General features: G+C 42.2%; 3 protein-coding genes across 7 annotated transcripts; 1 reads left to right on the top strand and 2 right to left on the bottom strand.

The window, feature by feature from the left end:
* Positions 1-48,980: 48,980 nt before the first annotated feature.
* On the bottom strand, positions 48,981-57,621 carry rassf9 (Ras association domain family member 9). Its single transcript, XM_020457071.2, has 2 exons — positions 57,415-57,621; positions 48,981-50,944 (listed from the first exon to the last, which is right to left on the bottom strand). Exons 1-2 carry the CDS (start codon positions 57,459-57,461, stop codon positions 49,606-49,608), a joined length of 1,386 nt encoding a protein of 461 aa, XP_020312660.1. The 5' UTR covers positions 57,462-57,621; the 3' UTR covers positions 48,981-49,605.
* A 1,224-nt stretch (positions 57,622-58,845) lies between these two features.
* nts (neurotensin) lies at positions 58,846-71,344 on the top strand. Of its 2 annotated transcripts, XM_031802054.1 has the most exons (5): positions 58,846-58,917; positions 59,007-59,101; positions 62,672-62,733; positions 66,779-66,982; positions 70,884-71,344. In XM_031802054.1, exons 2-5 carry the CDS (start codon positions 59,041-59,043, stop codon positions 71,028-71,030), a joined length of 474 nt encoding a protein of 157 aa, XP_031657914.1. In that variant the 5' UTR covers positions 58,846-58,917; positions 59,007-59,040; the 3' UTR covers positions 71,031-71,344. The 2 variants fall into 2 exon arrangements, with proteins under 2 accessions (XP_031657914.1, XP_020311345.1); XM_020455756.2 differs by having other exon boundaries at positions 58,848-59,101.
* Positions 71,345-88,663: 17,319 nt separating this feature from the next.
* Positions 88,664-267,358, bottom strand: mgat4c (mgat4 family member C). Of its 4 annotated transcripts, XM_020456672.2 has the most exons (7): positions 267,037-267,351; positions 191,455-191,578; positions 191,222-191,286; positions 172,502-172,597; positions 95,000-95,149; positions 93,973-94,120; positions 88,664-93,854 (listed from the first exon to the last, which is right to left on the bottom strand). In XM_020456672.2, exons 5-7 carry the CDS (start codon positions 95,126-95,128, stop codon positions 92,698-92,700), a joined length of 1,434 nt encoding a protein of 477 aa, XP_020312261.1. In that variant the 5' UTR covers positions 95,129-95,149; positions 172,502-172,597; positions 191,222-191,286; positions 191,455-191,578; positions 267,037-267,351; the 3' UTR covers positions 88,664-92,697. The 4 variants fall into 4 exon arrangements, with proteins under 4 accessions (XP_020312261.1, XP_031657826.1, XP_031657825.1 ...); XM_031801966.1 differs by lacking the exon at positions 191,455-191,578 and having other exon boundaries at positions 267,037-267,358; XM_031801965.1 differs by lacking the exon at positions 267,037-267,351 and having other exon boundaries at positions 191,455-191,856.
* Positions 267,359-288,358: the final 21,000 nt, after the last annotated feature.

Below are 288,358 nucleotides of genomic sequence, written 5' to 3'. Positions count from 1 at the left end.
GGGGGTTGTTAGTATGTTCACGAGGAGGTTGTTGATATGTCTACAAGGGGGTTGTTAGTATGTTCACGAGGAGGTTGTTGATATGTCTACAAGGGGGTTGTTAGTATGTCTACGAGGAGGTTGTTGATATGTCTACAAGGGGGTTGTTAGTATGTTCACGAGGAGGTTGTTGATATGTCTACAAGGGGGTTGTTAGTATGTTCACGAGGAGGTTGTTGATATGTCTACAAGGGGGTTGTTCGTATGTCTACGAGGAGGTTGTTGATATGTCTACAAGGGGGTTGTTAGTATGTTCACGAGGAGGTTGTTGATATGTCTACAAGGGGGTTGTTAGTATGTCTACGAGGAGGTTGTTGATATGTCTACAAGGGGGTTGTTGATATGTCTACAAGGGGGTTGTTAGTATGTCTACGAGGAGGTTGTTGATATGTCTACGAGGAGGTTGTTAGTATGTCTACGAGGAGGTTGTTGATATGTCTACAAGGGGGTTGTTAGTATGTCTACGAGGAGGTTGTTGATATGTCTACAAGGGGGTTGTTAGTATGTTCACGAGGAGGTTGTTGATATGTCTACAAGGGGGTTGTTAGTATGTTCACGAGGAGGTTGTTGATATGTCTACAAGGGGGTTGTTAGTATGTTCACGAGGAGGTTGTTGATATGTCCACGAGGAGGTTGTTAGTATGTCTGGGACTCTGTGGTTGTTAGTATGTCTACGAGGAGGTTGTTAGTATGTCTGGGACTCTGTGGTTGTTAGTATGTCTACGAGGAGGTTGTTAGTATGTCTGTGACTCTGTGGTTGTTAGTATGTCTACGAGGAGGTTGTTAGTATGTCTACGAGGATGTTGTTAGTATGTCTACGAGGAGGTTGTTAGTATGTCCGGGACTCTGTGGTTGTTAGTATGTCTACGAGGAGGTTGTTGATATGTCTACGAGGAGGTTGTTAGTATGTCTACGAGGAGGTTGTTAGTATGTCCACGAGGAGGTTGTTAGTATGTCTGGGACTCTGTGGTTGTTAGTATGTCTACGAGGAGGTTGTTAGTATGTCTGGGACTCTGTGGTTGTTAGTATGTCTACGAGGAGGTTGTTAGTATGTCTGTGACTCTGTGGTTGTTAGTATGTCTACGAGGAGGTTGTTAGTATGTCTACGAGGATGTTGTTAGTATGTCTACGAGGAGGTTGTTAGTATGTCCGGGACGCTGTGGTTGTTAGTATGTCTACGAGGAGGTTGTTAGTATGTCTGGGACGCTGTGGTTGTTAGTATGTCTACGAGGAGGTTGTTGATATGTCTACAAGGGGGTTGTTAGTATGTTCACGAGGAGGTTGTTAGTATGTCTACGAGGAGGTTGTTGATATGTCTACAAGGGGGTTGTTAGTATGTTCACGAGGAGGTTGTTAGTATGTCTACGAGGAGGTTGTTGATATGTCTACAAGGGGGTTGTTAGTATGTTCACGAGGAGGTTGTTGATATGTCTACAAGGGGGTTGTTAGTATGTTCACGAGGAGGTTGTTGATATGTCTACAAGGGGGTTGTTAGTATGTCTACGAGGAGGTTGTTGATATGTCTACAAGGGGGTTGTTAGTATGTTCACGAGGAGGTTGTTGATATGTCTACAAGGGGGTTGTTAGTATGTTCACGAGGAGGTTGTTGATATGTCTACAAGGGGGTTGTTCGTATGTCTACGAGGAGGTTGTTGATATGTCTACAAGGGGGTTGTTAGTATGTTCACGAGGAGGTTGTTGATATGTCTACAAGGGGGTTGTTAGTATGTCTACGAGGAGGTTGTTGATATGTCTACAAGGGGGTTGTTGATATGTCTACAAGGGGGTTGTTAGTATGTCTACGAGGAGGTTGTTGATATGTCTACGAGGAGGTTGTTAGTATGTCTACGAGGAGGTTGTTGATATGTCTACAAGGGGGTTGTTAGTATGTCTACGAGGAGGTTGTTGATATGTCTACAAGGGGGTTGTTAGTATGATCACGAGGAGGTTGTTGATATGTCTACAAGGGGGTTGTTAGTATGTTCACGAGGAGGTTGTTGATATGTCTACAAGGGGGTTGTTAGTATGTTCACGAGGAGGTTGTTGATATGTCTACAAGGGGGTTGTTAGTATGTTCACGAGGAGGTTGTTGATATGTCTACAAGGGGGTTGTTAGTATGTTCACGAGGAGGTTGTTGATATGTCTACGAGGAGGTTGTTAGTATGTCTACGAGGAGGTTGTTGATATGTCTACAAGGGGGTTGTTAGTATGTCTACGAGGAGGTTGTTGATATATCTACGAGGAGGTTGTTAGTATGTCTACGAGGAGGTTGTTGATATGTCTACAAGGGGGTTGTTAGTATGTCCACGAGGAGGTTGTTGATATGTCTACAAGGGGGTTGTTAGTATGTCTACGTGGAGGTTGTTGATATGTCTACAAGGGGGTTGTTAGTATGTTCACGAGGAGGTTGTTGATATGTCTACAAGGGGGTTGTTAGTATGTTCACGAGGAGGTTGTTGATATGTCTACAAGGGGGTTGTTCGTATGTCTACGAGGAGGTTGTTGATATGTCTACAAGGGGGTTGTTAGTATGTTCACGAGGAGGTTGTTGATATGTCTACAAGGGGGTTGTTGATATGTCTACAAGGGGGTTGTTAGTATGTCTACGAGGAGGTTGTTGATATGTCTACGAGGAGGTTGTTAGTATGTCTACGAGGAGGTTGTTGATATGTCTACAAGGGGGTTGTTAGTATGTCTACGAGGAGGTTGTTGATATGTCTACAAGGGGGTTGTTAGTATGTTCACGAGGAGGTTGTTGATATGTCTACAAGGGGGTTGTTAGTATGTTCACGAGGAGGTTGTTGATATGTCTACAAGGGGGTTGTTAGTATGTTCACGAGGAGGTTGTTGATATGTCTACAAGGGGGTTGTTAGTATGTTCACGAGGAGGTTGTTGATATGTCTACAAGGGGGTTGTTAGTATGTTCACGAGGAGGTTGTTGATATGTCTACGAGGAGGTTGTTAGTATGTCTACGAGGAGGTTGTTGATATGTCTACAAGGGGGTTGTTAGTATGTCTACGAGGAGGTTGTTGATATATCTACGAGGAGGTTGTTAGTATGTCTACGAGGAGGTTGTTGATATGTCTACAAGGGGGTTGTTAGTATGTTCACGAGGAGGTTGTTGATATGTCTACAAGGGGGGTTGTTAGTATGTTCACGAGGAGGTTGTTAGTATGTCTGGGACTCTGTGGTTGTTAGTATGTTCACGAGGAGGTTGTTAGTATGTCTGGGACTCTGTGGTTGTTAGTATGTTCACGAGGAGGTTGTTAGTATGTCTGGGACTCTGTGGTTGTTAGTATGTCTACGAGGAGGTTGTTAGTATGTCTGGGACTCTGTGGTTGTTAGTATGTCTACGAGGAGGTTGTTAGTATGTCTACGAGGAGGTTGTTAGTATGTTCACGAGGAGGTTGTTAGTATGTCTGGGACTCTGTGGTTGTTAGTATGTCTACGAGGAGGTTGTCTGTATGTCTACGAGGAGGTTGTTAGTATGTTCACGAGGAGGTTGTTAGTATGTCTACGAGGAGGTTGTTGATATGTCTACAAGGGGGTTGTTAGTATGATCACGAGGAGGTTGTTAGTATGTCTACGAGGAGGTTGTTGATATGTCTACAAGGGGGTTGTTAGTATTTTCACGAGGAGGTTGTTGATATGTCTACAAGGGGGTTGTTAGTATGTTCACGAGGAGGTTGTTGATATGTCTACAAGGGGGTTGTTAGTATGTCTACGAGGAGGTTGTTGATATGTCTACAAGGGGGTTGTTAGTATGTTCACGAGGAGGTTGTTGATATGTCTACAAGGGGGTTGTTAGTATGTTCACGAGGAGGTTGTTGATATGTCTACAAGGGGGTTGTTAGTATGTCTACGAGGAGGTTGTTGATATGTCTACAAGGGGGTTGTTAGTATGTTCACGAGGAGGTTGTTGATATGTCTACAAGGGGGGTTGTTAGTATGTTCACGAGGAGGTTGTTAGTATGTCTGGGACTCTGTGGTTGTTAGTATGTTCACGAGGAGGTTGTTAGTATGTCTGGGACTCTGTGGTTGTTAGTATGTTCACGAGGAGGTTGTTAGTATGTCTGGGACTCTGTGGTTGTTAGTATGTCTACGAGGAGGTTGTTAGTATGTCTGGGACTCTGTGGTTGTTAGTATGTCTACGAGGAGGTTGTTAGTATGTCTACGAGGAGGTTGTTAGTATGTTCACGAGGAGGTTGTTAGTATGTCTGGGACTCTGTGGTTGTTAGTATGTCTACGAGGAGGTTGTCTGTATGTCTACGAGGAGGTTGTTAGTATGTTCACGAGGAGGTTGTTAGTATGTCTACGAGGAGGTTGTTGATATGTCTACAAGGGGGTTGTTAGTATGATCACGAGGAGGTTGTTAGTATGTCTACGAGGAGGTTGTTGATATGTCTACAAGGGGGTTGTTAGTATTTTCACGAGGAGGTTGTTGATATGTCTACAAGGGGGTTGTTAGTATGTTCACGAGGAGGTTGTTGATATGTCTACAAGGGGGTTGTTAGTATGTCTACGAGGAGGTTGTTGATATGTCTACAAGGGGGTTGTTAGTATGTTCACGAGGAGGTTGTTGATATGTCTACAAGGGGGTTGTTAGTATGTTCACGAGGAGGTTGTTGATATGTCTACAAGGGGGTTGTTAGTATGTCTACGAGGAGGTTGTTGATATGTCTACAAGGGGGTTGTTAGTATGTTCACGAGGAGGTTGTTGATATGTCTACAAGGGGGTTGTTAGTATGTCTACGAGGAGGTTGTTGATATGTCTACAAGGGGGTTGTTGATATGTCTACAAGGGGGTTGTTAGTATGTCTACGAGGAGGTTGTTGATATGTCTACGAGGAGGTTGTTAGTATGTCTACGAGGAGGTTGTTGATATGTCTACAAGGGGGTTGTTAGTATGTCTACGAGGAGGTTGTTGATATGTCTACAAGGGGGTTGTTAGTATGTTCACGAGGAGGTTGTTGATATGTCTACAAGGGGGTTGTTAGTATGTTCACGAGGAGGTTGTTGATATGTCTACAAGGGGGTTGTTAGTATGTTCACGAGGAGGTTGTTGATATGTCTACAAGGGGGTTGTTAGTATGTTCACGAGGAGGTTGTTGATATGTCTACGAGGAGGTTGTTAGTATGTCTACGAGGAGGTTGTTGATATGTCTACAAGGGGGTTGTTAGTATGTCTACGAGGAGGTTGTTGATATATCTACGAGGAGGTTGTTAGTATGTCTACGAGGAGGTTGTTGATATGTCTACAAGGGGGTTGTTAGTATGTCCACGAGGAGGTTGTTGATATGTCTACAAGGGGGTTGTTAGTATGTCTACGAGGAGGTTGTTGATATGTCTACAAGGGGGTTGTTAGTATGTTCACGAGGAGGTTGTTGATATGTCTACAAGGGGGTTGTTAGTATGTTCACGAGGAGGTTGTTGATATGTCTACAAGGGGGTTGTTGATATGTCTACAAGGGGGTTGTTAGTATGTCTACGAGGAGGTTGTTGATATGTCTACGAGGAGGTTGTTAGTATGTCTACGAGGAGGTTGTTAGTATGTCTACGAGGAGGTTGTTAGTATGTCTGGGACTCTGTGGTTGTTAGTATGTCTACGAGGAGGTTGTTAGTATGTCCGGGACTCTGTGGTTGTTAGTATGTCTACGAGGAGGTTGTTGATATGCCTACGAGGAGGTTGTTAGTATGTCTACGAGGAGGTTGTTAGTATGTCCACGAGGAGGTTGTTAGTATGTCTGGGACTCTGTGGTTGTTAGTATGTCTACGAGGAGGTTGTTAGTATGTCTGGGACTCTGTGGTTGTTAGTATGTCTACGAGGAGGTTGTTAGTATGTCTGTGACTCTGTGGTTGTTAGTATGTCTACGAGGAGGTTGTTAGTATGTCTACGAGGATGTTGTTAGTATGTCTACGAGGAGGTTGTTAGTATGTCCGGGACGCTGTGGTTGTTAGTATGTCTACGAGGAGGTTGTTAGTATGTCTGGGACGCTGTGGTTGTTAGTATGTCTACGAGGAGGTTGTTGATATGTCTACAAGGGGGTTGTTAGTATGTTCACGAGGAGGTTGTTAGTATGTCTACGAGGAGGTTGTTGATATGTCTACAAGGGGGTTGTTAGTATGTTCACGAGGAGGTTGTTAGTATGTCTACGAGGAGGTTGTTGATATGTCTACAAGGGGGTTGTTAGTATGTTCACGAGGAGGTTGTTGATATGTCTACAAGGGGGTTGTTAGTATGTTCACGAGGAGGTTGTTGATATGTCTACAAGGGGGTTGTTAATATGTCTACGAGGAGGTTGTTGATATGTCTACAAGGGGGTTGTTAGTATGTTCACGAGGAGGTTGTTGATATGTCTACAAGGGGGTTGTTAGTATGTTCACGAGGAGGTTGTTGATATGTCTACAAGGGGGTTGTTAGTATGTCTACGAGGAGGTTGTTGATATGTCTACAAGGGGGTTGTTAGTATGTTCACGAGGAGGTTGTTGATATGTCTACAAGGGGGTTGTTAGTATGTCTACGAGGAGGTTGTTGATATGTCTACAAGGGGGTTGTTGATATGTCTACAAGGGGGTTGTTAGTATGTCTACGAGGAGGTTGTTGATATGTCTACGAGGAGGTTGTTAGTATGTCTACGAGGAGGTTGTTGATATGTCTACAAGGGGGTTGTTATTATGTCTACGAGGAGGTTGTTGATATGTCTACAAGGGGGTTGTTAGTATGTTCACGAGGAGGTTGTTGATATGTCTACAAGGGGGTTGTTAGTATGTTCACGAGGAGGTTGTTGATATGTCTACAAGGGGGTTGTTAGTATGTTCACGAGGAGGTTGTTGATATGTCTACAAGGGGGTTGTTAGTATGTTCACGAGGAGGTTGTTGATATGTCTACAAGGGGGTTGTTAGTATGTTCACGAGGAGGTTGTTGATATGTCTACGAGGAGGTTGTTAGTATGTCTACGAGGAGGTTGTTGATATGTCTACAAGGGGGTTGTTAGTATGTCTACGAGGAGGTTGTTGATATATCTACGAGGAGGTTGTTAGTATGTCTACGAGGAGGTTGTTGATATGTCTACAAGGGGGTTGTTAGTATGTCCACGAGGAGGTTGTTGATATGTCTACAAGGGGGTTGTTAGTATGTCTACGTGGAGGTTGTTGATATGTCTACAAGGGGGTTGTTAGTATGTTCACGAGGAGGTTGTTCATATGTCTACAAGGGGGTTGTTAGTATGTTCACGAGGAGGTTGTTAGTATGTCTACGAGGAGGTTGTTGATATGTCTACAAGGGGGTTGTTAGTATGTTCACGAGGAGGTTGTTGATATGTCTACAAGGGGGTTGTTAGTATGTTCACGAGGAGGTTGTTAGTATGTCTACGAGGAGGTTGTTGATATGTCTACAAGGGGGTTGTTAGTATGTTCACGAGGAGGTTGTTGATATGTCTACAAGGGGGGTTGTTAGTATGTTCACGAGGAGGTTGTTAGTATGTCTGGGACTCTGTGGTTGTTAGTATGTTCACGAGGAGGTTGTTAGTATGTCTGGGACTCTGTGGTTGTTAGTATGTTCACGAGGAGGTTGTTAGTATGTCTGGGACTCTGTGGTTGTTAGTATGTCTACGAGGAGGTTGTTAGTATGTCTGGGACTCTGTGGTTGTTAGTATGTCTACGAGGAGGTTGTTAGTATGTCTACGAGGAGGTTGTTAGTATGTTCACGAGGAGGTTGTTAGTATGTCTGGGACTCTGTGGTTGTTAGTATGTCTACGAGGAGGTTGTCTGTATGTCTACGAGGAGGTTGTTAGTATGTTCACGAGGAGGTTGTTAGTATGTCTGGGACTCTGTGGTTGTTAGTATGTTCACGAGGAGGTTGTTAGTATGTTCACGAGGAGGTTGTTAGTATGTTCACGAGGAGGTTGTTAGTATGTTCACGAGGAGGTTGTTAGTATGTTCACGAGGAGGTTGTTAGTATGTTCACGAGGAGGTTGTTGATATGTTCACGAGGGGGTTGTTAGTATGTTCACGAGGAGGTTGTTGATATGTCTACAAGGGGGTTGTTAGTATGTCTACAAGGGGGTTGTTAGTATGTTCACGAGGAGGTTGTTGATATGTCTACGAGGAGGTTGTTAGTATGTCTACAAGGGGGTTGTTAGTATGTCTACGAGGAGGTTGTTAGTATGTCTACGAGGAGGTTGTTGATATGTCTACAAGGAGGTTGTTAGTATGTCTACGAGGAGGTTGTTAGTATGTCTACAAGGAGGTTGTTAGTATGTCTACGAGGAGGTTGTTAGTATGTCTACGAGGAGGTTGTTGATATGTCTACGAGGAGGTTGTTAGTATGTTCACGAGGAGGTTGTTAGTATGTCTACGAGGAGGTTGTTAGTATGTCTACGAGGAGGTTGTTAGTATGTCTACGAGGGGGTTGTTAGTATGTTCACGAGGAGGTTGTTAGTATGTCTACGAGGAGGTTGTTAGTATGTCTACGAGGAGGTTGTTAGTATGTCTACGAGGAGGTTGTTAGTATGTCTACGAGGAGGTTGTTAGTATGTCTACGAGGAGGTTGTTAGTATGTCTACGAGGAGGTTGTTGATATGTCTACGAGGAGGTTGTTAGTATGTTCACGAGGAGGTTGTTAGTATGTCTACGAGGAGGTTGTTAGTATGTCTACGAGGAGGTTGTTAGTATGTCTACGAGGAGGTTGTTAGTATGTCTACGAGGAGGTTGTTAGTATGTCTACGAGGAGGTTGTTAGTATGTCTACGAGGAGGTTGTTAGTATGTCTACGAGGAGGTTGTTGATATGTCTACGAGGAGGTTGTTAGTATGTTCACGAGGAGGTTGTTAGTATGTCTACGAGGAGGTTGTTAGTATGTCTACGAGGAGGTTGTTAGTATGTCTACGAGGGGGTTGTTAGTATGTTCACGAGGAGGTTGTTAGTATGTCTACGAGGAGGTTGTTAGTATGTCTACGAGGAGGTTGTTAGTATGTCTACGAGGAGGTTGTTAGTATGTCTACGAGGAGGTTGTTAGTATGTCTACGAGGAGGTTGTTAGTATGTCTACGAGGAGGTTGTTAGTATGTCTGGGACTCTGTGGTTGTTAGTATGTCTACGAGGAGGTTGTTAGTATGTCTACGAGGAGGTTGTTAGTATGTTCACGAGGAGGTTGTTAGTATGTCTGGGACTCTGTGGTTGTTAGTATGTTCACGAGGAGGTTGTTAGAATGTTCACGAGGAGGTTGTTAGTATGTTCACGAGGAGGTTGTTAGTATGTTCACGAGGAGGTTGTTGATATGTCTACGAGGAGGTTGTTAGTATGTTCACGAGGGGGTTGTTAGTATGTTCACGAGGAGGTTGTTGATATGTCTACAAGGGGGTTGTTAGTATGTCTACAAGGGGGTTGTTAGTATGTTCACGAGGAGGTTGTTGATATGTCTACGAGGAGGTTGTTAGTATGTCTACGAGGAGGTTGTTAGTATGTTCACGAGGAGGTTGTTGATATGTCTACAAGGGGGTTGTTAGTATGTCTACAAGGGGGTTGTTAGTATGTCTACGAGGAGGTTGTTAGTATGTTCATTAGGAGGTTTAATTGATAAATTAAGATCACTAATTAGTTAAGAACTCCCCTCATCTGGTTGTCTAGGTCTTATTTGAAAGGAGACAGACACTTGGCCTTCCATGGAATGAGTTTGACCCCCCTGCCACAGGAAAACCCTTTTTGGTTCCAGGTAGAACACTCTGTGAAAAGGGTTCTTCAAAGAGTTCTCCTATGGGGACAGCCCCAAAAAACTTTTAGGTTCTAGATAGCATATTTTGTGTATACAACAACTTCTGTCTGCTACAGACATAGGATCTTAATTTGTCCAGTTTCTTACAGCAGGAAAATAATCCTGCAGCAACAGGAAATTTGAATTATTGTGTGGATTATACTGTAGAATTAATTAATAGGCATTTTTGTAGGGGTTGATACATTTTTAGTTAGGGCAAATCAAGTCTGACATGTTTTTATGTAAATTACAAACTTCAGAAGCTTTTTTAAACCATGAAAACACTACAACAGGTGCAAAACTCATTCCATGGAGGGCCTAGGGTCTGCAGTTTTTTTTACTAATTAGTGACCTTAATTAATCAATCAAGTACAAGGGAGGAGCGAAAACCCACAGCCACTCGTCCTTCTGTGGAATGAGTTTGACACCTGTGCACTACGAGTTTGCATTTCCTGATGTGCGTGATCAAATTAAGATCATACATCCTACATCTAATTAGGTTCTTTGTTTTTCATCTAACCTATTTGTTTTATACCCACAACAGTCTTGCTCTCCACATCTTGCTCTCCACATCTTGCTCTCCACATCTTGCTCTCCACATCTTGCTCTCCACATCTTGCTCTCCACATCTCCACATTTTATCAGCTCACTTCCTACATCCACTTACCGCATCCCACAACAAAAGTGATTCATCCCCTAAAATGTCCTCCATTCTAATTCATAGAGATGTGGAATCATGCATAGCCATAATCTGTCACTGAACTAGAAAACAAATGGTTTAAGTTTACCAGTCAGAATGTTGATCAGTGTTATTTCTCACAGGTGACAGTGCTTATTGATTGGCTGGTAGTAGGGTACTATTGCTGGTAGTCACTCACATTTAGTGCTCATTAAATCAAAGAGGAACTGGGAGCATCGAGAGGATCGCATCCAAAGCCGACTGATTAAATCATAGAGACACCATCTGCTCTAACTCTGTCCCCCAAACAAATGTACTCATATAAGGACAGGTCTAGAGACATACCGTTCAATAAGGATGCATGCACTGATTGCTGCTCATTGCTGTGACTTTGACTGTAAAACGAATCTGCTAACTACAGTGAGATAAAACATTTAACTTATTGTTATACTATAATTTTGTTTATCAGACCAAAATATGAAAAATATTCTGCCTGATAGCTAGGTTAATATATATCTGTAGACAGACATATAATATATCTCTGTGTATTTTCCCCTCTGAATATTTTTGTTTTTTGTTTAAACCTATAAGAGCAGCAAGGAAACTGGGCATTGGAGATGTTTTGGCTTGTGTATGGATAATACGCTTTTACATTTAGCTGAATGAATGCAACTTTGATGTCGATGTATGATTTGAGTGTAATGGTCTGGAAACCTAATAGGGTGATCAAACAGAGTGCTTCCAAACTGGGAAAATGTATTTGTAAAACAACGCAGTCAACTCAATGGTTTTCAATTAGAAAAATAGGATTTCAGGAACATAGGGAGGGTTTAAGGTTGCATGCTGCTGTCTTTCAGAAAATGTGTTTAAACTTTTGATGCATCAAGAAGCACAAATGGTGCCCCATGTGAGAATGTTTTACACAACCTTCAAACCAACATTTAATAGGATACCTACTGGGAGTGTAGGAGGATCAAAACCATAACTTCTTGTTGTGCAGGTATGTGCACTCCTTCCAGAACTTCAGCCATACAGATAGTAAAGCTGCACTATTGATTCAGATAGCAGCACTCTTGGTAGAACAGACAACGAGACAACAGCAGTAACTCAATCAATGCTTTGTGTAGTTAAAGGTCTCAGTCATTAGTTCTAAATGAGAGACATTAAATTCAACTCCCCACAGGCTGATTAATACACCTTAAAATACGTCCAGACATGTATGCCAGCTGTGTCTGTTTGGTTTGGAGTTAACTACTCCCCCACTGATATCATCAACATACTTGTACTGTACAGCGCATTCTGTGAAGCCATTCAGCTCATGTTCCACAGCACAATTTCTATTTCTATTTTACGCTTCTTGGCTTAGACTTCCTCAATTCTAAAAGAGAGGAAGAAGGAGGTAAATATAGTAAGTGAACAAAACAGTTTTGTCACCACCTTAACACTGAGCTAACTAATCCCACTGTTTGAGATGAATTTACCGGGTCTAAAGGAACTACATGCGCTTTCTGGGTTCACTAATAAGATGGAAGTAATAAGCTCCTGGATACCACTTTAGCATGCCAGTCGTGCGTTATAAAGACACATTGCATCAGGCTTTCACATTACAGTGGTAGCTGTTGTAGCTGTCAACAAACAAACTTTGCTTGGGGCGCATAAGCAATTTAAAAAGGGATCTCGCAGTCATCTAATGTGGGTGGGAAATCACGTTCTATGTTAAGTAAGTGCAAAGCAATGTTTGGTTCATGCATGAAAGGACATTTTAGTGGGAAGATGGTTTTCTAAGTGGTGTTCAGTACAGATGTTTAATCCTGAACCTGATGATCCCTCTCGTTGATTGACTTTGATTGAAGAATTCAGAGAGAGGTAAAGCACACACAGAGTAGTGGCGTACTGTTTTTATTACTTCTAACATAAAGTGGACAGCACAAAAACCCTGAAAAAAGGAGCTAGTTGCAACGTGTAGGTGTTTTGATGCTCTATATGTCTGGTAAATAAATGTTTTTTTGTTTGTTTTAAAAACCATTAGAAACAAATGTGCATGAGAAACAACTGTGAAAATCAATAGGATATTCACTCTAGTTACATTCAGTGTGTGAGAGGTTTGGGTTTGTGTTGGATCCACATGCCTGCTGCGTGTAGCCTTAAGCTGATACTCCCCTCTTTTCATGTGCTCTACGGTTTCTGACCTCTTACCGCCATTCAAAAGGATTACAATGAAAACCGGTCTGGAGTACTTGTTAGACCATTCCCCACTAAGTCAATTTTCATTCTCCCAAGACATGTTGCTGGCCACTCCAAAGCCTGGGGCTGAAATGTAATCTTCCGCTTCGCACAGCAAATCACATGGATGGCCTTGGATTCAGATACAGTATAGGAGGGATCAGGAAAACAGTGTTTCTTATCTTGCCACAGTGTATTCATTTGTTTGTTTTTTGGGGTATTATGTTTGGATACCCATTTGTTGTTGCGAAAGCAGCAGCTACTCTTCCTGTATTGAAAGTCATCTGGGAAAAAAAGAAGAAGACAAACCAACGAGACAGACGATCCAAGCCATGGCCATTGTAAAGCATGAGGTTAAGCGATAGAAAGCAGGCTAAATAGCCTACTGCACATCATAACTTTACAAATTCTCCCGAGAGCACACTTTAAATGGACTCTGTCATCCATGACTCCTAGTATGCTAACATTCCATTTTAGTGACTGCTTCTAAAATGCTAATGGATACAAATCTTTGAAAAATAATTTTCCAACATTTTTATTTTGGAAAAGACAGTGAGTGACTTTATGTAAATGTCTTTCACAGCTTCACACAGACACTGTGTGTAGTCAGCAGTAGCAGCATAAGCAGAAGTAGAAGCAGTAGCAGTTGTAGTAAAAGATAGCAATTTTGAAACGGCAGTAAAAGTGCAGTAACTGCAGTTATTGTGGACGCAGTGATTGCAGAATAACTGCAGTTTACTTGGGTTGAACTGCAGTTATACTACACTGTAACTGTAGTTAAACTGCAAAATTAATGCAGTAAAAAAATGTGTTATTTAGGACGCAGTATTTGCAGCCTCCTGCAGTTATACTGCATTCTAATTACAGTTATACTACAGTGTACTTCATGTAATGGACATACACAAAATTTTCCAATTGGTGAATTGAAATGAAAAAAAATAAACATGTTTAAAAAAATTTAATAAAAAAAATAAAATGGAAAAGTGATGCGTGCACATGCATTCATCCCCTTTGCTATGAAGCCCCTAAATAAGATCTGGTGCAACCAATTACCTTCAGAAGTCACATAATGTCCACCTGTGTGCAATCTAAGTGCCACATGATCTGTCACATGATCTGAAAGGCCCCAGAGTCTCCAACACCACCAAGCAAGGGGAACCACCAAGCAAGTGGCACCATGAAGACAAAGGAGCTCTCCAAACAGGTCAGGGACAAAGTTGTGGAGAAGTACAGATCAGGGTTGGGTTATAAAAAAATATCTGAAACTTTGAACATCCCACGGAGCGCCATTAAATCCATTATTTAAAAATGGAAAGAATATGGCACCACAACAAACCTGCCAAGTGAGGGCTGCCCACCAAAACTCATGGACCAGGCAAGGAGGGCATTAATCAGAGAGGCAACAAAGATACCAAAGATAACCCTGGAGGAGCTGCAAAGCTCCACAGCGGAGATTGGAGTATTTTTCCATAGGACCACATTAAGCCGTACATGTTTGGTGTTCGCCAAAAAGCATGTGGGATACTTCCAAAACATATGGGAGAAGGTACTCTGGCTGTTAAGGAAAATGCTATTTCTGGCGCAAATCCAACAACTCACATCACCCCGAGAACACCATCCCCACAGTGAAGCATGGTGGTGGCAGCATCATGCTTTGGAGGATGTTTTTAATCGGCAGGGACTGGGAAAATGGTCAGAATTGAAGGAATGATGGATGTTGCTAAACACAGGGAAATTCTTGAGGGAAACCTGTTTCAGTCTTCCAGAGATTTGAGATGGGGACGGAGGTTCACCTTCCAGCAGGACAATGACTGATAAAGCAGCACTCGAGTGGTTTAAGGGGAAACATTTAAATGTCTTGGAATGGCCTAGTTAAAGCCCAGACCTCAATCCAATTGAGAATCTGTGGTATGACTTAAAGATTGCTGTACACCAGTGGACCCATCCAACTTGAAGGAGCTCGATTAGTTTTGCCTTGAAGAATGGTCAAAAATCCCAGTGGCTAGATGTGCCAAGCTTATAGAGACATACCCCAAGAGACTTACAGCTGTAATTGCTGCAAAAGGTGGCTCTACAAAGTATTGACTTTGGGGGGTTGAATTATTATGCACGCTCAAGTCTTATTTCTTGTTTGTTTCACAATAAAACATATTTTGCATCATCATGTTGGCATGTTGTGTAAATCAAATGATACAATCCCCCCCAAAATCAATTTTAATTTCAGGTTATAAGGAAACAAAATAGGAAAAATGCCAAGGGGGGTGAATACTTTCGCAAGCCACTGTATATTGACTAGCTAGGTTCACAATGGAAACAAAATCAGCTTGTGAAGGATTAACTTAGAGGATACTTTAGTACAACCACTAGCAACAATTTAATTAGCAGTTTTAACAGTACTAGTAGTAGCAGTAGTATTAGCAGCAGTAGTAGTAGTAGTAGCAGCAGTAGTAGTAGCAGTAGCAACAGTAGTAGTAGCAGCAGTAGTAGTAGAATCAGTAGTAGTAGTAGCAGTAGTAGCAGCAGAAGCAGTAATAGCTGTAGCAGTATGGGGGTTGACTTCTAATGAAAAGGGAGATAAGTAAGAACAAAGTCAGCCTTCCCACAGTGTCAAAACAAGACCTCCCATTTCACCCCTAGGCTCCACGGTCTTGAACCAGACACCAGAGACTCTTCAGAGTAGAGGAGATTAGGAACAGAGCGTGCTCTAGACACAACTATCATCAAAGTGGGTTTACAGAGTGCACAGTATGGGGGGCTCGGGTGGATTGGGTTTGGTTTGGTTTAGTTTATTTTTGCCTTTTTAAATTGATGTGTTTCCTTGACTTGTATTGGAACCTGAACAGTATCCGGTGAAGATAATGTCTTGCATTCTGCAATTGATGAGTCATATTGTTGCCAAAGTGCATCCCACCTTTGGATGAAGCATAGGGTTGGGATTGGGCCGGGTGTAGATTTAGTTAGAGTGGAAGGGAAGAGTTTTGTAATGTAATTGAAGGAAGTCAGCTGAGGGAAAGAGTAAGGTAAAGTGGTGTAAACAAACCAGAAGTCTGTGTTGGCACACAAATCAATTTAGCATTGCTCTGTATCTATTGGATACCCATTGGATGTGTTGTGCTTGCTAATGAATCTTCCCTGCCATGCTATGTGAAGAGAATCAAATCAAGCTTTATTTATACGGCACATTTCAGACAGGAATGCAATGCAATGTGCTTCACAGGAAAAAACAAATAAAAAAACAATGAAAATAAAAACAGGAATATTTACTACAAACATAAGAGGATAAAAAACAAAAGAATAACAATAAAAACTGAAAGACTAAAAAAAGCACGCTAAGGAAAAGCAAAGCTTTCACGTTCGCTGGAATAATAACTCAAAACAATATCCCATAAAACACAGGTGGAAAAAACGGGTCACTATCTCCTGTAAGGTGAAGGTTACCCGCGACATGCGCATAGTTTCCTGAAACAAGTCACAAATAGATTTTTCCCTCATCAATCTACACATAATACTCCTTAATGACAAAGCAAAAATAGGTTTTTAGAAATTGTTGCTTATTTTTCACAAATAAAAAAATGAAATAGTACATTTACATAAGTATTCAGACCCTTTACTCAGTAGTTTGTTGAAGCATCTTTGGCAGCAATTATAGCATAGATTCTTTTTGGGTATGACACTACAAATTGGCACGCCTGTATTTGGGGAGTTTCTCCCAATCTTCTATGCCTCTCAAGCTCTGTTAGGTTGCATGGGGAGGGTTGCTGCACAACTATTTTCAGGTCTCTCCAGAGATGTTCAATCGGGTTCAAGTACGGGCTCTGGCTGAGCCACTCAGAGACTTGTTTCTGAGGGTTAGGGTTAGGGTTGTTGTCCTGTTGGATGGTGGACCTTCACCCCAGTCTGAGGTTCTGAGCACTCTGGAGCAGTTTTTCAACAAAGATCTCTCTGTACTTTGCTCCGTTCATCTTTCCCTCGACCCTGGCTAGTCTCCCAGTCCCTGCAGCTGAAAAACATCCCCACAGCATGATGCTGCCACCGCCATGCTTCACCATAGGCATTCAGGCCAAAAATTTAATCTTGGTTTCATCAGACCAGAGAATCTTGTTTCTCATGGTCTGAGAGTCTTTATGTGCCTTTTGACAAACTCCAAGTGGGCTGTCAGGTGCCTTTTACTGAGTGGCTTCTGTCTGGCCACTCTACCATAAAGGCCTGATTGGTGGAATGCTGCAGAGATGGTTGTCCTTCTGGAAGTTTCTCCCATCTCCACAGAGGAACTCTGGAGCTCTGTCAGAGTGACCATTTTTTTTATTCAATCAATTTTATAATAAGGCTGTAAAGTGACAAAATGTTGAAAAATACTTTCCGAAGGTACTGTATGTGTTGGTTCTCAGATAATTTATCACTTTAACTAAGGCTCTGTCTCTGTGCTGTGGTGGGCACGAAATTCAGATTGTAATTTTTTTTAAATACAGTTGACACTTAAAAAATAATTTAGCTGTTTGAAAACCAATTTCTCCAGAATTTTGCTTAAGAATGGAAGGTTGCAGATTGGCCGAGAATTGCTAAGAGTTGAAGAATCTAGATTACTTTCCTTTAAAAGAGGTTTCACCATAGCAGTTTTTAGTGAAGTGGGGAAAGTGAATGATTAACAATAGCTTGCACTTATTCAGATATGCAATTAAAAACTGTTTGAAGAAGGTAGTGGGGATAGGTTCGAGAAGGCAGGTAGAAGGCTTAAGTTGTGATATGACTTTCTTGAGCATGTCTGTGTCAACCAGGGAAAATAACTCCTTAGCGCGTTTGCGTGGTCTCTGTCTCTGCCTGGCCGGTTCCCCTCTTTCCACTGGGATTCTCTGCCTCTAACCCTATTACAGGGGCTGAGTCACTGGCTTGCTGGGGCTCTCTCATGCCATCCCTGGAGGGGGTGCGTCACCTGAGTGGGTTGATTCACTGTTGTGGTCATCCTGTCTGGGTTGGCGCCCCCCCCTTGGGTTGTGCCGTGGCGGAGATCTTTGTGGGCTATACTCAGCCTTGTCTCAGGATGGTAAGTTGGTGGTTGAAGATATCCCTCTAGTGGTGTGGGGGCTGTGCTTTGGCAAAGTGGGTGGGGTTATATCCTTCCTGTTTGGCCCTGTCCGTCGGTGTCCTCGGATGGGGCCACAGTGTCTCCTGACCCCTCCTGTCTCAGCCTCCAGTATTTATGCTGCAGTAGTTTGTGTCGGGGGGCTGGGGTCAGTTTGTTATATCTGGAGTACTTCTCCTGTCCTATTCGGTGTCCTGTGTGAATCTAAGTGTGCGTTCTCTAATTCTCTCCTTCTCTCTTTCTCTCTCTCGGAGGACCTGAGCCCTAGGACCATGCCCCAGGACTACCTGACATGATGACTCCTTGCTGTCCCCAGTCCACCTGGCCATGCTGCTGTTCCATACTCGCCAATGCTGGTCATTTATGAACATTTGAACATCTTGGCCATGTTCTGTTATAATCTCCACCCGGCACAGCCAGAAGAGGACTGGCCACCCCACATAGCCTGGTTCCTCTCTAGGTTTCTTCCTAGGTTTTGGCCTTTCTAGGGAGTTTTTCCTAGCCACCGTGCTTCTACACCTGCATTGCTTGCTGTTTGGGGTTTTAGGCTGGGTTTCTGTACAGCACTTTGAGATATCAGCTGATGTACGAAGGGCTATATAAATAAATTTGATTTGATTTGGTAGGCTACGGCACATATCATCAGGTCTTTCTTGACTGATACCAAGCCTAATGTTTGTTATCTTATCTCTCAAATATGCCGCAAGCTCATCACATTAAGATGTGGAGGAAAGTTCACAAAGGGTTGTGGGGGGTAGGATTTATCAGGCCATCATTGGTCTGGAAGAGCACTCTTGAATTATTCTGATTATTAGTGATTAGTGATCATTTCTTATTTTCTCAGAATATCATAATGGACCTGCAACTTTGAGTTTCTCCACTTCCGAATCTGCCTTTCTGCAATGTCTCTTTAATTGATTTGTTTCCTCACTCATCCAAGGGGCTCTCTGTTTGGATGTGACCTTTTTCAACCGTACTGGAGCTATGGCATCAATGGATGCCCTTAATTTGCTATTCAAGTTATCAACTAAATCATCACAACAGGTAGGCAGAATAGGTGATGGTGTATTGTTCATACACTCAATAAAATCTGTAGCAACTTCAGAGAGGGGTGGCAGGTAGCCGAGTGGTTAGTGTTGGACTAGTAACCGAAAGGTTGCAAGATCGAATCCCTGATCTGCCAACGTAAAAAATCTGTCACTCTGCCCCCGAACAAGGCAGTTAACCCACTATTCCTACGCTGTAATTGAAAATAAGAATTTGTTCTTAACTGATTTGCCTAGTTAAATAAAGATAAAAAAAATAAGACAGCGTTTCTTAATAGTGAGTTCAGTATTACCCTGTGCTATGGGCAGCAAGGTAGTAAAACACACATAGTGTTGATCAGATAATGGAACATGTCATGAGAAAGCCCCTGGTAAAACCAGGTCCAGAGTATGATTATGGGTGGGCCCGTATTATTCTGTACTTTACATCCGAGACACTTCATTTAGTATGATATGTTACTTTTCGTATGATATGTATGGTATGGTAAGCCCCCCATCTATCTTCAAAGCTTGTTCTGCTAGGTGACCTAAACTGGGACATGCTTAACACCCCAGGAATCCTAGAATCTACGCTTGATGACATCGATCTCAGACAAATTATCAATGAACCCACCAGGTACAACCCCAAATCCGTAAACACGGGCACCCTCATAGATATCATCCTAACCAACTTGCCCTCCAAAAACACCTCTGCTGTTTTCAACCAAGATCTCAGCGATCACTGCCTCATTGCCTGCATCCTTAATGGGTCTGAGGTCAAACGACCACCACTCATCACTGTGAAACGCTCCCTAAAACACTTCAGCGAGCAGGCCTTTCTAATCGACCTGGCCCTGGTATCCTGGAAGGATATTGACCTCATCCCGTCAGTAGAGGATGCCTGGTTATTCTTTAAAGTGCCTTCCTCACCATCTTAAATAAGCATGCCCCTTTCAAAAAATGTAGAACCAGGAACAGATATAGCCCTTGGATCTCTCCAGACCTGACTGCCCTGGACCAGCACAAAAACATCCTGTGGCGTTCTGCATTAGCATCGAATAGCCCCCGTGATATGCAACTTTTCAGGGAAGTTAGGAACCAATATACACAAGTTGTTAGGAAAGCTAAGGCTAGCTTTTTCAAGCAGAAATTTACATTCTGTAGCACAAACTTTGTAGCACAAAATGTTCTGCGATACTGTAAAGTCCATTGAAAATAAGATCACCTCCTCCCAGCTGCCCACTGCACTGAGACTAGGAAACACTGTCACCACCGATAAATCCACGATAATTGAGAATTTGAATAAGCATTTTTCTACGGATGGCCATGCTTTCCACCTGGCTAACCCTACCCCGGTCAACAGCCCTGCACCCCCCACAGCAACTTGCCCAAACCTCCCCCATTTCTCCTTCACCAAAATCCAGATAGCTGATGTTCTGAAAGAGCTGCAAAATCTGGACCCCTACAAATCAGCCGGGCTAGACAATCTGGACCCCTACAAATCAGCTGGGCTTGACTGGTAGTTGCAAAGTTCTCTTCTCTCTCTCTTCTTCTCCAAGGTGGCATAGCAGTTCAGACGTCTTTTGTCCTCGTCTTGTCGTGTCCTGTATATATATATATATTTACAACTTTTTCACATACATTTTATTTTTATTTTCCATCAACTCATCTTCAAAACACTCTCCTGCAACCCGCCTCACCAATGTATATTTATAAAAAAGTATTATTTACCTCAGATCTGTAATCCTCCAAGAAGCTAGCCAGAAACTCCAAGAAGCTAGCCTGAAACTAGCCAGAAGCTAATCCAGAAGCTAGTTCAGAAGCTAGTTAGCTCCTTTACTGGCAAATCGTTAATATTCAGCTAACCACGGTTTGTGGTCATCAGCTATCCTTTAGCTCGAAAATCTATCGCCAGTTCTGTACGGCGCAGCGCGGCTCGGAACGGAACATACCGGACCAATTTTTCTCTCCATGTCCCTGGACATTCATACCCGGATCTCACAGCTAGCTAGCTGCTATCCGTGTGACCATCGGCCTTCGTCGATTCCGGAGCAAACATCAATTATTCCGGAGCTAGCAAGCTCCGTCAATCACTCCTGAGTTCCATCAATCACACCTGGGCTGCAGTCACCTATCCGGACCCGTTTTACTGCCTTCGCGGAGCCCCACCGGGCCTTCACAACTGGACTGCCGACGTTATCTACCCGAAGGAGTTATTCGGCCGGCTCCTCCGTCGCGACATTACCTGAACGCCCATCTGCGGCCTGCTAACCGTTAGCTGTCTTACCGGCTGCTATCTGAATAGACAATCGGACAATTTTTTTATTATTATTTTTTTTTAATTATTTTTTAAATTATTATTATTATCTTTTCTTCTTGGGCCTCTATAACTATATCTATTGTTTTTATTTTTGTTGTTGTTGTGTGATTTGGATTAATCCCCTCTACCACACGGAACCCCACTAATCTACTGACGGAACGTAAGGGGTGGCTAACAGACCTCCATCCTATGCTAGCTTGCTACCGATGCCCTGGCTAGCTGTCTAAATCACCAACCAACCTCTCCACTCACCGGACCCTTTTGATCACTCGACTAAGCATGCCTATCCTTAATGTCAATATGTCTTGTCCATTTCTGTTCTGGTTAGTGTTTATTGGCTTATTTCACTGTAGAGCCTCTAGTCCTGCTCACTATACCTTATCCAACCTATTAGTTCCACCACCCACACATGCAATGACATCTCCTGGTTTCAACGATGTTTCTAGAGACAATATCTCTCTCTTCATCACTCAATACCTAGGTTTACCTCCACTGTATTCACATCCTACCATACATTTGTCTGTACATTATACCTTGATGCTATTTTATCGCCCCCAGAAACCTCCTTTTACTCTATGTTCCAGACGTTCTAGACGACCAATTCTCATAGCTTTTAGCCGTACCCTTATTCTACTCCTCCTATGTTCCTCTGGCGATGTAGAGGTGAATCCAGGCCCTGCAGTGCCTAGCTCCACTCCTATTCCCCAGGCGCTCTCTTTTGACGACTTCTGTAACCGTAATAGCCTTGGTTTCATGCATGTTAACATTAGAAGCCTCCTCCCTAAGTTTGTTCTATTCACTGCTTTAGCACACTCTGCCAACCCGGATGTTCTAGCTGTGTCTGAATCCTGGCTTAGGAAGACCACCAAAAATTCTGAAGTTTTAATTCCAAACTACAACATTTTCAGACAAGATAGAACTGCCAAAGGGGGCGGTGTTGCAATCTACTGCAAAGATAGCCTGCAGAGTTCTGTCCTACTATCCAGGTCTGTACCCAAACAATTTGAACTTCTACTTTTAAAAATCCACCTCTCTAAAAACAAGTCTCTCACCGTTGCCGCCTGCTATAGACCACCCTCTGCCCCCAGCTGTGCTCTGGACACCATATGTGAACTGATTGCCCCCCATCTATCTTCAGAGTTCGTGCTGCTAGGCGACCTAAACTGGAACATGCTTAACACCCCAGCCATCCTACAATCTAAACTTGATGCCCTCAATCTCACACAAATAATCAATGAACCTACCAGGTACCTCCCCAAAACCTTAAACACGGGCACCCTCATAGATATCATCCTAACCAACTTCCCCTCTAAATACACCTCTGCTGTCTTCAACCAAGATCTCAGCGATCACTGCCTCATTGCCTGCATCCGTAATGGGTCAGCGGTCAAACGACCTCCACTCATCACTGTAAAACGCTCCCTGAAACACTTCTGCGAGCAGGCCTTTCTAATCGACCTGGCCGGGGTATCCTGGAAGGATATTGATCTCATCCCGTCAGTAGAGGATGCCTGGATATTTTTTAAAAATGCCTTCCTAACCATCTTAAATAAACATGCCCCATTCAAGAAATTTAGAACCAGGAACAGATATAGCCCTTGGTTCTCCCCAGACCTGACTGCCCTTAACCAACACAAAAACATCCTATGGCGTTCTGCATTAGCATCGAACAGCCCCCGTGATATGCAGCTGTTCAGGGAAGCTAGAAATCATTATACACAGGCAGTTAGAAAAGCCAAGGCTAGCTTTTTCAAGCAGAAATTTGCTTCCTGCAACACTAACTCAAAAAAGTTCTGGGACACTGTAAAGTCCATGGAGAATAAGAACACCTCCTCCCAGCTGCCCACTGCACTGAAGATAGGAAACACTGTCACCACTGATAAATCCACCATAATTGAGAATTTCAATAAGCATTTTTCTACGGCTGGCCATGCTTTCCACCTGGCTACTCCTACCCCGGACAACAGCACTGCACCCCCAACAGCAACTCGCCCAAGCCTTCCCCATTTCTCCTTCTCCCAAATCCATTCAGCTGATGTTCTGAAAGAGCTGCAAAATCTGGACCCCTACAAATCAGCCGGGCTAGACAATCTGGACCCTTTCTTTCTAAAATTATCTGCCGAAATTGTTGCCACCCCTATTACTAGCCTGTTCAACCTCTCTTTCGTGTCGTCTGAGATTCCCAAAGATTGGAAAGCAGCTGCGGTCATCCCCCTCTTCAAAGGGGGGGACACTCTTGACCCAAACTGCTACAGACCTATATCTATCCTACCGTGCCTTTCTAAGGTCTTCGAAAGCCAAGTCAACAAACAGATTACCGACCATTTAGAATCTCACCATACCTTCTCTGCTATGCAATCTGGTTTCAGAGCTGGTCATGGGTGCACCTCAGCCACGCTCAAGGTCCTAAACGATATCTTAACCGCCATCGATAAGAAACATTACTGTGCAGCCGTATTCATTGATCTGGCCAAGGCTTTCGACTCTGTCAATCACCATATCCTCATCGGCAGACTCGACAGCCTTGGTTTCTCAAATGATTGCCTCGCCTGGTTCACCAACTACTTCTCTGATAGAGTTCAGTGTGTCAAGTCGGAGGGTCTGCTGTCCGGACCTCTGGCAGTCTCTATGGGGGTGCCACAGGGTTCAATTCTTGGACCGACTCTCTTCTCTGTATACATCAATGAGGTCGCTCTTGCTGCTGGTGAGTCTCTGATCCACCTCTACGCAGACGACACCATTCTGTATACTTCCGGCCCTTCTTTGGACACTGTGTTAACAACCCTCCAGGCAAGCTTCAATGCCATACAACTCTCCTTCCGTGGCCTCCAATTGCTCTTAAATACAAGTAAAACTAAATGCATGCTCTTCAACCGATCGCTACCTGCACCTACCCGCCTGTCCAACATCACTACTCTGGACGGCTCTGACTTAGAATACGTGGACAACTACAAATACTTAGGTGTCTGGTTAGACTGTAAACTCTCCTTCCAGACCCATATCAAACATCTCCAATCCAAAGTTAAATCTAGAATTGGCTTCCTATTTCGCAACAAAGCATCCTTCACTCATGCTGCCAAACATACCCTTGTAAAACTGACCATCCTACCAATCCTCGACTTTGGCGATGTCATTTACAAAATAGCCTCAAATACCCTACTCAACAAATTGGATGCAGTCTATCACAGTGCAATCCGTTTTATCACCAAAGCCCCATATACTACCCACCATTGCGACCTGTACGCTCTCGTTGGCTGGCCCTCGCTTCATACTCGTCGCCAAACCCACTGGCTCCATGTCATCTACAAGACCCTGCTAGGTAAAGTCCCCCCTTATCTCAGCTCGCTGGTCACCATAGCATCTCCCACCTGTAGCACACGCTCCAGCAGGTATATCTCTCTAGTCACCCCCAAGACCAATTCTTTCTTTGGCCGCCTCTCCTTCCAGTTCTCTGCTGCCAATGACTGGAACGAACTACAAAAATCTCTGAAACTGGAAACACTTATCTCCCTCACTAGCTTTAAGCACCAACTGTCAGAGCAGCTCACAGATTACTGCACCTGTACATAGCCCACCTATAATTCAGCCCAAACAACTACCTCTTTCCCAACTGTATTTAATTTTTATTTATTTATTTATTTTGCTCCTTTGCACCCCATTATTTTTTTTATTTCTACTTTGCACATTCTTCCATTGCAAAACTACCATTCCAGTATTTTACTTGCTATATTGTATTTACTTTGCCATCATGGCCTTTTTTTGCCTTTACCTCCCTTCTCACCTCATTTGCTCACATTGTATATAGACTTGTTTATACTGCATTATTGACTGTATGTTTGTTTTTACTCCATGTGTAACTCTGTGTCGTTTTATCTGTCGAACTGCTTTGCTTTATCTTGGCCAGGTCGCAATTGTAAATGAGAACTTGTTCTCAACTTGCCTACCTGGTTAAATAAAGGTAAAATAAATAAAAATAAAATAAAAGTAGCTAAAAAGTAGTAAGTAGTTTAAAAGTTGCTAATTAGCTAAAATGCTAATGTTGTCCAATGCTCATCCTTTGGTTCTCAACCTACTTTCGTTTTTGCGTTAAGTAACCATCTGTCTTAAGTAACTATACCAAATGTAACATACAGTATCATACTAAATGGAGTGTTTCGGAGTGATCGCATGACTGTCAACCTTCGTCTCTCCCGAGCCTGTATGGGAGTTGTAGTGATGAGACAAGATAGTAGCTACTAACAATTGGACACCACGAAATTGGGGAGAAAAAGGGGGTAAAAAAATAAAATAAAAATTCCATCTATGAGAGTGACGATGGTGTCAATATTGGAGTAGTTGGCCAGAACCGTGGGCTGGAGGGGATTGATGTCATGGACACGGGGCTGCTGGGTGACAGTGGACCTTGGTCGGTCGTAGGCAGGCCAAAATCTCTCACCATCGAGCTGCCCGCAATGATGGTGGTTGTGGTGGAATCCAATGGGGAAGGAAGATGTGGAGCAGGATGGGACTGCCTCAGGCAGGGGAATGGAGGCTTTGATCCAGTAGCCTGACTCTTTGCACCAGCAACAGCGGATGGCGTTGGAAACCCGAGGAAGGTGGAAGATGGCCTGAGACCCTTCAGTCTTGAGTCACCGACCTGCTGAACTGTGGTGGCTGTGGAGGAGTGTGCCTGCTCCTAGGATCTGTGCTGACTCCAGGGGTTGGTAGGTCCATCTCAAGCAGGCCAAAGCTGTTTTATAGCTGGATCCGATCTTCTTGGATAGATGAAGGGTGGCCAGTCTGCCTTCCCGATCTCCTACGCCTTGTAAGTGTCCAGTCTCCCATCGGCCACGGAGTTGAGCTTAACATCTGTCTGGATTGGGACAGATCAATGCCGCCCGACTCATCAACAAGTTTGCTATAGGAGGCATTTATTGCTGAGATTTGGTTTGCCTGGGCTACAGCAATGTTGGTGTACTTAGAAAGCAGGTTATCCTTTTCTCGCAGCTGGAGGATCTAAGCTGCTTGATGGTGGTCCATATAGGGCAGCAGACAAAGGATCTAAGTGCTTGATGGTGGTCCATTTAGGGCAGCAGACAAAGGATCTAAGTGCTTGATGGTGGTCCATTTAGGGCAGACAAATCCCTGTCCATTGTTCAGTTCCGCCTTATCCTCATTTTAAGATTGTGTGGAAATCATCTCACACCTAACGCATTTGTGCCCATCCGTGGATAAGAACACCGGTGGGCTAGCACTTCTAGCGTTAGCCTGCTTCGTTTTCATGATAGAAAGCAACTAACTGCTAATTAACGGCAATCCCTGTTATTCAGTAGCAGAAACAACACTCATGTCTGATTTCCAAATTCAAAGAGATGTATAAACCACGACAGGCATTTCACAGACAATATTTTTTTCTTAGAGGACAAACACTTACATGTACATATTACCTCAACTACCTCATACTCGGTACCGGTACACCTTGTATATTAGCCTTGTTATTGTCATTTATTGTTTTACTACTTTGTATTTTTTTTGTTGCTAAATGTCTTTTAACACTGCATTGTTTGGAAAGTACTCGTAAGTAAGCATGTCACGGTAAACTCCACTCCGGTTGTATTCGGCACATGTGACGAATACAATTTGATTTGATTTAAGAGAAACCCATAGCAACATGTGCCCATAGTCGAGGAGCAATACATACCAGGAGGCCTGATGTTGGGTAAACCACTGGACATTTCTGAAACCACATAGGGTGTGGGTTACTGGGGAAGAACAATAGAGGGAGTTTCCTGTTCAAATCAAAGCTGCCACCATCCAACCCTGCTTCCTCTGATTATGGAGGGTGTGTGCGTGTGGGTTTTTGCCTTGTACTATATACTGTACAACCCAGCTTCCTCTGATTATGGAGGGTGTGTGCGTGTGGGTTTTTGCCTTGTACTATATACTGTACAACCCAGCTTCCTCTGATTATGGAGGGTGTGTGCGTGTGGGTTTTTGCCTTGTACTATATACTGTACAACCCAGCTTCCTCTGATTATGGAGGGTGTGTGCGTGTGGGTTTTTGCCTTGTACTATATATTGTACATGTATATCATATATAGCCTCTTGAGAACCAGCATTTTTTGTTGTAAATATAGATATGTGTTTTGGGTGAAAAGAACATGTTACAAAGAAAGAAACGTGAAAAAATATGTTTTTTAAAAGGTTTTTTTGTATGTGCAATGTAGTGGCCATTAGGACTTGATTGTAAAAAAGAAAAAATAGAGAGAGTAGGTAAAAAACATAATTAGTGCATAGTGATGTCCAGGAGGACATTTATTAGCCAGCTCTTATACACTGCTCTAAAAACTCAGTCAACTATTCATTAGATATTTACCCAAAAAATATGATTACAAAATTACACAGCCAATTTGAAGAATCAGAAAACAGAAAGAACACGTGATATCATCGAAAAGCCCAGAATGTCCTCTCAAAGGTACAACAGGACCTAACACAGTGGCATGTATGGCCTTAGAGATATTGACCAAAAACAAATGAATTGCTGAGTCTCAGGAGGATAAGCATAACTACAGTACATGCATACACACACACATATTATTGATCTATACATGTGTATCTGTACAGTATATCTGCATATGTGTGCTGTAATATTCCAACTGTTCCGGTCCAGATGTGTAAACCCCTCTCCGTTCCATTACACTGCTCCCACATGAGGGAGGGGTTATGACCCCATCATCTCCGCCTCCTTCTCCCTGCGTAGATCCACAGGTGTTAGTTCCCTACTTCTGTCCTGATGTCATCATATCCCACAGCAGAAAGACGTCAAACTCCACTCCACTCCAGCCAAAGACAGCAGAGGAGAAACAAATGATAGGCAGTTATTATTATACACCAGGGAAAACAGATGGAATACATTTTTTTCCAATGTAATACTTATGATATGACTATGGTATGATGACTATGGTATGACTATGGTATGACTATGGTATGACTATAGTATGACTATGGTATGACTATCATATGACTATGATATGACTATGGTATGATGACTATGGTATGACTATATTATGACTATGATATGACTATGATATGACTATGGTATGATGACTATGGTATGACTATAGTATGACTATGATATGACTATCATATAACTACGATATGACTATTGTATGACTATGATTACATATCCCAAACAATGACGAAGCTTTCCAGTCTTGGAGGTCTATTTCTTAAAGCCTCAATAAAGATGGCTACCCTGACCCCTAATTATGTACTGTGTCTGGATGACATACCCATTTTGGGGTTTTATGAGATTTTAGGACAAGAAAAAAAGGTTGTGTTTTAAACATATTGTCTAATAATAATACATATATTTTTTTTTAGATAGTAGGCTTGGAACGCAACCCTTTTATTGTCTCAAATTCTCATAATGCGAGACAGCTCGAATATTGTAGTCTGCAACATCTCTGGGATATTCGTTTACTGGACAGTGGACTTCGTCTACTGGACAGTGGGCTTCGTCTACTGGACAGTGGGCTTCGTTTACTGGACAGTGGGCTTCGTTTACTGGACAGTGGGCTTCGTCTACTGGACAGTGGGCTTCGTCTACTGGACAGTGAGCTTCGTCTACTGGACAGTGGGCTTCGTCTACTGGACAGTGGGCTTCGTTTACTGGACAGTGGGCTTCGTCTACTGGACAGTGGGCTTCGTCTACTGGACAGTGGGCTTCGTCTACTGGACAGTGGGCTTCGTCTACTGGACAGTGGACTTCGTTTACTGGACAGTGGGCTTCGTCTACTGGACAGTGGGCTTCGTTTACTGGACAGTGGGCTTCGTCTACTGGACAGTGGGCTTCGTCTACTGGACAGTGGGCTTCGTCCACTGGACAGTGGGCTTCGTTTACTGGACAGTGGGCTTCGTTTACTGGACAGTGGGCTTCGTCTACTGGACAGTGGGCTTTGTTTACTGGACAGTGGGCTTCGTATACTGGACAGTGGGCTTTGTTTACTGGACAGTGGGCTTTGTCTACTGGACAGTGGGCTTCTTTTACTGGACATTGGGCTTCGTCTACTGGACAGTGGGATTTGTTTACTGGACAGTGGGCTTTGTTTACTGGACAGTGGGCTTCGTCTATTGTAGTTGGGTTTCTCCTGGCTTCCGGGAACTGTTAATTCAACAGCAATTGTCTATACTACTTTACAAGGTCATACACATGACAACAGACTTGTGACTAGACTTGTTAACGGCTGTGATTTTACCTGTCGGTGAACTGTACAAAAGGATTAAACACTTCTAAGACAACATACACAACATACACATCTACACAACATACACATCTAATTCTACCACACCTGCGAAGTTGATGTGAACTTTCATTGAGATCTTGACTAATTTGGCGCATCACCTCTCAGGACGTCAATAGAAAGTAAGACAGTCAAGTAATGACTATTTACTATGGATTCAGTGGATAATCCACAGTGTTCTTCTTCTTAATCACAGTTCATAACTACACCCCATATTGGTTTGTTTACTGTCCGTAGGAGTTCTTAAAAAGAATGTGAAAGGGATTTAGCACCAGGAGTTCTAAAATGAAGTCACAGGGAGGATGTACACAGACAGTGAGGTCATTAAAATGTGTGTGGTGCATACTGCATATTTCTTTCCCTCTCTCCATAGAGAGACTAAATGTGACAGACAGGCTAATGGCAACCTGGGGTTTAGTTGCATTAATTATGTCGTTAGTGACGTCTATTGCAGCCCTAACATAATCTACACTGCGTCCAGAACATCTTTCAGTGGAATTTTCCAGTTATTTGCCTTTGGCTTTTTTCCCACTATCTCCTTTTGAAATAATGCCTTTCTCATTGTGTTCAGTTTAGCTAATTCTCAACCTTTGTCTCAGGAAATGCCTGACTAAAATAGGTGGTCATAAAATGAGAGATTTAACACAAAGGCGTACATTTCCTTCACTACAAAATTATTTTGTTCTCTGTCTCTATAACAGTTTGAATGAAAGACAGATCAGTACAGATGTCGGATCTTAATTTCAGTCAGTTTTCTACAGAAGGATAATAATCGTACAGCAACAGGAAATGCAAATTATTATGTGGATTATAATTAATGGACATTTTTGTAGGGGGTGATATATTGAAATTACAAACTTTAGAAGCCTTTTTAAAACTGAAATATACTACACGTTTGCAATTCCTGCGATGCAAGAAAATTCTCAGCAACAAAAGAGTGATCAAATTAAGTTCCTACATCTTTATGTGTGTTGGCCAAAATGTTGAATTATAAAATAACCATAAAAAGAATGTATACTCCACTGTCATCAAGATCATTATTGCATACCTTCTTCGAAATGTACTGTGATGTACATTACCACAAACCTCAGTTGGTCAAATCCACCAAGACTTCCTATCAATCCTTTCTGATTCAGCCTGTCTTTGTCATTTGAAATCTTCCCACACACAGAGGAAGGGGATGATTATTGAGAGTGATTGGTTGTCAAAGGAAATACAGGAGTGATAGGTAATAGTCTTGGGAGTTGGAGGCCTACTGCATGTGATTGGTTTAAATCTGATCAGAATGAGGGAATAACTTGAGGACTGGCTTTAAAAATACACATTTTCCACACAAAACAGTTCATTGTTAAAAGTAGTCTAAAGTCAATTGTTAATGCCACTGCTAAGTGGATACTAGACCTTAGATAAAGCATAAACATCAAGAGAAAATTACATGATCAGTGGTCTACCGCAGTTTGGCTGGGTCCCCCCACAAGGTGATTTATTTTTTGAGAAAACAGCTAACTTCCTACAATCCAACTCATTTTGCCATGGTGCATAGAGAAACATAGCAGTTGTATAGCTAATCTCACACTATTCTACACATTTTACAATGAGGTTGAGAGAATATGTTGCTGTTTTAAAGCAAATTTCCTGCAATTCTACACATATTACCATGGGGCAGAAAAAAAACATTTTCAGTTGTATAGCTAATGCCGTGCTATTCTACACATTTGGCAATGAGGCTGAGACAAAATGTTGCAGTTTTACTTCTTTTTTTTCTTCTCTCCACGGGTTATGAAGTGTTCATATGCAATCAGGGCAGAGGGCTCCAACCAGAGCCTGTGGATAGCTAGTGGACATGATCCAGGAGGTTTCACACATTTTATTTCACTCTGTTTCAGCTTTCTAAAAATATATTTTTAGGCTGAATGGTCAAGACAAGATTTAAGTGCCTTTGAACGAGGTATGGTAGTAGGTGCAAGGCAGGCGTACTGGTTTGGGTAAAGAACTGCAATGCTACTGGATTTTTCTCACTCAATAGTTTCCTGTGTGTATCAAAAACGGTCCACCACCCAAAGGACATCCAGCCTACTTTACATAACTGTGGGAAGCGTCGGAGTCAACATGGGCCAGCATCCTGGGAATGCTTTTGACATCTTGTAGAGTCCATGCCCCAATGAATTAAGGCTGTTCTGATGGCAAAAGGAGCGGGTGCAACTCAACCTTAGGATGGTGTGCTTAATGTTTTGTACACCTCCGTGAAATCATATACCTTGGCTTGGAGAGTTCTGTGGCAGGAGACAGAATCTAATACGATCCAATGACTCAGAGACAGAAGGGGCAACTCGTGTATATTTTCCATATGTCTGATTAATCTTCTATATAGTGCGACAGAGCATGTCCACCCTGATACGTCAGGAGAGTGGGTGGGAGGCTTAACAAGGTTACTTATTTCAAAAGATAAAGTATATTATTGAAATCCTCCTCCTCCCAGATACATACATCTAGAAACCATTGTGAGCAGTGAGCACTTTCCATGCGAGAAAACTACTTCCTACACTTCCTGTTTCTCCTACAGCCCTAACGCAGACATGCCGTCAACCAGAGCCAACCCTGACAGCACCTCAGGAAGCACAACTTCCTGAGGAAGTTAACTATAAGAAGTTAACTATATTATTAACGATACTATAAGAAGTTAACTATAAGAAGTTAACTATAAGAATCAGGCTTTCTGGAGGGCTACAGAACACTTTCATAACAATGAAATTTGCATTCATGGAAGGAGGCATGGAACAGGGACATTTACAGCATGATTGATTTATTGTATGTTTTGAACATGTAACTCAGCAAAGATCTCAGTTGGCACAAGTAAAAACGTATTAAACTTTAAATGTATTGTCAAGCTAATTGAGTTTCAGTGGCAATGTTCCCAGGTCATAACTCACCAAGCAATGCGTTGTAAATGTCTTTTGAATTTAAATTAATCATGTTTAATGACAAGAAGTACTACTCGTTTTTCACGTTCCCAGCAATAACAAAGTGCACAGCTTTCAACACGTCATATCCATGTCCTGTGTTTCTTGTAAGTCTCCATGTAAGGTCACTGAAGTTAAATTGTGTATTTTCTAAGTACATTTAACATTTACATTGTGAACTTATTCACAGTGTAAAGTTCATATCTCTCCCATACAACTATAACTAAAACCTACTTTGTCCCTCAGGGCCACCGTACTGCTGCCCCAGAAGTTCACTGCTAAGTTCTGACAGGAAACATCAACTGTAGACGGCACAGGAAACCACTCCCCTTCGGAGCACAAAGTGGAGCACAGTGGAAAAAGACCCTAAACTACCATGCGAAACAACGGACTATCACGACCTCTACAAAAGGAATGCACTGACCTCTACATGGCAACGTCACTATCTACTGCCCTGCCAATGACCACTGTTCATGCAGAGTAGAGAGTCCAATCCAGTGTCTTTTCCAACATTTTTGGGTTGTTAAAAAATAAAAATAAAATCCTTTCAAATGTCAATGCTGCCCTCATTATAAAGTCTTCACTAGCAAGTCAACATTTGAAAGACACTTCAAGTTTGAATACAATTTGACGTCTACACTAACACTTGTCAGACTACTACCATGTACAGGTTTATTTTGTTGTCATTTAGCAGACGCTTTTATCCAGAGTGACTACATACATTTTAATATTTGTTCATACTGGTCCACCGTGGGAATTAAACCCAAAACCCTGGTGTGGCAAGTAACATGCTCCACGAACTGAGCCACGTGGGTTCTTTGGCTGTCCCCATTGGTTCCAGGTAGAACTTTTGGGTTCCATGTAGAACCCTCCGTAAAAAGGGTTCTACATGGAACCCAAAAGGGTTCTTCAAAGGGTTCTCCTACATTCTACATAGCACCTGTTTTGTAGAACCTATGTTCTACATAGCACCTGAGTGTACTGTAGCTTTTTAAGTTGGTGTGTTTACGGATGTAACGATGTTCGTCTGAGGAAGAAGGATTAGACCAAAGCGCAGCGTGGTACATGTTCATATTTCCTTTAATTAACTGAACACTAAATACAAAAGAACAAGAGGCCCCACAAGGGTGTGTACTTAGCCCCCTCCTGTACTCCCTGTTCACCTATGACTGCATGGCCATGCAAGCCTCTGAACTCAAACATAAAGTTTGCAGACGACACAACAGTGGTAGGCTTGATTACCAACAATGAAGAGATAGCCTACAGGGAGGAGGTGGGGGCTCTCGGAGTGTGGTGTCAGGAAAATAGCCTCTCACTCAACATCAACAAAACAAAGTAGATGATCGTGGACTTCAGGAAACAGCAGTGGAGAAGGTGAAAAGTGTTAAGTTCCTCTGCGTACATATCACTGACAAACTGAAATGGTCCACCCACACAGACAGACAGAAATTGGGCTTGTCACCTAAAACCCTCACACACTTTTACAGATGCACAATTGAGAGCATCCTGTCGGGCTGTATCACCGCCTGGTACGACAACTTCACCGCCTGCAGAGGGTGGTGCGGTCTGCACAATGCATCCTCAGGGGCAAACTACCTGCCCTCCAGGACACCTACAGCACCCAATGTCACAGGAAGGCCAAAAAGATCATCAAGGACAAAAACCACCCGAGCTACTGCCTCTTCACCCCGTTATCATCCAGAAGGCGAGGTCAGTACAGGTGCATCAAAGCTGGGACCGAGAGACTGAAAAACAGCTTCTATCTCAAGGCCTCAGACTGTTAAACAGCCGTCACTAGCACAGAGAGGCTGCTGCCTATATACAGACTTGAAATCATTGGCCACTTTAATAATGGAACACTCGTCACTTTAATAATGCCACTTTAACTATGTTTACATATCTTGCATTACTCATCTCATATGTATATACTGTATTCTATACTATCTATTGCACCTTACCCTATGCCGCTCTGACATTGCTCATCCATATATTTATACATTTATTTATCCATTAATTTACTTAGATGTGTGTGTATTAGGTTTTTGTTCTGGAATTGTTAGATATTACTTGTTAGATATTGCTGCACTGTTGGAACTAGAAGCACAAGCATTTTGCTACACTCGCAATAACATCTGCTAACCATGTATATGTGACCAATACAATTTGATTTGATTTAATTTGACATTTCAGATGGCAACTACTGACTGTTGAGTTGATAAGATCTGATTGCCGCCTTCCCCTGAAGGGATTTCTCAGGTTTTTTTCAAACCCTGGCGATGTAGTACAACTGCCAACACCAGATGAACACGAATCTAGTTGCCACGACAACATGAATCTCAAAGACAAGGGGGTTGCGGGTGGGTTGGAGGCTCAGGCAGAGGTGGTGGGATACAACGGCATGGCGAGGGACTCTCAGGAAATTAGCACCAAATCATATTAATCTCACAATCAAACTTGGGTCTTCAAAGTGCAGCTCTACAATCAGAGGAAGTGCATGAAGGTTAGCTCTGCTGTTGCTCAGCTAGCTTCAATACAGCACACAGCACAGGTATCCATCACCACTGGCTTTAGCTTCCGATCAAAGGAGGGGATCTAGAGGCCGTCACAACTCTGGTCTTCAGTAGTTCTTACTTCACACCCTGCACAGTGACAGAGAACACTGTCACACAGGGACTTGGGAAACAATAAAACTGGCAATAGTGGAGCACTTTGCATCTGATTCTTTTTCCATCAAGTGGGTTTGCGTTCAGATGATTGCTGTCAAAGGAACATATTTATATACTTCTTTAAATCAGGGACATTTAATCAGTCTGTAGGCTACTGTCAGTTCGGTAGATTTCAACATATCACCACAGTTGAAATCTGAAGTTTACATACACCTTAGCCAAATACATTTAAACTCAGTTTTTCAAAATTCCTGGCATTTAATCCTAGTAAAAATTCCCTGTTTTAGGTCAGTTAGGATCACCAGTTTATTTTAAGAATGTGAAATGTCAGAATAATATTAGAGAGAATTATTTATTTCAGCTTTTATTTCTTTCATCACATTCACAGTGGGTCAGAAGTTTACAAACACTCAATGAGTATTTGGTAGCACTGTCTATAAATTGTTTAACTTGGGTCAAACGTTTCAGGTAGCCTTCCACAAGCTTCCCACCAGAAGTTGGGTGAATTTTGGCCCATTCCTTCTGACAGAGCTGGTGTAACTGAGTCAGGTTTAATTTTTTTATTTTTTACCTTTACCTAGGCAAGTCAGATAAGAACAAATTCTTATTTTCAATGACGGCCTAGGAACAGTGGGTTAACTGCCTTGTTCAGGGGAAGAACCTTTCGGTTACTAGTCCAATGCTCTAACTACTAGACTACATGTAGGCCTCCTTGCTCGCACACGCTTTTTCAGTTCTGCCCACACATTTTCTATAGGATTGAGGTCAGGGCTTTGTGATGGCCACTCTGTCATTAAGCCATTTTGCCACATCTTTGGAAGTATGCTTGGGCCCATTGTCCATTTGGATGACCCATTTGCGACCAAGCTTTAACTTCCTGACTGATGTCTTGAGATGTTGCTTCAATATATCCACATACTTTTCCTCTCTCATGATGCCATCTATTTTGTGAAGTGCACTAGTCCCTCCTGCAGCAAAGCACCCCCACAACATGATGCTTCCACCCCCGTGCTTCACGGTTGGGATGGTGTTCTTCATCTTGCAAGCATCCCCCTTTTTCCTCTAAACATAACGATGGTCATTATGGCCAAACAGTTCTATTTCAGTTTCGTCAGACCAGAGGACATTTCTCCAAAAAGTACGATCTTTGTCCCCATGTGCAGTTGCAAACCGTAGTCTGGCTTTTTTATGGTGGTTTTGGAGCAGTGGCTTCTTCCTTGCTGAGTGACCTTTCAGGTTATGTCGATATAGGACTTGTTCTACTGTGGATATATATACTTTTGTCCCGGTTTACTCCAGCATCTTCACAAGCTTCTTTGCTGTTGTTCTGAGATTGATTTGCACTTTTTGCACCAAAGTACGTTCATCTCTAGGAGACCTAACGAGTCTCCTTCCTGTGCGGTATGACGGCTGCAGGTCCCATGGTGTTTATACTTGCGTACTATTGTTTGTACAGATGAACGTGGTAACTTCATGCATTTGGAAATTGCTCCCAAGGATGAACCAAACTTGTGAAGGTCTACAATTCTTTTCTGAGGTCTTGGCTGATTTATTTTGATTTTCCATGATGTCAAGAAAAGAGGCACTGAGTTTGAAGGTAGGCCTTGAAATACATCCACAGGTACATCTCCAATTGACTCAAATGATGTCAATTAGCCTATCAGAAGCTCCTAAAGCCATGACATAATTTTCTGGAATTTTCCAAGCTGTTTAAAGGCACATTCAACGTAGTGTATGTAAACTTCTGACCCACTGGAATTGTGATACAGTGAATTGTAAGTGAAATAATCTGTCTGTAAACAATTGTTGGAAAAATGACTTGTGTCATGCACAAAGTAGATGTTCTAACCGATTGCCAAAACTATAGTTTGTTAACAAGACATTTGTGGAGTGGTTGAAAAACGAGTTTTAATGATTCCAATCTAAGTGTATATAAACTTCCGACTTCAACTGTATATATGACTGTTTATAAGGAAAGATTGAGAATGTCTCAAGGTACAGTACATGTCACTGAAATGGAGGCAAACTCACACTTATACACGCTAACGTAAGGAAAAATGAAGTTAACAAAAATGGTCCGTCATTGAAACGCAAGCAAACGCGCTATTGAAACACACTAACAAACATGTGTCATTATACTTTAGTAATATATCTTCCATTCTGAAGAGTTTCTACTCTTGTGGTAACTTCCCTCCCTTTGTGACAAACCACCCAAACCACCCTTTCACATAATAGGGGTCATGGCTCAGGCACTGATTAGCTGTAATAGAAAAACACACAGCTGCTTCTGTAAAAACACGCCTAATCAGAACCTGTCTACCATAAAATTAGAGCGGGGATGGAGGGATCCCCACAAGGTCTGCCTGAAGAAAGGAGAAGGGTGGAGGTTGTTGGCCCCTATGATGTGTGGAGAGGTGGCAAGGCTACTTGTTCCATGTTTACGTAAGTTGCTCATCAGGACGACATGCCAAAGCAGAGGATCAGAGGAGATGCGAGGAGTAGCTCGTAACTGGTGCCTTCTACCTCCGTAGAGACAGACCAACCAGGATCCATCCAACCATTTCATGCAGATAAATTATCTGATGCATAAAAGAAAGGTCAGGACAGGGCCAATGGAAACAGGAAATGTCTGTACAATTTCATAAATGTCGTCAGAGAATTAGTTAATTTGACAAGGTGGGATCTTTTTGTGTCTGTAAAATGAATTATGCAAGAAATGGCAGTGGAAATGCCTTATATTGATATACATGTAATAACCATCATATGGACGTAAACCTGAAGTCACGCGATGATATATTTTGTTGTAGGCCTTCCACCACCATGTGTAAAAGCATTAACAGTTCATAAGTAGATGAAACAAGTTAAGATGAATTTCACATGGTGGTCATGCAAGTTTCCAATAGGCTAAATATCGAGAGTAGGCTGGGGACATGATGTTCGGTGTTTGGCTGCCAATTATGAAATAAATGTATCTTATCCATCCAAATGATTGTCTAGAGAACATACACCAGAACAGATTGGGCAGTTTTCTATTTATCGCATCACTTTTTGTGACAAAACCATCGTTAGAGTTGGAAATGCGATGGAAACCCATTTCACATTTGTTTTTGTTTCGGTACATGGGAACTTCACCACATAAGTGATTTTTATGTGACTACATCATCAAGCACAGTTTGCACAACAGGTCAGTTTGATGGAAACACCTTTGGTGAGAAAATGTGCTTATTTTTGTATGCATCATAACACATTATGACACAGTCATATGACACAATCATAACTATGTCTTAATATGTCATAACAGCTGACATAACTGGTCATAACACTGTCATGACACATATATTTAGACCTGTTGTGACATGTATCAGGTGCTGTCAGAAAAAGGCGCTGTCAGAGGAAGGCCCTAAAAATTGTCAAAGACTCCAGCCACCCTGTCGTATTTACAATGAATGCCTACCCCGGCCAAACCCTAACCCGGACGATGCTGGGCCAAATGTGCGCCACCATATGGCACTCCCAATCACGGCCAGATGTGATACAGCCTGGAATCGAACCAGGGTCTGTAGTGATGCCTTTAGCACTGAGATGCAGTGCCTTAGACCGCCGTGCCACTCGGGAGCCCCCCACCTACCCCAATGCTCTGTTTATGATGACTGGGATGAATGCAGGAGCAGATTTCATGAGCATGACAAAACACAATTTCTTTGACTGATGACTGACATAAGAGCATGTACGTGATAGGCCTATCTGGCATATATGATTATAATGGTCATAATGCTTCTTGACAGTGTTTATAAAGTGTATTTTCTTAATCAAATCAAATTTATTTATAAAGCCCTTCTTACATCAGCTGATATCTCAAAGTGCTGTACAGAAACCCAGCCTAAAACCCCAAACAGCAAGCAATGCAGGTGTAGAAGCACGGTGGCTAGGAGAAACTCCCTAGAAAGGCCAGAACCTAGGAAGAAACCTAGAGAGGAACCAGGCTATGAGGGATGGCCAGTCCTCTTCTGGCTGTGCCGGGTAGAGATTATAACAGAACATGTCCAAGATGTTCAAATGTTCATAGTTGACCAACAGGGTCAAATAATAATAATCACAGTGGTTGTCGAGGGTGCAACAGGTCAGCCCCCCTGGAGTAAATGTCAGTTGGCTTTTTGTAGCCGATCACATTCAGGGTATCTCTACCGCTCCTGCTGTCTCTAGAGAGTTGAAAACAGCAGGTCTGGGACAGATAGCACCTCCGGTAAACAGATCAGGGTTCCATAGCCACAGGCAGAGCAGTTGAAACTGGAGCAGCAGCACGGCCAGGTGGACTGGGGACAGCAAGGAGTCATCAGGCCAGGTAGTCCTGAGGCATGGTCCTTGGGCTCAGGTCCTCAGAGAGCGAGAGAGATAGAGAGAAAGAAAGAAAGAAAGAAAGGAGAGAAAGAGAGAGAGAATTAGAGAGAGCATACTTAAATTCACACAGGACACCAGATAAGATAGAAGAAATAATCCAGATATAACAGACTGACCCTAGCCCCCCGACACAAACTAATGCAGCATAATACTGGAGGCTGAGACAGGAGGGGTCGGGAGACACTGTGGCCCCATCCGACGATACCCCGGACAGGGCCAAACAGGCAGGATATAACCCCACCCACTTTGCCAAAACACAGCCCCGACACCACTAGAGGGATACCTTCAACCCCCAACGTACCATCCTGAGACAAGGCCGAGTATAGCCCACAGGAAGATCACGTCAGTGACTCAACTCACTCAAGTGACGCACCCCTCCTAGGGACGGCATGGAAGAGCACCAGTAAGCCAGTGACTCAGCCCCTGTAATAGGGTTAGAGGCAGAGAATCCCAGTGGAGAGAGGAGAACTGGCCAGGTAGAGACAGCAAGGGCGGTTCGTCGCTCCAATGCCTTTCCGTTCACCTACACACTTCTGGGCCAGACTATACTCAATCATAGGACCTACTGAAGATATGAGTTTTCAATAAAGACTTAAAGGTTTGAGTCCAAGTCTGCGTCTCTCACATGGGTAGGCAGACCATTCCATAAAAATGGAGCTCCATAGTAGAAAGCCCTGCCTCCAGCTGTTTGCCTAGGGACAATAAGGAGGCCTGAGTCTTGTGCCCGTAGCGTACATGTAGGTATGTACTACAGGACCAAATAGGAAAGGTAGGTAGGAGCAAGCCCATGCTTTGTAGGTTAGCAGTCGAACCTTGAAATCAGCCCTTGCCTTAACAGGAAGCCAGTGTAGAGAGGCTAGCACTGGAGTAATATGATAAAATGTTTTGGTTCTAGTCACGATTCTAGCAGCCGTGTTTAGCACTAACTGAAGTTTATTTAGTGCTTTATCCAGGTAGGCGGAAAGTAGAGCATTGCAGTAGTCTAACCTAGAAGTGACAAAAGCATGGATTAATTTTTCTGCATCATTTTTGGACAGAAAGTTTCTGATTTTTGCAAAGTTACGTAGATGGTAAAAAAGCTGTCCTTGAAACAGCCTTGATATGTTCGGCAAACGAGAGATCAGGGTCCAGAGTAACGACGAGGTCCTTCACAGTTTTATTTGAGACGATTGTACAACCATCAAGATTAATTGTCAGATTTAACAGAAGATCTCTTTGTTTCTTGGGACCTAGAACAAGCATCTCTGTTTTGTCCGAGTTTAAAAGTAGAACATTTGCAGCCATCCTTATGTCTGAAACACAGGCTTCAAGTGAGGGCAATTTTGGGGCTTCACCATGTTTCATCAAAATGTACAGCTGTGTGTCATCCGCATAGCAATGAAAGTTAACTTTATGTTTTTGAATGACATCACCAAGAGTTAAAATATATAGTGAAAACAATAGTGGTCCCAAAACGGAACCTTGAGGAACACCGAAATTTACTGTTGATTTGTCAGAGGACCAACCATCCACAAAACTGATATCTTTCCGACAGATAAGATCTAAACCAGGCCAGAACTTGTCCGTGTGGACCAATTTGGGTTTCAAATCTCTCCAAAGTAATCGGTGATCGATGGCATCAAAAGCAGCACTAAGGTCTAGGAGCATGACGACAGATGCAGAGCCTCGATCTGACACCATTAAAAGTTAATTTACCACCTTCACAAGTGCAGTCTCAGTGCTATGATGGGGTCTAAAACCAGACTGAAGAGTTTCGTATGCATTGTTTGTCTTCAGGAAGGCAGTGAGTTGCTGCGCAACAGCCTTTTCTAAGATTTTTGAGAGGAATGGAAGATTCGATATAGGCTGATATTTTTAAATATTTTCTGGGTCAAGGTCAGGCTTTTTCAAGAGAGGCTTTATTACTGCCACTATTAGTGAGTTTGGTACACATCCGGTGGATGGAGAGCAGTTTATTATGTTCAACATAGGAGGGCCAAGCACAGAAAGCAGCTCTTTCAGTAGTTTAATTGGAATAGGGTCCAGTATGCAGCTTGAAGGTTTAGAGGCTATGATTATTTTCATAATTGTGTCAAGAGATATGGTACTAAAACATTTGAGTGTCTCCCTTGATCCTAGGTCCTGGCAGAGTTGTGCAGACTCAGGACAACTGAGCTTTGGAGGAATACACAGATTCAAAGAGGAGTGCGCAATTTGCTTTCTAATGATCATGATATTTTCCTCAAAGAAGTTCATGAATTTATCACTGCTGAAGTGAAAGCCATCCTCTCTTGGGGAATGCTGCTTTTTAGTTCGCTTTGCGACAGTATAAAAAATGCATTTGGGATTGTTCTTATTTTCCTCAATTAAGTTGGAAAAATAGGATGATTGTGAGGGCTCTTCGATACTGCACACCTTTCCAAGCTAGCTAGAAGACTTCCAGTTTGGTGTGGCGCCGTTTCCGTTCCAACTTGCTTCAGAGCTCGGGTATTTTCTGTATACTAGGGAGCTAGTTTCTTATGACAAATGTTTTTAGTTTTTAGGGGTGTGACTGCATCTAGGGTTTTGCGCAAGGATAAATTGAGTTCCTCAGTTAGGTGGTTAACTGATTTTTGTCCTCTGACGTCCTTGGGTAGTCGGAGGGAGTCTGGAAGGGCATCTAGGAATCTTTGGGTTGTCCGAGAATTTATAGCACGGCTTTTGATGATCCTTGGTTGGGTTCTGAGCAGATTATTTGTTGCGATTGCAAACATAATAAAATGGTGGTCCGACAGTCCAGGATTATGAGGAAAAACATTAAGATCCACAACATTTATTCCATGGGACAAAACTAGATCAAGAGTATGACTGTGGCAGTGAGTAGGTCCGGAGACATGTAGGTCCACTGAGTCGATGAGAGTGTCTGTGGACTTTTCCATGTGAATATTAAAGTCACCAAAAATGTTATTATTATCTGCCATGACTACAAGGTCAGATAGGAATTCAGGGAACTCAGTGAGGAAAGCTGTATATGGCCCAGGAGGCCTGTAAACAGTAGCTATAAAACGTGATTGAGTAGGTTGCATAGATTTCATGACTAGAGGCTCAAAAGATGAAAATGGTGTTTAGTTTTTGTAAATTTAAATTTGTTATCATAAACGATAGCAACACCTCCGCCTTTGCATGTTGCGCAGGGGATATGGTCACTAGTTTAACCAGGAGGTGAGGCCTCATTTAACACAGTAAATCCATCAGGCTTAAGCCATGTTTCAGTCAGGCCAATCACATCAAGATTATGATCAGTGATTAGTTCATTGACTATAACTGCCTTGGAAGTGAGGGATCTAACATTAAGTAGCCCTATTTTAAGATGTGAAGTATCACAATCTCTTTCAATAATGTCAGGAATGGAGGAGGTCTTTGTTCCAGTGAGGAAAAGGAATCACATGATTTCTATATGATGTAGAATTCACCAGATGCTCAGATATAGGCCTACCAGAGACAAATACTCCAGTTGTCAATGCTTGGGTCATCTTGCTGCTTCTCTCTCTTCACACCTCTTTCTTTTATCCCTCTGTCTGCCTCTCTTGTTTCCTCCATTCCTCTCTCTGCAGTATGCTATTTTACCTTCTATTTTTTTCCTCCCTCTTTTTTCTTTATTTTTTCAATATTTTCCTCTTTCTTACTGAAGGGAGTCACAGTCTCTCTTCCTCTTTTCCTTAATGAAAGGGTAATGGATGGAGGAGGGAGTGGTATCAGAGAAACACCTGTGGCTCAGCAAACAGCCTCTGATTGAACAGCAACACTAATAAGGAGTAAAATAATTAAAGTCTGCGCTAGAATGTGGCCCTGTTTATTTACAGAGTGATTAAAGGCAGGAGGCAGCAAAGATAAAACAGTCTATTTGAAGTGTGTGTGTGTGTGTGTGTGTGTGTGTGATCTGTTAGCGTGGCAACATGCCAATGACTTGATCAGGACATTTTTACTAAGTAACATGAGAGCAATAAAATCCAAAACCCAAATTAAACTGAAGTCTAAACTAAAAGAAATCATAACATTTAAATCTACTGCCAAAGTTAATCATATGCTGTATCTTGCACTGGATACCTCTGAGAACTCCTTTCCCAGTCAGCAGACCCCCCCCCCCCCCCCCTCCCCAAGCAGCCAGACCAACATACAGGCACATGCTGTACAGTACCTCTATTATGAGAGATTCACAATTTACTCTGATAAATCAGTTGCATTTCTCTTCATCAGTTTCTCTGGATGTCTTGCTCCTACCTGATTTACAATGGCTGTTAGTTGGCTCTTTGATCTGAATATCATATGATTTATAATTGTTGTGGATGGCACCTTGGTTCTGCTTTGATTATTTAGGCAATTATATCTAGCTCGTACAGTGTATATCCAGGACATAGATCTGCTGTGTTCTGACATGCCCACTGCTAAAGAGTCTATGACTGGAGTGACCTAGCTCTACAGTGCCTCAATAAGGGACTAGTAGAGGGGTTTGTGATATCACAGCCATTAAGATAATGCGATGGTCATTTCTGTTCTCATGCCTTTTTTTGATTTTTTAATTTTTTTAATTTCACCTTTATTTAACCAGGTAGGCTAGTTGAGAACAAGTTCTCATTTGCAACTGCGACCTGGCCAAGATAAAGCATAGCAGTGTGAGCATACAACAAAGAGTTACACATGGAGTAAACAATTAACAAGTCAATAACACAGTAGAAAACAAAGGGGGGGTCTATATACAATGTGTGCAAAAGGCATGAGGAGGTAGGCAAATAATTACAATTTAGCCTCTGTTTACACTCATCAATTTACATTTTGTTGGATTAATTTAAACTCAAGAAAGGCAGTTTTCTTGCTCTTCTTGATGTCAGTCTCACATGTTCAGTTGGGTGGGATTATGCGTGTAAAGTAGTAAATAACCTCAGGCTGGTCATGGCTCACATCAACACCATCATCCCAGAATCCCTAGACCCACACCAATTCTCATACCGTCCCAACAGATCCACAGATGATCTCAATCGCATTCCACACTGCCCTTTCCCACCTGGATAAAATGAACACCTATTTGAGAATGCTGTCCATTGACTACAGCTCAGTGTTCAACACCATATTACCCACAAAGCTTATCTCTAAGCTAGAGACCCTGGGACTAAACACCTCCCTCTGCAACTGGATTCTGGACTTCCTGACGGGCCGCCCCCATGTGGTAAGGTTAGGTAACATCACATCTGCCATGCTGACCTTCAACACTGGGGCCCCACAGGGGTGCGTGCTTAGTGCCCTCCTGTACTCCCTGTTCACCCACGACTGTGTGGCCAAACACAACTCCAACACCATCATTAAGTTTGCTGACAACACAACAGTGTTGATCACTGACACCGATGAGACAGCCTATAAGGAGGAGGTCAGAGACTGGCAGTGTTGCGCCAGGACAACAACCTCTCCCTCAATGTGATCAAAACAAAGAAGATGATGGGGCGGCAGGGTAGCCTAGTGGTAGCCTAGAGCGTTGGACTAGTAACCGGAAGGTTGCAAGTTCAAATGCCCGAGCTGACAAGGTACAAATCTGTTGTTCTGCTCCTGAACAGGCAGTTAACCCACTCCTAGGCCGTCATTGAAAATAAGAATTTGTTCTTAACTGACTTGCCTAGCTAAATAAAGGTAAAAAATAAAAAAATAATAATGATTGTAGACTACAGGAAAAGGTGGGCCAAACAGACCCCCATTTACATCGACAGGGCTGTAGTGGAGTGGGTTGAGAGTGTCGACATCCCCAACAAACAATCATGGTCCAAACACACCAAGAAAGTAATGAAGAGGGCACGACAATGCCTTTTCCCCTTCAGGAGACTGAAAAATTTGGCATGGGTCCTCAGATCCTCAAAAAGTTCTACAGCTGCACCATTGAGAGCATCTTGACCCGTTGCATCACCGCCTGGTATGGCAACTGCTCGCCATCCAACCATAAGGCTCTACAGAGGGTAGTGTGTACGGCCCAGTGCATCACTGGGGCCAACCTTCCAGCCATCCAGGACATATATACTAGGAGGTGTCAAAGGAAGGCCCAAAAAATTGTCAAAGACTCCAGTCACCCAAGTCATAAACGGATCTCTCTGCTACCACACGGCAAGTGGTACCGGAGCGCAAAGTCTAGGTCCGAAAGGATCCGTAACAGCTTCTACCCCCAAGCTGCTGAACAATTAATCAAATACCCACCCAGAATATTTACATTGACACCCCCTCCCACCCGCTTCGTTTTTACACTGCTGCTACTTGCTGTTTATTATCTATACATAGTCACTTTACCCCCTACCTCCATGTACAAATTACCTTGACTAACTTGTACCCCCGTACATCGGTACTGGTACCCCCTGTATGAAGCCTCGTTATTGTTATTTAATTGTGTTACTTTTATTTACTTTTTTACTTTAGTTTATTTAGTAAATATTTTCTTAACTCTATTTCTTGAACTGCATTGTTGGTTAAGGGCTTGTAAGTAAGAATTTCACTGTAAGGTCAACACCTGTTGTATTCGGCGCATGTGACACATACAACAACAGGACGTGTGTGTTCATGATCACATCAAACTTAGTTGATTAAGGGTGTAGTGTACACAATTCTAGTCTGACAGCCTGTCAAGTCATTGGTATTGTGCCATTTTGTCACTTTCACACACTTAAAATGTGTCCATATCTTTGGCGTCTGATTAGTGTGTTTGTACCCTAAGGGTGAATTTACAATCCCTTGCATACCGTCTTACAAATGTCATATGCCATACAAGGGCCAGTTGTGTTACTACGCTAATGGCTTCAGTTTCTCACATGATCTCACATTCAGTTTCTCACATTATCTCACATTCTGTCACGCCCTGGCCTTAGTATTTCTGTGTTTTCGTTATTATTTTGGTTAGGCCAGGGTGCGACATGGGGATTTATGTGGTTTGTTTTGTCTGGGGTTGTGTGTAGTTATGGGATTGTGGTTAGAGTAGTACTCTAGGTAAGTCTATGGTTGCCTAGAGTGGTTCTCAATCAGAGGCAGGTGTTTATCGTTGTCTCTGATTGGGAACCATATTTAGGCAGCCATATTCTTTAGGTCTCTTGTGGGTGATTGTTCCTGTCTTTGTGGCACCAGATAGGACTGTTTTGTTTTTGTTTTCTTCTTCTTCACGTTTATTGTTTTGTAGATTGTTGTACTTTCATCTTTATTAAAGATGTACAAAACTAACCATGCTGCATTTTGGTCCGCCTCTCTTTCACCAGAAGAAAACCATTACACATTCAGTATCTCACACGATCTCACATTTAGTATCTCACATTCAGTATCTCACAAAACAAAACCTTAATACTGCTGTTTATCCAGACATCAACCCCATTGCAGACAGCAATTGATCAACATAATCCTTTTTACCACGAAATTAAATATTTTAAAATCACAGAACTCTGAGAGGCATAAAGCAGTTAAATTAACAAGCAATTATCAACTTCAAAATGAGAAGAAAATTGGATTGCTGACAAATCATTTGGGTTTTTGGTTTGGGTTTTTTCAAAAGCCTCAGCTTTTATGCCGCGGCCTAATGCTGGAATCAAATAATTAATATGAAACTTTCTATGATCTTGTTATTTCTGTTTTTGTCATTGACAGAGTTGAGTTCATTGTTTGATCCCTGTGATCAGAACGTTCAAGGACCACTGAAAATAGTTAAGTTCTTTTAAAACAACTTAGCACTGACAGCATGAGAAAATTAACACATTTTAATCAATTAAAATATTTAATTTCGTGGTAAAAAGGATTATGTTGATCCATTGCTCTCTGCAATGGGGTTGATGTCTGGATAAACAGCAGTATTAAGGTTTTGTTTTGTGAGATACTGAATGTGAGATACTGAATGTGAGATACTGAATGTGTAACGGTTTTCTTCTGGTGAAAGAGAGGCGGACCAAAATGCAGCATGGTTAGTTTTGTGTCATGTGTCATGTGTCATGTCGCATTATGTATTCAATATAATTTGAGCAATTATCTCAATATTATATTCCTTCTTTTGAGATACAAATATTATATAGACATTTGACAGTTTCTAGTTAGATACGTCCATTGTTTGCTACTAATGCTTGGTATAAAAAGAGTGCAAGAGGTCCTTACTAGTCATTACTAGTCATAATACATTGATAATTAAATGAAACCATTCTCAGTGGTGTTAAATGGACTGGGGTGCAGTAGAAGGTGATAATTGTAAGTTAGGTTGTGTGGTGTTTCACTCTCTGTGAATAGAGAATATGTGCTTTATCAAAAACATTAGTGTTCTACAGTGCAGATATAGTCATTCTTAAAACTTTTCAAGCAATAAAATCAGTATTTGGAAATTAATAAAGAGCAATCGAGTCATTACAGACACCTCTCTCACGAACAGGGCACCAGAAGCTTTCAAGACTGCACATACATGCATGGCATTCTAAACCACAGCTATTTCAAGGACCTGTACTCTAATGTTGAACATACTGTACATCTCAGTATGTTTAGTTTGTAACTCAGCCATTACTGTCTTTAGCATCGTTCCCAACCCAAGACCATCCTAATCCACAAATAGCTGCTTGTCCAAACTGGCCTGTAGTAATTGCTAACGCTGAGGTTGCCACAACAGGAAGAAAAAAATACAGCACTACTGTAATTGTCATTTTGCGAGGCTTTTATCTCCTGCTGATCTGATGTAGACAGGTAAACTCATTGGACCCAGTCTAACTCCTGACTCTTTGCTTCTCCCCTCTGGAATATCGGCCAGTAATGTGCAGCGAAAAATACACTTTGAGAACTTTTTCATTATTTTAAGAACAAGCTATGATGTGCCCTGTTGGCTTCTTTTCATCATTGGCCCTTGTGCTTGCCAAAGGCATCTGAAATATCCTAAATAAGCAAAATATGTACTAATGTACTATCTGCCAACATCCGCTAGGGTACTATAAGTGGAAAATCATGTAAATGTTGTGTTTGCTGTGAACTTTCCCTTTTATGGTTAATACAGAGGGTCGGGGAAAGTAATCAGCACAAAGCTTGTTACCAAATCACAGAAATGGGGTGCACCCACATTACATTAACTAGTCGTTCATAAGAACAATAGATACAGTAGCTAACAATGTGACCTCATATTATGTTGTGCAATATCATAACCAACATCTTTAAGATGTGGGATCTCTATAGACATCAGAAAATACATTGAGGTATCTGATTTTCATCCAATTTGGGCTAAACTGCCTGCTTAAAGCACTCCACCCCTTGTTCATTCAACGAGTCGGGCAAGGCACCAGTGACAGGGCCTTCCACATTGTAATGTTCAGTCTCTTTCATGATTGCCAGAGCTACTTAGAGGCTTAGAGAGGGGGGAGAAGCAGGCAATTAGTGTGTGAAATAGATATCCCCTGCTTTTCCACCACCAGCCCTGGTTTGCCCAGAATACACTATGTTACCTATGTCAGCAATACCTTGACAAGAAAAGACTGCTCGCTTTAGTTCGTGCTTACCTAGCGAGCATCTCCAGTGGAATCGATGGAATCCCTAATGGAGTTTCAGAGAAATGTTAAGAATTGTTAAGAAACATGCCTTTATTGTTGCAGTAAAGAATGTACATTTATATATATATATATTTTTTTTTTATAGCTTAAATGGCTTTCATTTTACATTAATGATAGTGACTACCTGCACACATATTGAGAAATGTAGAGTTTGGCTTCATATGCTTTTGGAATGTATATAAACATACAGTAACAAATAGTCTAATGCTCCAAAACAAGAACACAAATAAATATAGTTTTCCCTTACATCTCATTGTTCTTTTGTCATTTTGATGAATCTCTGTGACATTATATCTTATAGCTTATGAAGAAAATATGAACAGATAATGAATGGTTTACAGTTTATAACAAAAGCAGACCGGTAAAATTCTACATCTACAAAGGTCTGCTGAATGTTTTAATATAAAACAATCATTTTATGTTTTGTGTTTTGGTCAATCTATTAATACTCAATGAAGTGTCATGCAATGGGCACGTCAAAAGTAGGAATAGTAAGAAAATACTATTATCATTTGAAATAGCAAATGTGTCAGTGTAGTAACTCAATGATTAATACAGTATCAAATTAGTCCGCCAGGCAAATAGTGCATATAGCGGGATTGTGTATTGCCTTCTGAGGGGAATCCAGAGAGGCAGACATCTCAGACATCAGTGTCCAGCGGTGGCAGGATCATGTCCAGACAAGGAGACAGTGAGTCCTGACTGTGTGTGGAGCTGATCCCTGTGTCTGAGTCTGTGTCTGTAACATCTGTAGGGGACAGGCTGTGTTTCAGTCTCACTGCCTGTGGAACAATGCATGGGGCCGGGCATTTCATAGTCCCGAGCCTGGGCGTTTCCTGCACGCTGTCCCCCACCTGCAGTGTGCTCAGCTGGGAAGCCAGCTGCCAGCAATCCTGGTCCTTGGAAAACAGTGTGGATTCATAGCCCTTCAGCTCCTTCTCCAGCTGGGCCGTTTGGATGTGAAGGAACACGCCGGTGCGCAGACTAAGCCTCAGTTCGGCTTGCAGTCTCTCCAGTTCTGCCGCTTCCCAGGACAGGTCTGGGTCAGAAGTTACTCCTGCCGCTGCCCCCTGTAACTGAGTATCCTTGTCAGGGACCTCCGGCAACGTTAACATGGCCCTCGTCAGCTCTACGTCGATGTCCTGTGACAGTTGGGCTATAAGCTCCTCGTGCCTGAGCAGCTGCATCTCCAACTGGGCCACACTGTCACTAGTATACACGCACTCCTGCAGCAGCTCCTGCTCTGAAACCCCTGGCTGGCTGTCCAGGTTCTGGTTGTGGCTGTGGGGGAAGGAGATCGGGGAGAGTGAGGAGAATCCCTCATGGAGAAGCTCTGTATCCTGTTGTCCTCCCTGCAGCTCCATCTCGAAGCGTTCCATCTCACAGTCCAGCTCCCTCATCCTCTGGATCTGATGCCGGATGGTGTGGTCCTGTTGGATAAGCAGCTGAACCATCCTGTCTATCTCCTCGCTGCCCGGAGAAGATCCCACTACCCTCTTCTCCTTATGGATCTTCTCCAGCTTCCTGAAGGCCTTCTTCACCATCCGTTTCTGCCTCTCCACTGGCAGTGACTGGGAGTACTGGGCCGGGCCTTGCTCCCATCTCTTAGCCCCCTTAGCCCCCTTTAATTTGGCCCCCTTCTTGCAGCCTGCTTGGGGTACAAAATCGCTGGCCTTGACCAGGGTGAACTGGATGAACGGTCGCTGGTCTCCCCAGGCATTCCATAGCCTGAGGATGCGGGTTAATGGGGGCAGAGCCCTCTCAAAGCCTTTCCAGCGCTCTAGCAGGCAGAAGTCTTTAGGGTCGCCATGCAGAATTTTCTTGTTCTCAGGGATGGTCTTGTGGTCGTCCAGCAAGGCCTGCACTATGTCAGCACACGTTGTGTGTTTGGTGACACCGCACACCACCTTCTCCTCATCACACACAGACACCTGGATCTCCTTTCCTAGCACAGTTTCCTTGTCATCTTTGTCCTTCGCTCTAGGAAAAAGACAAATACAAAACGTAAGAATTTTGGTGTTTGAATAGTCAACAGGTTCTGATATGTTAAGACTTGGTTATACTGTATGTGTTAGACATCAATGGGTATAATTGAAATAACCGTTGAACAGCATGAAATGTCCCAGAATGTAATGATGTGCAATTATGGATAAACCTAGTTTTGACGTGTCATTTCATTAGCCTAATAGCTTTGGGAAAAAGCACATCCTATGGTTGGTTGGTGGTCATCAAGGCAGTCGATGAGCAGAAAATGTAGTCACTCAATTTGCTCAGCACTCCGATTCTGATTCTATTAAATAGTTACTCATCCTCTTACTCATCAGACATGATCACTTTATGATTCCGTTCTGAGCTATTTCACTCCAAAGCCCTCATTATCTTTTTGTCTGGACCATAAAAACCTGAGGAAAAATTGCCTCCAAAATAGGCTTTTGATTATGTCCCTTATCTAACTCAATGTTTCATTCCTTTGTCTCCTTTCCATGATGGGAAAACCCCATAGCCATGGGCAGTTCAGATCAAAAGAGGAAGTGCAGCGCAGATACCAACCCAATTAATCACATTAAGCAATAATCAAACGTAATGTCCAGATAGCATTTTGTGACATGGCAATTTTGTTGCAGTACAAGGCACTGCACTTTGTAATGTTTAATACATGGTAATGTTAACATCGGATGTCTTCAGTAGCTCAACAGTAGTTGACTGACTAATATTTTTCAGGCTAATGTCCCTAGAATCTAATTTAATATCTCATATAAGAACATCTAAATAAGTCCTGTAACTGCATCCTATGTCCAAAGGCCAGATACTGCAACATTCCAGAACCAAAGTATCCATATCATTCTTATTGTATGTACTTTCATTATTTAACTCCATCAGATCATAGATCATACCACACACGGTTTTGGTTAGGTGTCTGATATGGTGAATCTGGTCCTAGTCTTGGTATCTGGTACTGACTCCATTGTCTGGCTGTTGGATAAAAAGGTATCTTAGTCTATATCTGTTCTGTTTGTCTGTGGAGAGATAACCTTCCCTGACCCCAAGATCCAGGTTGGGCTAACATCAAGCTCTTCAGGCATCCTGGAGGCAATGTCAATCATCTCTCTACCAGGCACGAACAAAGCTTCAGAGTGGCCCCTGGATGACATAGTAGTGACACAGTAGTTACCTGTTCAGAACGACAGACGCTCACACGTATCTGACGCACATGTCTACTGTACAGTCAGTGATGGGTGAAATATACAATAAACGACCTCATTCAAAAAGGGTTCAATGGAAAAACCAATCCCCGCTAGCTTAGCTCCTCGTGAAGTGTTGGGTTTAGCTGATATACAGTGCGATATCACCACGTAGTGTTACGGTTTCCAACGGGCATAAAAACACACAGGTGGAGCATTGTGTAAACTCTGAGCTGAACGAGGCCTGAGGAATGCGATATGTATGCAACAATGCAATAGGCTAGTTAATGGTTATGGAGACCCTTGGAGATGAAAAGGGAATGCAAATACCTGAGCTATGCAGAGAGAGGGAAAACAATCTCCTCGACACGCCTCCAGCATTCACAGACAATCACCATGACGACTTTGACCTAACCATTCCTCCACCTCTTCCCTTGGAAACCCAAGGAGCACTCAGTAACTTGAGAAATTGGAGACTCTCTTCTGTCTCTCGAGATGTAAAGACTGCCTTCTCCTTTCTCAGTGAGGAGAACAGTAGAGTATGGTAGATATAGTACTGTACACTCCCATGGAGCCTTTTCCCCCAAAATTAACTGAAAAAAATATATTTTTTAAACACAGAAAAGTTGCATAGACACATGTGAAAACAAGCATGCATTCACGCATACACACATACAATTAGTGTTATGGTGGGCCAGCTGACCTAAACCCTAAACCTAAACCCTCAGCTGTGCAGGAAGTCACAGGAAGGCAGAACATTAGAGGAAGGGAAGCACCTGTGTTTGTCCTGCAGGGCCACAATCAGTGGAACAACGGCAACATCCTGCTACTTCCTGACAGAATGCTAGTCTATGGACAGGGAGGAGGAAAACATGAATTCCATAACTAGAGCTGTGTAAATATGGAACATGAGGTGCACACCTAATGTAACGTGAGCAAGGAATATGGGTATATTGTGTGAGTATGTCTCTATGAATGTCATATTAACAGTGAGCTGTGCTGGGAATAGTTCCCATCCGATACTGATACATATTCACATCATGGTTAGTGGCATAGTTAACTGGCCCTTTTCTTACGTTTGAGACAGCACCCGAAGCAGAGACCTGTGTCAAAACGTGTTCTCTCTCAGTGAGGAGAAGAGGAGGGTACAACTTGCTCTCTCTCACTCTGAGGACAACCATGTTTACACTTAACCGGTGATAAGATAACAGTGAAGTTGGTGCCAAAACAGTAGACATACACACTGTGTAACACTGGGAACTGTTTGTCTCCTCTCCTCTCGAGCCAAGTCCCTGCCTGGACAAATACAAAGTCTGCATGGGCCAATGGGCTGATTTAATCAAAGCCAATACATTCATGAGGGCTGTGAACTGGTGTGTCACTTCATATGCATAGCTGGGGAATATGTTATGGTTTGGGGCAGGAACGTATGTGGGCGCCCTTACAGGTCTACATTGATAAATGTATATACAGTGCTTTATGACAGAAATGTACATGAATGTGCTGATGAACTTGAGCCAATCGTAAAACAAAAAAATAAATACAAACTACACACTGTCAAAGTCTACATACATGTAGGTTTTATATCCTACTTTATGTCATTGCTAATGTCAAATCTGTGTCATTCAATAATTCCTCATTTAATAGGGAGCTAAATGCTGAGTAATCTACAGAAACCTGAGCAAACACACTGGACCCCTGAGTAGACGTTGGAAGTACATAAAGGCCTGATGTGGAGGAGAAACTCTATTCTATTAAACTACCAGGTGATATGCAGTGTGTATGTTTCTGTGATCTACGTTGGAACACCACAGCATTCATAGTTCACATTGCTAGAGCACTTCTTGTTCCCTAAGACATATCATAACAGTCATTTAATACAGTAAAGACGATCTCATCAATTTAAAAAACCACCCTTGGCAAATTTACACTGAAGAATCAAATGCATTTTCTTTAAAGTTTGAACAAGTCCCAACAGGTGAGACCAAATGATTAGCGCTACTCTATGTCACAACGTGTTGACTGAGTGACACTATCAACTACACAAACAGGGAAACATGGATCTATTGATAATCTATGACAGTTGCCCATCTGTGATACAATGAACGTAAACATTTGTTGAGCTGTTGTTATCAAGACTAGTTTGAGTGGGAAGTGACTACACTAGATTACAATATATCGGTGGAGACTGTTGGAAGGAGCTATATTGTAGGAAGGGCTAATATTAATCGCTGGAATGGAATAAACGGAACGGTTATGTTGCTTTACATCCATATTCAAAGAACATAGAAAAAGTAACAGAGCCTGAAGTGCAAGACAGGAACGGTTCTTGAAAGAGTTGTAATAGAGTGAACGCACCAGACCGTTTCACATCTAAATCCTTCTAAAGATACTAGAAACCATCATCATCTTTCATATGTAATCCAAGCCCATCCATTCAATGAAATAAGGCCCGAAGAAAATGGGAGCGAATACTGTACTGTACAGTAAGTGGGGTTAATCCTGTCTGTGTAAAGACATGTCCCACAAGCAGTTTCCCGAACACAAATAACTACGTGGAGGGTACTATCATGTGACGAAACAGGAGGAGACTAGGTCCCCTGTGTTCCAAATGCCACCCTAGGGGATGCCTCACAAATGGCAGCCTACCCTATTGGCCCTGGTCAAAAGTAGTGCACTAAATAGGGAATAGGTTGCCATTTGGGATGCAGCCTGGAGAGGCACACAGTTTTCGGCTCTTATCTTAAGAGGATGAGGGATTTGGAAGGAAATAACATCACTTCTCTATCTGGGTTCGTTGATCTCTAGGATGACTCCCAGTCAGATAGGCATCTGGGAGAAAAGACAAAATAATCTACGCCCTTACCCTATTCTCGTCTCTCCCGGGCCGGTGCAGCACTGGAGAAGAGTCCTTACTGTATCATATGGTTGTGAAGAGAAGTGGCATCCACTTTTAAATGAAAGTATGTTGTTTTCTGATCATTTCAATGGGTCAAATCTGAATTGTCTGACTCTCAGGGTAAATTGTCTTGATCCAGCTGAACATAACCATGATTCCTGTCTATCTACATCAGGGGTGTCAAACTCATTCCATGGAGAGCAAATTGTCTGCTGGTTTTCGGTTTCTTCTTTAAATTTGTGACCAATTAAGACCTAGACAACCAGGTTAGGGGAGTTCCTTACCAATCAGTGACCTTAATCATCAATACATTTCAAGGCAGGAGCAACAACCTGCAGACTTTCGTTCCTCCGTGGAATGAGTTTGACACATGATCTACATATTCTAACATGCTTCAATGGGTCAAATTTTAATTGCCTTGACCTCCAGGGTAAATTAATTTGATCCAGCTGAATATAACCAAGCTTCGTGTCTATCTACACATTCTGACATCGAATAGAACTACAGTATATCATGCTGAATATTTTTTCCCCTTTAGGATATATCTAAGCCAATCTTTAGGAATGAATCCAACTTGGTGTATCTCCTTGCTACACAACTTAAATTGACATATCTAGAGATCTGAAAATGTGAGATAATTATAGTTGGCCAAGCTGCTGGGTAATTACTACACAACATGAAAAAAATTACATATCTACTGAGGCAACTTGAGCTGAGACTGTTTGAAGTCATCAAAGACAGTCGGACTAGACTGATAAATAGTCCACTTGTCGTCAGCTGTGTGTGCAATGAAAATACATTAGTGTCAGACTGGTGCCACTGCCACAATCAGGGTTAGCGATGAATGCCTGAAGAAATGTGTAAAACATACTCTCAAACTTAAGAGTGTCAGCAAAGTTCATTCAGCCAAACAAAAGCAATTGATTTATTTTTCTCTATAAAAATGTTTTAAGATACTGGAGTAGATTGGAGCTGTTCCAACAACAAGCATCTTTCCTGCATCCTAGATGTGGACTAGCCTAAAGCATGACCACATGCAACATGTCCATTAAGCAGGGAGGCATTAGATGGTGGTTTTAGATTAACCACATCAAATGCTTGCATTTTAGGTATCTTAACAAAGAAACAATTATTTATTTGACATATCATCGCTCGCGGCTAAACAACAAATACATTTTTTAATACCTTTCAATGTACAGTGGTCTAGCCTATCTGGGACCATGAAACGTCAAAAAGGGAACCGAGCCACTTAAGGAAATTGCTCAAGCAAATTATACAAGTGTCGATGACAGGATACCTCTAAACTTGAATCAGGAATGTTCTCTCCCACTAAACAGTCTCTCAGGTAGAAACGCTTTATGAAAAAATATCTTAGGTTTAATTACAGATTAGTCTGCATCTTAAGAGCGGGTCAACTCTTATTAGATTCCATATGATACGTCTTTCTGTGTGGCCTAACTCCACACCAAAGTCTACATGGATATTTTGCGAGAATTTTATTGAAATTATCATATCATTTTTATGCAATTCCATGTCAGACTAAACATGTGTTGACATTTTGTGAACATTTTCTCCAGTGTTATATGAACCCTAGTAATAGCTGATGTGACATGGCCTTGAGTGTCAAAACAAACCTAGGCAAGGGTTTACAATGTGGTGGCGTAGGTATTATTCATGCCCTGACATGTATGTGTTCTTATGTTATTACCATGTTATGACCACTTAAAAGTCACTACTGTCATGATTAGTCTGACTGACTGACAGGAGTCTGCTCACAGTCATCTGTTCATCTGCAGTGTCTAGAGTTGGTCTGACTTAGACATATTGACAGCCACACTTTCCCATCACCACAGATGCAATGCACACACACACACACACACACACACACACACACACACACACACACACACACACACACACACACACACACACACACACACACACACACACACACACACACACACAGTCTACTTATAACATTAAAATAGCCATTTCACCTGCTTACAGAACAAAAAACTCCCACAATTTTAACAACAAAAAATGGCACCATTTACCTTCACTGAGCAGGAGAACATTCTAAATGCTAAAGAGTTACAGTATATCATAGTCTGGAGGAGATGCAAAAATAGCCTATGCTGTTTTCTCTCACATCAATAGACTCGAAAATGAGAGGTGAATTGTTGAACAGCCACATTGGTGGTATTTTTGGTCAGATGGATAAAACAATTATGTACGTAAAATAAGTTATATTTAGTACCCGGCAGGGGAGCATAAATTCCGTCCTCCACATGTTAAATGTGCCTCATATACAGTATTCTACAGTTCTGAATGCAACAGGTGAGAACAAAAAAATACATCTTTAAAATTACCTGTTTTTCAAACGCGCTTTCAGAAAGTTCTTCCCGAATGGAGCCATAGCAAGCCGCTCAACTGAAACACAATTATCCAAAATGCTGCCAAAATGGGTTACAGCCACTGCATTGCAGGACGTCCGTGACTTTTTCACAAACTGGTGTAGGTTTGTCACTCACCAAAAAGTTGAACACTGTCCCAAATCGGAACGCTTGTCATAGCGCACTTCAGTGAGAGGCCGCCCCATCGTAAAACTGAGGGTGGCGTTTATCCAAAAATGGAGGCGTAAATCTCAGCCGCAATTATTCTGCGCGTTCAAAACTGTTCTTTATAATGACCAACACATCAAAGCATACATTTGCCGTTTTAAAAGAGGACAGAACAGAAGCCAATATAATTTTTGTTTTGGGGGCGGGGGGCAACTTTCTTTGATATACAGTGGGAATATCGATATTCACATTTCTGTTAGAGAGAGCAAATCATTCATGCGTTCATGTTTTTCATATAAGGACTACTTCATCTCTGTATTCACTTGAGAATAGTCGTGTTAGTTAATGGTTTCCCACAATCCAGTAATTTATTAATTTATTACAGCCCACTAGGCAGCATTTAAATGCGCAATGAAGAGCAAGTAGACATAATTTGCGAGACTGACGTCTAGCGGGAGTGCATTTTCATCACGATAGCATGACCTATGTATGGTACAATTAGACTATACATCATCACTGTTTGGGTTTACCAGTAGCCTAGGGTTTTTGATAGAAGTTGTTAATATATTATTACACAAAATGGTTATTACACAAATCATGTATTTATTTATTTCAAATAAATGGCAATGGAATCGTTGGGGGAAAAAATAAGAAAACAATATAATATAATAATCACACACATTTTGTTTGATAGTTGAATATGGTGAAAATAAGCCTATAATACAACTCATATAATAAAACTCCCTATACCCATAGTAATAAATTCACAATTTAAATCCTAATTTAGACACCACCTAAAACATCCAGAAATAAGGTTTATAGAGTATTTGTAGAGCCCTGAGAGTGTGTCTATGAATCCCAGTGAGACAGGGGGTCCTCAACTTTAGACACACAGCTCTCCTTCACAAACAAATCAGAAAACCAATCAATCTACCCACTCTAAAGTAATAAAAATAACCAAATATGAAAATAACCACATCTAGAAGTTGTATGATGCAAAACCCTGATGTGTGACGCGGGGATGACGTCTGATGTCAAGATGACACAGCGCCAGGGCTCATAGGTTGAGAAAGAGGGGGAGAGGGTGATGAGAGAGAGAGAAAGGGGGATATGGAAGGGGGAGAGGATGGAGGAATGGAGGATGAAGGAGGGAGTGGGGGGGGAGTGGTCCTCTGACATCATTCTACCTCTTATATATTGAGGGAATGGAGCCCAGTGTTCTTCACTTCATTCATTCTACCTACAGCCAGGAGGACACAGTCACACACTGTCACTGCCAGGAAAAAGAGAACACAAGGAGAAACAGACTGAGTGAGTACACTCCTTCTCCACCTCCACCTCCATCTCTGTCTCTCTTTCTGCATTTGACCCCTAACCCTATGGACTTGGGTCCTGCTTAGCTAGCTGGATTCAGAGTGTGGGATTTTCTCCAAGATGCAGACACAGTTGGCGTTTGTGCTTCTCCTCTGTTTGCCGTGTGGCGTATTATGTTCAGGTAAGCACGGGCATCCTTTGATATCCTTTCCTATTGATGCTAATTGATTTGCTACCTTGCTGAGTGTTATATTGGTTGCATTGTCAACTGACTAGGTTGGATTTAATCTTGAAAGAACAGGACATATTCTCAGAGACTACAGACTAACTGTATTCCTCTCAACTGAAACATACTTTTGCAACAGGTGGATTTCACCATGCACACTATAGTTATCTTGTCCATTCACATCCATTGATTACCCTGACATTCCTATCAAGAAGACACAACCTCTCTGAGATACCCACTATTTCAGAGCCTATCCTCTAATTCACCCAATGTTGTCAGATGATTTTGTTATTTATATGTTTTGAAAGTATTTAGAGTCCAGAAATGACATTATTTTATCAAATCATGTTTCTTTGATTCTACAAAATTTTATTCACCAAAATTCAAATCATAAGTTTAGTAAGTTGAAGGCAATCTTCTTCAACCTACTTCATATGTAAAGTACACACTTGGAGAGTTGTATTACATTGCAGCAAAATTTGAATACAATAAATTCCTTTTCAACACATTTTTGGAGTGCATCGTCCTAGTGGAGTAGATCTGCAGAGATACAGGGTGTGCATGGGTTTGTTCTAGCCCAGCACAGAACTATCCATCTATCCATTTAATCAATGCCCTAGCCTAGTTGTCTCAGGTATTTTACAGCTCAGACAGCCAATTGAAACTCTCCAGGATCAGGGTTTGTGGCCACTAGGTTAATTGATGCATGAACACACATCTGACTGTCTGCTCATTGATTAGCTCTCTCTATTTCTCTATTTCTCTACTTCTCTATTTCTCTCTCTCTCTCTCTCTCTCTCTCTCTCTCTCTCTCTCTCTCTCTCTCTCTCTCTCTCTCTCTCTCACTCTCTCTGTCACTTTCTCTCTCTCTCTCTCTCTCTCTCTCTCTCTCTCTCTCTCTCTCTCTCTCTCTCTCTCACTCTCTCTCACTCCCCCCTCTCTCTCCCTCTTTCTTTCTTTCTCTCTCTTTCTCTTTTTGCTCTCTCTCTCTCTCTCTGTCTCTCTCCACCCCTCTCTCCCTTTCAAATCATACTGGATAAAACAACCTGTTTTATACCGTATTTCCGAGACTATAACCATGACGTGACAGTGTTCTCTGTTTGTTTCAGTCTTTATTATAGCCAGTCTTGGAGAGCCCTCATTCAGTCTTTATTACAACCAGTCTTGAAAAAACCTGGGCACCTCGGGTGTTTAGTGATCCTTACTAATTATACCTCAATTACATAAGCCCTTTAATCCTCTCCGAAAGAAACAGCACATTGTTCCGTTGAGCTCATTAAGCACATAGCTCTGTCGTAGAAATGAACTGATGTTACTGTAGGGTGTGGGCGAGGGGGAGGAGAGGAATCCGATCTAGCAGCACCCAAAACAGCCGTAGCCCTTTCCTGCAGTCAAATGACCAAATCACCCCCTAGTGGCCTCATGGGTGGAATGTTATTAATATATTTCATAATTAATAAACATATATATATATTTGATTCAACTGCAGAAAATCCAGTGTTTCTACCTGTGTGTCAAACGGTTTTGTTATATTTCAGTCTTCTGTGATGTATGTAAAGTGTCATATTGGGATGCAAACTCAAAATTGAATACATTTCAACTCTATATCTGACATGGTACAGGTGTCTTCTTTTTTTACGCCCATAACCATGTCTGTAAAGTGTATACTTTTGTTTCAAAGTAGATTTGTTTAAGACTACCAAGAAACACTATGTGTGATCCTGACTTAACCCACTGCAGTATTAACTTCCTGGCTCAAGGAGCAAAAGGGATTTGATTGAACATCTAATCAAAGTTTGGTTCTGTTATCTGAATGCTTCAAAATGGATGTCAAAAATCTTTGAGCTTTTCTTGGTTGAGCTTTATTGCACCTTTAGTTGATGTTTGAGGGTCAGGCTCTAACAGAAAGTTATTAGGCTTCAAATCGGCTTGATTAGGCTATGAGGTCTACATTTGCACCAAACAAATCAATTCCGTTGGATAAAGCTGTTGAGGGAAATGCTAGAACAACATTAAGTCAAGGTGATAGAAACCAAGTTTTTATTATGGATTGGAGCACAAAATACCTGAATGATACCTGTATTAGTATTATTACATGCCTACCTGTATGATACCTGTATGATACCTGTATTAGTATTGTTACATGCCTACCTGTATGGTACCTGTATGATACCTTTATGATACCTGTATGGTACCTGTATGATACCTGTATTAGTATTGTTACATGCCTACCTGTATGATACCTGTATGATACCTGTATGATACCTGTATGGTACCTGTATGGTACCTGTATGATACCTGTATGATACCTGTATGGTACCTGTATGGTACCTATATTAGTATTGTTACATGCCTACCTGTATGATACCTGTATGATACCTGTATGATACCTGTATGATACCTGTATGGTACCTGTATGGTACCTGTATGATACCTGTATTAGTATTGTTACATGCCTACTTGTATGATACCTGTATGATACCTGTATGGTACCTGTATGGTACCTGTATGGTACCTGTATGATACCTGTATTAGTATTGTTACATGCCTACCTGTATGATACCTGTATGATACCTGTATGGTACCTGTATGATACCTGTATTAGTATTGTTACATGCCTACCTGTATGATACCTGTATGATACCTGTATGATACCTGTATGATACCTGTATGGTACCTGTATGATACCTGTATTAGTATTGTTACATGCCTACCTGTATGATACCTGTATGGTACCTGTATGATACCTGTATTAGTATTGTTACATGCCTACCTGTATGATACCTGTATGGTACCTGTATGATACCTGTATGATACCTGTATGATACCTGTATGATACCTGTATGATACCTGTATGGTACCTGTATGGTATCTGTATGGTGCCTGTATGGTACCTGTATGGTACCTGTATGATACCTGTACGATACCTGTATGGTACCTGTATGGTACCTGTATGATACCTGTATGATACCTGTATTAGTATTGTTACATGCCTACCTGTATGATACCTGTATGATACCTGTATGGTGCCTGTATGATACCTGTATGGTACCTGTATGATACCTGTATGGTACCTGTATGGTACCTGTATGGTACCTGTATGATACCTGTATGGTACCTGTATGATACCTGTATGGTACCTGTATGCTACCTGTATGATACCTGTATGATGCCTGTTTGGTGCCTGTATGATACCTGTATGATACCTGTATGCTACCTGTATGATACCTGTATGATACCTGTATGATACCTGTATGCTACCTGTATGCTACCTGTATGCTACCTGTATGATACCTGTATGATGCCTGTATGGTGCCTGTATGATACCTGTATGATACCTGTATGATACCTGTATGATGCCTGTATGATACCTGTATGATACCTGTATGATACCTGTATGCTACCTCTATGATACCTGTATGATGCCTGTATGATACCTGTATGATACCTGTATGATACCTGTATGATACCTGTATGATACCTGTACATCAGTACTCCAACTCTTGTTTTGTGTCTATCTGACAGATGTTGACCAAGAACAGCAGGCGATAGAAGAGGAGCTATTGAGCAGTCTCTTTACTTCAAAGGTACTGTACTGCTTCCTCTTTGCACCTGTCAGTTCTGAGGTGTGTGTGTGTGTGTGTGTGTGTGTGTGTGTGAGTGTGAGCGCTCTTTCATGGGGGCTGGATATAGACCTGTCCTTTAGATATGTCATCTTCCTCTCTGAGTTTCTGTTTCAACTTGAATTGTCTCATTGTTGATTCTATTTGTTCATAGTTTCACAGATTTCTTTATTAGGATATATGATCTTTGAAAAAAACATTATGTTCAATCTAGTACAGTCAATAATCTTCTAATGCACCAGTAAAGCTTTCAAAATCACTTTTTCCAGTCACTTCAATACTTTTCGACTCACACCTGCATAAACACTCACGCACGCATATACACACCCACAAGCACACGCGCGCACACACACACACACACACGTAATGGGAATTGAATTAAAAACGGTTTAAATTCATTCAAGTATAACATAATTATTACTTCTTCTATATGGGTATTTATCATGGAACTGGAACTAGTGGAGCCTGGAGACTGATTACCTGAGCTAATACCATTCAGATTGTCTCTGACAGCAACATAGCGCCTTGCGGCCGACACGCACGCACACACACACACACACACACACACACACACACACACACACACACACACACACACACACACACACACACACACACACACACACACACACACACACACACACACACACACACCCTATACCCCACTCTCAGTCTGATAATGAGGCGGACACACTGAGACATGACTATGACAAATAAACTCTTGTGATTTATGGTTTATAAGGTTCCTTGGAGGGCTGATTGTAATAATAGGTCGCCAGATGAGTGATGGAGTGCTCAAGAAGACACTGGATAGACAGTGTTGTATTAGACAGTGTTGTATTAGACAGTGTTGTACTAGACAGTGTTGTATTAGACACTTGTCTTTTTCTTTTTCCTCTTTAGATTATACACAGATTACACATGGTTCCTCTTTAGATTATACACCCATTACACATGGTTCCTCTTTAGATTATACACAGATTACACATGGTTCCTCTTTAGATTATACACCCATTACACATGGTTCCTCTTTAGATTATACACCCATTACACATGGTTCCTCTTTAGATTATACACAGATTACACATAGTTCCTCTTTAGATTATACACCCATTACACATGGTTCCTCTTTAGATTATACACAGATTACACATAGTTCCTCTTTAGATTATACACCCATTACACATGGTTCCTCTTTAGATTATACACAGATTACACATGGTTCCTCTTTAGATGATACACAGATTACACATGGTTCCTCTTTAGATTATACACAGATTACACATGGTTCCTCTTTAGATGATACACAGATTACACATGGTTCCTCTTTAGATGATACACCCATTACACATAGTTCCGTTGGGGATCAGTTTGCTAATATCTGTTGAAATAGGTTGACTATTTTGTTTCCATGACACTTGTTGGTGATCTTATTTGGCAGCTGTTTGACAGGCCATGAAAAGACAACGGCACAAATGATCCGTGGTGTTAAACAACAGTTTATTATTTAATTAGTATCTGTCATGTCAGTCTTTAACTGCTGCATGCATTCCCACATATTTTACTAAACAGAATAGAAAAGAGTGGAATTAGAACAGGGAATTAGACGGAAGCTCGTGTTGAAATTCAAAGGTAATTTCCGACATTTGCAGTGTTGACCGTGCCGACATTTACAGTGTTGACCGTGAGCCGCCATTTACAGTGTTGACCGTGAGCCGCCATTTACAGTGTTGACCGTGAGCCGACATTTACAGCGTTGACCGTACGCCGACATTTACAGTGTTGACCGTAGGCCGACATTTACATTTACAGTGTTGACCGTGAGCCGGCATTTACAGTGTTGACCATGAGCCGACATTTACAGTGTTGACCATAAGGCGACATTTACAGTGTTGACCGTGAGCCGACATTTACAGTGTTGACCGTAAGCCGCCATTTACAGTGTTGACCGTACACCGACATTTATAGTGTTGACCGTGAGCCGACATTTACAGTGTTGGCCGTGAGCCGACAATTACAGTGTTGACCGTGAGCCGACATTTACAATGTTGACCGTGAGTCGACATTTACAGTGTTGACCGTGAGCCGACATTTACAGTGTCGACCGTGAGCCGACATTTACAGTGTTGACCGTGAGCTGACATTTACAGTGTTGACCGTGAGCCGACTTTTACAGTGTTGACCGTGCGCCGACATTTACAGTGTTGACCGTGAGCTGACAATTACAGTGTTGACCGTGAGCCGACATTTACAGTGTTGACCGTGAGCCGACATTTACAGTGTTGACCGTGGGCCGACATTTACAGTGTTGACCATGAGCCGACATTTACAGCGTTGACCGTGAATGCAGTCTCCGCTGACGCGGGAACATTGCCTTTCAATTTTCGTCAAGCTGTTTCAGTCAATCAATTGGTGAGTAAGGTGAGATAAACATATTCTGGATAAACCAGTAGCCAGTGTCTTAAAGGAATAGTTCATATTAATAATGGCTGGTGTAGTAATCTAGCCAGTGGATAATCTCGGCACCCATAACTGTCATGAAAGACTAGCCATTGACAGACAATTCAATAGAAAATTGGGATGGGCCTTTTAAAATGGCAGTTAGTCACTCTGCTGGGGATGCAGGCATTATTGGACCATTCCTGCTCCATAAACACAGGATCCGTCCCTCAGTCCCTCATTGATTAAGTGACACTGAGCGAAAAGATACTGACGAAGGACGAGACACAATTAAACGTGAACCTACCACTCGTCTCACAACTCAGTGTGTTAATAAACTGTTCATTAGGAAGTAAACAAGACCTCATTTGCAATTGTAGGGTTCTCTAAATGTTAATATTGTCAGGAACGCACAACACTATCCAGCCAGACCGAGGCGTCCTTTCTGTCTCGTCTCTGGAGTGGTTTATGGCTCAGAATGCTCCGTACGATACATATCCACTCTGTGCCATTTCTCCCCCCTGGCCTATAAAATCCATATGTAATATCTAACAACTCCTCTCTCAACAATGACTATGCCAGGAAATAAAAGTGCTATCCTATGCCATCTATAAAAGCAAAGCTGATAGGTGAGATGGGATTTGAGATGATTTAGAAGCTCCAATCTTATATTCCTTATGACTCTGTTCATCATTGTCAGTGACACCCGGGAGGGAGTCTGGGCTGTGCGCTGTTATGGAGTCGGCCCACGCACAGGGGTCCCCACAGGCAGCGGCAGGGGCTTCACACCATCCAATACCACACGCTCAAACTAGACTATGATACAGCAGGCTTGGAGCTAGATAAGGTTAAGATCTGATCTGTTGCCATGAATTGTGAGAGGGAGCAAAAGGCACAGATATTCACACACACACACACAAACACACACACACGCAAACGCATGCACACACACAGTCTTACACAGCACAGCTAACCTTGTGGGGACATACAATTCAGTCCCATTCTAAATCCTATTTTCCTTAACCCCTAAAACTAAGCCTAACCCTAACCCGTACCCTTACCCTAACCTTAACCCTAACTCTAACCCTAACCCAAAAACCTAACCTAAATTTAACCTAAACCGAAACCCTAGCTCTTAACCCTAACCCTAAACCTAAACCTAATTCTAACCCTAACACTAATTCTAACCCTAACCCTAATTCTAACCCTAAACCGAATTCTAACCCTAACACTAATCCTAACACTAATCCTAACACTAATTCTAACCTTAACCCTAAACACCCTAGAAATAGCATTTGACCTTGTGGGGACTAACAAAATGTCCCCAGTTGGTCAAATGTTTGTTTGTTTACTATTCTTGTGGGGACCTATGGTCTCCACAAGTATAGTTAAACACATACACACACACACACACACACACACACACACACACACACACACACACACACACACACACACACACACACACACACACACACACACACACACACACACACACACACACACACACACACACACACACACACACACACTGTCTTAATTATTTCTCATCGTCTCCCACATGAAACAGAGCAAGCAGAACGCCCCCTACTGGCGTGTGTCCCTGGTGAATGTGTGCAGGATGGTGAACAGCCTGATAAACAGCCGGTTGTGGAGAGAACAGGTGGAGTATAACACTGGGGAGGAGCTGGGGGAGAGGCTGGCCTCCCTGCCGGAGCCCTTGGATGAGCTCCTCGATCTACAGCACATCTGCAGAGTACTGCAGCCCCGAGAGGTGAGGGACGGACACAGGGATGCATGCATACATAGTGTACACTGGGATATACAGATGCTAAGGACTGGATTCGGAGGTGTCGGAGGTGGAACTGAATTAGAGCTGTCAAATCCACAAGTGGCTCGTTGCGTTACCTTATCGCGGACACTGCCATTGTGTGCACCGAAACCACACCCGACTATAATCCAACAAATCCCATGCAGACACGTTACAATTTCATACACTCGAATTAGACTGACAGGCTACAATCCTCCCATCCAAATTAACATGAAAACATGCATTAGCCTCACATCAACGGTTTGACATTTCAGAGTCATTATTTCTACCATGGATAGAGCCTACACAGTCTAGTACCGTTTTGAACTTCTAGCTCAGTAGGGATAATAAGGAAGGGATTGTTTTGTGACACAACACAGCAGCCGCTCCCCGATTTGTCAGCTCAAACCACAGTTACACCTCCATTACCATCAAAACATCAGCTCGATCTGATTTAATCAGGCCACATACAGGGATGACCATACCGACACCTACAATGACAGAGGCTGATACACAGCAAAGAGAGCAATTTTCCCCATTTGAATAGAAAACACACACACACTTTGCATACACACATATAGAAAACAAGCACAGTGATGAGCATTGTAGGTCTGCAGAGAGCAGTGCGCACACAAAAAGACATATAAACAGGGCCACACACATATCGCTCACCCACGATGAGCATCTATCTCTGGGCCCTGCACAGCGCTAAATACCCACAATGAGCATCTATCTCTGGGCCCTGCACAGCGCTAAATACCCACGATGAGCATCTATCTCTGGGCCCTGCACAGCACTAAATACCCACGAAGAGCATCTATCCCTGGGCCCTGCATCGCGCTAAATACCCACGATGAGCATCTATCTCTGGGCCCTGCACAGCGCTAAATGCCCACGATGAGCATCCATCCCTGGGCCCTGCACAGCGCTGAACACCCCTCATTAAACACCTATCCTTCTCCTCGTCTCTTTTCTCAAGCTTCTCCATCACGTTAATGTGCACACTGTCAGCTTCTCCATCCCATTGATGTGCACACTGTCAGCTTCTCCATCACGTTGATGTGCACACTGTCAGCTTCTCCATCACATTGATGTGCACACTGTCAGCTTCTCCATCCCGTTGATGTGCACACTGTCAGCTTCTCCATCCTGTTGATGTGCACACTGTCAGCTTCTCCATCCTGTTGATGTGCACACTGTCAGCTTCTCCATCGCATTGATGTGCACACTGTCAGCTTCTCCATCACGTTGATGTGCACACTGTCAGCTTCTCCATCACGTTGATGTGCACACTGTCAGCTTCTCCATCCCGTTGATGTGCACACTGTCAGCTTCTCCATCCCGTTGATGTGTACACTGTCAGCTTCTCCATCACGTTGATGTGCACACTGTCAGCTTCTCCATCACGTTGATGTGCACACTGTCAGCTTCTCCATCACGTTGATGTGCACACTGTCAGCTTCTCCATCGCATTGATGTGCACACTGTCAGCTTCTCCATCACATTGATGTGCACACTGGCAGCTTCTCCATCACATTGATGTGCACACTGTCAGCTTCTCCATCCCGTTGATGTGCACACTGTCAGCTTCTCCATCACATTGATGTGCACACTGTCAGCTTCTCCATCACGTTGATGTGCACACTGTCAGATTCTCCATCACATTGATGTGCACACTGTCAGCTTCTCCATCACATTGATGTACACACTGTCAGATTCTCCATCACGTTGATGTGCACACTGTCAGATTCTCCATCACGTTGATGTGCACACTGTCAGCTTCTCCATCACATTGATGTGCACACTGTCAGCTTCTCCATCACATTGATGTGCACACTGTCAGCTTCTCCATCACGTTGATGTACACACTGTCAGCTTCTCCATCACGTTGATGTACACACTGTCAGCTTCTCCATCACATTGATGTGCACACTGTCAGATTCTCCATCACATTGATGTGCACACTGTCAGCTTCTCCATCACATTGATGTGCACACTGGCAACTACACAGCTCCTCACACATCATGATCAAGGTCTCTTCGGCCTGACTATACAGATGACCTGTTTTCTCATGAATGGAAGAAAATACACTAAACACTTGTTTGAACCACAGCTGCATAAAGTAGGTACAAACCAACCATTATCTGGTGTCAAAATTATTATTATTATAACTGCGTTCCAAATGGCACCCTATTCTTTAAAGTGCACTACTTTTGACCAGAGCTCTATGGGCCTTGTCAAAAGTAGTGCACTATACAGGGGAACATAGGGTGTAATTTGTGTTTTCATGGCCTTATGCACCAGGAGTGGCTCATTACAAAGCCTATTCCCCCTCAGGAGACTGAAAAGATTTGGCATGGGTCCTCAGATCCTCAAAAAGTTCTACAGCTGCACCATCGTGAGCATCCTGACCGGTTGCATCAACGTCTGGTATGGCAGCTGCCCGGTCTCCGACGGCAAGGCACTACAGAGGGTAGTGCGTACAGCCCAGTTCATCACTGGGGCCAAGCTTCCTGCCACCCAGGACCTCTATATCAGGCGGTGTCAGAGGAAGGCCCTAAAAATTGTCAAAGACTCCAGCCACTGTAGTCATAGACTGTTCTCTCTGCTACTGCACGGCAAGCAGTACTGGAGTGCCAAGTCTAGGTCTTCAACTGGCAGCTTCATTAAATAGTACCTGCAAAACACGTCAACAGTGAAGAGGCGACTCCGGGATGCTGGCCTTCGAGGCAGAGTTCCTCTGTCCAGTGTCTGTGTTCTTTTGACCATCTTAATCTTTTCTTTTTATTGGCCAGTCTGAGATATGGCTTTGTCTTTGCATCCCGGAGTCGCCACTTCACTGTTGATGTTGAAACTGGCGTTTTGCGGGTACTATTTAATGAAACTACCAGTTGAGGACCTAGACTTGGCACTCCAGTACTGCTTGTCGTGCTGTAGCAGAGAGAACAGTCTATGACTACAGTTGCTGGAGTCTTTGACAGTTGAGGACTTGTTTAGGACTTGTTGCGGACTTGTGAGGCGTCTGTTTCTCAAACTAGACACTCTAATGTACTTGTCCTCTTGCTCAGTTGTGCGCCAGGGCCTCCCATTCCTCTTTCTATTCTGGTTAGAGACCGTTTGCGCTGTTCTGTGAAGGGAGTAGTACACAACGTTGTACGAGATCTTCAGTTTCTTAGCATATAGCCTTCATTTCTCAGAAGAAGAATAGACTGACAAGTTTCAAAGGAAAGTGCTTTGTTTCTGGCCATTTTGAGCCTGTAATCGAACCCACAAATGCTGATGCTCCAGATACTCAACTAGTCTAAAGAAGGCCGGTTTTATTGCTTCTTTAATCAGAACAACAGTTTTCAACTGTGATAACATAATTACAAAATGGTTTCCTATGGACCAATTAGCCTTTTAAAATGATAAACTTGAAGTAGCTAATACAACGTGTCATTGGAACACAGGAGTGATGGTTGCTGATAATGGGCCTCTGCGCCTATGTAGATATTCCATAAAAAATCTGCCATTTCCAGCTGCAGTAGTAATTTACAACAATAACAATATATTTCTGATCAATTTGATGTTATTTTAATGGACAAAAATGTGCTTTTCTTTCAAAAACAAGGTCATTTCTAAGTGATCTCAAACTTTTGAACGGTAGTGTACATGTAGATATTACCTCGACTAACCGGTGCCCCCGCACATTGACTCTGTACCGGTACCCCCTGTCTGTAGCATCGCTATTGTTATTTTACTGCTGCTCTTTAATTGTTGTTGGTTAAGGGCTTGTAAGTAAGCATTTCACTATAAGGTCTACACATGTTGTATTCGGTGCATGTGACAAATAATATTTGATTTGATTATTTTTTTTTCTTTACAGCTGCTTGACAATTCTCAAGAGTACCTTGACGCCGATCAAAACAGTGACAACCCGCTCAAAAGGAAATCACCGTATATTTTTAAGAGGCAAGTGAAAAACACCAAAGCTCGGAGGCCGTACATCTTGAAGCGGAGTACATTTTACTGATCCACCCCCGGGAGGAGAAAGAAAGACACTATACATTCTGTGGATATGTGACCATACGTACTCTCTGTTGTAGTGTTATTACTGATGTTTCTGCAGTGTTTCGTCCATACAGATGATATCTCAAATCTGTGTTTGTCACTATAGGTCTCTACTCACATTCTAGGCCCAATCCTGCTCCAAAAAGAGAGGACCAATTTAAATAAAAGCATACAAAAGCAGTAAGAAAATGTGTATCTTTTGAGAGACTTTATATTTACTATATTTGTTCACTCCATGTATTTTCTTTCCAATGTGATTAAACAATACATATTTCAAAACCACTAAGATGTGACAGTGTTTTTTCAGAACTCTAGCTGTTTATAATAGCAAACATCAGGAGACTGAAAAGATTTGGCATGGATCCTCAGATCCTCAAAAGGTTCTACAGCTGCACCATCGAGAGCGTCCTGACCGGTTGCATCACTGCCTGGTATGGCAACTGCTCGGCCTCCAACCACAAGGCACTACAGAGGATAATGAGTATGGCACAATACATCACTGGGACCAAGCTTCCTGCCACCCAGGACCTCTATACAGTGCCTTGCAAATATATTCATCCCCCTTGGCATTTTTCCTATTTTGTTGAATTACAACAATTTAAATAGATTTTTATGTGGATTTCATGTAATGGACATACACAAAATAGTCCAAATTGGTGAAGTGAAATGAAAAAAAATCACTTGTTGATTTTTTAAATTTAAATAAATAAATAATGGAAAAGTAGTGCGTGCATATGTATTCCCCCCCTTTGGTATGAAGCTCGTAAATAAGATCTGGTGCAACCAATTACCTTCAGAAGTCACATAATTAGTTAAATAAAGTCCACCTGTGTGCAATCTTAGTGTCACATGATCTGTCACATAATCCCAGTATATACACACCTGTTCTGAAAGGAACCAGAGTCTGCAACGCCACTAAGCAAGGGGCACCACCAAGCAAGCAGCACCATGAAGACCAAGGAGCTCTCCTAACAGGTCAGGGACAAAGTTGTGGAGAAATACAGATCGGGGTTGGGTTATAGAAAAATATCCAAAACTTTGAACATCCCACAGAGCACCATTAAATCCATTATTACAAAATGGAAAGATTATGGCACCACAACAAACCTGCCAAGAGAGGGCCGCCCACCAAAACTCATGGACCAGGCAAGGAAGGCATTAATCAGAGAGGCAACAAAGAGACCAAAGATAACCCTGAAGGAGCTGCAAAGCTCCACAGCGGAGATTGGAGTATCTGTCCATAGGACCACTTTTAGCTGTACACTCCACAGAGCTGGGCTTTACAGAAGTGTGGCCAGAAAAAAAGCCATTGCTTAAAGAAAAAAAGAAGCAAACACAAATGGTGTTCGCCAAAAGGCATGTGGGAGACTACCCAAACATATGGAAGAAGGTACTGTGGTCAGATGAGACTCAAATGTAGCTTTTTGGCCATCATGGAAATTCTATGTCTGGCACAAACCCAACACCTCTTATCACCCTGAGAACAACATCCCCACAGTGAAGCATGGTGGTGGCAGCATCATGCTGTCGGATGTTTTTCATCGGCAGGGACTTTGAAACTGGTCTGAATTGAAGGAATGATGGATGGCGCTAAATACAGGGAAATAAATACTTGAGGGAAACCTGTTTCAGTCTTCCAGAGATTTGAGACTGGGACGGAGGTGCACGTTCCAGTAGGACAATGACACGAAGCATACTGCTAAAGCAACACTCGAGTGGTTTAAGGGGAAACATGTAAATGTCTTGGAATGGCCTAGTCGAATCTCAGACCTCAATCCAATTGAGAATCTGTGGTATGACTTAAAGATTGCTGTACACCAGCGGAACCCATCCAACTTGAAGGAGCTGGAGCAGTTTTGCCTTGAAGAATGGGCAAAACTCCCAATGGCTAGACGTGCCAAGCTTATAGAGACATAGCCCAAGAGAATTGCAGCTGTAATTGCTGCATAAGGTGGCTCTACAATCTATTGTGGGTGTGAATAGTTATGCACGCTCAAGTTCTCTGTATTTTTGTGTTATGTCTTGTTTGTTTCACAAAAAAAAATATTTTGCATCTTCAAAGTGGGAGGCATGTTGTGTAAATCAAATGACACAAACCCCCCAAAAATACATTTTAATTCCAGGTTGTAAGCCAACAAAATAGGAAAAATGCCAAGGGTGGTGAATACTTTCACAAGCCACTGTACCAAGTGGTGTGCGAGGAAGGCTCTAAAACTTGTCAAAGACTCCAGCCACCCTAGTCATAGACTGTTCTCTCTGCCCCCGCATGGTAAGCTGTACCGGTGCGCCAAGTCTAGGTCTAAAAGTCTTCTTAACAGCTTCTACCCCCATAAGACTCCCGAACAGCTAAACCATGAATAAGGTCTGATAGAAATAACACCATTCTCCATGCACTGAAATGTACAACTTGATAAGAGATATTGATAAGAGCTAGTTAAATGACTAATCCATCTGGATAAGGGAATAGTAAATATTAATGACACTTGTTTTAGATCTATTTTAACTTTTAAATCACTGGAGAAAAATGTGAAACCAGTCATGAGGCTAACTGAAGCATATCAACATATCAGCTTTCCGGCAGTAAAGAAAAAATGTACCAAAAAGAAAACAAACATGTACCTGTATGAAGAGAGACTGTGATTGAATAGCAGAGGAACACAAGGTTTTATCTAATGATATGGAGTCTGTATGAAGAGAGGCTATGATTGAATAGCAGAAAAACACAAGGTCTTATTTAATGATATGGAGTCTGTATGAAGAGAGGCTGTGATTGAATAGCAGAGGAACACAAGGTCTTATTTAATTATATGGGGTCTGTATGAAGAGAGACTGTGATTGAATATCAGAGGAACACAAGGTTTTATCTAATGATATGGAGTCTGTATGAAGAGACACTGTGATTGAATAGCAGAAAAACACAAGGTCTTATTTAATGATATGGAGTCTGTATGAAGAGACACTGTGATTGAATAGCAGAAAAACACAAGGTCTTATTTAATGATATGGAGTCTGTATGAAGAGAGACTGTGATTGAATAGCAGAAAAACACAAGGTCTTATTTAATGATATGGAGTCTGTATGAAGAGAGGCTGTGATTGAAGAGCAGAAAAACACAAGGTCTTATTTAATGATATGGAGTCTGTATGAATAGAGGCTGTGATAGAGTGGCAGAGGAACACAAGGTTTTATCTAATGACATGGAGTCTGAGCTTGATAAAGAGAGGCTATGATAGAGAACACAAGGTGACATGGAATCTGAGCGCTGACCAGTTTCATGGGCTTGGTAGCCTGAAACGGAGACAACTTGCCTACTAATTGGCACGCGGTTATGAGTCTACAGCAGGGCCTGAGCCTATGTTTAAACTTTTTTTTTTAAGGTACAGTGTTAGAAAGGTGTGTTACACTGTAGGTGTTAAAACTGTGTTAAAATTCTAAAAATACAAAAAAGTGATAGTGTTGAATAGTGTTTGTGAAATAAAAATCAACAAAAAATCAGTTTTAAAATGATGTTGGTCAATGTTTCCTCAATTTTGTTGTTGTCACTGAGCAAATGTCAGGTTTTCTGAGTGCCAACTTGAACGTTCTGTTTACTGTGAACACTGAGGTTGTACCTGCTTTAAAGTTAGTTTTTGGTGAAGTAGGCTACTGTGGCAATTTGATCATAATGCATGCCTACCAGAGTGACCTACCATCAAAAACAATGGAGAAAATGCATCCCATAACATTTTAACATGGAAATAGCTGTCCTATCTTTCACCCTACAGCAGCAACCAATGTGTGGTATTCAATGTAGGCCTACATTCCATGACACCTTTGAAAAAAACATGCAGGGTGTCACGCCCTGACCTTAGAGATCCTTTTTATGTCTCTAATTTTGTTTGGTCAGGTGTGAGTTGGGGTGGTCATTCTATGTTTTGTGTTTCTATGATTTTCTATTTCTATGTTTTGGCCGGGTATGGTTCTCAATCAGGGACAGCTGTCTATCGTTGTCTCTGATTGGGAACCATACTTAGGTACCCTTTTTCCCACCTGTGTTTGTGGGAAGTTACTGTAACTTTGTTTGATGGCACATAGCCTTAAGCTTCATGTTTTGTCGGCGTCATTTCGAATAAAAGAGAAAATGTACTCTCACCACGCTGCACCTTGGTCCAGTTCTTTTAACGGCCGTGACACAGGGTTTGACATAAGCTATTTATCCAGACAAGGAGGTGACTGAAAATGTTCTACCAACAGCAAAATCTTGCATAGTTTTGCATACTAAGTCTTGCAAAGTTTTTTTTTTCTTCAGTATGTTGCATTGAAAGTGGCTAATATTGCCTTGATTTGATCACAATTGCCACTGTAAAGGGAAACATTGATAGTGTTAACTAACAGGGAAAACTCTAGAAAGTTGAAGTTCAATCTCGTGCTTCTCTGCGTAGGCTAATATTTCTTATGCTCGCCAGTCCTGGGGGAGCTGCATGCCCGCGCGCAACTTAGAGAGGACATTGGTGGTGATAATATTTAATTTGGGACAGAATTTTATAGACGTTGAACATCACCCCAAGGCGATGTCATTTTTAACCTGTCCCTTTTTTTGGACAACTATGTTTTGAAAACTTATGTTCACATGAATTCTGATTATTTCCAGGGAAACACAACATCCTGAAATAAACGTACAGTGCCTTCATAAAGTATTCATACCCCTTGACTTTTTACACATTTTGTTTTACCAAGTGAGATTAAAATGGATTTTACACACCTGGATTGTACAATATTACACATTATTCTTTCAAAAATTCTTCAAGCTCTGTCAAGTTGGTTGTTGATCATTGCTAGACAGCCATTTAAGTCTTGCCAGAGATTTTGAAGAGAGATTACATCAAAACTGTAACTAGGACACTAGAACATTCAATGTCGTCTTGATAAGCATCTCCAGTGTATATTTGGCCTTGTGTTTTAGATTATTGTCCTGCTGAAAGGTGAATTTTTCTCCCAGTGGAAAGCAGACTGAACCAAGGTGTCCTCTAGGATTTTGCCTGTGCTTAGGTCTATTCCGTTTCTTTTTACCCTAAAAAACTCCCTAGTCCTTGTCGATGACAATCATACCCATAACATGATAGAGCCACCAAAATATGAAGATTGGTACTCAGGGATTTGTTGAGTTGGATTTGCCCCAAACATAACACTTTGTATTCAGGACATCAAATTAATTGCTTTGCCACATTTTTTGCAGAACTACTTTAGTGCCTAATCAAAAACAGGATGCATGTTTTGGAAATATTTTTATTCTCTACAAGCATCCTTCTTTTCTCTTCTCATTTAGGTTAGTATTTTGGAGTAACTACAATGTTGTTGATCCATCCTCAGCTTTCTCCTATCACAGCCATTCAACTCTGTAACTGTTTTAAAGGCACCGTTGGTCTCATGGTGAAATCCCTGAGCAGTTTCCTTCCTCTCCTAAGTTAGGTAGGATGCCTCTATCTTTGTAGTGACTGGGTGTATTGAAACACCATCCAAAGGGTAATTAATAACGTCACCGTGCTCAACGGAATATTCATTGTCATTTTCTGTTTGTATTTATAGATGTCCTTCTTTATGTGGCATTGGAAAACCTCCCTGGTCTTTGTGATTTAATGTTTGTTTGAAATTCACAGGTCGACTGAGGGACCTTAGTCATCTTACTATTATGGCACACAGACTGAGTCAATGCAACTTATTATGTGACTTGTTAAGCACATTTTTGCTCCTGAACTTATTTAGGCTTGCCATAACAAAGGGGTTGAATACTCATAACCTCAAGACATTTCATTTGTAATTCATTTGTAATAATTTCTAAAAACGTAATTCCCCTTTGACATTATGGGGTATTGGGTATTGCCAGTGACACAAAACCTCAGTTGAATCCTTTTTAAATTCAGGCTGTAACACAACAAAATGTGGAAAAAGTCAAGGAGTGTGAGCAGTTTCTGAAGGCACAGTAGATATCTGTTTGAAACATTTCGCTTGACATAATGATGCTGAATGTAAAAAATGGCCCAACATACCCCACTCTCCCCTACCTACAAGCCATGCATCAACACTAAGGCCAGTTTAATTGGCTCTTGAGATCTTGAAATCCCTCTCCACATTTTCATAGCAGTGACACACCGGAATAGGAACAACTGTTTTGTATTTTTTTCATCTCAGTATAATCTTGAAATAACTTTGTCTGGTTTATTAGATTCTCCTTTTGTCTGAGTGAGTATCTGGTGTTTGTGTTCTCTGCTATGCCAGGCTGGAGAGAAGCATTCCAGAACTTGTAGCTGTAGTATTTTGTACGCATTATGATCCTGGGTTCAAAATAGGATTAAAACAAGAACATCACAACATAAACACAACAACAGTCTACATCATAAATAACACAATACAACCTACAAGACATTATTACATTATTCCTCTCTTATTACAGAAGTACGATATAATATCCACACTACCACAATATGTGTGTGTAGAATGTGTGTGTTTGTGTATTCAATTGCCAGCGAGTGAGACTGCTGTGGAGCTGCATACGGGTATGTACACCAGCCAGACAACAGAGGGCACTGAGGATTTAAAGAAACACACACAGTGTAATTATTTATTTTGACAATAATGTATGTTGGAAATAGCAAGTGTCATCTCAGGCAAAATATACAGTTTTGTAGTCATAAAAAAAGTTTTTAGGGAAGAGAGTAAGAACAATTCTATCACCTCTCAAACAAAGCCATTTGATGGAGCACTATCTATAGAACTTCAATCAGATGTAGCTAACTAAACAAAAACCTATTGCATTCATGTTCAATTAAAGCAATTCAAAAGAGAGATACTGTCAGTTTCTCCCATCCTGTTCGGCTGCATATTACCCGTCCAAACATAACGCACTGTGACTGGATCTCTCATTTTCCTTCTCTTATTAGAAAAGCACAGCCGTAGTGACTATCAAATCACAGGAACACAGTTTGAAATATCCAGATCAACAGAAAGTAGTGACTATCAAATCACAGGAACAAAGTTTGGAATATCCAGAGCAACAAGTATCTTTAATGTTAATGTATGTACATTGATGTCCATATATTACGGCATTAAATACGTACATTACATACACGTAAAAGTCCATTAATCAAAATGTGTCCAGTATGTATGGATGCATACATGCCAACAGATGGCAGTATTATACAATGTAACTTTGAACCTTCCCATAGGGCACACACTGGTTGAATCAACGTTGTTTCCACATTATTTCAATAAGATTACATGGAATAGACGTTGAATTGACGTCTGTGCCTAGTGGGTTGGTTGTTGAGATAGAGAACGAGAGGGAGAAAAACATAGGCTGAGAGTTTATTGTAAAAAGTTAGTAACATAACAATAGAATGGATTTTAGAAAACAAATGAATCCTAGGTTTATTTTTTAATTTAACTAGGCAAGTCAGTTAAGAACAAATTCTTATTTACAATGACGGCCTACCCCAGCCAAACCCAGACGACGCTGGGACAATTATCCACCGCCCTATGGGACTCCCAATCACAGCCGGTTGTGATACAGCCTGGAATTGAACAAGGGTCTGTAGTGTGCCAGTCTCTATGGGGGTGCCACAGGGTTCAATTCTCGGGCCGACTCTCTTCTCTGTATACATCAATGATGTCGCTCTTGCTGCTGGTGATTCTCTGATCCACCTCTAAGCAGACGACAGCATTCTGTATACTTCTGGCCCTTCTTTGGACACTGTGTTAACTGACCTCCAGATGAGCTTCAATGCCATACAACTCTCCTTCTGTGGCCTCCAACTGCTCTTAAATACAAGTAAAACTAAATGCATGCTCTTCAACAGATCGCTGCCCGCACCTGCTTGCACCTGCCAGCATCACTACTCTGGACGGTTCTGACTTAGAATATGTGGACAACTACAAATACCTAGGTGTCTGGCTAGACTGTAAACTCTCCTTCCAGACTCACATTAAGCATCTCCAATCCAAAATTAAATCTAGAATCGGCTTCCTATTTCGCAACAAAGCATCCTTCACTCATGCTGCCAAACATACCCTCGTAAAACTGACCATCCTACCAATCCTCGACTTCAGCGATGTCATTTAGAAAATAGCCTCCAACACCCTACTCAACAAATTGCATGCAGTCTATCACAGAGCCATCCGTTTTGTCACCAAAGCCCCATATACTACCCACCACTGTGACCTGTACTATCTCGTTGGCTGGCCCTCGCTTCATACACGTCGCAAACCCACTGGCTCCAGGTCATCTACAAGTCTATGCTAGGTAAAGTCCCGCCTTATCTCAGCTCACTGGTCACCACAGCAGCACCCACCCGTAGCTCACGCTCCAGCAGGGATATCTCACTGGTCACCCCCAAAGCCAATTCCTCTTTTGGTCACCTTTCCTTACAGTTCTCTGCTGCCAATGACTGGAACAAACTGCAAAAATCACTGAAGCTGGAGACTCATATGTCCCTCACTAGCTTTAAGCACCAGCTGTCAGAGCAGCTCACAGAACACTGCACCCGTACATAGCCCATCTGTAAATAGCCTATCCAACTGCCTCATCTCCTTACTGTATTTAGTTATTTATCTTGCTCCTTTGCACCCCAGTATCTCTACTTGCACATTCATCTTCTGCACATCAATCACTCCAGTGTTTAATTGGTATATTGTAATTACTTCGCCACCAGGGCCTATTTATTGCCTTACCTCCCTTATCTTACCTCATATGCACACACTGTATATAGACTTTTTCTACTGTATTATTGACTGTATGTTTGTTTATTCCATGTGTACCTCTGTGTTGTTGTATGTGTCGAACTGCTGTACTTTATCTTGGCCAGGTCGCAGTTGTAAATGAGAACTTGTTCTCAACCAGCCTACCTGGTTAAAAAAAGGTGAAATAAATAACAATAGAAAAGTGGTGGCTTTAGCACTGAGATGCAGTGCCTTAGACCGCTGCAACACCGGGGAGCTCCTAGGCAGCCATCGTCATTATCTATAGACTTGTTTTTAATTCTCAAGGTAATATTACTACTATTTCAGAGGTAGTGTTCCCTTCCACTACACTGGTTTTGAAGGATTTACAGCAGTGTTTCAGCTGTGTAGTGCTAGAGCAAAACACCTTCGGGCCCCCACCAGGTTAAAGAAACACTGATTTACACTATCAACACTTGTGTTGTCTCAGTCTCCGCGGGTTTACTGACCCTGTAGAGTTAATCCCTACCATCAACACCCCTACCACTCTACCACACACCAGATGATATGCTACACTATGTAAATTAATAGAACAGTATTAAGGACTGTTTTAATTCCATATAGCGGAAGATCCTGGTAAAAATGTAAAGGTAATCTCCGATTGAGCCGGCATATGCAGCTTTTTACCGTGAATGCAGTAAGCCTTCATAAACATCTGATGCATACAGCAGTAATGTTCAATTCTAGTTGTTTGTATTGGACTAAATCCAGCCTTGAGGTACGCCTATTCAATTCCACTCCAATTTAGAGTCTGGATGCAGATTGACAGTTAAAGACTTGTCGATGCGAGCCGCCTGCTGGAGCCTTTTCAGTCAGTGAGTCTCTCTCTGTCTCTCTCGCTAAATGAAAGTAATTCTCTCATCTCATCTGGACGGGAGACACAGCACATCCTGTTTGTCTGTAGAACAGGCACAAGGCAGTCAGATCAAGAGAATGGCTTGTGAAGGAATGAGATTAGTTCCCTTTGTGCAAAATCTGATTGTGTGAATTGGATGATGGCATAACAAGCGCGACCTTGTTGCGGGGCCTGCCGAGGCGGTAATTAGACCTTCGTATGGAAGCCATTACAGAACTCACCACAGAAGGGACAAGGGAACGGGCATTGTCAGAGCTGTTTATTGTCATCCAATAAGACTAGTACTGCCTGTCAATTAAGAAAGTTTTTCTAATTATAATATAATTTAAAAAATAATGGCCCGTTTACAGAATAAGGAGAACCACCACTACCCAGCAGAAATTAAACCTTGATTTACATTTTGTTCTTTGGATAAAGCATATCTCGATGTCATAATACTGCTTTTTCTTATCCTAACCCTAACCACAACCGTAACCTGGTAAAACACTTTCAAAACCACCCTACAACCTCCCTCCGCATCACCGGTCTGGAGATGAAAGCCTCCTGGACCATATTCCAGAGGAGAGCAGCTGAATCCAGGTGGATAGCAAAACTTGAGACCTTGGCTCCACTTGGTATGAATGGTAAAGAGTAGGATGAAGCATTGACAGTGGGAGTTAGTGAGAGCCTAATTTAGAGAGCAGGAGGGGCCACCGACACGAGGAGGAAGTTCAAGAAAAAGCTATGTATTTATTTGCTCAATCTGGTTTTGTCTTTTTTATATTTAATTGTATTATATCAAGCACTTTAACATAACACTTTTCTTTGTAGAACTTAATCCCTTCATCCCTTGGTGTGATTTCCAATTATGTCCTGACTTATTTAGTTATTTATCTATTCATATATTGATCCAGTTTGCATGTTTTAATATGATTTTATTATATAAAATTTGTTTTAAAATGGAACTTTCCCCAAGCACTTTATCAAAAATGGCCTTCGTCCTGTTGTTGAACTGTGATGTGTGACCCCTCGGAGCTCTCAGCCTTTCATGTTCTCTCACCCTCTCCAGACCTGTTGTTGAACTGTGATGTGTGACCCCTCGGAGCTCTCAGCCTTTCATGTTCTCTCACCCTCTCCAGACCTGTTGTTGAACTGTGATGGGTGACCCCTCGGAGCTCTCAGCCTTTCATGTTCTCTCACCCTCTCCAGGCCTGTTGTTGAACTGTGATGGGTGACCCCTCGGAGCTCTCAGCCTTTCATGTTCTCTCACCCTCTCCAGGCCTGTTGTTGAACTGTGATGGGTGACCCCTCGGAGCTCTCAGCCTTTCATGTTCTCTCACCCTCTCCAGACCAGTCTGATGTACAATATAGAAACAGGGTAAAAAGTTGCTACAGGAACCCAAGGTTTGATACCAGCATAAACAGAAACCTAACCCTAGCTTCATGTCCACACACCGATTCAACCCTAGCTTCATGTCCACACACCGATTCAACCCTAACACTAGCTTCATGTCCACTTCCTGGTTCAAACCTAACCCTAGATTCATGTCTGCATAATAGTTAAACCCTAGTTTCATGTCCACACCCCAGTTCAACCCTAACCCTAGCTTAATATCCACATCCAGGTACTTTTTAAAAAAAAGCTTTATTTAACTAGGCAAGTCAGTTAAGAACAAATTCTTATTTTCAATGACACCCTAGGAACAGTGGGTTAACTGCCTGTTCAGGGACAGAACGACAGAGTTGTACCTGGTCAGCTCAGCGATTTGAACTTGCAACCTTTCAGTTACTAGTCCAACAGCTCTAACCACTAGGCTACCCTGCCGCCCCATCCTAACCACAACCTTAACGGAACCCCCCAAAATAACCTACAATTTTGAGTGAGAAACAAATGGGATGTTTCGTGAAAGAGATCTGGCACACAGTCAGGTCTTTAAAAAGCCAGAGCAGATCAGTTGATGCGGCACATCAAACATTGTTTTGTAGTGTCATGTGCATCGGCAAGACTGAGTCAGTGAGACACCATTTACACAATAATATCTCTCTCTCTCACACACATATACACACACACACATCCACTACACCTTCCCGTGTGCCTCATGAAGACAGGAGGCGGTAATTGTCGAGAGGGGAGGGAGTTTGTGTGTGTGTGTTTGAGGCAGCCGGTGCAGCAGAACTTAAATTTGCTATTTGTGTCTCTTTGCAGATGATAATTAAAACAACTCTACCCCCCTTCCCCCTCCTCTCTCCACAGCGGTGGCCGCTGTGCCGTTACTGCGTGTCCTTCAGCGGGGAGCGTCCTGACCTGATTGTTTGGTCTTTGTTCTGATTGCACGCTGCAGTGAACCGGCGATCAGCTTTGCGGGTTCAGAGATGCACCCTGGGAGAGGAGCTATCTCCACGCAGCGTGCGGGGAACCCCAACATTAATCTTTAATTAAGGCCTATTCATTTCTAAGGGATGGCACTGCAGTCAATCTGTGAAGAGAGTGAAGAGCTAGATATGAGCAGTGGGTGAGGGTTTAGTGTGTGTGGAATCCTGTGTGTGTGTGTGTGTGTGTGTGTGTGTGTGTGTGTGTGTATAATGAGTGGAGGGAGGGATAGTGGAGGCTGGGCAGAGCCATTACGTCTACTGGTTGAGCTCATTCTGTCTCATCAAAGTCCAGGAACCATTGTTCTGTCAGGGAATTCACAATTTTTTTCCTTTCTCTTTAGCTAATCAGGAGACTCTGATCTACTACCGCCAGGAAGGGATACCTTGAATTGAGAGAGAGAGGGAGAGAGGAAGAGGGAGGGAGAGAGAGACAGGGAGAGAGGGAGAGAGAAAGAGGGAGAGAGGGCATGAGAAAAAGGGAGAGAGGGAGAGAGAGAGAGGGAGAGAGAAAGAGGGAGAGAGGTAGAGAGAAAGAGGGAGAGAGGGAGAGAGAAAGAGAAAGAGGGAGGGAGAGAGAGAGAAAGAGGGAGAGAGAAAGAGGGAGAGAGCGAGAGAGAAAGAGGGAGAGAGGGAGAGGGAGAGAGAAAGAGGGAGAGAGAAAGGGAGAGAGAAAAAGGAGAGAGGGAGAGAAAAAGAGGGAGAGAGGGAGAGAGAAAGAGGGAGAGAGAAAAAGGGAGAGAGGGAGAGAGAGATACTCTATGTATAAAAGATGGATCAGAGTATTTATCTCCAAGATAAATAAGCAAGATTTAGAGTGTTCCAAGAAAATATCCTTTGTTAGCCTACAGTATGATATGTGTTTCAATATGGTCCATAGGCAATAGATTGGTGGTTTCCTCCGTCCCACATGACACCCTATTCCCTATATAGTGCACCTATTGGTCTCTGGTCAAAAGTAGTGCACAATAAGGAATAGCCCACCGTCTGGAATTGGAACACAAACCAAGCCTTCTCCTTGCGGCAAGATTTGTGTGTCGGTAACAGTGAGAAACAGATGGGGAGTTTTGCACCTTTGTGAGGCATAGCAATTGGGAGCGATTAAGCGCTCTTGCTGTAGGGACACCCTCTGAGGTACCAACCGGCTCCAAGAAAGCCCCAAGCCCTGCTCTTTTAACTGCACTCTTCCTGAAGACCCAGGAATTGCCATGAGAGAAAAGAGACAGAGGAGAGAGAGAGTGAGAGAGAAGCTAAAGCTGTTATGAATCTTCATTTGATAGTTTTGGATGTAAATTAAAGATTCTGATGGTGATGAGTAAGATTCTGATCGTGATGATGAGAAAGATTCTGATGGTGATGAGTAAGATTCTGATGGTAATGAGTAAGATTCTGATGGTGATGAGTAAGATTCTGATGGTGATGATGAGTAAGATTCTGATGGTGATGAGTAAGATTCTGATGGTAATGAGTAAGATTCTGATGGTGATGAGTAAGATTCTTATGGTGATGATGAGTAAGATTCTGATGGTGATGAGTAAGATTCTGATGGTGATGAGTAAGATTCTTATGGTGATGATGAGTAAGATTCTGATGGTGATGAGATGAGTAAGATTCTGATGGTGATGAGTAAGATTATGATGGTGAAGATGAGTAAGAATCTGATGGTGATGAGTAAGATTCTGATGGTAATGAGTAAGATTCTAATGGTGATGAGTAAGATTCTGATGGTGATGAGTAAGATTCTGATGGTGATGATTATAATTCTGATGGTAATGAGTAAGATTCTGATGGTAATGAGTAAGATTCTGATGGTGATGAGTAAGATTCTGATGGTGATGATGAATAAGATTCTGATGGTGATGAGTAAGATTCTTATGGTGATGATGAGTAAGATTCTTATGGTGATGATGAGTAAGATTTGGTTGATGATGAGTAAGATTCTGATGGTGATGAGTAAGATTCTGATGGTGATGAGTAAGATTCTGATGGTGATGAGTAAGATTATGATGGTAATGAGTAAGATTTGGGTGAAGATGAGTAAGATTCTGATGGTGATGATGAGTAAGATGGTGATGAGTAAGATTCTGATGGTGAGTAAAATTCTGATGGTGATGAGTAAGATTCAGATGGTGATGATGAGTAAGATTCTTATGGTGATGATGAGTAAGATTCTTATGGTAATGATGAGTAGATTTGGATGATGATGAGTAAGATTCTGATGGTGTTGAGTAAGATTCTGATGGTGATGAGTAAGATTCTGATGGTGATGATGAGTAAGATTCTGATGGTGATGAGTACGATTCTGATGGTAATGAGTAAGATTTGGATGAAGATGAGTAAGATTCTGATGGTGATGATGAGTAAGATTCTGATGGTGATGAGTACGATTCTGATGGTAATGAGTAAGATTTGGATGAAGATGAGTAAGATTCTGATGTTGATGATGAGTAAAGTTCTGATGGTGATGAGTAAGATTCTGATGGTGATGAGTAAGATTCTGATGGTGATGAGTAAGATTCTGATGGTGATGAGTAAGATTCTGATTGTGATGAGTAAGATTCTGATTGTGATGAGTAAGATTCTGATGGTGGTGATGAGTAAGATTCTGATGGTGATGATGAGTAAGATTCTGATGGTGATGAGTAAGATTCTGATTGTGATGAGTAAGATTCTGATGGTGGTGATGAGTAAGATTCTGATGGTGATGAGTAAGATTCTGATGGTGATGTCATGAACCTATCCAACAGCTGTATGGTGTTGTTACTTTATTTCAACTCAACTATCAAGACCATGGCCTGTTTCCCTACTAAAACCTACTAAATTACTATCTGGCAAGGGAAGAATACTGTTTTGACTTACCAAAATGACCATCCAGATATGGGTGTTGCCTGAACACTGCTTTACAATACCTTTCCATCTCATCCATCCCCTTTTAGATCCCTGATTAGTGATTTGTCAGATACACTATAATAGAGACTGCTCTGGTCGATGTTACATGCCTGGTCCAATCCTGTGTCTTACTGGTTGCAGACGTGGCTAGTCGCCAGGCTCCGGTCATCACCTCCTCAAAGCATGTGGTCGACAGAACGCTCCGAACACCCGGCTTGGGATCCTCCCACCACCAGAACACACAATCACAGTCTCCCGCCAGCTTATTGCAAGCCATTCATCACCCACCCGTCTGTTCTCCTCCCCGAGGCTTTTAAAGGCCCTTATTTACCCATTCATCTGTTCGAGGCTCTCCACTTTCCTTATTTTTGTCTCCTCCACATGTTTGCACGCACACTCATAACAAGCCCCTTCTGATTGACCTTCACCTTTACCATCCTACCTCAGGTTCATGTAACTCTTCACTGCTACAAAAACCATGTTGTTCTGCTGCCATGTTGTGTTGCTACCATGTTGTTGTCATGTGGTGTTGCTACCATGCTGTGTTGTCATGTGTTACTGCCATGCTATGTGGTTGTCTTAGGTCTCTCTTTGTAGTGTTGTGGTGTCTCTTTTGTCGTGATGTGTGTTTTGTCCTATATTTGTATTTTTAATCCCAGCCCCCGTCCCCGCAGGAGGCCTTTTGCTAGGCCGTCTTTGTAAATAAGAATTTGTTCTTAACAGACCTGCCTAGTTAAGTAAAATAAAAATAATAATAAACTGTGTTACTGGCACACAGATAAATACTGTACATGTGATGGTGCATCAGTACACAATATTCTCAAAATATACTACATCCACCTGGATTCAAAACAGTAAATGTTTTAATCTCGAAACGTGCTGCATCTTGGATGTGAATCGAATGCTTTTTGGATTGGATTCATACACGGGCATCTCCACCACATACTGTACAGCACTGTAGGCCTATGTGAAGCGAATTAGCATCCACTGTGATGATCACAGAGGTGAGTTCAGTCAGGCTGCGGGAGCCAGGAGCGTAACTGATCAAAAGTCAAACGAGGAAATCCAAACAATTCATATTACCTGATGGTGCAGTGTTGCGTTTCTAGTTACACACTGCTGGCAGTACCATGGCAACCAGGAATGGATTTGTGTGGTGTCGACTGCAACTGCGTCTGGTGCACTACCTATTATGGGTTATTTCTTTGGACACGCCACTCTGGCAGCTCTCTAAAGTGTGCATTAGAAATGGTTGCCGAGATATGCTGGCTGCTGTGTAGACTCACCTCCCGTATGGTTCCAGTTCACTTTGAAGAGATGGGCAGGGTGGAACGAAGGTCTGAATCTAGTATCTGTGCCTGGAAGGGAACGTTAAAGGCCTGTAAAAGTATATTACCAACCAACCAACAACCAGCCCAGTGTGAGGAGTCTAAAATCTCACTATACAGGAACTCAAATCTAAGTATAAGTAGAGATAAACGCAACTTGTAAAGTATTGGTCCCATGTTTCATAAGCTGAAATGAAAGATCCCAGAAATGTTCCATATGCACAAAAAGCTTATTTCTCCCTGTTAGTGAGCATTTGTCCTTTGCCAAGATAATCAATCCACCTGACAGGTTTGGCATAAGCTGATTAAACAGCATGATCATTACACAGGTGCACCTTGTGCTGGGGACAATAAAAGGTCACTCTAAAATGTGCAGTTTTGTCACACAACACAATGCCACAGATGTCTCAAGTTTTGGCATGCAGGAATATCCACCAGAGTTGTTGCCAGAGAATTGAATGTTGATATCTCTACCATAAGCCACCTCCACCATCATTTTAGAGAATTTGGGTGGTTTGCGTTGTGTGGGTGAGTGGTTTGCTGATGTCAACATTGTGAAAAGAGTGCCCTGTGATGGTGGTGGGGTTATGGGCAGGTATAAACTACGGATAACAAATTAAATGGAATTTTATCGATGGTAATTTGAATGCACAGAGATACCGTGACGAGATCCTGAGGCTCATTGCCGTGCTATTAATCTGCTGTTATCACCTCATTTTTCAGCATAATAATGTACAGCCCCATGTCGCAAGGATCTGTACACAATTCCTTGGAGCTGAAAATGTCCCAGTTCTTCCAAGGCCTGCATACTCAGACATGTCACCCATTGAGCATGTTTGGGATGCTATGGATCGATGAGTAAGACAGCGTGTTCCAGTATCCAGAAAATTCGCACAGCCATCGAAGAGGAGTGGGAAAACATTCCACAGGCCACAATCAACAGCCTGACTAATGTGAAGTAGATGTGTCGTAATGCATTAGGCAAATGTTGGTCACACCAAATACTGACTGGTTTTCTGATCTACACCCTGACCAATTTTTTCAAGGTATCTGTGACCAGATGCATATCTGTATTCCCAGTCGTGAAATCCATAGATACGGGCCTAATTGTTTTTTTCTTTTTCAATTGATTGATTTCCTTATATGAGCGATAACTCAGTAAAATCTTTGAAATTGTTGCATGTTGGGTTTATGTTTTTGTTCAGTATATATTCACATATATACACATTTCTATATTTCAAATATTGGCCGTAACTGACAGTGCTCTGGGTCCACAGTGCTCAGCCCACTTTCAGAACCTTGATGTCTGTAGTCTATGACAGCTGTCTTAAATATGGTAAAGTAATGCACGTCCTGTCCACTGTAAGCCAAACAAAGAGCATCGTGATGAAGCACTTTTATAAACAGTTCCACCCCAAAAGGCAGTAAGACCCTAGCACTACACAGACATTAAGTATGCAGTAAAAAGGCAGTAAGACCCTAGCACTACACAGACATTAAGTATGCAGTAAAAAGGCAGTAAGACCCTAGCACTACACAGACATTAAGTATGCAGTAAAAAGGCAGTAAGACCCTAGCACTACACAGACATTAAGTATGCAGTAAAAAGGCAGTAAGACCCTAGCACTACACAGACATTAAGTATGCAGTAAAAAGGCAGAAAGCACATGAATGTTGAAATGAATAATGTATGGATTTTGCTCTTGGCTACTGCAAGATCTGAGTCAAACACGTTGCCTTCCTGCGTTTGCTGGAAGTTTCAAGGAACAGCAAATGTCACACCAGTTTTTTTTATTTGCACTGTGACGAGGGTAGCCAAATTGCAGGATCTACATTTATTGGTAAACATTTCTATATCAAAACATACTGTAACATGTTCAGGCAAAAGACATTATAATAACACATACTGTATTGACTCAAGGCTACCTTGTTCTCAATAGCTCTTTCTCTCTCCTTTAACCATTGAATACCATATTCATGCCCCACTGAATGTACTGATGCAGACAATGATGTCATTCATCATTTTGTGCTGTGCAATTTCTCACACAGCGTTTTTCCCCCTTTTAATATCAATGAAAGTAGTGGTAGACTTTTGATATCAATGAAAGTAGTGGTAGACTTTTGCAAAGTCAATGTACTTCCCCCAAGGTTATTGGCATTCATTTTGTTTAATCTAAATTGATTTTAAATACAATATATGCAATAAAACATTTGAAATGATACATGTAAAAAAATATATGTCATTTTACAACAATATACATACAGTACTGTTTGACGAACAATGTCGGAAAATACAACACGAAAACGACATCTCTACACATTCTCTCCACTGAACAATATAGCACAAGTGAGATTTAACCTGTTGTAAGTAAGTAAGGTAGTATTGGTAAGCATCTAGTCACAAACCAAGTACATTTTCAGTCAAGTTCCACTGCAGATGCTGGACAACAAGTTATAGATCCTGGAATATAAAAGGATTCAATTACTCACTTAACACTTGGTGTTGTTCAGATGCATGCACCTTTGTACACTCACAATTGGAAGACAGCAAAACTCCCAACAACCCAGAATTTCCATTTATACACTGCTTTCTCTTGTTATTCGTGAGTTATGGGAACAGTGACAGAAGGCTCCTGGGTAGCATGGCTACTGATCTGTTGGAAATTATTATAAAAAAACACCCTGGAATTATCTAATGTGGTGCATTTGCTACCACATAATGTATACGTTGAGCTCACTAAAAAGTATTAGGAGATATTGCTGTTTGAAGTCAGGTCGCCAAAGGCGGAACAGCTGTACGCATCACTTTGCTGACTCTGAGCCGAACAGAATTTATTAATATTTCTATGTTTCCCCACCAAGATGTAAATGCTAGTTTTGACTTCAGTCTTTTCTTCAGCTATGACAGCAATTTCCCCTCAAGTAATATCCATGTACAACAACCTCCCAGGATCAAATAAAGGAATCTTGGAATCACAATCTCTATCCCAGGAATACTCCCAGGGATTCCAGGAAAACTAGGGATCCTACTGTGACGTGTCCATGGCTTAAGCTGTATCATTACAGGTAGTACACTGACCTGATTCGTTGGCACTGCTGTGTACATCAGCACATATATTTCATTGCATTCTGTAATAAATGTTCTTACACTTTTCAATAAAGTCCACAAAATTTGAATGAAAGGACCACACTGGGCCTTTTAATAAGGTATGCAGTAAGACGTTATGTTCTAAACGGCAGAGGATTTGAAGTGAAACTATATAATTTTGTAGAATGGGCATAAGAAGAAGTAATATATATTTTGATGACCTGTACAAAAGATGACGGGGCAGCAGGTAACCTAGTGGTTAAGAGCATTGGGCCAGTAACCGGAAGATTGCTGGTTTGAATCCCAGAGCCCTTGAGCAAGGCACTTAAGCCTAATTGCTCCTGTAAATTGCCCTGGATAAGAGCATCTACTAAAAGGTTTGTTTGTACAGAGCACTACAGTTTAATTATGACCATAGCAATTGTATAGAAAGGAGGAGCTATAAACAGTGAATACCTTACCTTATTTACTGACTTTTTAACATGCACAAAATGAAGTCATAAGAGGTTGGGGCCTCATGTAATCAAATGTTTGATAAGAAGGAAAAGGTTGTTATTCAAGGTGATATGGAACACAGACGCTTATAATGAATAGATCAGAGCCATGGATAAAGAGAAACCCTTGATCTGTGTCTGAACAAGACCAAATGGGAGAACAACATGGAAAAGGCCATGCACCCTTATAATCCCCTCCTGGCACAGCCAGAAGAGGACAGGCCACCCCTCAGAGCCTGGTTCCTCTCTATGTTTCTCACTAGGTTCCTTTGTAGGGAGTTTTCCCCAGCCACTCTGCTTCTACATCTGCATTGCTTGCTCTTTGGGGTTTTAAGCTGGGTTTCTGTATAAGCAACTGCTGATGTAAAATGGGCTTTAGAAATGGATGCGATTGACGGAAACAACAGGTATACCATAACAAGGCATTTTGTGTGAAAAGAAAAACTGCTGTAGGTTTTGAACCATGCCTCCACCTCCACCTTTAGTATTTCAACAGGATATTGGTGTCATGTATGCAAACATTTATCATTTTATTGCATTGCAAAGATTTGTTGAAATTGATGATACTCTTGATTATGGAAAGATATTTGTCACAAAGCTACACTTGCTAACAGAACAACATTGTATGAAAAGGGAGAGGACAAGGTGATTCTTCAAAATCGTTTCTGAATTGTTATGACAGTAGTCCTTATCTCATTTTGAGAACTGACTTTATACCTATTTTTTCAAAATTACAGGGTATATTTTATTAATGGCATATTACTGAACATTTTACAGACGGTGGCTTTAAGTTACCATCACCCATGGGTACCACACAGAGTAAAATGTATTTGTTTCTATATTACAGAAACATTCTAAGAGAAGATACATTAGCGGCTGAGAGCACAACATAGGGGAAAGAGAGAAAATGTACTGGAGAGCCTAGCTCCAGGGGGGGTTGTTGTTTGCTGGTGTAAAGCAGAGAGAGAGTGCCAAACACAGACCAATTTACTGGGGTAAAATTGTGCTGTGGTGGAAAAAAGGGAAAGATCAGGTCCACCCTATTTTTCACAATCCGATCTGAGCTGTTAGAGAAGATGGGTGAAAACAAACATTGTTCTCCCGTCAGTGGTTCTGATGGAACATACAGCGCCAGGGAAATAGCACAGCTCGCTCCAACACTTCAACACCACACTAGCCTAGATAGGAGGGATTGAAGCAGCACTGACAAATGTAAAGCCCTGATACAATGGATGTTTGTGGAAATATTTACCATCATAATGCTTATAGGGTAAGATGGAAAGGATAACTTCGGAAAGAGGTGAATGGAGCTACAGTACTTACTGATAGCAAGAACATTTGGTGCAATGCTATGTTCCTGGGGCAAAAACTGTCTGCAGGGGTGTTATTTATTAAGCAACACTGTTCAAGGCCAGAGGACCCAGAGGCTGCTTTCGATGTGGAAAGAAACTGAGAAAAATATACAGAAAAATAAATAACATCATGAGTGAAATAACCAACAGACCATTCCTATATACTCACACCCATAAAAACGGGTCACACCCATAAAAACGGGTCACACCCATAAAAGAGGTCAGTCAGACAATCCTTAAAAACATGGATTGTGATGATTTCCATAACTGTATAATTCGATAAAGGTACCTTCAAATATAAAAAATTCTAGATCAAAAAATGAATGAATGCATACAGTATACTATAAAATGAATAAATACATGATAAAATAAATGATAAAATAAATGCAATAATGTGAAAATAAATACATAAATAAGTACATAAATAAATACACTGTCAAATGAATTACTAAACCAACTGTTGTCTAAACCAACTGTTGTCTAAACCAACTGTTGTCTAAAGCAACTGTTTTTGTATTGTCCTCATTGACTGGGAGGTTGTGTAGTCCACAAGCTTATACTCCTAATGATCAGCCATTCTTTCTGACTGGCAGTCACCACAATACGAACACACTCAATGTCAAAGGCAATCTTGTGGTCCACGTCTTGAACCTCAATGTTGCCATATTTAAACTCCCCTAACGTGATGTAGGAAGAACACTGCCTTCCTCTCTTTGTCCCCACCATCTTCTCTCCTACTTCCAGAGCTCCATGGTGCAGGATATCGTTCTGACGATCGTCCGTTCCTGTCACGATTTTTATCTTGCTTATTTTAGTTGATTTGTTAAAGACTATAACAAAGAAGTCTCCGGTAGAAGGGGGTTTCCCCCAAAAGTATTCGTCCACACTGCTATAAGCCTTGGTGGCGTCATAGTTTTCAAATACATGGATGTTTGTGTACAGGCTAGCAGGAGGGTTGTCAGGGATATCAATGGAGTCTTCTTCAAAGTCATCATCCTTCAACTTGTTCTCTGCCCCTTTATATGAGGAGTAGTAGCCCATGTGCTGGAACAGGGAGGGCTTGAAGCGGATCACGTCTTTCTGGGCAAGCAGGTCCCGGAAGTGAATGAGGAGCCAGTCACAGGGCATCTCCTGGTAGAACATGAGCAAGAAGTGGGCCAGGCGTGGCAGGTCTCTTGAGTGGTAGAGCTTCCCTATGTAGCCAAGCTTGGAGAACTCCAGCATCACCCAGTAGGAGCCTTCCCTGGAGGTGACCACCTTCTTCAGGGATGTCAGAAAGTTCCGTGAGCAGCGCACATCATCCTCCAGCATCATGTAGAAATCAGAGAGGTTGGTGCAGAAGTTGAGGAGAAAGGCATAGTCCACGTTCTGCTTGGAGCGGAATCGTACCCTGTCCTCTGGGTCATTGTAGTTCCTTTTTAGCCCATCCAGTGATGGATAGTACTCCTCAGGGGCATGGATCACCAGGAGATGCCCAGCGATGATGTGGTGGGCAAACTTCCTGGAGATGTCGTGCACCAGGTTTTCACACCAGGCCAGGTCAAAGTCTGCCAGGTGAACCACCACCACAATCTCTTTCAGCTCCTCATAACTGGACTGGTCAAAAATAGATTTGATCGTCTCCATGAGGTAATTTCCTCTTTTTCTTTTCACGGATGACAATCCAATTGTAAGATATTCTGTAAACAGAAAAGTATATTTTATTAAAGCGTACATTGAAAATAAAATTTGTGGAATAACAAAGATGAAGGTGACCAAGATAAAACAACATGTAATGACAGTCAAAGATACAATTACTCTTTCGGGGCAGTGGGTTCCCAGCGAGGTAACGATATGTGACGTTTATGGTTCCAGAGAAATTAGTGAGGTCTCTGAAGGTGTGAACATATCTCTCAGTGTTTGAAGGATGCATTGATGTCTCTCTCAGCGGTCTTTTATCCTCCTCCTGCAACACACAACAAAGACAACAGATCAGATGAGACGACTTCATATAGTGAATGCCAGACAAACCAGTGTCTCATCTCATCTAAGCTGCAGACAAACACACACAGCAAAGTCAACTAATTTCCTTGACATGTCTCACATTCGTCTGTAAATAATACAGACGTAGAAATAACACATTTTGGTTTTACACTCCTCAAGAATATCCTGTATAAAAGAAAAAGAAGGGTTAGCCAACCGATAAGAAATGTGGATGCGTCATACTGATTTCAAAGATTTCTAAAACCATTGAGGCATTTTTTTATTGCCATGGAAATGGACTTTGTGAGAGCACAATATCATTGAAGATATGCAAAACTCCTCAATAATTTAAATAACAAATACAGATAATGTGTTATGATTACCAAGATTTGATGGCATCATGAATAAAAAATAAATCATCGGCTTTGGGTCCACATCATGAAAATTTAAATATGTTTCCTTTTGAAAACAAGTAATTATAAAAGGGACAACATGGTTAAATACTAAAGTGAACTTGTGGGTGAAAATGATGTTGTTTGATTAAGGAGAGGAGAGAGTTCTGTCAGATGTTTTAATAGCCCAAAAACGGATCTAGTTTGGAATCCATATTCTATGCCATCTGCTGTGAGGATCCTACATCAGCCGGGAATCTGCAGGGCTCAATCCCAAAACAATGGAATAGAGAGGCACCCTCTAAATAGCAGTTATTATATTGTGGCTATTACTTTAAAAAAAACTTTATTTGGGATCGGAGCCTGCAAGTAGACTGAGCCTGCCTTTAAACTTTAAACATCTGACCGTTAAAAAAATTGTGTGAACTTGCCCTTTATGACTCAAGTGAAAAATATAGAAGAAGACTCACCAGGACGTATCCATCCTCCATGTACAGGTTAAGGAAGAGGAGACAGGTGATCAGGACCCCCAGAAAGGGAATGGTGGAGCGTTTACGGAAACACCTCATCTTGTCCAGGGACTTCCACACCAGCCTCATGATGGAGACACTCACTGGGATCTGCAGGGAAACACAGGGGGAACGGCACATTAGCAAGCCAGTTGAAAAACATTGAATTGGAACATACAGTGGGGCAAAAAAGTATTTAGTCAGCCACCAATTGTGCAAGTTCTCCCATTTAAAAAGATGAGAGAGGCCTGTAATTTTCATCATAGGTACACTTCAACTATGACAGACAAAATTAGAAAAAAAATCCAGAAAATCACATTGTAGGATTTTTAATGAATTTATTTGCAAATTATGGTGGAAAATAAGTATTTGGTCAATAACAAAAGTTTATCTCAATACTTTGTTATATACCCTTTGTTGGCAATGACAGAGGTCAAACGTTTTCTGTAAATCTTCACAAGGTTTTCACACACTGTTGCTGGTATTTTTGGCCCATTACTCCATGCAGATCTTCTCTAGAGCAGTTTTGGGGCTGTTGCTGGGCAACACAGACTTTCAACTCCCTCCAAAGATTTTCTATGGGGTTGAGATCTGGAGACTGGCTAGGCCACTCCAGGACCTTGAAATGCTTCGTACGAAGCCACTCCTTCATTGCCCGGGCGGTGTGTTTGGTATCATTGCCATGCTGAAAGACCCAGCCATGTTTCATCTTCAATTCCCTTGCTGATGGAAGGAGGTTTTCACTCAAAATCTCACGATACATGGCCCCATTCATTCTTTCCTTTACACGGATCAGTCGTCCTGGTCCCTTTGCAGAAAAACAGCCCCAAAGCATGATGTTTCCACCCCCATGCTTCACAGTAGGTATCAGCATTCTTTGTCCTCCAAACACGACGAGTTGAGTTTTTACCAAAAAGTTGTATATTGGATTCATCTGACCATATGACATTCTCACAATCTTCTTCTGGATCATCCAAATGCTCTCTAGCAAACTTCACACGGGCCTGGACATGTACTGGCTTAAGCAGGGGGACACGTCTGGCACTGCAGGATTTGAGTCCCTGGCGGTGTAGTGTGTTACTGATGGTAGGCTTTGTTACTTGGGTCCCAGCTCTCTGCAGGTCATTCACCAGGTCCCCCCCGTGTGGTTCTAGGATTTTTGCTCACCGTTCTTGTGATCATTTTGACCCCATGGGGTGAGATCTTGCGTAGAGCCCCAGATCGAGGGAGATTATCAGTGGTCTTGTATGTCTTCCATTTCCTAATATTTGCTCCCACAGTTGATTTCTTCAAACCAAGCTGCTTACCTATTGCAAATTCAGTTTTCCCAGCCTGGTGCAGGTCTACAATTTTGTTTCTGGTGTCCTTTGACAGGTCTTGGCTATAGTGGAGTTTGGAGTGTGACTGTTTGAGGTTGTGGACAGGTGTCTTTTATACTGATAAGTTCAAACAGGTGCCATTAATACAGGTAACGAGTGGAGGACAGAGGAGCCTCTTAAAGAAGAAGTTACAGGTCTGTGAGAGCCAGAAATCTTGCTTGTTTGTAGGTGACCAAATACTTATTTTCCACCATAATTTGCAAATAAATTCATTAAAAATCCTACAATGTGATTTTCTGGATTTTTTTCCCTCATTTCGTCTGTCATATTTGAAGTGTACCTATAATGAAAATTACAGGCCTCTCTCATCTTTTGAAGTGGGAGAACTTGCACAATTGGTGGCTGACTAAAACGTTTTTTTGCCTCACTGTATAGTTCATGAGACTGGGTTGGCCTACAGACTGCCATCAGATGAAGTGGTTATAAATAATTTCCTGTTCTTTCAAGCATCACTTGTTGTACTGGAATCACGTTAGTACAACTCTTCCTGAACATAGTGCATAGTGGGAAAAAACTATTTTCAAAATAACATGGCACTGGCAAACAACTGACATATAAATATTCTCGTGGAATACAACTAGTACCACCAGAAATGGATCAAAGAATACGAAGAGTGACATAAAAATACATTTTTTTTTCTAGAACGCAATTAGGCGTCGGCAAGCTCTTTTGTGACACTGCTACAAAGCCCCAGAGATGCCTAATGGAATACAAACTAGCTGTAAGCTTGGTTCAATGACCACACACACATCAATCACGAACACCGGGAGCCTGGATCACCTGGGAATAGGGCTGGTCAATACATTTCTGTTTGGGGTCTAAAACTGACGCTAACATCCTGTCTCTTTGAAGGCTATTTATTCAATCATGACTGGTATTGGTTGTGTGTAATTAGACACTCTTGATGCTTTTGCAATTTTGCATAATTATGGCTTATAGAGTTGAAAACACTTTAACAGACAACTCTCCTTTAATTTATACATCTGTATATCTCCACGTCATGTACTTGCCAAGGTATACAGTATAAAAAGGTATAAAAAGATATTGAACAAATCATTGATAAAAGAATAGGTATTGATGGAACCTTGGTTCTAATCATTATGATGGTAGCCTAAAGAAACACCTGCCTACAGTAAATGCATCAATTAGTGGCCAAGAGTTCTAATAATAGTAATAATATAATCTTGAGCCAAACAAGTAGCTCTCTTCATCTACACTGACAGCTTGTGACATCCAAATCTCTCTCTCTCTCTCTCTCTCTCTCTCTCTCTCAAATAGTAGCCTACACTGCCACACAGCCATTACATTTCCAAACTCAGTCAGTGCAATTTACTGCAGGGCTGGCCGACCCTGGTTGTTGAAGAGACCACAAAGTGGCAGGTTTTAGCTGATGTGGGCTAGAGTGAGAACAGGCCGGATAATTACAGATGTAGGATCTTCATTTGACCTATATTATCACAGCTAAATAATCCTGCAGCAAGAGGATTTGAACGTTTAGTCCATAATGTTAGGCTATTAGCTAACTAAAAGTAGTCTTGAGGAAAATGACATACAGTTAATATAACTGGTTTTCAGTGAATCTATGTAAATCACAAAGGTCATCTGCATTTTCTGTGGTGCAGGGACATTCTCAGCAACAAAAAGAGTGATCACGTTAAGATCCTACATCTGTATGTCCTTCCAAAGGTACCTCTGTAGTGTGGTTGACTAACATCAGACAAAAAGCTGCAGTGGTGACTTCACTCCACAGCAGCAGCACAGTGAACACAACACCACCACCTGACAAAATAGTTCCTGAGTCACCTCTGTCACCTCTTCCTGTCAAAAGCCAACAGCCACAGCAAAATGTGTCACTGGCAACCTTTTTCAGTAGCTTTTTTAAAACTACATTACTGGAAAAGAAGGAAATTACAACAGGGGAGAGGTTGGAAGAAAGAAAAGCATCTTGAAATAAACAAAATAAATGTTAGTTGGGCCACTGCAGACGAAATACTACAATTACACAACTGGGCAATTTTAGAATTTTCTGCTTCATGCTGGGTGGGTGGTATTCTGTCTCTCACACATGAGTGCTGGATTTGGTGTCCTGATAATGCAGGTTGGATTAGCACTTTGTACTGGCTGCTTGCCTGCATCCTGAATGGCACCCTATTCTAGTACTAGTCAAAAGTAGGGCCATGGTCAAAAAGTAGTGCGCTTAAAAGGGAATAGGGTGACATTTGGGATGCATATCTTGTTTCAATAATTCAGTCTATCTGGGCTCGGGCTTGATAGAGGAAGCTGTGGCCTAAACCTGCCAAAGGCACAGCTGCAGGTACCTACTTCACTCTCTACACTCTTATTGCACACTCAAAGAGCTGCTGTGGCAAGGATGTGCCCGAAATCTGCACTGCTTTCCCCAAAAGGAATGGCTTTTGATATGCAATATGCATTTCCTGTACCAAAATCAAATCAAGTTTTTGAGGGTCTGTGTCTATAAGTGTACCGGACTGTCTCTAAAATATGAATGTGTGTGCACGAGCGAGTGTTGACTATCATGAGTCCAGAGGAGCTTAGTCTGTGGTTTGCAGAGAAAGGGGTAAGTGTATTTTAATGGGCTGTCATAATGGCAGTCAATCACTCCCTCAGCCATCCGACCTCCTTGCTGTAACATTGCAGCAGGATAGTGATAAAGAGCCATTGTACTTTGAACTGAACCAAAGAAACCGCACCACTGCCACTCATTGATAGAATACTACTTATGATATGATAACAGTACACAACACGCTGTAGTAGTCTCTCACATCAGTTGGAAATGGTTTGATAGCTATCTATGAAAGACTGCTACCTGTCACTTACAGTCTGTAAGGGAAATTGATCTGAAGAGTGAGGAAAGTAACAAGTAGTTAATGGGAGTTGAGTTGAGCACTGTAAATATAAAACTCAAGTCAAATTCCACCATTTCCACTAATGCCTCTCAAGGCTCGACTCCTCTGTAGCTTACCCCACTGAAATAAAATTATATTATATTGAATATTATATATTCAAGATACCACCCCAGAGAATGGTTACACTGTCAAAGCAAAAGTGAAATATCTCTGAAACCTGCATTTGACAAGCTCTGGCAATAAAATAATCAAGAAAACCAAGCTTTTCAATGTGTTTGTGTACAGTATTATCTACATAATGAATTCATTCCTTTAGCAGGCTACTGGCAGCAGGGCACTGAGGAAGACGGAATAATGAAGTAAAGATTTTGTAGTAAAGAGTTCTCCTCTGGGAGTATGAGGTGGGAACAACCTTGGAGTCGCAATGTGATATTCAGACATCCAAATAAACTCTTAACAAACACTTTTCTTTCGAGTCTAAGTCACTTTAAACTCCGCAATTTAGTGCCACTTAAACCTTTTTAAAACTAGGCGAGCCTCGTGTAATGGGAAAACCCGGATGGAAAACACATTGTGAATGAGAAAAGGGGAAAAGATGAATAAAATGGGCAGCAGAAAGCTATTCTCCCACATTTGATGTTGTTATCTGTTTGACATTATTTCCCCTGGGTATCCTGCACCTCACAGATATACAGCTCTGCACAAATAATCAATTAAGCCTGCAGATTTGCAGGGGTTCAGCAGTTGCTTTGTGTCAGGCCTTCAGCCACTTTCAATGAATTTTCTTTCTCCCACAAAAGAGGGAAATACCAGAGGCTGGTGTTGATAACAAAATTGTAGCAAAGCGCGGAATAATAAATCCCTTCATTATGATTTTTTTAAAATTTTTAGCAAAGAATTCAAATTGACCAAACAGTTGACCAATTACCACATTCTTATGGAATTTGTCACACAAAGAGAATCTATCATCTACAAAGACTTTGTCAGATATCGACCTCTTTTTTCGAAAGATGCTGAATTATCAACATAGGCAGCACACCGAAAGGGATTACTATTGGTGCACTATCACTCTTTGGAGTAATAAATTAAAAAGTTGAAAGCAATTTCATCATGCAATCCATAGATATTACCATACACCCGAACAAGGCTACAACTATCAAGGCTGGAACATTGTCAATCATGTTCCCCAACCTGAGAAGATACAGCTCCTCTTCCATCTTGCATTCCACTAACTCCTATTCTAACTTCTACTGAAACTACATGACACACCCGCATTGATTCTGCGCCCCTCTTGTTTGCTGCTCAGTCTGTCGGCATCGTGACTGTGTGCTCACTTAGCTGCCAACACCTTATCAGATCTGATCATCTTCATCGGGTCCAGACGCTGTGTTCTACCAGTAACCGGTACCGACAAGCTGGCTGGCTGTGTGGAACTCCAGAGGCTCATCGGTGCCAAGGTCCAAACAGATGTACACATACTCCCCTCCTGCTCCAGGCCTGTCACAGCTGTCAGCAGCCTGATCGCACAGACTCTAACGGGAGGTTGTGTGTGAGATTCCCCCCAGGACACACTGTGTGTGTGTGTGTGTTTCCCCCCAGACATGCTGTCCAAGCTGGCCCTCGCTGCCACCACTGCCCCATGGGAGCCAGAGCCAGCCCGTTGACAACTGCAACTCCAGCTTGGTGGTGCACCTCGCAAACAGGAAATCAGAAACATTCCTCATACCAATGCCTTCTTGCCTGCATATCTATTAACCTTTTAGTCGTTTAGCAGACGCTCTTATCCAGAAGGACTTTTGGTAGTGACTGCATAGACCTACATTTGAATACTCTCCAAGCCTCCCTCTGTCTGGCAGAAGTCCATAGTGTTATGGATTCTTCCAACTCAGCACCATTACCTATTTTTGCTGACTTCTAGGAAGCTAAGCTTTGTTCTAAGTCCAGCCGCAGTTTGGATCCACATACAGTCCTAAAACTCATTGCCATTTATTACCATCCAAGCTTTTTATGCAAGGACCAGAGCAGGTAACACAGGTGGGGAACAATATTGAACATGTGTCGCCCATTGATGCTAGCTTCAGCGCAATCAGGCTTCAAAACACTTGGAACAAATGGTAGTTCTCTGGCTGCAGTACCAGCGCTCCTGATAGCTCGGTATTAGCCATGATTGAAATGCAATCGTAAAAGGGTTCTTTAAGATTGGAATGGTCCGTATTTCCAGATGGCCAGTGACAAAGCTAAAGGTTGTAGAATATATTTTCAAGGCCACCAAATGGAGGCATGCCACACCTGGACAACTGCACAACTGATCATTAACTGGCTATATCACTGTGATGTTGGATTTGAAAGGGAGATTGCCTTTGTCATTATGACTATATTGATATCAATTGAAGAAAGAACTATGATAAGAGAGAGTACAGTGATCTGTTGACATACATTTGTAACATCACAGCGGCCAGTTGAAAGAGGATATGAGTTCCACTGTAATGACAGGGTCTGATCAGACCGAGGAGCAACACTCTCAAAGTGTCTCTGTGATGGGGGTAAAGGCAATGAATGCTACAGTGAATTGGGTGCCGGGCTGCTTCCACAGTGTTATCTGGGTATTTACCTTTAAGGTCAGAAGGAAACATGAAAGGCTTTGTGGTTCCATCAGTGGCGAGCATAATGAGGACGGGAGGCGTGAGAAATGATTCATGTGTAAGCGAGCCTCTCCCAGGCCCTTCTCAGCAGTTTGCTCTTTGACCCAGATTAGCACTCCGCCAGAGGCCCGCTGGGGAGGGCTGGAGATGGAGGGCCGCGATACGGCTGGCTCATTTCCACTCGAAAACACACCGGACATGTTGTACTAGACACATAAACGCACATATGAATGCACGCACGCACGCACACACACACACACACACACACACACATGCACACGCACGGTTTCAGTTAGAACACTATCTTTGGTGTCATTAAAATGTGTTACTGCTAGACACAGACTGTGAGACACATGATGCCACAGCATTACAGTACCACATGGTTATGTAACATATTCTGAAGTTATTATCAAGTGTCAAAATATTCTGTTAATTTATCACCACGGACAGGACACATTCAGCCCATGGCTGACCTGCGTGTTGAGTAGTCCTGCTGCTGCATACTGACTATCCCTCCTTGCCCTTTGTGTATGACGTCACATGTCATCAACATATGCTGCAGCATTAATCCAGAACCAGAGGCCTCACGTGTATATCTTCTCTCTTCTCCTCAGACAACTGTCAGCAGCTCGTCCACTCTATCTATAAAAGGACTGGACAGAGGCTGCTCTGGGCGAGAGAAAAAAAGCCATTGAGGACAGGAGAGTAAAAAAAGAGGAGAGGAGAGAATTCTCTCTGTCTGTCAGTTTTGGAGAAGGGAGTCGGAAGGTAGACAGGGGGACTTGGCTCTGCCTTAAAAGCTCTTAAAAAACCAAGGTCACCTCCTGGTCAAATCTGTGAAATGAGAAAATGGCTGAAGGGGCAAGGGGCCCGTGGCAGATAACATGAGAATGCACTATCTCCTCCCCACACATTTAGTGCAGGGCATTGGCAGGCTTTTCAAAGGGCTCTGTCTCTCTGTGGTTTTGAAATGAGGACCACAGAAAGATACAATAAGATGGCCCAGTTTCCCACCAATCTGACAACAGAAAACAGAACAGAAGAAGTAGTGCTCTTAGGAAATGAGCCTCTGGGATTAGGAAAGTAACCACAGAGATGAATAGTGTTCATATCATTGGGGTTTAGAACAAGGAGGAAAGTGATGTAACAAATCCCCAGTACTGTACAAGTGAGGAGCAGATACTGAATAACTTCACCATTCCATTATACTGTACATAAAAACAATTCAACGTCATTTTCTACATTTTCCTTTTTGTACGTTCCTAGCAAACCCCTAAAACACCTCACTGAAAGTAATGCCCAACAATCAAACTATTGAGACCTCAAAAACCATGATATAAAACTGCTTTACACAGCTAAGTGAGATGCAGTAGCCTACCTTAGTGAACAATACATGTCCGTTATTCCATGTTGACTAAAGCATCCTAAACAGCAGTATCCTCTGTCAGCAGCTGTCTCAGCAGGACACTGTATTCTACTGTACATCTTCTCTCATGACTGATGAAGAGTATCCTATAACCCTGCATCCAGCATCCACCCAATCTCCCCAGTCTTCCCTTCAGCATTCATATTTGATGAGGAATGTGTGCTCTGGACCAATCACTAAAAGTCATTTATCTCCAATAATCCTGACCAGGCAACCAACCCTGCTGTAGTTCTTGTTTTTACTGCCTTATCAGGGATTTTTTCTAGCATTAGATTCGTGAATTTTTTTTTAACATGTTGCAAGCTAGTAATTCTTAGTTTTCAAATAGGCAGGTTCTACTTAATAAACCATTCTAAGTGGGCACTAGAAAATATGTAAAACAATTTCTCCCCAAAATCCTGTTTTGTATGTTCCAAAATCCTGTTTTGTATGTTCCAAAATCCTGTTTTGTATGTTCCAAAATCCTGTTTTGGAGGTTTTAGTTTCTCTGCTTTCATTGTTTTCAGTACTGCTTTATTTTGTAAATGACAAGTTTATAACAATAACAACAAGCTAATGAGGATGTTTTTGTCTGTCTGGCTCCCTGTGTCCTATGGGATGTGCTGTGTTCCTGTGTTCATTAATTGGCTATTTTCAGACCTAATGTCTCCATTCTTACTTACTCAACTATAGTGTTGTTCTAACACTTCTGAGTCATCCACCAAACATGAGTGGCCATTATGCGGCACTTGACTTACTTCTAAAAAATATGCTAAATATTTAGCCTAATATCTGATAACATGAATGACTAAACTGTAAGTGATAGGCCTATACCACCAAAACTGAGTATATAATAATATGTTCATATAATGAGATGTTTGATGAAATATTTTTTTCCAATCAGTAATGGATGTTTAGTCTCATAATCAGACAGAATTAAATGAGGCACTAAACGGCCTGTAACGCAATTACACTTTAATTAACGACTGGTTTACTGTTCACTGACATTTATGCTCAGAGCAAAGACTAACTGCTTTTCTACTCTGGTGACTTTGGCTAATTTTCCATGTCTGATTCCCCTTGTCACCCCATAGAAAATTGACTATAGTCATGTTTGGTGACTCCAAATGTCACCAATAATCAGAATAGGTAATGATATGTCATGTCGTTGCACATAAAAATATGACCCAGTCACAAGAGACAAAAAATACAACGACATACACGAACGAGCCACGGGTGAGGTTTTACTGTCACGACTTCTGCCGAAGTCGGCCCTTCTCCTTGTTCGGCGGTCGACGTCACCGGCTTTCTAGTCACTACCGATCCATTTTTCTGTTTCGTTTTGTCTGATTACACACACACACCTGTTTTACATTCCCTCATTACATTCCCTATTTAACTATCTGGACATACATTTCTGTTCTGTCTGTGATTGTTCATGTCGTTAGTGGTTGTGTTTGTGTTAGAGTTGTATTGTATGTTCCTATTTGGAATTTTGCTTTATTCTTTGAGTAAACTCAGTTGGATTACTCCATACCTGTGTCCTGCGCCTGACTCCGCTTTCACTCTGCACCCAATCGCTGACATTTACATTCAAGTGGTGTACTGTTTGCAGTGAGTATGTAATTACTGAGGTGTAGTGTCATTGTGCATGAACAGACGACCACATACTCTAGTTAAGACGGCCGTTTTCTTTACCTCCAAATGCTATATGTATCATACTCAACTATGCTGTGTTTGTACTTCGGTACATACATGTATATTGCTGTCAGTCTCTGCTTCTAACAAAGAAAGCCCTGCAAGGCTTGGGTAAAACACAATACAACTCGTATTTTAATGCATAAAGAAAACTTTTTGCATAAAGATTTTTTGGCATAAAGATAACTTTTTGTTTTGTACAACCTTAAGACAGGCCCTCAACCTGGTTCAACCTGTGTCCGAAATGGCACCCTATTCCCTATAAAGTGCACCACTTTTGACCAGGTCCCATAGGGCACATGGTCAGAAGTAGAAAGAGGATGAGGTAACTGGAAATATTCTTATATGACTTCAAAGTCCTACTGTTGAGTCCTATACAGAAACATACCAACAGTACACACATGCACCACATACTCCAAAAAGAGTGTAGCCTACATGCACTCTCGTCTTGCTGCACTCTCGTCTTGCTGCACTCTCGTCTTGCTGCCCTCTCGTCTTGCTGCCCTCTCGTCTTGCTGCACTCTCGTCTTGCTGCCCTCTCGTCTTGCTGCACTCTCGTCTTGCTGCCCTCTCGTCTTGCTGCCCTCTCGCCTTGCTGCCCTCTCGTCTTGCTGCCCTCTCGTCTTGCTGCCCTCTCGTCTTGCTGCACTCTCGTCTTGCTGCCCTCTCGTCTTGCTGCCCTCTCGTCTTGCTGCCCTCTCGTCTTGCTGCACTCTCGTCTTGCTGCCCTCTCGTCTTGCTGCACTCTCGTCTTGCTGCCCTCTCGTCTTGCTGCCCTCTCGTCTTGCTGCCCTCTCGTCTTGCTGCACTCTCGTCTTGCTGCCCTCTCGTCTTGCTGCACTCTCGTCTTGCTGCCCTCTCGTCTTGCTGCCCTCTCGTCTTGCTGCCCTCTCGTCTTGCTGCACTCTCGTCTTGCTGCCCTCTCGTCTTGCTGCACTCTCGTCTTGCTGCCCTCTCGTCTTGCTGCCCTCTCGCCTTGCTGCCCTCTCGTCTTGCTGCACTCTCGTCTTGCTGCACTCTCGTCTTGCTGCACTCTCGTCTTGCTGCACTCTCGTCTTGCTGCACTCTCGTCTTGCTGCCCTCTCATCTTGCTGCCCTCTCGTCTTGCCCATGCATTTTTTAGATACAATAAAGTTGAATTATAACACACAAAAAATAAAATGAAATGAACTAGGAGAGAACACAAATTATGTCGCCTGAAGCGACATAAAAGGCATATGCCCCATTTTAAAACGTCTCAAAATGTATTCCATTCAGATACAGTAACTAACTGGTCCCATTTGCCTCAGGGGCAGAAGCTCATGTGTTTAGAATTCAGCGTGTGCCTGGTACTGCCAGCACACCAGCCGAGGTCCACCTTTGGCTCATTTCCTAACAATTTCCAAGCTTCCTCTAAAATGAATATGAATATGCATCATTGTTGCGCAATGAATCCATTTGCAAGACAGAATGATAATGAAGAAAAAGTGCTTTCAAAAAAGCCAATTAATCTTATGTAAAACGGCTGCTCAATGCGGCTAATGAGATGCCATTTTAATAAGCGGGTGTGTTGTACAACAAAGCCATTTGGTAAACACTATTGTTCATTTGTTTGATGACATGCAGGCAACATAACAGATTTGGGTTTATTAAAAAATTGCAATCAATGTTTTATCTGAGGGAGAAGAAATAACCCTCACCTACAGGGAAATGTCTCTACTTATAGAAGCTACTCCAGACAAGCTAAATCAAATAGTGAAAGTATTTAAATGAAAACAAAAAGTATTTGAACCCAGGTTTCCCACATAAAAAATACCATAGTATAGTATGGTATAAATACTATAGAATTCACTGTAGTGTTTTTGAGGACCAAAGTATTTACTGTATTATACTGTAGTATTTACAGTTAACTATAGTGTATTACATTTCTATAGCGCTTTTCATAGAATCTCAAAGCACTTCAAGAGCAAAAAACAAACAAGAAATATATCATGATAGGTCAACCGATAGAGGCCAAGTTTTTGAAAGCTTCATCCTCCGAAGGTGGAGAGGGTGAGTTCATGGCTTGAGTGGAGAGAGCTGGTCAGAGGATGGTAGATGATGGTGATGGAGTCTGCTGCTGATCTTGTAGAGGGCAAGTCTGGGAACAAGCCTGACTCTTTTGGTCATTGGACTTCTTCTCTTCCAGTCTGTGAAGCAGCCACTTGGGTGATGCCTCAGCAGCTCTGGGCACCAGAAAGATCTCCACACAAAGTTCAGAATAGTAGCTGGTCGTCCTCATTACAAGCCCTCTGCCTCAGCAGGGCTGTATTCCTCCAGCTCCCATTCCTCTCACGCTTCAGGCGACTCCTCAAATGATGTTCTGAGAAGATCAGGAATTGGCAGCCAGGTGAAATAAACAAATCTGTAACTTTAGTATAAAGAACTAAAACTATAGTATAAATCAGTATAAATCAGGGCCACAACTTTCACTGGGGACAGGGGGGACGTTTTACCATTGGAATGTGATACAAAACGAGGCAACAATGTGCTTTAGGAACATGCGGACGCCTCCGAGAGGTCGGGAAGGCTGTTTGGAGTGTTTATTCGACTCGTTAAAAAAAAGTTGCGCCCCTGGTATAAATAATGTAATAAAAAAATGTAGTATACACCAACTGTACAAAACATTATGAAAACCTGCTCCTTCCATGACATGGACTGACCAAGTGAATCCAGGTGAAAGCTATGATCCCTTATTGATGTCACCTAAGGCAACTCCACCACCACGGACTGCAAGACTCTTCAGAGGGGGATACGTGCAGCCGAACACAACATTGGGTGCACACTGCCTACCCTACAGGACACCTATAACACCAGGTTTCGCTGGAAGGCCAAGAAGATAACTATCGAACCACCATCTTATTACATTTGCAATCGCAACAAATAATCTGCTTAGACCCCAACAAAGGATCATCAAAAGCCGTGCTATAAATTCTCGGACAACCCAAAGATTCCTAGATGCCCTTGCAGACTCCCTCCACCTACCCAAGGACGTCAGAGTACAAAAATCGGCTAACCACCTAACTCAGGAACTCAATTTAACAGGACGTAATAACCTAGATGCAGTCGCATACTCTGAGGTGCTGACCTGTTGCATCCTCTACAACCACTGTGATTACTTTTATATGAACCTGCTGGTCATCTATGAACATTTGAACATCTTGGCCATGTACTGTTATAATCCCCACCCTGCACAGCCAGAAGAGAACTGGCCACCCCTCAGAGCCTGGTTCCTCTCTAGGTTTCTTTCTAGGTCCCTGCCTTTCTAGGGAGTTTTTCCTAGCCACCGTGCTTTTTCATCTGCATTGCTTGCTGTTTGGGGTTTTAGGCTGGGTTTCTGTATAGAACTTTGTGACATCGGCTGATGTAAAAAGGGCTTCATAAATACATTTGATTGAAAATTTGATTGAAGATCATCAGGGTTCCCAGCCACCCAAGCCATACCCTGTTCTCCATCCTACAATCACTCAGACATGGGCAGTACAGGAACATCATGGTAAAAACTGAAAGACTGGCCAATAGTTTCTACCCTTAGACCATCAGGCTGCTGAATAGCCACCACTAGTCAGCTATCTGCTCCCCCCTCTCCCCTGCTGCCCCCCCCCCCCAACATACTTATATCATTCATTACTGTTGCAGTTGTTAATATGTATATTATAGATTTTTAAAATAATAATTTGTACTGTTTTTATTTCACTTGGCCCCCACACTCCCCTCAATGGTCATCCTGCTCCCCATGTGGTCATTTTGCCCCCCAACCCCCTCAACAGTCTTTACTCTGCCTTCTACCCAATGGACATGCATTTATTCATCACTGCTACAGTTGTTATTATTATACAGTGCTATTTCTATTGTTGTTTTATATTACCATTTTCATTATTTTATTTCACTTGGTCCTGGATGTTGGAGCTCGAAGCTTAAGATTTTCACTGCACCCTGCAATCACATCTGCAACCCTGTACTTCCAAATCTGTTGAAACTACTTCAATCAGTGTAGATGATGAAGGAGAGGAGACCGGTTAAAGAAGGATTTTTAAGCCTTGAGACAATTGAGACATGGATTGTGCATATGTGCCATTTAGAAACAAAAGATTTAAGTGCCTTTGAACAGGGTATGGTAGTAGGTACCAGGTGCACCGGTTTGAGTGTGTCAAGAACTCCAATGCTCAACAGTTTCTGATGTATGAAGAATGGTCCACCATCCAAAGAACATCCAGCCAATTTAACTCAACTGTGGGAAGCATTGGAGTCAACATGAGCCAGCATCCCTGTGGAATGCTTTAGACTGTCACGCCCTGGTCTAAGTATTTTGTGTTTTTCTTCATGTATTGGGTCAGGCCAGGGTGTGGCATGGAGTTTTTGTATTGTGGTGTGTTTTGGGGTTTTGGTGTGTATGTTTTTGGGATTGTAGCTAGTGGGGTTATCTAGCAAGGTCTATGGCTGTCTGGAGTGGTTCTCAATTAGAGGCAGGTGCTTATCGTTGTCTCTGATTGGGAACCATATTTAGGCAGCCATATTCTTTGAGTTTGCCGTGGGTGATTGTCCTATCTGTCCTTAGTGTCTTTGTTCCTGTTGCATTGTTAGGTGACAAGTATAGGCTGTTTTGGTTTTCATTACGTTTATTGTTTTGTAGTGTTTTGGGTTTATTATTGTTACGTTTGTTTGATTAAATATGGATCGCAATCTACACGCTGCAGTTTGGTCCGACTCTCCTTCACCACTAGAAAGCCGTTACATAGACACCTTGTAGAGTCCATGCCCCGACGAATTTAGGCTGTTCTGAGGGTAAAGGGGGGTGCAATTCAATATTAGGAAGGTGTTGCTAATGTTTTGTACACCTAGTGTATAATGTAGTATTTACTATGTTTTTGCAGACTGTAATATACTGTAGTATTTTCTATAGTGTTATTGTTTATTATCTTTGACATAGAAGCAGAGGAACACTGGAGAAATACTAAAACCACAAATTTCGTATAACCTGTAGGTAGGTTGAATGGTAGGTAGGTAGAATGGTTGGTAGAATGGTAGGTAGGTAGAATGGTAGGTAGGTAGGTAGGTAGGACTGGGGTCTGAACAGATACAGAATATAAATCGTCTATACTTGGAATGTATGTTTCTCACTTATGGGTGGCAACAATTGGGATATGGGGGAGGGGAATGGGCAGGGTGTATGCAAATTAAATACAGTAGTATAGTATATACTATATAAAAAAACGTCTGTGTTTTTGCAGACTGTAGTATTTTTGCGGACATTATATTAATATTTACTACATTGTTATTTTGCAGATAATACTGTAGTATTTACTATAGTATACTACAAAATTATATAGTAAGTACTACACATGATCGAGGGAAAATAGTATGTAGTATAGTATTCTATTACAGTATACTACAGGTTACTATAGAATACTACAGTACTTACTACAGAATTCTCTACTAACTGTAGTATACTGTAGTAGAATACTATACTACACAATGTATTTTCCCTCGATCTTGTGTCTTACTTACTATAAAATTTTGTAGTATACTGTCGAATACTAAATTATAGTTTTTTCATGTGGGTTGACTGTAGTACTACCAAAAACATAATGGACTGAATGTGTATATTATGGTATGTGTCCTATGGGCGTGCTTTTATGGTGCAGTACATTTCCCAAAAGGTTAGTTCCTTACAAGCAGAGAAAGTAAAGAATGTGGTTAAACTCAGAACTACTGAACATGTCAGGCTTCAGTGGAAATTGTTGAGAGATGGATCACATTTTTAGAAGTAATCGGTAGCTTGTGAACAGCATTACTTTCAGAAGAAAACAAATCTGCTTGTTATCGACTGGTTGTTTGCCGACTGCATCTCTGCCCGATTGAATGTGTTTACTTATTCATCAAGGAAGAAGGCTGCTAGTTCTCGGACGCTGGGCCCCTGCAGTTATCCCCTTCCTGCTGCTGGACAAAAGGGGCAGACCCCATTAAAGATGCATGGGGACCAGTGATTTGAGTTTAAAGTTCTCCAAGCTTTGTACCGGCCTCTTCAAATATTTATGCCCTACACTGTGTGTTCAGTCTTCAGCACATGGAGTCACTGTATACCTCTGCAGTGGGGGCTGAAGCAGTGCATCCAACTCCAGCCAAACAGAAAGGGCCCACACAACCCCATTGTCTTTGGATGCAAGTTACTCTCACTAGCATGGTTTCCAGTATTGTGCCATCTCCTCATGAGGTACAGTATTTGCAGGAAGTAATTGCATGTTGAGTCTCTTGGCTTTAAACATCTCCGGCACTAGCAACCACTGACTAGCTCGAAGATAGTGTCGTTAGTGGAAACCATGCTAATGAAATGAGAGAGGGACGAGGTATGACTGATCACTTGTTCGATATCTTCCTGGACCTATAGATAGTTTGGTATTCCAGAAGAGACTAGTGGATTGAGAGGAGATGTAATGAAGGAGTATTGAGCCCATTGCATCATGTGCTACTCATAATAGACATAATAGACATAGTAGATAGTTCAGGTCCATTCAAGTTTTCTCCTGGGAGGTTTAAGATTGAGATTATGGTGAATGAGTATGGTAAAATGCAGATTGCAAGATCAAAATTGTCTGTAAGAAGCAGTGATGTAGTGGTAAAAGAAGGTGGGTATACTATATAGCCCTTTGTACATCAGCTGATCTCTCAAAGTGCTGTACAGAAACCCAGCCTAAAACCCCAAACAGCACGCAATGCAGGTGTAGAAGCACGGTGGCTAGAAAGAACTCCCTAGAAAGGCCAAAACCTAGGAAGAAACCTAGAGAGGAACCAGGCTTGTGGGGTGGCCAGTCCTCTTCTGGCTGTGCTGGGTGGAGAGTATAACAGAACATGGCCAAGATGTTCAAATGTTCAATTATACTGTACTATATGGACTGAAATAGAACATGCAGAATAGAAAAGCAGAATATAACATGCGATTCACATGCGACTCTACAAAATTACAAGTATAGGCTAGCGAATTGGATATTAATTTTGAAATATAATAGGTAGGCTGACGCATATATACCTTTCATAATATTCCCTTAATGTTATTAGCATACCTCCCCTTTCTCTCTTTATTGTTGCTTCGTTCCTACCTCGCTTTCAACAGTTAAAGGAAATTCTGTTGTCCTTATCTTCATCATTCTAATGACATCGTTGAATAATGTTGGACTAGAATTAGATGCAGAAGGCTTTCACTTCTCTTCACAAAGATTGAATGGTTATGGGTCTGAATAAATAACTGCTATGGCCTATAACTGCCATCGCACGTTCGCACTTTTTTCAAAATACCCGTGAGTTCCATTGGGCTGCTGCATTTAACATTCAGCAAAAAAGAGCTTGCATCCCTCTTCGAATAGACTATTGGTATAAGAAATGCTAAAAAAAAACGATGTCCAGCAAGCTATTCTAGTCTAGCTTTCCCTGCATGGGAGGACATTTTATGGAGAGTCCAACGGAGCACAGGTTCTTGCGTGTTATAAGTTAGAAGCTTATTTTGTATAACCCATCATTAATAAGCTAAATATAAGGCTAATACTACATTGAATTTATTACCTGAAAGAGGTAGGCTAGAATTTATATATAGGGCTATATATCAATCTAGAACAGGATTATATATTTTGGATGCGATATATCAATGGAGTTGATGGAGAGAGTGCTTGCACATGCACTGATTTAAAGCAACGATATTCGAGTGATAGGCTGTTTTAAAACTCTTCAGCTGCTATTAAAATAATCATAATCTTTACAATTAAAAAGCAAGGTGACCCCTGAAAGCCAGACGGAGATGGGTAAATTAGACACGTATTCATTCGGGTCTTTAGATTATTGTAGCATCCCATAGGAAAACAAAATCCAAGATGATATCTCCTTTATAACATCTGTCCATCTCCTAGACAAAAAAGAGCACTAGTCAATACTAAAGTGAGATGTTGTGCATTTTCTCATACATCTCAATTGTCACTCCTGAGAAGTAGACATGGATCTGTGTCAGAGTTATCTCTGTATGAGTTCTCTGAGCTTTCTCAACATCTGTCTCTTTTCTCAGTCTCAGCTACTATATAAATGAGAGTAGTACAAGAACTTAAGAGTCTCAATGTGATACAATCTATTAGATGCTCTATCTCAAACATGTCTTACATTTACCCCATACAGATCTCACTGGTATTTACAGATTGTAATATTAGACCTACCTCACTATTTTTTAAATGTTTTAAATTTGATCAGGTAAGTTAACTGAGAACACGTTCTCATTTGCAGCAACAACCTGGGGAATAGCTACAGGGGGATGAATGAGCCAATTGTAAACTGGGGATTATTAGGTGACTATGATGGTTTTTGAGGGCCAGATTGGGAACTTAGCCAGGAAACCATGTTTAACAGCCCTACTCTTACAATAAGTGCCATGGGATCTTTAATGACCTCAGAGAGTCAGGACACCTGTTTAACATCCCATCCGAAAAACAGCACCCTACACAGGGTAGTGGGGTATTGTTTTAGACCAAAGAGTGCCTCCTACTGGCCCTCCAACACCACATCCAGGAGCATCTGGTCTCCCATCCAGGAACTGACCAGGACCAACCCCACTTAGCTTCAGAAGCAAGCCAGCAGTGGTATGCAGGGTGGTATGCTGCTGGCATACCATAAACTATATATGAGACCAATTATTACAGGGCTGATCAATTCATGCAAATGTTATCTCAGAGATATCTCTACATGATCTCAAAGTGGTGCTGAAGTGTAAAATAATCACAAAAGGGATATTTTTGTATCAAAAGATATGATTTATTTCCATTAATACATCATTCAATATACATTCATACTGTTCCAACACAAGTCATTTGTTGAGTATACCTTGTCCTTCTCAAGTGTGTTTGGGAAATGAGCTGCAAACACAATACCGGGCATAGATGTCAAGTCAATAACAACTATGCCCAAAACATGCTCAAGGGAAATTACAACTGTGTTGACAGGGGTTTCCAATAGGGTCACAACATGAAAGCAGGTACCATGTGTTACAGTATCTTGCAACAAAGAAAAACCTGCCTTTTCAAATTCACTAATCAGTGCGCATTTGTCACCTGATTCCTCAGAGGTAAAGAAGAAATCAATCTGTCCATACTTTATTTGTGCTACTTTAGAATAATAAAAAAAACAGTACAATGCTTTCACTGAATGCAGTGAATGAATGTGGCGACCAGCATGTTTTTATATTGCAGAGGGGTACCTTGGCCTCTAGTTGAAGTTCACTTGATGCTCCAATTATGTTTGTTCTCGACTTATCACTCTTTTCATCAGAAGAACTATGGTCATTGGTCATCCGTGCGTAAAAGTCAGCTATAGCATCAGCGAAATAGCAGGGATAAACTGCACTAGTTTGACCGCAAGGACTATTTGCATTGGTATATTTTGAGTACCATGTATGTATGAGCCTTAACAAATAGCCATTTTGTCTTCAAAATGGAAACATGAATGAGTCCATAATGGGCCAAGGGCTCTGACGCTGCCTGCTAGGTGCAGAAGAATGTGAATATTTGCAGTTTGGTAACACTCACCATGGAGATTCCTAATTTGAGAGCAAAAGTTCCGTAGCAGATTCTCTGCATGATCGATCTGTTGCATTGATATGGAATCCATCAGAAGAATGAAAATAGCTTCACTTAGAAGGAGGAAGTGACTGTAGTGAAGCGTTCCAAGAACACCACAGAAACAAACAGGTCCAAACAAGATTAAAAGAGCCCGATATTCTGATGCCTTAAAAAACATCCTGTGAGATGCTACTGATCGAGGATATCGTGTCAAGGATGGTGGTCAGATATCGTGAAATCGCTTGTCTATTTCTTTTGACATGCTGAAGGGCTGATGAGAAAACTCAGTGGAAAATCACAGAAGCATCAGAAGGAGCATCACTCCTAACAGAGCTGAGTGCATGTAGTCTATGCCAGTGCTACAGATTAGGTCATAACTTTTAAGTTGGCTAAGTCAACAGGGACCCTTCACACCTTTCACAGTGTTTTTTGTCTCATAGGCCATTTTAGCATCATCAGCAAGCGTGATATGTGCGAGGTGGCCCTTTTGGATCAATTTCTTGGAATGGAAATGCATGAACATGTCCCCTTTGCCCTGTCTTCACAGTCTTTCCAGACTGCTCACATTTCGAACATCGAAAGTTTCCATTGAACTGCACTGTATTTAGTACTATTGCCTTGGCAGGAAAGTCACATGTGCCAGCAATTGTGAGCACTTTGCACAAAAAAACCAGTTTCAGAGCCCTCTGCAGGTTGCACATGAATTCCATCCACTTGATGTTTACTCAGTGTATTACTCAGTGGTCTAAGAAAGGTAACCATAGATGGTTTTGAGTCCCCATATCAAAGCCCAGCTATTTCCACTTTTTGTGCGTTCAATAAAGCTCAATTCATTATTGATACAATAAAAATGCCACACTGAAAATTGAGATGATTTAAAAATAGGTACCCCATTGGTGTTCCGTGTAAGTGAGATGTTTCTAGGATCACCCCCATCTGCATGCTGTCTGTAAACTTCTGCATCATATATGTCTTCTGTTGTTAGGATATTTCTTCTTCTTACAAAATCTCTAGTTAAGCTTTTCCTGAAAACCAGGCTTGAGAAACAATGATCTTATTTGAACCTCCATGAAGGATGATGCTGATCCTTGTTCTGTCATGCTGGTCCCACAGGTCAGACATTGTTCACTCTACTGACGCAAAACATTTTCGACAATAGGGGAAGATGCAGAGTGGGAGAAAAAGTCTCTGAACTTCTGTACACTGCTGAAGCAGTCTGTGTTGAGACAATCTGGACAAAGCAATGTTGTTCGTTTAAGCGAATCACTAAGGGCCAGTTACTTTATGACAGTTTGCGTAAGCCATAATTACAGAAAGGCCATCTCCAACGGTTATGGATACATTGTCATATAATGGTGTGCCTGTTTTGTTGTGTTGTTGGATGTTGACTGTGCACCGTCCCCACTGGACACCTGTTGAAATCCCTCACTGAAGATAAAGCTATCATCACAGGGTCAATCCATGAAATCAGGCAACACTTCCTCAAAAGATTCAGATGGATCATACTGATCAGTATTGTCACGTACAGTTGTATATCTCTGCTGGCTGATCTGAAGTTGGAAGTTGGCTCTTCATTTTGAATGGTAAAGTCTGTCGTTGAAACATTCTCTTTGTGCTGGTAACAGAAGATAATAAAACAACAGTTTAATAGTATGTTTAGACAACATTTATTAATGGTAAAACATTGTGTTGCACCATCACTGTGAGTGTACACATGGGTCTCAAAAACTTGGCAAGATAACACACACATATGTGATAAAAGCAATTTAGATGTTTATGCAAATATGTTTCTAGTACAAGAGGGTGCTATTATAAAACATAGGAATTGGAATAAGAATGTATAACTTACTTAAATGTTGTTCATTAGTCCTGATGGAGCGCGTGTGTTCTGTCCTGATGGGGAGGGTGCATTCTGTCCTGAAGGGGCTGGTGTGTCGATCCGTCCTGATGGGGTGGTTGAGTTCCATTCATGTGGGCAGGCTGCAGGGAGTAAAATGTTTTATTCAAATTGTGTCTGCCATGTTAAAATATGTCAGAGCAATGCCACGCCACACTCACCTAATGTGCAGTCCTTCTTGGTCGTTTAAGTGGCCCAGCGTTGTCTTTATTCATCTTTCTTCTCCATCGGTTTCCAGGCTCTGGTCTTGTCATTTTGAGTCTCCAATATTATTCAATGGAGATACAACTAATTACGGCTAGCCCAGTACTACAATGTGTTTGCTCACTCAATTATCATCAAGATACGTATAGGCCTAACACATCTTATAAGGATTCAAGATGCAATACTAATATGCATTACCAAATAAAATTGTTAGAAGTTTTGTCCCTTATAAAGAGTAGGGGTGGGGTTAAATGCGGAAGACACATTTCAGTTGAATACATTCAGTTCAACAACTGACTAGGTATCCCTCTTTCCCTTACACACATATGCTGAAATACTAGGGGTGTTGTTGAACATAAACACATGTATGTCAAAAACAAAATAATAAGGCTAGCAGCTAGGCTAACGTTATACTGGAATGGAATATGCATGGGGGTCCTGACTGAAGTATATTATATGTAGATGGCCTAGTGGTTAGAGCATTGGGCCAGCAACTGAACGTTTGCTGGATTGAATCCCCGAGCTGACAAGATAAAAATCTGTCGTTCTGCCCCTGAGCAAGGCAGTTAACCCACTGTTCCTTGGGTGCCGAAGACATGGATGTTGATTAAGGCAGTCCCCCGCACCTCTCTGATTCAGAGGGGTTGGGTTAAATCCGGAAGGCATTCAGTTGTACAACTGTTTAGGTATAAACTTGCATTACTAATACAAACAGATAAAGCTATTTTACTTACTTACTCTTGCAAACACTGACGCAACTTTCCCCCTGTAGTTTGTAAGGAGAGCTCTCTGGCAAAACCATATAAAGTCTATTTGCTCCCTGGCAACTAGCTAATCAACACGGGCATATACTGTTTCGCGTTTATTTCAAAGAACATATAATTCATTGGACGACCTTCCTTGAAATGTGATTGGACGCCAGTCGCAGGAATGACGGTTGGAGCTTGGATTGAGGTCATTGCTTTGCTGATGTTGATGATGTGATCCATGCGGACCCTCGCCGCAGATAGTTTGAATCTGCTAAGTAAAGAAGGTAAGAATCATAATACACTGAATACACTGTGAACTATTAAATTATCAGACCCTGAGGTGAAATAATAAGATATGCAATATATCATTTTCAGGGCTATTTCCCACAAAAAAAGGTGCAGGATATATCTCCAGAATTAGACCCAAATGAGCATTCTGATAAATACTGCACTAATCTGAAATCTTTTCAATGTTTGCTACCTGTAGGATAAGCACCATGCAGGAGAATATGATGATGTGCAAATATATGTTGCTTTTCAAGTGTCTCAACAAGTGATTTTTTGAGCAACATATGGCAGCCCGCCTTTAACATTTTCTCTCCCTCTTCTCAATTTCTCTCTCAGGACATTTTGCTTTTGTGAGGTTTGAGGATGGATACACAGCAAAAATCTTCCAAACATCTGATATTCTAGGTGAAGAGGACGTTCCTATCCGACATCTGCAAGATCTTAGGTCAGGAGTAGCCATTCTAGCCAAGGGGTCAGACGGCAGATTTTATAGGGCCACTGTTGAATATATTGGGCAGCCAGACCAGATTGAAAAAAAGGTTTGAAAGAAAAACATTAGATATGAACAAGCTAGAGAAGGGCTGCCCACCTCAACCAACAGTATGTCAAACACCCATAACTGAACATTTAAGCTCACCGTATTCAAGTGACACTGTAATAATTGAGAGGACCCCACTGTATGAACACGACAAAGATGTCAGATCAATACCCCCTCTCTGCAGAGAAAACACAGCCAGTCCATCTCTCTGTGGTGGCAACACACCCACCCTGGTGAGACAGCAACAACCAGCCCCAATGGAACAGCACGCACCATCATCCACCAGCAGTGAGACATCATCCACCAGCAGTGGGACATCATCCACCAGCAGTGAGACATCATCCACCAGCAGTGAGACATCATCCACCAGCAGGGAGACATCATCCACCAGCAGTGAGACATCATCCACCAGCAGGGAGACATCATCCCCTAGCCCCCCGTGGGACAGCAAGCACCAGCTCCCACTGGATGGAACGCACCACTCCCAGTGGGACAGCACACACCAGACTAGGTAAGGCACGCACCGAGAATAGGTAAGGAATTAATATCATGTCACCTATCAAAATATATTTTGTGAAGTTGAATTGTAAATCATGTTGAAAAACTTGTCCAATCCCATTTCTGTTTTTTAAAAATGTACCTTTGGAAGAGTGATTGGGCCTTGAACACATAATGAATGTACTGTATGTGCTATCGTCTCCTCTCAGACCCAGTCTAGATCCCGAGAGCTGCACAGTCTCATTGACATCGTTGGAAAAACACTGTGAGCTACAGGAGAGGCCATCGGTGCCGTCCGGCGAGCAAGAGCTGTTTCCTGACAGTGGCATGTTCCTCTCATCGTTCTGCCTTGCTGCCATTCATCAGGCTAGGCAAGATTGCTTGCGTCTGTTTCATGAGCTTTTTGACCATTTTTTCTCAGTGGAAGAATGTGTCAATTCAGTTGCCTTTGGACGACATGGCAAGATCCCCAAGGGGAAGCGAGTCCTTGACCGGAAGAAGGTCAGTGGAATTCTAAGTAAGTATTTTCTCAAAACTAGGTTACTTTGTTACTTAAAACTGCCTGCAGCAAATATTGATTGAATTTTGATTAAAACTATTTACGTATGTTATTTGTTAACTCATCACTGCAATCAAGTCAAATCAAGTTTCTGAAAACTCTTAAATACCAAAAAATAAATCCCCAATGTACTTTTAAGAACTTTTTGTTTTAAGACATTTGTGTTTTGCATACTGTGAGTCCTTGAGTAGAATTGTCATGTGTTATTTATGTGCTTTTTGTCAAAATATTCATAAAACGTTTTATATACTTTATTCCAGCCTTCGTCTTGCGATGTGCTAACTTGGATGGTTGGACCGGAATCGATGAAGCCAAACTGAAGAAGGCATTCATCAACAAGTGTAGGACCAGAGCAGGACATACAGAGAAGTGAATGTACTAAAATATTTTTGCTTGTGTACAATGTTCAATGTTCATATTTGTAATAAGGTTAATTTAACAACTGTTATGGGCTTACTGGTGTCACATATAGGTTTGACGTTTTCTCACTACATCTGGTGGGTGACAACTGCCTATTTTTATGTCTACAATGTTCTTTTGGGTTTACCTTAATGTATCAAATCAGGTACAAGAGCATATGCTGTATATTCATTTGATTTACATTCTTACAGTTAATGGAACCCAATCTGTGCTGGGAATATAAAGTGAGATGCTTTGTTAATATAATAAGCACTGTTGATGTCACGTTCTGACCTTTATTTCCTTTGTTTTGTATTTATTTAGTATGGTCAGGGCGTGAGTTGGGTGGGCAGTCTATGTTTGATTTTCTATGATTTGGGATTTCTATGTTTCGGGCTAGTATGGTTCTCAATCAGAGGCAGGTGTCATTAGTTGTCTCTGATTGAGAATCATACTTAGGTAGCCTGGGTTGCACTGTTTGTTTGTGGGTGATTGTCTATGTTAGTGGCTTGTGTCAGCACAGGTCTCATTTGTAGTGTCATAGTTGGGTTATTGTTTTTGTCACTCTTTTGTATAGTGTTCAGTTCTTTCTATGAACACATACCACGCCGCATATTGGTCCTCTGATCCTTCTCGCATCTCCTCCTCAGAGGAAGACCGTGACAGAATCACCCACCAACCAAGGACCAAGCGGCGTGGTAAAAGACAGCGACGACAGCAGCAGCAACAACAGCGGCCAGCATCACAGGACTCCTGGACATGGGAGGAGATACTGAATGGAGAGGGAGCCTGGGCACAGGCTGGGGAATATCGCCGCCACAAAGCAGAGCTGGAGGCAGCGAAAGCTGAGCGGCGGCGACATGCGGAGGCAGCACAGGTCTCATTTGTAGATTCACGGTCGTATTTGGTTTGTTTTTTGTTACTCTTTTGTATAGTGTTCAGTGTTCTCTTTATTAAAATTCACTATGAACACATACCACGCCGCATATTGGTCCTCTGATCCTTCTCGCCTCTCCTCTTCAGATGAAGAGGAGGAAGACCGTGACAGTTGAATTGTATCAGTTTTCATGTTTTTAACAGGTAATCATAATTAATGCTAAAGAAATTAAATTATCAATTGTCTCATATCTCATTAATCAAGCTCATGTATAGCTTCTGTAGTAATTTTAAGATAAATAAATGAGACATGGAGGAGACGTTGCATATACAATGTAGAGATGTCCTTTATGGATCATACTACTTAGATATTTCTGAAATGATCACCTCAGACTAAGATCATTAGTCTAATAAATGTATGAAACTTGTCTCAAACTCTTCATTATTGCTCCTTTAAAATAACAGACAAGAATGAGCTCAATGGTATACAATGATGAGACTGACCTCTTCTGCTGATTATTTTTTTACATGTTTTACTTACTTAAATTGAACCTTTTATTTAACTAGGCAAATCAGTTAAGAACAAATTCTTATTTACAATGACTGCCAAACCCGGATGACGCTTGGCCAATTGTGCGCCACCCTATGGGACTCCCAATCACAACGGGATGTGATGCAGCCTGGATTCAAACCAGGTACAGCAGAGACTCCTCTTGTACTGAGATGCAGTGTCTTAGACCAATGCGCCACTCGGGAGCCCTAAAATCATACTTCTCAAACTGCTAAAACGATAATCTCAAACTTCATATGTCCTATATATGTCTAACTTCATCTCAATATTTCTCCTAAGGGGCCTTTAGGAGCAATAACCCAGACACAAACGGTCACAGAATGATTCAAAATTGAGAAGCTCTAGGTAGTTTCAAAAGATCTCGAGTGAGCAACAGATTTTTTTCCTATGCGATAGGCTATGCTGAAGCAAGTGTAGACCGTTCTGCCACAAGAGAACACGTTATCATGATGAGATGATAGGAACACTATGCTCTGTACTGAGATGGGCTGTCTGTCCCCACCCTGAGCGTTGATTCATCATGCAGAGGCCGTAGAGAAGACAGATTTAGACATCACATACAATTTAACAGTTCCATTTCACACCATGCTGTTCATATAAATAATTTATTCTAATTTACCAGTTTCTCGCAGTTATTTATCCTGGGAAAAGGGAGTGATTTTGGGTGGTAAATTCCAGTGCTTTTACTGTCCAAATGCTTGGATAGCCTCTGTCTGCTTGCTTCCTCTCTCTCTCTCTGTCTCCTCCTGCATTGCTGCCTGCCTCAGACTCACCTCAGTCTGCCTCACGACTGTCTGTCTTTCTACTCTCTATAAAAGCGTTTTAAAAATAGATTTGATATACAATGGGACAAAAAAGTATTAAGTCAGCCACCAATTGCAAGTTCTCCCACTTAAAAAGATGAGGCCTGTTATTTTCATCATAGTTACACTTCAACTATGACAGACAAAATGAGAATCACATTGTAGGATTTTTAATGAATTTATTTGCAAATTATGGTGGAAAACTTTTGTTATTGACCAAATACTTATTTATCTCAATACTTTGTTATATACCCTTTGTTGGCAATGACAGAGGTCAAATGTTTTCTGTAAGTCTTCACAAGGTTTTCAAACACTGTTGCTGGTATTTTGACCCATGCAGATCTCCTCTAGAGCAGTGATGTTTTGGGGCTGTTGCTGGGCAACACGGACTTTCAACTCCCTCCAAAGATTTTCTATGAGGTTGAGATCTGGAGACTGGCTAGGCCACTCCAGGACCTTGAAATGCTTCTTACGAAGCCACTCCTTCGTTGCCCGGGGGGTGTGTTTGGGAAAATTGTCATGCTGTAAGACCCAGCCACGTTTCATCTTCAATGCCCTTGCTGATGATAGGCTTTGTTACTTTGGTCCCAGCTCTCTGCACTGCAGGTCATTCACTAGGTCCCCCCGTGTGGTTCTGGGATTTTTGCTCACTGTTCTTGTGATCATTTTGACCCCACAGGGTGAGATCTTGCGTGGAGCCCCAGATCGAGGGAGATTATCAGTGGTCTTGTATGTCTTCCATTTCCTAATAATTGCTCCCACAGTTGATTTCTTCAAACCAAGCTGCTTACCTATTGCAGATTCAGTCTTCCCAGCCTGGTGCAGGTCTACAATGTTGTTTCTGGTGTCCTTTGACAGCTCTTTGGTCTTGGCCATAGTAGAGTTTGGAGTGGGACTGTTTTTTTTATTTTTTAAAATATATTTTATTTGTCCATTTTCCAATTAAGAACATTCAAAACAAAATTGAAAAGATATTAGACAACGATAGGACAAAGTGACAGTAACAGACGAGCGTAACAAAATTATATATACAAACATACAATAAGAAAAAAATAATAACGAGACATTGGATCACCTGCCGTAGGCTACATATTATACATTACGTGTGAAACATTATGTGAGGATTATATAGTTTCAATCAATGAGATGTGGGGAGAGATTCTCCATATAGTCAAAAGGTTGCCAAATTCTGTAAAATGTCTTTAACTTATTCCTCAAGCAGTAAGTGATTTTCTCAAGGGATACAACTATTAACTTCCGATAGCCACATTGCAACTGTGACTGTTTGAGGTTGTGGACAGGTGTCTTTTATACTGATAACAAGTTCAAACAGGTGCCATTAATATAGGTAACAAGTGGAGGACAGAGGAGCCTCTTAAAGAAGAAGTAGTGTTTGTAGGTGACCAAATACTTATTTTCCACCATAATTTGCAAATAAATTCATAAAAAAATCCTACAATGTGATTTTATGGATTTTTCTTCTCATTTTGTCTGTCATAGTTGAAGTGTACCTATGATGAAAATTACAGGCCTCTCATCTTTTTAAGTGGGAGAACTTGCACAATTGGTGGCTGACTAAATACTTTTTTTGCCCCACTGTATATGAGAATAATATTAATTAAATTGTCTTTATATTTGTATTTATTTATTATTTATTTGACTAGGTGTAAAATACCCTTAGTTGAATCTAAAATGTTGTATTCTATAAGCATATCAAGAAAAACAGTTGTGTTACAGATTACAGATTATCTCAGGGGACCCCATTTAAATTGCAGGGGACACATGGATCCCCGACTGCTATGTATTTTGTTATGAGAATTTATAGTATCTGTTAAGATTATAGCTAGCTTAATATCAGTCAACTGCTCTTCCTAGCTAGTTAACAGTAGACAGAGCACTTGAGCTAGCTAGGTAGTCACCTGACTGAAATACACTATATACACAAAAGCATGTGGACACCCCTTCAAATTAGTGGATTTGGCTATTTCAGCCACACCCGTTGCTGACAGGTGTATAAAATCGAGCACGCAGCCTTGCAATCTCCATAGACAAAAATTCACTTTCAACATGGCACCGTCATAGGATGCCACCTTTCCAACAAGTCAGATCATCAAGTTTCTGCCCTGCTAGAGCTGCCCCGGTCAACTGTATGTGCTGCTATTGTGAAGTGGCAACATCTAGGAGCAACAACTGCTCAGCAGAATAGTGGTAGACCACACAAGCTCACAGAACGAGACTGCTGAGTGCTGAAGTTGTAAAAATCATCTGTCCTCAGTTGACATACTCACTACCGAGTTCCAAACCACCTCTGGAAGCAACATCAGCACAATAACTGTTAGTCATGAGCTTCATGAAATTGGTTTCCATGGCCGAGCAGCTGCAAACAAGCCTAAGATCACCATGCACAATGCCAAGCATCAGCTGGAATGGTGTAAAGCTCGCCGCCATTGGACTCTGGAGCAGTGGAAACACGTTCTCTGAAGTGATGATTCCAGGAGAACCCTACCTACCCCAATGCATAGCGCCAACTGTAAAGTTTGGTGGAGGAGGAATAATGGTCTGAGGCAATTTTCCATGGTTCGGGGTAGGCCCCTTAGTTTCATTGAAGGGAAACCTTAACGCTACAGCATACAATGACATTCTAGGCGATTCTGTGGTTACAAGTTTGTGGCAAGTTTGAGGAAGGCCCTTACCTGTTTCAGCAGGACAATGCCCCAGTGCACAAAGCGAGGTCCATTCAGAAATGGTCAACCCCATCAAACACATTTGCGATGAATTGGAACGCCGACTGAAAGCCAGGCCTAATCGCCCAACATCAGTGTCTGACCTCATTAACACTCTTGTGGCAAAATGGAAGCAAGTCACCACAGCAATGTTCAAACATTTGGTGAAAAGCCTTCCCAGAAAAATGCAGGCTGTTATAGCAGTAAAGGGGGGACCAACTCCATATTAATGCCCTTGATTTTGGAGTGAGATGTTTGACGAGCAGGAGTCCACATACTTTTGGTGATGTAGTGTATCAGCGACGACTTACCAGTTGTACACTCATTATCCAAGAGTTTTTAGTTTGGAGTAGGGATGGGCATTTTACTTTTTTTGACTGTTCAAGTACTTGCATGGGCTCGGCTGAGGTACAGTAGTTCCTATTTCACATCTCGGCCTGTGCCGTTGGACAGAGTGGTGAATGAATGAGCTGCAAATCTGGGGGGAACATGCGAACATAACGAGCATACCTGAATCATGAATACACTTGTTCACAGAGAGGCAGGCAAGATTAGAACTCAGATCAATAATTTTGCGTGCTGAGCGTTGGTAAACGCTGGGAAAGAAATAATAAGTGGGTAAACGATAATTAACTAAATAAAAAGGTGAGTAAACGCTATTTCACAAATTAGAAGGTGCGTAAATAGGTGTGTTTACCCTCCACTAACCTAACATAGCAGGCGTAGAAAGATGACAGAGCAGACTTCCCAGTTCTGTTTTTCAGGGGAAACGGAAGTTAGGTTGAAAATACTGTATCCCTGAGAACCTGATGTTAGCGTTTTCTGGCGACTCAGCATAGGCTAACCCTCCACCACTACATTCCTGGTAAGAAGTATAAGTAATACAAAAAAAGCCATTATAAAATCAATTCAAGACGCATAGAATACTGAGAACAGTAACATTTGAGGCTAGAGAATCTTATATTCTATGGGTTTATTTTTTTATTTCACCTTTATTTAACCAGGTAGGCAAGTTGAGAACATGTTCTCATTTACAATTGCCAAGATAAAGCAAAGCAGTTCGACACATACAACAACACAGAGTTACACATGGAGTAAAACAAACATACAGTCAATAATACAGTAGAAACAAGTCTATATACGATGTGAGCAAATTAGGTGAGATAAGGGAGGTAAAGGCAACAAAAAAAAGGCCATGGTGGCAAAGTAAATACAATATAGCAAGTAAAACACAGGAATGGTAGATTTTCAGTGGAAGAATGTGCAAAGTAGAAATAAAAATAATGGGGTGCAAAGGAGCAAAATAAATAAATAAATTAAATAAATACAGTAGGGAAAGAGGTAGTTGTTTGGGCTAAATTATAGATGGGCTATGTACAAGGTGCAGTAATCTGTGAGCTGCTCTGACAGCTGGTGCTTAAAGATAGTGAGTGAGATAAGTGTTTCCAGTTTCAGAGATTTTTGTAGTTCGTTCCAGTCATTGGCAGTAGAGAACTGGAAGGAGAGGCGGCCAAAGAAAGAATTGGTTTTGGAGGTGACCAGAGAGATATACCTGCTGGAGCGCGTGCTACAGGTGGATGATGCTATGGTGACCAGCGAGCAGAGATAAGGGGGGACTTTATCTAGCAGGGTCTTGTAGATGACATGGAGCCAGTGGGTTTGGCGACGAGTATGAAGCGAGGGCCAGCCAACAAGAGCGTACAGGTCGCAATGGTGGGTAGTATATGGGGCTTTGGTGACAAAACGGATGGCACTGTGATAGACTGCATCCAATTTGTTGAGTAGGGCATTGGAGGCTATTTTGTAAATGACATCGCCGAAGTTGAGGATCGGTAGGATGGTCAGTTTTACAAGGGTATGTTTGATTAATGTACATAACTTCAATGTGATCACTGCTATTCATTAAAATTGTGGTTTATACTTGGTTTTCTGCCATCTTTGTGATATATTTATCTTTGGGTTTTATGAGAACCAAGGCATTACAGTCCAGTTAATAATCCTTCAAAGGGAGGCAAAAAAATATCCATTATAAGTCCCTTCTCTGTGCTTCAATTCATAACTGGTAAATCTCTGTGTAACAGGCTATAAGCTTCCTACACAATTCCATCATGTGTCACCACTCTGTTCTATCAATCCACTCACTGCCTTGATCCCTTGACACAGAGACTACTTGAGTTTCCATGGCCTGCCAAAGTGATTACATTGTTGTTTTCCACGGTGTGTTCTCTCTGATTTGCTTAGCCATGGGTGTCCATCAACCGAAGACACCTCAACCCTCAATCTGGATTTCTTTTGATACGTCAGCAGTGATGCTGAAAGTGGTTATGGGTCATTGAGTGTCCTCTTACATTTCCCTCCTAGCTCAGTGCTGCTGGGCTGGGACTGTGGTAGCATACATTTTGTCACCTTGTTTCATTCTGTCTCAGATTGGAAATGCATGGAGGATTATTGCCTGGTGTTCAGAATGAGTGATGATGGGCACTGAGCCTGGCCTGCTCTTTCTCTCCTCTTGTGTGTGACTTGAACTGTGAAACTCATCCTGAATGAAAGACAGGAAACTAATACAGCGGACGGTTGTTGTTATCATTCATGGGACGCTTCAACCCCCAATGATGGGATTTACATCAGAGGTGTAGACTGTATACACTATCGGCTGCTCTGCAGTACTCTGACTGAATAACTTGATGTCAAGGACGTCACTGTATAGAAACTCTTTCACACACTCCCCACTAGACACAGACGTCAGTTCGACGTCTAGTTTTGATATACATTTGGTTGAGTTGTCAACTAATGTGATGTAAATGTTAAATCAACAAAACATTTCATTATGTCATTGGATTTAGGTTAATTACTTTTTACAAATCCAATCAGTTTTCCACGTTGTTTCAATTTCATCACATAGATCTTTTGGGTTGAAATTACATGTTGATTCAAACAGTTTTAACCCAATGGGTCAGGCTTACATTTCAGTTACAGTTTACAGTAAAAAAATAAATCCTATAAATGTTTTTTTTATTACTGACATGTATTTTCGACAACTATGTCCCACTTATCAAACTAGGACACTAGTATATTTTCTCTCCGTCTGTTGGGTCACAACCATGAAATCATAAACCACAAAATCATGATCCATCTGACATTTCTCACTGGGGAAGTAATTGCGATAACTCCATACTGCAGTTGGCATTTAGAAGTTGGATGCCTTAGGGACAGAAAGGGAATCGTGGGTTGGAAGAGAAAATGAGAAGAGAGGGTGTTTTTGTTGTGAGGACAAGTAAGCAGATCTGGGTTCAAATACTATTTGAAATAGTTTCAAATACTTATCTGTGTTTGTTTGAGCTTACCTGGCACAATGGAACCATGAGAAAAGCCTTCTACCCATCTGGTAGAATAGAGCAAAGTTCAAAGCAAAAGGTACTGTAGTTGAAAGATTTCAGATAGTATGTGAACCCAGGTCTGATTGTGAGAACGAGCGGATCCCTTGTATCAGTCACAGTCTCTGTTGGGGACTGGCGTTAGTTAACTCCCTCCATTTTACTCCACACGTCTCTTACAATAGAAGACAATAACACAAATGGGAGGCTCTTAAAGAAGAGAATGGAAGTCACCTTATGGGAGAGGAGGCGACGCCCACATATCACAACTTTACTTTTCTCTGTCTGCTGTTTGATGTGGCTTTTGACTTACACTGTGTTGAATCCAAAGATTGCATGAGGTGGCGTTTTGATGCTTCGTAAATTGGTTCAAAGAAATGTTTAATATGACTTACAGCATGGACTGGATAGAAATGGACTGTAAAATGGCATCATGCAAAAAGTGACGTTAACTATGTCTGTACTTAGAGTGAAATAGACATACACTGTGGCAAAGTTTCTATAGAGAGTTAGAAAGGCTTTTCATATAGTGCCGCCAGAGGAACTGTAGATAGTGTAGGTGTTTCCACTGCAACGGGCAGAATATCAGATACATGGGTTGTTACTCTTCATTATGTTTTAATACACCTGTTTTTTCTCCTCATCAAAACTTTGTTTAAATATCCTTCCCTGAAGTCTCAAAGGCAACACAGGTTAGTTCAACAAAGACCAAAGATTATTCTGTTATCAGCTTTCATTCCTCAAATTAATCACATAGCATTCCACCCTCTCTCTCTCTGTAACTCTCTCTCTATCTATTTTCTTCTCTTTCTACCAGACATTGAAGATTTATGTGCCCTTTGCTATTAACTAGCCCCACTAACCTTTCTTTTGGCTTGACCTCTATGCCATTAATTGTACAAATCAGGTAAATGCCCGTCCACAGTTAGGTCATTGAATTATTCAGCTATGTTCTCCTTGACATCTGTTGTAATTCATTCTCTCTTCTTTTGCATATAAGACTTTTAATTAGATTTACATCTGGGCTTTGGGCTTTAGGCAGGCCGAGAGAAATGGACATTGATTCACTTTTTCCCCAATGTGCTTTTCCACAAAGCCTCTTTGATGGATAGAAGATAGTCTCACAGTCTGGGAATAGAATTATATTTATCCAATCCTTGACATAGAAATACCAGTGGTGATGCCTTCCGTGGTGAAATTATAGGCTGTCAGCCCCAAACGAAAGCATTTAATTAGTGTCTGTGGGCTCTTGGCTGCTGCAGGCTAACGAACGATCACAGACAATCCCAATCCTACCACCCAGGGACCAGACTGCAGTTAATGCAGCTCGTCACGTCTGAGCTGCTCTATCTTGGGGTTGCTTCCCAAATGGCTCCCTATTCCCTATGGAGTGCACTACTTTTGCCTCTCTGGTAAAAAATTAGTTCACTATATAGGAAATAGGGAGCCATTTGATTCAAAGCATCCCGAAAATCGCTCTTCTCTCAACAACGTCTGTAGCATCCGAATGGATAGGCCTAAAAAAACGAAGGGAAGATGAGACTCTCACGAACATGATGGTGTTCTTCATTTTGTACTACGTCCCCCACAAGCCCAAAGGGATTCGTCTGAAGTCGGTACCGCAGATGTGTCAACTTCTGTCTGTATCGTCAGAACCGCTTGGGCTACACACTAATATGACCCCACTATGTAGGGGAGACTCTCACAAACGTGGTGGTGTTCTCAGTTTTGCTCTACGTCCCCCACATCTGAAGGTAGCCAATACCGGTTTAAGGGTAGCCAATACCGGTTTAAAGGTAACCAATACCGGTTTAAAGGAAACCAATACCGGTTTAAAGGTAACCAATACCGGTTTAAAGGTAACCAATACCGGTTTAAAGGTAACCAATACCGGTTTAAAGGTAACCAATACCGGTTTAAAGGTAACCAATACCGGTTTAAAGGTAACCAATACCGGTTTAAAGGTAACCAATACCGGTTTAAAGGGAGCCAATACCGGTTTAAAAATGAATGGAAGTATAGATGTAATTTTGTGCCAACAAAAAAAGGGGTTAAAGACAGTGCTGTCAGAAACTTGACTTTAAATAAAAACATTTTGTTGTGTTACAGTCTGAATTTAAAATCGATTGAATTGAGATGTTGTGTCACTGGTCCACACACTATAACCCATAATGTCAAAGTGGAATTTTGTTTTTAAACATTTTTACTAATTAATTAAAAACGTAAAGCTGAAATGTCAATAAGTATTCAGCCCCTTTGTGATAGCAAGCCTAACATTTTTTTTTGCTTAACAAGTTTTAAATAATTTGTTGCAGGGACTCACTATGTGTGCAATAATAGTGTTTTGAATGACTACCCCATCTATTTACCCTACACAAATTCACAAGCACTGAATTTCAAACACAGACTCAACCATAAAGACCAGGGAGGATTTTCAATTCCTCACAAAGAAGGGCCCTATTGGTAGACCGGTCAAAAAACAAAAAATCAGACATTAAATATCCCTTTGAGCATGGTGAAGTTATTAATTACACGTTTGATGGTGTAACAGTACAACCAGTCACTACAAAGATACAGGTGTACTTCCTAACTCAGTTGCCGGAGAGGAAGGAAACCGCTCAGGGATTTCACCATGAGGCCAATGGTGACTTTAAAACAGTTAGAGAATTCAATGACTGTGATAGGAGAAAACTGAGGATGGATCAACAAGATTGTAGTTACTCCACAATACTACCTTAATTGACAGAGTGAAAAGAAGAAAGCCTGTATAGATAAAAAAAAAGACAAAACATGCATTCTGTTTGCAATAAGGCACTAAAGTAAAACTGCAAAAAATGTGGCAAAGAAATTCAGAACCTGATGTCCTGAATACAAAGCATTATGTTTGGGGCAAATCCAACACAAATCCTCTCCCCTGTATCTCTCCAGGTTGTTGCGGTAAATGAGATTGTGTTCTCAGTTAACTTACTTGGTAAAATAAGGGTTAAAAACATCACTGAGTACCACTCTTTATATTTTCAAGTAAGGTGGTGGCTGCCGAAATGCTTTTTGTGTAACGATTGTTTTCCTCTTCTGATGAGGAATAGGATGGATCCGAACAATGCGCAGCGTGGTAAGTGTTCATGTTATATTTATTAAACCGAACACAAAAATAACAAAGGAGAAAACACGACAAAAACAAAACAGTTCTGTAAGGTGTAAGGCAGCTCCGGCAGCTCCTGACAGACGGGCAGCTCTGGCAGCTCCGGACAGACGGGAGAACCTGGAGGGAGGAGACGGAGAGACAGCCTGGTGCATGGGGCTGCCACAGGACCCACCAGGCTGGGGAGACCTACAGGAGGCACCGGTTGAACCGGGCTGTGGGGGAGCACTGAAGATCTGGTGCATACCACTCGCACCTCTCCCTTAGGCTCAATACCCACATTCGTCCGGCATGGGCGGAGCACAGGCATAGGACGCACTGCACCCTCCCAGCGCCCCGGAGACACAGCATGCAGAGCCGGCGCAGGATACCCTGGGCCGAAACGGCGTACCGGAGACCAAACACGATGGGCCGGCACAATACGCCCTGGCTGGATGCCCACCCCTACATGGCACTTGCGGGGGGCTGGCCCATAGTGCACCGGGCTATGAGCGCGTACTGGCAACACAGTGCGCTTAACCGCATAACACAGTGCCTGACCAGTACTGCGCTTCTTCCGGTCTATCGACTGACTCCGTCAATCTCCCCGTGTACCTCCCCCCCAAAAATGTTGGGGGCTGCCTCTCGTGCCTGTTGCGCTGCCTTACCTCATATCGCCGCCGCTCAGCTTTCGCTGCCTCCCGTTCTTCCTTGGGGCGGCGATATTCCCCAGCCTGTGCCCAGGGTCCCTTGCCGTCCAATATCTCCTCCCAAGTCCAGGAGTCCACTCCACGCTGCATGGTCCTTTTGCGGTGCGTAGTTCTGTAACGTTTGTCTTCCTCTACTGATGAGGAATAGGATGGATCGGACCAATGCGCAGCGTAGTAAGTGTTCATGTTATATTTATTAAACCGAACACAAAAATAACAATGGAGAAAACACGACAAAAACGAAACAGTTCTGTAAGGTGCAACAAAAACACTAAACAGAAAATAGACAATGATTGCCAGCTGCCTCTGATTGGGAACCATACCAGGCCAAACACATAGAAATAGAAAACATAGAACACAAAACATAGAATGCCCACCCCAACTCATGCCCTGACCAAACTAAAACAGAGACATAAAAAAGGAACTAAGGTCAGGACGTGACATTTGAGGTTTTAAAGAGCATCAATAATCAACCTGTCCCTCCAACATGCTGACCACAATGCTGGTGTTACGTACGCACGCATTGCTAAATAAATGTACACATACTGTCTGCTCCCGCTTTTCCCCCCTGGCGGTCGAGGGCGCCAGGCTGCTATGCATTACGCACTCCTGTCACAATCATTTACGCACACCTGACTTCCCTCGTAACGCGTTTCAGCGATATTGGACTCACCTGGACTCACTCAATCACCTGTTTATTACCTCCCCTATATTTGTCAGTTCCCCAGCTCTGTTCCCCGCTGCTGAATTGTTTGTCATGTGTCTGTGTTACCCATGTGTTGACGCTGTTCCTGTCTAGCTCTATGTCTGTTCCCGAATAAATGTCGGACTACCCGTACCAGAGTCGGTCCTTACAGAATGCAGCAGACATCACACAAAGCATTGGGGAGTACTGGCGTTCCAGTTGGTGGTGACGTTGGTCCTGAACCGGGGGTGCCTAGCCAGCTCGTCGGGCTTCCAAGCCCAAGCTGGCTCGAAAGGTTTCCTTGCCCCGGTTGGCCCGGTAGGTGCCCATCCCACGTCGGGCCTCAGTTTTCTTGTTTTGTTGGTGACGTCAGGCTTGGATTCAGCCGCCGATGGAACCGGGGGTGCCTAAACCAGCTCGTCGGGCTTCCATGTCCAAGCTGGCTCGAGAGGTTTCCTTGCTTCGGGTTGTCTCTGCAGATCCCCATTTCAAGTCACGCTCTGCCGGATCATCGGGCTTCTACGCCGCAGCGGGATCGACAGGCGTTCATGCCTCAGCCGGATCGTCAGGCTCCTATGCCTCTGCCGGTTCGTGGGGAGTTTACCCCCAGCCGGCTTGCCCAGCTCCCATGTCTCGGCCGGCTCACCAAGGTGGGACGCCGGGTGGTGCCCCTGTAGGGGGGGGGTACTGTCACGCCCGCTCCCGATCTTACCCCCTGTCGCTAGAGGGTGCCAGGCTGCCCTGCATTATGCACTCCTGCCACCATCATTTATGGACACCTGACTTCCCTCGTCACACGCTTCAGCGATATCGGGACTCACCTGGACTCACTCAATCACCTGTTTATTACCTCCCCTATATTTGTCAGTTCCCTGCTCTGTTCTCCGCTGCTGCATTGTTTGTCATGTGTCCGTGTTACCTGTGTGTTGATGTCTTGTTCTATGTTTGTTCCTGAATAAATGTCTGACTCCCCGTACCCCGTACTTCTCCTGTCTGGCGTCGGTCATTACACATACACGTTATTCAATCATTTCATCCAAACTGCTTGAGCGCAACAACGAGCGTCTGAGTAGCCAGGCTTGCTTCTATTTTTGAATGTTGACGTGCTGCAAGTCCTGCCTCTCCCATCTCCTCATTGGTGTTTAGAAGCATATACCCATGTTGTTGATTGAAAGCTGAACTGAGGTCCACACTATAGTCCAGGCAAAATAATAGGCCAATGTTTATATTCCAGGACAAATTAGCTAGCTAGCAACAGCAAGCAAGCTAGCTAAATGACCATGAATATTTGTGTTTCGACCTGTCCCCAAATTAATGTAGTTGGTTCAGAGTTCGTTTTGATATTTCAACCTGTGTGTCCTGATCGCGTCTGGAGTGGATGTACAAAATCAAAACGCACGCGATGGCACACGTGGACACATGCGTGTGTGCGTGCCCGGTGTAGTCAGCATGTAAGACAGATAGAAAACCAACCCAGGTTTAAAGCTAGCATTATATGAGCGAGAGACAGCTTTTATCCAGCTTCAGCCTATGCTTTGGAAAAATTACAGGCTTTGCTTTGAGACACTTAGTGTTGACCTTCAACAAAGACAACAATATGACCTGTGAGCCACGATTCAAAATTGGATGAAGATAAAGGTCAGGAACTGAACTTGTGTTCCCACGGACAGGCATATCTGAATGTGTTACACAGATAAATGTCTACTTTCCATCAATGTAACTGAAGCTCACCTTTTCCATGTACTGCCAAGGCCAGGGTTCTCCAATCTTGTTCCTGGAGAGCTACCGTTTTTAGGTTTTTGCTCCAACCCTCATCTAGTACACCTGATTCTAATAATTAGCTGGATGATAAACTGAATCAGATTAGTTACAACTGAGGTTGAAAGGAAAAGTTATCGGATGGTAGCTCTCCAGGAACAGGGTTGAAGTGCCCTCACATAGGCTATTTATAGACATGAAACTGAGCTAGTGCACTCTCTGTAGCCTTGTGAGAAATGACTTGGATGTTACATGTTCTGCTGAAGATAGTTGAGTGTAATATAGGTGGTTCAGTGAAGACTTGTGTTAGCTCCCCTAGAAAATTCCTAGGCGTTAGCGGGCTAAGACAATCTCATGGTGCACAGACAAGTCAAAAATAAGGCTGATGTTGATTGTTGAAAATGTGAAATAGTAGGGCATGTCAATGAGACCACTCAACCAGATACATAGTATCCATTACACTCATTCCCCCCTCCTATAAAGCCCCCTCAGAAGTGGGTGAATCTAGGATTTTAGATGGCTTCATTTAGCCATTTAGTCTTTCAACGGCTTGGTCATTTATTTACAGATCAAAGAATGGGCTGTTTGACAGTCAACAGCCAAAGGCGTGGAACTTTCATCAGTGCCTGTCCGCCCCGAGGAATCAGTCGAGTGCTATCGTGATGGAGAGTCAGGGCTCGGCCCCAACACTCATCCCCAAACAGAGCCTGATTTCCTGCCTCTGAGCCACACAGCCCGTCATTGACTGCCAGTTGTAATTCTCTCAGAGATTGGAGCTGACAATCTTCGGCTTGCCAGACACAAAATCCTGTTTATCTGTCAAGAAGAGGGGCCTCCCTATCCCAACCACTCTCACCCAGCCCTGTCTGAAAGCTCCCTGGGAAGAAAAAGTCTTAGAGAACAAAAAGTGGAAGACAGGCCTGATAGCGAGCCGACCACTGAGAGCTGCCATCAACATACACTCGATGACTGAAGCTTGGGGTGGAGGGAGGGTTGAGGCCTGCTGTAGCCTAAAGTGAGGTCTGGAGAGCCACCAGACAGACACAACCACCTGTGACTGACTTTGGCATCTCTAGAGTAAGTAAGATTGTTGGAGGTCAATTTCAGACTTTCACCGCATCCCCGGAAAGACATTTAGACAGCATTAATAAAAGTCACGGATAATTCTCTATGTCTGCCTCTTCACAATTCACATAGTCATTCAGCCTTCTGAAATGAAGAAAGTGCGCTGTAATAGAATGACACTAAAGATGCAGTGAATATGGAATATTTTGCCTCAGGTGATTTATCTTTAGCAGAGAGCTTGATTGAAGGGTTGTGTTCAAAGTCCAGCCTCTGGTAAATTCCTTCACAATAGCTAATGGTCCGCTACATCCAACATCTTCCCTTTTCAGGTACAGACGGGAAACATCCACTGTCTGCCAATTACCAGCACAAAAAAAAATGTCCGGAGTTCACAAAGCTCCTTTGAACGGGTCAGTAACCAGTGTTTCTGGTAGGGTAGCTTACATGCAGCTTGTCCATGTAGCAAAAACTCCCAAGGAGGGATGATGGCGCGTCAAGAGTGGCCTGGAGTGGCCAAATGTGACACTCAGTGGAGTGCCAAGATGGCAGTAGTTGGAGGCCTGCGAGCCAAGATCTGGAAGCGTGGGGCGAGTGAGAGGGGGCCTCTGTGGGACTGAGTGGGGTGGGGGGGAGAGGAGAAGGCCAATGAAAAGCTCAGGTCGGGCAGATGGTGGTCAATAATGATGGTCTGGAGGTCCAGGGCTGAGAGAATTCCCAATGCTCTGAGACTGCATGGAGCTTGGAGCTCTGAGACTGCATGGAGCTTGGAGCTCTGAGATTGCATGGAGCTTGGATCTCTCAGATTGCATGGAGCTTGGAGTTCTGAGATTGCATGGAGCTTGGAGCTCTGAGATTGCATGGAGCTTGGAGCTCTGAGACTGCATGGAGCTTGGAGCTCTGAGATTGCATGGAGCTTGGAGCTCTTAGACTGCATGGAGCTTGGAGCTCTGAGACTGCATGGAGCTTGGAGCTCTGAGATTGCATGGAGCTTGGATCTCTCAGATTGCATGGAGCTTGGAGCTCTGAGATTGCATGGAGCTTGGATCTCTCAGATTGCATGGAGCTTGGAGCTCTGAGATTGCATGGAGCTTGGAGCTCTGAGATTGCATGGAGCTTGGAGCTCTGAGATTGCATGGAGCTTGGATCTCTCAGATTGCATGGAGCTTGGAGTTCTGAGATTGCATGGAGCTTGGAGCTCTGAGATTGCATGGAGCTTGGAGCTCTGAGACTGCATGGAGCTTGGAGCTCTGAGATTGCATGGAGCTTGGAGCTCTTAGACTGCATGGAGCTTGGAGCTCTGAGACTGCATGGAGCTTGGAGCTCTGAGATTGCATGGAGCTTGGATCTCTCAGATTGCATGGAGCTTGGAGCTCTGAGATTGCATGGAGCTTGGATCTCTCAGATTGCATGGAGCTTGGAGCTCTGAGATTGCATGGAGCTTGGAGCTCTGAGATTGCATGGAGCTTGGAGCTCTGAGATTGCATGGAGCTTGGATCTCTCAGATTGCATGGAGCTTGGAGTTCTGAGATTGCATGGAGCTTGGAGCTCTGAGATTGCATGGAGCTTGGAGCTCTGAGACTGCATGGAGCTTGGAGCTCTGAGATTGCATGGAGCTTGGAGCTCTTAGACTGCATGGAGCTTGGAGCTCTGAGACTGCATGGAGCTTGGAGCTCTGAGATTGCATGGAGCTTGGATCTCTCAGATTGCATGGAGCTTGGAGCTCTGAGATTGCATGGAGCTTGGAGCTCTGAGATTGCATGGAGCTTGGAGCTCTGAGACTGCATGGAGCTTGGAGCTCTGAGACTGCATGGAGCTTGGAGCGAATACAGAGAGAGAAAAATAACATAATGTCCGTGGTGTGTTTATGAGAGAGAACGAGATAATCAGAGAAGAGAAAGAAAGAGACAGAGAGAAGTATGAGAAAAAGTAGTGTATGTGTTGGGATAATTAGAATATCACCTAGCTTCTCCTAGGTATTCCTATGAAATTATTCTTCCCATTGTCTCTGACATCTTTAAACCGCCGCCTTGACCTTGCCACCATTACAGGCAACACAAACGTTGACATCAATGCATAATTAATAAGGTACAAATGAGCTTATGCTAATACAGTCGGCAGAAATGTGATGTCAGAGAACGGCGTGGTTCGTTTTGGAGGCCTGGCGGCTAGGGCCGGGGTCAAGAGCAGAGAAAAGCATGCTGGGGTTTGCGGACTTAGCGGGGAAAGACAAGGTTTTTTCCACCAGATAATTGGGAGAGAGAACAGCTGAATTGTGTTCTCGGGGGGCAGTGGTAGCACCCTGGGAATTAACAATAGATTTAGACGACAGAGATGAAAGGAGTGGAGGGGCACTTTTTAATGGGGAAGAGGTGCATTTGTTCTGCAAAGTCCCAGGATTTGCTGTATCGTACACACTGTGTCCTAAAATGTTTTGTGAACATTACCTCACACTGTCTGTATCGGGTCCTGAACACATCTAATACCTTTTCATAAGCAGGGTAAATTATTCAGAAACACTGAACACTAAGGAGTGATGAAAATTGTGTATTGAGGAAAAAGGAGACAGATAATGAAATGAAGTAATAAAAGCATGTATAATCACCAGGATTAGATTTCATATTATTTGTGTTGACAGAAAAATGTGGAGCTTTGGCAGTTTCCACATTAATATTCTGATTCAATTTTCTGTTGATATTGACAGACAAAAGTGTTTTATTATTTCTCTGTGCTAACTCTCTATAAAATACAAGAATCTTATGAGACATTCTGATTAGACTTCAGATTCCCGTGATGAGAAATGTGTGCTTTATTCGTTTTCCTTCTTTCTGCCTCATTTGGTCGTGACGACAGTTGACAAGCCCCACTGACTTTTTCATTAACATCTAATTTCTCGTCACCAAAGTGTTAGCGACGCTAGTGTGCTACACAGGAAATGAGCACTCATATCAATATTTCAGGGGACGTCCTACACACAATGCATTTCAAACAGGCTGCTGCAGACAACGGCAGGTGGTCCGTAGGGGTACACTATTGATCACCCTGCATTATCATTATCGATCTGGGAACGAATCAAGGGGTCAAAACCAGTCACTGCTTAACTTTGGCTGTTCTCACAAACAATCGGAGTCTCTGGAACAACACAAGGAGAAACACAGCAGATTGGTTACCACTTCTCTTTGGCTGTTCACACAAACAATCACTTTTCGTCCCCATGCTCATTCTTGTTCTCGGCCTGCCTTTTTGGGACCAAAACACAATACTTTTACACCATACAGACTATACAGAGAAACAGAATGCTGCATTTGATGGGGTTCTTTGTTGGTAAGAATAAGTCAAAGTTAGCAAGGGTTTGGGTTGGCTCTTGATTATGAAACCAGAATCTGATTTCCAGACCTGCCTTGAGCAATTCTAGGTGTATAGAGATCTATTTGTTTTGATCCGTTCGTTACGGCAGGTAGGTCCAGCCCTTCAACACGGCCATTCTTCTCTATTTCATCACAGAGACTAGAGGAAGAAATAAAACACAGGGAACTGTCTACGCTCCGTGCTCTATGGGATCAAATCTATTCTCTTATTGCATTCCCGTTCGTTGCTCCCGTTGCTTGGGGGCTGTCAGGCTAAAGGTAATGATATTGCCTGAGACTAGCCAGAGGTAAATTTATGATTGAAGTCTTCCTTGTACCGTGGGGGAAATAGAATGGAGGTGTTGCCCAGCTGGTTTGAGTCACATCTCCAATGACAAATGGCACTCCAGCGTCACTCCAAGTCAACAATGGCATTTACAATGCCGTTGCATATGATAAAGTGTGTTATGGTGATGTTAAATGCATTAAACATTTATGACACAATGCCATGCAGCAGCTTAAATCTATGTGAGGCCAGAGATCATGTCAATATTCCACATGACGGAGCGAGCATCAAGAAGTACGACCACTAAAAGAGAGGGTTCTCAGATGTTTTACGTTGGTTGCCATGGCAACCTAGAGGAGCAGTGATAAGCAACAGAATGGCACACCAGACAATAAAGCATCTGGTTCACAGACATCAAAGGCGTCTGGGGTCTCAAGGTTTTCCCGAAAGCACCATCCATCGTCTAGCACCAGCACCAACCGATGACCCGTGGCCATTTTCCCTCTCTCCCCTTTATTTCCTAGCTCTCAGCTCTCAGCAATGCCCTGGACACCACCACTTGTCTTTGCTAATCTTTCATCATCAGATCCATGTATACTTTACTATCCCCCCCTTCTTTCTTCATCCCAGGCGGTGAAGCTCCAATTAATCAATACTAGCCAGTGAGGAGTCAGCAAAGTTTCAGTTTCAGTGAGGCTGAGCTAATAGACCAGCTGACTGAAACTGCTTCACATTTCCCTCCTTTACTGCTGCATGAGAACCATCTATTAAACCAGGTCATGGCTCCTCCAGGACCTCACTTTTGTCATCAAGTGTTAAATAATAATTGGTTTACCAAAGGTTAATTGCTCAATAGATAGCGAGCTGTTGGAATTTAATTGTGCTGTTAAACGCCTCAGTCGTGGACCCTGCTTTCTGTAATGGCTCCTTCAATTTCAAACAAATGAAAATGGCCATTTAGTTTCCAAATGGCCATAAAAAGGTGCAAACAGTTGGTTTAAGACAAGTACTAAATTGGGATAAGTCAAAGGAGAGGAACATTTATGTTCCAATTCTCTGATTGGTTCTCTACAAGACCATGATAAGCTAACCTGTGTTGGCAGAACGCTGGCCAGACCTTCATTACCTTTCTATTCATGCTAAATGAAGTCAGAGAGAAATAAAGCTGCCGTGTGGCTCAATTGGCAGAGAATGTATTTTCTGTATTTATTAGGGATCCTAGCTGCAGCTACTCTTCCTGGGGTCAAAACACAATAAGGCTCTTACATTACATACAAAACAAAAGTAAAACAGTACATCATATAACATTATTACACCACTACATATCTACAATACAAAATGTATAATACCACCATACAACAATATTACAATGTAGAGTGCATGTGCTAGCGCTTGTGTGCATATCCGTGTGTCTATACCTTTGTGTGTGTCTCTTCACAGTCCCCGTTCCATAAAGTGTATTTTTATCCGTTTTTTAAAATCTGATTCTAATGCTTGCATCAGTTACCTGATGTGGAATAGAGTTCCATCTAGTCATGGCTCGATGTAGTACTGTGCGCCTCCCATAGTCTGTTCTGGACTTTGGGATTGTGAAGAGACCTCTCGTGGTGTCTTGAAGGGTATGCATGGGTGTCTGAGTTGAATGCTAGTAGTTTAAACGAACAGCTCGGTGCAGAAGACAGAGCGCCGGAGCAGAAGGCAGATGTTTTACGTGCACCCAACCGATTGTGTTGTTTTGTTTGTTTATCTGTGTTGTTCATAGATTTTTTTTCTTCTCTTTTTGTACATAATGTGGCCACTATCGTCTCTTATGACCGAAAATAACTTCTCTGACGAGCCCGAGGTGGGGGATATACGGCTCCCTTGGGAACAGGCCCCAACCCCAGTGATCTGCGTGAAGAGGAGGCGGAGAAAGAGAGGCCGGAGGGTGGGCAGCCATCTGAGAAGTTGGATAACGATCGAATAAACCCCCACTTCCCTCAATTCTTCTAGCAAACATGCAATCTTTGGACAATAAAATAGACAAGTTACTGGGTAGATTAAACTACCAACGGGACGTTAAAAACTGTAACATCTCATGCTTCACAGAGTCGTGGCTGAACCATGACAATATCGACATACAGCTGGCTGGTTATACGCTGTACCGGCAGGATAGAACAGCGGCATCTAGTAAGACAAGGGGAGGCGGTCTATGTATTTTTGGAAATACATAGACCGCGCACGATATCTAAGGAAGCCCCGAGCTATTGCTCGCCTGAGGTAGAGTTTCTCATGATCATGAGTTTCTCATGATAAGCTTCAGACCACACTACCTACCAGGAGAGTTTTCACCCGTATTCTTTGTAGCTGTTTACATACCACCACAGTCAGAGGCTAGCACTAAGATAGCATTGAATGAGCTGTATTCCACCATAAGCAAACAAGAAAACGCTCACCCAGAGGCGACGTTCCTAGTAGCCAGGGACTTTAATGCAGGGAAACTTAAATCAGCTTTACCAAATTTCTATCAGCATGTTAAATGTGCAACCAGAGGGAAAATAACTCTGGACCACCTATACTCCACACACAGAGATGCATACAAAGCTCTCCCTCACCCTCCATTTTGCAAATCTGACCATAATTCCATCCTCCTGATTCCTGCTTACAAGCTAAAATTAAAGCAGGAAGCACCAGTGACTAGATCAATAAAAAAGTGGTCAGATGCTAAGCTACAGGACTGTTTTGCTAGCACAGACTGGAATATATTCCATGATTCCTCCAATGGCATTGAGGAGTACACCACATCTGTCATTGACTTCATCAATAAGTGCATCGATGACGTTGTCCCCACAGTGATCGTACGTACATACCCCAACCAGAAGCCATGGATTATAGGCAGCATCCGCACTGAGCTAAAGGCTAGAGCATCCACTTTCAAGGAGCGAGACTCTAATCCGGAAGCTTATAAGATATCCCGCTATGCCCTCCAACGAACCATCAAACAAGGAAAACCGTCAATACTGGACTAAGATCAAGTTGTACTAAACCGGCTCTGACGCTGGGCAGGACCTGCAAACCATTACAGACCACAAAGGGAAGCACAGCCGAGGATTGCACAGTGACACAAGCCTACCGGATGAGCTAAACTACTTTTATGCTCGCTTCGAGGCAAATAACACTGAAACATGCATGAGAGTACCAGCTGTTCCGGAAGACTGTGTGATCACGCTCTCCGCAGCCGATGTGAGTAAGACCCTTAGACTGGTCAACATTCACAAGGCCGCAGGGCCAGACAGAGTACCACGACTGCGAGCATGCGCTGATCAACTAGCAAGTATCTTCACTGACATTTTCAACCTCTCCCTGTCCAAGTCTGTAATACCAACATGTTTTAAGCAGACCACCAGTTCCTGTGCCCAAGAACACTAAGGTAACCTGCCTAAATGACTACTGACCCATAGCACTCACATCTGTAGCCATGAAGTGCTTTGAAAGGCTGGTCATGGCTCACAACAACACCATCATCCCAGAAACCCTAGACCCACACCAATTTACATACACCCAACAGCCGTCTCTATTGCACTCCACACTGCCCTTTCCCACCTGGACAAAAGGAACACCTATGTGAGAATGCTTTTCATTGACAGCTCAGTGTTCAACACTATAGTGCGCTCAAAGCTCATCAATAAGCTAAGAACCTTGGGATTAAACACCTCCCTCTGCAACTGCATTCTGGACTTCCTGACGGGCCGCCCGCAGGTGGTAAGAGTAGGTAACAACACATCCGCCACACTGATCCTCAACACAGGGGCCACTCTGGGGTGTGTGCTCAGCCTCCTCCCGTACTCCCTGTTCACTCATGACTGCACGGCCAGGCACGACGCCAACAACATAATTCAATTTGCCGAAGATACAACAGTGATAGGCCTGATCACCGACAACAACGAGACAGCCTATAGGGAGGAGGTCAGAGACCTGGCAGTGTGGTGCCAGGACAACAACTTCTCCCTCAACGTGATCAAGACAAAGGAGATGATTGTGGACTACAGGAAAAAGAGGACCGAGCACGCCCCCATTCTCATTGACGGGGCCGCAGTGGAGCAGGTTGAGAGCTTCAATTTCCTTGGTGTCCACATTACCAACAAACTAACATGGTCCAAGCACACCATAACAGTCGTGAAGTGGGCACGACAAAACCTATTCCCCCTCAGGAGACTGAAAAGATTTGGCATGGGTCCTCAGATCCTCAAAAGCTTCTACAGCTGCACCATCAAGAGCATTCTGACTGGTTGCATCACTGCCTGGTATGGCAACTGCATGGTATGGCAACTGCTCGGTACTGCCTGGTATGGCAACAGCCTTAAAAATTGTCAGACTCCAGCCACCCTAGTCATAGACTGTTTTCTCTGCTACCACATGGCAAGCGGTACCGGAGTGCCAAGTCTACGACCAAGAGGCTTCTAAACAGCTTCTACCGCCAAGCAATAAGACTCCTGAACATCTAGTCAAATGGCCACCCACTCTCCCCTCTCCACACCACTGCCACTCTCTGTTGTCATCTATGCATTGTCACTTGAATTAACTCTACCTACATGGACATACTACCTCAACTAATTTGCCCCTGCACATTGACTCTGTACCGGCACTCCCCTGTATTTATTGTTATTTTTTACTGCTGCTCTTTAATTACTTGTTACTTTTATCTCTTATTCTTATCCATATTTTTTTAAACTGCACCTTTGGTTAGGGGCTCGTAACTAAGCATTTCAATGTAAGGTCTACACCTGTTGTATTCAGCGCATGTGACTAATACAATTTGATTTGATTTAATTCAGCTTGTCAACACTTCTTACCAAAACAAGTAGTGATGAAGTCACTCTCCTCTACTTTGAGCCAGGAGACATGCATATCATTAATGCTAGCTCCCCGTGTACATTTAAGGGCCAGCCGTGCTGCCCTGTTCTGAGCCAATTGTAATTTTCGTAAGTCCCTCTTTGTGGCACCTGACCTCACAACTGAACAGTAGTCCAGGTGCGACAAAACTAGGGCCTGTAGGATCTGCCTTGTTGATAATGTTGTTAAGAAGACAGAGCAGCGTTTTACTTTGGACAGACTTCTCCCCAATTTAGCTACTGTTGTATTGATATGTTTTGACCATAAAAGTTTACAATCCAGGGTTACTCCAAGCAGTTTAGTCACCTCAACTTGCTCGATTTCCACATGATTCATTACAATATATATGCTTGATTCCCACGGGGGACCAGCACAAAAATGTTTGCACTGACTGTACTGTAAGTCACTCTGTAATTCACTGATGGCTTCTCACGAGAACATGATAAGCTAACATATGTTACGTAAAGCATGGGAGAACTCAAACCTTCTAATTATACACATCTCTCTTTGATTGCCTCCTGCTCATGTGTTTGCTCTTTGAATTTGTAGATGTACACAAGTCGGCAATATCTACAGCATGGGGGAGTTGATGCTCCCTCGGCAGATAACGAGAATATAAACCAACCACCTTGCAAGCCAAAAATGGGAAAAAAGAAGACAGACACATTTCTTTTGGAGTGTGAATTGTGAGCGTTTACTGAGCGATATGAAATATGTTTTTGATTCCACTGCACCACTGCCAGCCAGAGGAATATTTTAAAGGCACATCCACCTGTCAAGAGCAGAGCCTAATGGGGGACTTTATAAATAATGACGACAACATCCTGCCTGTTATCGTGTCGTTTCTAAGAGAAGGCAGGTGAGCCAGCAAGAGATCAGATTAAACACAAAGCACACACATCTTGTTTAAAGGTTTATCGGATTTCAACGCCATGCTGGGCCATTGAAATAGCCGCTGCTGCCTTTCAGGTCAACTAAAGCACAATTATCTTGTTTATGTGGTGACAGTGTCCAGGCTCCGAGTGCAAATGTGCTCCAATTACTTCAGCTGATTGACCTTATATTGTTGCAGGAAGGAGATAATATATCCAGCTCAAGCACAGGTAGGCCTAATCTATTCTAATGTTTTAGATAACAATGACAGGTTAATTTCAAAGGAGACAAAAATAGAGGAGACAGAACCATTATTAGGAAGTTGTTTACTTTTGGACCGTTTTGAAATAAAGTAGTGAAGAGACTCAAATCACACAGAAGTTTCAAATCACTTCTGTCAACCTGTATGCCTAACTAACTACCTCCATTCCTACAGATATAGCACCTTGATTTGATCACCCTGTTGCAAAACATTTTAAACGTGCAATGCATTTGAGGCTTAAAAATGCTTCTGAAATTTCAGACTTGATTTTCCCTCACAAATAATATATCAACCCTTACAAAAATATCCATCAATTATAATCCACATAATAATTCACATTTCCTGTTGCTGCAGGATTATTTTCCTGCTGTAGCAAACTGGCTCAAATTAAGATCCTACATCTGTAACACCTCCAATTCACACTTCCAATTATTTTAATTGGAATGAAGGCCTTAGCTAAAGGGGGCTAAAAACAAACTTCTTTAAAAGTAACAGTGTTACCTGCGGAAATACCAAGAAGTGGTACATCCAGTCTGTCAAGTGATTAACACCAAGCTTGTTTCGACGTCACCATTTGAGGCTAAACATGTTGTCGAGACACAATAACCCCCAGAGGAGAACATGATTATTATTTTTTTAATTAGCCCAAACGTCAGGACCCCGCTGCTTTGGCTGTGATCACAGGAAGGTGCCACCACAAAACACTTGACAGGGAGCCACAACAACCCAATGACAAACCGCCAGCGCGACTCGCCCTGCAGAGCTGCCACCCTCCGCTCCTGACCCCATAACGAACTACAAGTGCTTTCCATCTCCTCAGACTTGTCAACCTGTCAATCTGCCTATTCAAAGGTTCCCCTTTCCCCGGGAAGGAAAGCTCATTTTCCCTCACCGTCAGCCAAGCCACTAAGTGTCACTTCAGTTTAGGTTTCACTGTCACACTGCAGCCTCTCTCACACTACGGAGCTACCATCGAGGGGTTTAGTCTGGCAATGGTGCGGACCCGTTGTAAATATATATACTGAACAAAAATATAAATGCAACATGCAACAATTTTAAAGATTTTACAGAGTTACAGTTCATATAAGGAAATCAGTCAATTGAAATTAATTCATTCGGCCCTAATCCTTGGATTTCACATGACTGGGAATACAGATATGCATCTGTTGGTCACAGATATCACCGCCTGATACGGCTACTGCACTGCCCGCAACCACAGGACTCCCCAGAGGGTGGTGCAGTCTACCCAACGCATCACTGGGGGCAAACTACCTGCCCTCCAGGACACCTACAGCACCCAATGTCACAGGAAGGCCATAAAGATCATCAGGGACAGCAACCACCTGAGCCACTGCCTGTTCACCCCACTATCATCCAGAAGGCGAGGTCAGTACAGGTGCATCAAAGTTGGGACAGAGAGACTGCAAAACAGCTTCAATCTCAAGGTCATCAGACTGTTAAATAGCCATCACTAGCACATTAGAGGCTGCTGACTATATACATAGACTTGAAATCACTGGCCACTTTAATAATGGAACACTGGTCACTTTAATAATGTTTACATATTTTGCATTACTCATCTCATATGTATATATTGTTTTCTATTCTACTGTATATTAATCTACTAAATATTGCTCGACCAAATATTTATATATTCTTAATTCCATTCCATTACTATGGACTTTTTTTTTACTATTGCTTGTGTAACGGGATTTGTCCTCCTCTGAAGAGGAGTATGAGAGATCGGACCAATACGCAGCGTGATAAGTGTTCATGATATTTAATAGAACAGAACACTTAAATACAAAAACAACAAGAGAACGAAAAATAAAACCGAAACAGTTCTGTCTGGTGCAGAAACAAAACAGAAAACAATCACCCACAAAATGGGGGAAACCTATGATTCTCAATCAGAGACAACGAACGACACCTGCCTCTGATTGAGAACCATACCAGGCCAAACACATAAATACTACATAGAAAAAAGAACATAGACTACCCACCCCAACTCACGCACTGACCAAACTAAAACAAAGACATAACAAAGGAACTAAGGTCAGAATGTGACAGCTTGTTAGATATTACTGCACTGTTGGAGCAAGAAACACAAGCATTTCGCTGCACCTGCAATAAAATCTGCTAAACACGTGTATGTGACCAATAAACTTTTATTTGATTTGAGATACCTTAAAAATAAGGTAGGGGCGTGGATCAGAAAACCATTCTGTCTCTGGTGTGACTCATTTGCCTCATGCAGCTCCTTCGCATACAGTTGTTCAGGCTGTTGATTGTGGGCTGTGGGAATGTCGTCAGACTGCTCTTCAATGGCTGTGCGAAGTTGCAGGAAATTGGTGGGAGCAATAGCACGCTGTCGTACAAGTCAATTCAGAGTATTCCCAAACATGCGCAACATGACACGTCTGGTGAGTATGCAGGCCATGGAAGAACTGGGACATTATCAGATTCCAGGAATTGTGTACAGGTCAAATTAAATTTAATTTGTCAAATGCGCTGAATACAACAAGTGTAGACCTTACTGTGAAATGCAGACTTACAAGCCCTTAACCAACAATGCAGTTCAAGAACTAGAGTTAAGAAAATATTTTCTAAAATTACACACAAAAAAAAGTTATTACATAACAATAACGAGGCTATATATAGGGAGTACCGTGTCAATGTGCGGGGGTACAGGTTAGTCGAGGTCATTTGTAAAGTGACTATATCATGACACAAGGCGAGATCCAGATGCAGACACAGGAGGCAGAGGGTTGGAGTCTTACAATGTTTATTAAACCAAAAGGAGTAGGCGAGAGAATGGTCGTGGACAGGCAAAAAGTCAAAACCAGATCAGAGTCCAGGAGGTACAGAGTGGCAGACAGGCTCGTGGTCAAGGCAGCAGAATGGTCAGGCAGGCGGGTACAGAGTCCAGGAGGTACAGAGTGGCAGACAGGCTCGTGGTCAAGGCAGGCGGAATGGTCAGGCAGGTGGGTACAGAGTTCAGAAACAGCCATGGGTTAAAACAGGGAGGACTAGACAAAGGAGAAGAGCAAAAAGCAGGAGAACGGGAAAAACGCTGGTTAACTTGGAAAACATACAAGACAAACTTGCACAGAGAGACAGGAAGCACAGGGATAAATACACTGGGGAAAATAAGCGACACCTGGAGGGGGTGGAGGGACGGGTGAAACAGATCAGGGCGTGACAGACTATACATAAATAATAAACAGCGAATAACAGCAGTATAAAAACAATGTAAATAGTCCGGTGGCCATTTGATTAATTGTTCAGCAGTCTTATGGCTTGGGGGTAGAAGCTGTTAAGGAGCCTTTTGGTCCTAGAATTGGCTTGGGTGACTGGAGTCTTTGACAATCTTTAAGGCCTTCCTCTGACACTGCCTAGTATATAGGTCCTGGATGGCCCCAGTGATGTACTGGGCCGTATGCACTACCCTCTGTAGCACCTTACGGTCAGATGCAGAGCAGTTACCATACCAGGCGGTCATGCAACCAGTCAGGATAATCTCGGTGATGCAGCTGTAGAACTTTTTGAGGATCTGGGGATCAATGCCAAATCTTTTCAGTCTCCCGAGGGAAAAAAGGTGTTCTCGTGCCCTCTTCACAACTGTCTTGGTATGTTTGGACCAAATATCAAATCAAATCAAATTTTATTGGTCACTTACACATGGTTAGCAGATGTTAGGAGATGGTATAGAATACAGCATATACATATGAGATGAGTAATGTAGGACATTAAATCCTTTTATTAAATGTATTCAAGTGGCCAGAGATTAGAGTCTGTATGTTGGCAGTAACCACTCTATGTTAGTGATGGCTGTTGAGATAGAAGCTATTTTTCAGTCTCTCGGTCCCAGCTTTGATGCACCTGTACTGATCTCGCTTTCTGTATGATAGCGGGGTGAACAGGCAGTGGCTCGGGTGGTTGTTGTCCTTGATGATCTTTTTGGCCTTCCTGTGACATCGGGTGCTGTAGGTGTCCTGGAGGGCAGGTAGTATGCCCCCAGTGATGCGTTGTGCTGACCGCACTACCCTCTGGAGAGCCTTGCGGTTGTGGGCGGAGCAGTTGCTGTCTGTGTGGGTGGACCATTTCAGTTTGTCCGTGATGTATATGTCGAGGAACTCAAAACTTTCCACCTTCTCCACTACTGTCCCGTCAATGTGGATGGGGGGATGCTCCCTCTGCTGTTTCCTGAAGTCCACAATCATCTCATTTGTTTTGTCAACCTTGAGTTGAGAGGTGATTTTCCTGACACCACACTCCGAAGGCCCTCAACTCACCCTGTAGGCCGTCTCGTCGTTGTTGGTAATCAAGCCTACCACTGTAGTGTCATCTGCAAACTTGATGATTGAGTTGGAGGTGTGCATGGCCATGCAGTCATGAGTGAACAGGGACTACAGGAGAGGGCTAAGAACGTACCCTTCTAGGGCCCCAGTGTTGAGGATCAGCAGGGTGGAGATGTTGTTTCCTACCCTCAGCACCTAGGGGAGGCCCGTCAGAAAGTCGAGGACACAGTTGCAAAGGGCGGGGTTGAGACCCAGGGTCTCAAGCTAAATGACAAGTTTGGAGAGTACTATGGTGTTCAATTCTGAGCTGTACACAATGAACAGCATTCTTACGTAGGTATTCCTCTTGTCCAGATGGGATAGGGCAGTGTGAAGTGTGATGGAGATTGCGTCGTCTGTGGACCTATTGGGGCGGTAAACAAATTGGGGTGGGTCTAGGGTATTAGGTAGGGTGAACGTGATGTGATCCTTGATTAGTCTCTCAAAGCACTTCATGATGACAGTCATTTATTTCAGCTACCTTAGCTTTCTTGGGAATAGGAAAAATGGTAGCCATCTTGATGCATGTGGGCACAGCAGACTGGGATAGGGATTGATTGAATATGTCCGTAAACACACCAGCCAGCTGATCTACGCATGCTCTAAGGAAGCTAGGGATGCCATCTGGGCCGGCAGCCTTGCAAGGGTTATCACGTTTAAATGTTTTACTCACGTTGGCCACGGTGAAGGAGAGCCCACAGGCTTTGGTAGCGGGCCGTGTTAGTTGTTTAATTTGTCTGGGAGCAAGATGTCGATGTCCGCGACGGGGCTGGTTTTCTTTTTGTAATCTGTGATTGACTGTAGACCATGCCACATACGTCTCGTGTTTGAGCCATTGAATTACGACTCCACTTTGTCTCTATACTGACGCTTTGCTTGTTTGATTACCTTGTGGCGGGAATAGCTACACTGTTTGTATTCGGTCATGTTTCCAGTCGCCTTACCATGATTAAAAGTGGTGGTTCGAAAATTAAGTTTTGCGCAAATACTTCCATCAATCCACGGTTTCTGGTTAGGGAAGGTTTTAATAGTCGCCATGGGTACAACATCACCTATGCACTTGCTAATAAACTCGCTCACCGAGTCAGCATATACGTCAATGTTGTTGTCTGAGGCTACCCGGAAAATATCCCAGTCCACGTGATCGAAGCAATCTTAAAGAGTGGATTCTGACTGGTCAGACCAGCGTTGGTTAGACCAAAGCACGGGCGTTTCCTGTTTTAGTTTGTCTATGGGCTGGTAGCAAGCAAAAACCAAGTCATGAGGTTGAAGGAATTGTCCTTAGAGCTCCGAGACAGGATTGTGTTGAAGCACAGATCTGGGGAAGGGTACCGAAACATTTCTGCAGCATTGAAAGTCCCTAAGAACACAGTGGCCTCCATCATTCTTAAATGGAAGAGGTTTGGAACCACCAAGACTCTTCCTAGAGCTGGCCGCCCGGCCGAACTGAGCAATCGGGGGATAAGGGCCTTTGTCAGGGAGGTGACCAAGTACCCGATAGTCACTTTGTTAGAGCTCTAGAGTTCCTCTGTGGAGATGGGAGAACCTTCCAGAAGAACAACCATCTCTGCAGCTATCCACCAATCAGGGCTTTATGGTAGAGTGGCCAGATGGTATCCACTCCTCAGTAAAAGGCACATGACAGCCTGCTTGAAGTTTGCCAAAAGGCACCCAAAGACTATCAGACCATGGGAAACAAGATTCTCCGGTCTGATTTTGCATGAATGCCAAGCGTTGCTACGGTGAAGCATGGTGGTGGCAGAATCATGCTGTGGGGATGTTTTTCAGGGACAGGGAGACTTGTCAGGATCGAGGCGAAGATGAACAGAGCAGAGTACAGAGAGATACTTTATGAAAACCTGCTCCAAAGTGCTTAGGACCTCAGACTGGGGCAAAGGTTCACCTTCCAACAGGACAATGACCCTAAGCACACAGTCAAGACAACGCAAGAGTGGCTTTGGGACAATTCTCTGAATGTCCTTGAGTGAGTCCTCGAGTGGTCTAGCCAGAGCCCGAACTTGAACCTGATCGAACAGCTCTCGAGAGACCTGAAACTAGCTGTGCAGCAACGCTCCCCATTCAACCTGACAGAGCTTGAGAAGATCTGCAGAGAACAATGGGAGAAACTCCCCAAATACAGGTGTGCCAAGCTTGTAGCGTCATACTGAAGAAGACTCGAGGATGTAATCGCTGCCAAAGGTGCTTCAACAAAGTACTGAGTAAAGGGTTGGAATACTTATGTAAATGTAATATTTCAGTTATACATTTTTTTATAAATTAGCAAAATGTAAAAAAAAAAAATTATGGTGTAGATTGATGAGGGGGGAGGAAACAATTTAATCCATTCAAAAATAAGGCTGTAACCTAATTTGGACGTCTATAAGTACCTAAGTACCTAGGTGTCTGGCTAGACTGCAAACTCTCCTTCCAGACTCATATCAAACATCTCCAATCGAAAATCAAATCAAGAGTCGGCTTTCTATTCCGCAACAAAGCCTCCTTCACTCACGCCGCCAAGCTTACCCTAGTAAAACTGACTATCCTACCGATCCTCGACTTCGGCGATGTCATCTACAAAATGGCTTCCAACACTCTACTCAGCAAACTGGATGCAGTCTATCACAGTGCCATCCGTTTCGTCACTAAAGCACCTTATACCACCCACCACTGCGACTTGTATGCTCTAGTCGGCTGGCCCTCGCTACATATTCGTCGCCAGACCCACTGGCTCCAGGTCATCTACAAGTCCATGCTAGGTAAAGCTCCGCCTTATCTCAGCACACTGGTCACGATGGCAACACCCATCCGTAGCACGCGCTCCAGCAGGTGTATCTCACTGATCATCCCTAAAGCCAACACCTCATTTGGCCGCCTTTCGTTCCAGTACTCTGCTGCCTGTGACTGGAACGAATTGCAAAAATCGCTGAAGTTGGAGACTTTTATCTCCCTCACCAACTTCAAACATCAGCTATCTGAGCGGCTAACCGATCGCTGCAGCTGTACATAGTCTATTGGTAAATAGCCCACCCTTTCTCACCTACCTCATCCCCATACTGTTTTTATTTATTTACTTTTCTGCTCTTTTGCACACCAATATCTCTACCTGTACATGACCATCTGATCATTCATCACTCCAGTGTTAATCTGCAAAATTGTAATTATTTGCCTACCTCCTCATGCCTTTTGCACACATTGTATATAGACTCCCCCTTTAGTTTCTACTGTGTTATTGACTTGTTAATTGTTTACTCCATGTGTAACTCTTTGTTGTCTGCTCACACTGCTATGCTTTATCTTGGCCAGGTCGCAGTTGCAAATGAGAACTTGTTCTCAACTAGCCTACCTGGTTAAATAAAGGTGAAAAAAAAAAATATATATATATATAAAATTAATTTTTTTTAATTTCTATTTTGCACTGTTTATCAAAAGTTTTGGAAAAACAATAATCAACTGACTGGCTTTCTTGATGTCTATAGTATTTCTCTCTGGTATGCAATCTGGTTTCCTCTCGGGTTATGTCACTGCAACCTTAAAGGTCCTAAATTATGTCGCCCTTGATTCTAAACAATGTTGTTCTGCTATTTTTATTGACTTAGCAGAAGCTTTTGATATCGTTGACCATTCCATTCTTGTGGGCCGCCTAAGGAGCATTGGTCTTTGAGGGGTCTTTGGCCTGGTTTGCGTACTGCCTCTCTCAAGGAGTGCAGTGTATAAAGTCAGAACATCTGCGGTCTTAGCCACTGCCTGTCACCAAGGGAGTAACCCAAGGCTCAATCGTAGGCCACACGCTCTTCTAAATTTACATCAACAACATATCTCAGGCAGTAGGAAGCTCTCTCATCCATTTATATGCAGATTATACAGTCTTATATTCAGCTGGACCCTACCCAGATTTTGTGTTAAAAGCTCTACAACAAAGCTTTCTTAGTGTCCAACAAGCTTTCTCTGCCCTTAACCTTCTTCTGAACACCTCCAAAACAAAGGTCATGTGGTTTGGTAAGAAGAATGCCCCTCTCCCTACCGTTGTGAGGGTTTAGAGCTTGAGGTATTCACCTCATACAAGTACTTGGGAGTATGGCTAGACGGTACACTGTGTTTCTCTCAGCACATATCAAAGCTGCAGGCTAAAGTTCAATCTAGACTTGGTTTCCTCTATTGTAAATCACTCCTCTTTCACCGCAGCTTCCAAACTAACCCTGATTCAGATGACCATTCTACCCAATCGGTAGAATTGGATAGAAATCACTCTGAAGTTTCTAAAAGGGTTAAAATAATGTCTGTGAGTATAACAGAACTGATATGGCAGGCGAAAACCTGAGGAAAATTCATCTGGGAATCTTTGTTTCGTTTTAGGTCACAGGCTTTTCATTGCTAGCCTATGGGATATACAAAAAATAGGAACCAGATTGCAGTTCCTATGGCTTCCACTAGATGTCAACAGTCTTTAGAAAGGGTTTCAGGCTTGTTTCTTGAAAAACGAAAAAGCAGTTGTAGTTTATCCAAGGTGGTTTTATCAGGACAGGTAGACTTTTGGCGCGTGTGAATGAGGGCGCGCTCTTTGTTATTTTCCTTTTCTATTGAACAGCGTTCTTTCTGTCTGAAATATTATAATTTATTTACATATTAGTGTACCTGAGGATTGATTAGAAACATTGTTTGACTTGTTTGGACGAAGTTAACCGGTAGCTTTTTGGATTCCTTTGTATGCATGTTGAAGGAGTGGATTACTGAAATCAATGGCGCCAACTAAACTGACTTTTTTGGATATAAAAAACTTTATTGAACAAAACATACAAGCATTGTGTAGCTGGGACCCTTGGGATTGCACACAGAGGAAGATCTTCAAATGTAAGTGATATATTTTATCGCTATTTGTGATTTTTGTGAAGCCGTTGCTGATTGAAAAATTATTTTGATGTGGGGTGCTATCCTCAGATAATCACATGGTATGCTTTCGCCTGAAAGCCTTTTTGAAATCTGACAAAGAGGTTGGATTAACAAGAGGTTAAGCTTTTAAATTATGTAACACACTTGTATGTTCATGAATATTTAATATTTAGATTTTATTATTTTGAATTTGGCGTTCTGCAATTTCACCAGATGTTGTCGCAGGTGGACCGTTAGCGGTCCACGATCCCTAAGAGGTTTTTAAATGTCCCCAATGCACATGCATACCTGGGTCGTCCTCTTTTCAGTTCACTGCAGCTAGCGACTGGAACGAGCTGCAAAAAACACTCAAACTGGACAGTTTTATCTCCATCTCTTCATTCAAAGTCTCAATCGTGGACATTCTTACTGACAGTTGTGGCTGCTTCACGTGATGTATTGTTGTCTCTACCTTCTAGCCTGTGTGCTGTTGTGGCCTTTTGCCATGATTGTATGTAAATAAGAATTTGTTCTTAACTTCTTATGGCTGGGGGCAGTATTGAGTAGCTTGGATGAATAAGGTGCCCAGAGGTGCCCAGAGTAAACTGCCTGCTACTCAGTCCCAGAAGATAAGATATGCATATTATGAGTAATATTGGATAGAACACACTCTGAAGTTTCTAAAACTGTTTGAATGATGTCTGTGAGTATAACAGAACTCATATGGCAGGCAAAAACCTGAGAAAAAATCCAACCAGGAAGTGGGAAATCTGAGGTTTGTAGTCTTTCAACTCTTGGCCTATCGAATACACAGTGGGATATTGGTCATATTGCACTTCCCAAGGCTTCCACTAGATGTCAACAGTCTTTAGAACCTTGTTTGATGCTTCTACTGTGAGGTGAGGGCGAATGAGAGGGGAATGAGTCAGAGGTCTGGAAGAGAGCCACGAGCTGGTGACGCTCGTTCACGTGAGAGCGAGCTCTGTTACATTGCATTTCTACAGACAAAGGAATTCTCCGGTTGGAACATTATTGAAGATTTATGTTAAAAACATCCTAAAGATTCATACTTCCATACTTCGTTTGACATGTTTCTACGACCTGTAATATAACTTTTTGGACTCTTCGTCCGTACTTTCCGCTGGACTTGCAGTTTGGATGAGTTTGGATTTGTTTACCAAATGCGCTAACAAAAGGAGGTATTTGGGCATAAATGATTAACTTTATCGAACAAATCAAACATTTATTGTGGAACTGGGATTCCTGGGAGTGCATTCTGATGAAGATCATCAAAGGTAAGTGAATATTTATAACGCTATTTCTGACTTCAGTGGACTACACAACATGGCGGATATCTGTTTGTCTTGTTTTGGTCTCTGAGCGCTGTACTCCGATTATGGTTTGCTTTTTCGGTAAAGCTTTTTTGAAATCTGAAACTGCGATTTCATTAAGGAGAAGTTTATCTAAAGTTCCATGTATAGCACTTGTATTTTCATCAACATTTATGATGAGTATTTCTGTAAATTGATGCGGCTCTCTGTAAAATCACCGGATGTTGTTGGAACTACTGAACATAATGCTCCAATGTATACTGAGATTTTTTTTTATATAAATATGAACTTTTTAGAACAAAACATACATGTATTGTGTAACATGAAGTCCTATGAGTGTCATCTGATGAAGATCATCAAAGGTTAGTGATGAATTTATCTCTATTTCTGCTTTTTGTGACTCCTCTCTTTGGCTGGAAAAATGGCTGTGTTTTTCTGTGAAAAGGCACTCACCTAACATAATCGTTTGTGGTGCTTTCACCGTGAAGCCTATTTGAACTCGGACACTGTGGTGGGATTAACAAGAAGTGCATCTTTAAAATGGTGTGAAATACTTCTATGTTTGAGGAATAAATGCCCTGGAGGACTCAGGCTGTCCTGTTAGCACTGTAGGGAACTATTCTTTCGTTCAATCCAACCCATTATTTAATTGAATAGCTCTAATAAATTAATTTTTATTTCAATTAACCTAATTTTTAGCTTTGACTGAAAGAGTATGAGGACAAACTCCATGCTGTGACATTATGGTGTGGTGAAGAGGTGTTTCAGTGATAACTCTAGGCATTATGGGGCCCGTCGTGATACCAAAAGGTTCTTGAAAATAACTAATAATTGAACTTGAAAATAATATACATTTTGATGCCACGGTTAGTTTGTTTGGACTCGGATTTCTTTACCGGTAATGGTCATATCTAGGACTGCAAAATTACAGGACCTTTAAATAAATTCCCTGGTTGTCCTGAAATCCTGGTTGGAGATTTCCTGTTTATTCCCTCCTGATTCCGGGAACCTCCAACCAGGATTTAGGGAAAACCAAGGAATTTATTGAAAGTTGCAACCCTAGTCATATCCCTTCAATTCCCTGGTTGACGCCAAGACTATGCTTTGTACTAGAATCCTTCTCCCGTCAACCCAACCGTCTCTTGGAAGCATTGAGGAGTGGCTGAATCTTAACACAGCCTGATGTCTGTCTCGTTCCCAATTTGCTCCTCTGCAGGCCTGTCTGTCTGACAGAGTAATGAGAGACTTCATCCAAGACCGCTGGATTACAAATTCACTGCAGCAGTCACTGGCTACAGTACCAAGGAAGGCAGCCAACCTCTTTTTCTCAGCAAATCAATTCTAATTTTGTTCTTTCAGTCGATAACCTGCTGCGCATGGCTGTGTTTCATTCAAGCTTATTTGCAAGCCCCTTTCATCCAGTCCTTCAGCCATGTTGTTTAAACTTGCTAATAGGTAGGCTACCTTCAGCAAAAATCCAGACAGGGGACTTGTGAGTGAACAGGCTTGTTCCTGGAACTAAACATAGTGAAAACTTAAGAACCCAGAGGAGTGAATCCAAACAACTCAACCCTATCAACCCATCTGAAGTCCATAATCCATAGAAAAAGGACACGCTGAAGGGTTCTTGAAAACACATTATTCAACAATAAAAAGCCAACAACACCTATACTTCCCCAGAAAACTAAACTCATCTGGTGTCAGTGTCCTTAATGAAGTCTGACTCAGTTCCACAAACAACAAACTGTTAAAAAAGCTCTTGCAGTACCGGACAAGTATTTTAGTTTATTAAGTCAATATTTTCTTAACTCTATTTTCTTAAAACTGCATTGTTGGTTAAAGGCTTGTAAGTAAGCATTTCACAGTAAGGTATTTGGCACATGTGACAAATAAGATTTGTTTGAGTAGCCTACACACAGCTTCTTTGCTCTGCATGGTGAACGAGACGACAATAGGTGGTCCAGATTTAGATCATGAAGACATTGCAACAATAGAGCATCATCATCATCTGTTATGATTGATAGGACATTTACTTTTACTTCTCTGAATGTAAAACATGGTTTTAATGACAGTAACTTTGAGGGAGCAAGTACAAACAGTGTGGAATAACTTGGTTATGTGGAAGCCTCATTGCATTCCCTCGTTGTTCTGCAAACTTTTCTCCCTCGGTATCTTTCAGCCTCAGTATCTACTGTACCGTCAAGGTTCCAATGTCAGTGAATGAGTGTAGTGATGTTATTGCAGCCAGTGAAGGCCCTGAGGCAACATATTAAAACAGGGTCACAGGCTAGCTCTCTAAAGTGCTCCCTGTCGACGCTTCATATTGGTATGACAAGTGGGTTCCAGGTAGGGTCCCGTTCATTGAATTAGGAGCCAGAATATATACGACCTGAATTGTAGTATTATATTACTGGGAGGGAACCTCATTGCTTCAGTAAATCCATTACTCTAATTTTCGACAGACAAGGGCAGGTTTTAACCCAAATATGTGTGGCAGTGTATTTAAATAGATGCAGTACAATGTGGGGACATTTGAAACTAACTTGAAGAAAATAAAATGTTTAAAACAGTAATGGGATTGAGAGTGCTATTTTTCACCTATATTTTCAATAAAGATCTATGTTCAGCTCAGAGCCTTTGCACTTTGAGCACTGTGAAAAATGTTTTAACAGCACTGGGCATTTTGGGTAACTGAGCCAAAATCTGTATGAAATGACCCTGTTGAGTTTCTGGTACAATGCCTGCATGCTCAGAAAAGCCACTGACCTTCATCAAATGGCCTATCTGATTGTCCATGTAAGCAGAAAAGAGAAAGGTGCCATATATGTACTCGCTCCCAGTGATGTTGTGACAAGGGAATGTGTAATTTATGTGATAACGACTGTTTATGAGAGTGCTAAGCCAAGGCATTGATGGGCTTTGCGATGCTGGAGAGAGGCCAGACAATAAAGAGCAGTCAGGATCAGTAGAGCTGGTCTCCACTGACTCTCTGCATTGTCGGATGCTTCGCTCCCTGGGAGTCTCGCTACGTTATCAGTGATCATCAAAGGCACTGTCAAGAAAATTTTAAACTGGGGCTTCCAGAGGCTGCCAGCGACACTAGACACATCTAAATGAGACAGGCTTATTAATTCTTCAAAAGCCACACAGCTTCCTTTTCCCCAAGACTCATTTTGGTACATTTAAGGAGGATAAAAGCTCAGCCAGACAACCTCACTGTCTCTTTCTCTCGCTCACATACATCATACATAATGCAGACACACATATTCTGTTGATCTCAAGACAACAATATTTCTTACTTTAAAATAGCTGTCATGTTTATAAGTGTTTCATAGAGAGTATAAATGGAAATATGAACATTTCAGGAACAAATTCCAGAGATCAACAAAACACAGGGAATACATAGTTTAAAAATGAACTAACCTGTTTCTATAGAAAACTGCTGTGCTGACAGAAAATGGTTTGTTACCAGTGGGTGAATGTGGGATTGTAATTCCAATGCAGGAAAATGTGATTGATCTTTTAAATTCAAGATTGAATGATATTTTGTTGATGAGTGCGGTGACACAAAAGGGTGGTCCCTGTTTTTGGGGCTTCATCAGGAGTCTCTGCCCTCCTGGCCCACTTATAAATGGGCAATAGCAAATTCGATATTGGGCTAGCTCTTCCCACTTTCAGTGAACCGAACCATGCTGGAATAAATCGTGTGAAAGTATGCCTACTGGGCAAGCATGGTACAGTACGGCTTGGCTTGGCTCGGTTTGAGTTCAAGAGCCTACAAGCTCATAAGACCTGGAGAGTGCAGCACTCCTGTTTTATCCCCAGCCCCCCCCCCCAAAAAAGTGGGCATCTTTAAAAAAATATATTAATAAATAAGAAAATGGAGCTCACATAACTCTGAAATGTTGTATGCAATATGAGACGGAAATATGAGAAGGAAAAGGCCTTGCAATCTATTGAAACGTTTTCTTTCAGCATACATATTCCACTGACAAGCATACGATTGTATAAGGATCACCAAAGCCTTAATTATTGTAATTAACCCTTGCATGTACAAGTAGGGACGGCTCCTTGAAACCACCGGGAAGATGTGAGAATGTTTGTATTATAAACCAGTGGTTAAAATGCACATAATTTCGATGTTATACGAGACCCATAATTGGTGAATTCATGATCAGGGGGCCTACTTCATTACAGCTCAAGAGGCTTCATCTCCTCATGGTGGCCATATTTCACCATAATGAATGTGATTTTTTTCTCTCTCTTCTCTCTGCAGTAGCTAATTGCAAATGTTTTCTCTCCATGTGAATGATTCAAGTTTTTTTGTTTGCTACAAACATCTTGATTAGAAGACACCCTCCCTTGTGATTACTCACAATGCTGTTATGTTACAAGAGTTTTATTTATTCCTTGGGAGGTAAACTTACTGTACCTAAGAAAGGAGTTGGAGCACTTTGAATATCTTCTCCTTTAACTGCATTGAGGTCAATTGGAATTCCAGTTTACTTCCTGAATTTACTGAACGGAAATGGCACTGACCCCAACCATGCTAAGCACAGCAGTGGACTCTGTCTCTCTCTCTCTCTCTCTCACACACACACATTGACCCCATGTCTCTGGAGTGGGGTGGATAATCTGTCTATCTGGCCCCTCTGGGCCCTCTGTGTCTCAGCATGGGGGCAGAGGACACTCCGAGCCCCAGAAATGTCCACTCCTATCGGGCTCTCGGCCCAATTGGCCTGCTCCATGGAGGTAAAGACAGCAGCCAACTGCCAGAGGCCATAGGTTAGGATACACCGCTCTGGCCCACTGCTGCCCACTGACTCTGAACAGAAGGGTCAGTATAGCTCCCTGAAGCTCCAGCCAGGCTCATTCCTCCTGACACGAGCACAAACATCCCCTACTACGATGATAGATACCTCCCTTTATAATGTAATACCACTTTGACTGCAGGAGAAATAAAAAAATGCACATGCCGCCATCGTATTCATGAGGATTAATGTGGCATCCAGTTTTGTGTGACTGGAACAGCAGCTTAAGCAGCGACGCCACAAAATAATATGCACATTTTCAATTATCATCAAATGTCTGATTATCTTGAGTCTCACTGATATTCAAACAAACATATGATATAATCTCATAGAAAATACTGGGAAATAGTGTTTGACATGACATTGATGAAGCTCCCACTGTCTAGTGTGATAACCCAACCAGACAAATGCAATGGTAGCCTTAGGCATACTTTCAGTGGTGTCACTTTCCCAACTTTCACTTTCAGCGGTGTCACTTTTGAGGCCCTCAAGGCTGTCAGTATAAACCCATACTTCAGCTAGAAGTGCACTTTGAGGAGGGGGGTAATGTTGAGGGGCGCTCTTGGTCTCCTCCCTCACCAGCCCAGCACCTCTACACTGGAAAAGGTAATTGTCTCCACCGTACGTGGAGAGATGAGTGTTTTTCTAGGACCTATGCAAGGCGCTGTCTCCTCTCTCACACAGCCCAAGAAGTCACAGCAGTTTGCAATAATTACTTTTGCAGATAGAGGTGAGAGAGGACGTTTGCATTAGATGAGGGCCTGGGTAGTCGGGTCCCCATGCTCGGCGCATGCAGCTTTTAATGTCACCATAATCTGGAAAGGTTACCACTGCCAGATCCACTGTATATCTCCGCAACTTGCTGAATCAGTATTTCTGAAATAGGCTTGACATTGATTTAGAAGAAGTGCACACCCAAGTAACTCCTTGAAAAGAGATGTGCTATACAGCATTTCCATTCTATTACAATGTTGTTGTTTTTGTTGTCATGTTGTATTATCACGCCACTACATTATGACACTTGCATGTAAGGTTAGACACATAATTATGTTAAACCATAACATATCGACTGACAACTTTTTTCCTGGTAAAATGTATTTTCCTAAAGCTTTTAACGAAAATATTTTTCTTTGAACCGGTCTCCACTTTATAGACAGATACTACAGAGAGGTAGAGACAAGATACCCAAGGTCGGCAGCTCTACCTCTTTCTCATTTCTGTCCATCTCCTACTCTGTGAAAATGGTTTCTCAGATTGGTCTCTCCCTTCAATGGTCTCATATTCCCACACCTCCCACAGCATAAGCGTCTTATCATCATCACACTTTCTCATTCCATTTTCTCAGGGATGCTGGTGACATTTTGAAGTGTCTGATTCATGCCTTGAGACAGAGCGAGAAGGTTTGTGTGTGTGTTCGTGCGTGGGTGCGTGCATGCATTTGTGTATGCGTGTGTGTATGTGTGCATGTATGTGTGTGTGTGTATGCACATGTACATGTGTGTGTTTATGTGCCCGCACATCTCCACCTCCAATCACACACTCCCTCCCTCCTGACCTCCTCACACCTCCTCTCTACTCCATGCCTGGAGCCAGACTCTTGTGTTGTCTACCTCAGAGAAGCTGGTGCTTGGCATAAAGAAGAGGCTCCAGTGGATTCTGTGCTCCGCCTGCCAATGGACTCTTTTGATCAGCCGCCAGGTGATGACAGGTGATCTACATTAATCTCAACCCTCCTGCCTCCCACCTCTCTCTCCTTCTCTCTGTGTCATTCTCTTCTCTTCCTCCCTCTTCCCTAACAGAGGGTCAGTGTGCTAAGCCCCAAGGCTAGGAGAGAAATTATATCTCATGGGAGGGCATTTTAGTTTTTCTCCTCTCAACAGCATTGGATAAACTTTGACTGATGCCTGCTGAGACATTTCAAACGTACAGAAAACCAAGATGGTGAGAAACCAGGTCGATCTTTGTGCTAGTATTTCATTCTGGAATACTGGATCCATGGAGTGGGAGTTAAATACACAATCTGAAACTTATATCATACCAAGTGGTTGGACTGCAAGCATCCAGCTTAAGCACCCGTGAAAGGCACTGTAAGTTTACTCTCTCACTTTGACCTTTGTCCTGCACTCTGAACCTGAAACAGCTAAGAGGTCACTATGGAAGATACTGTGGGAGAAGCTGGCACTATTGTAGAGCTAGAAGAGGTTTGTGTTTTCCATGATTAGAGCTGAAGAGTTAAGAGTGCCAAACAGGATAACTTATTGTATTGTGCTGCTCTGGTAATTGAAGTCAGACAGATCCCACTGGCACTGTTAGAATTAATTGGAAGGTGAAAGGCTTCACAAACAATGTAATTGAGATTTGGAAAAATAAAAAGCCACTTTTATAGAAGAAGTAGAGCAAATCCTCTCCAGTAGCTAATCACTACTAACCACAGAAACACTCTCCAACACAGATTAACAGTGACACTTCGAAAGTAAGTTGTGTCAGTATCAAATTATACAATGGGTGGGACTAATCCTGAATGCTGATTGGTTAAAAGCGCATTCCAGTCGGTGGCTATTCCACAAATTACCACCGGCTAAATCTATTACTTTAAAATGCCTATTTACTCTGTTCTATCTGACTGCCAAATCCACGATCTCATCAGCCCAGCCAAGCAATTAATAAACTTGATCTCCAATATAAAAAGCATCTAGACATTATCTCACATTTATTTTTCTTCAACAGCGAAGATTTGTATAAACCTTGCTTTCTGTCTCTCCGACATTTGAAACATTGTTTCAATATTCAAATTCGATCTCCAGCTGTCCCATAGTAATTAATGTGTCGGAAGTCGGGACGGGACAGACAGGCAGCGTTTCTCAGCCAGCCGAAATCGGCTGGCATGCGTGCTTAGTCCCCTCCTTTACTCCCTGTTCACTCACGACTGCATGGCCAAGCACGACTCCAACACCATCATTTAGTTTGCTGACGACACAACGGTGGTAGCCCTGATCACTGATAACGATGAGACAGCCTATAGGGAGGTCAGAGACCTGACAGTGTTGTGCCAGAACAACAACCTCTCCCTCAACGTGAGCAAGACAAATGAGATGATCATGGACTACAGGAAAAGGAGGGCCGAACATGCTGAGCGGGTCGAGAGTTTCAAGTTCTTTGGTGTTCACATCACCAACAAACTATCATGGTCCAAACACACCAAGACAGTCGTGAAGAGGTTGGTGGAGACTGAAAAGGAGACTGAAAAGATTTGGCATAGGTCCCCAGATCCTCAAAAGGTAATATACAGATGCACCATCGACAGCATCCTGACAGGATGCATCACTGCCTGGTATGGCAACTGCTCGGCATCCGACCGCAAGGCGCTACAGAGGGTAGTGCGTAGGAAGGCCCAAGAAATGGTCAAAGAATCCAGTCACCAAAGTCATAGACTGTTCTCTCTGCTACATATGGCAAGCGGTACCGGAGCTCCAAGTCTAGGTCCAAAAGGCTCCTTAACAGCTACTATTCCAAGCCATATTTACATTGACAGTCTACACCGGCCAAACCCGGTTGACGCTATGCCAATTGTGCACTACCCTATGGGACTCCCAATCACGGCAGGTTGTGATACAGCCTGGACGTAATTGCAAGATCAAATACGTGTGTGACTATCATCCCTGGATTACGGATCACCACTTAAAATATCCTGTTAATTAATTTTAAAAAAAGAGGTGGTAATGACTGTAACACTAATACACTTGAATGAACTGTATAATACTGATGAAATCTAGTCAACCATAGAGCATTAAGAGCCATAACCACTGTAGGTTGGATAACAACATACTGTACAGTTGAGAACTGATGAAATCTAGTCCACCATTGAAGCAGAAAGAGATCCCTATTCCATGGTATCTTGGCTAACAGCTGCTGATGAACGAGGAGTGATGGTGTGTGATGTGGCTCCTCCATTACAAAAAAACAACCAACTGTTATTTCTAAAGGTGATCACCTGCTTATTACTGTGATTTCCAGCAGGAATAATTCAGCTCAGTGCCTCAGCGGTGGTGGTTTTGGCAGAGGCGGGCGTTATTCAGCATGGCAGGCAGGAGGGGGGCTGTATGGAGCAAGGTGTGACTTTGTTGTGTTGATGATGGAAAAACACTGTCTCTGTTCCAAATGGCACCCTATTCCCTTTACAGGGCACTACTTTTGACCAGGGCCATTTGGACTCTAGTCAAAAGTAGTGCACTACATAAGGAATAGGGTGCAATTTTGGACACCGACAGTGTGTCTTTTCTTATCTTTCCAGACCCCTCAGGTTTGCTTTGGAGGAGCTATTATCCATTTCATGATCTCACACCATTGTGATTGGAATTACTCAGTTGGATTGGTATGAAATGAAATGCAAAATGGCATTTGGTTTATGATTGACCATATTGTTCGTGTTTGTGGTTATTTTGTGGGCATCCATTTTGATTTAGCGAGGGGGTAGTGCTTTGTTGTGCGCTGTGTTAAATTGGCAATCAGATTGTCACATTACCATTCAGATGGCAAGCGTGATGTTTCTGATAGCGTGATGTTTCTCTCTCTACCACTGTGAGGGCCATGTCCCTGTCTGCGTCCCAATTGGTGCCCTATTACCTTTACAGTATAGTGTACTACTTAGGGAATAGGGTGCCATTTGGGACGTAGATAGGGACATGGCCCCCACAGTGGTAGAGAGAGAATGCTATTATGTTACTCTCCTTAAAGATCATCTACATCTTTATACGGCTAGCTGGAGAGAAAATAGAGTAGGAGCTAGCTATCGCTGTTCAGTGGTTCGCACTGCATGTCCAATCCATTTCAATGCTGCATTGCTCTGGACATTTAATCAAGCTCCCTTTTACAGCGATACGTCAATCTCCCCGAACACCCGCAAAAAGGGGGATCAGGATGCATGAGTGGCGGAATGGGAGATGGAGAGAGTGCGAGTGATATAGTGAGCGAGAGGAAGAGAGAGAAAGAGGGAGGAAGAGTGTTCTAGTCTTCCGCAAATCTGTATTTTGAATCTGAAAATCATCTTTTGTCTTTGTTTAAACATTTGACTTGTCATGTATTTTAACAATGGTGCAAACATAAAATATTGCATGCAATCACCAAAGACAAATTACTTTATCGACCAGTGATCACCACATTCCAGATGCTCAAGATTATTTAACAACTGCTCAAGCAACCATTACCTCCATCACGTAAACTGTTGGTGGTGTTGAGCTGAGTTAAATCTGAGTTAAAAGTTATTGTGAAAGGGCTGCTTAGTGTGAGCTCTTTTTGACGCTATGCACAGCTTGGGCAGCTGGGATAGGTGCTCTAGCTCCACTTCAATCGGCTGTGATGTTCTTCTCAAGGCTATTTCCTCCTTCTCCCTGATCTGGAATGTGAGCACACAGGCATTGGCTCTTGCTGTCTGTCCTGTAGGAAGAACAGCTGTTTGCATGAATCTTTAATGCACATCGCCCACATCAGTGTTGCTCCATTCGAGCAGACATAGATCTGGTTCCCTTCATTCTCACTTTAAACTGTTTCAAGTCACTTAAAGAATGTCAAATGTCTCATTCATTCAAGTGTCTCACTTCATACAGTTATCTGTTGATTGGAAAAGTATGTATCACATTTGCTTCTGTCAGTAAATGACGCCATCCCACCAAAAATCAACTAACAATGGCTTTTTACTGGAGAATGGGAAGATTGAGACACCAACAAAAACCAGAAGCTATTCAAACTGTTGCGTGAACCGAACCACCTGTTAACTTGAAAGTTATACAATCAACTTACAACTTACAATCTATGACAACACTAAAGCTTCATTACTGTTTGCCTACATACACTGGTAAGAAGCTCCACATGGCCCTGAGAACCGTCTAGGCTGTGCCACTGTCAGTGACAACATATATACTCTGGCTGTCGGTTGACAATTGTTCTACATAGTGACTCTACTGTCTGTAGCACAGAAGTGTAAAATGCAATAACAGCAGCAAAGTGCAACAGTGGCTTTGCTTTGCTGTCAATATTTTCCCTCTTGATAAACCCTCTGGGCAAGTGTACTTCTTCAGCCAGCCAACACAAACACAGCTTTGTCCTTGTTTGATCCTGTCAACAGTGTGTAGATACAATAGGCAGAAAATAAAGCCTTTTCACTCTGAGGGCTCGACTTCAACAAACCTAATGCTATGGTAAATCTAAGCGCTGGCTGTAGCGCTATAGGTCTGGGGGTATGTCAGAATTTATTATCCTGATTTTCACAGAAGGAATTATGAGAGCAAATAGCTGGTTGTAGGTGTGATGAGGGCTTGGCCACTCATTGGCCAATCAAGGCTTTCATGGCTTCATACTGCATGTGTTTGTCTCAAGTTCTGTAGGTTATTGACAGTCTTTGCATTGTCATCAACTCCAATTAAGCTGGAGGCACAGAATATTCTCGTCCTAGTCCATTGTAGATTGATACTACAGTGTATTGATTAAATGGCATAGGCTACAGTAATAGCAGCAGTAAAAAATCATCCAGTGTTTGCTCAATATGTTTGGAGTGTTGAAAGTCAACCTTGTTGTCACTGGCTTCAATGAGTATAGTCCTTTACGTATGTATTGTATGTGTGAGGCACGTTCTCAATAAATATATAGCCTAGGCCTACCATTGATATGGCGTTATAGGAATGAAACATTTGAATATGTTTGTAATCGGACAACAGGCGCTCCTTGAAAATGGAGCCGAATGGAGTATGCACTGCAGGTAGACCTATGTAAATTCTGAATAATGGCAAAAGCCTAGACCATTTAGAAACCTTTGATGGACAGGCTACTTGGCTAATGCAAGTTTTTTTTAACCACATCCAAAATATTAACAGGACTTAGCAAAAATAATATACAATAGCCTACATAGATAAAAGGGGGTATGTCCACTCACTCTTTTGCTGCTCCCAAACGTAATATTTGAACAAATTAAGATTCATTTTAAAGCAGTCTCATGAGCCAAACCCTTTATTGATAGTCTTGACTACTTGGTGAATGCATTGAGCAGGACAAAGAAAACAGCCTGCAGAACAGTGAGAGGAGGGGAGGCTATGCTTGTTTTTTTAAATGGGGAAAAACATTTGTTTTTTATGTTTTTAAATACGGTTGGAGAGGCTGCACCCTGTTGTGAAAATCATGCCATAATCAACCACAACCACAAGACCAGCTTTCCCCACCAGCCATACTGAAATTGGCACTTTGGTGCATGTTTTTAAGGACACACCTCAGATATTGTCACCCTTCCTACCTCTGGGAAAGCCAGCTCATATAAGACAGGTAAATTACCAATCCTAGCACTAGGGTTTGAAAATACAAGAGTGCCAGCTTTAACAGGTCAGAATTGCGAACAAGCGTGTTTTTGACAATTGCTTTGGCTTAATGCCAGACAAAAATAGAGTCCCGAGAGTCAGTGTCCTCAGTCTTTGCTGCCACCTCCAAAACACATATCGGTGTTCAGGACCACATATACTACCCCGGAGACCAGGGTTCGATCCCCCATTTCACCTCTTCTAAAACCTCCACCCTCTCATATATCTCACTCTCTGACACTGTCTATCTCTATAGAAAATAAAATACAAAAAGGAGGATGAAATTCTCATTTGTCATCCGCATCACCTCCTCCCAGATTCATGAGAGGAACTGATGAAACTATTGACCAGACAGATGGAGACCAGTGGAGGCTGGTGGGGGGGGGGAGAAATATGAGGACGGGCTCATTGTAATGGTTGGAATGGAATGAACGGAACAGAGTCAAAAGTGGTTTCCATATGTTTGGTACTGTTCCATTTATTCCATTCCAGCCACTACAATGAGCCCGTCCTCCTATAGCTCCTCCCACCAGCCTCCACAGATGGAGACAGAGATAATGCGACATTCTGTGTCTGTACCACAGAAGGGAAAGGAAAACCCTATTTGTAAACGCTAATTAGGAGATGTTTTTTTAAGTGTATGCGGGCGACAGTGAGACAGCACTTCCTCATTGTGTTCACCTTTTATAATGTCAGATCACAGCGAGAGGCATCATTCGCTCTGCTACACTGAGTTGTAGGCTACAGTAGCTTCTCTGATGTATGGAGAAGTACAGTATAAGGGAAATTCAAGGAGAAGAACAAACAAATGGGTCGCTGTACAAAAAGAGCGCCTTTTGCATCCCTTCGACATTTGAACTAGAAATTGTGCATCAATATTGCATTTTAAAAGCCTGTTATATTAAATGAAGTGTCCTTTAATATAAACCAAATGGTAAATTGAATACATCCCAAAAAATGTATATGAATAAAGACTTGCCCAAATTCAATATTTTGACATGTCCCTCTGTGGACCCTTCCAAACTTCCATTCCCCCAGTCACAAGGGAATTTATGGCCGATTTAAGATGAAAATGTCAACCCTGTTACTTTATTTGGCACTTCGTAAACACTTACCATAGTCTTTTTATTTAACCTCTTCAGACAAAAAAACATGCTCTTTATGAAGTTGAACATGTCGTCTTTATGACAGAATGTTAAAATTAGGGGAAATATACAGTGCAATAGGAAAGTATTCAGACCCCTTGACTTTTTCCACATTTTGTTATGTTACAGCCTTATTCTAAATTGATCAAATTTAGGGGGGTTTCTCATCAATCTACACACAATACACCATAATGACAAAGCAAAAACAGGTTTTTAGAAATGTTTGGAAATTTACCACAAATAATAAAATGAAATATCTTCTTTACATAAGTATATAGACCCTTTGCTGCAGCATTGAACGTCCCCAAGAACACAGTGACATCCATCCTTCTTAAATGGAAGAAGTTTGGAACCACCAAGATTCTGGGCAAACTGTGAAATCGGGGGAGAAGGGCCTTGGTCAGGGAGGTAACCAAGAACCCAATGGTGACTCTGACAGAGCTCCAAAGTTCCTCTGTGGATATGGGAGAACCTTCCAGAAGGACAACCATCTCTGCAGCACTCCACCAATCAGGCTTTTATGGTAGATTGGCCAGACGGAAGCCACTCCTCAGTAAAATGCACATGACAGCCCACTTGAAAGGCACCTAAAGGACTCAGACCATGAGATACAAGATTCTCTGGTCTGATGAAACCAAGGTTGAACTCTTTAGGCTGAATGCCAAACGTCACGTCTGGAGGAAACCTGGCACAATCCCTACGGTGAAGCACGGTGGTGTTAGCATCATGCTATGGGCAAGTTTTTTAGCGGCAAGGACTGGGAGACTAGTCAGGATTGAGGAAAATACGAATGGAGCAAAGTACAGAGAGGTCCTTGATGAAAATCTTCCCCAGAGCGCTCAGGATCTCAGACTGAGGTGAAGTTTCACATTCCAACAGGACAACGATCCTAAGCACACAACCAAGACAATGCAGGAGTGGTTTCGGGACAAGTATCTGAATGTCCTTGAGTGGCCCAGCCAGAGCCTGGACTTGAACCTGATCGAACATCACTGGAGAGACGTGAAAATACAGTAGCTGTGCAGCGATGCTCCCTGTCCAACCTGACAGAGCTTGAGAGGATCTGCAGAGAAGAATGGGAGAAACTTCCCAAAAACAGGTGTGTGTCTTACCCAAGAAGACTCGAGGCTGTAATCGCTGCCAAAGGTGCTTCAACAAACTACTGAGTAAAGGATCTGAATGCTTATGTAAATGTGATATTTCTGGTTTTTTATTTGTAATCAATTTGCAAAAATTTAAAAAAAGAACTATTTTCCCTTTGTTATTATGGGGTATTGTGTGTAGACTGATGGGGAAGAAGGGGAAAAACTATTTAATACATTTTAGAATAAAGCTGTAACGTAACAAAATGTGGAAAAGTCAAAGGGTCTGAATTCTTTACAAATGCACTGTGGATATACAGTACCAGTCAAAAGTTTTTCTCTATTTGACAATTTTTTACACTACTGTTCAAAAGTTTGGGGTCACTTAGAAATGTCCTTGTTTTCCATGAAAACATACATGAAATTAGTTGCAAAATGAATAGGAAATATAGTCAAAGTCGTTGACAAGGTTATATATATAATGATTTTTAAAATAAATAATAATTGTGTCCTTCAAACTTTGCTTTCGTCAAAGAATCCTCCATTTGCAGCAATTACAGCCTTGCAGAACTTTGGCATTCTAGTTAATCTGAAGAGATTTCACCCTATGCTTACTGAAGCACCTCCCACAAATTGGATTGGCTTGATGGGCACTTCTTACGTACCATACGGTCAAGCTGCTCCCACAACAGCTCAATAGGGTTGAGATCCGGTGACTATGCTGGCCTCTGCATTATAGACAGAATACCAGCTGATTGCTTCTTCCCTAAATAGTTATTGCATAGTTTGGAGCTGTGCTTTGGGTCATTGTCCTGTTGTAGGAGGAAATTGGCTCCAATTAAGCGCCATCCACAGGGTATGGCATGGCGTTGCAAAATGGAATGATAGCCTTCCTTCTTCAAGATCCATTTTACCCTGTACAAATCTCCCACATTACCACCACCAAAGCACCCGAGACCATCACATTGCCTCCACCCTGCTTGACAGATGGCGTCAAGCACGCTTCCAGCATCTTATTTTTTTTTCTGCATCTCATGTATGTTCTTCTTTGTGATTCAAACTTCTCAAACTTAGATTTGTCTGTCCATAACACTTTTTTCCAATCTTCCTCTGTCCAGTGTCTGTGTTATTTTGCCCATCTTAATCTTTTATTTTTATTGGCCAGTCTGAGATATGGCTTTTTCTATGCAACTCTGCCTAGAAGGCCAGTATCCCGGAGTCGCCTCTTCACTGCTGATGTTGAGACTGGTGTTTTGCGGGTACTATTTAATGACGCTGCCACTTGAGGACTTGTGTTTCTCAAACTAGACACTCTAATGTACTTGTCCTCTTGCTCAGTTGTGCACCGGGGCCTCCCACTCCTATTTCTATTCTGGTTAGGGCCAGTTTGCGCTGTTCTGTGAAGGGAGTAGTACACTGCGTTGTATGAGATCTTCAGTTTCATGGCAATTTATCGCATGGAATAGCCTTCATTTCTCAGAACAAGAATAGACTGATGAGTTTCAGAAGAAAGGTAATTGTTTCTGGCCATTTTGAACCTGTAATCGAACCCACAAATGCTGATGCTCTAGATACTCAACTAGTCTAAAGAAGGCCAATTTTATTGCTTCTTTAATTAGCACAACAGCTTTCAGCTGTGCTAACATAATTGCAAAAGGGTTTTCTAATAATCAATTAGCCTTTGATAAACTTGGATTAGCTAACACAACGTGCCATTGGAACACAGGAGTGATGGTTGCTGATAATGGGCCTCTGTACACCTATATAGATATTCCATTAAAAATCAACCGTTTCCAGCTACAATAGTCATTTATAACATTACCAATGTCTACACTGTATTTCTGATCAATTTTATGTTATTTTAATGGACAGAAAATGTGTTTTTCTTTTAAAAAAAAGGACATTTCGAAGTGACCCCAAACTTTTGAACGGTAGTGTACATTGTAGAATAATAGTGAACACATCAAAACTATGAAATAACAAATATGGAATCATGTCGTAACCAAAAATGTATTAAACAAATCAAAATATGTTTTATGTTTTAGATTCTTCAAAGCCACCCTTTGCCTTGATGACAGCTTTGCACACTCTTGGCATTCTCTCAACCAGCTTTACGAGGAAGTCACCTGGAATGCTTTTACAGCAGTCTTGAAGGTTCCCACATATGCTGAGCACTTATTGGCTGCTTTTCCTTCACTCTGCGGTCCAACTCATCCCAAACCATCTCAATTGGGTTGAGGTCGGGAGATTGTGGAGGCCACAAAGACACGGCGGTTGGAACCAATGTAGAAAATAGTACAAATGAAGAAAAACCTTTGACTGAGATAGGTGTCCAAACTTTTGACAGGTACTGTATATATATTTCTTACCAAGTTACACTACCCAAAAGGTTCTCAATTGGTGGAACGACCCAACTATTAAACTATCCACGGCTGAAACTACTTCTACCAAATCTTGATTAATAATATAGTAATATCCTTCAATATTACAGTACCTTTCAGCAGAAGTCAGATGTGTTAGTGGGAAGATGTCTGGTTGCTCTGAAGGTTGACATGGACTGGATCCACAAACAGATGCTCCTCAGTTGTTTCTGTCAAAAAGAAAGAGAGTCAGTCAAACGCACAGGAAGTGAATTCATTATACCGTGCACATCGGCATTCCATTGTTCATCTCTGTACCCTGTGTGTATGTGCCAAGGTATACATCAATGTATTATACCGTGTGTGTTTCTGTGTGTGTGTGTGTGTATGAGCGTGTGGAGCACATGTACCGTAGCGTGTGTGTAAGTGTATGTGCAGCTTGCGCTTGCATGCGAAAGAGTAGCTCATTTTCTGCGTGCGCACACATACAACAAACAGTACAGCAAACAATAAGGTCACAACTCCCCTGAGCTTCCCACTGTGACTAGTACACTGCCTTACATTTGAAGATGACTCTCCTCTCAAGAGTTTCCCTGGTAAAGGAAAAACGCTGGCTTTGCCTACGATGTCCACTCTGCCTCTCTCTAGTCTCTAGTCTAACTGTGGCTGACTCTCTCTCAATTCAATTCAATTCAATTCAAGGGCTTTATTGGCATGGGAAACATGTGTTAACATTGCCAAAGCAAGTGAGGTAGACAACATACAAAGTGAATATATAAAGTGAAAAACAACAAAAATTAACAGTAAACATTACACATACAGAAGTTTCAAAACAGTAAAGACATTACAAATGTCATATTATATATATATACAGTGTTCTAACAATGTACAAATGGCTAAAGGACACAAGATAAAATAAATAAGCATAAATATGGGTTGTATTTACAATGGTGTTTGTTCTTCACTGGTTGCCCTTTTCTCGTGGCAACAGGTCACAAATCTTGCTGCTGTGATGGCACACTGTGGAATTTCACCCAGTAGATATGGGAGTTTTTCAAAATTGGATTTGTTTTCGAATTCTTTGTGGATCTGTGTAATCTGAGGGAAATATGTCTCTCTAATATGGTCATACATTGTGCAGGAGGTTAGGAAGTGCAGCTCAGTTTCCACCTCATTTTGTGGGCAGTGAGCACATAGCCTGTCTTCTCTTGAGAGCCAAGTCTGCCTACGGCGGCCTTTCTCAATAGCAAGGCTATGCTCACTGAGTCTGTACATAGTCAAGGCATTCCTTAATTTTGGGTCAGTCACAGTGGTCAGGTATTCTGCCGCTGTGTACTCTCTGTGTAGGGCCAAATAGCATTCTAGTTTGCTCAGTTTTTTTGTTAATTCTTTCCAATGTGTTAAGTAGTTATCTTTTTGTTTTCTCATGATTTGGTTGGGTCTAATTGTGCTGCTGTCCTGGGGCTCTGTAGTGTGTGTTTGTGTTTGTGAACAGAGCCCCAGGACCAGCTTGCTTAGGGGACTCTTTTCCAGGTTCATCTCTCTGTAGGTGATGGCTTTGTTATGGAAGGTTTGGGAATCGCTTCCTTTTAGGTGGTTGTAGAATTTAACAGCTCTTTTCTGGATTTTGATAATTAGTGGGTATCGGCCTAATTCTGCTCTGCATGCATTATTTGGTGTTCTACGTTGTACACGGAGGATATTTTTGCAGAATTCTGCGTGCAGAGTCTCAATTTGGTGTTTGTCCCATTTTGTGAAGTCTTGGTTGGTGAGCGGACCCCAGACCTCACAACCATAAAGGGCAATGGGCTCTATGACTGATTCAAGTATTTTTAGCCAGATCCTAATTGGTAAGTTGAAATTTATGTTTCTTTTGATGGCATAGAATGCCCTTCTTGCCTTGTCTCTCAGATCGTTCACAGCTTTGTGGAGGTTACCTGTGGTGCTGATGTTTAGGCCAAGGTATGTATAGTTTTTTGTGTGCTCTAGGGCAACAGTGTCTAGATGGAATTTGTATTTGTGGTCCTGGTGACTGGACCTTTTTTGGAACACCATTATTTTGGTCTTACTGAGATTTACTGTCAGGGCCCAGGTCTGACAGAATCTGTGCATAAGATCTAGGTGCTGCTGTAGGCCCTCCTTGGTTGGTGACAGAAGCACCAGATCATCAGCAAACAGCAGACATTTGACTTCGGATTCTAGCAGGGGGAGGCCGGGTGCTGCAGACTTTTCTAGTGCCCTCGCCAATTCGTTGATATATATGTTGAAGAGGGTGGGGCTTAAGCTGCATCCCTGTCTAACCCCACGACCCTGTGTGAAGAAATTTGTGTTTTTTGCCAATTTTAACCGCACACTTGTTGTTTGTGTACATGGATTTTATAATGTCGTATGTTTTACCCCCAACACCACTTTCCATCAGTTTGTATAGCAGACCCTCATGCCAGATTGAGTCGAAGGCTTTTTTGAAATCAACAAAGCATGAGAAGACTTTGCCTTTGTTTTGGTTTGTTTGATTGTCAATTAGGGTGTGCAGGGTGAATACATGGTCTGTTGTACGGTAATTTGGTAAAAAGCCAATTTGACATTTGCTCAGTACATTGTTTTCATTGAGGAAATGTACGAGTCTGCTGTTAATAATAATGCAGAGGATTTTCCCAAGGTTACTGTTGACACATATTCCACGGTAGTTATTGGGGTCAAATTTGTCTCCACATTTGTGGATTGGGGTGATCAGTCCTTGGTTCCAAATATTGGGGAAGATGCCAGAGCTAAGTATGATGTTAAAGAGTTTTAGTATAGCCAATTGGAATTTGTTGTCTGTATATTTGATCATTTCATTGAGGATACCATCAACACCACAGGCCTTTTTGGGTTGGAGGGTTTTTATTTTGTCCTGTAACTCTTTCAATGTAATTGGAGAATCCAGTGGGTTCTGGTAGTCTTTAATAGTTGATTCTAAGATCTGTGTTTGATCATGTATATGTTTTTGCTCTTTATTCTTTGTTATAGAGCCAAAAAGATTGGAGAAGTGGTTTACCCATACATCTCCATTTTGGATAGATAATTCTTCGTGTTGTTGTTTGTTTAGTGTTTTCCAATTTTCCCAGAAGTGGTTAGAGTCTATGGATTCTTCAATTGCATTGAGCTGATTTCTGACATGCTGTTCCTTCTTTTTCCGTAGTGTATTTCTGTATTGTTTTAGTGATTCACCATAGTGAAGGCGTAGACTCAGGTTTTCCGGGTCTCTATGTTTTTGGTTGGACAGGTTTCTCAATTTCTTTCTTAGATTTTTGCATTCTTCATCAAACCATTTGTCATTATTGTTAATTTTCTTTGGTTTTCTATTTGAGATTTTTAGATTTGATAGGGAAGCTGAGAGGTCAAATATACTGTTAAGATTTTCTACTGCCAAGTTTACACCTTCACTATTACAGTGGAACGTTTTACCCAGGAAATTGTCTAAGAGGGATTGAACTTGTTGTTGCCTAATTGTTTTTTGGTAGGTTTCCAAACTGCATTCCTTCCATCTATAGCATTTCTTAATGTTACTCAGTTCCTTTGGCTTTGATGCCTCATGATTGAGTATTGCTCTGTTTAAGTAGACTGTGATTTTGCTGTGGTCTGATAGGGGTGTCAGTGGGCTGACTGTGAACGCTCTGAGAGACTCTGGGTTGAGGTCAGTGATAAAGTAGTCTACAGTACTACTGCCAAGAGATGAGCTATAGGTGTACCTCTCTCTCTCTCTCTGTCCAGTCTAACTGTGACTGACTCTCTCTCTCTCTCTCTGTCCAGTCTAACTGTAGCTGACTCTCTCTCTCTCTTTCTCTCTCTAGTCTACATGTTGTTCTCTCTCTCTCTTTCTCTCTCTCTAGTCTAACTGTTGTTCACTCTCTCTCTCTCTCTCTCTCTCTCTCTAGTCTAACTGTTGTTCTCTCTCTCTCTCTCTTTCTCTCTCTCTCTCTCTCTAGTCTAACTGTCATTCACTCTCTCTCTCTCGCTCTCTATCTCTTTCTCTCTCTAGTCTAACTGTGGCTGATTGTCCCTCTACGCAGAGCACAGAGACACTGATGGCAGAGATGAGATGGTGTGGTGCTCCCACACAGAGGCAGGGTAATTGGCTCTCCATGATGGGCCATAAACATACATCACAGGGGTGGTGGAGCGCCAAACAGACAGCTAACTAAGCCTCTCTCACTCTTTCTCTGCTGCTCCGTCACTGCTGCATATACAAGAAGACACAGATATACACACACAAACCCCCAAGGACACACACACACACAAACACACACACACGCACACATGCACACAGCACATTGTCTTTGTTACTCTGGATATTCACGCTGCCTGCACGGGTCATGCCCTTCACGCCATTCTCATAGCACACAGTACACCCCGCCCCATTTTTCATTACAACAAAACCATCATCATACGGTAATATACAGTTATATACAGTAATATATAGAGGACAACACTCTCTCTTAATCTCCATAGCACCATCACCCATAAGGGATGCCCTCGCAAGCAATTACCATAACACCATACATTAGTGATGCGCTGGATGACTCATAACCCACAGTCCCTGTGGTTTTGTCTTTCATTATTTTTATCTGCCGTTAGTACGTAGCCTCAGCTTTAGGGCTGTAGCATGTCAAATACACAACAATTGACAAACGCTTTTGAGATCATAAAAAGTTTACGTCGATCCACTGAGGCAGAAAGGAAAATGTAGGAGTTTAATTCAATAAGAGAAAAGCTGTGAAATAGAGAGTTCAAAATTAATAGAAGCACCAGAACATTAGTCTAATGTTTGGTGAAGTGGTAAAAGATGATGTTAGCAGTGTTATGTGTGATGATTTGTGAGGCACTATGCAAATTCTACAGTCATAAGACGGAGACTTCAAAATGACAAGTCGAGGTAACTGTACTGTTCAGATGGGTTAAATGGAATAGTAGCCTATCTGAAATCTGGACACTGACTGTAAATTTTGACTCTGGAACGTAAATAGTCCACCCAACTACCTGTTTTTTTCCCCCTTCTCTTTTGCACCCCAGTATCTCTACTTGCACATCATCATCTGTACATCTATCACTCCAGTGTTAATGCTAAATTGTAATTATTTCGCCACTATTGACTATTTATTGCCTTACCTCCCTAATCTTACTACATTTGCACACTCTGTACATAGATTTTTCTATTGTGTTATTGACTGTACGTTTGTTTATCCCATGTGTAACTCTGTGTTGTTGTTTTTGTCTTACTGCTTTGCTTTATCTTGGCCAGGTCGCAGCTGTAAATGAGAACTTGTTCTCAACTGGCCTACCTGGTTAAATAAAGGTGTTCTCAACTGGCCTACCTGGTTAAATAAAGGTGTTCTCAACTGGCCTACCTGGTTAAATAAAGGTGTTCTCAACTAGCCTACCTGGTTAAATAAAGGTGTTCTCAACTGGCCTACCTGGTTAAATAAAGGTGTTCTCAACTGGCCTACCTGGTTAAATAAAGGTGTTCTCAACTGGCCTACCTGGTTAAATAAAGGTGTTCTCAACTGGCCTACCTGGTTAAATAAAGGTGTTCTCAACTGGCCTACCTGGTTAAATAAAGGTGAAATAAATGATAAATAATATATGCAGGTTAGGGTCGAGTGTGGGCCTCAGATGTTCACTTTATCACATATAGTCACGCGGTTGAGGATGTGTTATAAGCAATTGCGGGCAGGTGAACAAACATCTGAACCAGGCATCACCATAACCCGTATAGGATGACCTTGCTAACCATTACCATAAGACCATAGTGCCATGTATAATAAAGGCAATCCATTTCCACAGCACCATTACCATAGCATAGACCCTCACTTCCATTATCATAACAGTATTGTCATAATAAGCAGGATGACCCTGTTAGTCATATCTACAAAACTCTAAGACGAGGCATTTCTTTCAGACAGCAGCCTGAAACACAGGAAATGGGGGAAATAAGGGCACCCAAGGCTATAACACAGAAGGAAACATACAGAGAGTGGGTGTTTTCAAAAGGTGTTCTCCTTTCAAAAGTGGACTCTAAAGTGTGAACATTTTCTACACCATTCCTGGTTGTGCCTCTGAGTGAGTTACTTAAGCAATAAGGCATGAGGGGATGTGGTTTATGGCCAATATACTACGGCTAAGGACTGTTCTTACCCACGACGCAACGCAGAGTGCCTGGATACAGCCCTTAGCCGTGGTGTATTGGCCATATACCACAAACCCCCGATGTGCCTTATTGTTATTATAAACCTGTTACAAACATAATTAGAACAGTAAAAATAAATGTTTTGTCATGGCCGTGGTATAAGGCTTTCAGCCAAAGCATTCAGGGCTCGGACTCGGTTTGTAATTAGATATAAAACGTCTTCTTACTTTAATATAAAAAATATTCTCAATTTCATGGACTGTTGGTTAGAACAACTTTGTTGATCGGTAATAACCATTTAATTGCTCCTCCGAAGAGCAAGATACTTGAATTAAATGATCAATCCACTTGTTTAGATTACAGCATAGAGTTCCCCTTTCATAAATGAATACAATAAACCCAGTTTGTGGGTGGGTGTGACTGAGTTTATAATATTAGCTTGCCTCAAAGATGAATCACAATAATAATATCTCTCTGACACGCTATACTGTGTAGCTCCATCTCTGTGCTGTGGCGTCTCAACACTGTTCTGTCATATTTGTGTATTAATCTGTGTATTAAAACCATTAAACTGAAACATTTTTTACCATTGTTCATCGCAGGATATAAATGGCAAAAATGAGGGTCTCGGTTTGAAAAACCCACACATAATTTATCCAATTCACTTTTCCCAAAATTAGAGTGACAGGTCTTACATGACCATTCTATTCTGAGACAATCACAGATCCCGAGACCCCCCCACACACACTCTATTGCTCGCTTGCTCTCTCTCTCTCTCTCTCACTCTCTCTCCAGACTCTCTCTCCAGACCCTTTCTCTCTCCAGACTGGATCTTCAATGGGAAGAGTGAATGAGATGAAGGGAACAGGAAGAGGAAGAGTGAATGAGATGGAGAGAACAGGAAGAGGAAGAGTGAATGAGATGAAGGGAACAGGAAGAGGAAGAGTGAATGTGATGGAGGGAACAGGAAGAGGAAGAGTGAATGTGATGGAGGGAACAGGAAGAGGAAGATTGAATGAGATGGAGGGAACAGGAAGAGGAAGAGTGAATGAGATGGAGGGAACAGGAAGAGGAAGAGTAAATGATATGAAGGGAACAGGAAGAGTGAATAAGATGGAGGGAACAGGAAGAGGAAGAGTGAATCGGATGGAAGGAGAAGGAGAAAGCGGAGGGTCCACAATGCCCCTCATTATTCAGACAGACACTCGAGGCCACAGGAAAAAGCGCACTTCATTGTTCTTGTCAAACTCTGTCCGGCTTAATGGAGTGTTCAGTTCTTAGGGCCTCCGTTCGTGGAGAGATTAAGGATGGTGTGGCTGGGCCAGATGTAAAGAGAGAGAGATGATTAGATCAGGACAAAAACTTGACAAAAAATAAATCTCCTTTCTCTATTGTTTGTTTCATGGCTTTTAATATCATTTTAGTAATTTAGCAAACACTCTTATCCATAGCACTTTACAGGAGCAATTAGAGTTAAGTGCCTTGCTCAAGGGTACATTGACATATTTTTCACTTAGTTGCCTCAGGGAATCGAACCAGCAACCTTTCGATTACTGACCCAACACTCTTAACGGCTAGGCTACCTCTCGCTTGCCAGACTTGCTTGACAGAGTCATGGTGCTTTGCAATACAGTGGACCTAGAACACCTGAGAGGAGGTAAAGACCTCTTGAGATAAATATCTTCCAGTATTTTGCAGTTTCACATAAATATGTCATATCATGTAGCAATGGAGAGGGTAAATGGCAATGTTTTCCAACTGAAGAATAAAGTGATGGTTTACGGCATAGTAACTGTGAAGTGGCACAGATGTTTCTATTGTTATTCCTCCTCTGTATCCTTCCCTCCTTTCTGTGGAGATTATCCAGTGATTATGTATTATGTATTATATGTATTATAGAATGTATATGTGGAACCCCATATGCAACCAGCTCTGTAACTTACACTCAATACACAGATGAGGTACTTAGTCCTTTATTTTCTTTGTTTTAACATGATGCTTCTGTTATGGAGCTCAAACATACTGTAGCTGTGAAGCAGAAGTGGAGGTGTTGATACCATGTTATGGCCAACACACATTCTAAACTGCTTGGCGTACTACACCCTGCAGTCAAAGATATTTTCATCAGAGGTGGATGCCGTTAAAATGTCTGTTTAAATCTCATCCATGGTATATGCTTCCTGATGCAGATGATGCAGGAAGCAGTTGGATTCCAGGCCAAAATGGGACACAGGTGTTTGAGATAAACTCAGTGTCAATGAAGCCTCGTTACAGCATGTCCTTCCCTGCCTGCGTCCCGAACGGCACCCTTTTCCCTACAGTGCACTGCTTTTGATCAGGGCTCTGTAGGACTCCATAGGGCTCTGGTCAAAAGTAGTGCACTATGTAGGGAAGAGTGTACCGATTGGGACTCAGGCTCTACCTATGGGTGTGTACCAGAGTGGCTGCAGCATTGATCAGACAGCCAAGCCCCTTTGTTTGCCTCCTAATTGGGGTAATTTATTGCCCTAACAGAGAGAGCAGCTGTGGCTTTACAGCATCGCACCAATTAAGCCCAGATGCTAAAATGAAAGACAGTACTGAAGACGTGAAGAATCAACAGACCATAACTCAGATCTGGGTAATAAATGTGACAGCATGAGACCGAGGAATGAGGAGGACCGTGGCGGGCTCTTCAAAACCCTCTGCTGATGTATTCCACTGATGTTGGAAACAACAAGCAATGTCATTATCAATGTAATTCAAAGAGTAATTTCAAAACCAGATCTAAGATGACCTGAGAGTTATTGTTTCTTATAACTTCTATGATTTTAATTATTGGTCAGAATCAAAGAAGGGAACAGACATCTCTACAGGGAGTCGAGAACACTTCACGTCTAAGGTTAGATGGATTATGAGTAAAATACTAAATTGTTCTCATGATAGCTCAAGATTTCTCTGATTTACATTTTTATTTTCCACAAAATGACAGTGGCGGTCAGGATCAGGTGGATTAGAGAATCGGAGAGCGAATGGCCCAGTAAATGTGGGACATAACAGGAGGAAATCAGGTCACCATGGACATTCCTCCAGGGTACGGATAACCCCGACATACTGTGGTTGGCCTGCCTCTCCTCTCACCCAGTCTGAGTCCTTTAGATGATGTGCACTGGGAAAGGGCACACGTGTGAGTAACACAGAAGAGTGTGCAGTAACACAGAAGAGGAGGAGGGGCCAACCTGAAGGCTCAGCTCACTGATGATGAATACTTCCAGAGAGAGTTTATGTTTTCTTGTCATGTGACCCCAAAGGAAAAGAACATCTCATCGTTTTGATGATGTCTGGAGAGAGTACTGTTCCTATCTGGCTCGAAGGACCATGATAAAAGAGGTTGAGTCTGAGAGAGTACGTTGTTGTACACATTTTCATTGTGTCACAAATCAAAAAGTCCAAATGGTTCACCCAATAGGCTTGCCAGTCCACATAACATGAGCAAGTGATCTGCCTGAGAATATATTCATTTTAATTATACGGTTCGGCTGGGTCCAAGGTGGTGTATAGGTGAATAGCAAAGTGAGACGTGTGAGCATGCTAGTACCTGGGTCATACGAAAGCAGGACTAAAACATGCAGCACCTTGATAGACTGAACCATACCCCAGAGATGAAAGGCGTTCATGCACTCCTACAGAGAGTATCTCCTCCCTCTGTCCTCCATTAGAATTCCAGCTCTGTCTGGAGCTCCCCTGAATCCCATTACCTTCTCCATTCCATCACTGACTTAAACCCTCAAGACAAAACGAGTGCTTGTCTGTCGTGCCCTTGACGGCGGTGTCTTGCTCCTCCATGTAACCTCTCTCGGTCCCTCTCCCTCGCTCTCTCGGTGTGTGTGTCTCTCTCTCTCTCTGTCTCTCTCTCTCTCTTCAGGGGGAATTCTGATATCAGTAGCCTGATGGGGAGTAGAAACCTCTGTATTTTATGAGGAGAACGAATGGCCCTGAACCCAATTATCTTTCTTTGTTAAGTAAAACTCTACTGGCCCTCATTTCAACATGCAGCCCCCCCTCTGCTGTTTTTACACTACAAAGTGATTACAGATTTAATTAGCTGAGGACCTTGCTTCAGGGAGACTCATGAATCTATATTGATATTTCTGCAGAATGTGGAGATAGGGCCTCGTCCTCATGATGAGCTATGGAGACGCTACTGGAGAACAAAATAAAGGAGGATGAAGTGATGATTTGCAACTTTCACTCTCCTGTTTACTTTTTCCCCTGAGGCTAATATTTTTATTGCTCTATGAGGATGAGCAGCATGGCTGAATTATGCAGAGCATGGCAGCAGCAATCAATGCTGTCTCACTGTGAGTAGCTTGGATTAAAAGAGGCCTGCTGTCAGGAGAGCACCATTTCTGTTATTGACATTAGAGAATATTCCACCACTAATCTGGTAGAAATGAATTAAGTGTTCTGAGACCTTCCGCCCCATTTGGAGAGTGGAATCTAATTTGGATTTAATGGTGCAATTTTCCTGCCTAACCTGGTCACTTTGTTTGATGGATCAGTTTAACCATCTGGAATAACATTAACTATAGCATTGGGGTCCTGAAGGTATAGAACTCTATGTATAATACGGAGGTTTCTAGGGTCTCCACCAAGCTAGGTAAATCTGCTTTTACTTTTAAGGCATCGAAATGCTGGAAGAAAATTGATGTTTTTGTGGCATTTGGGCAATTTAAAGTATTGATTGGGAACTTGTTTGGGGATGAAGGTAACTGTTTTTCTGGGTGATTAGTGATGTTGTATTTGTGCTTTTATTTTTTATATTTTTTTATTTCACCTTTATTTAACCAGGTAGGCTAGTTGAGAACAAGTTCTCATTTACAACTGCGACCTGGCCAACATAAAGCACAGCAGTTCGACACATACAACAACACAGAGTTACACATGGAATTAACAAACATACAGTCAATAATACAGTAGAAAAAAGAAAAACCTATAAACAGTGAGTGCAAATGAGTGCAAATGAGATAAGGGAGGTAAGGCAATAAATAGGCCATGGTGGCAAAGTAATTACAATATACCAATTAGACACCGGAATGGAAGATGTGCAGAAGATGAATGTGCAAGTAGAGACACTGGGGTGCAAAGGACCAAGATGAATAAATAAATACAGTACGGGGATGAGGTAGTTGGATGGGCTGTTTACAGATGGGCTATGTACAGGTGCAGTGCTCTGACAGCTGGTGCTTAACGCTAGTGAGGGAGATATGGGTCTCCAGCTTCAGTGATTTTTGCAGTTCGTTCCAGTCATTGGCAGCAGAGAACTGGAAGGAAAGGCGGCCAAAGGAGGAATTGGCATTGGGGGTGACCAATGAGTGACCAGTGACCAACTACTTGTAGATGACCTGGAGCCAGTGGGTTTGCGACGAGTATGAAGCGATGGTCAGCCAACGAGAGCGTACAGGTCGCAGTGGTGGGTAATATATGGGGCTTTGGTGACAAAACGGATGGCACTGTGATAGACTGCATCCAATTTGTTGAGTAGAGTGTTGGAGGATATTTTATAGATGACATCGCCGAAGTCGAGGATCGGTAGGATGATCAGTTTTACGAGGGTATGTTTGGCAGCATGAGTGAAGGATGCTTTGTTGCGAAATAGGAAGCAGATTCTAGATTTTGGATTAGAGATGCTTAATGTGAGTCTGGAAGGAGAGTTTACAGTCTAGCCAGACACCTAGGTATTTGTAGTTGTCCACATATTCTAAGTCCGAACAGTCCAGAGTAGTGATGCTGGCAGGTGCGGGCAGCGACCGGTTGAAGAGCATGCATTTAGTTTTACTTGCATTTAAGAGCAGTTGGAGGCCACAGAAGGAGAGTTGTATGGCATTGAAGCTCGTCTGGAGGTTAGTTAACACAGTGTCCAAAGACGGGCCAGAAGAATACAGAATGGTGTCGTCTGCATAGATGTGAATCAGAGAATCACCAGCAGCGAGGGCGACATCATTGATGTATACAGAGAAGAGAGTCGGCCCGAGAATTGAACCCTGTGGCACCCCCATAGAGACTGCAAGAGGTCCGGACAACAGGCCCTCCGATTTGACACACTGAACTCTATCAGAGAAGTAGTTGGTGAACCAGGCGAGGCAATCATTTGAGAAACCAAGGCTGTTGAGTCTGCCAAAAATAATGAGTCGAAAGTCTTGGACAGGTCGATGAATACGGCTGCACAGTAATGTCTCTTATCGATGGCGGTTATGATATCGTTTAGGACCTTGTGCATGGCTGAGGTGCACCCAGCTCTGAAACCAGATGGCATAGCGGAAAAGGTACGGTGGGAATCGAAATGGTAGGTAATCTTTTTTTAAAAATTGGCTTTCAAATCAAATCAAAAAATCGAATCGATTTGTCACATACACATGGTTAGCAGATGTTAATGCAAGTGTAGCGAAATGCTTGTGCTTCTAGTTCCGAGAATGCAGTAATAACCAACGAGTAATCTAACCTAACAATTCCAAAACTACTACCTTATACACACAAGTGTAAAGGGATAAAGAATATGTACATAAGGATATATGAATGAGTGATGGTACAGAACGGCATAGGCAAGATGCAATAGATGGTATCGAGGACAGTATATACATATGAGATGAGTAATGTAGGGTATGTAAACAAAGTGGCATAGTTTAAAGTGGCTAGTGATACATGTATTACATAAAGATGCAGTAGATGATATAGAGTACAGTATATACATATGAGATTAGTAATGTAGGGTATGTAAACATTATATTAAGTAGCATTGTTTAAAGTGGCTAGTGTTATATTATACATCAATTTCCATAAATTCCCATTATTAAAGTGGCTGGAGTTGAGTCGGTGTGTTGGCAGCAGCCACTCAATGTTAGTGGTGGCTGTTTAACAGTCTGATGGCCTTGAGATAGAAGCTGTTTTTCAGTCTCTCCGGTCCCTGCTTTGATGCACCTGTACTGACCTCGCCTTCTGGATGATAGCGGGGTTAACAGGCAGTGGCTCGGGTGGTTGTTGTCCTTGTTGAACTTCATGGCCTTCCTGTGACATCGGGTGGTGTAGGTGTCCTGGAGGGCAGGTAGTATGCCCCCGGTGATGCGTTGTGCAGACCTCACTACCCTCTAGAGAGCCTTACGGTTGTGGGCGGAGCAGTTGCCGTACCAGGCGGTGATACAGCCCGGCAGGATGCTCTCGATTGTGCATCTGTAGAAGTTTGTAAGTGCTTTTGGTGAAAAGCCAAATTTCTTCAGCCTCCTGAGGTTGAAGAGGCGCTGCTGCGCCTTCTTCACGATGCTGCCTGTGTGGGTGGACCAATTCAGTTTGTCTGTGATGTGTACGCCGAGGAACTTAAAAATTACTACCTTCTACACTACTGTTACATCGATGTGGATAGGGGGGTGTTCCCTCTGCTGTTTCCTGAAGTCCACAATCATCTCCTTAGTTTTGTTGAAGTTGAGTGTGAGGTTATTTTTCTGACACCACACTCCGAGGGCCCTCACCTCCTCCCTGTAGGCAGTCTCGTAGTTGTTGGTAATCAAGCCTACCACTGTAGTGTCGTCTGCAAACTTGATGATTGAGTTGGGGGCGTGCATGGCCACGCAGTCGTGGGTGAACAGGGAGTACAAGAGAGGGCTCAGAACGCACCCTTGATGTTGTTACCTACCCTCACCACCGGGGGGCGGCCCATCAGGAAGTCCAGTACCCAGTTGCACAGGGCGGGGTCGAGACTCAGGGTCTCGAACTTGATGACGAGTTTAGAGGGCACTATGGTGTTAAATGCTGAGCTGTAGTCGATGAACAGCATTCTCACATAGGTATTCCTCTTGTCCAGATGGGTTAGGGCAGTGTCCAGTGTGGTTGCGATTGCGTCGTCTGTGGACCTATTTGGGCGGTAAGCAAATTGGAGTGGGTCTAGGGTGTCAGGTAAGGTGGAGGTGATATGGTCCTTGACTAGTCTCTCAAAGCACTTCATGATGACGGAAGTGAGTGCTACGGGCGGTAGTCGTTTAGCTCAGTTACCTTAGCTTTCTTGGGAACAGGGACAATGGTGGCCCTCTTGAAGCATGTGAGAACAGCAGACTGGTATAAGGATTGCTGGGGATGCCGTCTGCGCCTGCAGCCTTGCGAGGGTTAACACGTTTAAATGTTTTACTCACATCGGCTGCAGTGAAGGAGAGTCCGCAGGTCTTGGTTGCGGGCCGTGTCAGTGGCACTGTATTGTCCTAAAAGCGGGCAAAAAAGTTATTTAGTCTGTCTGGGAGCAAGACATCCTGGTCCGTGACGGGGCTGGTTTTCTTTTTGTAATCCGTGATTGACTGTAGACCCTGCCACATACCTGTTTTGTCTGAGCCGTTTAATTGTGACTCTACTTTGTCTCTATACTGATGCTTAGCTTGTTTGATTGCCTTGCGGAGGGAATAGCTACACTGTTTGTATTCGGTCATGTTTCCGGTCACCTTGCCCTGGTTAAAAGCAGTGGTTGAATGCTGCCATAAATCCACGGTTTCTGGTTTGGGAATGTTTTAATCGTTGCTATGGGAACGACATTGTCAATGCACTTTCTAATGAACTCTCTCACCGAATCAGCGTATTCATCAATGTTGTTGTTGGAAGCAATGCAGAACATATCCCAATCCACGTGATCAAAGCAGTCTTGAATCAGATTGGTCGGACCAGCATTGAACAGACCTGAGCGCGGGAGCTTCCTGTTTTAGTCTCTGTTTATAGGCAGGGAGCAACAAAATGGAGTCGTGGTCAGCTTTTCCGAAAGGAGGGCGGGGGAGGGCCTTATATGCATCACGGAAGTTAGAATAGTAATGATCCAGGGTTTTACCAGCCCTGGTTGCACAATCGATATGCTGATACAATTTAGGGAGTCTTGTTTTCAGATTAGCCTTGTTAAAATCCCCAGCTACAATGAATGCAGCCTCAGGATATGGGGTTTCCAGTTTGCAAAGAATAAAATACATTTCGTTCAGGGCCATCGATGTGTCTGCTTGGGGGGGAATATATACGGTCGTGATTATAATCAAAGAGAATTCTCTTGGTAGATAATGCGGTCGACATTTGATTGTGATGAATTCTAAGTTCCTGTATGTTGTTATGATTACACCACGTATCGTTAATCATAAGGCATACCCCACCGCCCCACTTCTTACCAGAAAGATGGTTGTTTCTGTCGGCGCGATGCGTGAAAAACCAGCTGGCTGCACCGACTCAGTTAGCGTCTCTCGAGTGAGCCATGTTTCTGTGAAGCAAAGAACGTTACAGTCTCTGATGTCTCTCTGGAATGCTACCCTTGCTCGGATTTCATTAACCTTGTTGTCAAGAGACTGGACATTGGCGGGTAGTATGCAAAGAGTAGTTTCGAAGACCTTAGAAAGGCAGTGTAGGATGGATATAGGTCTGTAGCAAGTTGAATCTAGAGTGTCTCCCCCTTTGAAGAGGGGGATGACCGCGGTAGCTTTCCAATCTTTGGGAATCTCAGACAATACAAAAGAGAGGTTGAACAGGATAGTAATAGGGGTTGCAACAAATTCAGCACATCATTTTGAAAAGAGAAGTTCCAGAATGTCTAGCCCGGCTGATTTGTAGGGGTCCAGGTTTTTCAGTTCTATAAGAACATCAGCTATCTGGATTTGGGTGAAGGAGAAATGGGGGAGGATTGGGCGAGTTGCTGTGGGGAGTGCCGGGCAGTTGACCGGGGTTGGGGTAGCCAGGTGGAAAGCATGGCCAGCCGTAGAAAAATGCTTATTGAAATTCTCAATTATAGTGGATTTATCGGTGGTGACAGTGTTTCCTAGCCTCAGTGCAGTGGGCAGCTGGGAGGAGGTGCTCTTATTCTCCATGGACTTTACAGTGTCCCAGAACTTTTTTGAGTTTGTTCTACAGGATTCAAATTTCTGCTTGAAAAAACTAGCCTTAGGGACTCCCAGGTGGCGCAGTGGTTAAGGGCGCTGTACTGCAGCGGCAGCTGTGCCACCAGACACTCTGGGTCTGCACAATTGGCCTAGTGTCGTCTGGGTTAGGGAGGGTTTGGCCGGTAGGGATATCCTTGTCTCATTGCACACCAGCGACTCCTGTGGCGGGCCGGGCGCAGTGTGTGCTAACCAAGGTTGCCAGGTGCACGGTGTTTCCTCAGACACATTGGTGCGGCTGGCTTCCGGGTTGGATGCACGCTGTGTTAAGAAGCAGTACGGCTTGGTTGGGTTGTGTATCGGAGGACGCATGACTTTCAACCTTTGCCTCTCCCGAGCCCATATGGGAGTTGTAGCGATGAGACAAGATAGTAGCTATTAAAACAAACAATTGGATACCATGAAATTGGGGAGAAAAAGGGGTAAATTAAAATAATTACATATTTTTTTTTTAAAGGTATCCTTAAAAAAAAAAGGAAAAACAATGTTAACAAGGGACAGGAAGGGACAAGACAAAAAGTCCGATTGCTACACCATCTTGGAATTTAATACATATATATAGTTTGGGTATAATGTGTATATTTATGTTTTATATGCAGGGTGCATTTGTAAAAGAGGCCGAGGTCTCAATATGTCTTCCATGTTAAAATAAAGGTTAAATAAAACAAATGAAAATAAATACTGAATAAAAAACCTAAATCAAATCGTATTTGTCACAAGAGCCGAATACAGCGGGTTTAGACTTTATCATGAAATGCCTGCGTACGAGCCCTTCCCAATGATGCAGAGTACAAAAATAAATAAAATACAAATTAAAGTAGTAAAACAGGAGGAATAAAATAGACGGGATCAGAGCTATATACAGGAAGTACCAGATCAATGTGGAGCTATATACAGGAAGTACCAGATCAATGTGGAGCTATATACAGGCAGTACCAGTACCAGATCAATGCGGAGCTATATACAGGAAGTACCAGATCAATGTGGAGCTATATACAGGAAGTACCAGATCAATGTGGAGCTATATACAGGCAGTACCAGTACCAGATCAATGTGCAGGAATACGAGGTATTGGAGGTAGATATGTACATGAAGGCAGGGTAAAGTGACTAGGCATCAGAATAGATACTATCCTGCATACTGTATACTGTATCTAGACACTGAATTGTATGTGGTAGTCTTACTTCAGTCACGACAACATACTGTATAACTACATGTTAAACTGTAGGCAACCAACAACTACTATACATGTCAAGAGTACAGTGTTCCACTGGAGTGTTGTGATGAACAGTGAGAGATGAAAATGAGTATGAAAGTGTCAAGTGGAGCTTGTCAAACCCCACTCATGTATGAATATTTCACTAGCATCACACACACATGCGCCCGCACGCAGACACACACACACCACAAACCAGCCCTCCTCGCCTCGATTCCCCCGGCTCAGAGAAGAAAGAGGCCCTCCGACGGATACCTGTCTCCTGCTTCATCTCACAGCCCAAATTTCAGATGGCATGAATGACAGGAGGAGCTCTCCAGTGCTGACAGCGCTGCCTTATGGGGGAACTTGAGCGGTCTCATAGGAGGAGCTCTCCAGTGCTGACAACGCTGCCTTGCGAAGGAACTGGAGCTTTCGCCCACATCACACTGCTGCCAGAAACCAGGCTACGCCCATGACCGACACACACAGAAACAAATACTGTACCACACAAACGAGTAATACACACTCACTCAATCACTCACAAACGCTCATAGACGCATAGGCAAACAAACATTCAGCAAACAAACACACATAAGCATGCATGCACGCACACACATATTATAGGTGCACACACACACGGCACACACAAATATCACACAAGTACATTGAGTAGGGAGCACACACACACGCACAGGCAAACACACACCAAGGATGCAGCAATATTCCAAACATATAGAATAGCACACACACAAAAACACACACACACACACACACACACACACACACACACACACACACACACACACACTTGAGCAGAGCTTTTATTGTATAATGTGTCTCCTGACAGTTATCAAGATGATAAAGTACCGCCCCCTTTACATACAGCCACATCTCTCCCAGGAAACATAGATATTCACAGAGCTACTAGGTCTTTCCTCTACCACATGACAGATCATAATGTAGTTATAGTAGCCAGGGAAATCCTACAAGATAATACTGTATATGTCCCCCGTCTCACGTTCAGCCAATTTCGTACATTACACAGCATTCCCTGTTTCCCTTTTAGTTGAATTTTGTATGTTAAATGCGGAGATTTAAATATTGTAATTAAGGCTGGAAGAATTACCGTACAATCGTGTAACTGACCATTCTGGATGAAAACAGTAATGAAAATAAAAGAAACCGCAAACTGGACGAATAGCTGAGTGAAGAAGGGACGGCCGGGCATTATTGCGGTTGAGTCCATTTCCACGGTTACATGGACTCTTTACAACATGATGAAACTTTGTTTCTAAGGTGTTGTAGCAAATGAGTCTTTGGTTGGCTAGGTAATGCCTCCTTTCTGTAGCAGCACATGCAGTCAGGAGCTATACAAATTATTATAACGGTGACCACGGTCATTTGGCTGACCAACAACCGTCATCCAGAATTCCATGACCATCACAGCCCTAATTGTAATGCAGTATTGATCAACATACAGTATATATTTTAAAACCCACTATTAATGAACCACAGTATGGAGACCAGGGAGTGGGTCACTAAGATAGTAAATCCATCCTGTAGTACTTACTTTTACTGCTTATCCTATGGGCCATTATAGGACTCTCCTCTCTCTCACAGGTCAAAGTGTCGATGCTGGAAGAGGGAAAAATAAACATTTGGATGTTAAATCACTGTGGTAAGAAAACCCACACAGACTCAGTAAACACACAGTAAAATACTAGTGTGTGGTGGTGCGAAAGAGAGAGAGGGAGAGAAAGAGAGAGAGAAGAAAGAGAGTGAGAGACATTGATTTTCCCCTACCCCGAAGTGCCAGTTCATCATTCCGTGAGACACTCTCTATCGATCCTTCGCCTTTAGTTTGTTTGTAATTTTGGGGGCTTAAAGCTGGTCGCTATGATAGATCCCTCTGTACGCCATTCGTCTCCTACATGAAAAATGGACAGATCAAAGGATGTGTGGAAATGACCTCATTTTCAGAGTTGTTTGATCTTCCCTTCGGTTGGTCTTTCAGCCTTGTTTTAAAACTTTTTTATTTTGTTATTAAACCTTTATTTAACCAGGCAAATCAGTTAAGAACACATTTATAAGCTCTGTCCAACCTTTTAAAATTGTGTTTTTGCTGGTATGCAACCATACAGTAATAACACAGGAAAAACGAGATGAGTATAACCCCAGAATACCAGGAACATTCGCAGGACATTAGCTAACATTCACATAAAGTTCTAGTTAGGGTTTTATCTAACATTAAGATGATAACATCCTAAAGACATACATATACATATATATATATATATATATATACATATACATATATATATATATATATATATATATATACATATACATATATATATATACATATACATATATATATATATATATATATATATTTTTTTTTTTTTTTTTTTTTTTTTTTTTTGGGAATCCTTGGAATGTTATCCTAACATTCACAAAAATGTTGTGCACTACATCTATAACAACCACCACAGAACATTCCCCTGAGGATCTTAATAGGTTTCCAGGTAATGTAATAACAAAATGTGTTCTGGGAATGTTCTTGCAACATAGTGAAGGTTTTATACAATCATTGTACAATCATCAGTACAACTTGACAGTGTTTGTGTTATTAGGACTTTTTGGGCAACCTTAATGAACTAGAAACATTCACAGAACGTTGGTTTGCTGGGATTACTTAAGAAAATTGGAATCATCTTTGTAAAATACAACTGTAAGTGCATCCCTAGACCAAGATCATTCAAAACCAAATTACTTCACATTTTCCTTTTGAGTGGATTCAATTATTATATGTCTGATGGTTAAGAGATATCTTTCCCCCTTTCAATATTCAGGACCACTGAAAAATAGAACATACCTTTAACTATCCATTTCGGTTGACTCTCATCCCTCCCCCATCTTCGAGTCTATCCTGATTTCCATTCAGTGAGAAGTCACAGAAACGTTGGGTTTTCATCCACCCACACACAACCTCCAACTGCCCCACCTTCCTACCTCCCAACCCCCACCCACACACACCGTGGACCTGCCTTCCCTTCCTGGAGGCAGAGAGCATCACATAGTGACCTAGCACCACCTCTCCAGATGCTAAAAGATACCCTGAGGTTATCATGTGATGTATGACAAAGCTTAGATTACAGTACAGAGATCACAAAAGGAAGTAAGCTCCCTGCACAGGAGAACCCAACAAATACAAACATTGGCTGCTGCTAGCTTCAGTATCTCTTATCTCTCTCTTTAAAGGCCTGTATTGAAACGGTTTGTTTCTGATGAATATGAGAGACAACCAGTTTCTGATCATGGAGGTCATCCAATAAATCAATGGAGAGGTGTAACTCCCAGGCAGCCATTTCTCCTAGCCAGCACAGCCCTAACTCAGCCCTAACTCAGCCCTAACAGCCCTAACTCAGCCCTAACAGCCCCAACTCAGCCCTAACTCAGCCCTAACTCAGCCCTAACTCAGCCCTAACTCAGCCCTAACTTAGCCCTAACTCAGCCCTAACAGCCCTAACTCAGCCCTAACAGCCCTAACTCAGCCCTAACATTCCTAACTCCCCAGGTTTTATAACGTAATTTGTGCCTAATGGCCACACTCATTAGTGGCATCTCCAAAACACACTCTGGTCATTACCGAGCACATTTGCAGTTTAGGCTTCATGCCGGCATTGTCACTTTAAGTCATTCGTCACATTCCCTGGCAGTTGGCACCACAAATGAACAAAAAGCACAAATCGTATCATAATCTGTGACTATCGTTATCTGCATACAATGCCAGCCAGCTTGTTTTGACACGTCTGTTTTTTCAGTGTAGCGAGAAACCTGGTTTGAAACAACATCCATCATGTCGACTCAATGCTGCCGAGGGAGGCCACTTGAAGACCACATAGTAGTAGGCAGGCGGAGGTGCAGTGTGAATGGTGCACTTTACCTTAGTAAACCTCCAGTGTATGGAGAGAGAAGAAGAAAAAGAGTAGGACAGAGTGCTGAGAGAGAGAGAGTTATAGTGGGACAATGGGAGAAAGAGAACGAGTGGGAAGTTACCATGGGTTCTCTGGACCAAAAAGGGTCTAGGAGGTGGCTGTGGCATGGGGCGTGGAAGCAGTCGGACCGTGGCTGAATTTTTTATCAAATTTTAGAGGCCCCCATCTTGGCAGTGTAGCTACATTTTTTTATTTGCCTTGCAGCTGAAATCAAATGTTGCAGTTTTTAAGCACATTTCTTGGAATTCTTTGCATTTTGACATGGTTAATGCTGTGTTCTTTTGTTCAAACATAATACATCTATTCTGCTAAATCCATTGGTTCGGATTTTTTATTTTTTATTCTCCCTGACTGTCTAGTTTTATTATAGTGATTGTTAGTTTTCAAATATTATATTATTGTAAAATATATAGGTCCATTATCTTTCCTACATACCTTATATTTGCTTTAAGGCATTTAAGTTTACACTGAAAAATTTTTACATCCCAAAAATACACTGCTCAAAAAAATTAAGGGAACACTAAAATAACACATCCTAGATCTGAATGAATGAAATATTCTTATTAAATACTTTTTTCTTTACATAGTTGAATGTGCTGACAACAAAATCACACAAAAATGATCAATGGAAATCAAATTTATCAACCCATGGAGGTCTGGATTTGGAGTCACACTCAAAATTAAAGTGGAAAACCACACTACAGGCTGATCCAACTTTGATGTAATGTCCTTAAAACAAGTCAAAATGAGGCTCAGTAGTGTGTGTGGCCTCCATGTGCCTGTATGACCTCCCTACAATGCCTGGGCATGCTCCTGATGAGGTGGCGGATGGTCTCCTGAGGGATCTCCTCCCAGACCTGGACTAAAGCATCCGCCATCTCCTGGACAGTCTGTGGTGCAACGTGGCGTTGGTGGATGGAGTGAGACATGATGTCCCAGATGTGCTCAATTGGATTCAGGTCTGGGGAACGGGCGGGCCAGTCCATAGCATCAATGCCTTCCTCTTGCAGGAACTGCTGATACACTCCAGCCACATGAGGTCTAGCATTGTCTTGCATTAGGAGGAACCCAGGGCCAACTGCACCAGCATATGGTCTCACAAGGGTTCTGAGGATCTCATCTCGGTACCTAATGGCAGCCAGGCTACCTCTGGCGAGCACATGGAGGCCCCCCAAAGAAATGCCACCCCACACCATGACTGACCCACCGCCAAACCGGTCATGCTGGAGGATGTTGCAGGCAGCAGAACGTTCTCCACGGCGTCTCCAGACTGTCACGTCTGTCACATGTGCTCAGTGTGAACCTGCTTTCATCTGTGAAGAGGACAGGGCGCTGTTGTGTATGCAGGACATGGAAGTACTGGGACGTTTTCAGCTTCCAGGAATTGGGTACAGATCCTTGCGACACGGGCTGTGCATCATGGTGAAATAAGAGGTGATGGCAACGGATGAATGGCACGACAATGGGCCTCAGGATCTCGTCACGGTATCTCTGCGCATTCAATTTGCCATCGATAAAATGCCATGTGTTTCTTGTCCGTAGCTTATGCCTATCCATACCATAACCCCACCGCCACCACGGGGCACTCTGTTCATAACATTGGCATCATCAAACCGCTCACCCACACGAAGCCGTACACATGGTCTGCGGTTGTGAGGTCAGTTGGACGTACTAACAAATTCTCTAAAATGACATTGGAGGCGGCTTATGGTAGAGAAATGAATATTACATTCTCTGTCAACAGCTCTAGTGGAAATTCATGCAGTCAACATGCCAATAGTACGCTCCCTAAAATCTTGAGACATCTGTGGCATTGTGTTGTGTGACAAACTGCACATTTTAGAGTGGCCTTTCATTGTCCCCAGCACAAGGTGCGCCTCTGTAATGATAATGCTGTTTAATCAGCTTATTGTTATGCAACACCTGTCAGGTGGATGGATTATCTTGGAAAATAAGAAATGTTGACTATAAGGGACATAAACAAATTTGAGCAAAACATTTGAGAGAAATACGCTTTTTGTGTGTATGGAAACGTTCTACAATCTTTTATTTCTGCTCATGAAACATGAAACATGGGACCAACACTTTACATGTTGCGTTTATATTTTAGTTCAGAATACAGTTGAAGTCGGAAGTTTACATATACTTAGGTTGGAATCATTCAAATTAGTTTTTCAACTACTTCACAAATTTCTTGTTAACAAACTATACTTTTGGCAAGTCGGTTAGGACATCTACTTTGTGCATGACACAAGTCATTTTTCCAACAATTGTTTACAGACATATTATTTAACTTATAATGCACTGTATCATAATTCCATTGGGTCGGAAGTTTACATACACTAAGCTGACATACACTAAGCCTTCAAACAGCTTGGAAAATTCCAGAAAATGATGTCATGGCTTTAGGAGCTTCTGATAGGCTAATTAACATCATTTGAGTCAATTGGAGGTGTACTTGTGGATGTATTTCAAGGCCTACCTTCAAACTCAGTGCTTCTTTGCTTGACATCATGGGAAAATCAAAATAAATCAGCCAAGACCTCAGATTGTCGACCTCCACAAGTTTGGTTCGCTTCAAAACCGCCATAAAAAAAGCCAGACTACGATTTGCAACTGCACATGGGGACAAAGATCGTACTTTTTGGAGAAATGTCCTCTGGTCTGAAGAAACAAAAATAGAACTGTTTGGCCATAATGACCATCATTATGTTTAGAGGAAAAAGGGGGAAGCTTGCAAGCCGAAGAACACCATCCCAACCGTGAAGCATGGGGGTGTGTTAGGAATTTTATAAATAATGACTAAACAATATCTACATTTAAATAGAACTATAACTAATTGAACTCTACCCTGTTTTACAATATCTGATTAATAATGTTAGTTCCTAAGAAAGAGGTTATGTAGCATGGATAAGGGGTAATTGGAAATGATAACCATTGTGTAGGAAGGAATGTGTGTGTGTGTCTTAAGTAAGCAAAGAGGATCATTAACCTATGTTTGAACCGACTCAACTAGAACTCTGTGGCGATCAAATAAGACAGCGAGAGCCCCTCCAGGTTTTCCGTATCTGGAACTGTCTGCTAAAGTGGTAATAAATTATGGTGAGACTTCAGGAGTTAATCCAGATATATTGTGGGTCATGTATGTGCTCTAGTGAGTTGGCATGAACTTTTGAACCTGCTTTTTCCTGGTCGAGGGGAGGAGATACCTTTTATAACCTATGACGTCATATTTGATATATAAGCTGTTGTACAGGGTTCTATGAGCAGCGCGCTCTCGAGAATAAATGCTATTGGCTAATTTTGAGACTGGTCTCTGTCTATTTTATGCAAATAAGGATCTTACAAATTCTTAGAAACAGACAGAGTGATTTTAATTGAATTGGTCAATGAACACACGTAGGAATTATTAAATTCCTTTGACGGGTGGCAGTATCATGTTGTGGGGTGCTTTGCTGAAGGAGGGACTGGTGCACTTCACAAAATAGATGGCATGATGGCAGGAAAGTTATGTTGATATATTGAAGCAACAGCTCAAGACATCAGTCTGGAAGTTAAAGCTTGGTCGCAAATGGGTCTTCCAAATGGATAATGACCCCAAGCATACTTCCAAAGTTGTGGCACCAAGACTCTTCCTAGAGCTGGCTGTCTAAGCCATCGGGGGAGAAGGGCCTTGGTCAGGGATGTGACCAAGAACCCGATGGTCACTCTGACAGAGCTCCAGAGTTCCTCTGTAAAGATGGGAGAACCATCCAGAAGGACAATCATCTCTGCAGCACTCCACCAATCAGGCCTTTATGGTAGAGTGTCCAGATGGAAGCCACTTCTCAGTAATAGGCATATTTCAGCCTTGGAGTTTGCCAATAGGCACCTAAAGGGCTCTCAGACCATGAGAAACAAGAAACTCTGGTCTTATGAAACCAAGATTGAACTCTTTGGCCTGAATGCCAAGCGTCACGTCTGGAGGAAACCTGGCACCTCCCAAGGATTTCAATAGCAGAAACATCCCTGGTTACAACCTCAGAGCTGTAGGAAACACTGTCCACACTCCACAGAAACCTCTCCCAAGTCCTTGAAGCTCAAAGTGTTCCAAAGAGAAATGTCAGAATCTTAGGTGCAACCACGCTATTTGATCAGGACATGGGATACCTAATACCAATTCTGTATTTTTCCTAGAAGATTGAGGGAATTGAAGTGTGGGTGTACAACAGCTCCCATCCAAGTAAGAAATAGAGCAGGAGTGTGAAAGAGAGAAAGAGAGAGAATGAGGAGAGAGAGAACAAGGAGAGAGAGTTAGAAAAATAGAGAACAAGAGAGAGAGAGAAGAGAGAGAACGACTAAGAGGAAGAGAGAGAGAAAACGACAAATAGAGCAATAGAGAAATAGAGAGAGGGAGTGGGTGGAGAAACATGTTGGCTATCCTTTGTCAACTGCTCAGTGCCATTTAATGGCCTGTAAACTCCTTTGCTGGAAAAGAAAAGGCAATTAGCATACTGAGTGGATTACAAGATTGCTCTGACTCCTGGATTAATGTGTGCACTTAATCGTCTCATTGCTAAGCGATTCTTGGATATGGCTATCCAAGGGGAACACATTTCTTCATTCTCTAAACCCTGTAAAGCTCAAACATTAAAATGGATTTCTTCTGTCGCACCAAAGATGCACTCCTTCACAAAACTCCCTCACAATATCTTTAGAAGTCGAGTTGTTATTGTTTTGTTGGTTGTTGCTATACACCCTCCAACAACAGCAACTTTCCTCAGTTAAGTAAAGTAGTGTTTCTCGATGTCCTTGAATGTAAAAGCCATACATTCTATTTCTCTGATGCACGTACCACACACTTTGCAACAATCTTCATCACAGTCTCTGCCACCCTGCAACTCTGATCAACTAGGAAACTTGGTGCTCTCTCTCTCCCCATCTCCAGGAACTGCAGCTTCACCCCCTATCTTCCCCCTTCCTGGCTTTGATATGATCTTTAATCCACAGCTACTCACCTCACCTCCAAATCCTTCACTGACAGTGTCAACCCAGAAATGAAAAGAGCTGATAACTTTGCAGCGCTATCACTCAGCACCGAGGCAGGCGACACACACTCACACACACTCTCCCAGGATGGTAGATTCACCTTAACGCACACACAGAGCCACACACACACCTGACACTCACACACACACACAGATTACATTACTGCATTCAATATTCCAGGTAAACATTTTCAGATGGTGCAAAAAAATCAGTTTGATAAAACCTTGCCAACCCATGCGAGAAATTCCACCCAGGCCATTAGAATGTAAAATAACCTGATAGGTTCAGTTCCAGAAAGTTAGGTTTACCCTGTTTACCACATAGCCTTGTCATGAGCACTAACAGTGAGCACTGCTTCATTTATTTGGTTATCTATGGAAATTTCCATCTCAGTTTTGATTCTCTGCTGTTTCCATCCCTGCAGATAAAGAGCTTTGGGGATGCGCTGCACTTCCCTCCTTCAGAAATTAAAGAGCTGATTCACAGCATTCTGTTAAAAGGAGCAGATGGTGGAGACATGCCTTTGGTTCCCCAACCAGTGTTGTTCACCAGCCCCCGCTAGACCACCGGCGCTGCTACTGGGCTGGGCTAGGCTGGGCTAGACAAAGCAACTAGGCCTTTGTTGCAGTTCAGGTTTTACCTGTCATTGCCTCTTTTCTAGCTAACTTCCTTAGAGAAAGGGGAAGAAAGGGAGAGGAAGAAAGAGGAAGAGGGGGAAAGAGAGAGAGAAACATGGTGAGAGAGAGGGAGAAAGACAGAAAATCATAAAGACAGAGAGAGAAAGAAATAGTGGGAGAAAGAGGTAGAGTTGGTGAGAAAAGAGTGACAGAGAGAGAGAGAGAGCGAGAGAGAGAGAAGCTCTCTGGGTGCATAAAGAATGCATTTTCTCTTTAGAAATCAATAATGTCTCAGTGCTGTGAGGATCACCAGCGTCGACATCGCCTCCAACTTATTCATTCATTTCTCCAAATGATCTACTGCTTCCTCACTCTCTTTTCCTTTATCTGTCCCTCTCTCTGTCTACCTCTCTGGAGGTAGTCTCTTTGGCTTGTTAAGATCAAATTCAAATTCAGATTGCGTTATTGGCATGAAATACAATTTGTAGATATTGCCAAAGCAGGATAGTGGTACAGCATTCCAGTAAATACAGTTTAACGCAATGAGGTTAATGAAATACAGTTAATTTCAGTAGTAATAATAACAATAGTACATATGTGAAACTAGGTAAATATTGCAAGTCACGACTTCACAGGAGAGACATTTGAACCTTTTTTGGGGCGGTTTATCAAAATGTGTTTTTTGGCAGAAATGCCTGTGAACTTTCATGTGCCTTAATAACAAACGTGTATGCCATATGTAAAAACAAATATAACATTTCAATTACGAGCCTTGTTGGTTAAGCGTTTCAGGAAACTAGGTGTATGTCGACACGACTCCACAGGAGAGCCATTTTAACGTTTTTTTTAATTGATTTTTTTTAAATCTATTTTTTGGCAGAAATGCCTTCTGGAACATGGGAACTTTCATATGCCTTAATAACAAACTTGTGTGCAATAATATTGTTAAATTACGAGCCTTGTTCATTAAGACACAGAAAAAGTCAGCAACCTTCCCACTAGCCATGATTGGCTGAGATAATGAGTGAGCTGGACATGCCAAGAGAGGAGTTCGGATTTGTCTGCCATATACAGTGCCTTGCGAAAGTATTCGGCCCCCTTGAACTTTGCGACCTTTTGTTCAGATCCTCACTGAACTTCTGGAGAGAGTTTGCTGCACTGAAAGTAAAGGGGCTAAATAATTTTGCACGCCCAATTTTTGAGTTTTTGATTTGTTAAATAAGTTTGAAATATCCAATAAATGTCGTTCCACTTCATGATTGTGTCCCACTTGTTGTTGATTCTTCACAAAAAAATACAGTTTTATATTTTTTATGTTTGAAGCCAGAAATGTGGCTTAAGGTCGCAAAGTTCAAGGGGGCCGAATACTTTCGCAAGGCACTGTAGAAGGCTTCTGTCTATATGAGCTGGTCAGTCTGTGTTGGTAATCCTGTCGAACGCTGATTTTTTATGTATCGTGTAGTGGAGCTGCATAAGTGTTGCTCTCCACTTTCTGGAGGTTTGAGTTTTGAAATCAGTGGAATCAAAATATGATAGCTAAAGAGATGGAGCTGTAGAGCTCCACAGCGGAGATTGGAGTATCTGTCCATAGGACCACTTTAAGCCGTACACTCCACATAGCTGTGCTTTATGGAAGAATGTCCAGAAAAAAGCCATTGCTTAAAGAAAGAAAGAAGTAAACACGATGGTGTTTGCCAAAAGACATGTGGGAGACTCCCCAAACATATGGAAGAAGGTACTCTGGTAAAATCTAGCTTTTTGGCCATCAAGAAAAACGCTATGTCTTGCGCAAACCCAACACCTCTCAGCACTCCAGGAACAACATCCCCACAGTGAAGCATGGTGGTGGCAGCATCATGCTGTGGTGATGTTTTTCATCGGCAGGGACTTTGAATTGAAGTAATGATGGATGGCGCTAAAAACAGGGAAATTCTTGATGGAAACATGTTTCAGTCTTCCAGAGATTTGAGACTGGGACGGAGATTCACCTTCCAGCAGGACAATGACCCTAAGCATACTGATAAAGCAACACTCGAGTGGTTTAAGGGGAAACATTTAAATGCCTTGGAATGACCTAGTCAAAGCCCAGACCTCAATCCAATCAAGAATCTGTGGTAAGATTTCTGTACACCAGCGGAACCCATCCAACTTGAAGAAGCGGGAGCAGTTTTGCCTTGAAGAATGGGCAAAAATCCCAGTGGTTAGATGTGCAAAGCTCATAGAGACATACCCCAAGAGACAAAATGTGGCTCGACAAAGTATTGACTTTGGGGGGGGTGAATAGTTATGCATACTCAAGTTCTCTTTTTTTGTCTTACTTCTTGTTTGTGTCACAAAAAATATATATTTTGCATCTTCAAAGTGGTAGGCATGTTGTGTAAATCAAATGATACAATCCCCCCCAAAATACATTTTAATTCCAGGTTGTCAGGCAACAAAATAGGAAAAAAGCCTAGGTGGGTGAATACTTTCGCAAGCCACTATAGCTAGCTAGCAAGCTACAAACTAACTACAACATTGTTCAGAAAGTTGCTTTTAGTTGGTAGATTGACATATATTATATTCATTTTTAAGAGGATGGGTTATTGGTGTTAAAATACACCAGTTATGCTGTTTTGGACCACCTGGCTGCTGATGTCATGCAGTTTTTGTGTTAAAAATGTTTCACCACGACAAGTTTGATGTCGGACGACAATAGAATGTTCATGATGTCACTGTCTACAGAGATGTCAATAGACCTAGTATAAACCAGACTTTCGTCTTGAAATCTTTGGTTGTTTAGTACACTACCGTACTCACTCTGTTTAGCACATGGCCTTATTTGTGAATCCTTAAAGAGATGGGTGGGGCTAAGGCTTAAGAGGCTGTGAACAATGCTGAATGGGTGTAGACAAAGAAAAGCTCTCCAGTAGGTGTACAAAACATTAAAAGGCCATTTTCTCAAAAGTGGAGTTACAAGTTTATCAACTTTCAAAGCAGAATTACTTTCCCATTGTTCCTCAACTGTAGTGTACGATATAACATTTTCTAGCACTGAGTCGCTACTTTCATCCAATATAAAAACACCATTGAAAATGTTGCTATATAAGACCGAATCGAGCCAGTCTGTCACATATAACCAATGTTAGATGAAGTAGATAACTGGGGAGACCCATGAGGCACCGCACAATTGGCCCAGCGCCGTCTAGGTTAGGGGAGGTTTTGGCCTTATCTCACCGCGCTGTAGCGACTCCTGTGGCAGGCCGGGCGCATGCACGCTGACATGGTCACCAGTTGGACGGTGTTTCCTCCGATACATTGGTGCGGCTGGCTTCCGGATTAAATGAGCAGTGTGTAAAAAAGCAGTACAGCTTGCCAGGGACATGTTTCGGAGGACGCACGGCTCTCGATCTTTGCCTCTCCCGAGTCCATACGGGAGTTGCAGCGATGGGACAAGACTGTAACTACAAATCTCCATGTCGTCCCCTGCTGCTGTTAACCACAAAGTTCCCCTGGAACTCAGCTGTGCTCCATCCACTGTGCTGTGCACTCACCCACACCTACTGTTTCAAATGCACTGACATTACATAAGCATTCAATACTTAGCTGAGCTAGAACACCACATTGCTGAACACAACACCTACCATAGAGCAGTCACCAAACACATCTTCGTTCATTCCCCTAATTTTCATCATTAGCCATAGAATCAAGGTGCGTCAACGCAGCAAACAATGCATGCCACGAACAGATGCCACCTTCCGCTGGGGCTCCAGAGAGAGCGAGAGGGTGGGTGGAGGACATGTAGCATCAGACACACCACATGCTCTGCTCCTCTGTCCCAAAACCCCAGCCGAACCCCCAGCCAAACACCCAGCCAAACAACCCAGGTGATGGGTAAACAATCGGAAGAATTACTTAACGTAGTGCTGCTAAATCTGGGGAATGAATGGGTATGTGAATAAACAGATGGGGTTTTATTGGAGGTGTTATTCAAATGTGGGTCTGCCTTAGTTACCACAGAGAACCTTGTTTTTTATGATTAGAGTTAGCAGTAATGCTGAACTGTTGAAGTTCAGAGATTCTCAAAAGGTCAGTGAGGTGACTTTGGGATACAGTTTTGGACTCTTTTCCTCCCAGTGATATTTTTCAGTGAATGTTTTGAACACAGGTAGCAGGATGTGCAAGACATACAATTTGGGTTTGAGCTTGTATGAGTGTGTGTGTGCGCGTGTGTGTGTGTGTCCATTGGAACACCACTTCTGCTGAGTCACAATAAAGAGTATCTCAATGTGAAGCACTCACTCAGCAACTTTAATGCTGGTGCCGCGAACAAAGGGGTCAGAGATTACAGTAATTTCACTTCTCAGCAGCGATATTCACAACTTCTCTGGGGCAATGAAACTCTGTCCAAAGTTATAAAAGGGATCTGTTATTTTTTGGTATGCATGGGCCAACTCTGACAAGCGAATGCACTGTGTTGCACATTACACACCTTCGATCTCCCAATCTCAGTGTAAAACAGCACAGGCAGGAACAGGTCGACTCAGTATTAATTCAGTGTTCAAACTCAAAACCACTGAAGTCAGCTCAGATTTATTATAGCTAATACACCATCTGCTTGTTTCACACAAGGGAAGAGCTTATTCAAATGGAAGAGGTACAGTAAATAAATAGCCTACCATGTCTCATGTCTTCAAGACTGGATTCATACTGAGCTGGCGATTTTGAGAAGGAGAACAGGCAGAGGATGCCTGGTAGGAAAAGGCTGTTTAAAGAGAGTGTTGTTTCCACCACGCTTCTGATGGCATAGTGTTACATGAGCTGAGAATGACATTGCTCTAATGCTAGACCCATAGCTATCTAACAAACGTACTACCAGGCTCTTTGCAATGCACAAATTACATTAACAACCAACATCAATTGTCCTCTGTCTGAGCAACAGTAAAAGACGAAAGAAACACTAAAAGCCATTGAATTGACACCTCCACACGACCAATACTGACTAGAATACAATCCACCGTCACCCCTCTAGACAATGACATGGCAACTCCAATTACAATATGCAGTTGAAATTCCGGTTTGACATGAACTTTTTTTTGTCAACGAGAGAGAAAAACCTTGATATGAAAGATTGACAGTGTTTCAACTTAACAAAGAGGTTACGTCCCAAATGGTACCCTATGTCCTACATGGTGCACTAATTCTGAGCAAAGCTCCATGGGCCCTGGTCAAAAGTAGTGCACTAGATAGGAAATATCATGCCATTTGGGATGTAGCCGTCATATCCAATAGCAGATGAAGGTCACCACTCAGAATGCAGGCGTAGGTGAGCCTGTCCGCTTCCAGAATGATAAATACATTGGCCACTTTTATCGAGGAACCAATAATGCACAGTAATCTCTTTTGTTTATTTCTTTCCCCAGACAATTAAATTCTCCATTAATGCCGTGTGTATTACAAGCACATATGTGCGTGGGTGTGTTGGGATGAGTGAGTATGTTTGAAAAATAAAATGCTCTTCTGTCTCCCCTTGATGGCACTTCATTTTGAAAAGGCACTCTTGAATGTGATGCATACATGCTTTATGTGAGCACCTGTTTACAACTTACTGTAATGCTCCATGTCCATCCCACTGCAATACAGTATGACTGTTTTGAAATCCCTACCTTGTCACCATTGGTCTAATCATTAGTCCAAACAGTTGCAAAACGTTCCATTTTGCAACTAAAACTAGAGTTTCTATTAGAGAAATTCAGGTAAATTCCTTCCCGTTTCGTTATGTTTGCTTCCGTTTAACGTTTTGCAACAGGAAAGGCTTAACGAATACACTCCAGGTGAATGATAATGTCAAGGGGAAGTAATCAACATTTAAAAATTAATAGATTTGGTCGATAGTTTTTCATTATTTTGACATCCCCACATTATAATTGGAAGAGGAAGTGTAAAACTTTAAAATTAGCCTATTAGCTAGAAAGGTAACATGCTGACCACACAGCTGGTGTGGTGTGCGCTAACAGTGCAAAATAAATGCACACATACATGTTATTCAATCATTGCCCCCACACTGCTTGTGCGTGTCAGCGAGCGTCTGCGTGGCCAGGTGCTAAAATAGAGATTTGTTCTATTTGCGATGCTCAACGCGCTGCAAGTCGTGTCTCTCCCATCTCCTCATTGGTTTTTAGGAACATATACCCACGTGGGTGATTGAAAGATTATCTTAGGTCCACACTCCGGTCGGTTTTAGTAATGCTGTTAAGTTGGTTGCCAACCTCCATATAAAGTCCAAAGAAGAAAAAGAATGAGATGATGAAAAACTAATTTGATTTACTATTTTATCTGTGGATTAATTGTCAGAGTAGAGGGCCTTGTGCATTTCAGGTAAAATAACAACCCAATGTTTATATACCATGACAAATTAGCTAGCAACAGCAAGCTAGCTAGCTAAATTGGCATAAATGTTTATAGCTTTTTGACCTGTCCCCAAATCAATAATTGGGACAGAGTTTGTTTGAATATTTCAACCTGGGTGTCCTGATCGCTTCTGTTGTGGGTGAACAAAATCAGCTTGCGCATGATGGTGCGCACAGGTGCGGTTTGGTCAGCATGTAACTCCAAACACATTTTCGCCAAGAGCAGCTGTTTAGCTGGTTAAACAAAAGTTAACCATGTGCTGGCAAAAATGTACGTCCAACTCAAGAAAGCAGCAGCCAGTGGCACTTGCTGGTAGGCCTACTCGCGGGTGCTTTTCGAAACCTATGTCAGATACTCTAGTGAGTGTAATTAGCTCCAATGAGTGTAATTAGCACCAATGAGTGACATTTTCTCAATATTAGGAGTTGAGAAATAACAAAGAAGGTATTCTCCTATTTTCTATTGTAGCTATCTAATTCAGCTATCTAAACACTCGGGAGCCTTTAGAGGGCTCCAGAGTGGTGCAGCTCCAGAGAGGTGCATCTCAGTGCTAGAGGTGTCACTACAGAACCTGGTTCAATCCCAGGCTGTATCACAACCGGCTGTGATCGGGAACCTGTGCGCCACAGGGGAGGGTTTGGGGAGGGTTTGGCCAGGGTAGGCCATCATTGTAAATAAGAATTTGTTCTTAACTGACTTGCCTAGTTAAATAAAGGACCCCATGCAGTACCTCCGCTGACCCTAGGGGCCGTGGACCCCAGGTTGAATACCCCTGATTTACTATCAAACAGCATTTGAACCCAGGTCTGCACACTACACAGGTAAGGCCGCACTGAAAGCCCAAGCAGCCGGACAGAGCCCTGCTAAAGTCAGCTTGCAGAGGCACCTAGACAAGTCTGACAACGTGTTATACATGGGATTTCACCACCCAGTACATAGTCTCACTATCTTTCTCCCTCTCCAATTTCCTCCTTTTTTATGCGCCCTCATTTTTCAGTGTCACCGTTTTTCACATGGCGTGTAACCGCTTATATGATATAATACTCTAAATCAGAAAATTATATTTTATGGGGCAAGCAGCGAATAATTTTCTATTCAGGCTGTCCACCGTTTTTCTTTTCAATAGGGCGTAAAATTATGTCATTGGAGGAGGAGATGGGATGATGAAAACAGCAAAAGACATGGTCATAAGATTATAGACTGGTGGTTCTACAGTATGTGTTCTGACTGCTGCAGCCAACCCTGGGATACTATGACGACCCTGGGTGTTCTGACTGCTGCAGCCAACCCTGGGATACCATGACAACCCTGGGTGTTCTGACTGCTGCAGCCAACCCTGGGATACCATGATGACCCCTAGGATACCATGACAACCCTGGGTGTTCTAGCTACTACATCCAACCCTGCTATACCATGATGACCCCTAGGATACCATGACAACCCTGGGTGTTCTAGCTACTACATCCAACCCTGCTATACCATGATGACCCCTAGGATACCATGACAACCCTGGGTGTTCTAGCTACTACATCCAAACCTGGAATACCATAATGACCCTGGGATACCAGTGGTGTAGTGGAGGGTATACGCAGGTATACGCCATATAAACACTTTTTTATTGTGGGCAATGCGTATACTCACTTCTTAATCCACACAATGCGCATACTTACTTCTTAATCCCCACAATGCGTATACTCACTTCTTAATCCCCACAATGCTTATTACTCACTTCTTAATCCCCACAATGCTTATTACTCACTTCTTAATCCCCACAATGCATATACTCACTTCTTAATCCCCACAATGCTTATTACTCACTTCTTAATCCCCACAATGCTTATTACTCACTTCTTAATCCCCACAATGCGTATACTCACTTCTTAATCCCCACAATTCTTATTACTCACTTCTTAATCCCCACAATGCTTATTACTCACTTCTTAATCCCCACAATGCTTCTTAATCCCGGTACTGCTGAAATGCGATTTCAGCAGTACCGGCCTGTCGGGGTGTTTCCAGTTGAGGTGAGGAATATCAAAATGTCTGTTTGTAGCCAGCACATTCAGCCAGAGGATTTCTAAACAGAATTGAAGTCTTAACTAATGGGGTTGCCTTGTCATCAAACGTTGAAAAGTGATGCTATTCCATCGATTTTTCCCTTCACTTCAAAGAGGAAGGATTCCAATCAGCTAACATCAGAGAAGCAGAAAATAAGTCAAGCTGAGGTAACATAGCTAACATTACATAGCTAACTAGCTAGCTAACGAACTACATTTGTTTATCTAAACCATAATCTAGCTAGCTAACTTTCATAATATGCTGGCTAGATATTCCAACGCATATCAATGTAATTAGCCAGCTGCTATCCGGCGATGTGATTTGTAACTTTGAAAGCTAACATTAGATTTGTTAGGTTACATTTGCTAACTGTTAGCCAGCTAGCAGAGGCTACCGTGACTGTGTTCTATTTAGAGTCCGATCCCATCAACATCTGCAAAAGCATTAACATCAAGCTCAACACCATGAACTAGTATAAGTCACCTCACTCAAATCTACTAAATCATTCTATGACTTAATTAATGACGAGTAAATAAATATACTGGAGCTAGGCATAAACATGGTCTGTGTCTTGTTGTCACAGTTGGTTTACAAGTAGAAAAATTGAGAAAATTAGGTATTAGTAAGGAGGGGATGGTTAGGTGACTGACTGGTGTCTGTTCGGGGTAGTTACAGTGGGGCAAAAAAGTATTTAGTCAGCCACTAATTGTGCAAGTTCTCCCACTTAAAAAGATGAGAGAGGCCTGTCATTTTCATCATAGGTACACTTCAACTATGACAGACAAAATGTGAAAAAAAATCCTGAAAATCACATTGTAGGATTCTTAAGGAATTTATTTACAAATTATGGTGGATAAAAAGTATAGCAAATACACAGCTAGCTAGCTAAACTTGGCTAGTTTGCCTTGTAGTGGTACTAGCAAGCCCCGTTATGGTCGAATCGATCACCACATTTTATTGTACTGAACAACACTGTGTAAAAAGAGAGCTTATAACTAGCTAACTTCCGACCGCAAAACAAGTTACTTGTTTGTCATTTGCCCTCCTGACTCCTGTCCCAACTGGTTTAGGCTGATGCCGCTGCTTGCTGGTCTCACAATAATTTTTCTTGCTGTCTCAACTCCTTTCAGTGCATTTCAGATCAAATAAATAGGGCTGTATGTTCCTATGTAAAATAACAGAAAACATTTTTATTTGCCCAGCTCTTAGAAAAAGGAATCATCTGAAGCAGCTATTGTAATTATTTAGCAATCTCAGGTAGTGCATGGTAACATAGCTTCCGTGAACCTATAAACTGATTGCAGGAATGTCCACCAAAGCTGTTGCCAGAGAACTTCATGTTAATTTCTCTACCATAAGCTGACTGCAAAGTCATTTTAGAGAATTTGGCAGTACGTCCAACCGGCCTCACAAACGCAGACCACGTGTATGGCATCGTGTGGACGAGCGGTTTGCTGATGCCAACATTGTGAACAGAGTGCCCCATGGCGGGGTTATGGAATGGGCAGGCATAAGCTACAGACAACGAACACAATTGCATTTTATCGATGGCAATTAGAATGCAAAGAGATACGGGTACAAGATCCTGAGGCCCATTGTCGTGCCATTCATCTGCCGCCATTACCTCATGTTTCAGCATGACCATGTCACACGAATCTGTACACAATTCCTGGAAGCTGAAAATGTCCCCGTTCTTCCATGGCCTGCATACTCACCAGACATGTTTGGGACGTTCTGGATCGACATATATGACAGTGTGTTCCAGTTTCTTTTCCAAGTGGTCAAAAGTAGTCTCCTGTTGTGGTTTAAGCATTGTTGTGGACTTTTTTTCTCCAATTTTGTTGTTGTTCTATTAAAAAAAAGCGTGATTTTTGAGAGACTTTCTTATTCAGTTGGAAGACCAATATGGGATTGATCATTGTTGGTCATTCAGAGTGTATGTCACTGTTTGTCATAGAATGTTTACACAGGGCACCTTTCTTTCACCAGAGGATTTTTTGTGCAAAATTCGAGTATACCCACTTCTCCAGACACCACTACACCACTGTGGCATTTTGGACTGCTACAGCCGACCCTAATTACAGACCAAACTTCCCCCATCAAATGCTTTCTTCTTCATAGAAGCTACCAGTCGGCTACTGCTTTGGCGACCCTTGCGTAATACCCACACCCAACTGAAGGGCCAATTTAATGCTTCGCTGCTCAAGGAACAAAATAAATGCTGTGCAATATAAATTACAGCCAAGCAGGCAGATACTTTTTGGAGCATCTCATCTGAAACCTGGAGAGCCTCTGCCATCGCCTCAGAACTAACATGAAACCACATGGCAGGGAGCCCTGGTCAGGGTGTCAGATTTCACATGGTGGGCCACCACGAGGCCAGGAGAGGGACTGAGTTCACCCCTCCGGTGTGTTTGGATAGCCTACACCACTTCTTTATTACAAAGAAACAGTACAGTATTACTATCATGGTTCAATATCTTTCTTTCTCTCTTTCTCTCTAATGGCAGCCTACCAGCTCTACCAAACCTGGGACAATCTCTTCTCAAATGATTTTGCCTTTATTTGTTAGCTAACACAAAAAATTAGTTGTTTTTTTTGCACAAATTGGAAAATATTTATCTGAGCATGGTTAATTGCATGTGTGCCGTTGGTCCTGTGAGAATTATTTGACAGAGCAGTTGAGGAGAAAATCCCCACACCAGTATGCCCCCAGGATCTGGGTTGAGAAGGGTTGAGCTCAAGCAGAACCTGCCATGGCCTTTAGATTGAAACAATGTCCCAGGGAGTTTACACCCATTAAGTACAGCGCACACGGTTCCTTTCTGTGTGTATGTGTAATTGAACATGTGTGTCGGTGTTGGTGTGTGTGTTTCTCACCCATCGCGCTTGGAGAATCCAATTTCTTACACGGAACAGGCCACAGAGAGTGTTGCTGTTGTCTGAGTAGACTGAGCTTGTGTGTGTGTGCGCCATAGGGCATTGGTAAAAACTACTGCACCATGGGTTGCCATTTCAGACACAGCCTGATGTCTGCCATGCCTAGAAGCAGCCTTGACTATGTAATCCCATTTACCCTCCAAACGGGTATACTTCCAGCCTGAAGTGTACCACTGTGTACACACATACACACACACAACACACAGCACACACACACACAGCACTGGGAGGCAACACCAGATGCCAGAGAGGAAATTGGAAAAGACACTTCCGACCTGACAATTACATAGCAAAGGCCACTTTCTTTTAGGCTATGAATGGATGTCTGAAAACGTTGCTTTCATATCTGATTTGCGGATGCTGGGTACACAAACAAAGTGGAAATCTTTAGTTATTACAAAGCCCATTGACATGACAAGGGCATCTCCCACGGCAGCAACACAATTAAACTCTTGTTATTTCTCTCTCACTATTTTTGTCCACTATTTTTCTTCGCCTACATACACTACCATTCAAAGGTTTTGGGTCACTTAGAAAGTTCCTTGTTATCCATGAAAACATACATGAAATGAGTTGCAACATGAAAAGGAAATATAGTAAAGACGTTGACAAGATTATAAATAATTATTTTTAAAATAAATAATAATTGTGTCTTTCAAACTTTGCTTTTGTCAAATAATCCTCAATTTGCAGCAATTACAGCCTTGCAGACCTTTGGCATTCTAGTTGTCAATTTGTTGAAGTAATCTGAAGAGATTTCACCCCATGCTTCCCATGCACCTCCCACAAATTAGATTGGCTTGATGGGCACTTCTTACGTACCATACGGTCAAGCTGCTCCCACAACAGCTTAATAGGGTTGAGATCCGGTGACTGTGCTGGCCACTCCATTACAGACAGAATACCAGCTGACAGCTTCTTCCCTAAATAGTTCTTGCATAGTTTGGAGATGTGCTTTGGGTCATTGTCCTGTTGTAGGAGGAAATTGGCACCAATTAAGCGCCTTCCACGAGGTATGGCATGGTGTTGCAAAATGGATTGATAGCCTTCCTTCTTCAAGATCCCTTTTACCCTGTACAAATCTCTCAATTTACCATCACCAAAGCACCCCCAGACCATCACATTGCCTCCACCATGCTTGACAAATGGCGTCAAGCACTCCTCCAGCATCTTATAATTTTTATCTGCGTCTTACGCATGTTCTTCTTTGTGATCCGAACACCTCAAACTTAGATTTGTCTGCCCATAACACTTTTTTCCAATAGTCTTGCCCATCTTAATCTTTCCTTTTTATTGGCCAGTCTGAGATATGGCTTTTTCTTTGCAACTCTGCCTAGAAGGCCAACATTGTTGAGACTGGTGGTATTTAATGAAGCTGTCAGTTGAAGACTTGTGAGGCGTCAGTTTCTCAAACTAGACACTCTAATGTACTTGTCCTCTTGCTCAGTTGTGCACCGGGGCCTCCCACTCTTCCTTCTATTCTGGCTAGAGCCAGTTTGCGCTGTCCTGTGAAGGGTGTAGTACACAGCACTGTACGGGATCTTCAGTTTCTTGGCAATTTCTCGCATGGAATAGCCTTCATTTCTCAGATCAAGAATAGACTGACGAGATTCAGAAGAAAGGTCTTTGTTTCTGGCCATTTTGAACCTGTAATCGAACCCACAAATGCTGATGCTCCAGATACTCAACTAGTCTAAAGAAGGTTAGTTTTATTGCTTGTTTTATCAGGACAACAGTTTTTTTTAGCTGTGCTAACATAATTGCAAAATGGTTTTCTAATGATCAGTTAGCCTTTTAAAATGATAAACTTGGATTAGCTAACACAACGTGCCATTGGAACACAGGAGTGATGGTTGCTGATAATGGGCCTCTGTACGCCTATGTAGATATTCCTTTAAAAAAAATGCAGTTTCAAGCTACAATAGTCATTTACAACATTAACAATGTCTACACTGTATTTCTGATCAATTTGATGTTATTTTAATGGCCCAAAAAAATAGCTTTTCTTTCAAAAAGTGACCCTAAACTTTTGAACAGTAGTCTACTAGTGATGATGGTGGGTAGCCTGCATAAAGCAGCACTTCAGACAGACAGTACCCCCATACCTACTTACTGAAACCTACTGAACATTCCTTCAACATGCTCCAAAGGTAATGTTATAGGCTCATTGCCCATTTTACTATTGTCAGGTTCTATTGTATCTATTCTATTGTAACACCCAGTAGCACCTCTGATTGTGTTTATTGTTGTCGTGTGTCCGTGTCCGTGTGTGTGTGTGGGTTTGTTTGTTTGGTGTGTGGGTGTCCGTGCATGTGCAGGAATTTGTTGTGTTTGTGAGACTGCATCGGGCTTTGTCTCTAAGTGCTGAGTGTATTTACCCTAGGTCTTTCCAGGGCTATGCTTTGGTGCACCCTGTGAAACATGGATGAATTCAATTACATGGTGGCTGAGACTCCCTGACAAGAGCTCACTCTTGTTTCAATCACCCCGCAGCTGGATATCGGGAGGCGGAAAAGTGGCGGCCCAGAAGAGACCCTGGATGTGTCCCAAATGGCTACTTTTGACCAAGGCCCATAGGTCTCTGGTGAACTGTGTAAGGAATAGGGTGGCACTTGGTCCATAGAAAAGGAACCCGCTGGAGCAGAAGGCTACTCAATCACCCCCATCAGAAGCTCAGGTCTTCAGCGGCAGCCCATACAAAAAAAATTATACATTTAAAATATATTTTTAGAATACATGAAAAATATAAAAAAAATTGGCTAAATAATGTCGACATTTTTTTTATTTTAATACAAAATCTATTCCAATGTATATTATATAATGTATTTCAAATGTATATATAAATGTATGTACAATTTATATCACAATATATTTTAAATGCATCGGAAAATGTATTAAATCTATTTCAAAATATATTCTTAAAGAATGTATTTTCGGATATATTTATCGATACACACTCACCGGTCAGTTAATTAGGTACACCCTATATATGAAAATGGATTGCTCCTACAGAAAGTTATTCACGTGGACATAGCTTGCTATATAAAACAGGCAGACAGGAATTGAGGCATTCAGTTACTGTTCGATTCAAAATTAGAATAGGAAAAACTAGTGACTTAAGCAACTTTGAGCGTAGTATTATCATCAGTGCTAGGCGCGCTGGATACAGTATCTCAGAAACGGCCGACTTCCTAGGCTTTTCACGCGCCACAGGGTCTAGGGATTACCGAGAATAGTGCGAGAAACACCCTTTGTCTTAATGACAGCTTTGCACACTCTTGGCATTCTCTCAACCAGCTTCACCTGGAATGCTTTTCCAACAGTCTTGAAGGAGTTCCACATATGCTGAGCACTTGTTGACTTATTTTCCTTCACTCTGCAGTCCAACTCATCCCAAACCAACTCAATTGGGTTGAAATCGGGTGATTGTGGAGGCCAGGTCAACTGATGCAGCACTCCATCACTCTCCTTCTTGGTCAAATAGCCATTACACAGCCTGGAGGTGTGTTCGGTCATTGTCCTGTTGAAGAACAAATGATAGTCCCACTAAGCGCAAACCAGATGGGATGGCGTATCGCTGTAGAATGCTGTGGTAGCCATGCTGGTTAAGTGTACTTTGAATTCTAAATAAATCACAGACAGTGTCACCAGCAAAGCACGCCCACGCCCACACCATCACAACTCCTACTCCTCCATGCTTCACGGTGGGAACTACACATGCGGAGATCATCCGTTCACCTACTCTGCGTCTCACAAAAACACTGCGGTTGGAACCAAAATTCCCAAATTTGGACTCATCAGCCCAACGGACAGATTTCCACCAGTCTAATGTCCTTTGCTTGTGTTTCTTGGCCCATGCAAGTCTCTTCTTCTTAGGAGTGGTTTCTTTGCAGCAGTTCGACCATGAAGGCCTGATTCACACAGTCTCCTCTGAACAGCTGATGTTGAGATGTGTCTGTTACTTGAACTCTGTGAAGCATTTATTTGGGCTGCAAATTCTGAGGCTGGTAACTCGAATGAACTTACCCTCTGCAGCAGAGGTAACATTGGGTCCACCTTTCCTATGGCGGTCCTCATGAGATCCAGTTTCATCATAGCTCTTGATGGTTTTTGCGAAGGCACTTCAAGAAACTTTAAAAGTTCTTGAAATGTTCCGTATTGACTGACCTTCGTGTCTTAAAGTAATGATGGACCGCCTTTTCTCTTTGCTAATTTGAGCTGTTCTTGCCATAATATGGACTCGGTCTTTTTTTATTTTTATTTTTTTATTTATTTCACCTTTATTTAACCAGGTAGGCTAGTTGAGAACAAGTTCTCATTTGCAACTGCGACCTGGCCAAGATAAAGCATAGCAGTGTGAGCATACAACAAAGAGTTACACATGGAGTAAACAATTAACAAGTCAATAACACAGTAGAAAACGAAGGGGGGGTCTATATACAATGTGTGCAAAAGGCATGAGGAGGTAGGCAAATAATTAAAATTTTGCAGATTAACACTGGAGTGATAAAAGATCAGATGGTCATGTACAGGTAGAGATATTGGTGTGCAGAAGAGCAGAAAAGTAAATAAATAAAAACAGTACGGGGATGAGGTAGGTGAAAAGGGTGGGCTATTTACCAATAGACTATGTACAGCTGCAGCGATCGGTTAGCTGCTCAGATAGCTGATGTTTGAAGTTGGTGAGGGAGATAAAAGTCTCCAACTTCAGCGATTTTTGCAATTCGTTCCAGTCACAGGCAGCAGAGTACTGGAACGAAAGGCGGCCAAATGAGGTGTTGGCTTTAGGGATGATCAGTGAGATACACCTGCTGGAGCGCGTGCTACGGATGGGTGTTGCCATCGTGACCAGTGAGCTGAGATAAGGCGGAGCTTTACCTAGCATAGACTTGTAGATGACCTGGAGCCAGTGGGTCTGGCGACGAATATGTAGCGAGGGCCAGCCGACTAGAGCATACAAGTCGCAGTGGTGGGTAGTATAAGGTGCTTTAGTGACAAAACGGATGGCACTGTGATAGACTGCATCCAGTTTGCTGAGTAGAGTGTTGGAAGCCATTTTGTAGATGACATCGCCGAAGTCGAGGATCGGTAGGATAGTCAGTTTTACTAGGGTAAGCTTGGCGGCTTGGGTGAAGGAGGCTTTGTTGCGGAATAGAAAGCCGACTCTTGATTTGATTTTCGATTGGAGATGTTTGATATGAGTCTGGAAGGAGAGTTTGCAGTCTAGCCAGACACCTAGGTACTTATAGACGTCCACATATTCTAGGTCGGAACCATCCAGGGTGGTGATGCTAGTCGGGCATGCAGGTGCAGGCAGCGACCGGTTGAAAAGCATGCATTTGGTTTTACTAGCGTTTAAGAGCAGTTGGAGGCCACGGAAGGAGTGTTGTATGGCATTGAAGCTTGTTTGGAGGTTAGATAGCACAGTGTCCAAAGACGGGCCGAAAGTATATAGAATGGTGTCGTCTGCGTAGAGGTGGATCAGGGAATCGCCCGCAGCAAGAGCAACATCATTGATATACACAGAGAAAAGAGTCGGCCCGAGAATTGAACCCTGTGGCACCCCCATAGAGACTGCCAGAGGACCGGACAGCATGCCCTCCGATTTGACACACTGAACTCTGTCTGCAAAGTAATTGGTGAACCAGGCAAGGCAGTCATCCGAAAAACCGAGGCTACTGAGTCTGCCGATAAGAATATGGTGATTGACAGAGTCGAAAGCCTTGGCAAGGTCGATGAAGACGGCTGCACAGTACTGTCTTTTATCGATGGCGGTTATGATGTCGTTTAGTACCTTGAGTGTGGCTGAGGTGCACCCATGACCGGCTCGGAAACCAGATTGCACAGCGGAGAAGGTACGGTGGGATTCGAGATGGTCAGTGACCTGTTTGTTGACTTGGCTTTCGAAGACCTTAGATAGGCAGGGCAGGATGGATATAGGTCTGTAACAGTTTGGGTCCAGGGTGTCTCCCCCTTTGAAGAGGGGGATGACTGCGGCAGCTTTCCAATCCTTGGGGATCTCAGACGAGATGAAAGAGAGGTTGAACAGGCTGGTAATAGGGGTTGCGACAATGGTGGCAGATAGTTTCTGAAATAGAGGGTCCAGATTGTCAAGCCCAGCTGATTTGTACGGGTCCAGGTTTTGCAGCTCTTTCAGAACATCTGCTATCTGGATTTGGGTAAAGGAGAACCTGGAGAGGCTTGGGCGAGGAGCTGCGGGGGGGGCGGAGCTGTTGGCCGAGGTTGAAGTAGCCAGGCGGAAGGCATGGCCAGCCGTTGAGAAATGCTTATTGAAGTTTTCGATAATCATGGATTTATCAGTGGTGACCGTGTTACCTAGCCTCAGTGCAGTGGGCTTTTACCAAATAGGGCTATCTTCTGTATACCACTCCTACCTTGTCACAACACAACTGATTGGCTCAAATGCATTAAGAAAGAAAGAAATTCCACAACTTAACTTTTAAGAAGGCACACCTGTTAATTTAAATGCATTCCAGGTGACTACCTCATGAAGCTGGTTGAGAGAATGCCAAGACGGTGCAAAGCTGTCATCAAGGCAAAGGGTGACTACTCTGAAGAATCTCAAATATAAAATATATTTTGATTTGTTTAACACTTTTTTAGTTACTACATGATTCCATATGTGTTATTTCATAGTTTTGATGTCTTCACTATTATTCTGCAAAGTAGAAAATAGTAAAAATAAAGAAAATCCCTGGAATGAGTAGGTGTGTCTAAACTTTTGACTGGTAATGTACATTTTTGAACAAGGAAACAGTAAACATGTCGTCCCCCACGAATGATGAGGCCCATTGTCATGCCATTCATCCGCCGCCATCAACTCATATTTCAGCATGATAATGCACAGCCCTGTGTCGAAAGAATCTGTACACAATTCCTGGAAGACTAAAATGTCCCAGTTCTTCCATGGCGTGCATACTCACCAGATATGTCACCCATTGACAATATTTGGGATACTCTGGATGTTCGACAGCGTGTTCCAGTTCCCACCAATATCCAGCAACTTCACACAGCCATTGAAGAGGAGTGGGACAACATTCCACAGGCAACAATTAACAACCTGATCAACTCTATGCGAAGGACACATGTCGCGCTGCATGAGGAAAATGGTGAAAACTGAGGATGGATCAACGGTTACTAGTTACTCCACAATATTAACTACTAGTTACTCCACAATATTAACGTACACTGTATCTGTACACTGTAGTTTTCTGTACGTTAATATTGTGGAGTAACTAGTAGTTAATATTGTGGAGTAACTAGTAACCGTTGATCCATCCTCAGTTTTCTCCTATCAGAGCCATTAAATTCTCTAACTGTTTTAAAGTCACCATTGGCCTCATATTGACATCACATCCCTGAGCGGTTTCCCTCCTCTCCAGCAACTGAGTTAGGAAGTACGCCTGTATCTTTGTAGTGACTGGGTGTGTTGATACACCATCCAAAGTGTAATTAATAATGTCACCATGCTTAAAGGGATATTCAATGTCTGCTTTTTCTTTATCCATCTACCAATAGGTGCCTCCTTTGCGAGGCATTGGAAAACCTCCCTGGCCTTTGTGGTTGAATCTTTGTTTGAAATTCAGTGCTCGACTGAGGGACCTTAAAAGTATCTGTGGGGTACAGAGATGAGGTACTCATTAAAAAATCATGTTAAACACTATTATGGCACACAGAGTGAGTCCATGCAACTTATTATGTGACTTGTTCAGCAAATGTTTACTCCTGAACTTATTTATACTTGTCATAACAAAGGGGTTGAATACTTATTAACTCAAGACATTTCAGCTTTTCATTTTTAATTCATTTGTAAAAAAAATCATAAAACATGATTCCACTTTGACATTATGGGGTATTGTGCGTAGGCCAGTGACATATATATTTACTGCCTGGTATAGCAACTACTCGGCATCTGACCATAAGGCGCTACAGAGGGTAATGCGTATGGCCCAGTTCATCACTTGGGTCAAGCTTCCTGACATCCAGGACGTATATAGTAGGTGGTGTCAGAGGAAGGCCCCAAAAAATTGTCAAAGACTCCAGTCACCCAAGTCGTAGACTGTTCTCTCTGCTACCGGCAAGCGGAACCAGAGCGCCAAGTCTAGGACCAAAAGGCTCCTCAACAGCTTCTACCCCCATGAGACTGCTGAACAACTAAACGAATCAAACGGCCACCCGGACTATTTACATTGACCCCCCCCCCTGTATATTATCTATGCATAGTCACTTTGCAAATTACCTCGACTAACCTGTACCCCGCACATTGACTCGGTACCGGTACCCCCTGTATATAGCCTCCACATTGACTCGGTACTGGTACTCCCTGTATATAGCCTCCACATTGACTCGGTACTGGTACCCCCTGTATATAGCCTCCACATTGACTCGGTACTGGTACTCCCTGTATATAGCCTCCACATTGACTCGGTACCGGTACCCCCTGTATATAGCCTCCACATTGACTCTGTACTGGTACCTCCTGTATATAGCCTCCACATTGACTCGGTACTGGTACCCCCTGTATATAGCCTCCACATTGACTTGGTACTGGTACCCCCTGATATAGCCTCCACATTGACTCGGTACCGGTACCCCCTGTATATAGCCTCCACATTGACTCTGTACTGGTACCCCCTGTATATAGCCTCCACATTGACTCGGTACCGGTACCCCCTGTATATAGCCTCCACATTGACTCTGTACTGGTACCTCCTGTATATAGCCTCCACATTGACTCGGTACTGGTACCCTCTGTATATAGCCTCCACATTGACTTGGTACTGGTACCCCCTGATATAGCCTCCACATTGACTCGGTACCGGTACCCCCTGTATATAGCCTCCACATTGACTCTGTACTGGTACCTCCTGTATATAGCCTCCACATTGACTCGGTACTGGTACCCCCTGTATATAGCCTCCACATTGACTTGGTACTGGTACCCCCTGATATAGCCTCCACATTGACTCGGTACCGGTACCCCCTGTATATAGCCTCCACATTGACTCGGTACTGGTACCCCCTGTATATAGCCTCCACATTGACTCGGTACTGGTACCCCCTGTATATAGCCTCCACATTGACTCGGTACCGGTACCCCCTGTATATAGCCTCCACATTGACTCGGTACCGGTACCCCCTGTATATAGCCTCCACATTGACTCGGTACTGGTACCCCCTGTATATAGCCTCCACATTGACTCGGTACCGGTACCCCCTGTATATAGCCTCCACATTGACTCGGTACTGGTACCCCCTGTATATAGCCTCATTATTGTTATGTACATTTATTGTGTTACTTTTTGATTGATGAGATTTTTTAAACTTTATTTAGTAAATATTTAATTAACTCTATATCTTGAACTGCATTGTTGGTTAAGGGCTTGTAAGTAAGCATTTCACTGTAAGGTCAACACCTGTTGTATTCGGCGCATGTGATGAATTTGATTTGATTTGACTGTAACGCCATATAATACCACTCATTGGAAGCACAAGACCTAGACCTACACTTTGACATATTGTGGAGCATTGTACGATGTACAGTTTCATTATTTAATTAAGCTGAAGAGATGCACTTACTATAGTCTTTTTTTTCTTTCTTACTAAAATTAGGTGAAATCAACAAGAAAAATGCCTAAAGAGTCATTTAAAAAGTCCAATTAGGAACCACTTTGGCCACCCTGTAGACTAGATGTCGTAGCCACGCATTTCTGTAATATTGTTCGGCATTACATGCATATGAGCAAATATATCTGTCACGCCCTGATGTTTCACCTTATCCTGTTATTGTCTCCACCCCCTCCAGGTGTCACTTATTTATCCCTGTGTATTTATCCCTGTGCTTCCTGTCTCTCTGTGCCAGTTCGTCTTATATGTTTCCAAGTTAACCAGCATTTTTCCCATTCTCCTGCTTTTTGCATTCTTTTTTATAGTCCTCCCGGTTTTAACCCTTGCCTGTTTCTGGACTCTGTACCCGCCTGCCTGACCATTCTGCTGCCTTGACCACGAGCCTGTCTGCCACTCTGTACCTCCTGGACTCTGTACCCGCCTGCCTGACCATTCTGCTGCCTTGACCACGAGCCTGTCTGCCACTCTGTACCTCCTGGACTCTGTACCCGCCTGCCTGACCATTCTGCTGCCTTGACCACGAGCTTGTCTGCCACTCTGTACCTCCTGGACTCTGTACCCGCCTGCCTGACCATTCTGCTGCCTTGACCACGAGCCTGTCTGCCACTCTGTACCTCCTGGACTCTGATCTGGTTTTGACCTTTTGCCTGTCCACTACCATTCTCTTGCCTACCCCTTTGGATTAATAAACAATGTAAGACTCCAACCATCTGCATCCTGTGTCTGCATTTGGGTCTCGCCTTGTGCCCTTTATAATATCTACATGTATTTGAAATACATTTTATGTGAAGTTAAACCTGTGGAAATGCATTTTCTTATCATTTGGGAGCACACAGAGTTAGACTATGCCTTGACATCCCAATAGAGAACAGAGAAATGGCATATGAATAGTAGAGAAACAAAGGGATGTATAGGAGTTGTTGATACTTTTTCTAGGAGTTTCTAGATTTCTTGAAGTTTCTTATGAGTTTATTTTTCCCCTGACACATTGGTGCGGCTGGCTTCCGGGTTAAGCAGCTGTTAAAAATTAGGTTTGGCAGGTCATGTTTCGGAGGACGCATGACTTGACCTTCGCCTAGCCCGTTGGGGAGATGCAGAGAAGCAATTGGATATCATGAAAAAGGGGGTTAAAAAAAATACAGTGAACGTGAAGAACCTGGCATTGGTTTTATATCAAAGGCAAAAACCTCAGAGAGCGATACTTCAGAGACTGATGTAACTGGCATCATTATTGTGTTATGTGTACGGTCTGCACAAGTACACTCTCATTGTGTGCTTTTTGGGCTGAATCGTGTCACCGCACTTCACACTGATGCCACTTCACTACACTGATGCCACTACTCTCTCAGGGCCTTACTGCCAGTACACTGGCCCTGTGTGGATGAAGCTTTTCTAGGCTAATAAAACAAACGCCATCAATCATCATGATTGCCAGGCGTTTCATTGGGTTCATCATTTCCCCATGAAAAAAAGACTGGGTCTATATCCGTTGAGCTGTAGAGATAATTTAAGGCAGTAATCAGCCATTTTATGACTTGACGTAGATAACTAATGAGCAGGGCTGGTGATAGTAGGGATGGGAGGGCATCACATGGGGAAACGGGGGGACAGAGCTGGGTTCAAATACTATTTGAGTGCCAGATGGGCAGAGTTTACACTTTCGGGACGATTCTATTTGTCCACTAAGCCAGGCAAGCTAACTCAATCAAGCAAATATGAAGTATTTTAAATTATTTTAAATAGTATTTGAACCCAGGTCTGAGGGGAAATCCTGTTAGAGAAGCCCCTCGTACCGTATTTCTGTCTCTCTCGCTGTCTCTCTGTCTACCCCTCAATCTCGCTCTCTCTCTCTTTCTCGCCAACAGCATCGTATATTTCCCTCTTCCCTCCAGGCTGTGCTGTCTGGAGTGATTGAGTGGTGGCTTGTCCTGGAGGAGGCCACATCATTTAACAGCTGTTCCCTGAGATCCCTGAGGGAAATGTATTTTTATGTGCCCTGTCCGTTACCTATAAGGCCTCTTTCTATTTCAGAAGCAAAATTCTGATTCATGGGCGACCCTACTTGGGGACGTTGTGATGATAACACAAACGTGCCACATAAGTCACACATCGCTAAAAAAAGATAATATTGTCACATACACTGGATTGGTACAGTTAAATATGCTGTTTTATAGGGTTAGCCACAGTAGTACAGCACCTTGGAGTAAATGAGGGTTAAGTGCCTTGCTCAAGAGTATGCCAACAGATTATTCACCTTGGGTCTTCGAACCAGTGACCTTTCGGTTACTGGCCTAACGCTCTAACCACTAGGCTACCTGCCACCCTGAAGAGGGCAGAGGAGCGACAAAGAAATACAGGAGGGAATTAAGTCAAGCTCGCAGGGTAACAGAATAGGCCGATTATTTTGCAGCATAGGTGTGCGCGGTGCAAAGACTTCTCAGAACAAAAGACAGTAACAGCCTTTTAACTATCCCAAGCCTATGACCAAGAGGCATGGAGAGGCAGCCTTTTAACTATCCCAAGCCTAGGACCAAGAGGCATGGAGAGGCAGCCTTTTAACTATCCCAAAGCCTAGGACCAAGAGGCATGGAGAGGCAGCCTTTTAACTATCCCAAGCCTATGACCAAGAGGCATGGAGAGGCAGCCTTTTAACTATCCCAAAGCCTAGGACCAAGAGGCATGGAGAGGCAGCCTTTTAACTATCCCAAGCCTAGGACCAAGAGGCATGGAGAGGCAGCCTTTTAACTATCCCAAAGCCTAGGACCAAGAGGCATGGAGAGGCAGCCTTTTAACTATCCCAAGCCTAGGACCAAGAGGCATGGAGAGGCAGCCTTTTAACTATCCCAAAGCCTAGGACCAAGAGGCATGGAGAGGCAGCCTTTTAACTATCCCAAAGCCTAGGACCAAGAGGCATGGAGAGACAGCCTTTTAACAATCCCAAAGCCTGGGACCAAGAGGCATGGAGAGACAGCCTTTTAACTATCCCAAAGCCTAGGACCAAGAGGCATGGAGAGGCAGCCTTTTAACTATCCCAAAGCCTAGGACCAAGAGGCATGGAGAGGCAGCCTTTTAACTATCCCAAAGCCTAGGACCAAGAGGCATGGAGAGGCAAAGACTTCTCAGAACAAAAGACAGTAACAGACAGAAATGTAGGGCAGCAATCCAACTGATCTCAACACATGCCAGTCATCCCTTTTTCAACGTCACTTCAATAACAGACCGTCTACCAGTACCTTGTGATCTAAACAAGATTGACTCTCCCACTCAGCTAAAGAAGTCAAGGTTGTTGTCCTAGGTCTCAAGGTAAGGTGACGTCACCTTTTGAGTCGGTCTACTTTACTTCTGCCAAACGTAAGAAAACTAATTGTGATGAAGGCCAAGATGGCTTGATAACATAAATCAGTGTCCTCCTCTTTTAGATATGTGGATATCCAGGCAGTTCTACTCTATACCTCCCTCCATCCATCCCTCCCTGCATTCTCTGTCCATTTATTATCAGTGCTTGGCCCTGGCCACTAGCTGCATATCAGGTCTGGGCAGCGGGCTAATCTCCCGTCCCAGAGCCCCAGCCAGGCTCCAGCAGCAATCAGAGGCCGGCCGGCCGGCACATTACCTCAGCAATACTGTAGTCTGGCACACACAGCAGCCTGCCTGCCTGACCGCCTGTCTGACCGCCATGCCCACAGAAGGAGACGGCTGGCAACGGGCCTGTCTGTAGCTGACACAGCAGCAGCTCGCAGGCCGGGCCCACGACCTGGGTTCAAATAGTGTTTGTTTTCTTTGAAATATTTTTGATTGAGCTTGAATGAGCTGGCCTGGTGTGATGTGGCCAATGGAATAGTCCCCACACATCTGGCACTAAAGGAAAGCTCAATAAATTACTGAGAGGTTAGACATATGTGTGACTCCCTTTGTTTTTTATAGCTTACTGATAACATAAGTAACATTTATTTATTATCAGTGATATTTATTCTTTATCTTATTCATTTTGTACATACGAATAGAAAAAACATACCCTTATCCTACAGTGCATGTATCATGATTAAAGCTGATATAAATATAAATAACACCGGTTTAAAGGTCTCTTAATTGGCTGGCTGGGAACTTTAGAATACATTTTAAGATGATTCTATTGGTTTTTAAATAAATCCACGATTGTGCACCCAAATACATGTCAGACATGCTTTTAAGTTATATAACCAGTAGTTCCCTCAGGTCCTCTGGCACTGGCCTTTTAACTATCCCAAAGACTGGGACCAAGAGGCATGGAGAGGCAGCCTTTTAACTATCCCAAAGCCTAGGACCAATAGGCATGGAGATGCAGCCTTTTAACTATCCCAAAGCCTAGGACCAAGAGGCATGGAGAGGCAGCCTTTTAACTATCCCAAGCCTATGACCAAGAGGCATGGAGAGGCAGCCTTTTAACTATCCCAAGCCTAGGACCAAGAGGCATGGAGAGGCAGCCTTTTAACTATCCCAAGCCTAGGACCAAGAGGCATGGAGAGGCAGCCTTTTAACTATCCCAAAGCCTAGGACCAAGAGGCATGGAGAGGCAGCCTTTTAACTATCCCAAGCCTAGGACCAAGAGGCATGGAGAGGCAGCCTTTTAACTATCCCAAAGCCTAGGACCAAGAGGCATGGAGAGGCAGCCTTTTAACTATCCCAAAGCCTAGGACCAAGAGGCATGGAGAGACAGCCTTTTAACAATCCCAAAGCCTGGGACCAAGAGGCATGGAGAGACAGCCTTTTAACTATCCCAAAGCCTAGGACCAAGAGGCATGGAGAGGCAGCCTTTTAACTATCCCAAAGCCTAGGACCAAGAGGCATGGAGAGGCAGCCTTTTAACTATCCCAAAGCCTAGGACCAAGAGGCATGGAGAGGCAGCCTTTTAACTATCCCAAGCCTAGGACCAAGAGGCATGGAGAGGCAGCCTTTTAACTATCCCAAAGCCTAGGACCAAGAGGCATGGAGAGGCAGCCTTTTAACTATCCCAAGCCTAGGACCAAGAGGCATGGAGAGGCAGCCTTTAGTTACTAAGCCCCCAGCCTCTGAAATAGCCTGCCAGAGAACCTGAGGGGGGCCGAAAGTGTGGACATATTTAAAAGAGATCTTAAAACACATCTTTTTAACTTTGGTTTTCCTCAGGGTGCTTTTTAGTTGTTAGGTTTGTGTTATTCTTTAGTTTTTTTATCTTGTGTTTGTTGTGTAGCAAATATTTCTGCTTTTATTTAGATTGTTTATTCTAAAACATGTCCTGTTAAGCACATTGCGTTGCAGTCCATGTTTGAAATGTGCTGTATAAGTAGAGCTTATTTGATTTGATAAATGTACATTAGCTGATTGTAGGATGACCTTATTTCTGTAGATCGATCACAATGTGTCTTTTGGCATATTTTAGCTTTGTTATGCTTAGTATTTTATATGTCTGTCAGAGTTAAAAAGTTAACTCAAGTTCACACTGAAAACATCCAAAATACATCATCTATACAGCTAAAAACATCAATGTTATGATGTCAATGATGTCAACAACAACAAAAATCAGAATTTGCTAACCGCTACAAAATCAAAATCAAGGCAAAATCAAGACGCCAATATTCTTGTAATGCTTTCTGTATATTACATGTTAAATTACAGCTCAATTAGAGCAAATTCTCAATTCTCAATCACCATTAATCACAGCAAATCATGCAATTAACTCAATACATATTTTTTGCGTTTGACAACTCTAGTATTTTAGCACACATATGGAATATGCTTAGCACTTAAAATGTATCTTCTAATTAATTCCATATCTTCATTATTTGTTTATATAATACGGTAACATACAGTACACAGAACATGAACAACAAAAGATACCTATGCTGAAGAGATAGAAAGACAAAGGAGCCCACTGTGAATAATGAGTGTATATGCACTATGCAGACAGTGAATTCAGACAGAGAAGCTAATAACATGTTTGTGTTTCTCTTTGGAGTGTGACAACAGCTCAGAAGAAGAATTTGAAGAGAGAGAGAGAGAGGCTGAAAGTGCTAATGAGACTTATTTTTAAGAAAACGATCTAGGTGGCGGCCATGATGAATATTCAACAGCTCAGCACCTTGATGAACCAACCACCAAAAATAAAATAAAAGTGTGTTCTGTGTAAAAAATGTAAAATAAAAGTGTGATGTATTCTTTGTTTCAGTGGGTTCATCTCAATGCCTCCATGTTTCATATACAATGCCTCCCTTGTATATTATAGTCTGTAGGCTAACCCCCTCACATACACACACACACACACACACACACACACACACACACACCGCCACCATCATACACAAATACATGTCCAACACATTTGATGAATTTATCAACTATTGTTGTTGTTATCATCTAATTACCCTCAACTCGATCGGACTCTCCATTTAAAAAAAATATCCAAATGTGGACTGATCAAGCAAGATGGCTCACAAGACAAGTTACATGCACTACTACTACGTTGCTAGGCAACAGTGAGTGAGAGAACCTTACTTATTTTCGGGGAAATAACTTCAGTGTCCAAAACAAATAAGATGGGATACACCATGAAACTTGTGAATTAGATGGCATGCCACAAGACAGCAGCATTTCCATCAGCCGACACAACCCAAAAGGACAGTTGTACAGAGACCTAGATGAAGTTTATAAGCCAACGTCTGTACAAAGCATGATCAGTAGATAAAGTTTTCATTGAAAGGGCTTTTTAGTCCAGGATTAATGTGGGCCAGTCCAACTGCTCCAAAGTACCTATCATGAATTCCCTCTTCTATTAGGAATAACTTTCATATACTGTAATAGTCTCTATTCAGGAATATAGTAAGTTTATGTGTGTTTACGGTAAACTGTCTCCTACATCCTTGAATCCCTCAGGGATTGGATTCCAGTGTGGTTGGTAGTTGGTATACCAACAAGAAGCAAGACATCATTTTCTTTTAATTTGAGAAAATGTACAAAAGATTTTGTATTAGTATTGAGCTCTTGAGATGCAAAAATATTTATGCTATCTTAAAACAAACTCTGACATGGTGCCGATAGGTATGGCAGCTCTGCTTCTAGCTCCTAAGCAACTTTGCAGTACTTAATTTTTGTGTGTGTTACTTCTTACATTATTATCCCAGACATTTTTTTGTGTTATTACATACAGCCGGAAATAACCTTTGGATATCAGAGCGGCTGTAACTCACCAGCATTACGACCAGGAATACAACTTTCCCAAATTAGATCCCTTGTTCGTACCCCCCAGGGCAATTGAACTTATTCCAGAAGCTTCTCCAAAACACCACCGGCGGAAAAGAGGTATTCGGAGTGGACTTCTAGTCTGACTAAGGAAGCATGCACACCATCCACTGCTTCCGAGTATATTACTCACTAATGTTCAGTCTCTGGATAATAAAGTAGACGAGCTCAGAGCGAGGATCTCCTTCCAGAGAGACATCAGTGATTGTAACATACTCTTTCATGGAAACATGGCTCTCTCTGGATATACTGTCCCTGTCTATACAGCCATCTGGGATCTCAATACATCGCGCAGACAGGAATAAAGAACTCTCTGGGAAAAAGAAAGGCGGGGATGTATATTTCATGATTAACTATTCATGGTGTGATTGTGATAACATACAGAAACTCAAGTCCTTTTGTTCACCCGACCTAGAATACCTCACAATCAAATACCGACCGTATTACCTCCCAAGAGAATTCTCTTCAGTTATCGTCACAGCTGTGTATATTCCCACTCAAACCGATACCACGACTGCCCTCAAAGAACTACACTGGACTTTATGCAAACTGGAAACCACATATCCTGAGGCGCATTTATTGTTGCTGAGGATTTTAACATAGCAAATTTGAGAGAAATGCTACCGATGTTCTACCAACACATTGACTGTAGTACTCGCGCTGGTAAAACATTGGAAAACTGCTACTCAACTTTTCGAAATGACTACAAGGCCCTCCCTCACCCACCCTTCAGCAAATTTAATCATGACTCCATTTTGTTCCCCCCTTCCTATAGGCAGAAATTCAAACAGGAAGTACCTGTGCTAAGGTCTATTCAACGCTGGTCTGGCCAATCTGAATCCATGCTTCAAGATTGTTTTGATCACGTGGACTGGAATATGTTCCGGGTAGCCTCTGAGAATAACATCTACAAATATACACTGGTACGGTGACTGAGTTCATCAGGAAGTCTATTGGGAGATGTTGTACCCACTGTGACTATTAAAACCTACCCAAACCAAAAACTGTGGATAGATGGCAGCATTTGCGCAAAACTGAAAGCACGAACCACTGCATTTAACCATGGCAAGGTGACTGGGAATATGGCCGAATACAAACAGTGTAGTTTTTCCCTCCGTAAGCTAATCAAACAGGCAAAACGTTAGTACAGAGACAAAGTGGAGTCCCAAATCAACAGCTCAGACACGAGACGTATGTGGCAGGGTCTACAGACAATCATGGACTACAAAGGGAAAACCAGCTACGTCACGGACACCGACCTCTTGCTTCCGGACAAGCTAAACACCTTCTTTGTTTGCTTTGAGGATAACACAGTGCCACTGACGCGGACCACTACCAAGGACTGTGGGTCCCCCCTCCGCTGAGGACGGCGCAGTTTGATTTGAATACAGAAAGACGGGGCTCATTAAATTGGGTTAACTTTATTAATCATGTGTACAATTAGACTTGGGCGATATACCGTTTCAACCGTATAATGGGGTATTTTGAAATACCAACAGTATGATTTTCAATACCGTTTTCAACACCTGCTGTGTGGTACGCAACTGATTGCTATGCCACTGCCACTATAAGTTAAGTATAACTATAAGAAATCTAAGAGGTGTCAAATAAATTATATCCAGCTCAGGGTTCCAGCTATGCACTTGTTTTGCTAACTTGCTAGCTAAGCGGCTAGATGTCAAGATCCATTCCCTCCTGGATCAAGATCCTTGTTCCCGAAATTGTGCATTGTTGTTTTTTTAAATAGCGCCCCTTGTGTAAAACTGTATACCCCAGTATGGTACAGAAACGGTATGACGGTATGAACATCTTGATACCACCTGACCCTATTTGCAATGCATTTTATGTTAAAATATAATGAACAATATTTTTAAACAAACACCCTCAGAAAACTTCTCAACAATAAAACTTACACTTAATGCAGAACAGAATCATAAGTAGGTCTCCAGACCGAAGACGTCTGGATTTACTAATTAAACGAGACAAGATGAGAAAAACTCCACCAGCTCGCTCCGACGGGAAATAAAACAGTTTTGCCCATATTTGCTTTGTTATTTAGCATGAACAGCTCATATTAATTACTCTCTCTTGTTTCCTTAATTAACTTGATTCATTACTTTGGCTGTAAACACATTAGTCAAATGAAGAGTCTCTGAGCACACCTGGCTTTGCTTTCTTTCTTTTCTTGCTGTGTTGCTGTGTGTGTCTTTCTTCTCGTTGCTTTCTAATAAGTAAGTAAGCATTTTACTGTTAGTCTACACCTGTTGTTTACGAAGCATGTGACAAGTACAATTTGATTTGATTATGCTGCTGGCTGGCAGAGTATTAAAGAAACACATTTTTTTTTTACGGGATGCTGGAGTAGTAGGCTACCTTCCTCTCCTCTAACTCCGCCGTCCTCTTCCTCCTCTAGAAATAGAGTAGAGATTGTGATAGCTGCCTACCTTTCTCCCCTCTCTCCCCACCCTCCTCCTTCTCTAGCCATAGAGTTGACCTCTCTTTTCCTCCTCTTCCTCCTCCTCTAGCAATAGCTGCCTGACCGCCAAGGAAGACTTAATGTATAAGATTTGTCAATGTCAATTTCCCAGCTAATCTCTCAGGTCCACCTCAGCGCTAGGCTAGTTAGCTCCCACCTACCTAACACCCATTCATTCTGCTCAGCGCCTGCATTCTCACAGTACATCCCATACCAGAGACAAAATAACTGAGTTCCATGGCCATGGTTTAAAGAATGAGATTGAAGTAAGTATGTGTCTATCTATACAGCCTGACCCTGGGGCCATACAATGAAGATGGTTACCACATTCCTGTGACAGTAAACTGTAGCCTTACTCTGAAGCAGGCATAGGCAACTGGCGGCCCAGTTGTCCATCCCTGGGGGTCTCAACTTACTGTTGCGAGGTAGAATAGCAGAATACACAATGTCAAGAAAAATTGGTTAGATTGGTAAATGAGTCTAGAGGCCAGCTATCTAAACATGTAGTAATCGAGGTCAAATTAAAGCCCGGGAGGCCCCCATTGATTTTGTTAGTCAGTCTCACTCAGATATCACGTTAAAAACTACAAACACTTCTCTCCACCATATGGCAAAATGTGTAGAATTGCACAAAACACCAAAAAATATACATTTGCCTGAACTTAGTTATAAAATTGCCAAATCTTCTCTCTGCCCCATGGCAAACTCAATTTTTTTACATTTTTATAACAAAAATGTTCTCTCTGGTGGGCCATCAAAGTTGCCCATCCCTGCTTTAAAGAGATTATTCTGCTTTAAATAGATTATTATACTTTCCCAGAGTCAGATTTATTTATGACTCTGCATGCAGTATGAAGGAAGTTAGTCATTGCACTAGCGCTAGTGCAATGACTGGATGTCACGTTAGTCATAACGAGGAGACCAAGGTGCAGCGTGAGATGAATACATTCTTCTTTATTTAAACGAAGAACACTAAACAAACTAACAAAATAACAAAACGAACGTGAAGCTATAAACACGAATGCTGACATGCAACTACACATAGACAATAACCCACAAAACCAAAATGGAAATGGCAACCTAAATAGGATCCCCAATCAGAGACAACGATAAACATGTCTCTGATTGGGAAACAATTCAGGCCACCATAGACCTACATTTACCTAGACAATACCAAAAACCCCATAGATATACAAAAACCCAAGACAAGACAAAACCTAGCCAAAATAATAAGGAAAACAAAGATAACTAAGGTCAGGGAGTGACAGTACCCCCCCCCCCCCCCCCCCCCCCAAAAAAAGGTGCGGACTCCCGGCCGCAAACCTAAACCTATATGGGAAGGTCTGGGTGGACATCTAACCTTGGTGGAGGCTCTGGTTCTGGACGCCGCCCCCCTTCTTTACACTGAGTCCGCTCTTGTAGCACAGACCTGTGGATCATCGGAGGCTCTGGACTGCGGATCCTCGCCGTAGGCCCCGACTGGGGACCCTCGCTGCGTGGATCATCGCCGGATGTTCTTGACTGGGGACTGTTGCTGGAGACCCCGGACTGTGGACCGTCGCTGGAGACCCCGGACTGGGGACCGTCGCTGGAGGCCCCGGGCTGGGGACCGTCGCTGGACTGGGTACTGTAGCCGGACGATCTGGACTGCCGAGGTGCACAGTAGGCCTGGTGCGTGGTGCCGGCACTGGTGGTACCGGGCTGGGAACACGCACCTCAGGGCGAGTGCGAGGAACAGGAACAGGGCGTACGGTAAGCACGAGGAGTTGGCTCAGTTCTCCTACCTGACTCATGCAATATCCTTGTGTGCCACCCCCCAATAAAAATTATTGGGGCTGCCTCTTGGGCTTCCGTGCTAGCCATGTACCTTCATATCGTCGCTGTTCCTCTATTCTCCGGTATCGCCGTTCCGCTTTCGCTGCCTCTAGCTCCTCCTTAGGACGGCGATACTCCCCCGGCTGTGTCCAGGGTCCTGCTCCATCTAATATCTCCTTCCAGGTCCATTTCCCCATTAAGCGCTGTTCCTTCATTTCACGCTGCTTGGTTCTGGTTTGATGGGTTATTCAGTCACGTTCGTCATAACGAACGAATGCATAAGATGAATGCATTCTTCTTTATTTAAACAAAGAACACTAAACAAAATAACAAAACGAACGTGAAGCTATAAACACGAGTGCTGACATGTAACTACACATAGACAATAACCCACAAAACCAAAATGGAAATGGCAACCTAAATAGGATCCCCAATCAGAGACAACGATAAACAGCTGTCTCTGATTGGGAACCGATTCAGTCCACAATAGACCTACATTTACCTAGACAATACCAAAACCCCATAGATATGACAAAAACACACATACCACCCTAGTCACACCCTGACCTAACCAAAATAATAAAGAAAACTAAGATAACTAAGGTCAGGGCGTGACACTGGAAGTCTACAAATATCCTAGTTGCACTAACGCTAGGTAACATTGGCTTGTGAAACTACCACTAACTACCTCTAACTCACTTTAACCTCTGATAGTGACAAAATTATGTAAAAAGACAATAACTACATTGAGAATCAGCGACAACGTTGTTGGCCTTGAATAATCTACCTGAGATTCCATTAAACCCAGTGGTTATTATGATTGGGGGATGTGGGGGGGGGCCTTGTTACATTTGTTCCCGGTTTCCCCTATGCACTTAACGCTAATGCCAAGCATTAAACGCGCCGATACCATTCTCCTGATACTCGGGTTTGAAAATGGTGCAGTTCACTCAACTGCTTTCAAATATTTTTCCCGCGACTGTGCAATGGCTGGGCATATGCATATCAATGCATGATTCTCTCTCTGTGACACACACAATTAGAAAGTGCCACAAGAGGAATATTATTTTCTCACATAGAATGTGACAAGACAATTGAAAAAAGTAAACTGACAATGGGGGTTGCCTGAGAGTCAGTACCTGTGTGAATTTTGCCTACAACAGTATCTAATGAAGAATATTGGCATTGTACACCGTCTCGCCCACCCCGTGTCATCAAACCATACGAGACAGGCTGTGTGTCACGTGTGCTCCCTCTCCGGCCTCTAGGTCACCAGGCTGCTTGTTATGGCGCACACCAGTCAACACCGTTACGCGTACCTGCACATCATCAGGCTGACCTGGACTCCATCACCTCCTTGATTACCTGCCCTATATATGTCACTCACTTTGGTTCCTTCCTGAGACGTCATTGTTTCTGTTTCAGTTTCCTGTCTATGTGTTGTTCGTGTTTCTTGTTTTGTTTATTAAATTATGCCCTTCCTGAACATGCTTCCCGACTCCCAGCGCACACATTATACTGTGCGTGCCACTGCTATAAAATTGATGCTGCAAACACCCCCAAAAAATATGGAACACGAATAAAAAAATCTGCTGAGCGCACTTTGAAGATTCTGCTGTCCACACTTACTTTTCCCCATTCATTACTCGTGTTGTTAGCTGGGGACAAGTCCATTTGGACAGCAGCATCTTCAAAGTGCGCTCAGCAGATTTTTTTATTCGTGTTCCATATTTTTGGGGTGTTTGCAGCATCAATTCTATAGCAGTGGCACAGTCTGTCTCGTATGGTTTGATGACACGGGGTGGGCGAAACGGTGTACAATACCAATATTCTTCATTAGATACTGTTCTAGGCTAAATTCACACAACCTAATGTACCGGGGCTCAGCCCCGCTTGGCTCTCAACTGAATCATAAGTGGTGGGTCTCTGCCACCGTGGGCCCCAGCCCAAATAACCCCTGATTATGCCCATTCAGAATATAAAGAATGTTTTTACAACCTATTTGTAAATCAATGAGGTAGGTTGCGGTTGCCAAAACTTATGCTGTGCAAGAAACATAACATGATTGTATGACATATTGATTCTGTGATTTGATTTGGAGGTGCTCCAATATTGAGCATGAAAATGCATTTTCTGTTCTGTAGAATGATTGTGTGCATTATAGGCTTAACATGACATACTGTACATGCTTTTAAAAAACCTGCGAGGGTCAGTTAGAGAACAGTGGGTTTTACTAGGCCTCCTCTTCCTCAGAATAATGGGGAAATCAGTTTCCTCAGTATCATTTACATTGGTTAATGGATTAATTGTCAATTTGGTGACTCATAAAAGTGAAAATTAAATGACAAATCACAATATACAGTATTATCTAACCAAGACATTCGTACATGCCAGGCTGTATCACAATCGGCCGTGATTGGGAGTCCCATAGGGCTTTGCACATTTGGCCCAGGGTTGTTCGGGTTAGAGTTCGGCCGGGGTAGGCTGTCATTGTAAATAAGAATTTGTTCTTAACTGACTTGCCTAGTTAAATAAAGGTTAAATAAAAAATATTTAAATGCCCTGTCTACTGTTTCTACTAACAGAAATGCTTTGTTTTGACACAATGTAATGACTAGCCTTCCCTGTCTAGCTAGGTTACGTCATAAACATCTGTAGTTAATTAACAATGTAGTTAATTAAGCCTATTACAAATCTTTAATCTACTAGGTCTTGAGTAGGTACTAGGCCTTGAGTAGGTACTAGGTCTTGAGTAGGCACTAGGCCTTGAGTAGGTAATAGGTCTTGAGTAGGTACAAGGTCTTGAGAAGGTACTAGGTCTTGAGTAGGCACTAGGTCTTGAGTAGGTAATAGGTCTTGAGTAGGTAATAGGTCTTGAGTAGGTACTAGGTCTTGAGTAGGCACTAGGTCTTGAGTTGGTAATAGGTCTTGAGTAGACAATAGGTCTTGAGTAGGTACTAGGTCTTGAGTAGGCACTAGAGGTCTTGAGTAGGCAATAGGTCTTGAGTAGGTAATAGGTCTTGAGTAGGTACTAGGTCTTGAGTAGGTACAAGGTCTTGAGTAGGTAATAGGTCTTGAGTAGGTACTAGGTCTTGAGTAGGCACTATGTCTTGAGTAGGTACAGGGTCTTGAGTAGGTACTAGGTCTTGAGTAGGTACTAGGTCTTGAGTAGGCACTATGTCTTGAGTAGGTACAAGGTCTTGAGTAGGTAATAGGTCTTGAGTACCAGGGAGTAGGCTTGTCACAATACCGAGATTTTACAAACAATATGATATCAGGCCAAGTATCACGATAACGAGTATTTTCACCATATCACGGTGGGAAGAAAATCAGTGGCCTAGCATCCTGTTCGCCCCGCCCCCGGACGCTTGTTCACGTTTTCTGAACATTCTCCAAAAACCTGTCACTGAAATTCTCAATACAACACATTGAATTTAACTTCACACTGTTCAGTGTATAATACAATGCTGCATAGAATGGCTGATTTTCTCATAATTGCAAAGGCCTTCCTGTGATTTGGCTGGAGGAATGGGAGGAAGGAATATACTGTACATCAGGGGAGGCTGCTGAAAGGAGGATGGCTCATCATAATGTCTGGAACAGAGCAAATGGAATAGCATCAAACACATAGAAACCATGTGTTTGACATCATTCCCCTCATTCCGCAACAGCCATTGCCATGAGCTCATCCTCCCAAATTAAGCTGCCAAAAACCTCCTGTGATATACTGTCACGTTCTGACCTATGTTTTGTCTTTGTTTTTGTATGGTCAAGGCGTGAGTTGGGGTGGGCAGTCTATGTTTGTTTTTCTAGGGAATATCGCCGTCCCAAGGCAGAGCTGGAGGCAGCGAAAGCTGAGCTGTCACGTTCTGACCTTAGGTCCGTTGAGTTGGGGTGGGCAGGTGAGTTGGGGTGGGCAGTCTATGTTTGTTTTTCTATGTTGGTTTTTGTGTTCGGCCTGGTATGGTTCTCAATCAGAGGCAGGTGTCGTTAGTTGTCTCTGATTGAGAATCATACTTAGGTAGCCTTTTTTCCACCTGAGTTTTGTGGGTGTTTATTTTCTGTCTAATGTGTGTTGTCACCTTACAGAACTGTTTCGGTTTCGTTGATTCACGTTTATTATTTTGTTCCAGTGTTCAGTTGTGTTTTTTGAATAAATCCATATGGACACTTATGGACACTCCGGAGATCGCTGCTGCCCGATACCACGCTGCTTGGTCCTTGGTTGGTCCGATCCTTACTCCTCCTCAGACGAAGAGGAGGAAATCCGTTACAGAAACACCCACCAACCAAGGACCAAGCAGTGTGGTATCGGGCAGCAGCGCTCTCCGGACTCTTGGACATGGGAGGAGACACTTGACGGCAAGGGACCCTGGGCACAGGCTAGGGAATATCGCCGCCCCAAGGCAGAGCTGGAGGCAGCGAAAGCTGAGCTGTCACGTTCTGACCTTAGGTCCGTTGAGTTGGGGTGGGCAGGTGAGTTGGGGTGGGCAGTCTATGTTGGTTTTTCTATGTTGGTTTTTGTGTTCGGCCTAGTATGGTTCTCAATCAGAGGCAGGTGTCGTTAGTTGTCTCTGATTGAGAATCATACTTAGGTAGCCTTTTTTCCACCTGGGTTTTGTGGGTGTTTATTTTCTGTCTAGTGTGTGTTGTCACCTTACAGAACTGTTTCGGTTTCATTGATGTTTATTATTTTGTTCCAGTGTTCAGTTGTGTTTTTTAAATAAATCAATATGGACACTTACCACGCTGCGTTTTGGTCCGATCCTTACTCCTCCTCAGACGAAGAGGAGGAAATCCATTACATATACATGCACAATGATCTGCATGTCATTGTGTCAGTCAGGGGAAAACACTGCATAATGATCTGCATGTCATTGTGTCAGTCAGGGGAAAACACTGAATAATGATCTGCATGTCATTGTGTCAGTCAGGGGAGAACACTGCATAATGATCTACATGTCATTGTGTCAGTCAGAGGGAAACACTGCATAATGATCTGCATGTCATTGTGTCAGTCAGGGGAAAACTGCATAATGATCTACATGTCATTGTGTCAGTCAGAGGGAAACACTGCATAATGATCTGCATGTCATTGTGTCAGTCAGAGGGTAACCTTTACTGTTCAGTTAACACAGACACACTCTTCCTCCTCACACTCTCTCTGTGTCCCTCACTCTCTCTGTGTCCCTCACTCTCTCTTTCTCCATCAATCTCTCTGTGTCCCTCACTCTCTCTGTCTCCCTCACTCTCTCTTTCTCCCTCACTCTCTCTCTCTGTAAGACAGTCGTGAAGAGGGCTCGACAAAACCTTTTCCCCCTCAGGAGACTGAATAGATTTGGGCTGGGTCCCCAGATCCTCAAAAGTTTCTACAGCTGCACCATCGAGAGCATCCTGACCGGTTGCATCACCGCCTGGTATGGCAACTACTCTGCATCTGACCGTAAGGCGCTACAGAGGGTAGTGTGAATGGCCCAGTACATCTCTGGGGTCCAGCTTCCTGCCATCCAGTACCTATACAATAGGCGGTGTCAGAGGAAAGGCCATGTTATTGTCAGAGACTCCAGTCACCCAAGTTAAATACTGTTGACTCTGCTACCGCACAGCAAGCGGTACCGGAGCGCCAAGTCTAGGACCAAAAGGCTCCTCAACAGCTTCTACACCCAAGCCATAAGACTGCTGAACAATTCATAAGATCGCCACCGGACAATTTACTTTGGACCCCCCCCCCTTTTTTACACTGCAACTACTCGCTGTTTATTATCTATGCATAGTCACTTCACCCCCACCCACGTACATGTACAAATTACCTCAACTAACCTGTACCTGTCACGTCCTGACCTTAGTTCCTTTTTTTATGTCTCTATTTTAGTTTGGTCAGGGCGTGAGTTGGCGTGGGCATTCTATGTGTTTTTCTATGTTTTTGTATTTTTTTGTTTTTGGCCTGGTATGGTTCCCAATCAGAGGCAGCTGTTTATCGTTGTCTCTGATTGTGAACCATACTTAGGCAGCCTGTTTTCCCACTATGGTTTGTGGGTAGTTGTTTTGTGTTTTGTGTTTCTGTTTTGTTTTCGTTCATTCTCGTTGTTATTTTGTTTTGTATTCAGTTTAAATAAAAGGAACATGAACACTTACCACGCTGCATATTGGTCCGATCCATCCTACTCCTCCTCAGAAGAGGAGGAAAACCTACCCACCAGGCCGATCCATCCTACTCCTCCTCAGAAGAGGAGGAAAACCTACCCACCAGGCCGATCCATCCTACTCCTCCTCAGAAGAGGAGGAAAACCTACCCACCAGGCCGATCCATCCTACTCCTCCTCAGAAGAGGAGGAAAACCTACCCACCAGGCCGATCCATCCTACTCCTCCTCAGAAGAGGAGGAAAACCTACCCACCAGGCCGATCCATCCTACTCCTCCTCAGAAGAGGAGGAAAACCTACCCACCAGGCCGATCCATCCTACTCCTCCTCAGAAGAGGAGGAAAACCTACCCACCAGGCCGATCCATCCTACTCCTCCTCAGAAGAGGAGGAAAACCTACCCACCAGGCCGATCCATCCTACTCCTCCTCAGAAGAGGAGGAAAACCGTTACAGTACCCCTGACTTGGAACCAGTGCACCTGTATATAGCCTCGTTATTGTTATTGTTATTCTGTTACTTTTTATTATAACTTTTTATTTGAGTCTACTTGATAAATATTTTCTTAACTCTTCTTGAATTGCACTGTTGTTTAAGGACTTGTAAGTAAGCATTTCACTGTAAAGTCTACACTTGTGTTCGGCACATGTGACAAATAAAGAATTGATTTTATCCCTCTCTCTACTCCCTCAATTTCTCTGTCTCCCTCATTCTCTCTGCCTCCCTCACTCTCTCTGCCTCCCTCACACTCTCTGACTCCCTCAATCTCTCTGTATCCCCCACTCTCTCTGGCTCCCACACTCTCTGTCTCCCACACTCTCTGTTGCCCTCACACACTCTCTCTGTCTCCCTCACTCTCTCTGTGTCCCTCACTCTCTCTGTGTCCCTCACTCTCTCTGTCCCTCATTATCTCTGTGTCCCTCACTCTCTCTCTCTCCCTCACTCTCTCTATGTCCCTCAATCTCTCTCCCTCACTCTCTCTATGTCCCTCACTCTCTCTGCCTCCCTCACTCTCTCTGTCTCCCTCACTCTCATAAACACACACACACCACTCTCTCTCTCCCACAAATACACACTGCTTCCAACATTTAAAACGTTAGGCACCAAACAGAATTTAAGGAGCAGCAGAAAGAAATAGATGTTTGATATAGTTTAGTCTTCCATTAGCCCTATATGAATGAATCCTACCTTTTCAAGCACATCTCATGAGTAGCAGACCCTTTGCCGTTCTTCCTGTGCCAATCAGATGTGCCTAAACCTACTGTCAAGTTACCAGGTTGTTAGCTAGCTAGGTAAAATGACTGAACTAAGTTGTTTGTTATCAAACCAATAATTAGCGACCCGGTATTAGTTTAAAATGGCCTGCAATATGGTTCTTGAAGTTAAAGCTGCAAGCATGCCTGTCACGAAGTTGTACTCCCTTTTCCCTCTCTGACACTCAGAGGCTGCATGACAGTGAACATGCAAAGTCTACTCAGACTGGTCTGTGCGCTTGGTTACAACAGGGGATGAAATGATACAATGTTTCAACATTACTCACTTTGCGCACTGCTCCAATGTTACAAATGTACAGATGTAACAAGAAAAGACTCATCAGAGTAGGGTCTGCATCCCCGCTCGCCATCACAGCTAAATGATATATATTTTTTAACTGACGGAAGAATAGTCACTGAAGACCGGACGGAGAGAAGCAGGTGAGTGAGGGCTGGTAAGAGATGAGGCTGGCTGACTACAGCTGCCACAGGTGATATGGGCATGAACGTGAAGTGGATATCATTGGACCTGCCCATACCAGAGACTTAGTGGCATATGAAACAGTACTAAGGTATCATAAGTATCATGAAGTTTTGGTACCGTGATATTACAGTGGTACTGTTATACCGGGCAACACAACCAGGAAGAGGCCCCAGAACTAACAAAGGAAAAGTACCACTGTATGAGGCTCAAGAGCACTGCCTTATAAACAAGACTAACCTGGATTAATAAAGTTGAAATAGAATGGTTCATATTGAAATAATGAATTTGGAACATCAGACGGTAATTAGTGGACATTTGTTGGGGGCATATACATTTGGCTGTCATTCTCATTCAGAGAGCAGTAAAAGCAATCATAAAAACAACATGGTGTGCATTCTAAAATAATAATGGTACTTAATAGGAGTTAGAACGATTTTACTGCGAACAGCTGTCTTGCAATAATGAGTTCCTGGCATCTACAGGAGAAGTTCAAAGCCCTTTAATGCTGCACTCATAATGACGAGGGAGGGAGGGAGAGAGTCTTGAGCAGGGCGACCTACAAACAGGCTATAACCAAGTCCATAGTACAAGCCACTAATATACCAGTAAACCAGTAATAATACAGGACCCTAGGCACTTGATGAGGCCATTTTTATGCTGTAGCCACAAATAAACATACAGTATCATAACCACCAATTCCCCCAGCATATTGTTGCTTAGTGACCACTGAACTGTTCCTAATCCACATGTAAAGAACCACAGAAGGTGACAGGGGAATAACGCTGCTCTGGATTCAGTAGCTAGCTAACCATTCAGTACACGTTCTTTTTTCATACAGTGTATAAATTAACATTTCACTTGTAAAGGTCATTTTTGCTTTTTCACTCCCAGTAGTGTTTTTGTTTTTAGAATATTTAAAGAAACTGTGAATAACGGAGCCTCTTCAACACAGGGAGAAAATAAACATGTTTGTTATTTTCTATAATAACAACCGTATATTGAATCTGTATTCAAATCAAATCAAATGTTATTTGTCACATGCTTTGTAAACAACAGGTTTAGACTAACAGTGAAATGCTTACTTACGGGCCCTTCCCAACAACGCAGAGAAAAAGAAAATAAAGAATTAATAGAAAAGTAAGACACGTAATAATAAAATATATAATAAATACAAAATGACAAAATAGCAGAATTGGTAAGGAGCCTGTAAAACGTCTGCTATCCAATGTATCATCTGGGATGTTTTCCAAAGCAAAGTATGCTAAGTGTTTTGTTCCGTTGATAGTGAATGTTTAGTCTTGACGAAGACTGATGTGCTCCATTTCTAAATGCATTGAATCCTACCAATTCAATCGGCCTAGTGGAGAGCAACCAACAGGGACTCATGACATACAGTAATAGCTAGACATCTACACTAAGTTGACATATTGTATATTTAATTGGTCAGTCTTATCTTACATTATTAATCATATTGTAGTAACTGTTTGAAGTACTTCAGATGTTGCAAAGCAGTTCCATTACACAACACAGCAGTCATTTGCATGTGTTTGATTTCCAGCAGCGGCTCCACACCTCTTTCAAAAACAATACAGGCACAACTAAATTAAGATCCACCTTTCTATTCATGCCAACATTATAAAAATAACTCTCTGAAATACGTAGTGTACCGAAATAACTTACAGTGCCTTCAGAGTATTCATACCCCTTGACCGAATTCAAAATTGATTAAATATACACTACAAAAGTTTTGGGTCACTTAGAAATGTCCTTGCTTTTGAAAGAAAAGCACATTTTTGGTCCATTAAAATAACATAAAATTGATCAGAAATACAGTGTTAATGTTGTAAATGACTATTGTAGCTGGAAACGGCAGATTTTTAATGGAATATCTACATAGGCGTACAGAGTCCCATTATCAGCAACCATCACTCCTGTGTTCCAATGGCACGTTGTGTTAGCTAATCCAAGTTTATCATTTTAAAAGGCTAATTGATCATTAGAAAATAATGTTAGCACAGCTGAAAACTGTCATTCTGATTAAAGGTCTTCTTTAGACTAGTTGAGTATCTGGAGCATCAGCATTTGTGGGTTTGATTACAAAAAACTTTCTTCTGAATCTCGTCAGTCTATTCTTGTTCTGAGAAATGAAGACTATTCCATGCAAGAAATTGCCAAGAAACTGAAGATCTCGTACAACGCTGTGTACTACTCCCTTCACAGAACAGCGTAAACTGTCTCGAACCAGAATAGTAAGATCATTGGGAGGCCCCGGTGCACAACTGAGCAAGAGGACAAGTACATTAGACTGTCTAGTTTGAGAAACAGACGCCTCACAAGTCCTCCACTGGCAGCTTTATTAAATAGTACCCACAAAACACCAGTCTCAACGTCAACAGTGAAGAGAGTTCCTCTGTCCAGTGTCTGTGTTCTTTTGCCCATCTTAATCTTTTCTTTTTATTGGCCAGTCTGAGATATGGCTTTGTCTTTGCAACTCTGCCTAGAAGGCCATCATCCCGGAGTCGCCTCTTCACTGTTGACGTTGAGACGGGTGTTTTTCAGGTACTATTTAATGAAGCTGCCAGCTGAGGACTTGTTTGTTTCTCAAACCTCCCACTCCTCTTTCTATTTTGGTTAGAACCAGTTTGCGCTGTTCTGTGAAGGGAGTTTTACACAGCGTTGTACGAGATAGCCTTAATTTCTCAGAACGAGAATAGACTGACGAGATTCAGAAGAAAGTTATTTGTTTCTGGCCATTTTGAGTCTTTAATCGAACCCACAAATGCTGTGTAACGTCTGCTTCCAACTCACACTCTCAAACACGTAGATCCCCTGAACGCAGCTCACTTCCCAGCCCACTTTCCAGCTCACACTCTCAAACACATAGATCCCCTGAACGCAGCTCACTCTCCAGATCCCAATCACCTGAATTCTGATTAGCTGTTCACACACCTGTATGTCATTTACACACACTATTTAGTTCAGTTCTTTGCACCCCATCATTGTGAGGTATTGATTGTTTTGTTACACATTTCTATTCGAAGTGCTGTTTTTCCCGCATTAGTCCGCCTATGTATGATAGTTTTTGGCCATCCTCACTAATGACGCTTTTTTCCTATTCCCTGCCTGTACTTTTGCATATCGGATTTCCTGTTATCAACCTCTTGCCTCATCTCCCGGACTACGTTACTGGCCTTTTCCCAGCCTGTACTGTTGCCTTTTTGGACCCCCTGTGTATGACCTTCTGCCTGCCCCTGGACCCAGCTACCTGCCTTCTCCTGTGGTCCGTTCCAGAAACACCTGCTGCACCCTGCGCTTGAAACCAGCTCTCTGTCTCCCATCATATTCATTACATGCTGATGCTCCAGATACTCAACTAGTCAAAACAAAGCAGTTTTATTGCTTCTTTAATCAGAACAACAGTTTTCTGCTGTGCTAAAATAATTGCAAAAGGGTTTTCTAATGATCAATTAGCCTTTTAAAATTATAAACCTGGATTAGCTAACACAACGTGCCATTGGAACACAGGAGTGATGGTTGCTGATAATGAGCCTCTGTACACCTATGTAGATATTCCATAAAAAAATCTGCCGTTTCCAGCTACAATAGTCATTTACAACATTAACTATGTCTACACTGTATTTCTGATCAATTTGATGTTATTTTAATGGACAAAACATTTGCCTTTCTTTCAAAAACAAGTGACCCCAAACCTTTGAACGTTAGTGTATATTTTGTCTCACCCATCTAAACCCCATAATGACCCCCAAATTTATTGAAAATCAAATACAAAAATATCTCATTTACATACAGTAAGTCATCACATCCCTGAGTCAATCAATACATGTTAGAATCCCCTTTGGCAGCGATTACAGCTGTGAGTCTTTCTGGGTAAGTCTCTAAGAGCTTTGCACACCTGGATTATACAATATTACACATTATTCTTTATAAAATTCTTCAAGCTCTGTCAAGTTGGTTGTTGGTCATTGCTAGACAGACATTTTCAAGTCTTGCCAGAGATTTTATTAACTTTTTTCTCTGTAGTTTTACTTTAGTGCCTTATTGCAAACAGGATACATGTTTTTGAATATTTATATTCTGTACACACTTCCTTCTTTTCACTCTGTTATTTAGGTTAGTTTTGTGGAGTAAGTCCAATATTGTTGATCCATAACATTGCAAAAATCAAACTTTCTGTCCAAAAATGATGCAGAAAAATGTATCCATGCTTTTGTCACTGACTACTGCAATGCTCTACTTTCCGGCTACCCGGATAAATCACTAAATAAACTTCAGTTAGTGCTAAATACGGCTGCTAGAATCCTGACTAGAACCAAAAAATTGTATCATATTAATCCAGTGCTAGCCTCCCTACACTTCCTGTCAAAGCAAGGGCTGATTTCAAGGTTTTACTGCTAACCTACAAAGCATTACATGGGCTTGCTCCTACCTATCTCTCTGATTTGGTCCTGCCGTACATACCTACACGTACGCTACGGTCACAAGACGCAGGCCTCATAATTGTCACTAGAATTTCTAAGCAAACAGCTGGAGGCAGTGCTTTCTCCTATAGAGCTCCATTTTTATGGAATGGTCTGCCTACCCATGTCAGAGACGCAAACTCGGTCTCAACATTTAAGTCTTTACTTGAAGACTCATCTCTTCAGTGGGTCATATGATTGAGTGTAGTCTGGCCCAGGAGTGGGAAGGTGAACGGAAAGGCTCTGGAGCAACGAACCGCCCTTGCTGTCTCTGCCTGGCCGGTTCCCCTCTTTCCACTGGGATTCTCTGCCTCTAACCCTATTACAGGGGCTGAGTCACTGGCTTACTGGGGCTCTCTCATACCGTCCCTGGGAGGGGTGCGTCACCTGAGTGGGTTGAGTCACTGATGTGGTCATCCTGTCTGGGTTGGCGCCCCCCCCTTGGGTTGTGCCGTGGCGGAGATCTTTGTGGGCTATACTTAGCCTTGTCTCAGGATGGTAAGTTGGTGGTTGAAGATATCCCTCTAGTGGTGTGGGGGCTGTGCTTTGGCAAAGTGGGTGGGGTTGTACGGGGGTGTCCTCGGATGGGGCCACAGTATCTCCTGACCCCTCCTGTCTCAGCCTCCAGTATTTATGCTGCAGTAGTTTATGTGTCGGGGGGCTAGGGTCAGTTTGTTATATCTGGAGTACTTCTCCTGTCCTATTCGGTGTCCTGTGTGAATTTAAGTGTGCTCTCTCTAATTCTCTCTTTCTCTCTTTCTTTCTCTCTCTCGGAGGACCTGAGCCCTTGGACCATGCCTCAGGACTACCTGACATTATGACTCCTTGCAGTCCCCAGTCCACCTGGCCGTGCTGCTGCTCCAGTTGCAACTGTTCTGCCTTATTATTATTGGACCATGCTGGTCATTTATGAACATTTGAACATCTTGGCCATGTTCTGTTATAATCTCCACCCGGCACAGCCAGAAGAGGACTGGCCACCCCACATAGCCTGGTTCCTCTCTAGGTTTCTTCCTAGGTTTTGGCCTTTCTAGGGAGTTTTTCCTAGCCACCGTGCTTGTACACCTGCATTGCTTGCTGTTTGGGGTTTTAGGCTGGTTTTCTGTACAGCACTTTGAGATATCAGCTGATGTACGAAGGGCTATATAAATAAATTTGATTTCATTTGATTTGATCTTCAGTTTTCTCCTATCACAGCCATTAAACTCTGTAACTGTTTTAAAGTCACCATTGGCCATATTGAAATCCCTGAGCGGTTTCCTTCCTCTTCAGCAACTGAGTTAGGAAGGACGCCTGTATCTTGGTAGTGACTGGGTGTATTGATACACAATCGAAAGTGTGATTAATAACGTCACGATACTCAAAGGGATATTCAATGTCTTCTTTTCTCTTTTTTTTACCAATAGATGCCTTTCTTTGCATGACTCCCAAGTGGCGCAGCGGTGTAAGGCACTGCATCACAGTGCTAGCGATGTCACTACAGACCCTGGTTCGATCCCGGGCTGTCTCACAACCAGCAGTGATTGGGAATCCCATAGGGCAGCGAACAATTGGCCCAGCGTCGTCTGGGTTACAGGAGGGTTTGGCAGGGGTAGGCCGTCATTGTAAATAAGAATTTGTTCTAAACTGACTTGCCTAGTTAAATAAGGTTTGTTTTTTTTGTGTAAAAAATTGCAAGGCATTGGAAAACCTCTCTGTTTGACTGAGGGAACTTAATTGTATGTGTTGTGTACAGAGGTGAGGTAGTCATTCAAAAATCATGTTAAACACTATTATTGAACACAGAGTGACTCCATGCAAATTATTATGTGGCTTGTTAAGCACATCTTTACTCCTGAAATGATTTAGGCTTGCCATAACAAAGGGGTGAGATTCTTATTGACTAAAGACATTTCAGCTTTTCATTTTTTAAATAATTTTGTAAACATTTATAAAAACATAATTATTACTCCACTTTGACAATTTAATACATTTTAAATTCAGGCTGTAACACAACAAAATGTGGATTAAGTAAATGGGAATACTTTCTGAAGGCACTGTACTGAAATTAGACCACCTCTAGTAATGTATAGCATTCGCTAGCTACCTATTTCACTCTGAAATGGTGTATAACAAATCAATGAGGGAGCAATATATCCAGTATGTCTTCTTGAGGCTGGATAGACACATCTAATGAATGGATTTCAATGGCAAGAGCTCTTTCTCTAATAACTTTGCATAAATCCATGTTCACCTTTAGCCTTCATGTAATGTCAAACCAGACCAACCTCCATTAGATTGACAGATTATACAGACATGTTCACCTTTAGCCTTCATGTAATGTCAAACCAGACCAACCTCCATTAGATTGACAGATTATACAGACATGTTCACCTTTAGCCTTCATGTAATATCAAACCAGACCAACCTCCATTAGATTGACAGATTATACAGACATGTTCACCTTTAGCCTTCATGTAATGCCAAACCAGACCAACCTCCATTAGATTGACAGATTATACAGACATGTTCACCTTTAGCCTTCATGTAATGTCAAACCAGACCAACCTCCATTAGATTGACAGATTATACAGACATGTTCACCTTTAGCCTTCATGTAATATCAAACCAGACCAACCTCCATTAGATTGACAGATTATACAGACATGTTCACCTTTAGCCTTCATGTAATGCCAAACCAGACCAACCTCCATTAGATTGACAGATTATACAGACATGTTCACCTTTAGCCTTCATGTAATGTCAAACCAGACCAACCTCCATTAGATTGACAGATTATACAGACATGTTCACCTTTAGCCTTCATGTAATGCCAAACCAGACCAACCTCCATTAGATTGACAGATTATACAGACATGTTCACCTTTAGCCTTCATGTAATGCCAAACCAGACCAACCTCCATTAGATTGACAGATTATACAGACATGTTCACCTTTAGCCTTCATGTAATGCCAAACCAGACCAACCTCCATTAGATTGACAGATTATACAGACATGTTCACCTTTAGCCTTCATGTAATGCCAAACCAGACCAACCTCCATTAGATTGACAGATTTAACAGACATGTTCACCTTTAGCCTTCATGTAATGCCAAACCAGACCAACCTCCATTAGATTGACAGATTTAACAGACATGTTCACCTTTAGCCTTCATGTAATGCCAAACCAGACCATCCTCAATTAGATTGACAGATTATACAGACATGTTCACCTTTAGCCTTCATGTAATGCCAAACCAGACCAACCTCCATTAGATTGACAGATTATACAGACATGTTCACCTTTAGCCTTCATGTAATGCCAAACCAGACCAACCTCCATTAGATTGACAGATTATACAGACATGTTCACCTTTAGCCTTCATGTAATGCCAAACCAGACCAACCTCCATTAGATTGACAGATTATACAGACAGAACATAGAATATAATGCAATGAATTGCTAATTCACTTACAGCCTTACACAAAACTTAATTAGCTATTTTGATATTACAGTCTCAATAAAAATATATAACACCTCGTGTCAGTGGAATGCCTAAATAAATAAAGGTCAATAAAGGAATTAGCAGAAAACTGTTTGAGGTCATTTCAAAGAAAAGCCAGTGACATTTCGGATGTAGAAAAAGAGAATGTCTTGATTGACACTTAAACATTTTGCAATTATCCTGCTGAATACCTCTAGACAGCAAAAAATTCAGGGTAGCAACATCACAACAGTCATACAAGGAACATAAACCGCTGTGATCCACATTGAACACAGTGTCAGGATAGAATCCATAACAGACACAAGGCCAGGTCTTCCTCCAGATAAAAAAAAAGAAGCCACTTGAGACACCACTTGAATCAAGTACAGCGCCTTCGGAAAGTATTCAGACCCTTTGACTTTTTCCATATTTCGTTACATTACAGCCTTATTCTATAATGGATTAAATAAATGTTTTTTTCATCAATCTACACAAAATACCCCATAATTACCATCAAAATGTCTGTGGTCTGGTGGAAGCAAATTCAGCATTCAGACCCTTTACTCAGTACTTTGTTGAAACACCTTTGGCAGTGATTACAGTCTAGAGTCTTCTTGGGAGTGATGCTACAAGCTTGGCACACCTGTATGTGGGGAGTTTCTCCCATTCTTCTCTGCAGATCCTCTCAAGCTCTGTCAGGTTGGATGGGGAGCATCGCTACACTGCTATTTTCAGGTGTCTCCAGAGATGTTTGATCGGGTTCAAGACCAGGCTCTGGCTGGACCACTCAAGGACATTCAGAGACTTGTCATGAAGCCACTCCTGTGTTGTCTTGGCTGTGTGCTTAGGGTCATTGTCCTGTTGGAAGGAGAACCCTCACCCCAGTCTGAGGTCCTGAGCGCTGTGGAGCAGGTTCTTTCCCACGAACCTGACTAGTCTCCCAGTCCCTGCCGCTGAAAAACATCCTCACAGCATGATGCTGCCACCACCATGCTTCACCGTAGGGATGGTACCAGGTTTCCTCCAGATGTGCCGTTTGGCATTCAGGCCAAAGAGTTCAATCTTGGTTTCATCTTCCGCCTGGCAACTCTACCATAAAGGCCTGATTGGTAGAGTGCTGCAGAGATGCATGTCATTGTGGAAGGTTCTCCCATCTTCCACAAACATCTTCCATTTAAGGATGATGGAGGCCACTGTGTTCTTGGGGACCTTCAATGCTGCCGAATGTTTTTGGTACTCTTCCCCAGATCTGTCTTGGCTGTCTCGGAGCTCTACGGACAATTCCTTCAAAATCATGACTTGGTTTTTGCTCTGACATGCACTGTCAACTGTGGGACCTATATAGACAGGTGTGTGCATTTCCAAATCATGTCCAATCAATTGAATTTACCACAGGTGGACTCCAATCAAGTTGTAGAAACATCTCAAGGATGACCAATGGAAACAGGATGCACCTGAGCTCAATTCCGAGTCTCATAGCAAAGGGTCTGAATACTTATGTAAATAAGGTGTTTCAGTTATGGGGTGTCATTATGGGGTATTGTGTGTAGATTGATGAAGATGTATTTTTATTTAATCAATTTTAGAATAAGGCTGTAACGTCAAGGGGTCTGAATACTTTCTGAATGCACTGTAATTCAACCTAGCACATCCAACCTAGCTGTACAGTATGTCAACAAACATCTGAGACAGGGAGACAGCGTTAAAAGCACAAACACCACCCACACACACACACACACACACACACACACACACACACACACACACACACACACACACACACACACACACACACACACACACACACACACACATACCTAATGTGTTGTGAAATCTGTTGTGTAATGCATTGTAATGTTTTTTAAATTGTACAACTGTCTTCATTTTGCTGGACCCCAGGAAGAGTAGCTGCTGCCTTGGCAACCGCTAATGGGGATCCATAATAAATACAAATACGTACAAACACAGAACAGAGGAGCTGCTGACCCGGTCTGAACCAGTTCTCTGTGATTTATGGTTTATGGTCCCAAGGCAGACACACTTTTGTTCTTGGGGGTCATAAATCTCCTGCACCTCCAAGCAGATCAGCTGACTATCCTTGGCAGGCCAGCAGACACCCTTACGCTTCGCTTAGTCCCATCTTCAGACTACTGTACAGTAGGCTATACCTCTCAACACACACACACACACACACACATAGTAAGTAGCACGCACGCGCGCACACACACACACAGTAGGAAAAAAGTGATGACTTGTTGTGGGTCTGCACACACACACACACACACACACACACACACACACACACACACACACACACACACACACACACACACAGAAACCCCCGCTATATTTAGCCCCATCCATAAGAGCTGTACATTACACCTCTTAACACAAAGAAGCAGAATCCTCCTCAAACAAACCCCAGTGCAGGCATGGTAGTAAATCACAATGAGTAGACAGACAATAGACAATATGCGATAAAGACAAGCAGAGCACCATTCATTCCAGCATTTAAAACATGCTAACAGTGCTTCTATGGTTTACCTGTGTGTGCCCTCCACAGCTCAAGTCCCAATGTAATATTCCAATTAAATTATTCAATTCACTCATGAAGTAGAGAATTTACATTGAATTGAAGTCGAATTTGAACTATCTTCAAGTTATGGAAATGGAATTGAATTGGAATTAGACTGTTCGGTTTTAATTGAAATTGATTATTAGTACATTTTCCAATGAATGGAATTAATGCACTTAGAATCAATGGACTGCAGGATTTATTTTAAATAAATTATATTATTTAGCAGTATGTTAAATAGCAGTATTCTGTAGCAGTATGCTGTAGCAAGTATGCTGTAGCAAGTATGCTGTAGCAAGTATGCTGTAGCAAGTATGATGTAGCAAGTATTCTGTAGCAAGTATGCTGTAGCAAGGCTGTCTGAACAGTGACATGATTAGCCTGAAAGCCCAAGGGAAATTCATTTGAATTTGTGGAATTGTTGGGGATAATATATAATTGGGAATTGAATTCTTGGAATTTACCTAACATTAGATTTGAAAGGAATTTAATTATATCTGAATTCAAAGACTGACCTTGGATTTTATTTGAATTAAATGGAATTGACAGGGAGAGGGAATTTAATTAGAATTGCACTGTAGACTGATGCCTTGAGCACACTATAACGTTATGTATCTATGAGTCATTCTGTAATACAAGACTGTGTGCACCTACATTGGCTGTTCTGTAGGTGGAGGCTCTAGCTGTGTGCGTGGGGGGGGGGGGGGGGGGGGGGGTTGACATGCACCTTCTCCTTCCAAAAAGACTAAACAGCACGTTGAATACAATGATTTGGATGACAAATTTAACCACCTGAAATTAGTTACTTCCACCAGACCACAGACATTTTGATGGATCCTTTGTACACAAGACATGAGACAACTCACTGTCACAGAAAGGAGTGCAGGGAGGGAGTGAGGAAGACAGAGAGAGGGGAGGCAGGGACAAGAATGACAGACAGTGACAGCAAGAAATGACACAGAGGGGGAGGCAGGAAGGAGAGTGACAGAGGATTGAGAGAAAGATGCACAGAGAGAGGGAGAGAGAGAGAGAGAGAGAGAGAGAGAGAGAGAGAGAGAGATCTGCCTCTATGTCTACCTCTAACAACGCAATAAAACAGCATGCTGAGGGGAGAGATCGTGATCATCTGAAGTCGCTGGTAGCAGAGAGAGGATACAGGATGCTCAAGCTTTACACAGCAAACCATGAAATATCACAGCTACAGGCATTTACACTCACTCACCTGCCGGCTGTATTGCTGTACGTTTAAGAAGTGTCTCTCTCTGCTCTGTCTCCTGTCTGTTGTCAGTGTGAGAAGCATGAGGGAGTTCTGCCGATGTTCTGTGCTGCACGCTGTCACCAGTCTAAATAATCTCCATGACTCACACAAGAGCAGATCATTGGCTCTCCAAAACAGTGCCGTAAACACTCATAATGGCAATCGGTAGCCGCGCTCTCTTTCTCTCCCTCTCTCACTCTTTCGCAACCACCCCTCTCTCTTTCTCTCCCTCTCTTTCGTAACCCCCCCCCCCCCTCTTTCTCACAGCCCAACTCCTCACCAAGGTGTCACTAACTGTTTCTGCGCACCCTGCTTCTCTTAAGCTCTCTCTTCCTCTCCCATCTCCGCTCTCCAGATTGTCCGTCTTAAAGAAAGGGAGGTGTTGGGAAAAGCTAATTATAGTTAAGGGTCGCAGCAGCGGGACAGGCTTCGTGAATAATACATGAGCTCAATATTAAGAGGTGAATGACTACCTGGAGAAAACATAGGCACTAGGGGATGACAGGAACCCAATTACATTCACTTAGCTAGGAACATCCTGTTGTAATTATGTACATGATGGAGGATGGAAGAGGCTGAGTTAAAAGATTCACTGTAGCTTTTGAGTCTGTAAAATGAGAAATTCTAATTAAGATCGCAGAGAAGGAGAACATCTTTTAGCATTACAGAGAAGAAAAACATCAGATAGCTTACATTAGAGCAATGACTGTAAATACGAGTCTTTACATTGGTTCATATAAAGTGCATCGCCTACAGGCAGATTGCCTGGCAACCCAAACTCCTTGCTACGGCCAAACGCTATGCCAATGGAAATCCATTCTCGACCATCTGATTGGTCCCAGAAACCGATGGGTTGGGCCAGAGCCAGAACACATAGAAAACTTGTCATTGGCTTTGATAATGTGATTGGTTAGAGATGATCCAATCGCTGATGACTTTGTTTTGTACAACACCCCTCATTTTGACGTCACCACAAAGGACTTCAATGATGGCAGTCTCAGACTGAAGTATGTAGCAAACGATAGAGCTGCAGAAGAATTCAGTTTGTCATCAGGCAAATAAGATACTCAAGAAAGGGTAAAATATCGTAAATGTAATTTTAAAAATGTATCTCTATTAAATATATTGATTGGTCATTTGTCTGATTTCAATAAGTCAGCAGTGTTGTTTTATTGCATCATGAATCTGTTGTATCTGTCCATAGGACCACTTTAAGCCGTACACTCCACAGAGTTGGGCTTTACGGAAGAGTGGCCAGAAGAAATAAAGAAATAAGAAAAGACGTTTGGTGTTCGCCAAAAGGCATGTGGGAGACTCCCCAAACATATGGAAGAAGGTACTCTGGTCAGATGAGATGAAAATTGAGCTTTTTGGCCATCAAGGAAAACACTGTCTGGCGCAAGCCCAATACCTCTTATCACCCCTTGAATACCATCCCCACAGTGAAGCGTGGTGGTGGCAGCATCATGCTGTGGTGATGTTTTTCATCGGCAGGAACTGGGAAACTGGTCAGAATTGAAGTAATGATGGATGGCGCTAAATACAGGGAAATTCTTAAGGGAAACCTGTTTCAGTCTTCCAGAGATTTGAGACTGGGACGGAGGTTCACCTTCCAGCAGGACAATTACCCTAAGCATACTGCTAAAGCAACACTTGAGTGGTTTACGGGGAAACATTTAAATGTCTTAGAATGGCCTAGTCAAAGCCCAGACCTCAATCCAATTGATAATCTGTGGTATGACTTAAAGATTGCTGTACACCATCGGAACCCATCCAACTTGAAGGATCTAGAGCAGTTTTGCCTTGAAGAATGGAAAAAAAACAGTGGCTAGATGTGCCAAGCTTATAGAGACATACCCCAAGAGACGTGCAGCTGTAATTGCTGCAAAAGGTGGCTCTACAAAGTATTGACTTTAGGGGGGTGGATAGTTATGCATGCTCAATTTTTCAGTTTTTTTGTCTTATTTCTTGTTTGTTTCACAAAAAAACATGTTTTGCATCTTCAAAGTGTGGAGGCATGTTGTGTAAATCAAATGATACAAACCCCCCCAAAAATCTATATGTGCCACTATATGTGAAGTTTGTTGGTTGGGGGGATGGGATGGGATGGGATGGGAGGTTGGGGGTGGAGGCCCACTTCTTTTTTGTTTTCTTTTCCTGTTTATACTGAATACTGAATTTATTATTATCAATACTTTGAGTTATGCACCTTTTGTAATGTTTATTTTTTAAATTATCTTCTTGTGGTCGTCTGAGTGGCAGCCCACAGGTACAATGAGTGAAATAATGAAAAAAGGAGACAGAAAAAAATGGAACAGTATGAAATTATATAAATTAAAATATTGTACCTTTAACCCCCCCCCCCCCCATTAAAAAATTCAACACCCCTCATTTTGACATCACCACAAACCACTTCAATGACAGCAGTCTCAGACTGTAGGGTACACAATAGACCTGCGGAAGAATTCAGTTTGTCATCAGGCAAATAAGATACTCAAGAAAATGAAAAACATTGTAAATGTAATTTAAAAAATAAATGTGTCTCTATGAAATATATTGATTGGTCATTTGTCTGGTCTCCATAAGTCAGCAGTCTTGTTTATAGCATTATGGATCTATTGTAGGATATAATTACCCTCTGTGATGCATACAAGACTTTGGTAAAGACCTGACATCAATAAAAGAAAAAGCCTTGAATGAAGCAACATAAAACAGTTCCTCAAATATCCAGTTCACTTTTACGCCTCTGTCTCAGAGGAGAAAATAATTGGGTAGAAATAATTGTTTCCCTGACAGCTACTGCTGGAGTGCTCTAGGGTAGCATAGCCTTGCCTTGAATTAACTAGTCATGCAAATCTCATGCATGGTGTGTCAATGCTATAGTAATTATTTCCCTGAGGTGGAAACGTCAGTGGCAAGGGAAGTGTATGCATTTCATGTCATTAATGTATTTAATAATTATCGTGACTACCTATCAGGCCTGGGTTCAAGTACTATTTCAAATATCTCAATTACTTTCACATACATTCCGAAGTAAGTATTCAGATTACCTTTATTGGAAAAATCAAGTAGTTGAATAATACAATGTATTTGAAATACACTTGGAAAGTATTTGAAAATACTCACATACACTGCCATACATTTAACCCAGGTATTTGAAAATAGTATTTAAAATACGTTTTTGAAAATTATTTTAAATACAATTTGGAAGACCATTTAATTTATTTTTATTTTTTTTACAAATAACCATGCAAGCATTCCAATAAAAGTACTTGAAAATACTAAAATACACAGAAAAAAGTACTCAAATACTCAAATACAGATGTATTTAAACGCAGGTCTGCTACCTATATGAAAACGTGGAGCGAACTTACTATTAGATCAGGTAGCCTTTTTTATATGTTCCATGTCAACTAGAGCTGGGATGATAAACCAAAAATGATTGACACTGACCACACCGACGACTTATCGTGGACATTTTTGTTGATATAATTAATTACGATAAATCACCTACAGCATAGGGCCTTACTTGCAAAATTAGAAGTTTGTTTGCTGGTTGGGGGGATGGGATGGGAGGTTGGGGTTGGAGGCCCACTTCTTTTTGGTTTTCTTTTCCTGTTTATACTGAAATTATTATTATTTAAACTCTAAAAAAATATCAGAATGATCAATATTTTGTAATTATGCACCTTTTGTAATGTTTTTTACATTTTCTCTTCTTGTTGTCTTCTTCTGAGTTGCAGCCCACAGGTACAATGTATGAAATAATGAATAAAACAAATATGGTGTCACGCCCTGACCATAGAGAGCCCTTGGTTCTCTATGGTGTAGTAGGTCAGGGTGTGACTAGGGGGTGTTCTAGGTTATATATTTCTATGTTGGTGCTCTTGGTATGGTTCCCAATTAGAGGCAGCTGATGTCCATTGTCTCTAATTGGGGATCATACTTAAGGGTTCCCTGTTCCCACCTGCTTAGTGGGATATTGTTTTTGAGTGAGTGCATGGTGCACCTCAGTACTGCACGGTCGTTGTTTGTTTCTTGGTTTGTTTTAAGTTTCACTAAAAATAAAGATGTGGAACTCCAATCACGGTCTGTCTCTCCACACGATCGTGACAAATATTATATTGTACCTGTAGGAATTCAAAAAGCATTCAAATAGCTTTTTTTGCAAAAAAAATATATGCCTACTATGCTTATCATATAATTAGATTACACTCAATAGGGACAATCAAGTGCATGACAGCAATTCAGACATGAATGTATGAAGCAGCTGTTTGGTTTGCAGTCATTTCCAGGTCAGATGAGTATGGGGTTTGGGCACCTGCGTTGTCTGAAATGCCTGGTAATAAATTAGTGACGACAATTCGCAGCTCCGGTAGCAGGTGCAACATTCCTCCTGTTTTGAATGGACTTTCCCAAGGCACCTTGTACTACTGTTGAATGTCGTGATAATGCTATTGTCTCTTTGAGTTCAAAATTGTAATTGTGTACAAGTTGCCAGCTCATTATTGGAAAAATAATTTACCTGAAGTCGTTAGTCACTATTTTTCACAAAGTGCAATAGTAGATCTTATCTGTATTGCGTGGCACTATAGCTTAGGGGGTGTGTCCAAAACATATTTTGGGGTATTTTCACGAGGAATATAAAAACAATACTTGGCGGTGGAGTAAAGAAATGCTGTGATATGAAGAGACACATCTATTTTAAAAACTTGAGTGAGAGAGCAACAATTACGGTTCCTACCTTCTGGTCTGCATCTGTCACGTCAAGCTCTGTGCCCTTGGCCTGATGATCAAAGCCTCCACTGTAGTGTCATAAACATCTGGCGTGATAGGGGGTGGGAGGTTGATGCCTTCATAAATAAGCTATTTCAACTATCCTCCCCATACACACGCACACACACCCCACCGTTAACAAACACATGAAGAGTTTAGGTCTTTGTTCTTTGTTTCCACTGTCATTGACGTATATTTAATGGAGGATTCTGTGTCTTCTCGTCTTTGATTCCTTTGGCACTTTCATGCTGCTTACAAGCACCACATTACCCATCATTATCATCTCCACCATGCTCACTCCACTGCAGACAACTACTGGTTTCTCAAAGATCCCTCTGAGGAGCCATGAGCATTAATTGCAATCTCCACCATCGGCTCAATGGTACACAGTTCCATTATATAATCCATAGCCTCTCTCCTTTGCTGTGTGCTATTGTTTGTGCCGGCTATGTTGAATATTATTCATCCCTCACTGTGGACCGTTTACTTTAGCTGCTTGCAAATGGCAGCGGATTCCCTACATAGTGCACTATACTTTTGACCAGAGCTCCAGGGGCGCTCGACAATGGTGACCCTGGCTGTGACCCCACTCCCTACGGGTGTCTCAGGGGGAGTTGGGATATGCAAGAAACACATTTCCATTCCATTATTATTATTATCTCTCACTATACTACAGCCAAGTCCTTTCATGTATCTGCCAATATCCTCCCACCTGAAGGCTGAATGACATAATGCCTCAATAACACAGTGTCTTTTGTAGTATAAACGCTACGGGTGTAACGATACACCTATTGGTACCAAACTGTTCAGTACAGGGAACTCGGTTTGGTCCGCATTGTGAACGCAAATGAAAACATTAAAACATATATTTTAAAAAAATTGTCAAAGCCTACGCTGTGCTGTATGCCGCTTGATGAAATCTGAACTGAAAAAACATTTCAGGCTATTCTTTTAAAACAACTAGAGCCTATGTGCACATTGTAATCCAAATTCAAATCTTAATTGCGGAATTTCAAACTATCCATTTGTGAGGCACAGTTGGAACTAGTTCTGTACGATGGCGATTGGTGGGGTCAATAAACCAAGAGGATCCTCCATCATCGTTTAAATCTCCAGTTTGGGAAAATGTTGGCTTCCAAGTAGATTACAACGGCGATGGACAAAGAGCTGTGTATAAAACGTTAACATTTGTTGCCACTGCTCATCGAGAATAGCCTATGTTGCTGCCAACACCTCAAACATTTTGATACATTTACGCCAAAATCACCCCAATATGCAAGCCAAAGCCAAAGTTTTCAATGAATTGGCCAATGTACCCTATGGTGCGCTTACTGCAGATGGTAGACCTCCAGGGCTACAGAGAGCTACTTAACAGTGACAGCCCCATCACATTACCCCGGAGTGGGAGATGAAAAATACTGTGCTATAGACACACTGCCTTTATGAGAGTCACACACCTGTGAATATTTTTCTCTTCGTTTACATATTGACTTTACACACATATTGCACTTATTTTAGTGTTTTTTTTAATGAGTAATCGTGTGTTTTCACAATCAGGAATACCAACACTTTGTATATTCTTAAATAAACAAAAATTAACTCCAGTAACTGTTGGCATTTCATTTTCACCGCTGTACCAAAAGCGAACTGAACTGTGACCCCAAAACCGCAATACATAATTTAACCGTGGGCTTGGAGAATTGTTACACAAATCAAATCAAATCAAATCAAATGGCTGGGGTCAGTTTGTTATATCTGGAGTACTTCTCCTGTCCTATTCGGTGTCCTGTGTGAATCTAAGTGTGCGTTCTCTAATTCTCTCCTTCTCTCTTTCTTTCTCTCTCTCGGAGGACCTGAGCCCTAGGACCATGCCCCAGGACTACCTGACATGATGACTCCTTGCTGTCCCCAGTCCACCTGGCCATGCTGCTGTTCCAGTTTCAACTTGACCTGAGCCCTAGGACCATGCCCCAGGACTACCTGACATGATGACTCCTTGCTGTCCCCAGTCTACCTGGCCATGCTGCTGCTCCAGTTTCAACTTCCACCTGACTGTGCTGCTGCTCTAGTTTCAACTGTTCTGCCTTATTATTATTCGACCATGCTGGTCATTTATGAACATTGAACATCTTGGCCATGTTCTGTTATAATCTCCACCCAGCACAGCCAGAAGAGGACTGGCCACCCCACATAGCCTGGTTCCTCTCTAGGTTTCTTCCTAGGTATTGGCCTTTCTAGGGAGTTTTTCCTAGCCACCGTGCTTCTACACCTGCATTGCTTGCTGTTTGGGGTTTTAGGCTGGGTTTCTGTACAGCACTTTGAGATATCAGCTGATGTACGAAGGGCTATATAAATACATTTGATTTGATTTGAGAATTGTTACACCCCTAATAAACGAATCAAAATCAAGATTCAAATTACAGTTCATACAACCTGGATGTTAAAAGACAGCGAAGGCACTTTTCTCTTCAGGGATGGAAGTGCATTTTGGTCCTGCAGACCCCTCTGGACATAACTGATAGATATGCAACATATGCATTCAAAAGGGATATTATTTTATCAGGTTTTATCAGGTTTGAAGTTATAGCCTACTGTATAGCCTACAAGTTGCATAAATAATACACAGAAAATGTATAGTACTACAGGTTCATTCGTAAATCAATCCAAAGAGCATAAATGTATGCACATAATGGGAATTATTATGACATTTTGAAACTACTCATCTAAGATACTATATTTAGCCCCATGTGACGATAGGGGAGAGTGGGATAAGTTGAGCCTTTTTTAAATTCCGCATCACTCCGTCAAGGGAAATATAGTATTATCTCTAACAAAGATATCTTCATGTATTTCCGGATGTTGTGTTTTCCTATAAATAATCAGAATTAATGTAAACATAACCGTTTTGAAAACATAGCTGTCCAAAAAAAGTGGTCTCCTGGCACCGTGTGTGAGGTAAGTTGAGCCGCAGGACAGGGTAAGTTAAGCCACCTACACATTTCTGTACTGAATTAAATATTACCACTATCTTTTTAAAACCAAGTCTATCTTTATTTCCCAAACAGAATTCAACACAATCACAATTGTTTTATTGTCTTTTAATCATTTTAAGTATATTTTAAATCAGGCTTAACACCTAACAAACAATGTACTTTTTGTAACACCTTTAAAGAGCGACTGCCTTTAAAAAGCAACAAATCCCTTTGAAAATGGCCTATGTGGCATTGATTTGAGTCAGAAACTGTTATTCTAGTGTCAAAATGTACTACAAAGGGTAAATAACATAACTTGGGCCATAAAGTCAGTCTGGTCTAAAACGGAGTTTGGAACATCCATGCGTCAAAACGTTTATTTGACAATGACCATTTGCCCACTGACATAAACAGCTATGGTGAGTGCTCTCTATCAAATAGCATAGAGAGTGAAACAGACGTGCCCAGCAGGTCCGACTTTATTTACTTGAGAAATACTGAACCAAACAACTTAGAGTAGGTTGATATAAAATTGCGCAACCAAAACATCCTCTGCAAAAACGTCAAAATGTATTACAGATTTCTTGAGTTATCTTAGATTCATTCTGGGGATTTTGAGAAAGTGAAATAGGCTTCCACGTCTACAGCGTATCATTGGGTACAAACATCATCAACGAAATGTGGAATCAGTCAGGAAATACACATCCAAGACTGAAATCCTGTTTTTCGAATGAGCAACAGAAAAATGCCAATCGGAATGTTCAGTGGATCTTTAACATAGGCCAGGCCCTGTTGTTACCTCATATCCCAGTGATAATGCCTTGCATTGTGCCTGGGAAGAAAACACTTCAATTTGCTTAACTTGCCATTGGCTCAACCATTGGTTCAACTTACCCCATGGCCATTGGCTCAACTTTCCCCAAGGCAAACATTTTGTCTATATTAGCCCATACAGTTACAAGGTTTCACTATCATGCTAGGTTTAGGACCTCATATTGAAGCTTATAGAGACCCCAACTGATGTATAAAACTATCTTCAAATTATCTCTAACACAATAAATTAATTTGACTTGGTGAAAATCTGTTTTTTTGGACCTTACTTCACCTTCTGTTTTTTTGTTCCTTCACAAACTCCATGAAAGGAAGATTTCTTCCTAAACATTTGGTCAAATAATTCATTTTGTGTATGGTTTCCCAGAAACGTACTATTTTGGCTCAAATGAACCCCCTCTCCCCCAATGTAAAGTGAAAACCTAGCTATAACTGCTTCAAAATACATTTGTATGTTTTTATTTAACCTTTATTGAAGTGCTTCAAAAGAAACACAACTGTATGAGATTATAACAGCAGTTAAACTGTGCCAAGACTACTTCAGCACGTTGTCTCTCATTGATTACATGGTTACAGATATGGACATTGTATTGCTAATGCAGCCAGCGAGTGCGGCAGGTAACCAACTAAATGATTGACACAGCAAGATGCAGAAATGAACAATGGAAAACGGCGGGCTGCCAAAGGCAACCCACACAAACGAGTGGCTGGAGATGCTATTAAATAAAGAGTGAATCACTTAAAATGAGTGAGTGCTTGACATTTTTTGACAAATGTATTTAGCGTCTCTCCTTACAGTACCCTCTGCCATCAACGATGCCATCTGTGACTCACAGCACATTACATTATAACGATGGTTAAAGAGCACAAGCTTCAGAACATGAACTTTTCCTCATGACAATAGCAGTAAAATCAGATAAAAAAATATAAAACTACACCTTACGGTACAATAGGAACTGTGGAGACACACACACACACACACACATACACACACACACACACACACACACAGGCACAGACACACGCATACACACACATGATAACATACGCATTATACACACAAGTACACATGGATTTTGTGTTGTAGATACAGTATGTGGTAGTAGAATAGTGTTGTGAAATCTGTTGTGAAGTGTAATGTAATGTTTTTATTTGTATATAACTGCCTTAATTTTGCTGGAGCCCAGAAAGAGAAGCTGCTGCCTTGGCAGGAACTAATGGGGATCCATAATAAACCCAGAGGAAGAGTAGCTGGTGCCTTGGCAGGAACTAATGGGGATCCATAATAAACCCAGAGGAAGAGTAGCTGGTGCCTTGGCAGGAACTAATGGGGATCCATAATAAACCCCAGGAAGAGAAGCTGCTGCCTTGGCAGGAACTAATGGGGATCCATAATAATCCCCAGGAAGAGAAGCTGCTGCCTTGGCAGGAACTAACGGGGATCCATAATAAACCCCAGGAAGAGAAGCTGCTGCCTTGGCAGGAACTAATGGGGATCCATAATAAACCCCAGGAAGAGAAGCTGCTGCCTTGGCAGGAACTAATGGGGATCCATAATAAACCCCAGGAAGAGTAGCTGCTGCCTTGGCAGGAACTAATGGGGATCCATAATAAACACCAGGAAGAGAAGCTGCTGCCTTGGCAGGAACTAATAGGGATCCATAATAAATCCCAGGAATAGTAGCTCCTGCCTTGGCAGGAACGAATGGGGATCCATAATAAACCCCAGGAAGAGAAGCTGCTGCCTTGGCAGGAACTAATGGGGATCCATAATAAACCCCAGGAAGAGTAGCTGCTGCCTTGGCAGGAACTAATGTGGATCCATAATAAACCCCAGGAAGAGAAGCTGCTGCCTTGGCAGGAAATAATGGGGATCCATAATAAACCCCAGGAAGAGTAGCTGCTGCCTTGTCAGGAACTAATGGGGATCCATAATAAACCCCAGGAAGAGTAGCTGCTGCCTTGGCAGGAAGTAATGGGGATCCATAATAAACCCAGAGGAAGAGTAGCTGGTGCCTTGGCAGGAACTAATGGGGATCCATAATAAACCCCAGGGAGAGTTGCTGCTGCCTTGGCAGGAACTAATGGGAATCCATAATAAACCCCAGGAAGAGTTGCTGCTGCCTTGGCAGGAACTAATGGGGATCCATAATAAACCCCAGGAAGAGTTGCTGCTGCCTTGGCAGGAACTAATGGGGATCCATAATAAACCCCAGGAAGAGTTGCTGCTGCCTTGGCAGGAACTAATGGGGATCCATAATAAACCCCAGGAAGAGTTGCTGCTGCCAAGGCAGGAACTAATGGGAATCCATAATAAATACAAATCAGATCAATTCAGCAATGCCTCGCCAGTGTTCAACAAGATGCCTCTATGATGATTTTTAACAGCAAATAATGAGAACATTTGGCTACCATGTGACTATCTCTGTGTCCTGATATTTTACATAGTATAGTTTGTTTTATTGAGAATCTTTTATTTTAGCTTCAAGTTCAAAATCTCAGACTGCCAACTGAAAGGTGAAATGATCGGTAGAGCAAAAAGAATCAACCTGTGCCTCTCAATTCCTTGTAGACATTGTGCTAATTCCCCAACACCAGCAGTTTGACAATCACAGGCCCTCCTATTAAATGTTCAGTGTATTAAAAACAGACATCTAATTATCATTCTCTCAATGGGAATGTCTTGGACTAGCATGCTGTTAATTTGTCTGTCAACCGATATCAACAAACCCCCTTTTGATGTCAAACTGCAGAATAAAGGAACTTTATGGGGCGATAAACACTTGACTGTTGATGGAATGTCTCTAACACTATAGCAGCTCCTAGATAATTGCTTCTATCTGTTTTACGGGAACAAAAGAAATGTCACTTGGCTCACACCTTGTTACACCTTGTCACTCAGAACTTAATTTTGAGATATCTGAAAACATGAGGCCAACAAGTTTGAAAATAGGGTGTAAAAGCAGGAATAAGGGCTTGAATTGAAAGGGTAATTCAAAAGGATACCCTTTGAAAGAAAATACAATTTGTGGCAGTAACTACACAGTGGAATAAAATTGCTACCTACATGAAAAGCCCATTTGATGAAAAAGTTGTTTTTTTTTCAATTCAAAATCTTGTATCTAGGGATGCAGCTTTGGGGGCCATCACACATCTCCACTCAAAACTAAAATCTAAAATCTTGAGTAAACACTGCAAGCAGGGCAGACAAAAGCACTGGTGGCAACACGAGGAAGGGCATACATACAGCCGGTTCTTTTTCGATTTCTACCTCTTTTATAAACATGTAATTCAAGCCCTGCATCAGCATGATGCTTAGTGAACCAGTTAAGCACTCGGCGGCCATCAGAGCTGCATCTCTGATCCCACCGAGATGGGAGCTAGATCCATGCCTAGAGTGTTAAGAGTCTTGGGCTGCGAACCCAAATGGCACCCTATCCCCTATATAAAGAGGGTCCTGGTCAAAAGTAGTGCACTAAATAGAGACTATGGTGCCATTTGGGACGCATCCTTGCTTTCCACTGCTAATCTTGGCATTGGTGCTTGACTTACTGTAGTAATCCTGCTTAACATGGCAGAGTCCACACAGACACAGTCCATTCATTCATACAGTCTGTCAGCAGCTGGCTCTAAGGCCTCTTTACACAGGCTGTGTGTCCCAAATGGCATAATTTCCCCTATATAGTGCACTGCTTTTGACCAGAAGTAGTGCACTTTATGGGGAATAGGGTGTCATTTGGGACAGCCGCAGCAGTGACTGGATGCACAGAAACAAGAGGTGCAGCCAGAAATCCACTTTCACCGTCACAGACAGTCTTCATTTGTCAATGATTACGCCTCACATCCTTACTGTCACAGTAAGCTTGATGGCTTCCACACAGACACCGCAAGGCCGACTAGATATTCATTGGCCCCTCTGACCTTATCCTCCTCGGATAATCATAGTGGCAAGCCAACGGAAAGACATTATAAGGAAACTGCTCTTGACAATTATTTGTGGCATTTGTCTAACCTTTCACAGAAAGATGCGAAAGATACTGGAGATGCTGCCTGCCTAGTTCATCTAGATGGCCGCTACGATGACTCACACACTGTCTATGGACCCTTTGACAGTCAACAATTAAGAATATGTAGAACAAAATGTCAGTCTTGATTATTTTATTTTTAGAAACACACATTTAACATGCCGTTATGAAATTTGCTAAACTGAAAAGAGAAGAAACTGAAACCTTTAGATTTGAAGTATACATATAATGTGAGTATAAGTTCTGTTAATCAGAGGTTCTCAACCTGGGGGGTACTTGGCCTATCCACAGGGGGTACTTAGGAAGACTCAACATAGACCTGTTTGTAAAATGCAAATGAGGTGGTACCCTGGGAAGTGCAAAATGCAATCGGGAGTAGGGCTGCACAATTAATCGAATTCACATCGAAATTACAATATTAACGTGCAATATACATATCACGAGAGATATCCATTTCGCATTATTTTGAAACGCCACGTCCATTTTTACAGTTTACTCTGTCTGCTGTAACGTCCGTTTTTATAGTTTACTCTGTCTGCTGTAACGTCAGTTTTTATAGTTTACTCTGTCTGCTGTAACGTCCGTTTTTATAGTTTACTCTGTCTGCTGTAACGTCCGTTTTTATAGTTTACTCTGTCTGCTGTAACGTCCGTTTTTATAGTTTACTCTGTCTGCTGTAACGTCCGTTTTTATAGTTTACTCTGTCTGCTGTAACGTCCGTTTTTATAGTTTACTCTGTCTGCTGTAACGTCCGTTTTTATAGTTTACTCTGTCTGCTGTAACGTCCGTTTTTATAGTTTACTCTGTCTGCTGTAACGTCCGTTTTTATAGTTTACTCTGTCTGCTGTAACGTCCGTTTTTATAGTTTACTCTGTCTGCGTGTAACGTCAGTTTTTATAGTTTACTCTGTCTGCTGTAACGTCAGTTTTTATAGTTTACTCTGTCTGCTGTAACGTCCGTTTTTATAGTTTACTCTGTTTGTCGTCTCTCTCCCTCTTTCCTCTTGTGGCTGCTTCCCATACACACAAAGCCCCGCCCCCTGTCACTCAAGCAGTGAAATCCACTTCAATTAGTGTAGATGAAGGGGAGGAGACAGGAGACAGGTTAAAGAAGGATTTAAGACATGGATTGTGTATGTGTACTATTCAGAGGGTGCCAGGTGCACCGGTTTAAATGTGTCAAGAACTGCAACGCTGCTGGGTTTTTCACACTAAATATTTTGCCGTGTGTATCAAGAATGGTCCACCACCCAAAGGACATCCAGCCAACTTGACACAACTGTGGGAAGCATTGGAGTCAACATGGGCCAGCATGCCTGTGGACCCTTTAGACACCTTGTAGAGTCCATGCCCCGACAAAATAAGGCTATTCCGAGGGCAAAAGGGGGTATAGCTCACTATTACGAACGTGTTCTTAATGATTTGTAATCTCAGTGTACGTTTGCATGCTGTTCTGTTAGGTCAAATGCAGTCAACAGCCTGTTCCAAACAAAAACAATGCTGCCTTCCACTTTGCTTCTTAATATAAATCATTTTGTTTCTAGGATTCCAAAATATATTGGGGGGGGGGGGGGGGGGTACAGTAAGCTAAAATGTTTGAGAACCACTGTTCATTTTGGAGAGTGGGAAAAAAACATGGATAGTTGACTGGTTACACAATTTCAGTCTAGTAAGGAATTATGGCTCAGACACACCAATAGTGTTTGCTGGCCGAGAGTACTAAGCACCTCTGAACGCAATTTGCAAACCGAGTGCTCATCGATTTTAGATGTAGAATCACCTGAAAATGTCAGCAGTCAGACAGCGGGTGGCCCCCTAAAACACAGCACCCTGAATGATCGGCAGACGAATGCTAGAATCAGTGCTATGTGTGTGAGCCTGTAAAATTCTAGTCAAGGAGCAACTAAGTATGAGTCCAGGTGAAGGGCGTGTATCAAGGACCTTAGAAAAGCTTCCATTTAACGATGTTGTTAGAAATGGTTGTAAATTCTCGTGTTTATGTAGGAGATGAATAATAATAGGCTAAGAGACAGCATTATGACACAATTATAACAGAAAACATATTTTGTAATGTAATACTTGTGATACTGCTGTATTAAAGGTTTTAATGATCTGTTATTGATTTTTGGTATGTGAATTCAGATGAATTCATTTAGTTAACCTTACTCAGTGTGTCTTAGTATTAAAAAAAAAGTAGTTTCATCACGATGCAACACCCGTCACAGTGACCCCTGATGATGAGCTACACGCAGTCTGCAGCCAACAGAATCCAGAGCTGCTGCTGCACAGTAATGAGTAGCTGTTTGGCCACAGGCCCCTTAGATGAGCCATGGTGCTGTCACTCTCACCACCCCAGGACACAAGCTGTTCTACAGAATTAGGAAAACTACAGCAACTACTACTAGCTACTACAGCAACTACTACTAGCTACTACAGCAATGTATGAACTACTATTTAGATATGAGGACTACAGCAATGGATGTGTTTTGTTTTGTGTTACATGTGTGCCCTCTGCAGTTTATTCAACAATAATAGCCTATCTCAAAGTTAGACATTCTTGACTCCTGTCAATCTAACATTGTTGAATGAAGTAGGTCGCTTCTTTTTGGAATCTAACTGTATTTATACACTGAAGTGAAGGTTATTATAGGCTAACCTACTGCAACTGTATTTACAGTAGATTTGGGCTATACCTCAGGATAACCTTAAAAGCATGGGTAAGAAGCCAAGTTTGTAGTATTTGTGTGTAGGCTAACATACTTTATGTGTAGACCAGTGAAATAACGTCTTACATTCTTGCATGGGCTATTTATCTACAGTAAAGCTCCACATCCATAACATTGCCAATCTTAAAAACATTGCAGATATTACTGTATACGAAATATGTAAAAATAGGTTACTCACGTCAAAACATAATGTCGTCGTTTTACCCCGCGGATTATGTTGTCATGCTTTACTTCTCTGCAAACGCATCTAATGAAACCGTCGAGTGCTCGCTTTACGGTAGCCCTACAACTCTGCTACAGTCAGTCTTCAGCTCTTGAATTCTTTGCTGCCGTAGAAGCGCCGACCGACCTGTCCCGAGTGTCTAGGCTTCTCTTCCCTCTCAGATGAAGGAATTCTAGAAATATACAATATATGAAACCTTAATACAACAGTTGCATCACTACATGTATGGAGGTGCTGCGTATTGTCTCGCTCTCCTCCCTTCGACTGCAAGGAAACTGGAGGCAGCGCGTGGACCAGTTATGCTTAACGCGCCCAGATTGGAGAATATGGTAACTGTCTATCTCATCCGATGTCGCTAACAGTTTCCATAAACCACCTGTGTAAACTATAAAGCTTTACCAATACGTTTACAGCGACTATTATATTGAACATATTACAAGGCTTGCTTGCTTTAATGATCTTTTTCAAAAAACATTTTCATTGATAAATAATTGATCAATTATGTATTAAATCATTAATAAATGTAGGCCTATTAATTTCAAAACATTTTTAATATGGTGTGCCAACAATGAGTCATTTTGCATACCAACATTGTAAACCTTGTTGCATGATGAGAGGCTTGGGGACTTTAATTATAAGGGAAAACATGCATTAATGATTTAATTCCAGACATTTGTATTTGAATTTGTATTTATTAGGGATCCCTATTAGCAGCAGCTACTCTTCCTGGGGTCCAAACACATTAAGAGACATGACATATAAAACAGTACATCATATAACATTATTACACCACTACATATCTACAATACAACATGTATAATACCACCATACAACAATATTACAATGTACGTGTGTGTATAGTGTGTGTGTTATCATGTGTGTGTGTATGCATGTTGTCTGTGCCTATATTTATGTTGCTTCACAGTCCATGCTGTTCCATAAGGTTTATTTTTACCAGTTGTTTTAATCTGACTCTACTGCTTGCATCAGTTACCTGATGTGGAATAGAGTTCCATCTAGTCATGGCTCTATGTAGTACTGTGCGCCACCCAAGGTTTGTTCTGGATCGGGGGATTGTGAAAAGACCTCTGGTGACATGTCTTGTGGGGTATGCATTGGTGTCCGAGCTATGTGCTAGTAGTTTAAACAGACAGCTCGGCATTCACAAGCTGTCTGTAAGAATTTGTTCTTAGCTGACTTGCCTAGTTAAATAAAGGTAAAATATATGTATATTTTTTTAAATAGAAAATTCAGCTTGTCAAAACTTCGTACAAAAACTTTGAGCCAGGAGAGATTGACATGCATATCATTAATGTTAGCTCCCCGTGTACTTTTAAGGGCCAGCCGTGCTGCCCTGTTCTGAACCAATTGTAATTGTTGTATTGTTTTCCTAAGTCCCTCTTTGTGGCACCTGACCACACGACTGAACAGTAGTCCAGGTGCGACAAAACTAGGGCCTGTAGGACCTGCCTTGTTGATAGTGTTGTTAAGAAGGCAGAGCAGCACTTTATTATGGATAGACTTCTCCTCAACTTAGCTACTGTTGTATCAATATGTTTTGACCAGAGTGGTTACTCCAAGCAGTTCAGTCACCTCAACTTGCTCAATTTCAACATTATTCATTACAAGATTTACTTGAGGTTTAGTGTTTAGTGAATGATTTGTCCCAAATGTAATGCTTTTAGTTTTAGAAATATTTAGGTCTAACTTAATTCTTGCCACCCACTCTGCAACTCTGAAACTAACTGCAGCTCTTTGTTAAGGGTTGCTGACATGGATAGTGTTGAGTCATCTGCATACATAGACACACTGGCTTTACTCAAAGACAGTTACATGTCATTAGTAAAGATTGAAAAAAGGGGGCCTAGACAGCTGCCCTGGGGAATTCCTGATTCTAACCTGGATTATGTTGGAAAGGCTTCCATTAAAGCACACACTCTGTGTTCTGTTAGACATGTAACTCTTTATCTAAAGCCATAACACATGTGTTTTTCTAGCAGCAGACAAGAGGTCAAGCCAGAGCTCGCCCTGGGTCTAAGGTAAGGTTGCTGTCTCCCTGGGCACATGTGTATTCAACACCCGGTTGCATGCGCTTTCTTCTCATATTTATGCACACATCAAATATACATATATTTTTACGTTTATTTAACTAGGCAAGTCAGCTAAGAACACATTTTTATTTTGACAGATTTGACAGATTTTTACCTTGTCAGCTCAGAATGAGCTCATATGAAAATTGATTGTTGTCTATCAACAATGACAGATTTTTACCTTGTCAGCTCAGGGATTAAATCTTGCAACCTTTCAGTTACTAGTCCAACGCTCTAACCACTACGCTACCTGCGCCACTATGATCGATAATGTCAAAAGCCACACCAAAATCTACCAAACAGCCCCACAATATTTTTGTCATCAACAATATTGGAATGACTTTTGCTTCCCTCCAGGCCTGAGGGCACACACTTTCTAGTGGGCTTAAATTCAAGACATGACAAGTAACAGTGGCAAAATCATCAGCTATTATCCTCGGTAATTTTCCATCCAAGTTGTCAGACCCTGGTGGCTTGTCATTGTTGATAGACAACAATCAATTTTCATATCTTCCACACTCACTTTATGGAATTCAAAAGTACAATGCTTGCCATTCATAATTTGGTCAGATATAATTGGATGTGTAGTGTCAGTGTTTGTTGCTGGCATGTAATGCCTAAGTTTGCTAATCTTGCCCAAATTTTTTTTTTAAGTAGTTATTAGTGGGTTTTGTGATGAATGAGTCATCTGATTCAATGAATGATGGAACCGAGTTTGCCTTTTTGGCCAAAATGTAATTTAAGGCGCTCCAAAGCTTTTTACTGACATTCTTTATAGAATTTATTTTTGTTTCACAATGTAGTTTCTTCTTCTTTCTATTTAGTTTACTCACATGATTTCTCAATTTGCAGTATGTTTGCCAATCAGTTGTGCTGCCATACCTTTTGCCTCATCCCTCTCAACCACATCCTTTTTCAATTCCTCATTAATCCGAAGGGGATTTAACAGTTTTTACAGTTATTTTCTTAATGGGTGCATGCTTATTAGTAACTGGAATAAGCAATTTCATAAATATTGCAAGTGCAGCATCTGGTTGCTCGTCAACATAAGAATTACTACAACACTTCTTATACACTATATGAGGCCCAGCCTTTGGAACTTTAGTGTTCCTAGATATGGATACTATATTGTGATCACTACATCCTATGGATTTGGATACTGCTTTAAAGCACATTTCTGCAGCATTAGTAAAGATGTGATCAATACATGTTGAACATTTCACTGCTTCTTCATCACAACCAAAACACTGTACCTTATAAAGTATGCTATTTCTTGCACATTGTATGAGCCATGGGAGGATGAACTACACCTCTATTCTCCTCAGCTGAGTCAGATATGAAACAGATTTGCCCCTGTGGGCTCAGTTTGTTCCTGTGTCAGCCACGGTGCTCTCAGTCTCAGGTCAGGTCTGTCCAAGAGCACAGAGGTCGGTGAGAAATCACCATGAGCCAGTTCAGACAATTAGTGGTGTGACACATCCTGCCACATCAGACCGCAAACACCCCCTGATGAATCACAGGGGCCTGACCAAAAATAGCCACTAAAGCCATCGTAACAGCCGGCATCTTGGAATGCCTTATGCCTCCCAAATTCTCTTTATAGTGCACTAGTTTTGACCAGGGCCCTTATATAGGGAAATGGGGCCATTTAGCACACAAACCATGTGTCATCCAGTTTATGGACCACTTTCACATCCTACATCCTGGTTGCCTGTCGACAAAACAAAATACGGTAGACAAGGTGGGATCATTTTGTGTCTGTAAAATTAATTATGTGAGAAATATCGGTGGAAACCCTTTAATGCGCAAATATTGATATAATATCCATCATATTGAAGTGAACTTGGAGTCTTGCAATGACATGGTCCTCCTACTACGACTCGGGAAACTATGCAGTTCATTAGGCTACAGATGGAATAAGTTATGATGAACTTCACAGGGTGGTGAAAGTGCAAGGTGATGAGCTTGATGCTCCTTTCTAATAAATATTGCCGGTGTTATTATGGTGACTTAATGATCGATGCTTGGCTGCCATTTGACAAATAAAAATAATCTTGCTCTTCTGTCCATAACAGTCTCATGTAGGCAATACCTGCACTGCATCTGTAAGCTGTTGTCTAGAGCGCAAGTACCAGTACCAGTACCAGATGGAAACACATCTCTGGTGGGAAAATGCACCAATTGTTTTTATGCAGATTGTTGAATATTTGCATGAATATCTGTCGCCAAATGATGTTACAGAACATTGTTTGTAATTTTGGACAAGTGACTTGAGCTTTTGGACAGTATACAAGTAAAAAATCAGTCTGAAGGACAAGTGGCTGAATAAGTTACAAGTGGCAAAAAAAAGTCGTGTGAAGCCCTGTAGATGATTCAGCCATTGTCAATAACAACTGGCAACTAGAACTTAACCGATGGACACCGACTGACATTTGGTATGTAGTAAATCTTATGTATATGGAACAAAAATATAAACGCAACACGTAAAGTGTTGGTCCCATGTTTCATGAGCTGAAATAAAAGATCCCAAAAATGTTTCATACAGACAAAAATATTATTTCTCTAAAATGTTTTGCACAGATTTGTTTACATCTCTGTTAGTGAGCATTTCTCCTTTTCCAAGGTAATCCATCCACCTGACAGGTGTGGCATATCAAGATTGTACTGGGGACAATAAAAGGCCACTCTAAAATGTGCAGTTTTGTCACACAACACAATGCCACGTGCAATTGGCATGATGACTGCAGGAACGTCCACCAGAGCTGTTGCTACAGAATTGAATGTTAATTTCTCTACCATAAGCCGCCTCTAAAGTCAATCCAGAGAATTTGGCAGTATGTCCAACTGGCCTCACAACCGCAGACCAGGTGTAACCACACCAGCCCAGGACCTCCACATTCGGCTTCTTCACCTGTGGGATCGTCCCAGACCAGCCACCCAGACAGCTGATGAAACTGAGGTGTATTTCTGACTGTAATAAAGCCCTTTTGTTGGGAAAAACGAATTCTGATTGGCTGGTCCTGGCGCCCGAGTGGGTGCTCCTGCCCAGTCATATGAAATCCATAGATTAGGGCCTGATGAATTTATTTAAATTGACTGATTTCCTTATATGAACTGTTGAAATTGTTGCATGTTGCGTTTATATTTTTGTTCAGTATATGTGACCGACCGGCTCAACTCGGTCTTATGTAGCAAATTTTTAAATGGTGTTTTTTACATTGGATAAAAGTGGAGACTCAGAGCTAGAACATTTATATCACACACTACAGTTGAGGAACAATGGGAATATAATTATGCCTTGAAAGTTGATAAACTTGTAACCTCACTTTTGAGAAAATGTCCCTTGAATATTTTGGTACACCTACGGGAGAGCTCTTCTTTGTCTATACCAATTCAGCATCATCCACACACTCTTAAGCTTTAGCCCCACCCAGCTCTTTAAGGATTCATATGTGAGGCCGTGTACTAAACAACCAAAGATTTCAAGACTAAAGGCTGGTTATACTATGGGTGTGTTCGTAAATTCATTCTGGAGTGCCTGTGTGCTCAGAGTGCGCTCTGGGTGTTTGTAAACTCAGAGCATTGTCAGATTGTCCATTTGTAAATTCTGAGCGTTTCGCTCTCGGAGCATTCAGAGTGCACAATGAATGCTCTGGCCAAGGAGTAGGGTTGATCCAAGCTTTCTGACCAAACAACAGCAGTCAAATACCCAAGTTACCTGGCTAACGTTGGCTAGCTTGCTAGCTACTTCCAGACACAAATGAGGGAACAGCTCACTCTGGCCATTTTACTCGCCCTAGCAGAGCTGGTTAGGCTGTTTTTATGTTATCCAGAGCGTTGGTGACAAATGAATTACACTTTTTTGCCAATGTTTACTGACACCAGCCATATTCAACGGGTGTTGAGTGTTCGTAAATTTGCCAGTTATTCTGCGCTCTGGCACACTCAGACGAGTGCTCTGAAATCAGAGTAGATATCCATAGCAAATTCACCAGCTACGTCTATCGACAGTTGTCACGATGACATCATGAAGATTCTGTTGAAATGGTTACTTGCATAGTGGAGTCTTTTGTTTAGACATGTAGCTAGCTAGCTATCTGAACAATGAACCATAATCCACAACTCATAATGTTACTACCCTGCATGAATCTGCAGGTAGCTAAACAACCAGATTCAATGTTAGCTAGCTAGCTAACAGTAGATTTTAACTAGTAATGTAAATGGCTTTGAGGTACGAATAATATTACTACACATACGTTAGCTAGCGAGCCAGCCAGCTAATGTCAGCTAGCTAGCTAACAGTACGCTTTAACTTGAAATGAAAATGACTTTCTGACAAAATTAGAAACATGTAATATCTAAAAATGTAACTAGCTAGACTATCTTAGATGGACACTTCTCCCTCTCTGTCAGATGCCAGGGTTGCTTTAGTTTGAATATGTAATCCGGAGACAGGTGTTTCATACACCTGTCTCCTGATGTTCTCTTTTTGACTGCGTCTGCATATTTGCAATCAAACGCCAGAATTTTCTCTGTCTCCTTAGCTATCCTACTCGAATTCCACCGTGTATTCCGCTGATTTCAAAACTTGGTCCTCCAGAAAGTGGAGAGAAACACCTTTGCACGGCAGACCAATCCGAACTCATCTGTCGGGCATGTTCAGCCCTCCCATTATTTTAGCCAATCATGGCTAAGGGAAGGTTCCTAACTTTTTCAGTGGCTAAACCAACTAGGATCCTAATTAAAAAATGTTATTATTATTTACAGATGGCATACAAGTTTGTTATTAAGGCACATGAAAGTTCCCATTTCAAAAGGCATGTCTGTAAAAAAAAAAAATTTAGATGATTTTTTTAACGTTTATGTTCAAATGGCTGTCCTGTGAAGTAGTGACGCGCGACATATGCCTAGTTTCCTGAAATGAGTCACATATATGTCCATAGAAGCTGCGTAAAAATAAAGTCACTGCAACCTTAGATGGCTGCACCAGACCAGTTGGTGGCACTACAGACGTCATTGGCACCAGTGGCACCATAGGATACCAGAGCAATAACTATTGATCAAGTGGACTTTGTCTCATGCAAATTAATGTTCCATTTAAATTATGCAGAAGAACAACTTGAAATATCATGATTAGTATATCTGTATAATCACATACTGTTGTCTGAACATAGTGAAAAGTGGATATTTTATTCTGTAAAATGTGAAACCGGAAAAGAAAGGAAAGGGAAGGGGGGTACCTAGTCAGTTGTCCAAATACGTTATTAATTCCTGCCGCTTGAGCGTATTACAGCTGTGAGAGTATATTAAAGTATTTTGGAACACTAATGTGGAGTGTACCAACAGATATTTAAGGGCTTGTTAGTAAGCATTTTATGGTAAGGTCTACTCCTGTTGTATTAAATCAACATGGTAATGCTTTCACTGATTGTACATAAAGGAAGAAAGTTCCTATATGATAGAGTGCTTGCTTTTTAATCCAACTGATCTTGTGTCCTTTCTGTCATCCTGTGAACCCCATTCATTGCTGCTTGCAACTATATTTATTATTTATTTGTTTGTCAGTCAGTCTATTTTCTGTGAATGCTTATTTTTCCTGGAAAACAATTTAAAACATCTCCCTTCAAGTATAAAACTGTTGGGGGAAAAGGACAAGAAAAAATGTTCAAAGGAATGATCCAGTAGGTGGCCATCATAGTGTGAGATTTAAATGGCACCCTATTGCCTTTATAGTGTACTACTTTTGACCAGGGCCCATACTTCTTTGGTCAAAAGTAGTACACTACATAGGGAAAAGGTAGCTGACTAAACTCAACTCCATGGTGAAAGAAGTTTATGATGAACTCCACCAACAACGTTGAGCAGAGACCAGGCTTTGAGGAATTCAGCTCCGACTACATCGATTCCCCCAAGGTCATAGGTACAAGGTAAACGTTTCATTATTAGCATTTTTTAAAGTATTGACCTTGGGCGAATCTATGTAGTCGGAGCTGAATTCCAAAAAGCCTGGTCTCTGCTCAACTCCAATGGTGGAGTTCATCAGAAACTTCCTTCACAGTGGAGTTGAGTTTAGACAGCTAGGAAAAAGGGTACCATTTGGACAATGAGTATTTGGAGACCTAGGCCTACGTCACTGGAGACAAACATGGGAAACAGTCTTTTGATTTAAATCAGTAGATCATGTTTGGAGTCTTCATCGCAGTAAGACACAAAGAGGATGAGGGCCTAATAATGTTTCATCCAGTCATCAAAAGTTTCAATCCTAGAGCAGAGTGTTTTTTAATATGTTATGGTCTGAACACACTTTTTGACTTTTTCTAATTTACTTCGTAACAGATTTGGATCTTTATTCTAGAACTGAATGTGTTTTTTTATTCTTCTATATTAATCCTTTATTTAACTAGACAAGTCAATTAATAAGAAAATCTTTTTGACAATGACGGCCTACCCCGGCCAAACCCAGACGAGGCTGGGCCAATTGTACGCCACCCTATGGAACTCCAAATCACGGCTGGATGTGATACAGCCTGGATTCAAACCAGGGACTATAATGACACCTCTTGCACTGAGATATAGTGCCTTAGACCGCTGCACCCCTCGGGAGCAGTAGGCCTATTACGACACAACACTATGACATAAATATGACACCAGTTCATTGATTATTCATGCCAATATCAATATTGATTATTTACTGCATATTAATTCATTGCCAGAGTCACGTCATACTTGTATACCCTGCCTCAGAGGCATGATTACTAGTGACTGAAGGCCTATATACAAAATGTTGGCAATGAGGCGATGAAAAAAATATGTATTCCATGCACGAAATTCAAACATCTCCTTTAAACATTGATGAAGACAAAATGCATGCAGGATCTTTTCAGTGCTGTGCTGAAATAATAATTGTGAATTGGAAAAGGGAGTGAATTATCCAGACTTTGCATAGCCGTGTGGCAGTTTGTATCACAACTCATCACCTTTATGTTGCACTGTGAAATTAAAGGTGAGTTTTCTCACCCAATTTCCCAGGTATCGTCGAATCAGCACCTCATGTTCACACCTGGCAACCCCGTGGAGGTGATCTTTATTTCAAATGAATGACATTAATGTATCTCTTGTTGCGGATTCAGAGGTATTCTTTAACGTAGTAGCCACCACGGTTCAGGGTCTGAGAACCTGGCTCCTGTCCCCTTCCCATTTTGATCAATGTTGCAGACACAATGTTATGTTGACTCTTTCCTCTCTTGCAGTAGCATAATGTCTAGCACTTTAGAGATCATCTTTAAATTATATATATTATGACCTCACCATTATTTGACTGGACAACTGCTGACGGGGAAAGTGGAGCTTCCGATCTTCTGCCTCGTTAAAACCTCAACCTGACTGGGAAATGTTATCTGCTCTAGAAAGAATGAGAAAGAACAATGCGATCTTCTGCCTCGTTAAAACCTCAACCTGACTGGGAAATGTTATCTGCTCTGGAAAGAATGAGAAAGAACAATGCGATCTTGTGCCTCGTTAAAACCTCAACCTGACTGGGAAATGTTATCTGCTCTAGAAAGAATGAGAAAGAACAATGCGATCTTCTGCCTCGTTAAAACCTCAACCTGACTGGGAAATGTTATCTGCTCTAGAAAGAATGAGAAAGAACAATGCGATCTTCTGCCTTGTTAAAACCTCAACCTGGCCTGGAAATGTTATCTGCTCTGGAAAGAAAGAGAAAGAACAACGCTGAAGTGTCAGTAAGAGGTTAGGCCCGGCCGACAATTCTCAATAAATGATAATACATAGTTCTTAGTTTATAATACAAAGGATAATACATAGTTCTTAGTTTATAATACAAAGGATAATACTAATTCCTTTGTAGCACTTTAGAAGCATCAGGAAAGATAGGCCTAATGCAACCTGCACATGAGAGGATGCCAAGAAATCCATGTATTTCACAAAAATAAACTCTTTCTTTATGTTCTCACTTTAACTACTAGACATTTAGAAAGTTTGTGATAGTTTCATAGTTTGTGATAGTTTGTGTGAGCATCGAGTATTTTGAGATGAGTAGAGAGCAAAAGGAGAGACAAGACATTTTCTCAAGGCTTTCTGTGAGAAAGGGGGTTGTAGAGGAATCTTGTGAGGAGGTTAAGCCATTGTTAATTCCACAATGCTTAATCATTCTCCTAAAACAACAGGAAAACATCAATATGGAGCTGTGGCCAGTGAACAGATTAACAGGATTACTACCGGATGAGGATGCACACACACACACACAGTAAGGAATTATACTCCGATGGTGAGAACTGTTCGCAAAAAGTCAATTGGCCCTTTTTTTGTAAGATGTTTGTTAAATATGCAAATCTCTGCTTATCTTTAAAACATTAACATAGGCAATGTCACTCAGCATATAAATGATATCTCACAACAACATATCCATAATGTATTATTACAACCTCTCTAGTCTCATGTTCTCCAGATATTGCTTTTGAAAATAAGTATAAATCTGCTGTACAGATACTCTATAAGAATCCCACGCTGAGGGCTGAGAGAGGAGGGATTTCAACGAGTTGCTAAAATTAACTATTTGCCAGGGTTGAGAGGCCCTTTCAACTTGACAACACCCGCAACCTTGACGGAAGAAGGCAAAATAATGGATTCCAGGGGGAAATTGTTGAATAGCGTGGAGCACCGTACATCTTTGGCGGAAGAGTAGGGAAGCCACGAGGGCTTGTTATGTTTGCTCCTCATGAAAAACTGTTGATATCCTACAGCCTTTAATACCATATCTTCACTAACTCACTTTCTCCTCTATCTCTGTCTGCATCCTAATGGCACCCTATTCTCTACATAGTGCACCAAATAGGGAATTGGGTGCCATTGGGGATGCTAGCTCTCTCTCTCTCTCTCTCTCTCTCTCTCTCTCTCTCTCTCTCTCTCTCTCTCTCTCTCTCTCTCTCTCTCTCTCTCTCTCTCTCTCTCTCTCAGCTGTCAGTTTGTTCTTCTCATACTGCATTTGAACACATGAACCCTCCTGCCTCCCCACAGCATGCATTATGGATGTTTATAAGAGGAATGAGCTGATTTGTAAACCCTTAGCACAACCATGTGTCCCACAGGATGCCAAATAATGATTTTAACTGTCCGTCCAAAAGATGTATCTCCCTAATCCCCCTTCACCCCCTACCACCCTCTGCAAGTGAAAGGTGCCGACTAATTTAAGACAGGAGAGGCGATGGGCAGTCCCTCACAATGAATGAATGATCCGGCCTCCAGCAAAAATAGGAGATTTCTTCTTAATGTAGTGCTGTAAACATTTATCATCCCACTGAGCCCCTGTACAATAGCACAGAATACCTAGCTACCTACACAATGACCTCATCACATACCTTCACATTAATCTAAATGTAATCCTTTATAAATTCTGTAACACAACAAAATGTTGAAAACGTTTAGGGGTGTGAATAGGTTCTGAAGGCACTAAGGAATAGGGTGCCATTTGGGATGCCACACATACATCTCTGTATTCCACACATCTGTAAGGTCCCTCAATCGAGCAGTGAATTTCAAACACAGATTCAAAATCAAATCAAATTCAACCACAAAGAACAGGAAGGTTTTCCAATACCTCGCAAAGAATGGAATCTATTTTCTTTTTAAGAAGAAAATAAAGCAGACAATGAATATCCCTTTGAGCATGGTGAAGTTATTAACTACACTTTGGATAGTGTATCAATACAACCAGTCACTACAAAGATACAGGTGTCCTTCCTAACTCAGTTGCTGGAGAGGAAGGAAACTGCTCAGGGATTTCATCATGAAGCAAATGGTTACTTTATAATAGTTAGGGACAGATCTAAGTTTACTGGGGGGTGGTCCAAAACGGGAAGGTTGTTAAACTTTTTTTTTTGTTTAGGGAGGTTTGTGTGGGTTTTTATTGGGCACAGGGGAGGATAGTGGGTTTGCATTTGCTCTTCTGCTAATATTTTCCCTATAAACAATGGCTTGACTTACTTTTTATATTACCGTAATAAAGTTAAGAAAATATTTGTGAAGGTTTGGTATGGTGTGACTATTATTAAGCTTTAGCTACTGCAGGCCTATGATATGAAGGCAGTGCGCCCCGGCGCTACAACGGACTCAGACAGTTGAACTTCAGGTGAGGAAGAATGTTTCAGCCCTACCTGAGTTACTCCTATAATCTGGCAATATAATGCTTATCTTTGTACAAAATATTCAGATAGAACATTTACAAAAAACCCTCCTGTACGTCTATATCTGCATAGTAGCCATCTGACATTAAGAAGTGCAGGTTGGTGTCGTGACATGCCACTGGCATATCTCTATCTCTCTGGGGTTAGGCCTAAGCTTCTCTTCCTTATATCAAATCAAATCAAATCAAATCAAATTTATTTATATAGCCCTTCGTACATCAGCTGATATCTCAAAGTGCTGTACAGAAACCCAGCCTAAAACCCCAAACAGCAAGCAATGCAGGTGTAGAAGCACCTAAACTATAAACTATATATACAGTACCAGTCAAAAGTTTGGACACACCTACTCATTCAAGGGTTTTTCTTAGTTTTTACTATTTTCTACATTGTAGAATAATGGTGAATACATCAGAACTATGAAATAACACATACGGAATCAGGTAGTAACCAAAAAAGTGTTAAACAAATCAAAATATATTTTATATTCTTCATTTCTTCATTTATATTTTCCTTGATGGCAGATTTACACATTCTTGGCATTCTCTGAACCAGCTTCACCTGGAATGCTTTTCCAACAGTCTAGGAGATCCCACATATTTCTTTATTTAACTAGGCAAATCAGTTACGAACAAATTCTTATTTACAATGATGGCCTAGGAACAGTGGGTTAACTTGCCTTGTGCAGAGGCAGAATGACAGATTTGTACCTTGTCAGCTCAGGGATTCAATCTAGCAACCTTCCGGTTACTGGCCCAATGCTCTAACCACTAGGCTACCTGCCGCCCCAATGCTGAGCACTTGTTGGCTACTTTTCCTTCACTCTGCGGTCCAACTCATCCCAAACCAACTCAATTGGGTTGAGGTCGGGTGATTGTGTTGGCCAAGTCACCTGATGCAGCACTCCATCACTCTCCTTCTTGGTCATATAGTCCTTACACAGCTTGAAGGTGTGTTGGGTTATTGTCCTGTTGAAAAACAAATGCTAGTCCCACTAAGCACAAACCAGATGGGGTGTTATATCGCTGCAGAATGCTGTGGCAACCATGCTGGTTCAGTGTGCCTTAAATTCGAAATAAATAACCGAGAGTGTCACCAGCAAAGCACCCCCACACCATCACACCTCCTCCTCAGCACCTCTACTCTGCATCTCATGAAGACACAGCGGTTGCAAACAAAAATCTCAAATTTGGACTCATCAGACCAAAGGACCGATTTCCACCGGTCTAATGTCCATTGCTCGTGTTTCTTGGCCCAAGCAAGTCTCTTCTTATTATTAGTGTCCTTTAGTAGTGGTTTCTTTGTAGCAATTCGACCATAAAATCCTGATTCACGCAGTCTCCTCTGAACAGTTGATGTTGAGATGTGTCTGTTACTTGAACTCTGTGAGGCGTTTATTCGGGCTGCAATTTTTGAGGCTTGTAACTATGGGACTACCTTTCCTGTGGCCGTCCTCATGAGAGACAGTTTCATCATAGCGCTTGATGGTTTTTGTGACTGCACTTGAAGAAAGTTCTTGAAATGTTCTGCATTGACTGACCTTCACGTCTTAAAGTAATGATGGACTGTCATTTCTCTTTGCTTATTTGAGCTGTTCTTTCCATAATATGGACTTGGTCTTTTACTAAATAGGGCTATCTTCTACCCCCTTACTTGTCACAACACAACTGATTGGCTCAAACGCATTAAGAAGGAAAGAAATTCCACAAATTAACTTTTTAACAAGGAACACCTGTTAATTGAAATACATTCTACGTGACTACCCCTTGAAGCTGGTTGAGAGAATGCCAAGAGTGTGCAAAGCTGTCATCAATGCAAAGGGTGGCTACTTTGAAAAATCTAAAATATATTTTGATTTGTTTAACACTTTTTTGTTACTACATGACTCCATATGTGTTATTTCATAGTTGTCTTTACTATTATTCTACAATGTAGAGAATTATTTTAAAAAATGAAAAAGAAAAAATATATATATATATATACATAAAGGAAGCGATATATATTAAAATATTAATATCATAGTGGACACCTAAGCCAATAGCTCTTTGCATGCAATGCCCTGATACATTTAGTGCTCAAATCTCTGACAGCTGAACCGTAAAGTGGACAATTTTGTTTTAGGAAAGTAGGCTATAAAAGTTTTGCATATGCTACACATCGTAACACAAGGAATAGTGTTTTTGTAATTTGTTATAGGCTGTTTTTTAAGGACACGTAAATGTGGCTCATTTTGCCATTATCCCTTGTTTATTGATGCTGAGCATGGTTGGATCTGAATGCATATAGATGTCCATTACATTTATGAAATGCCCGGTAAGTTAAAATCTTCCCTGTCATGTTGTCCTGTTGTCAAATTTACAAAAGGAAACTCCAAAATGGCATATGGTTTTTATGAAGATTTTTTAATATTCACATGAAAATTTGTCGCCAATTGGATGGAAACCTAAGCTACAGACACTAAATACTGGCAAGTGCGCTAGTCCAGTGTCACTTTGATTATGCACATCATGGTTCACTAGCAGCCAAAAAAGCTTGTAAGATTTGTACTTAAACTCCCCCGTCAAACTCATCTGGAAGTTAAGCATCTTTTTGTCTGTATCTCTGTAATGTGTCTGTATCTATGTAATGTGTCTGTATCTATATGTATCTATGTAATGTGTCTGTATCTATATAATTGTATCTCTGTAATGTGTCTGTATATATGTAATGTGTCTGTATCTATATGTATCTATGTAATGTGTCTGTATCTATATGTATCTATTTAATTGCATATGTATCTATGTAATGTGTCTGTATCTATGTGTCTATATCTATGTAATGTGTCTATATCTATGTAATGTGTCTATATCTATGTAATGTGTCTGTATCTATGTAATGTGTCTGTATCTATGTAATGTGTCTGTATCTATGTAATGTGTCTGTATCTATGTAATGTGTCTGTATCTATGTAATGTGTCTGTATCTATGTAATGTGTCTGTATCTATGTAATGTGTCTGTATCTATGTAATGTGTCTGTATCTATGTAATGTGTCTGTATCTATGTAATGTGTCTGTATCTCTGTAATGTGTCTGTATCTATGTGTCTGTATCTATGTAATGTGTCTGTATCTATGTAATGTGTCTGTATCTATGTGTCTGTGTCTATGTAATGTGTCTGTATCTATGTAATGTGTCTGTATCTATGTAATGTGTCTGTATCTCTGTAATGTGTCTGTATCTCTGTAATGTGTCTGTATCTATGTGTCTGTATCTATGTAATGTGTCTGTATCTATGTAATGTGTCTGTATCTATGTGTCTGTATCTATGTAATGTGTCTGTATCTATGTAATGTGTCTGTATCTATGTAATGTGTCTGTATCTCTGTAATGTGTCTGTATCTCTGTAATGTGTCTGTATCTATGTGTCTGTATCTATGTAATGTGTCTGTATCTATGTGTCTGTATCTATGTGTCTGTATCTATGTAATGTGTCTGTATCTATGTGTCTGTATCTATGTAATGTGTCTGTATCTATGTAATGTGTCTGTATCTATGTAATGTGTCTGTATCTCTGTAATGTGTCTGTATCTCTGTAATGTGTCTGTATCTATGTGTCTGTATCTATGTAATGTGTCTGTATCTATGTGTCTGTATCTATGTGTCTGTATCTATGTAATGTGTCTGTATCTATGTGTCTGTATCTATGTAATGTGTCTATATCTATTTAACTGTATATGTATCTATGTAATGTGTCTGTATCTCTGTAATGTGTCTGTATCTCTGTAATGTGTCTGTATCTCTGTAATGTGTCTGTATCTATGTAATGTGTCTGTATCTATGTAATGTGTCTGTATCTATGTAATGTGTCTGTATCTATGTAATGTGTCTGTATCTATGTAATGTGTCTGTATCTCTGTAATGTGTCTGTATCTCTGTAATGTGTCTGTATCTCTGTAATGTGTCTGTATCTATGTAATGTGTCTGTATCTCTGTAATGTGTCTGTATCTCTGTAATGTGTCTGTATCTCTGTAATGTGTCTGTATCTATGTAATGTGTCTGTATCTATGTAATGTGTCTGTATCTATGTAATGTGTCTGTATCTATGTAATGTGTCTGTATCTATGTAATGTGTCTGTATCTCTGTAATGTGTCTGTATCTCTGTAATGTGTCTGTATCTCTGTAATGTGTCTGTATCTATGTAATGTGTCTGTATCTCTGTAATGTGTCTGTATCTCTGTAATGTGTCTGTATCTATGTAATGTGTCTGTATCTATGTAATGTGTCTGTATCTATGTAATGTGTCTGTATCTATGTAATGTGTCTGTATCTATGTAATGTGTCTGTATCTATGTAATGTGTCTGTATCTATGTAATGTGTCTGTATCTATGTAATGTGTCTGTATCTCTGTAATGTGTCTGTATCTATGTAATGTGTCTATATCTATGGTCTATATCTATGTAATGTGTCTGTATCTATGTAATGTGTCTGTATCTATGTAATGTGTCTGTATCTATGTAATGTGTCTGTATCTATGTAATGTGTCTGTATCTATGTAATGTGTCTGTATCTATGTAATGTGTCTGTATCTATGTAATGTGTCTGTATCTATGTAATGTGTCTGTATCTCTGTAATGTGTCTGTATCTATGTAATGTGTCTGTATCTATGTAATGTGTCTGTATCTATGTAATGTGTCTGTATCTATGTAATGTGTCTGTATCTATGTAATGTGTCTGTATCTATGTAATGTGTCTGTATCTATGTAATGTGTCTGTATCTATGTAATGTGTCTGTATCTATGTAATTGTGTCTGTATCTATGTAATGTGTCTGTATCTATGTAATGTGTCTGTATCTATGTAATGTGTCTGTATCTATGTAATGTGTCTGTATCTATGTAATGTGTCTGTATCTATGTAATTGTGTCTGTATCTATGTAATGTGTCTGTATCTATGTAATGTGTCCTGTATCTATGTAATGTGTCTGTATCTATGTAATGTGTCTGTATCTATGTAATGTGTCTGTATCTATGTAATTGTGTCTGTATCTATGTAATGTGTCTGTATCTATGTAATGTGTCTGTATAAGTATTATGTTGTAAAAAATAGGGAACACAATGAAAATTAGTCCAACTTTATATGCAATCCCGGTCAATTTAAAATCTTATGTACAGTATGTATTTTTTATACTGATAAAAATAAAATCAGTCAATTAATCAATCCAAACTGTGCAGCGGCCAATTCATGAATGGAAAGAGTCATCTGTTACTAAACACCAAAAAGTTTATTACATCCAGAGAAGTTCAAGCCAAGCCTTTGATACTGGGTAAGTCTACAAGGTAGAGAGGGATGTTTTGTTTGTCGAGATTGAAATAGTCATTGTATTATTATTTTGTAGCTATTTTTACCTTTATTTAACTAGGCAAGTCAATTAAGAACAAATTCTTATTTACAATGACGCCTGTAAATAAGAACTTGAAACCTGGACGAGGCTGGGCCAATTGTACATCGCCTCCCAATCACGGCCGGATGTGATACAGCCTGGATCAACAACCAACTTGACAGAGCTTGAAGAATTTTTTATTGAATAACAATCAAGGTGTGCAGAGCTCTTAGAGACGTACCCAGAAAGATTCACAGCTGTAATGCTACCAAAGGTTGGGTCCTGGTCAAAAGTAGTGTACTACATAGGGAATAGGGTGTCATTTGGGACTTGGTGACTGATTTGCTATGCAGCATGCCACAATCACCCACAACTCACTGTGCCTGGATGATTTCGTGAGCATATATAGCTGTATTGAAGATAGCAGTCCTCGAGCAAGGCCTTCAGATGAGGATCATTTGATTCCACAGGGGGGTTCATAAGATATTGAAGGTGTGTGTGTGTGTATGTGCATGCATGCGTGTGTAAGGCATGTGTGGCGTGTGTGTGTGTGTGTGTGTGTGTGTGTGTGTGTGTGTGTGTGTGTGTGTGTGTGTGTGTGTGTGTGTGTGTGTGTGTGTGTGTGTGTGTGTGTGTGTGTGTGTGTGTGTGTGTGTGCGTGTGTGTGTGTGTATGTGCATGCATGCGTGTGTAAGGCATGTGTGTGCATGTGCGTGTGTGTGTGTGTGCGCATACGTGTGGGTGTGTTTGCCTTGATTCCACGGGGGGGTCATATTATATTGAAGGTGTGTGTGTGTGTGTGCGTACAGCATGTGTGGTGTGTGTGTAGTTGTGTGTGCGTGCATGCATGTGGGTGTGTGTGTCTGCTTGCATGTGTGCATACATACATGCATGCTTTCATGTGTGCATATAATGGCACTCCTGTGAAAAAGCGAAGACTATTGAGGTTTTATTGAACAACGCTTGAGGCAGTGGCTATCACATTACATCATGTAATTATTCCAACAATCCTGGTCGTGTTGACACTTTGGGACATGTAATATTCATGTGCCTGTTGGAAGTGGGGGCTGTTCATTAAGCAGGGGGATATATAATGCACAACCACATTAACTCTTAGCCCAGACCCCAACAGAACAGCAACACTGGCTGCACATTAATACGTAATGCTGAAATACGCAGAAATCACTTTAAAGAAATAAGAATGCCAGGGAAAGTAAGAGTTGAGAAGAAAAGAGAGACATACAAATACAGAGAGGAGGAGGAGAGAGGTTACATGTGACTGAATGCCCCATGCTAAGGCCTGCATTTTCAGTTCTCAGAAGGGGCATTAAGCCATGCAAAGCAGTGCAGAAAGGCTTCACAGCATCGCTGTGGTCCATTTGGCTGGCTGCTGATGCTATAGCAGGAGCACCGCTGTGGTCCATTTGGCTGGCTGCTGATGCTATAGCAGGAGCACCGCTGTGGTCCATTTGGCTGGCTGCTGATACTATAGCAGGAGCACCGCTGTGGTCCATTTGGCTGGCTGCTGATGCTATAGCAGGAGCACCGCTGTGGTCCATTTGGCTGGCTGCTGATGCTATAGCAGGAGCACCGCTGTGGTCCATTTGGCTGGCTGCTGATGCTATAGCAGGAGCACCGCTGTGGTCCATTTGGCTGGCTGCTGATGCTATAGCAGGAGCACCGCTGTGGTCCATTTGGCTGGCTGCTGATGCTATAGCAGGAGCACCGCTGTAGTCCATATGACTGACTGCTGATGCAACGTTGCATCAGTATTTCAGTCTTTAGCCCCCTAATGTCCCTCAAAGAAACACAGGCAGCACACCTGTAGCCCCCTGATGGAAAGAAGTGGAACTGCATGTAAAGAAAGATTCCGAAGAAACAGAATCCTTGAAAATCCTAAGAAAGATTTAGCTTTTACTCACTGCCAACTGTAGCAGAGATTTAGGACTGAGCCAAGCTTTCATCAAATCTTAGTTAGAGAGGGAGCTTGGAGAGGAGAAGCCAGAGTGGCTCTGTTGACAACCGCAAAGCTTGTTAAATCCAGTGTCACTAAGAGATCAATACCTACTTAAAGTGTTTACGCTTGTCCACTAGGTTGACACAGTGTCAACATGCATTTGCATTACATTGTCTCAGGAGCTATGTGGGCCTGGGGCTCGGTGTTAAAGTCCACTGACTACACCAGATTCAGGTGGCTCAATCCCAATTCTGTCAGTCACAATCATTCACAAATAAGCAATTCCGAAGGACAGAGGAGCTTTCACGGAAATTATTCGATGCCAAGTTTGATAATGACAATTTTAGCGGGATCGGCAGCTTTCAGATTTGGACTGTTTTGTTCTGGGAACCCATTTGCAAGGATCCGGTACCTCTCATGGCAGGATTTTTTTTTCTCACTGTTTGCAATGTAAAGATTGTAATAAAAGCAATCAAAGCTATTTCAAGTTGCGTCCTCTGTAATTCTCCTGCCCCCTAAAAAATATGGAAACGTGACTGATCTTCTAAGAATCGAAATTCATCTGCCAAAATTATAGAATTATTGCTGTCCAGAAATAACTGAAATAATCCAGAATACTACACCAATTGTAAGCCTATATTTTAGCCGCAGAGGATCAATAGCTTTTTTTAAATAGCCTTGTGGATTGTGTGTAGCCCAATCACAAGGTATTCCTACAGTCAGGAACGTGCAGTAAATCTGTAAGCCGAAACAATATTTCAAGTACAATCGCGGGAAAACACAGGTTGGAAAACAAATGGCTGAAAAGAGAATCTGTCTGTAGGCTACCAAATATGTTTTCAACTTCCAAATAGGCCTATTGAGGGAAGAGCATTGTTTTAGAAAATTAAACAAGAGAGGGATAGGCTTTTGCACGAGCACACCGGCCAACGGGGGTGAGTGAGCTGCACATCATTGGGTGAGTCAGTGAAACAGTAAAGCGTTTAAGGACTATAATTGAATCCTCATATTGTACAATATGTCTCAACACACCTAGGCCTAGGTTATTGATGGATGCAAGACAAGGTCGTTTTTATTGATCTCAGATTCTCAGTTTGTCAGTGTCAAAGTAGCCTGTCAATTTGATCATGTGTGAGGTATTAAAAATGATTCTGCTAAATTCTCCAGCCATCTAAAATGATGCAGAATTGCATGAGGTGCATTTATAAAAGGCAAAAAATGTCCCTGACTTCAAGGCTCCATTTTGTTTTTCACATGTGCAACTTCTGCAAGCACCTCGACTCTAACATGCAATGCTTTATTATAAAGGTGATTTTTCTTCATGCGTTCCGGTATCTCAGAGTGCCCCCCCCCCCCCCCCCAGCTCTATAGGTCTATGCATGTTTGAGTGCCTGAACTTAACTTCTCACTGGCAAGACATGATGAAGATGATGATGATACCGTATTATTAACAATATATTCATCTTAAAGGACCAGTGCTTACTGCAGAAGTTAGGAAGAAAGCTGGAGAGGGTTTTGTACAATAATGATGATGATAGTAATGGTCTTGACACTGATGCTCTGATGGATACTGAGAGATGTTTCTTTCAAGATGCCGTAGAGTACGTCTAGATGAAAGCCCTGTGTAGATTAAAGGTCTACTAGTCTACTTCTGTATAGTTCAGGTG

This window comes from Oncorhynchus kisutch, linkage group LG22 (genome assembly GCF_002021735.2).
Source record: "Oncorhynchus kisutch isolate 150728-3 linkage group LG22, Okis_V2, whole genome shotgun sequence".
Lineage (NCBI taxonomy): Eukaryota > Metazoa > Chordata > Actinopteri > Salmoniformes > Salmonidae > Oncorhynchus > Oncorhynchus kisutch.
This window is presented reverse-complemented; position numbering and strand designations above follow the sequence as displayed.

What these genes read in the sequence shown, in the direction of transcription:
- rassf9 (XM_020457071.2), bottom strand. Translation starts at nt 57,461, where the DNA reads ATGGCTCCATTCGGGAAGAACTTTCTGAAAGCGCGTTTGAAAAACAG. An exon ending in AAAGCGCGTTTGAAAAACAG is followed by an intron (nt 50,945 to 57,414) that starts GTAATTTTAAAG and finishes TCTTTTTCCTAG; the next exon opens with AGCGAAGGACAAAGATGACA.
- nts (XM_031802054.1), top strand. Translation starts at nt 59,041, where the DNA reads ATGCAGACACAGTTGGCGTTTGTGCTTCTCCTCTGTTTGCCGTGTGGC. An exon ending in GTGTGGCGTATTATGTTCAG is followed by an intron (nt 59,102 to 62,671) that starts GTAAGCACGGGC and finishes TCTATCTGACAG; the next exon opens with ATGTTGACCAAGAACAGCAG. An exon ending in GCAGTCTCTTTACTTCAAAG is followed by an intron (nt 62,734 to 66,778) that starts GTACTGTACTGC and finishes CACATGAAACAG; the next exon opens with AGCAAGCAGAACGCCCCCTA.
- mgat4c (XM_031801966.1), bottom strand. Translation starts at nt 95,128, where the DNA reads ATGAGGCTGGTGTGGAAGTCCCTGGACAAGATGAGGTGTTTCCGTAAA. An exon ending in TGGAGGATGGATACGTCCTG is followed by an intron (nt 94,121 to 94,999) that starts GTGAGTCTTCTT and finishes TGTGTGTTGCAG; the next exon opens with GAGGAGGATAAAAGACCGCT. An exon ending in GAACCCACTGCCCCGAAAGA is followed by an intron (nt 93,855 to 93,972) that starts GTAATTGTATCT and finishes TTCTGTTTACAG; the next exon opens with AATATCTTACAATTGGATTG.